Below are 236,059 nucleotides of genomic sequence, written 5' to 3' on the forward strand. Positions count from 1 at the left end.
CACCTTTTGCAGTATTGGTATAGCCTAAATATATTTCTTTCTCTCAGGGATGTATTAAATGCAGAATTATGGTATCTGTTGTATTTGTACAACCAAGGAACAGACTAAGGTAAAACCTTAGACAAGGCACTGAATGTGATAGCCAGGCTTCAGTCTGGATAGGTGGAAGAGGTCGCTAAGACCTTCTTTTAGTCAATAAAATATGGAAACAACAGGGATCAACAACGAGGCCACAAAGATGTTCCCGGAAAACATAAATGGTTCAAAGAAAACACAACGAATTGGTACTGCCCTGTTCAAAAGGAGAAGTTTCTTCAATTATAGGTTGAGGACTTGTATATACCCAAGTGTATGTTTGTATATATACTTAGAGAAGTGGCAAGAAAAGAGACAAGAAGCAGCCCAAAGGCATTCATGAGGTGAAAATATGATCAAGAAGGAAATGAAGAGGGCTAGAGGCTTAGACCTATGGGAGGAACAGATGGAGCCAAGAGAACAAGTAGCTGCGAGTGTCTGAACCTGTTGTGCGTCAGAGAACAGCTTTGCTTTTTATTTTTATTATTTTTTATTTTTTATTTTTTATTTATTTCACTAAGTAATAGGGTATTGCTGAAGAAAGCAATTGCTCATTTTTCCTCCCTAACAGAAGCAAACCACAAGACTTTCCCTGTCCATGACCCAGACCAAGTTTATCAAGAAATGAATATTATGAAAAACAAGACTATAATAGTGTTGGTCTAAACATAGGTATGACGACTGTATTCAACAGAAATGTCCAAGTGTGGTAGGGTGGTGTTGACCCCTGTGCAAACCCAGCAGAGGAGATGGGGTTGGTAGGCCCATGCCAAACCCAGGCCTCTGCAGTGAGCTCAGCCCACCTGTGCCTCCTGCGTGCTCAAAGGTTACTTGAAAACCCTCACAAACAGGAGGTGAATCACTCTGTGCTTGTGGCATTAAACAAAAGTCAAAGCAAATAGCAAAGCAAGAAGGAACTTATTCTCCAGGATTAAAGATCTTTAACTTGAGGACTTGCAGAGGAGTCTGTCCTACCACCACAGATGCTCAAGGGCTGTCCCCCCTCAGGCCAGACCCTTACTGAGGGTGCCGGTGGAGGGCTGCTGGCCTCGTGGTGTGTTTTGCAGATACAGTGAGAGGAATGGAAGTGGCTAATGCTTCAGGGGCTGGGCACCTGCAGATGTGTTTGTGCTGTGGGCAGCAGATGTGTTTGTGCCGGGAGGACACAGAGCAGGCAAGGCAGCCTGGGTTGGTGGCGTCAGCTCCTGCCAAGAACATGGCCGCCTCCACACAGACCCCTTCCTCAGAGGGGTTCTGTGGTGAAAGTAACAGGGTTTGTGTTCGCTAACATTTGCTTTGTTTTCTTTACTTCGGGCCAACAACCCTGAGTCAGGAAAGCAAGCAGGGAAAATCAGTATGCTTTCTGAGCAGTGCAAGCATCAATTTAAATCTACAAAGTTGCAGTGGGCTATATAAAGATTTATTAATCAAAACATTTGCAAAATATTGACGGCGTGTGTACGCTGTTAGGCCTGAGAGATCATCTGTGAAGTAAAGCTTGAATTAATCACTTCTTCTCATACATTAATCTCTGCAGAATAAAAAATATGTAGGAGATATTTGTGGATATTTTTCTAGCTATGTTTGGGTAAATGAATCCTCTAATTTAAAACTATTTCCACTCAACAGTTGTCATGTGGATGGTAGAAACAAAAACTGAGTGTAAGCAGCCAAAGCACAGCTCAGGGAACAAACGTTGCTCTGGAGCGAGGCCGGACGCTTCCCCCTGGCCACCCAGGAAAGATCCTGCGTGGGCCAAGCACGGCCACAAAGTACGTTGGAGAACCTTGGCTTTTTTTATTATTTTTATTTTTATTTTATTTTATTTTATTTTATTTTTGACTGAAAACGCTCTGGTGAACACAGATCTACAAAAATCTGGGATTTGGCAGTACCTTTTCCCTGCAAAAATAGAGTTGTATCAAAAAAAAATAAAGCAGAAGAAAATGTGTTACTGATTGAAAAAGGACAAAGCATACTTTAGTACTCAGGCAAAGAAATGCTCCCATTGTCCTTTTAAAAATTATTTTTTGTTTAAAATGTCTATTTAATCTTGCATTACCTAAATGCAAAATATTATGTAAGTATTAAAACATGAAAACAAACATTATTTGCTAGAAAATATAGAAATATTTATTTTTTGTATCAAAGGAAAAAAAAAAAAAACAAACTGGGTAACACCAAAAACATTTTGTTGCATCCCCACCTGGGACCTACATTTCTGACAGCTCTTTAAAAACTTGCAGACATCCACAATTCCAGCTGAGAGCCTCTGTGAGCTACCTGCAGATATCTGTTTAGCGGCAAATTGCTTTCATGAAAACTTTGCTTGGAAATTATGTGGGTATTTTATTGTATTTAGGCCTCAAAAGGAATGTCACACAAATCAAGTATCTCTCTGATAAAGCAGTAGAGGATGTGTTTCCCAAGCTGAAATCTCCCTGCCTTGGTGGATGGATGCCTTCCTGCCAGCTCCTTCTTGGCTGGGAGAGGCGCATGGGTCCTGGCCACCGTGAGTGCTGCTGAAAGCCCTATTAAGCACTGATGATTGTACTGATTAAAAACCAATGGCGTAATTCAACCAGGGATATTTAATTTTATTAAATGCCAAGATATGTACCAGCATAGCCTGGAGTGCTTATGCATCAATAAGTGCTCATTTCATTTAAAGTTGTGAACTGCCACAAAGTGACCATACTGTAGGTGAAATCTTTAATTTAGAAAAATAAATATATTGTTGGGCTGGTGTGATGGTAAGCAATGGCCATGATTGCAACTCACACATGCCTTTTAGTGGTTTTATTAAGATGTTTTATAAACAAAGTTTTAAAGTACAAGGCATGTTATCATTTTATTTCCTCAGAACAGCTAATAGGCTGGAGAGCTGGCCTTGTATTTATAGAGGGATGTATTTATAGAAGAAATCTCCCAGTGACTGGGGGGGAAATGGGGAGGCACATACATCCCCTAATGTAGAGAAATGACTGGGAGCTTATACTTATGAATGTAGTGCCATAGCTAAATTAGATAAATTATTATAGGCCCTAGATACCAATGTCTGCTGCTATACCCTGCCTGCTGTTGCAGAATCACTCTTTTGATTTTCCTTCTCAAGGAGAGAGAGAAAATGAAAAATGTATTACTCTTTTCATAACACAGCTCTCTATTTTCTGTTCCTTATATACATACATTTATGTATACGTCTATTTATATAAACACAGTTACTAACCTCTTTTTCTAATTTTACTTTTACTAACCACACAACTCCTCCATGCAGCAGGAGGTGCTGGTGCTGGATGCACCTGCCACCAGGTACCGTCAGGCAGCCCAATTTTGGAGCAATTTTGGAGCTATACATTCGCTTTGAGGAAAAGAGTGAAACCTAATGTAAATTCATAAAACCAACCCCTTCTCTTCAATACTTAATTCTTCTCTTCAGTTCCATTATTTAAGGGTATAAAGTTCATCTTTTGCCAACCGACACAATAGGCACAGAATACAGTATTTCTTTTCTAAAAGTTGACTAAGATACTTAGATATGGGGAGAAAGGTGAGTGTATTAACCAGGATTACTTTGTGGTTTAGACTTTGGGAAAAAAAAAAATTCAAAAGCCTTGTGTGACTCAGAAGCTTGGGAGAATATCTCTATTAGAGAGCATCTCTGAACTGGAACAGTGTGGGTGTTTATAGACATTCTTTACAGAAGCTACGTCTCAAGCTATAATCATTCTACTTTACGTATTTCACTACAAAATGCATATATACATATAGTTAATAATACTGCCTTGGAAACCTCACACAGAACGAATTACATGAAATAAGATTAAAAATGTTCCATCTTCTAGATAATTCTGAAATTCCTTACAACTCTAAATGAGAACGAAAACTGGAATGGTTCAAAAATTATTCAGAGCTATTCTTTTTGAAAGTATAGGAAAGTCAGCTTTACTTCCAGTAATGGTGAAGAAATGTTATTATTTTCTAATGTAACACAAAGCTGTGTATGTCTGTGCTTGTGCACATCTGTGCATGCTGGAATGGGAGAGGGTGCAGTGAACCAGATACATCACTCGTTATAAAGCCAGCAAAACTAGTAAGTAAAATCTTTATATGAAGCAAAACAATGTATGCATCAAAAGCAAGAGAAAGCAGGGAAGAAGAGACACTGAAGAGAAAAGATACTCAGTTTAATTCTGAGTCACTGGAAAATATATCTTCTGGAAACATCAAAAATCAGCATGTTCCTGTAGCAATGTATTGCTCAGAAGAAGCGGTATTTGCTGATGGGAAACTGTTTCATAAAACATTTTCCAACCAGCTCTAGCACAAATACAGCCAATTGTCATTGTGCAGGAAAGTGAAGAATATACTTTATTTTAGGTTCAATTCCAGCAGTGTAAAGGAAAGTGGCCTCTTTAATCGAAGTCTTTGAGTCAGAGGAGTAGTGGTGAGGAACATTGCCCTTAACGGGAGACGAGCCCTGATGGGCGCCTGCCCCGCTCCTGACCTTGGGTGAGCAAAAGTGCTGTTATGAAATCCCACTCAGTCAAATGGTTTGTGTGTGTTTTGTTTGGTTTTTTTTTCCCTCTTTTTTTTTTTTTTTTTTATACAGACAAACTCATAACATCAAATCATTATTAAACTGCCAAGTTTCTGGATGATCAGAGCTGATAATTGCTTTCTCATTTTATTTATTTATTTATTCATAACAAGCAGGCAAAACACTGGCAAGTGTCAGCCAGAGCAGAACTTTGCTACAGCTGCCCACCTGATTTTTTTTTTTTTCTCTTTTTTCCCTAGGTCTTTAAGAATTGATCCGTCCCACTGACATTTCTGTATGTTTGCTGTAATTTAGCTATTTCAGCATACTGTTTGAAGATGCTTCTGGCTTTGTGGGGCTCATGTGAAATCAGAGAGGAAATGGTCATCGGCACGCCTCGATAGCTGGGGTGTGTGTGTGGCAGGGGAGCTGACAGAATTTGTGGTGGGTCTTTCACTGCAGAGTTTGAGAGAAAGTTTTTGCCCGGATCGACAAAGAGCCTCAAAACCGAGAGAATTTACCCGTGAGAATATCCGCCGTTGAAGTCAGTTTGGTTTTCCAAGCTCTTCGTTAAATAGAAAAACTGCAGCAATCCGGGATGCTTCGCAGGAGCAGCGGGGTGGCCCCGCTGTGGTGACCCAGGCACTCGTTTGGAGGCGTCCGCTTGTGGCTTTCCTCAGCCAGGGCGGCCCAGAGGGCAGCTCCGCCGGGGAAAAGGCCGAGAGCTGCTGTGCCGTGGCCGGTCGTGCGTGGCAGGGTCACGGCAACCTTTTTACCCCAATTTGGGAAGGCTTCACAGCAGGCGTGATGGATGGCAGCGAGACCCGCTTTATGGCGCTGTGATGCAGCACCCAGAGCCAGGCACAAACAGCTCCGAGGTGCTCTAACGTTGTTTGCTGCAATCTGCACATTTCCTAATACAGCAGGAAAAAAAAAAAAAAAAAAGACTAATTTCACCCCTTTGGAGGGACCTTGGCAAGCCTCAAGCCTTTCCCCATTAGCAGCCCATCTGAAGCCCCCAGAATTTGCTGGATTAGTAGGACAGAGCTATTAGCGGCAGTGAACAGCAATAAGCTCCGGAAAATATGTTCACCAGCTGAAGTTAGCAGAGTGACAAGCAGTTTAAAAGACACTACTTGAAAATTCAAATTCTGCCTGTCTTTTTACCATCCAATTCTTCCAGCTTGTCACCTTGCTAAGGTCGTGGGCTGGATTTTAGCTCAGACAGGGTAATATAGTAGGAGTTAAACCTTGTAACTTCTTTCCTCTGCTCTGCATCAACGTCTGTCTCCTACTTTTCTCTGCTAGAAGCAGGAACACAAAAAAGTAGTTCTAGCTCAGCCAGAGCTAGATTTTTATCAGCTCATTTTAGTCAATAAAGAAAGAAGTCAATCACTCTTGGAAAATAGCACATTCCAGGCCTGTATATACCAGGCCAGTACAATCGCAGAATAAATCAATAACCACATTAATCAATACGATGTAAACTGCTGATCTCTGTGGATAAATTGTACCTGTGTAAGAAGGCTTTCAAATAAATTCCAAACCCACTCAAACTGCATAGGCTTTAAATCTACTAAGGGCAGTGGGACAAGTGAAAGATTTGTGTTGTTTCTCTTTAAAATCTCTGGGAGAGCAGGGCTGCAGAATAATGCAATTAAACCACGCTAGCAATGCTCACGCACTCTCACACAAAGTTCGCTTCGTGGTGCGTGGAGAGCTGCAGGAAACGTCCCTCAGCTCAGACGTGCCAGCCCCAGGGTGCTCCTCATCAGGCAATACCCCAGGAGGAAAGGCTGGGCTGGGTATCAAGGGCGTGCAGAGGAGGGACGGTGAGCTGCAGCTTGGTTGTTTTACAGCTCTGGCAGCTGTAGGACGTTTGCTCCTCCAAGCACCCCATTTTTTTAGAAAAACCCAAACCCAAACATTGTTTTGTTTTGTTTTATTTTATTTTATTTATTTATTTATTTTATTTTATTTTATTTTACATGCTACCACAGTAGTATCCCATGCAAGACCGCTGGCAGAGACCACGGACACATTGCTCAGCAGGGAAAACCTGGGTCACACCAACAGCCTCTGGCAGAGCAGGAGCAGGAGCAGGAGCCAGGCAGCCCAGTGATGAGCCAGTGCCTTGCCTACCCTGGCCCATCGCCCACGCTGTCGTGGAAAAAGCTGGATTAACTCAAGTGCAAAATGTCTAGGGACTCGAACATGCCTTGTGACAAACTTGCAAGGGGGTCTTCTGGTAGCCCTTTGTGTGTCAGAATTATTCCAGTTCATTCTCTAAAGATAGGAAATGTTTGGAGACATTTTTCAGTACTGAAATATACTGTCGTACATATAATAGGTTAAGCAAAGGAATGATACATAACAGCATTATTAATATGACATTATAATTGCTACATTAGACATATTTTCAAGTACTAAGTGCTAGAAACTGATAAAAGGAAGAAGTTCATATTAAATAAATAAATAAAACTAAATGATTGAAGCCATTTAGAGGCCATTATTATACCATGCTGTCAAAATGTCCAAGTGACCTTTTCTGCATGGTAAATTTCTCCAAGAAAGATTTTATACAGACTATTTTAATAGCACTGTTCCTCTGCCTCCCCTTCCCTTTCCTCCCCGCCCCCCCCCCCCCCCCGCCACCCCAAAAAAGACAAAAAAATCATAGTTTTTGTTTAGATAATGGTCAGAGCAAGAGAAATGCCAAATCCTTATACACACACTGAAGATGACCAGAGGCTTTATATACCAAGCTTTTGCAACCTTGTGTACGTTTTTTTAGGTAGAGGGATATTTCTGAATGCCTACGTATGAATGCATGAATGCAAATGTAAAAGAATGGCATTCTTTGACATTTTTCATCCACAAGAATCCCTTGGTAAGTGGCAGCACTCCAGTAATCCACTCACAGTGGCAGAAGACAGCACGCAGACATCATCTCAGCCCGGTGGCTGGGGTAGGCTGAGCCACTCCTCGGGATAAATAATGCAAAGACCGCGAGGCTCTGCTCATTTCCGTACTATCTGTGCTTGGAAGTTCTCATATCCTTGTAGCAGAATTTCAGTAGTCCACTGTGAATATTTCCATACCTCAAACCACATTCACCCAGAGGCTCTAGCATGGCTGCATCCACACAGACCCTTGCAAGCTAGCCAAGGTTCAAGGTAACCGACATGTAAGAGCACTGAGATGCCGGTAATGGTGCCTTGGAAATGTAGGAGTGGAGGAAAGGCATCAGGGATATTCAGGGTAAGGCAAGATCTGCCCCCGCTTTTGCCCAGGGAAGAGCAAAGAGCAGCTGGATGTGTGAACTGAAAACCGAATGGATGAAACCTGTGGGGGCGGAGGGAGGGAGGCAGCGCTCCCAGCCATCGGCCCACGGCAGCCCCGCGCCTGCCAAAGCCTCTCCGAGCAGATTAATTCTTGCTTCCACACAGCAAATCATTGTGGGAAATTCCCTGTGACTGCAGTATAGTCAGATATTAATAAAAATCTTTCTTTGCTTTTGCAATGTATTTATATGTAAGTGTGATTTAGAGCTCTGTGTCAAGTCCTCACTGGCGCCGCATACCAATGACCTGCACAAAACACAGGGTGCTTCTGCACTTCAGGTTAATGCTGATTTAGGGGCTGGTGCAATAGCACACGCAGGCTATTTTGTTTAGTTTCTTGGCATTCATATTCAAAAATTGCTCTATAAAGAGGGGGGAGGCATTAAAGAAAGTTTAAATGATCTTAAATCACAATGAAACATTGCATTTGGAACTAAATGAAACATTTGGATAGACTAAAAATTGCTTTTTTTTTCAGGGAGAAATATTTTGTTGATGTATTAAATTTAAAATGAAAATCTCTGACTGTGACTGGTCTTAGATTTTTCTACTTTGCTTAGGTCATCAAAATAAAATAGGCGTTACTCTTCCAGCTGTTGGAAAACTTAGCCTTGTCTGTGACTTGGTCCAGTACTCTGAAATGTGGTTCCCAGTACTGGGCACCTCTAGGTGGGGTTGTTTTTTTGTCTTTCCTTTCCCTTTTCCATTGTTTTCACTTTGAGTTCTGGTTTTAGGGGGGTTTATATTGTTCTTTTTTTTTTTTTTTCCTGCAACGAGTGACAAAACTATTTCATCTTTTTTTTTTTTTTTCCTTTTCATGAAAGCTGCCAGTCAGCTGAACCCTTGCTATTTCAGCACCAGCTGTGTTAATAATATTTTCTAAAGACATTAAATGAAATGATTAGAGTTGGCCACCTGGCCTTTCCTAAACCATTCTGCAGTTTGACTAATCCAGCTTGATTCAGACATCATTTTGCCCTAGTGAAACATCAAAAAAATATGGGGGAGTTAAAGAGGAGGAGGAAGGGCCTCCACAATTTAGAGGACTTAATTTATTTAGAGAGAGTAGGGGGCTATCATCATATCTTTGTTTAAATGTAGTATCCTTAAGACTCCTTAGAAGTTGTGATTTAAGGCATTCTACTCTGGTTTGAGTTTTTCAGTGCTAGGCAAATCTACTTTAGGAAGCACAGCAGCAGAACAAAATAGTGAATTAGATCAATTTAAGTTCTGTTTGCTGAAGTAAACATCTCCTAAGGGAAAGAATGAAAAGATTGTTTGCTAAAGTTGCACGTCTCACTTGGTTTTAGTAGCTATGGTGCCAAACAGTTGACTCCTGCATGCAGAGGAGAGGAGAACATTTAGCCACAATGGTGGAACAAAGCTAAATGATGGCCCCTGTCCATCTGGTGGCACACGGCAGAGGATCTGATAGGAAACATAATGACCATTGGTTATCACCTTGGTGTTGGTCCATCCTGTGTGAGTGCCTGCACATATACTTCGACTGGCAGTCCCAAGGCAAAATAGTCACTTGGAAATCCACTTGTCGCTTCAGCTCTAAGGAAGTTCAACGAGAGAATAGCTTTGCTCAGTTAGCAATCTTCCTATTCTTAGGGTTTTCCCTTACTTTAAAAAGGGCTTCTCCCATGGGAATGACAGAACAAGGCTAAGGTAGAAATTATGAAGTTAAAACACAGGAGAATTGAAGAGACTAAGCTGAAAAACATCTACAGAGAGAAAAGCACCTTGTAATGAACATTAGTCATGTATACAGAAATGAAAACAAATGTGAAGAAATATTTCATTGTTTATTGTCACTGCAAGGAAAAATGTTTTTACTTCATTAGGGTATTATCAGGATTTTTAAATACCATATCCACTTCTTTCTAAACTGTTTTCTTCTGTTGAACGCTATGTTAAACCTCCTCCTAATGACTCTTGTGATTAGCATCTTTGTAGAAATCCCAGAGGACAGGCTTCTAAAAGTGGCATTATATTTCTAGAGCCTCCCTGTAATTAAGCATCTATCAGGCCTTCTATTCAGCTGCATATGACTGCTCACAAGAAAATCTTTCTTTGCTTGAATGAAAAGAGCTGTTTTGTTTAAACTTAGTGAAAGGATCACAGTTATGTTATAAAATATAAGAATCCTAGATTCAGTTTAACTGAAACAAAATGTACCCGTTGCATACCGGATACAAAAATTCTGCGAGTGAATTGCAATGGCAGCGACAAGTTGCGCTTAGAGACCTGCTGGGATGCAATGATGCAAAAACCTCTGTCAGAGCTCCACCAGAGGGGTCATCTCTTTGAAAAACATTGTTGAATTCAGTATGAGGATTATTAAATATCACCAGATGTGAGTAATATTTGCCCAAGTTTCTACAATAATTTCTTTAGTCTCTGTAGCCGCAAGAATATGAAACACATACTCTTTTGGCTTTGATAGCATCAAAAGAAAAAGCAAACGTTTAACAGTGGGTACAATTCCTAGCGAAACACGTTGTCCTAGGGATTCAATATCCTTTTCATTCTCTGGAGTGCTTAAATCAAAATTGAACATTGTTTCATAAAGCATGCTCTTGCTATGTTTTTATTATTTATGATTTCATTTTATATCTGAGCGTGTGGAGTTCTCCCAGGAAGGCAAGCACATGAGTCCTGTCAGTAACCTCAGGTATCGAAGTTTTGGTAACTTCCTATACAACTTCCCATTCTAAGACTCCTTCTGCCTATTTGGCTCCCATACCCATGGACAAGAAATGTGTTTTATTACACTCTTTGGAGAATTATCATTCACAGATGAAACTGCATTTTGCTTACCCATGTGCTTACACAATGCCATCTCCATTTGAGCCCTTTTCACATGAGAAAAGGGGAGGGAACTTCATTAATTTGTGGTACCAAATGGTTACAAAGGTGAGATAACACATATTTGACAGTGTTGAAAAGAAAATTTACTTCAGAATAAGGTGGGAATGAAAAAGATCGCATCATTACAAGGTATCTTTTCATCCCCTACTAGTGATGTGAGACAACAAATACCTTTTATAGGACGCTGTTAAAATACAAAGCAGTGTGACTTCACATTTTGAGCTATATCTATCGACTTGAAAGCCATGATCACTCTGGTGTTTCATTTAACATTCTAATAACTCAATAGATTGAAGGATTTAATTAGATGCTTTTATTTATATTTCAAGATGATGAAAATCAATGGTCTTCTCATTTACCTTCACACCTAGCCCAAAGACGAATCTACACTTCCAGGCTACAGCAAAGAATAACAATGCCAGCTGAGAGAGTAGCTGAACCTGCTGGAAGACAGATGTATTTCAATCTCCCCTTAAAAAAGGTATTCAGCATCTCTGCTATCTTTGTTGATCAGAACAGTCTTCATAAGACACAGTCCTTTAAAATGTATTTGAGAATATGTATCTCAAATTATAAAAGGTACTGTCCCACCCAGATCTGGTTCAAGGCTTGTTGATGCCACTGAAAGCTTCTCTATTGAATTCAATGGCTTTGGGTTGGTCCATATGACTCCTTTTATTTAGGTTTCCCTTTTCGGAAGAAAATAGCGTAGTACATTTCTTATAATGCATTCTATATTGTTCCCTGTAATACAAAAAAGAAAAAAAAGTGCAAAAAGTAAACAAATAACTTTTATTTTATTGAAACTTGCGTTTTGTTTTTGTTGTTGTTGTTGTTTTGAACAGGTTACAATGAAAACCACAAGATAAATAATGTCTATATCACAACTAATTTCAAGCCTCTTCTCAGTTACAACATCTTGGCATAGGTCTTTCACAAATGTCATACCATTACATTGGAGTTTCAGTGAGAATTACTGTTTATAAAAAACATGAGATCAGTCTCCTTGCAATCTCAAGTTATATTTGGCACCACCCATTTAATTAATGCATATACATTTATCCACGAATTTCAAAGCTTTTTTAAAATTTATGTAGTATCGATATTTACATTTTCTCAGCAGTATTGATCTTAATGTTTTCTTAGTAGTGTACATTCTCTATCTCCCTCCCCAATCCCCACTGTTTTTCTTTATTGGAAATGTTCGTTCTGGTAAAGTATTAAGATAAAATCTACAGATGGTTTACTTTTAAAAGTCCATGGCTGAACATTGCCTTAATCATCAAGGGAAAGAGTACTTAAGGACAAAACTCAAAAGCAGGATCCCAGATGTCAATGTATATTGCACTCTTTGGGATAATTTTATTTCTCCAGAGCTTAAACCTGTAAAGACATAAGCATAAAAAAATCTCTGATGTAAGTAAATGTCTGTCCAAATATGTATTTCTATGCAGTCTAGCATAACGGTATTCTTTTTCAAACTTTCAAAATGAAACATTAGCCACAAAGGTTATTTCTATTTATTCATTTTCAAGTTGCAGCAGCAATCCCAGGGAGTACGGTTTTGAATCATGTTCCCAGTCTCTACATGAATATCTGCTTTCAGGAGGGTTTTGGTTAGTTGGTTACAAAACTGTGCTGCATTTTGCATGAATAATAAGGTATTCATGCAAGCAGAGACCAGACCCTGGGTACCCACACCTCAACCATGGAGCAGAGCTGAGGGGCTCTGTCTTGGCATATGCAGCAGCTCCAGATCTGATGAAAATTTGTGGTGAATATGAAAGCTGAAGCTTTGACTTCAGCTAGAAAGCTTATTTGTCTGTCCTTCCCAATGCATTCCAGGCTAGGGCTCATGGAGACATACACTAAAGATTAAGATCACACCTAGGTGTTGGGAAATTGTTTCTCCACTAATGAACATGATAAAACCAGAGACTAATCTACATTCATCCAGTATTACAAAGCGACGAGAGGGAAGTCACCTACGGTAACAAAAAGTCTGTTAATCCTTTGTACTTAGAGGCACACACATTTCTTATTATGCAATAATATTCAGAGAAGGATAAAAATTCTCACATACTTGATATTTTTGGAATCCTAATTTCCTCGCTGCTACTGCCATCCCCACCATCACTGACTGTTCTTATTTCTATGAGATAATCTTCTTCAAATGGCACCAGAAGTTCAGCTGAAGTGTTGTTTGTCTCCAGTATATGAGTTTTGCTGTGTCTGTTTTGTCTGTACAAAATCTAAATAAAAAGGGGTTAGAAAACAAGAGTTACTTGATTTAAGTTTTAATGGATTTTTTTTAAATGGCTGAGAATACCTTCTGTCATGTCCCAAACTTTTCAGAATTCTGTTAGCACCCTGCAGAGTATTAAATTCCATTAGAAAAACATTTTTAAAAGTTCAAGAAAGAACAGAAGTTTGGATAGTAGCACCTGGGTTTCCACTTAGGAAGCGTATTTCTGCAACTAAATGTGAGGGATTCAGGGACTGCTTGTGTATGGGTCTTTTCACTAAGGTGTCTCTGGGCCATGGTGTGGACTGGCCACCCTGGCCCCATGCCCAAGTGCTCTGGGGAGTTTGGATGGGGATCGTGCAGACTATGATCAGCTTTGTCCTCCAAGAAGCCTTTCTTCCTTGCTAGCAATCTCGTGAAGACAACCTTTTAATATATTTATGCTAAAAAGAGCAACTGAAGAGCAAAGCAGAAAGAGAGTTAACAGTGATCATACAATAAATACGCAGTGAGCACTTAAAGCACTCTTTCCACATCAAAATGTAATAGGAAAGTGTAGCCTGGAAGCAGGTACGTTAGACACAAAGGAAAAGAGCTTAATAGACTAGTTTTAATGTTTTTCCCAGTGTGTGGAGCTACTCAAGCACACTCACTAGAATCTAAAAGGATATGATCTCAAGAAAGATTGCAAGGTGGATTTTTTAATATTTTTTTTTCAATCCTTTTTTCTCCCTGGGCATAAATAACTCTGCATAGACACTAAAATGCTGAGCAATGCAAGGATCTTGATCCTAGGAACCTTTCCTCATGTAAGTGCTCTCCACAACCATTTTTACCATCCTTCAGGAATAAAAAAGTCTTTCCTGAAGTCTTTTGGGGTCAGAGGCACTGCAAACAAACTTTAAATTTTACTTTCCTTAAAAAATAGATTTATAGAAGTGCTTTTTACTTCACTCACATTGATCTTTATGTGAGTGTCTTCCTACCTATTTTCAAAGATACATTTATGAATTGTCAGAGAGTGAGGACTTTCAAATGTATTTTATGCCTCTTTAATTCTTAAGAGACTGTTCTCTATTTCTTACAAATGTGTGAAGCTCTTGCCAAAAAAGATGTGAATGCAAGAATCTGATACAACTAAGATTACAAGGGAAATGGGACGAGAGTTCCAGTGCTAGGGACAGGATACCCCTGTGTTGGGATAAAGGCATCCTCCTCTGAATGAGATATTCTTCCATGTTTTGTATAAATGTCAGCCAACTTTCCCAATAACTCCAGAAAAATCACCTTTTTCCAGGTAATGAATAGTCACATTTCAACAAGTCACTTTTTGCACTTTTATAATAAATGAGTATGATTAATGAGATAAAGCAATGACTTACTTTGTAGCCTAGCACTTCTGATTCATTCTCCATTGTTTTTACGTGCTCCCAGTTCAAGCAGATTTTGGAATTTGTCAGTTTCCAGGCAATATTTGCCGGGGGTTGACTCGGTGCTTTAAAAAAAAGATGATGATAATCACAAGATACAACTGAATATTAATTTGCATAGTGTAATTGAATGAGCCGCTGACATGGAAGTAGCAAATGCATGGCTGATTCAAGTCTAAAAGAGTAAAAAATATTTTCCAGTCCATCATTGCTCTCATATTAGTCAGAATAAAGATCTATTCATAGCACAAAACCACTTACTGTGAGTTCATTTGGGAAATTAGGAAAAGCCTGACAATGTCTGACAGTTCAAGTTACATTTGATAGATTTTGTTTAAGCATTATGTTGTTCCTATCTATATTGTAATGGACTAGAGAATGTTTTGCTGCATGGAATTCAGGGGAAAAGAAAAAAAAAAAGCTAAAACTAAGAGCAGAATACAAAAAGCTAGATTTTCATCATCCATGAGTGCAGGTTACAAAGAGTTACACATTAAAGTCTCCATGTGATCCATCATGAAACATTGCAGGATTTTATAAATTCTCAGCATAATAGGCTGAGAGTAGATTTTCAAAGGCTTTTTATGCCTAAGTGCCAGGACTTTGAAAATTTGCCTACAAGTGACAGAAATTGAATCCTGTGAGAACATGTGAAGTTGAAACTGTGCCTTTGAGCTAACACTGTCTCATATTTAGAACAACACATTATCTCCATCTCCATGGTGTGTCCAACTGGACCTTGCCTGGGAGGACAGTGCTGGAGGTATTAGAGGAAATAGGGACTTGAATAGAATTAAGAAAAGAGAGGAGAGATATGGAGAAATAGGGCTTCTGGGTTATGAGTATCCCAGACCTGACTTTAAAATGTTAAACTTCTAGGATACTTCATTTCTCCCTGCAGTTTCTATATATTGATGACTAGCATACGTAGCTTAGAAGGCATGTTGATTTGGTAATACAGCATAATCTATTTCATTTCCTACAGAGAGAGAATAAATTGATTGTGTCTGTTATATTTGTCTGCTTCCTGACTATGGAGAAGCTTAATCCATCGCGCTGGTAGGGAAAGGAGGTGTTAGTGGGCCACCCAGGTGAATCTAAGCAGGCATCCTTCCAGGAGCCATAAGTCAGTGCTGGATAAATATTCATTTTTGAAGGTGTTTAAATACATTCATATGCGTAAAACCACAAATTTACTTTTTTTTTTTAAAAAAAAAAAACTTCCTTGCTGCTTTCAGCAAATATTTTAGATAAGGAATTCAATCACAAGACATTCACAAGAGGCAAAGGACGCCAAACTCTTTATTGATTGAGTACTTTCAAAAGTCTTGGAAGCCCTCAAATATCGTTCAATATCCACATAGTACTTAAAGCCACCTTAATTCATAGAATTTGGGCTGAAAAACCACCACTGCATGACTTCCTAAAAAAAATTATCTGTTTTTCCTCTACAGACCAAGAACCAGAATAGGCAGCAATGGATAGCGCTTCTGGTCCTTTCCAACCTAAATGATTCTATGAAGCAAAACATGGTGAACAACTCCTTAGATCTAAGATGACTGATCCTTTCCACAACTAACTTCTTAGAATCAACATTGTCAAGAATAATTCGTAGTCCTAAGTATGTGTTTAAGTTTATTAATTTAATGAAGTTACTCTCATGTTGTAGGTAACACATTTTTTGTTGTTGTTCTACTGAGTCTAGGTTTATACTTGCAACTTATTTCTAATATCTACATCTATTGAGGTATGTATTTGTAAAGAAAGAGAAAAAGCGATGAAATCTCTGAAAACCATAACATAAATAATGAAACAGAAGAGCTGAGCCTCATAACTGTTTTTAGTGGGAGCAGTATGCTCAAGGAAGGAGGACATCATTTCTACTTTCCTAAGTAGTAAACTCAAACCAGAATATCAACTTAGATCTTAAATTGATCTTAGACAAGTAAGCTTCAATCAGAATTGCACCTATCTGGCAGAAGGCCTATTTTAGTTTTGAGTTTTGCTTAGTCCATACAATAATGCCATGCACAGAACATTTTAGGAACCTTTGGCAATGAGTACAAAGACAGAGCTATTAGCTTGAAGCTAAAGCTCCCACTGTAGATGTGCATTGTTTATATTCTCTTGATGTATTACCTCTTCCCATATTGAAAGTGCCTGCATCTTTCAGAAACGAGAGCTTAAAAATTTAATATATGTTTTTAAATATTAAATGGGTTATTTGGACTTTAATTTTTAAATGAACCATTAGCACCATCCTGAGTTTGACAGAAGATGAAGACAATGTAAAGCAAAAGCAAATTCATTCCCTATATGTCCTGTCTCTTGACTTCTGTGTCTTTATTTTTTCTGTCATACAAATATACATAAAAATATAGAGAATCATTTCCAGAGATTAGTTCATTTTCCATTAGGAAGTTGTCTGTGAGAAGAATTTAGGGCATATGGGTACATAACAGATTACCAAAATTTTCTATTTTATGATTATTTTGCTCTTAGTGAGCATTTACTTTACAGGTTCAATCAGAACTTCCCTATTATCTTGGAGGATGGCCCCGTGAAATCATAGGTTTCATGAAGTTGTTTCTCACGAGTAGAGTAGCATATGTTTTTGCTTCTAATTGCAGGAAATTTAAACAATTACTCACTAAATAGTATTTATGTGAATGTATCACATACGCTACCGTCTGTACTGCACAATTTAGAGATCTCAGAAAAGCATCTTGAGAATTTAAGAGTTTTCTTTAAAAAAAAAAAAAAAGCCATATTCCCGTACCCAAATCTGTGGTTTGACCTGTGAAATATCTTTCCTTTATTGACTCTGCATCTCATTTGAAATCTCGTGAAAGCAAGTGCCACACTGCTGCAATTCAAAAGGAAATCCTTCCTAATAGTTGCTACACTGGAGGAACACAAACACCTCTGTTATCTAGTTTTGCAAGTGTAGAGAATTACCTTAGTACATACACATAACAAACCCAGAACCTCTCCTATGAAGACAGGCTGAGGGGGTTGGGGTTGTTCAGTCTGGAGAAGAGAAGACTCTAGAGATATCCTACAGTGGCCTTCCGGTACCTAAAGGGGGCTTACAGTCCGAGTAAACTCAGTGGTGACCACAAAATTGTTATCAGGGAAGAGAGGAAGAAGTTTCTTACTCACAGATTGCATTGCCTCATTTGATGAAGAAATTTGGGACCCCATTGATATTGCAACATTTAGCAGAGCTGGTCACGGTAAGCTGAAATGTCACTATCCCACTTGGGAGCTTGCAACATTTGTTGTACAAAATTGAATACTCACGTGACTTTTTAGTAGTGACATTTACTGGGGTGCTGGAGGGCCCTGTCCCTGCCGTGTTGTAAGCCCGAACTGTTGCAAAATACACTGTGTTAGCCTTTAGTCCTGTGATATTTTTGGCTGTTACATTCCCATTGACTCTGACTTTACCAGCTGCGCTTTCCTTGGGATCATCGGTCCAATATAAAACCTGGAAAGCCAAAACAAAGAAAAGGCAATTCGTTGTTTTAAATCAATTAAGGAATTGGCTGGGAAGCAGACACGCTGACAATGAAGATTTCAAGGAATACAAGACTTTTCATATTCAAAACTCGCAGGAAAGAAAACCAAGCATGAATATTTATAGAGAAGAAATAAAATTTGAGAGACAGAATACCAATTAAGAAAGCAAATCAAATCCTTAGCTTTATAGATGTCCAAAAGGAAAACTTTGATAACGTGAGAAATTTTAAAAGCTTGCTTGGTTTTATGGTTTGAACATACTTGAAAAAAATTTTAAATGATATAAAGAAATATTTATCTCAATCATCTAAGGGGATTTTAATTATTTTGTATCCTGCTTCTAATTTTGATTTTTAGCATTTGATTTTGGAAGGTTTGTGTGTTGTATGTGCCTCCTACTACCTTGCTTTATACATTTGTAATGAAAGCACAGAACTTAAAGTATTTCTGACTTGGTTTAACCTTGCTTTATTTTATCTACAAAAGATTCACTGTGCAAATAAAATGCCCAGGAATCATATTTGAGATTACTTTGAAGTACTCCAGCTAGAAATATAAAACTTCCACCACTCCCCCACGCTCCGGAGGCACTGCTGCCCTGTCCTGGCGATGTCAGGTGCAGCTAACACTGGGGCTCTGCTCCCACCCGGTGCTGGAGACCTGAGAGAAGCCAGAGGCAGGGTGAGTGCCACCGGGGTCTGGCAGCATCCATGTCCCCCCACAGCTCCCCCATCTCAGCCCCTGAAATGCCTGTCGCTGGATCTGGCCCTGAGCTCATGCCATTGTGCCGGCGGTGCACCCCAGTGCACAGGGCAAGCAGCCCGTCACTTACTAGTACATGAGCAGCTGCTCACTATGAACAGAAGTGAGAAGCCCAAAGCCTTTCAAATACGCCACAGCAGAAGCTTTGGATGGTAATGATGTGCATGTTCTTCTGTGAGAGATGCTGTGGGCCACGTGCATGTCCCCTAAAGATCAGCTGCCCCATTGCGCTCACGCAGTGTTACAGCTGTCTGAAGAGGGAGGATCAACCTTGTTTTATGGAATCAAGCACAAGTCATTTTATAGTGGTCATCACAAATGATTAAACTTGAAGTTTTAATTTACATTACAAAAAAAAGCCGGGACAGAACTATAGTCTGGGTCTATAAATGCTTGTGATTACCTCAGGTGAAATGTTGCTAATGAGAGTCAGGTGAAGAGCTCCATTAACTGCTGATTTGGCAGTGAGGGAAGAGGAATCAGGATATGAATGTGGCTGGGGAGGGGGTTTCTGTAAGGTGCCCAGCACCAGCTGCCTCACCTCGTAGCCCAACACCCTGCCCGTGAGCCTGTTCCACGCGATGGGCTGCCAGGAGACCTCCACCTCTGCTGCCGAAATGCTCAGTGCCGAAGTCCCTGCTGGTGCTATCTGTGGCTCTGGGTCATGGGAGAAAACAAAGCCAGGGGAAAAATTGTGGTATTAAAAGGGTGTTGTCTCAGAAACTTAATGAGATTGAAGACAAAAAGACAAGATTTTTGGTGGAAGCCGCAGGCAGAGGCTCAAGAACCCTGGTATGAATCCCTAGCTTTGCTGCCTGTTTACTGTGGAGCACCAGCAAAATTGTAATTTTTCAAAATTGATCATAACCTGTGATCTGGGACAGATTTTTAGAGGAGGTCAGCTGCATGGAGTGATCTGGGCCCTCTAACAGGTAAACTGTTTTCAATGTCTCCTGTTTTTTCCCAGCCACTCAGTGGGAGCTCCCTGGGGACAAGTCTGTTGAAACATGCCACCTACTTAAAGCAGTTATGAAAAACTGTCCCTTGCTTTTGTTCACTTCATTTTCCCATCCTCTGTCTTGTGTCTCTTGAAAACCTGCAATGAGCAGCTTTGAGCTAAATTCTGACTATCCCTATAGGGATCTGAATTATCATACCTGGGACCTATGGACTCTACACAGTCAGCAATAGGAGTAATGTGCTTTACCATCTTCTCCCGAGTAGACAATGGATATGGAGCTCAGGGTCCCTTCTCCTTCATTGTTGTAGACACCAACTTTCACTTCAAAAGGAGACAGAGGTGTAATGCTTTCATTCCTATAAATGTATTTGCTTGCTTCTACTGAAGCCACCACTGCTTTTGTCCAGGTTGTTGAGCCAAGAGGACGAAACATAATGATGTAGCCAAAACCTTCCCCATTCTGCAGTTCTTCTGGAACTGGCTGTAGTGACAAGGCAGTCAGTCAATAAGCATTTGCAAGTATACACTCTTTTAATTGAATCTTCATTCTCTCAGTATATTTTAGTAGTATTGATTCAGTTGACTGTGCCTTAGAGAAGATAATAATGTTTGTTCCATCAGTCAATGTAATATTGAAATAAAAATCAAAATAATAAATCTATTGAGGCAATCAATTTAGAAACAAAAGATCTGATCAGCTCCATTAAAGTTATTCTCTTCCAGGCATGAAGTTTTCAAAATTAAAAGCATTTCACTCAGCACAGGTTGTAACTGATATTTTTTTTCCCCCAAGGGGTGTAGGAATGCTGATTTTAAAGAAATTATTTTAAAAGAAAGAAAGAGTTGGGAAAGGAGCAAATGTGTATACATAGAAGTGCATGTCAGCTGTATAATTGCCTGTGCATGTGTACAGCACTTACATATTTTTTAGCACAAGTGAGAGTCTTGAGTGCATGAACATTTTCTCATTTAAGTTTGTTTAGAACAGAAATGTTATTGCAAGTCAACATGATAAAATTAAGGCTTCTATTAATAAAATCTCATGTCAAGATATGTATTAATGACTCATACCGAACAGGCAATTACATCAACACTGTATTATTTTTTTCTTGGGAAAAACAACACTTCTACATTGGTTTCTCAAAGCAAGAGAACATTTGTGAAACAAGAAAAGATCAGTAGTACATAGAGGAGTACATAGCTTTTATCAGCAAAACTTCATTTATATTAGATGCTTGCATCAAAGCCAGGTGCAAGGAAATCAGCTATGAAAAATGGCGCAGAAACAGAGCGAAAAACAAAGGGGCAGAACTGCAGCTCCCGCAATGGTTCCTGGCTCCAAACTTTTCCCCTGTAGAGAAGCTATGAGGAGCACTAACAGTCTGAGAAGGTGGGAGGTAAAAAAAAAAAAAAAAAAATCGAGGAATAAATCAGCAGATTTCAGGGCACTGAATGTATTCTTTCTTTCCTTCTAATTTAATAGTAAGATATTTGTCAAATTATAACCCTGATCTGACATATATAACAAATGTTGTCATTCTTTAAGTGTTTTACAAACATTAATTTCCCAATCTACCTCCTTCTATTTCTTATCCAGTCCCGAGAGAGTTAAACGTGAGAGATGAGGGTGCACTGGGGATTTATAAGAGTTCAAGCTACTTTCCAGAGCATTTAATTTGTTTTTGAGGCTTCTGTGACCCCAGATTTAATCAAGATGTTTAGTGAGTTCATCACAGAAAGCTGGAGAGCCCAGTTCAGTGTTGTTAGCTTGGCATAATTAGTATTTCTTCTGACTATTTTTCAGGACACACTATGAAGTCCAACAGGATAATTTGATTGAGATCTCTCAGGTTGTTTTTCAATTTTCATGTTCTGCTCCCAAAGAGTAGATCAGTAGAGGAGAAAATGAAAGAAAACAGTGAAAGATGTATATGGAGGAAAATTCAGTTCAGTAAAAGTGAAGTTTCACTCTATTTGGAGCATGCAAAGGGGAAAGCATTGGCAGTATTATTTATCTTGTCGGGATTTTTTCTTTTGATCTCATTTTTTTCTGTCACTTCCCTTCCTCCCTCAAAAGGTTGGTTAAATGGCAAAGTTATCAGCATACAGGACAACACAGGTAACTCACTTAGGTGATAAATAACATTACTTGTAGTTTAAATTAATTTATTTTCCTTTCTTTTAAACCATATACATGAGCTTGGCTATTTCCCTGGAAAAAGAATGAAGTCAGGGGAAAGGGGAGACTGCTTTCCTTGCTTAAGCTGAACTAGAAGTATTTATTATTATTATTATTATTTAATTGAATAAATATTTTCCATGACTTATGAAGAGAGCACTGTGCTTTTGAAGCCCTGGTCCGAATTAAAGACTACACAGAGATTGTGTGCAGGCTCTGAGATATTCACACCTGTCCATAGGATGGGTAAGGCTGCCTGGGCTCTGCCCCGCAGGCTGGGTGATGCTGACAGCCTGGGACAGCTCCTGCTGTAGCCAGTTGTCTTCAGAGCCAGGTGAGATGTTTACCTGGGTGAGTCACGTGCATTTTTCAGCAGCAATGAAAACCCCTCAGTTTTTCCACTGTCCAGCACAGGTGGACACTGTGTTTTGGTCAGTTTTTCCATGGGGGCTGGAGCAGCTGCCCATCACTGCAGAGGCTTTGCACGAGGCTGCCTGCAGAGATGCAGATGGGTAGCTGGAGAAGGAAGGCTACTTCTCACAACACTTGCTCTCTGCAATGACCTGTGCTCACTCATTGCAACTTGTAGTATGGTATTAATAGCTCTGAAATTGCATATTCTCTCCTCTTGCTGGAGTGTTGGAGAATTAAAGGGCTCATCTCCTTTAATGCATAATAGGATATGTCTTGTCAGCACAGAGTTCCAGAATGAAAAACATGTAAACAAAAGTATGAAAAATGTTAATGCAGAAAATGGCCAAGCAGATTAGTGTGTTAAGCACATCCTGTACAATGGAGATAAGAGGGTTATACAGACTTCTAAACATCTTTATAACATGCCTCTTAAACTGTTTATTTTTATAAATGGTTTGCTATAACACAAGAAAACTTGCTGTGCATCTTACAGACTGTTTTCTCTCCAGATGCAGGATGAAATCCAGGCTCAGCCCGAGCCAGTGACTGAAAGCCTCTGGATTTCAGCAGGGCTGTGATTTCACCCATAGACTTTTCCCCATTAGACAGCTTAGGTTAATTGAGCTAACAATTACCTCCCATGTGATGACCAGCTCGGAACGGCTCCCTCCTCCTCCACTGATGTTCGTCGGTGCCACCACAGGAACTGGAGAACAAGAGACATCGGTGCTTGCAGCAACCCCCTGCTGCTGCCTTGTCCACTGCAAGATTAAAGGGTTTCCTCCCAGCTCCTCTCACATGCAGCTACTCTGCCTTTCAACACGTTAGAACAGGGACTACATTATATAATGGTACATTTTAAACGAACTGAAATTATGTTTACACATTTTCAAGTTTCTAAGGCTGAAGCCACAGATGTATTTGATACATGAGTACCCTGGTTCAAAAAATTAATTAAAGAAGCTAGTAGCATCAAGTATCTGACATTATTATGCCTCATCAACTAATTGGCAAAATGATGTTCCATTCAGACTGTAGCTGCAACACTACTGATTTACTAATTATGCATTTGTTCAGTAAACATGTTGTTGGAGCAATATATTAATTTTTTTTAATTGGCTGTATGCTTTGCTTAAGAAATTCAAAACTTGTAATTTTTCTTCTTCTCCTAAGAATGCAAGTGGCCAGAAGTGCATTAATTAGAACTTGATTTCCCCAGCATTACTCCAGGTGTATGGCCCCATAGGTCCATAGTCAAGGTCAAATAACATGCTGGTGCTGCAGGCTGAAGGGGCTTCTCATCCGTCAAAGGGCTCTTGGTGGAGAGGCAAGGAAAATAGCAGTATTTCCTGCTGCTTGCTCCATATTTCAGGAAACATTCTCACCCCATTAGCCTATAAATATTTCTACTTTTGGGGAACTGGGTTGTGGTGTAATGGGTGGGATTTAATGAAGTTTTTTTCCTATCATATAATTTGCCATAAATTTACTTGCAAGGATGATGTCATGGTTTTTTTTTTCTGTTGCTGGAAGAACTTGAACCAAAAAAAGACAACTCTGTAACTTACAGATCCCCAAAATATATATGAGAGCATTCATTCTCTTTGCCATCTCCAGACATCTGCTACTATTTCTACAAGTTTCAAGATTGTTTTTTTGTTCCCTTCATTCAGCTTCTACTGCCTAAAAGTTGGATGTGTCAAGACAGGGCTGAAAACAGGGTCAGAAATGGGCAGGACAGTTATATCTCAGAAGTTTTTTTCAGAGATTTTGGCAAGTTCTGCCATGACTGCCTGCCCTTCCCCATATTTTACTTCCAGTGTTAGTACAGCTGCAGCAGTAACAATAAAGGCAATAGCCCTCCATGCTCACAGAAATTTGTGTGAATCAGCTGTCACTTCTACGTTCAAACTCACATCTAAATCTTTATCTGACTGCATTCTCTCTAGAAATGTAGAAATTTAAAGATAATTTTGTTTTGCAGTCAGAAAAGTAAATGCAAGTACAAATGGACTAAGTTTTTTTTTTTGGAGAGTTTAACATAGGTATTTAGTTTTGTCACTCATAATCCATGTCTGTGCACATCAGAGGTAAATAATCTAAGACTGAAAAGAACATTAAAGAAAGAAAAAATAACAAAACAGATTTTCAAGCCTACTACTTCACTGTTTCATGAACCAGTTGATGCTCAATTAGTTCATGTGTTAAATGTGTTCAGTACTTAATACGTTTGCATCGGAAAAAAATTTGTCCTACTGCTCAGCAGAGCCTCAACCAGGTCATAGTTGAGAAACAGACAAAAATTTACAGTTGAGTGCACCAACAGAGGCTCAATTAATTCTCAGCTCTATTTTAATGAAATGAACAGTGGCTCATTTGCATCCGCAAATCTACTAATGCTCAGAGTTTAGCTGGCAAAATAGCTATTAAAACAGCTAAGTTCACATTCATCCTTCGCTGCCAGTCTTTGCTCTCCTCACTTCAATGCTGCATTCAGTTTTCTATGCCGATAAAAATTAAAGACAAGCCTTTATTCCTCCCACTGCATAGCAATGCTTTGAAGCAGACTGACAGCAGTGAGGGGGTTAAGTTACTAAAATCTAAAGTGAGTCTTTCTGTTTGTTTTGGTGAACAAAAATTGGGCAATACTGTAAGGAAATAATGTTATTATTATGCTACTGCCATGGTAAATATTATTAATTTTATTGTTTCTTTCTGGCTATAGCCTTGTGAATCCTCCCAATACTGTATTTTGAGTTCTGTCTTGAAATGCAGTTTGCCAAACTTCAGAGCATGGCAAATGAGATAAAAGGAGAGGAGAAAGTGGACTGTAAAACCTGCTTCCCTTTCAGTGCTTTCCATCCTATAAATGCTGATTTTATAGGTGGGAGAGAGTTGATGAGCAGGGGGCTGAGAGAAACATAAAACCAAAGCAAAGGTTTGGACTTCAAATAAATTGTACCAAACAGAGAAGGTCAAAGGACTGACAGTGTTGGTCATCCAAGAATGAGCCTTCTTCCCATGAGGTTCCAAGTCCCGGAAGATAAATGTGTAAAGGTTAGACAGACTGATAGCAAGGATCCTGTCCTGGAGTCAGTGGAAGCTATTAGCTTCACTGGGCTTTGGATGTTGTAATTTATTTCCTCCAGTTAAAGCCAATATCCTGTCCCTACCGATGCTCAGATATCAAACAACCTCTGCAGCAAAGCTTTATGTGCTTTTGCTAGGATATGCCAGAGAGCTGGCTTTATCATTTTCTATTCAAGTCCCGGAGCAGTGTATAAATGTAGTTATAATTGGAAGAAAACAAAAGTTGCTCCACAATTGCTTGAATGAAAGTTTGTGTTCAGGCATGGGGATTTTTGGGGACATAACAAAGTATGGGCTAGCTCCAGCCTTTATTGCTGGCCCAGGTGATCTTGAACTGGAGAGAAAAGCATGGGGTAATTCTAAGTCATGTTCAAGCATCCCTCGCATCAAGTATTGCAGGTGTGCTGTCAAGAAGACATAGGAGCCACAAGTTAAAATGCCAGACAAATATATAAGTAACCCTGCAAGAGAGAGACTCTGCTGCCACAGACCTTTCACATTGGGGAACTGGCAGTGTGTCCATGTGGAGAAAAAAAAAGGAGAAACCAGGGACTTACCTGCTGCTTTGGTTTTCAGTAGAGCTGATGGTCTGCTTGGTTCCCCAATTCCAACGCTGTTGCTGGCAACCACACGAAACTCATACTCAACCCAAGGGCTTAAGTCAACCACTGTTGCTTTGTGAGTCCTGCCATTAAGGACTTCAGGAACTAAAAGTAAGCAAATACGTCAATGAAAATGTATTTTTGGAGTAATTAATGGTATGTGCAAAAAATACAAGACAACTCTCAAATTGCTCACCTGTTGGAACTGACTGCCATCCAACTGAGAAAGGAGTCCTTGTCTGAACACTGTAGATCTGGACTGGACTATTATTATCTATTCCAGACTTCCAGGATAACACAGCAGTAGTGCTAGAAATATGTTCGACTTTAACATCTTCTGGTGGACCTGGGGGGCCTAATTTGAAAATAATTTTAAGACAAATGTATTTAAAAAAAAAAAAAGACTGATTGCTGGACTGAGTTGTGCAACTCTTACTTACTCAAGGCAGTGGCTTTATTCATGAAGGTGCATTTTCATAAAATTAGCACAATCTCTAAATAATGGCTTCATGCCTGTATTACTTTTTTTTTTTTAATTAATGGGGTGTTTTAAGTCAGCAAAAAATAATGTTTTCATGTTACCAATAAGAAAAATACAAACAAGGGAATGATAGATATAATAATAATATTTTTTATATAGAGAGAGACTGATAAAGTTTCCCAGTGTGTCTTTCATTGAACCATACAACATCTATAGAGTTCCTGTGGAATTTAATGAAAACCAAGGAACCAAGGTTCAGCAAAAATGCAAGATGGTGCTTTATACAGATTTCTGATATCTGTTAGGGGTTACTGGATCTGCTCCCATCACAGCATTTCTCTCGCTGCTGGCAGTAAAAGGATTAGCAAAAACCTCAATCTTATCACTTAGTTGATCTAGAAAATGATCTTTCATATTATCTCCAAAGAGTGGAAAGGGGTCTGGTCTTTTGATTTTTCTGGCCTGCACTGTGACCCAGAGATGCTCAGCAATGGTAGGTGGCACCATTCTGCTGAAAGAAGAGGCCTTCCTGTCCTACCATGTTGAACTCCAAGGCAAGGAAAACTTACCTTCAAAAAAGGCTATGGCACAATTGTACAAATCTCCCATTGTGTAACTGAAATGTTGCATCATCATCCTTTCAAACAACAGCTGATGTTAAGAAATACTAATTCCTCCAGAGGATATAAAATCTACATTAACAGACATACCTCTTACAATTATATCTACTGCTGCAGATTGACTGTCTAAAGTTGTTTGTACCATGCACACATATTTCCCAGAATGATGTAGCTGAATATTTCTTATCATCAAATCCCCAACAGATTCCTGGAGATGCAAAGAAAGTAAACTAATCACTCACAACATGCTTTCCATACTGGACATTTTTATAAATTGCTCAATATTAATAAAAAAATTCAGCTTTTAAATTAAAATATTCATAGCTATCATCAGTTTCTTTCATGCGGACATTTTTATTATGGCTTCACAAATAACTCAAGTGCCTTTATGAAATTTAAGAAAGAAAAATAAATGGCTGCAGCCCTTGTAAAGAAACAATGATTTGCCATGCATATCAATAGCGATGGAAGAATTATGAAAAATGCTTATGTGGTCTAAAGACTGTGGCAAGTAGTTTCACTAAGCACTAAAGAGTTTTAAAAACTTACCCCTCCAATTCTTTCAAAATGATGTATTCCTCTTTTAAAATCAATTCTATTGCCATTGAATGACCATGTGAACGCCACATCAAGGGAAGGGTCATGAGACACCTGGCATGGAAGGACTATGCTTTCTCCAACTGTTACATCCATATTAGAAGGTGGAATAGTAATTGCAGTCTTTTCTGTGGAGACAAAAAAAAAATCCTTTTTATTAAAATGCTTATAAAAATAGTAGATCTTGAATGAGTTTTGTGCCATTTGTGAAATGATGTAAAATTGGCCCAAATGTTCCATAATAAAGAAGATTATCTCTAATATGATGATGATTTGAGAAACTCTTACCCATGTGTAGCCTATTACTTCTGCAGTATCAATACAATGAGCACTCTGTGTGCTCTGAGAGCGAGCAGATGTCAGAGGCAACATTTTAAATTAGTCATATGTTACTTTGTAAAACCCATAGTCGATAGATATGATTTTGGCTTAAAAAGTGCAGAATTCATTATTAAGACTGTTAGAAATATGCCCACAGTTCTTCAGACTTGAAAATCCCTCCTTGCAGGAAACTGCAGCAAAAACAAAATCAGTATCTGTCTCTGCTTACTATATACATTGAGATCCCTAATCTATATTAATGTTAGCTGTACCTCACTGCAGTGTTTACATTACAGCTTCAGAGAAAATACCACAACAGACAGAAAAACTATCTGTGTAATCTTTTTTAACCCCTTACACTGGGAAACAAAGTTGCAGATCTTATTAAGGGAACTAGTAGTTTGCTGAAGGGGAAAGAAATGGATTTATATGACTTCACTTTTGTTGTTATGACTGGCAGATAGATTAGAGATAACAACCACTTTGTTGTAAGCAATTCCCTTGAATAAAGCTTTTGTGCATGAAAGTGTTATAAAATGGTGGGAACTGAGAGGCACATGAATAAAATGAGAGCAGAATCTATTCAACAATATTAATGCGTTCTGAAAATAATGTGAGAGGAGGAGAAAAAAATTTTCAGGAGCTGTATTAGTTTTGTGTTCATTCTGGCTTAACCCTGTGTGTTAGAAATGCACTTGAAAATTCAGGATTTTGGTTACCAAGGTCATGATTCCAAAATGTTCATGCATGACAGGGCACCCAACACCTTACCTTCAAAGACATTTTTCTTCAGACTGTTACCATCATTGTGTTAACTGATTAATACGTATGTACACACAGGCAATAACCTGACCAGCTTCTTCCCAGCTTCTGAGCTGTGCTGGGTGAGTGATTGTTACAGCACTGGTCAAGTAGCAACAAGGTAGAATGTTGCATTTTCTGCCAGCCTTTCAAAAATAATAATAAAAAATAATAAAAAATCACTGGTTTCAGTGTTATACCTGCTGCAGACATCATGTACCATTATCCAAGGAAAGTGAACAAAGAGTTTGTGTGATTTCTATTGTTATAGGTAAATAAGTTTTGTGGTTTTTTTTTCTTTTTCTTTTCTTGTTCCAGAATCAATAAGAAGCTGGCTGTCTAGAGAGAGCGTCAGAGGTTCTAGAGCTCAGACTTGGAACACTTTCTCAAATTTCTGTCTCTTCTGATTGCTCTTCATGACTACGTAAAACTGTCATCATGGCAGCACCATCAGTTTGTCTGAAGTCAAGGACTGCAGAGATGTGAAGGACTCAGATGACTGTCTGGAAGATACTTGATCATTAAATTAAAGCAATCTCTTCTTCTCCCTGGAAGCAGAGTGTCACATACAATAAATTCCAGATGATTCAAGGGCCATAGTCTCTGTTGGCACAACTCCACTGATTTCAGCACACATTGGCAAAAAACTTGGCTCCATAAATCTCAAGTGAAGTAATTCCATTGTGAAGAACAGGTAACTTTTATAGAATAATGTTGAAAAGTATCTGGGAACTACAGGACAATTCTACAAAGTTTTCTTTTCTTACTCTTTTTTTCCTCCACTATTATTCTCACAACTGAAATAGATCAACACGAATAACATAATTCTATGAAATTACATTACTTGTAGCAATGATGTATTATTTTTTTTTTTTTGTAAAAAAAAATCCATTTATTTCTATGGAAAAGTTGAAGAAAAACTAAGGAAGAATGATACAATTAGGATTGTACATCATTTGTAATCAGATTCAATAGTTACATTCTGAAACCCATAGAATAAAAATAACAAATGATGTAATTTTTTTAATCGTGAAGTTTTTAAGACTTTACCAGAGCCCATTGTCTGTTGTACGGGAAGGGGCCATTAGTTTGTTGTGATTAAACTGGTTGGGAATTTTTGGAAAGTCTTCTTCAAGAGAAAGTTCCAATACTATTATGGTTGCCTCATAAGGTCAGTAATATTTTTGTGCCATTATTTGATCACACCTCCAAAGAGAGGATCAAGATCAAAAATAATAGAAATGATCAGAAATATAGATCAGAATAATAAAAAAGATCAGAAATAATAGAAATGCAATCCTGTTATGTAATGTTATTAGACAGATTCAAAATTTCAGAGATCATTTCTCTGTTAAAAACCTATTGAATGAGAAACTTAGGATAAATATTTTGAAGAAATGCATTCAATGGAACTCACTACTGAACTGATATTTTGGAACAACAGAACATAAAGGTTTCATCTTCTAACACGACAAATCCCAATAATTACATGCTTCTAATTTCATAAGAACTGTACTTCCTTATTATCAGGAACCTATTTGCCTCCACCAAATAAATGTTGAAGACTGATCTTTTGGGAATTATACTGAATTTGTATATGATGTGTGTTTTTTAGCAGTGTTAGAAAAAAAAAAAAATTATGAGATTATCATCCTCTTGTATCTCCTGTTCTAGCCTACTCATATCCAGCAATACTACTGATGCAGAGTGGTTCACGTGTGTGATAATTTCTGTTTCTTTTATGAAGTCGTCTTTAAGACTACTACCTCAAATACTTTTAAAAGCTTCTTAAAAGCTCTTGGATCTACATTATCTATCTATCTTGCTTAGCAACTTCAGACATGTATTATATGGCAAATCCCATTCCAGAGGAGAAAATAGATAAGATGTTGTGAGTGCTTGAGGTATAATAAAGACTTCTCACACAATGAATAAACAACTCAATGAGCAGCAATAAACTTAATTTGCACATTAGATATGCTTTTCGAAGTTCTGACATTTCAGTTGAAAATAATGCTGAAGCAATGAGGCCTATAATTGAACAGCCAAAACTTCTCCAGAGGGGAAACAAAAACAAATGTTCCCTGCAAACAAGATCATTTTTATACCATGTTGTTACTGAGTGTTTTAATAAACTTTGTAAATGCCAAACAAAATATTTTTTTCATTTTTTTTAATGTGATTTTCCCATATTGCTTCATTAGGATGTATATATGTGGTATGAGAAATGGTATCTAACTTTAATGAAGTCAGAGCTGCCTAAACCCTAAACTTCTTGGTTTATTCACTGCTAGCTGTGCTGTAACATCATCTCAGATTACACATTGCACTGCATCAATGCTAATTGCTCTTTCATAGTATGAGCATGAAGCAGTTTTAGACAGCTGCAGTAGGTTAGGAAGAAGGACATTCCTGCAGGCTACAGTAAACATTCTGAAGTCACGGGAAAAAAAAAAAAAAAAAAGAAAAAGACAGAATTACAAATTGTATTTAATAACATGCTCTTCTTGTAACTGAAACCATTATTAATGTTAGCTCTTTTGCAAAACTGATAAATATGTTTACTATAATCTCACAAGTTCCACATTTTAACTTGTTCTTTTCATTTAAAATCAACAAATATGAATACATGTATAACATCTGCACTGAAAAGATCATCCAGGAACAAGGAGAAAGAAAACACGTTAAGTTTGTCTCTGTTTTCCTTCTTTTTTTTTCCCTCATTGATAAAACATCAGAGGATATAGAGCACATTCATTTCACATGCTGCTCACAGGAGCAGCTACACAAACAGTATCTCTTTTTATGTCCTCCAGCTCTGGACTAGCCCACCTGAGATATAAGTTGATACTAACACTTTTTACTAACGGAGATAGACCATCCATCAGAGTAGCAAAAACTTGAAGCAAAGGACTGCTTTGGATGTAATAGACTTTAATGTCTTCCATGATGCATTTATCTGTGTTTCAAAAATGAGTGAAAAACACTGCAGGGAAGACACACCCTGTAGAGCATCACTGCACTGGGACCAGGCCAGGTGAAGCTGAGCAAAGCCACGTGCCCAAATGGTGCCCACTGCAGCAACCAGGGACTACCACCCACGTGGGACCTTGCACAAAAGGTCCTTTTCTGCCAGTGCCCACCTTCCTGGATCATGTACTAACTTTGTAGTTACACTATCCAGTATCTCATGAGTTCCCATCAGTCATTTTGTCTTAGAGGACTTACAATTTGGCTTTTTATAACTACCCATACTGAGAAGAGCTCACTTTCAAAGACTTTCAAAGAGACAAGTTGTTTTCTTTGTAAGGAGAGAATTTAAATTTTAGTCCATATTCATTATGGAGAAGAAAATAATGGTAATGTGCAAGGAGGATGTTCCTCATTCTTCCTTCAGAAAAAGACTTGCTTAGTTACATGGTTCTGTAGCTAACTGTCAAAATGGTTTAAGTGAAGCAAAAATAAAATGTAGGGAAATGTAAACAAAAAATCAAATACTTTCAGACTGTATCCAGGAAAACAAAATAGTCTAAAAGCAGAGAAGATATTCTGACAGATTCTTTACTTTATTGTTAATGCAGCAATTAGACTGGGGAAGGGCTGTGGAGGATGGACATTTTAATACTGAGAGTCAAAAGCCAAGTGAAGACATAAAGAATAGTTTTCACTTGGCTCTGATTTGTTTTAGAGTTTTTTTGCCAAAGTAGCACGCAGCAGCTGGGACGCAGAGGAGGAGTGGGTGGCTTTCGGATCTGCGGGGATGCAACATATGCAACGTATATCTGTGCAACATGTATCTGTGCTGAAGAAAATAAATCCACCTGATTTTGAGATTAATACATAGTGTCTTATTTCTTTTTTACACCCCAGCTTTAAAGTCTCTTCTGAATCTCAGATGGGATAGAAATTATAAATGAGCTGAATAAATTCATGTAAACACATTGCACAGGGGCCACCAAACTGCAACAGTGCAGCCCATGTCTGTGACATCTACACGGTACTGCAGTGCAAATATCATTATTAATGCTACTGTACATTTCTGTTGGGAGACCTTGCTGATAAACAAATTGATCATCAAACTGGTGTGGTCATGAGGTTTCCCTTGCTGCAAGCATTTTAAGCTGTAAACTGCACGTAAAAACCTGTCACTATTGACTGGAATACTGACTGGCACAGTTTTGGGCATCCCAGTGAAATAAAAATAAAAAACAACAACAGCAAAAAACGCTTTCTAATATTCATAAAGCCCAAAGAAAAATACTAATGTACCTTTCACAGTCAGGCTCCCTGAATTTCTGGCAATTCCAAACTGATTTGTTGCTATACAGGTGTACACCCCGGCATCTGACTTGGTGATGTTGTAGAGCCTGAGACTGCCATCCTCAAGGAAGACAATCCTGGGAAAATAAACAAGGAAACACACAAAAAAATAAGAAAAAATACTTCTGTTACAGGAACTGTTACAAAAATTGAATGTTTTTTTCTAATATTTAAATGCCTCCAGTATGTTCTTTCTCTTCTACAGCATGCGGAATATGTATCAACTACTTTTCACCTCTTCTTATTATTGATTTCTATATTGGGAAAGTTGTATTGACATACTGGAATTGACCACTAACTTATCTAGTTCACTTGCAGTAAAATTAGGAGTCTCAAGAGAATGAAGGAAGACCCAACTTGTTACCTAATTGTGCTATATTTTACCATAGGGAGCTTTTTTTCCAGATCTCAACGTTCTGATGCTATACTAATGTTATGTCTGAGGCCAGCTGCCTGTGCAATTTTGTCAGGATTATTAAAAGACATTAGCAGACTAGCTGAGATGCTGAAATGCCATCTCACAAGCCAAAGAGCCAAATCAAATACACCGCTGTCTCACAGGGCCCTCAAATCACCTTGTTAGTCACTATGTTGTTCACACCAGTTTGCTGAGGATTGGGTAAATTGCATTTAATAGTAATTTCAGAACCACTCCTGGGTCTTATGGACAAGATTAATTTCTAAGCTTGTTTACATGCCTCTTCTTGTCAATGAGATACATTAGGATATAAGCCAGTGCAGTGTTCAGCTTATGTTTTCTTTAGGTAGGCTTTCGTGGCATGCCAGGCACCTTTCTACTTTTACACACAAGAACGGAGCTTCAGGGTTTGGGGATTTCCTTCACAAATACACAGAACACACATCTAGCAAAGGTAGAGAGTTTCAAAATGAAAACTGAATTATCTAGGCAATGAACTTTAGGACAGAAAGTAATATTATCCCATAAAATTTTCTTTATTTTGTGCCAGTTCTTCCATCCACCTGTTGCCTCTGGTAGATGTTGAAGTTTTGGTTATTTTTCTGAGCTCAGAAGGACAGTGGGCCGAAAGGCATGAAGTTCCTTGAAGTCTCAAGAAAATGGGGTCAGGGTTTCCATGCAGAGCCCCTCCTGCCAGTGTGGCCCCTGTGTGAGCACACTGCTTAGTAGGCATCAGAGAACCTGCAGCTAACAGGGAAGAGCAGTGCTCAGACACTGCGTTTTCCTAGATCTGACAAAATCCAGATGTAAGTCATAAATCCAAGAGAAAAGAGGCTTCATTCATTCCAGTGCTCACAGAAGCACTGCATTATTCTTTTATATTCTTCTTTTAATTGACATTTAAATCTAATACAAGAATCCTTTTATAAAAAGAAAATATCTAATTCATGCATCACAGCTTGGGTATTTAATATTTATTACTGACAACATAAGATTGGATGATGTAATGAATTATTAAAGGAAACGAACAATAACAAGAGCAGAAGTTGAAGCTGGCAGTACTATCATAGCTGTTAAATCACAAAAACCATCACAGCATCTTGCTGTATTCCACTCTTGTATTTATATGCTTGTAGCTATAAGCATAACACACATCAAGCCTTGTTCTGCTTCCCATTACCCTCTCCCAGCCTCGCGGCTGATGGAGGGAAGCGCCAGACTCGGATTTCCAACCCTGTGTTGAAACACTGAGGACAACCCGGCCCGCAGCCCTGCCAGGGAGCTGCAAAGCAGGGGCTGCAGCAGATTCACAAGGTGGATGGAGGGGAGCACACCCATGGGGACAGGACGGTGGGGATGTGCTGTTCTGGAGGTCGTGTGCTCCATCCCCCCTCCATTTGCTCCCACTGCTGAACCAGCAGGACGCTCCGCTGTGCCTCAGTGCTGATTGAATTCACCTTGCAATCTCCATGTTTCACCAGCTGCGATGCATGCTGCTTCTTCCCTTCATTTCTCTCCTTGTAAAGTCCTGACTCTGTAGAAGACTTGCTCCTGCTCAGAGCCAGATTTAGGAGTGAGGAGCCCTGAGTTGGGACGTCTGCATGGCAGTGAGACACTCTCCTGCCCTTCCAGCTCCTCCAGGGTGCTCATGTGGCACCTGCTCCCTGCAGCGTCTCTCACTGGGGTGTGGAGCTGAGAGGGGATGGGATTCAGGTTTGAATGAAAAATCTTTGTTACCTTGGCAATAATCACCAGCTACTGCAGTGGTTGCTTGCCTGCAATTTGTAGTATGATGAGAAAATAAGTTGGGGTTTAATAATGTATCATGTAACCACATTAATGTATCCGTTTATTAATATCATATATCCAAATACATCGGAGAGGAGCAAAATACAAATCAACAAAGTACACTCTTTAACGTAATGATGTATCAACCAAACAACATTTTCAGATAAGGAAGGATGAATAAGCAAGAAACCTGAGGTTATAAGTGCATCTCCTTGGTGTGGGGAGACACCCGAGGGCAGTATTTCAAAGGTGGGTTTAAATATGAGGAAACACTTACAGGTTTTTCACTTCTGCCTTTGCAATGTTCTTTGCATTAATGATGCATTTCTTCGCACTAGTTTGTACCAGCCGCAAGAAAACACTGTCATCAAAAACTGCTGGTGATAAAATAGTTGATTCAATTGACTGGTTAGCTAATGTATGGTGGCTTTATTACGGTGCCAACAGATACTCAAGCGTGGATCAGCAAATGCTCATAAATTGGATACCTGAATTATAAGTTATAATGAGACAACTTAGTGTCTCTCCCACCATCAAATATTGATGCCCTAATATTTTTCCTGCAGTTGTACCTAAAAACTCTACGTACAGACTGGAATCTAGAAGTGGGTATGAGGCAAAAACAGACAATCCTAGTCCCCAGAAGCTTCCACTATAAGTAAATATCCAGGAAAAAAGAGTCTGTAAAAATACACAATAATAAAGGGAAGAATCTTTGAATGCACAGGCTCTGTGCTTAGCCCTCTAAGGATTACTGGTTATGGCTTTTTCACTGAAGTTTAGTGATGTCTAGTTTAGACTTTTTTTCATGTATTCTTTGTTAGGAATTGAGATCTGAATAATTCACAGCTTCGTGGTTTATTCACTAAGAGGGGTTTGTACCCACTCGAGTGCTGATGAGGTAATGTTTGATCTTTAGAAATGCTATTCTGAAGCAATACTTCCACAACTGGGTGAGCTGGGGCTGGAATGGCTCTTTCAGCGGATCAAAACAGAGCTCAGCAAAGACAAGCCATGAGCTAACAAAAGCTTCAGAGCTGCTTGAAACAGAGGTCACGTTACCTAAAGACAATTAGGGAGCTAGCTGTAAATACAGTACTTGGGCAGAATTTATGTAAAAACACAATGAGATCTGGAGTAATTAGCTAGCAGAAAAGGGAATTAAAGGGGGAAAAAAAAAGTAATTTCCAGATGTACCAAGGTCTGTGTCAGGAGAGGGATGAGAAGGCAGAACACAGCAGAAAATCAACATGATGCATTTCAAATGCATGGAAAAAAGCTCTGCAAACTACTAACCCAGTTGTCATGAATGGCAAAGTTGACATAAACTTCCTCAGAGCCACGACTTTGTGCCATGGGTGGGTTCAGAGGGGCTGCACTTTGTCCTCTTCCATTTATCTTCCAAATAATGGCACTGCGATTCTGACGGTGATGGGAATATTTCCTTTAATGGGCTTCAGATCAAGCTCTTACAAACGGTTTAAAAAGAAGCTGTGAAATGCATGTCTCACCTGCTGAAAGGCTCGCTGAAAACCGTTACTTTTCACAACATTTTAGACTGCGTGAAGGCTATAGATAATAATTCTTACCATTTGCATCAGGAGACAAGGTAACTTCAAGTACTGTGACAAGACAGAAAAGTTAACTCGCCCAATATAGTGCAAGTAGAATGTTTTCTCTGCCAGAAAAAAAAAAATGGACTTTACTCCATAAGTAAATGAGTGTTTGTCAAGGGACAAACATCAAAAGATCTGCAGTGGAGCTGATAAATATGTCGCTGGTAAAGGAGGAGAAAGAAGAATGAAAGGAGCTACTTGGGACACAGCTGTTCACGAAGTCCTGTTGCAGCAAGGGATCGCGTAGGCATCTCCAACTTACAAAACGTTTCAGTGCTTATCAGGCTCGTGCTGATGCTGATGTTCCTGCCTGAATTATGCAGGTGCTACCTCTGGGTAAATAGCTCAATTAAGTAAAGACACTATGGGGAAATGAAGAGATGAAAATCCGGTGATATAAACTCATACAACGTTCCAGCACACACGAGCTGATTGGAAATGCTCTGAAATGCCATTCCATATATAACCAGCCTGGGAACCTGCCCCACAAAGAGCTGGGTATGGTGGATGAAGTTCGCTTCAAGTGGATCATGCGAACGTAAGACAGCTGTCAAAGCCCAGTTTGAGGACACAGCCAGGCAATTCCCTACCTGGAGCCAGTGCCCATGGCAGAGGCAGGGCCTCACAATCCTCAAGGCACCAAGCGAGCACAAGCCCAGGGTTTGGCTCCAGAAGTGATGCCTTTCTGAGCAGGATGACAACTGATTTCAGGAATCGATCCAAAGCAATTTGAGCCTCCATGAACCTTCAGTCACACACCAGCTCGGGAGAAGTTTTTCCCCAGTTAAGCACGGTGTAAGTGGTGTCCTTTTGTTTGCTTTTAATTTGGTAATTTCATGGGATTGATCCATGTCCTCGTCCTCTCTGAGTGACTCCATTAATGTGAAAGATAAGTGCTACACGGGAAAAGGGAAAACGGGCTACCCAAGATCTGCTGGAGTCAAAACTCTGCATAAAGAAAGAATAGTTTGCAATGTTTCTGCAGAAGACACGAAACTGGGAAGAAGTGAGAGCTCATTAAAATTGTCACACATACTTTTTAAGTAAAGAACTTGAGAAATCAAGCAGGGATGATAGGTACAGCTTTTAATTAACCAGGCCAAACAAACCATCTCCGAAAGTGTTGTCTCATGTGAACAAAAGACTGTTGATGGCTATTTGCTTTGATCTTAAGAGCATGAAAGAATAATATGTATTTAGCAAGGCTGATAGAAAAATAAAATCTGAGAAAAGAAAGAGGTGTCAACTCATTAGATTTTGAAGTGTTTTGTGCACTGCTGTATTACTCAGCCTATCTGTTTTAGAGAGGTACAATTTTAATTCATGGATGTGAATTACATTAATTCAATACAGCAAATGTCTTTGAAATCTCCATCAAAATCAGCTGAGCTACACTGGTGTAATACTAGGGGTGATTCAAACCTATGTCTGCAGATTTCAGCACTTCCAGTAGTACAGTTATCTTTTCAAGGGCATAAAATAATTCCTTTCAAAATAAAGTAACCCTGATACTTGATGTAAAGATTCACCCTTCTTTTCTCCTCTCTGCCTCTAACATCAAGTGTCTGACACCTCATAACGTTATTGAAGTCATCATCACGGCACTGTGCAGATAAAAAGGGAGTATGCTGGATCTGATGAAATCAGAGGCAAAGTAATTTTTATTATCTGAGAAATCCTATTTGAAACCATGTCTTCGCAGTCTCACTTTAGTGCTCAAGAGCAAAACCACTGTTGCTTTCACAGGCTATGAAAAGCTATTGTTTATAAATGTCTTCAGGTACGCTAGCAGATGCTGAGACAATAACTGACTTTTCTAATTTTGCAAAGATTGGTAAGCATGAGAGAGGCTGAATTAAAAAGCACAAGGAGAAGCAAGCAAGGGACAGCCACTTGAACAGAGATCTCAAGTGACTCAGAATTCCTACTGATTTATGCAGATGTAAATGCGAGTAAAGTTTGACTGAGTGAATGAATTGTACCTGCTGATGACAGCTCTGGTATTTTTGAAAAGGTCCCACTGAGTCCCATCTGAGATCCAACTGTCTGTATTATATGTTAATGATCTTTGTACCTGTTTATCCTATCCTGAGTGTAATTTGTATGCTAATACTATTGCCATTTAATAAACTATGCTTAAATGAAGATTTTCCTTATCTGCATGCTGGTATAAATGAGCTTCAGAGTTGATTGACAATTAACTGGAAATAAAATAAATGCCATTAAACTCTGTGTTAACTATTTAGATCAAAACAAAATTACATAATCTATCTGAATAGTCTTATTAAAACATTTTAGAAAAGAATACCAATAGCAATGGTAAAAGGTGTCAATAAAACACTGTTCCTTTCTATTTCCCCGAATTTCTAAAATGTTCCTAAACCTGAACATTATTTTTGCATAGAATCTTCGTAATTTGGAACTACAAATATTTATTTTATGCAAATTTCTACAGACATCTGAATTGAGTTTTACTCCATTGTGAAGCTTTGAGGCAAATTACAATATTTTCAGGAGACTGTACTCTCATTAACGTAAAACACTGATAATTGCTATGCTGTCTTTAATATACTTGTGATAAATGTGAGGCAAATGTCTTTATGTGCTGGCCAAAGCAAAAAGTAGGAAAACCACCATGTTTGTAGATATGTGCCTAAACCTACTGAAGTATTATGTGTCAAAACTTGCAGCTGTGGAATACTGGGCAGCAGCATCTCTATGCATATGGGAAAGAAAGACTTGCCAACCAAACAGCTAGTTTGATAATGGACCAAAACAAAAGATAACCCCCCCAAATGTTTTAATCCCTTCAGCTTTCTAAATCACTGCAATAATTTTTAACAGACAAACACTGCTCTTCCTTTTCCCACATAGGTAACTTGGTCTCATGTCGTATTTAGCAGATATGGCCCATTTATGGGTCCTCTCTCCCGTGTGTCTGTCCTCATCCTATCTGAAATCTAAACAGCTGATGTCATGAGATTTCATATAACCTAGACCGAGACAAGAGCCATACCTTAGCAAGTCCAGCCAAAAAGGTCTCTCTCAGTTACAAGTCTATTTTGTGGACAGGGCATAATAAAACATGGTATTTATCTAGCTGTACATCAACCAGTCTGAACATTCATAAAAGAAAAAAATGATAGTGGTAAAGTAATACACTAAGAAGGAAAGGATCAGGAGCCAGACTGCAAAATTCTGTGGTGAGAATCCAAGTAGAAAATAACCTGAACTGTGAGAGAAAAAGGTTGCCATGTTTTCTATTTGCCAACAAATTCTGTTGCTTTTATAAGATCTTTACAGCTCTGGTACATTAGAGAAAAGTTCTTCCAGCACAGGATGGTATGCCCACACTACTACTATTCAATCTAATCCCACTATTAATCATTATTTTTATGATTTGGATATTATCAGGAGTTCAGAGGCACCCATTCATACATCCAAATTCACTCTAGATGTAAAACTAAGACCTTAATATGGGACTTAAGTGGAATTTAAACAGTACATAAGGCCCTGAATTACCCTGTGTGTGGGAGTTTAATTCACTTAGAGAAATCTTCTTCCCTATCTGCTTGTCAGAACGTATTTCAAAAAACAAAAGTACAATAAAACCTGCAGTTAACTTCAAATTGTTCCGTATATACTAGCAGCAAGTGACACCAGGTACACAGCGTGGTGCTCACTTGTTTTCAGAAACCCTGAACCAGCACGTTGCATGCACACATATACATAAGAGATGTGCAGCATTGGAGATGCTCTTGCTGTAGATGTATTCTAATGTTGAAGTGATTTTTTAACAATCACGAAAGGGATTTTGGAACAAGTAGTCCAAATTCCCAAGCTCGGGCAAACAATTCCTAGGAGAGCAAAAAAGGAAGGACCAAAATCCATGTTCTTCTCCACTCAGGAGCTCTCACTGCTGCTTTGCCATTGACTTGCTCTCTGAGCTCATCCCCTGAATCCCTCTGCTCTTCTACTCAGCCTGATTGCATTCATCTTTGGTCATTTCAGCTTCCACAACGACCACTCTTATCTCTGCACGTGTCCTTGCTCCCGTGTCTTTAGGTCTCATTACTTCCAGCTTTCTCTACCCCTTGACTTGGTTACCTCTTGGTTTGCAGGAAACCCTGAGGCAATCCCCAGATTGTCTGCAGAATTTGTGCTTAACATGACCTATAATGGTTGGACTCTGTGTGTTTCACTGAAGCCTTAGACCCACAACCTTTCTCAAAATAACATAGAACATTGATATTTTGTCATTTTTATGTATGACTAATATGCTACCTCTTCTATGGGTCCCTTAAGCAGCTCTGTCATTCACTGAAAACTTGAAAAGATTTTTAGTTTTCATAGAAAAGATGTAGTAAAATATTGGTATTTCTTTGCAATAAAATCCCGATTTCCAACAACTTCTCATGTATTCAGGCTCCAGCACATGCTAAAGCAGAGGTGTTAGTATCCTCTTACAAAAGCACTAGCCACATTTTCAAGGTGCTGGTTCCTATACTTAGTCTCATGTAGTTCTTCACACTAAGAAAAATCCCAGAAACTCTTTGTCTTTTCATTCACATCTAGAGTATAACTGGCAACAGCTACCCATTTACCTATCATGCTAATCAATAACATCCTACGGCGTCTTTTTACATCATATCCCCAACACACCCTGATCTAGCCATTGCCTGTCATGCCACTTTTAGGTCAATTTTTTTTCCCTCAGGAATCTTTTATTTGGTGTTTGTGCAGTGCATGTTTTTCATCCACTGCTCATACTTCTGTATGCTACGGCAATACACACAAGAATAAGTGCAACAGTAATGATGTGCATGGCAGTACAACTTGGACTAGAAGAGGATCACAGAAGGTTGCATTCTCTCATTATTTTTTGTGCGAACTCCTAATTAGGAACCTTGATTCAAAGCCTGTTGAAGTCAATGGAAAAGCTCCAGTGAGATTAGCTGGCTTTGGATCAAATCCTAAACATCAATCAGAATATGGGCATGAAGCAGGGACAGAACATGAACTGAAAGGGAGAGAGGGCACAACACTGACACTCACTGGGGCTTAGTTTATTACAACTCCATATGACATGGAAGAGTGACAGATTGCTTGGGACATCTCAGCATGTAGGACAGCCCCTCGGAAAGGCTCACCTTAACAAGGTTCCCAGGAGTTGACTAGGAACAATTTAAAATTGTATTACAGAGATGTCATACAGAAGGGAAACTGTAATAAATCCAGTATCATGCAGGTTGTCACTCTTCCTTAAACATGAGAACATATGGTTCATTTGCTTACTTGATGCTCACGCTATCTGATGTGCTAAACAGTATTACATTAAGTAGTCAGTAATACATGATGAAATTAGGTTTATTGGCTTGTTCCATTATGAAACTCTCTAAGGAGACAGAAAAAAAATAGAAGAAAAGCCCTTTTCTTATGTCTTCCTCTGCACTAATATTCTCTGTCTTCTGCCTGCCAGAGTTTCATGGGGTCAAGTAGCAATGGGGGGCCCCTCCTGCCTTCTCATTACTTTACAGTGGATTGAGTTCAAATGGAAAGATAACAGAAGAAGAAGAAAGGGGGAAAACAAAGGAAAATAAGATTAAGAAGAAAAATAAAATATTCTTTTTCTTCCCCTCCTCTGTTCTCATTCTTCCTTCCCCCCGTATCTCCTTCCTCATCTTTCACACAGTCATAAGCTTTCGCCTCCCCTGCCTTCAGTCTCCTCTTGGGGAAAAAGAGAGAATTAACTAGAAGCATGAAAAACACAAAGAAGGAAAGACTGAAGGTACTTCAGGTCAGTCTGAGGCATTTTCTAGCATTCCTTTGATTGTAAAACTTTTTTTTTTTTTTTGTAATGCCAATTTTAGCAGTTTTGCTGGATCACCAAACATTTCTGCTCATTTTTACTCACTCTTCAGTGAGTATTGTCATGGTTTATGGTCCTGCTAGATTCAATGACATTATTGAGAAGTAAGCCTGGGAAAATGCTTGTATACTTATACTTACATGCAACAGTGAAAACAGAAAAACAGCACTGCTGTTAGCAAATAAATATTCAGGAAGTATATTATCTCCACCCTTACTGGTCTTTTGCAATATCTTTTCTGCTATCATTCATGAAAAAAAGGAAGACCATTCTAATCTGAATGTGAGATATTTTTAGCCAGAATACAGAATATTCCTTGCAGCTCTCAGCATTCCATTGGGAAGGTGTAAGGATGGTTTTTGTCCAGTTATCAACAAATACATTGTACTAGCATGGCCTAAGAGATGAAAAAACAAAGCAATTCTATTCAGTAAGCTCAGGTTTTGCAGGAGTTTCCATATCTTAGTATGCAAACCCAGAACAACCACAGAAAGCAGACAGGTAAATCCATGTCTTTGATTTCTGTCAGTTTAGTTGTTAGCAAGGAATGGAACTGAAGTGATTAATCAAATTTAGCAGATGTGGAATCAATTCCATTGGTTCCCTAAGCAAAATTAGAAATTCATCAAGGGAGAAGCTTAATTTGTATTCATGTTGACTTACAGCGATGATGTCTAAGATATCTGGAATTGCTCTGATTGCTGATGCCCACACTTCAAGTGCTCTATTTAAAAACTAAAATAGGAAATGAACTTCTTTACAAGCACGCAGACATTGATAAGATAGAAGAGTTAAGGCATATAATCAAAGCTATGCAAAGCTTCTTGTGGTAGAAAAACAAGGATAAAACGGAGATACACTTAATCCAGGCTTCAAAAACTGGACTTAAAAAATAAAATAATAGTAATATTAATATCCCATTCCTATTCACCTCGCCATATTGCTGTAGAAAGCTGGGAATAGGATAGTAAAAGTTAGAATAGCATAAGAAAATACTTCACATATGAAACTTGCTACCAGCATACAAATGCCTATACTATCTTTATCTGCAAACAGTGGGTGCATAAATGAGGGTGGTTTGTGGCACAAAACAGCATGACAAGCAAAGCTTCTCTTTGCCTGTGCGACTCAACTAGTCTGACTTCAGTACAGGTTTCTTTTTTTCAAACACTGTAGGTGTTTCATTCCTCCTGCTTTGTTCATCTAAAAGTTAGGCATCTCATTTGAGATAGAGGTGCCTGCCAAGAAAAAGTAAATAACTACCTTAGACTGCATATTGACTTCAGCTAAATAAAACTTAAGTGACATCAATCTTCTCCTTTGTTAGTAGACTACTACAAAATTTGGGATTTTCAATCCATTTTGTTATGATTCCTCCCCAAGCAGGATTTTTATTTTATTTATTTATTTAAAATAATGGATATTCTGGAAGGTTTCAGTACAAGCTAAACAAACAATGCTGACATTCTGGTAATTGAAATGTTTCACTGCAGCTTGTTGAACTGCCCTGACACATTTCTTTTCAAATTGGTTCAAGCTGAAATGCTATTTCACAGTGCAATATGCTTTATATGTTTTATTTGATTGGTAGATTGAGGACTTCTCATGTTTATCAATTAATTGCCTTTTTTTTTTAACTCCTCCTTTCTGTAATTCCAACAGCAGTCCACAAGAAGACAGACTTTTTTTAATTTTTTTTTTTTTTTTTGGTGGAGGGAATGATGTGTATGGGGTAGGGGAGAGACCTGACTCCAAACAGCGGAGCAGCAGAAGAAAAACACAAGTGGACAGCAGCTGTGCACTCTCAGAAGGTTGTAGAAGAGTGGTCCTGTCCCGGAGACTGACAGAGCAGCTCAGATGCAACATACAGCTGTGAGAGGATCCAGCCCTTTAGCTAATGAAACCTGCTGGGTTGTTGCATCTCTCTTGGTAGCAGGAGAGAATCCCCCTGAGCCTGAGCCTCCAAGGGGCAGCTGTAAGACCTCAGCAATTACCAGATAATTTTTCTAACCCTTAGTGGTAGTCTCCGATCACAACATCTGCTCAGTTTTCTTTGCATAAGGTTATTGAAAGACAGCTTTTCTTTTCAGTGCTCAATCACTCTGCCATATTTCCTTTGAGAAATGGCAATAACTTGAATGTAAAATACAAAAAATAAATTCTCTCTCCCGTGCCACACTTACCAGGTAGAGCAGTTTTGTTTATGGCAGAGAATCAATTACCATCCTTCACTGCGATGGGGCTGAAGACTATCCTACAGGCAAGACCAGGAGCCAACAAGTATTGAGCATATTTTATTAACCCCTAAACATACTTCTTGTCCAGTCCCCAGAAAAGACCTGAAATTATGAATATTTGCTTTTTACTGATTATTAATGCATGGGAAGTGCTGCATATGACTAATGCATTCTTTCAGCCTACCTCATTTCTTTGTTTTCCCTTTGCTATCTTCATTTAAATTCTGAGTGGAGTGAATCACATATGTTTATATGCATTCACTACAGTGTTTGGGGATCCTTGGTTCATGCTGAGGGAACAGCACCTCTCCCTGGTAAGTAAACAGGGTTCCAATTCCCATTTATTAAAATGTTTAAATCAATTTAAAAAAAAAATTTCACTGGTCCTGAATCCACTGAAGATATGACATACATTCATAATGAAATCAGTGTCTAGACTTGCAAATTTGCTTTAATATATGAATTGTTCCTTTCCACTCTTTCCCACTTTTCCTCAGTGGGTGCATGAGATGATAAAAGTGAGGTGTGAGATGAAGAAAATTCCCTTTGGATTTTATTGAGACTACATAACAGAAAAATAGCTCCTATCTGTGTCAAAATCCCCAGCCTGGGAGTTCATAGCATTACGTTTGTTCTTTCTCTCTGCTGCATTTAATCTCCACATTAACTAAAATCCAAAGCACATGCCAGGAAAAGGTCTTGCATTTGGCAAAGGGCAAATAAATCTCTTCCAACTTTGACAGAAGCCCATTGGACAAGTGGCATTGCTCCCAAAAGCCCATTTCACAAAAATTGGATTCAAAGGAGGAGGTTAGTTGCACAAAAGAAATCTTGAAGCTGTACTAGACGATATGAAGAAGCTGACTAGAGGAATCACATGAAGAGAGAGAAGGCATAAACAAGGATTAGCCAACGATGAGATGCCTTTTGATTCCTGTAGCTGATAATCTCACGCTGCCTCTCTAAAGTGGCCAGCTGCACTAGCCAAAAAGAAACACCACTATTCAAAATGTGACCCATATGAATGAGGGTGAAAATAAATTATTTTGGAGAAGTATGAAATAGAATACTCAATGCAGAAGGAACATCGAGAAGAGGAACAGTAAGCAGACCCTATATATGTATGTTTTCTTTCCCATTTAATGTAAAAATTGATTGGGGAATTTTTTTTGAAGGACTTGTGTATGATTCAAATGTAATAAAGCATTCTATATCAGTTAAGGTATACAAATAGAAGATCCAGGCAAAGATGTTTTTGAACTACAGAGAAGACAGAGGAGAGGAATGGGGCAGGAAGAAAACATCTTAGAAGGCTGAGGACCTTCACCCAAGTACTGCAGCTTCGTAAATATAAAAAGGCTTGGCAGAAGAACCCCAGAGGAAATCAAGTAGAAAGTATTTCATGGTGCCTTTATTAATAAGATGGATAGTCTATTAATTAACTTTTCCTAGTTAGCACATCTATATTTACACACTTAAACTGACATTAATATAAAGCAGTGTTATGTGATATTAATAGCTCAGAGGTTCAGGGACAGCAGTAACTATGCATGCATGACCATCATAAACTATTATCACAAGTGAAAGGAAGAAGGTGAAAAAGAACGAACACCCTTTTTCCCTTAGGGTGAAATAGGTCTAGTTGCACTATTTCTGTAACAAAAGATTGAATTTGTCCAAATCATTCTCAGGAAGCTATGTGGTTTGACTTATTTTGCAGTATGTCCATCACTGTTTTGCTCTCAGAACCCTAAGGGACTGATATTTCCTTTTTTTTTTTTTTTCCAGCATATATAGCCCAACCAGATTTTATAAACATAGAAAAGGAATCCACATAGACTATAAATGCTGCATAATGAAATGTGAGCAGATATAAGGAAAGCTTTAGTTAAAACAGCGCATCTGTATGGTACATGTCAGGATTTAATCATACATACAGAAAGACAGAGCAGGTTCTTTCTTTTTTATGAGCAAAGATATGTGATTTTAGTACTTTAATTAGCTGTGAAGAGAAATTACAGCCACACAGATCCTCATTTCATTTCTGCTTTCTATCAAAGATCTCTGGAAAAAATACCGTATAGATGATTTATTTTCTCTTCTTTAAAACTGTGGCATTATCTATTTTGTCATTTAATAATCAAAAAGCCTCATAAATTCTACTTCGCACCAGTGGACACACTGGTAATATTGTTTTGCGCATGGAGTGTTTAAAACCCCTTGCATTTGCCTCAGTGCAAATCTTGCTCCTTTTGTTTGCTTTTGCTCAGCAGCAGAAGGCCTTCTGGGATGCTCAAAAATTACAGCATGCTTATAATTGTTAGTAAATTAATACAGAAGTACAAGTAAATATGGCACGCAGTATGTAAATATTTTATTTTTTTTATAAGCAGATCAGATGGGGAATACCATGGTGCTGGAACTAGCAAGGTCTAGGCTTAATTCAGTTATTTGAAATGCAAGTTCTAGATGGTGCTCTTCTTGCTCCTGTACTCAATGTCAGAGCTCTCCCATGGCAAGCTGCATAATGGGAATGTTTTCTGTGTCCTATAGGGGTTGCATACAATAGGAATGAATAGGCTTCTTTTGTGGAACAGACCATACAAACAAAATGCAAATAAAAGATTTGACTGAGCACTAGTTGGGAAAATATTTTTAGTTAATACCTGAGCAGTTAAATAGAAAATAAAACTGGCATTATTGACAGGACGGAAAAAATCAATGGAAAGTTCTCTACAGACTCTGGCACAGATTGCTTACCCATAGCTTTGTTTTACTGCAACTACCTATGTGAAATACCTCTTTCTCAGCTTTGCATTTTCCACATCTACTCAAATTTACTTTTATTAACAATGTATACAACTTCAACATGAGATAGGAAACTGTTTCTTTGGGTCACATTTTTAGATAAGGGTGTTTTAATGAAATATAATAATTTTAATTCTTATGTCACACAAACATATCCTTGAGCAACTAGTGTTATATGCAAAATCTGGTGTTTGATTTCCAGACCTTTATGAATTACTGATTCTGTTTTCAGTCTTTGCAAATGGGATAAAACAGCATTGCTGTTATATTCATGAACTGAAAGAGATAAAAAATTACATTTCTTAGATGCTTGTCCATTTCACTCATCTACCAGCATTTCTACATGGAAATAATATCATGGTTACACACTGTTTACCGTTCACAACTTACATTAAAAGCAAGTTATTGACTTAAGTTAGTGCTTTCCTGTGTAACTGGCATTGGCATATAGTACTAAGCATAGTTTGTGGCAACCCACAAATAAGCTATCAGCCATGTTAGACCCAATGTCAGTAAAGTTCTGCCTAAGACCATGCAACTACACATTGGTTGGTGAGGGAGCATACTGGCATATTGGTCCAGTGGCTAAAACCTGCCTAAACAGAGAAGACAGGGGATCTGTAGGGTGATTTTGATATGGGTTATTGTACAACCTGTACAGCTGCTAAGCAATTATGCTGCAGCCTGAGGGTATATTCCACTTCTCTGAAGCCTCCACTGATGTCTCCTACATGAAGCTGATTCACTCAGGCTTTGCATGTGGTAAACAGTCAGCTCTGATAGTATTGCAGAGAATTAACTGTTGATGAACACGAGCTTATGTATCATACAATTACCCGAGTGTATTCAGTTTGTCTTTGTTCTCAATCAGCTTTATAGCTGCAGAACTGTATGGCCACTGCTAAAGAAGAGCAGGCCTCTGGCATCAAAGTTTTCTGTCAATGAGCTGTCAAAAGCAATACTAAGTCAGCTGTGTTTCGGTGATGTTTAAATGATATTAAAACAGAACACCCAACAATCCAGCAACTGGTTTATTACAGTACCTTTTGTTCTGCCGCAGCACCTCTGAGCCCTTTCTCCAGTTAATAACTGCTCTGGGAGAAGCACTTGGTTTACAACCAATTGTAACTTCACCTCCAACTTGAACGATGGAGATTTTTTTCACGGGATTTTTTGAAAAATCAGGGGCTGCAGCTAAAAATAAAGAGCAGAATGGTATGCAGTTGACAAGTTATTAAATGAACTAGCTAATTTCTGAGTAACGTAGTAGGTGAATCCAATAATTGCTTTGCTTTTAAGCTTTCTTCGAGAGTAGATGTATCAAATGTGAAAAATATGTTTAAATACCAAAGCACAGAATTCATTGAGTCTCATTTATGCTGCTGTTCCTAAAGTCTCCAGTCACACAATCCTTCCTCAGGATTCTCTGCAGGCTGGGAGAAGGGGTCTATCTGCAGAGAAGGAGGTTCCTGAGCAAAGCTACAACAGCAGCATAAATACTTTTCTGATCCTAGCCACAGGTATTCATCTGCAGAGTTTAGAGCATGTATTTAAAATTTATCAATAATTTTCTCTTCATCAACTGACTCAAAGTGTATGCACAGATGTGCAGTATTTTATGGGAAAATTCTCCTTAAGAACTACAACAGTGAGGTACTCCTTAAGTCAGTGTTTTAGCACTTTCAGCAGTACTTGGCTGTAGAACAACCTTTATATTTGCATATTGATAGTGGAACACTTATATGAAAAATTTCTATTTTATGTGCTTGTAATCGTTTAGATTATTTGTTGTATGTTATTTACTTTTATATACACATTTGCCACATTCTTTAATGTAAGAACTATTTTTCCCACTTCCTGAAATGATTTTTAAAACTTCAAAATAGCTATTAATAACTCAAAATATTAAGGGAAAAATAGTATTCTTTAAACTTGAGTGCATGTAAAAAAAAGACTACAAATGGGATTAGGATTTTCCCCCCCAAACCAGCCATGAAATCCAAAAACTTCCCACATGGCTCTTGAAGCACAAAGAAATAAGAACGTGCTTGAACTGCCAGGTGGAAGTTAATCTAGTTATTTCTTAATTTCAAATTTTTGAAAGCAGTGTCCTACTATAATCAGTATCTTCATTTTAATGACATTTACTCACCTATCACCCGCAACTCGGCATTAGCATAAATAGTATCATACTTGTTTTCTGCTACACATTGATACAGGCCCGAGTCTGACATATTCAGCATCGGTATGGTAAGAGTTCCATTGTCTATTTGGATTCTCTCCTGATAAAAGAAAAACAAACAAAAAACATTGACAGAGCCAATAAATGTACAATCCCAAAGATTTTTGGTATCATGCCGATAATTCAGAAGTGGAAATATGTTTTTGGAAGTCACGTAGACAAACGCATCAGAATTACAATGCATACATCAGTTATGATGGACGTGTTTTCAGACCCTAACTCTTCAAAGCTTTTCAAGGCACATGAGGCTGAGTCACTGCCTTGGGCAGGTATGCCCAGATGTTCCAGCTGTGGCATGTGTTTGCCTGCTTTGCCGAGCTGTGAACCTGGGTATGCTTCACCATGAAACAGACAGAAGCAGCTACTGGAGGGCAGGCACGGACTGTACCACGCTGGAAACCTGGAGCATCCTCCATATGGCTCCCGAGAAGCAGCACCTGCAGCCCTCTCCAGGGGCACGATGAGGCATGGTTTACCCTCCTCTTCTATTAGACAAATCTAACAATAATAATTGAAGATAATCAGAAAAGCTCCGCGGGAGACAGAGGTGTTCAAATAACTAAAGTTTAAAATGTCATCACATCCACATGTAACAGAAAAATGATCCACTGAAAGTTCTGCTGAAGCCAACGCTTAAAATCCTATTGGAAACCCACAGGTAACTGTTGAAGTCAGAAAACCACGTTCTTCATGGCTTGAATTTGTATTCACCATATATGGCTTTGGTGTAATTCTGCTGAAATAGAGGAAACTGCACAGTATGTAAATTTGGACCAAAGCTTTTTTTGTGTGTACTAAAAGGAGTTTTATTTGCTTTATCTTAAGAAATAAAGAATGTTTCATGTTGCATAACTTTAATCCAAATATTTTGCAAATTAGCCATTATTAGCTTCTGGAGACAATCATAGCTCCATAGCAAAGCATAACACTGAGAAGTAGGAGAGAATATGTTCTCCAAAACAGACTGGCGTGGAAGAAAACCACGACAGGGAATTCCATCACCAAGTGCACGTCTGAAAAAGGATATTACTATTATTATTAAGCTACATCTTTAGTCTGACTCTACTGCCTCTGAAACAGTAAGAGGAACATATGTTGTTACAGTAAACAGTACAGTCCTTTGCAGAACACCTGTAAGCACCTAAAACATTTGTGATCTGCTGAATGCGTACAGCCCAGCTTGCTAAGCTGCCACAGGTAAGCCCTTTGCATCCCTGTCAGGGAATTTCTTTTGGTGTACTGAAGGGGAGAGAGTCGCCTACTGAGCCAAGGAACTGTTTTTCAGTACTCTGGCTTTTCCTTGGAGGTCTCCCAACCAAAAACTGACCCAGTCCAACCTTGTTTAGCTTGGAAATTTGATGAGCATAGCCTGTGGTTATATGGCTGGTACACTGCAAACTAATTAACAACATTACATTACTTATCTACTGTTAATTTTTTGAGGCTCTTGCTACAGATATATTCCGCATACTTAGTTTTACCTTCAGGTTGTTTACTATCCTTTTGGTGCCTTTTTTTTTTTTTTTTTTTTTTTTTACAAACTTCCTTTGAATACAAAACCCTGTTCTGAAGCAACGCTCACACTTCATACACATGCCAAATTCCCCACGATTCTCAGCTGGCTCTTTTGAGCTACATAGACAAAGAGAAGAATAAAGCACACCATGTACACAGGCAGGAATAGTGCAGAGATGACCAACTAGGTGGCCAGGGAGAAAAGGTTTGACAGAGAGCAGACAATATCCTTAGAATAAGTCCCAAGGTGGAAAGCGTCTGGGAGGTATTCTTGCCATGATATTTCCAACAGGCAGGGTGCTGTGACAGACTTAATATTTTATTATACCTTCCTTGTACTTTCAGCTCCAAAATATCCATTTTGTCCACTGAGCAATAACATTCTGCATTTTGTTGCCTGAAGTATTCCATTTACAATACACCATAAGTACTGTGAAAGTGTTGGTTGAAAATGTTTCCATAGAGTGTTTTATCCTTTTTTTATTGAAACAATGCAATTGAAGAGCAACAGACTCTAAATATCACTGTCTTCAAAAAGAGAAACCAGATAATCTTGCTTAGGGACAGGTGACAATATGAGTAAAACTCCTGGGTTTTGAAAAATTGCAATCGAAGTAAATTCTAGCTAGCCTTCTCAGACACTAGTTGAGCTCTGTTTAGGACTAATCCAGAAGAAAATCATAAGGAAGACTGGACCTTTCTCCCATTGGTTCACATATACACTAGTGAATCAAACAAGTGCCGGTTTTGCAACCCAGCAGGTGTTAATTTATCCCATATGTTTTGGAAGTGCTTCTGTATAATGTTCTTGCTAGATGGAAATTAATCACGGTATTATTGTTTTCATACCAGTAAAAATGCATTACAGATAAGCGATGCCATTTTACACCCAATAGATGCTGCATAGATGCTTAATTAGAAGGGAAACTTGGCCTCAGCAGTACATAAACATTGAATCCTGCCACAGAAGACTTGAAGACGAACGTGCCAAAGCTTGGCCACCACAAAAGAATAATTACACTGCCCTGAAAGAGCCAAAGCCAAGTTCTCAAAGACCTAATGGCATAAGTAGATGATCTGATTTCTTAAGTGTTTGAACTCCATTTGACTTCCCCTCTTGTACCCCACTCCTACCTCTCCATTACTTCTCTCCACTGTGGTCCTTTCTTTGTCCTTTAAGTGAGATTTTTCACTTGTTCTCCATTTCCTTATAACTTTATATGGTTTCCTTAGGTCTATTATTCCTCTACATAGTGCCAGATAAATATTAAACTCAATATTAACTGATTTTCAGATCTAATTCAGTTAAAGAATTAACATAGCATAAAAATGGCCATACTGCATCAGACCAAAGGTCCATTCAGCCTACGGGTTAAAAGCAGAAACCACAGAAAAGTGTAGGTTAACAGGCTGACCAGATTGCTCTGAAATACTCTTCCACAGTCAATTGGCATCCTACTGACTTCCCAAACTACAGACTGTCTACAGATGTGTTCTCTGTTTCGGGACAGACTCTTCTTTCACCAACTGTAATAGCTATTTTTAAACCCACCCATATTATTGTCATGTCTTGTAGCACTCAGATGCTCTGTAAGAAATCATAACTGACAATACTATACATTTCCAATGTATATGAATTCAAAGTACTGAGGCTTTGTGTCGCAAAGTTTGTGCTATTTATTTTCATATGTTAAGCATAATAAATTTATGAAAAAGGTAGTATTGTAAAGTGAACACTGCGACTAAACCCTGTAAAACCAAGATGAACAAGATAGCTAACAAGACAGGAACCTTACCTCTGATGTGAGAGGCTGGCCATTTTTTAACCAGCTGTAGGAAGGGCTTGGTTTTCCTTTTGCCTTACATTCCCAAAACAAACTGTCATAGAGAGACAGAAAGGCATTTTGGATTTTTTTATCCCATTCAGGGAGTGCTGAAAAGAATATGCAAGCCATTTTAAGCAGGAGAAATGATTTTGCTGGAGTTATGCTACCATTAATTAATGAACTGACAAAAGCTAATTAGCATTTGACCAACACATTCATAATATATTGCAAGTGAATTCCACATAACAAATCTTTTAGCACTGAACTTCAAGACTAACTTGGGAAGCGGTCAGGAAATTCAGTTTAGATATTATTCAGTTTTATGGCCAAGATTTGCAGAAGCAGTTATTTTAGATGGCTGAAATTCTGGGCATGCTTTCTGAAAGCAATGAGGCCCCTACTTTCTGAAAGCCAGTCATCTTCTCCAGGTTCTTTGATCTGTGTACCAAAAGGAGAAATATTCAAGTTATTAGTCAGTAGTTAATCAAAATCACAGATACCAAGTGCTACCCCTCTGTTTCACTCACACACCTGAGACCAGGATTTCCAAGCATATGTTGAAAGCAAGATGTAACTTACAAGTACTACACGAAGGAATTAGTGTTATTCAGAACAGCTTCTGAACATTTGTGGCACATTAACAAATTCATTGCTGCATAAAAGCAAAATTTGCAAAAAAATCACACACAAGTTCTGTAAACACACAACTAAACGCTGAAGGATGGAGCTGCGCAGGAACTAGGATGAAGCAGACCAACGTTTTAAATAGTTGTCAATATATAGGTGAATGAGACCTAGGCAGAATGACTAACAACCACTTGGCTTTGGGATACACCAAAGCCACTTGAAAGCAAGGTACTGGCTTTCATCTCTGTCTAGGATATGTGGTTGGTGTCTGAGAATCCTGTGAAAGATTTTTTGCTGGGTTATTAAGTCAGCTCTGCAGACTCCATGTGTGTGAGTGTGTATAAACACACTGTTCTTATAGACAATAATTTCATTTTAGGAAGAGAATTGTTACCCTTTGAGACAGCTGAACAAGGTACTAAAAAACCTCCCTCCACAGCATGACCCTAGGGGATAGCTCATGACTGTGGCCAAAACAAAGCACCCTGTGCTGGTTCAACATTAAATTACTACAATGCCAACAACCTGTTTCACAGAACAGGAAAGTATATGGGATAAATCCCCCATGCTTAAGTGATTCCAATTATGTGTCATCTTCATTGCCCTCTGAGCCTAAGACACGGATCTAGATACCACACAAAGCAGCAGCCAGTGCCCAAGAAACTACTTCCTAGAGACGAGCTGCCTACACAGCAAGCAAAACCACAGCAGCACAGAAATTAAGAGGAAGTAAATTAAGTAGGCAATATGCCAACCCATTCCTAATATGATAAAACCTTGTGCAAACGCTTCACAAGTGCTGTTTTATATATTTCACTACGAACTATTAATTAATTTACAAAGCACAATAAATAAGCACATTGTTTCAAATCACATTAACTGATCATAATTTTGTAATTGCTTATGCTGTTATCAATCATGCACAGGTAATCTACTGAACTTAATTTTAATGGAACTGCTTGATTGACATTCTGTGAAAATTAGTGGGCAATGAAAACAAGAATAACCCCCATAAAAGCAAAGAAATAAGCATTCAAAGCAACAGCAGACTGCTCTATTCCTGACATAGATCTTGATCTTAGCCAGGGCTGCAGGAGACTGGTAGTTTAGCAAAGCCTGTATTATTTCATGAGAAGAGAGTTCCTTAGAAACAAAAACTTGCCAAGGTCTGAACAGATATTAATTATAGACTTATAGTCTAGCTCTCTGTACTTGTCGTCTTACTGCTATATTTTATTTTCCCTTATTTTGAAAGATTTATAAGGCAACAAAAGGATCTCCAGATCTCTTATGTCCAATACGTTACTTTCTGTGGTTATTAAGAATGGGACTAAACAGCATATAATTCACCTTGGCTATAATGGAGCATCATGTGTGACATGGATCATAGGAAATTAACATGTAGGAAGGGAAGAGAAATGAGAGAACAGTTTCACGGGTGTATTATTCCCCATTTTGGGAGAGGAGGAAAGAATGTGAGGCAGGAAGATGAGTTTCCCCAGTTTTGCCCTCATTTGTTTATGGAGCAACAAGGTTCAGCTAGAATAAAAGGTGAATAAAAGGTGAAAATCTTTTACACATATGAACCAAAATCTCAAGAATCCTTCCCTAATCTGCATCTGGGCCAGCACAGCTTTATGCTGCTGTGAGCTGTTGAGAGTAAATCGCTGCCTGCCGTTAATGTTTCATGTAAATGTACCAGGGATTTTTCTGCCTTGTATTAACCTTTACAACTTCATCACGGCACAGCCCACATTTTCAATCTGAGTTTTAATGCAAAATATCTTTATTTGCTGAGGATGTAATTCAGTGAAGGTCACTGCAGACCTCCAATCATTTTTTAATCAGCTTAACCTGAACTACATTTCATATTTCCAGTAAGGGGCTAATAGACTTGATATACAAAATATATCTGAACACTATCAAGCTCTGAAAAAAATAAATGAAGAAATTAATCCATCTGCTTACCATAGACAAATAATTGACCTCTTGCAATGTTTCTTCCTCGAATGTTTCCTGCAACGCATTCATAAAAACCTTCATCTTCTTGCTGAACATCCGGGATTTCAAGAACTCCTTTAGTTTGGTCATGTTTGATTTTCTTTGTCAGTGACTTTCCATCAGACCTCTTCCAGCTAATACTAGGGACTGGACTAAATAATTACATTTTATTAGAGAAAAAGAGAGCAATTGTTATAGCAGAAAAGATGACGTGAAATTCTTTTTTAAAATATTCTGTATAAAAGGAATCATTTCAGTTTCTAGGAGTGACATACAGAGGTTCATAAGACTGAGGTTTTATAACTCACCTAACTTATTTAGGGGCACAAGTCCAACTGTGGGGTGAAGTCCTCAATCAACTTTGATTGCTCGTAAAGCCAATTTGGATTTTGCCCACAGTAACTCTGAGGGTCCAATCCTGCCTTTTAACACTTACAGTGAAGGGACAACTCTGGAAGTCCAAATAAACACCACAGAAGCACTGAATTATTGACGGGTTTTCAGAGCAAACAAGTTCCCTCTGGCAATAAAGGTATTTTCACACCTCAAAATAGGAAACATTGGACAAGAATTCAAAGGAGCTAAAAAGAACAATAAATCTAAGTATAAAAAATGGGATCCAGGGTAGAGAAGGGCAGGAAGACAGCTGAGCAAGGAAATGGAAATTATGAGATGTTGAGGCTGAAAGGAGATAGAGACAAAAGAATATTTCTTATTTCATGTTTTCGTAGCTTTCTATCATTTTCATTTATATTTGGATCAATGTATTCTATATGATAAAAAATAGTCAAGTGTGAAGAAGGCTATAAATACTTCTTGGATTTCTGGTAATATCGCAAACCATACAAGCCTCGCTTTCATGATCTATTATGTCACCAGAACGCTTTGAAATATTAATAGTCTTGGATTTCACAGTTGCTTTCTGTTACTGAAAACTACAGTAAGCTCCTTTTTCTAAGCAGGCGAGCAGTTACACTTCGAACAGCTTCTTACAGAGGCTTTGACTAAATGCTGCCCACTTTCCCATTGGAAGTAACATCAATAGCAAACAGTTGGTTCTAAACTTCAAAGATAACTATCATGGAAAGCAGAAGCGTGTATTGCCCTTGCCTGCCGGTCCCTAAGGTCTCCAGCCTGCAGCGCTGATGTACAAAGCATTTACTCCTTTTTAGCAGAGACAATAACGGCTGTCAGTTCAGGCGTAGCTCCCGCATTTTGAGGCTGCGTGCCCATGATGATTATGAGACCAACCGAAACCAGAAGGGCACGGACCAGAAGCGCAGGCACTTGGCAAATTATGTGGATTGAGCAACTGGCCAGATGTTAACCAGCTGCAAATACACAGCCACCAGAAAGAGACTATGTGCAGGGCAATTCACAGCTGGACCACTCTGATGTACAAGGAATAGCAATGCCATAAAGTGTGCCTTGTCGTGCATTTAAGCCCACAGACAGAACGGGTGCACGTGAGAGACTCTGCCACAGAAGCTCAGCTGGGCAAGGGAGCCCCCAGCAGTCCTTCCTCTGCTCCTTAAAATGGAAAAAAAAACAGTCCTGAGGCCACAGACTTAACCAAGGGATCTCTAACAGCTATTTACACAGCATAATAATTTCTCTAGCTACCTCATTTTCCATCATAACTGAACCGCCTGTGAAAGTGGTTTGTAACTATCTGCAATATGTTTCAGACTCTGGAGTTAGCTCTGCACTGATGTGTGTGTATATTGATATACACACAAATTCTGACTCTCATATGACCCCTCCAAAACAGCTGAACAATTTACACACCTGAGACTGGGATGTGTCAGACAGCATTAGCCAGCAGAGGAGCTGGAAAGAACAGATTTTATTCTTGTTTCCCATTTTGATTCAAGACCTATATATGGTGGTTTAAATCCTCAATCTTTTTGGTCAATAGTAGTTGCCATCACCACCGCCATTTGTCCTTCACTATGAGACTAGAACCTATATGAGATGCAAATTTGTTTAATATTATTTCCTGCTAGGAACTTTAGGGGGACTAAACTGTGTCAAATACACTGGTCCACCCACTAATAGGCACTGCCTTCCCACCAAACCTTACGTGACATTACTCATGCAAAATGTCTCCAAACCAAATTACTTTATAGATATTTAAAAGAACACAGCTCTTGTGCAGAACAGGTCTGTCCCACTGCTGCTGTGATCAAGTCAGGAAAACAGCCAGAAGTATTCTGCAGGCTTGCGATAGATTGACACAGACCGTTGATGACATGCAGGAAGAGTGTGGCTGGCTTTAAAATGCTATAGCATATTAAATAATTGGTGTATAGTTACTGTATAATGGAATCCTGCAGCACCCAGAATGCCAGAAGCATTTGACTGCTTACTTTAAAGGCACCTCTTTTTTTTTTTTTTAAATAAGAAACAGATTAAAGGAAGCTAACAGTCACATGGGAGAAGACAGACAATTAGATGCATTCACTTATGCCCTGCTACCTGAAAATGTTTCATCTAAATATTTTGTATTCTATTAGGTTTATTTCTTACTACTGGCTCTGCATGCAGGAAGCCTGACTGACACCAAGGCCAGAGGCAGGGCTCTACGGAAAAAGGCCCCTTCTGTCAACTTGTCAAGTTTACCAAGGTTGGCATTGAAACCGCTGTCCTGTTTTCCTTCTCACCAGATACTTATAATGATATCCTTGGGGATGTTTCAAGGCAAACTCTACTCCTTGTCTGCCCCATCCTAACTAACAGGAGCGAAGGAAATGCACTGCCTCTGACGCTAACTGCGGCAAGATGACAAAACTGAGTCTGGGTTATCGGCTGTACCGTATTTAAATGCATACTTGCAATAAATACTTCACAGCACTTTGCTCTTCTGAGGATGCTTGCACCAAGTGGCCTCGTATTATCAAAAGAGGGAATTCATTTGTCAAGAGAGCAGCTCCTCACCAGCCCGAGGTTCGGGTTCAACGAGCAGGCTGCAGGAGGATCCAGAGCTCAGCCCCATGCCACCACCCACAGCAGGGCCTCTGATATCATGGGGGAGTTTAAAAGGTCTGCACTTCTTCATTGCCTTTGCTGATACCTCCTCACCTTGGGCTTTCCAGCATCTTTAATTATCATTTTGCAGAAGGCAGTTTGTTGGCAGAAACTAACATTCCAATGTTAGTTTACATTTTTATCACAAAATCTCTTAACACAACTATCACAGCAAGCCATACAAAACCTTTCACGGTAAAAGAAAACGAATGGCTTTAAAGAGACTGAACATAGAATTTACTTTAATGATTTATTATTATTATTTTTTAAATGAACAAATTGATGCTTTAGGTATTTGTAATCTTGTAGGTAAATGTATGCAAAGTTTAGTTTAATAAACACAGCCTTGTGAACTTCTGCAGAGTTATGTTGCATAATCATCCTATTGAAGGCCAGCACCTGACATTCCTACACAGACTAGTATCTTCCCATACAGATTTGGGGCACTCCTGAAACTTGTGGGTCTTTCTTTCTAGTTACTAAAATAACCTGATTAGAATAGGTAATTGCTTGGGGCTAAGAAGTTTTTGAATATCTAAACAATGAGAAAACTTTTCAAATTTATTACACTTCACAGACAAGTCTTGCTCTCACCTGAGTAAATAAAACAGTGCATAAATATGAGTGTCTTTGTACATAAATCTGTAGTTTATTTGAAACCTTCAAAGCACCTAGAAGTACTGAGCTCAGCTACTAATTTAATTTATACTCTACCATACAGACAGCAGAATCACAAAACCATAAGTTACTAACTTGGAAAGAAAAGGAGATGGAAAATATTTTTTGGTTGGTGACAAGTCTTGTCACACTGAACATCAAATTAATTCATCTGCAGCACTACACCCCACACAGAGATGAAGGTCCCACCCTTTTGCAGCAAACGCTCAGCTGATGCATCGCACCTGGGCCACCTCTTCACTCTGTGCATCTGAGGACACCTCACAATAAAATTAAATCCCAGCTTCAATAATGAAGTCTATGCCTAGTTAAACAACTGTCACAGAGCTGAGGTATGAAAACTGCTATCGTGTCGGCATCAACTACTGACACCAGGAAGAATTAGGAACCAAGGGGCCTAATAATTAAAGTACTCAGACTCCTAATCATCCTGATATATTACTTGGGAAACACCAGAGAGGTAAAATTCTCTGAAACCCGATATTGCCTTTCATTCTGCTCTGGCCACAAGCCATTCACGTTCATGTAAGAGGATCTTGCAGAGCTGCTTGCTCATCCCTTAAGGTACAAATACTAAGATACTTGTTCTATCAGAAATGTGGGCTGAAAGTAGCAAACCACTTAAGGCAGAAAAACTGATTCATACATATCATTTGGAATTCTGTAATTGATACTTCTACAGCCTCCTGCATAAAATCTTGAAGAATATACTAGAGTAACCATCTAATGAAGAAGTGAAGCCTGGTGCTTTTATGTAACTTCAGTAAAGATGGTTATTTGGAACCCTCTCGTGGCTGTGTAATTACCTACTTTAACTCTAGAAAAACTTCTCTGAATTCATTTAGAGAAGGAACAATTAACATCTTCCCCTGGAAAAAAAAAATATTCTGGGTTAAAAGAAATCCTGGTTTATACTATTTATATGTGCCCTTTACAGCCTCAGTTGGCAATATCACATCTCCAGGGATTCTGAGAATCTTAGAAATAAAACACAAGCACAGCTTAATAAATATGTGCATCAGATATGGAAACTACTTCACTTATTTTCACTTCAGAAACTATTCCTATTTGCACAACAGAAAGGTTATTTTGGAAGAAATCGATAGAAAAGTACAGTAACTCAACTGAACATATCTGTAAGCAACTCTTTCCATCATACTCAGTCCCCTAAGACACAGCAAACAATAATTTAGATATATTGCATGATTAATATAGCTTGATCCAAAACATGACTTAATATTAGCTTAGTATTAAACACTGCCAACATAATAAATATTAGTGCAGAACACAAAGTCTCATCTCTTCTATTAAATTGCCACAGGCTGCCATATTTGAAATAGTCACATTAGTATTTCATTTTTCAGTTTTCCCTTTTCAAAGAATTAAATTGTATATTTTTTTGGTCTAAATTCATAGAACCATAGAATGGTTTGGATTGGAAGGGACCTTCGAGATCATCCAGTTCCAACCCCTGCCATGGACAGGACACCTCCCACCAGACCAGGTGGCTCGGAGCCCCATCCAGCCTGGCCTTGGGCACTTCCCAATGACTGGGAGAAACTTCCAGGGATTCTCCATGCTGATCACCATATAGATGCATGCTACTTACACTCCTTTTTGCCCAGTCATATTTCCATCACAGTGAGGACTAACTTGCTTTTCAAAAGCTTCTCCATTATTTGGGGTCTGTTTTGCAGGATTTGGAGGAGAGCTGGCCCAAGCACTGTGGGATCCATGCCTTCAAACCCTCTTCCCAGGGATAAACACTGACTCTTTGCCCTGTCATGTCATTTCCCCCCCATTTATTTTCAAAAAAAAAAAAAAGCAAGGGCTTATAACTACACTAGAAGACAATTTGGATGAATCAGTTATGATATTTTCATGTAAAATGCATGAAGAGAGCTTTGCAACAGATTGAAATGGGAGGGACCATAAATGCTTCTTGATAGCAAGAGTCCAGTAAACCTCGAGCTCTCAAAAAGCTTCCACAGGAAGTACATGGAATGTACCTACCTCTGTGTGTTCTGTAGTCTGGCTGGAAGGTACTTCTCAGTTAAGTGGCTTTGAGTTCCCCCAGGTAAAAAGGTCTTAAAACTCAGCCCTTAGTCTGGCCTCTTGTACATGTGTTTAAATGTGGAAGTGATTTTTTGAGCAACGTCCAAGAGGCATGATTTGCTGTTCCATATAGAAGAGAGATGCTATTTCTCTAAATACCATGAAAGTACTTTCATTTAAGACTTCTGGAGACCAAAACCACAGCAGGTTGCCTATAATCTGCCTCAGATGTGAAAGATTTCTGTTATTCATGGTGCAGAAGCAGTAGCAGCTGAAAGCATTGTCTGAACCAGTGGACTAACAGTATGAATATAGAAAATTATGGATAATGGGAAAGCAGTTCTGAAATCCAAGAGAGATAATAACCGTTAGTGCTTGTGGCAGATCAGAGGTATAGCTCAACAAATGTTGAGCTGAATTGATTTTAACATAAACAGACAATAGTAGAGGCTAGAGTTTTAGTGGAATTTAGGCATCTAAAGGTGCAGATGGCCACACTGCTGCACTTATATGTGCCTAACTACAGTTGTAAACAGCTGGAGGTAGGAAACAGATTTAACAATACCACTAATCACCTAAATACCTTTAAAAAGCCGGCCTTATCTAATAAGTGAAGAGTATTTCACCTGTAATCTGTTTCTCTTGGTTTATTCACATACAAATGTCAGTTCTAAAATACTTGCTCACTGATTTAAAATGTAGTTCAAGGCTCTGTTCAGAGACAAAAGACTGGAAACAGTCCTGTACAGTAGGAGACATCTAACCTATCCAAAGAATCTGGAGAGGAGAAATTTAACCGCTCCTCTCAAGAGCCTTTACTTACACACAGCACCCCTCCAGAATGTATACATTAGACTATGTACACAGGAACAGAATGATATAAAAAAATGTGGAAAAGATTTCTGCACTTGGATCACTAGTATTTACTTAGTAAAACTCCAGGGAAGTATACCAGCACTTGTTTCAGCTGCCATCCTACACATGAAGAAATGTATATTAAAGCTGCGTTAACCCTCTCAGCCCTTCCATTTTCTAGGCACAGCATTAGTAGGTACTGTGTACCTACACATATAGTACGTACTGTGCTTGCTGAGATATTTCATTATCTACATGTCCTTTCAGACCACCTTCCTCCTTCCCCCCAAAGGTTCTTAAAATGTTAATGCATCAGGCAAGCTTTGACATGACCTGTCTTTACCCCTTCATTAAGAAGGCAGTGTTTTGTACATATTTACTGGTTTTGAAATGCTTTTATGTAGTCAATATAGCTCTGTTAAAAGCTTTCCATGCAACAGATGGAAATATGAAATGACAACTTGAGATGTAAAGCCTGCACTGACTCACACACAATTAAAGAGGTATTTAAAGAGAAGTAGCTTGACAGTATTTGGAAAGGAAAATCAGCTTTAGCAGGACTGTTCCAGTCTGGTACTTGTTTGGGGCCAAAAAATATCATATTCCTTTGAATATGACTGTAGAAATATTCTCCCTCCTAAAATAAAAATTAGCCCTGAGATTAGTTTATATACAAATCTCATCTGTACAGAAAGGCCATTTCCCATCTTTTTAACTTTATTTACTTTATTTTTTTTTACTTCTCAGCATAGGTTCCAGAGGAACATTTGATTAATTTGTGTTGTCTACAAGTCAGGCTTTTAACCCCTGGGAAAGCTCTAAACACTTTAAAAGCTTACAGCCTTAAAAAGGATTGTCAAAGTGAACTTAAACTAAATAGAGGCCAACAACCAAAGGTTATTTTAGATTTTCAATGGAAAACGCACACTTACTGGAAAAACTAGTTTTCATAGGCTAGTTACACTTACTCAGTTAGCCACCTGCTCTTTGAATAGAGCATCCCTTTTTTGTTTGAGCACCCTACTGCTTCTGTAGATGAGTACACCAGTGTAAGCAGCCCAGGAACAATATACACCAGGTTTTAGTCAGGACTACTGTTAGGGCTTCCCAAGGCCCCTCAGCATCTCTTTCGAGAAAAGGGTGCTGAGAGCCACACTAGACCCATTCTAGACAGTTTCCAGACCCATTCCAGCCCATTTCCTGAAATTCCATTCTTTAAGGTACCACACAAAAACATACTCATGTTGTGATGCAGACCTGATGTACATGTGCAGCTAGGTCAATGAATGCTGTGAACTGCAGTCTTGGTCTCACCCCAGAGAAAACTCAGGGGATTTAGCCTTTATTCTTCTCACCCCTCCCTCCATCTACAACCAAGTGAGCTTCAGTTCTGCTATTGCCTTCTCATTTCCTTGGGAACACATCACACAGAAACAAACCAAAATAAGTTTAAAAACATTTCACATTCATATTCTGACCAAAACACTCTACCTGCCAGTTAGAAGAAATGTTATTTCTCACTGTACAACAGTGTTAGAACCCACATTTTAATAAAAACCAAGAATCTTACTTTCCAAGGGCAAAGCATTCCAGTTTAACAGATGAACCCTTCGCTGCATATGTTGTTTCTGGAAAACGTACTTCAATCTTTGGTTCATACTCCCCCATCACACCTGTTGAACATCAAAACAGCTAGCACTCCAGTTGAGCCTCAGACCTGTCTAGTACAACAGAATTTCAGTGTAAAAGAAAGGATGTCATTAATACTGTTAGAGCCTTATGTTCCACCCATGGAAATCAACATGATGTCTATGGAGTAGCCTTAGGGTTTCTGGGTGGTATCCAACCTTATGCTGAAAGCTTACGTGAAATGTGTAAGCTCTTTGAGCATTTGAGAATTGAAGCACATAACTTTATACAAGTTCTGAATGTGCAGATTTGGTATTTGTGCATTAACATTTCAGTGAGGATTTAGGGTTCAGACCTCTTGTTAGCTGTTAATAACCAGTGCCTATGACATTGGTCGCTAAGTGGTCAGTTGTCAGGACACAAGGTAGTTCTGAGTGCAAGAGAAAAATCTGGGTTCTCTGTGTCCAAAATAATTACAGAACACAAAGCTCCTTAACACAGCCAAGTGGAAACTCCAGGCTTGAGTAAAGCTGATGTAATTGGATGTAATGATCACATTCAAAAATCTCAAACATCTGATACACCACAGATTATCCAGTATCAGCTTAGGACATTTGATCTTGCAACAGCTATGGGATTGCTTTAAAAATATATTTTTTTTAGCCGAAATTCTGAAGTGTACACGAATCTCTTAGTACAACTCATTGAAACAAGAATGACGAATACAAATCAGATTCTCCCTCTGTGTCCTAGCCCAGATCCCACACAGAAAATGAATGATTCCTATTTTACGTTAACAGGGACCCAGCTAATATTCCATGTGCTATTTTCCAGTTCCCTGGAGACTGCACGTTTAGTACCCAATCCAGGGGCTACCGGAGTGAACAGGAGAAGATTAAGACTAACAAGTGAGAAAAAGAATAAAGAAGTATGATAAGGAAGAAAACACGCAGAAGAGATCTGAAGCATTTATGATCTGTTTGTACAAAATAATTAACTTTTGAGCTTTGGAAATTATACTTTGTTGCAGGTGACCTGACGGAATAAAACAGCGGTCTCTTGCCAAAAGTTTTGTTTATAAAACTACTGTGCATTATTGAGTATTACAAACATAACGCTGAACAGGCTTTTCTTACTATTTGTCACTGATGCTTTGCAAACAGTGCAAGTATATTGAAATTGAGGTGAGCAAACTTATAAAACCAACTTTGTGTAATGCTTTCCCAGGTAGAAGTACGTGCTTCTCAATGTGAGCATTTAATTTGAAGCATTGCTAAAGGTATGTGTGTGTGTGCAGGTAAGTTTCTCACCTTAACAACTCACTTTCAACAGCTTTCTAGATTTGATATCTGAGCTAAACCTAGATTATAAATTCAGAAAGCTTTACCATATTTAAACCTCAATACAGGCGGCAGTTACAGCTAACTGGAGCTGGACGAGTTATAGCCTTGTGCTGCATACCAGGATAGCTTACCATCGCTGCGGAGAATGAGGGGAGTGGGTGGCCCCTGCACACTTTGCTCTGCACCGGAGTTGGTCACAACGCAGGTGTAATTGCCCACGTCCGAGGGCTCTACTTTAGCGATGTAGAGATTTCCTGTTTTTTGTGAAACAAAGCGCCGACTATCCTCCCGAACATACAAGGGATTATTGTTGAAGATCCACGCATAGGACAAGTCTGGAAAACACCAGATACACATCATGTATCCTTTCCAGCACCGCTTGCTTCCTTTTAGCATTTAAGTGCAATATTGCCAGCTGAAAGAGCGAGTCAGTTACAGCACAGACCACAGGGGATGCACAAATTAGCACAGGCAAGATAAGCATTGCTTCAGCTTTAAACTCATTTCAAGCCACTTCAGAAGGTCACAGAAGTTTTTGTCCCCTGCTACTTTCCATTTTCCTGCTTCAGCCTATTTTTAAGTAGGAATGGCAGTGCTGCAATGCCATGAGAAGGCTGGTTTAGTAAATAATTTCTATTTATAGCACTTTCCCTCTGAACATCAGGAGCCAACTGCTGATCACACAGTGTTACGGCTCCTTTCTCCACTCTGCATACGGAAAAAAGAAACAGGTAACAGAGCTTTATCATCAGATTCTCAGGGAGGGGAAGAACTCAGCTGCAGACAAATATTTTGGAGATTAATATTTGCTCCCATTGCACATTTGTTCCCTTCTTCTCCAGCTTTCTCATTTTCCACACTTGCATCTGCTCTGCGCTTCTTAACTAGCCCTTTTATGCCACCTTCTTCCGTAGTGTTTCATGCTGCATACCTTGATAAGTACCTCTATAATCTCGCCAGTTTATTTTACTTGACTAACCCACCCTGACAGGGCAGAACTCTGAGTTTACCATCCAAGGACACTGCTCCTCAGAAGGGCCAAGCCCGCTGTGCTGCCAGGGGTACCCCAGGCCTCCTGTGTACCCCACTCCCTGGCCGCTCCGCGTGGCTGCCAGCACCCGGTGCGGCATTCAGCAGGCTGCATGACTGAAATTCTGTCTTAACAAGGCGCAGTAAATCAGAAGTTTCAAAATCTACCAGTTTAGCTCCCCTTAATTAAATGTATAATTCATAAGCTAACAGCACTCTGCCAACAGCTTCATTTCTACACATTTCCCCCATCAACAATACCATTTGAAAAAGTTTATTTACATTTCTTTCCCCTCCCTCAGTTGCAACATGGGTACAGTATGGTAATAAGTCTGCAAACTCCAGTAGTTTTGTGGAGTTTTACGTTATCTTCTAACATTTTAGGTCTCTCGTTAGAAATGACATGTCTCCAGGGAGCAATCAATGACACTCTATATACTTGGCTAAATCCTGTAATAGGCTCTGTTTTACTTCAGCCTAATGCAAGGCTTTTTTGATGTACTGTAAACCCAGAAGATGCAACAGTTGTTCCTAAAGTAATGTAATACAATACACGTGTGTACATGTGTTTAAGCACAGGAAAGACAAGCACCATGTTTTTGCATTCACATGCCCAAGGTACCTGGATAAAGCATCTATTCTGTATAGATATCAAGTTCTGGAGACCAGGGGGGCTTGCCATAGGGTGAATCAGCCTGTAGAGACAAGTGATATAACTATATCCTGACAGGTCTTCCAGACGCATATTGCATTATATACTGGAAACTCTTCCATGCAACAAAACCACTCTGAGTGATTGAACCACTGATAGCTGGACACCCATCGGACTTTCATGACAGGGTAGCCCAAGTAATTCAAAACTGAAGGTAACTAACAAGTGGGGGAAAAGAGTAAAAATGAATTTGACAGTTCCCTTCCCAAAGTCCTGTACTGGTGCTGGCACTTAGAGGGCTGAGGAAAGCACTGACCCACTGCAACAGGGCGCCATGAAAGACTTCTAAATCATCCTATGCTATGCAATCCAAATCTAGATTCCTGCCATAGGACCTGGTGGTACAGCTAAATTTTCCATGTAGGATAAGTTATATGAACCCTAATAAAATCCACTGAAGCCAGCTTTATGCTAGATAGAGCTTCTTCATGAGGTTGGTCTATGAATTAATGGGTGAAAGAGAGCCAGTCCTTGTCTCATGATTCCAGCTCAGTTTGAAGTCGAATAAATCAGGTTTGTAGCAGACCTACTAAATGAGCAAAAAAAAGGAGTACAAGGCCCATGCCATCACTTGTGGGGTCACATTCATTTGCATAAGTAAATCAGCAGCTGGGAAGAGTCTGGTGAAAGTAACACTGAACAGAAGGTAGCAGAGGCATAGAAGAGAAATTTTTAAAAGGAGATAGTTGCCTGCTAATGAAGTCTAGCTAAAATGAACTTGAAAATTACTGCCACCAGCTATTTCAGTGAAGAACAAAATGTTACCTTTAAGCTTATTTTGCTTTCCATTTAGCCACAGGATTTTTGAAAAACAGTACTGTTGAGTTCACACTCCAATGTCCTCATCCGTCCCAGAACTGTTGAATTTTAGAGGCCACTATGAAAAGGCCTCAGCAAAAGTCTTGCAAAAATCTTAGCCATTAGCACCAATGATTTGTCTTTCTTTTTCCATTTTGTTTTTTCTTTGTGCATTGCCCTGTATGTCTGCAACTTTTCCTCTGGGGTAACTGCTTCTTATATGACGTTGAAAATGAATCAACACGCCTGAAGTAAGGGAATAGATGTTTTTCTATAAGAGACCAATTAGTCCAATTGTTCTTTTCACTGTAGTTAACCTGTGAAGTTTCAGAAAGGTAGACTATGTAGAAGAATACTAATAGAAGTAGACTATTCAGAAAGGTAGATGTGTAGAAGGGAAAAAATAGGTTGGGGAAGAAAGGCCTTCTAGAGGCTCTTGCTTAAGATTAGTTTCTTCTGCAATATGTGAGGTTTATTTTTTCCAAATGAAGCAGAAAACATTTCACTGGACCATACAATTAGCCAGTCCTTTCCTCATGTGCTAAAACCATGTAAGTATATTTACCTATACCCCACTGTGCTTGAAAGGAATGAAAATGAGCTCTTATGGCATCATTCATCCTTGATACAAGTGTCTTAGAAAATGGCTTTTGCTACCCTTAAACAAATACACATACTCCAAAGCTTAGGTTAGATTATGCAAAAGACACTTGGCAAACATTGTTACTCCTTGTTATGCCTCATCTAGGACTTATTTGTGCCAAAATTAGTGTAAAGGTTCCCTGATCACAGGTGCTGCTGTGTGCAATGACAGACATGTTGGAGCAATTTAAAGTCAGTCCCTGCTCAGTAGTACTTTAAGTAAGGGCCAAATAAGTAGAATTCTCCCTCTCCCCCTTTCTTTAACTTGTTCCAAAGGCAGAAAGAGAACAGAGTATGACACCCTTAGGTTACAAAAAATTCCGCTAACCTTATGACAGCATTATACCCAAAGAACCCCCATTTCCTGGGCCTACAGATAATGGCAGAATGTAATGTTCATAGCACTGTAAAATTTCAAGGTTTTTGTTCATAAAACTGTAATGAAGGAGAATTAAGTATTATTGTTATAGTTTCTACCTTCAATTTTTTAATTTAACACCTATGTTAGCCTCAGAGATGAGCTTAGAAAACATTAATCACCTTCAGGTAATTAATTTTTTTAATTCTGTCTAGCTACTGCCTAATAAATATCATGCTGTAGCTCCTTTTCACATGTATAGCTGATTGGTCTCAGCCCAAATTAACATACTTAAGCTCTGAACACCGGAAAGTGTTTACTCTCTCTAGACAGTGATCCCAGTGCTATTATTGACTGTGGAAGAAGATGCCTTGGAGTGCACAGCACTGCCTTTACTTCAAAGGGCCTACATGTCAGTGAAAGGATAATTACAGCAACATAGACTTCATTATGCATATGACAGAGCATAGGTTTGTGGTGTTTTGCCCCCTTTTTTTATTAGTGCTGTTATCCTAGCTTTTTTAATTATTATTATTTATTTTTTTTCAGTGCAAAACATGCGACTGTGTGGTGTCCATCTCCCTCCACATCTCAGGGGGCCCAAGCTGTTAACCCCACCTCAGCTTCCAGTCAAGCACTGGGCAAGTCCTGGGCTCCAGCAGGCAGAAGAAGAGCATTGCCCACACCTGGCAGCTGTGAGCCCTTTCTCAGAGCACAGCTGGGAAAGAACAGCAGCTGATAATCACAGCTTACATACTAGGCTAGGGAATACAACATTTCAGTGCTTTTCTCAGCCCAAGCAAATTCAAGTCAATATTGCTGGTTCTGCAGGAGAAGAGCTCATTCAGACTGGTCTCAAGAAGGAGACACTCCCCCTCCCGCATGATCTGGCAGGGAAGGATTAAAGATTCACAGGAGCATGGAGAAAGAGGAGCAGAAAAGGACTCTAAACTAATGACCAAGGCACTCAGCTTCGTGAAGGGAAATATGCTTCAAACTACTGCTTTCAAATTATGCACGTTATCAGATGACTGTTTAATATAAAATGCAGAAGCAACATGAAGGAGTCAAAGACTCGTTCACATCATGTAGCCCTGCTTGTCCCCTCCTATCCTCTCCCTGTACCAGTTTCCTATGCCCTTCTGCTGGCTGAGGACTTGGTATATTCCCCCACTGAGCATGGCTATAGAGTTCTGACTTCCTTCAGAGCTGATTTGTTTCTTTTTATTTCAGCCCCACTGTAGTAACAGCAATACAAAAAAGCCTACAGAGTCAGCATCCCTGCTTCAAGCCCTGGCAGCTCTTATGCACAAGTAAATGCAAATATATGAGTGATCCTGCTGCTCCTAACAAGATTAGCAACTTTCTTAGAGCTCTGCAGGGAGCCAGCTTGAAGGAAACAGGCATTATATCAGACTTCACTTCTAACAAAATAAATGAATAACAGCCTACCCCACAGTCCTGTGTCAAGCATTACTATTTAGGCACCAGTACCTTAATCACAGTCAGGTCAAGCTCATACACAGCTACAGCAATGAGATCTTCTCCAGACTTCGTTCCTCCTCCTAGATGCTGTTCTCTACTTCCTAACTCTATACAAAGCACCTTTTTCTTTTAAGTAATAAAGCAATTGTATATACTGACTATACAGCATGTGTGTATACATATATATATTTAAAAAAAAAAAAAAAAAAAAAAAAAAAGCTGACCTAAGGAACCTCAGCTAGAGAAGAGACATTTCCTAGAGAGAGAAATACAGCTTACCTCCCCACCCTTACACTCCAGAGCCTCACTAACAAGCAGAGGAAATTCAGATGCTGAACTTTATAAGGTGTGTTAATGAGCCTCATAAATAACAACAGCGGCGGCTGAGGAGCAGCTGGTGCATAAATAGGCAAGGAGGGGCTGAGGGAGAAAATAGAGGGGCTGCACTGGGCTGGGTCAGGTGGTGGGAGGGAGCTTTGTGAGTGCTTTCAGCTAGCTAATTGCAGGGTTTTTTAATACAGTAATTGTACTTTGATATGCAAAAGATATTAAATAAATTTTTATGAGGTGTGATTTTTCTTTGCAGAAAGTATTTTTTGCAATATCAACATGGAGTAGACTTTCTTGTGGAGCTAGAAGCTTTAACAATTAAGGCCTAAAATTTTAGAGTAACCTTTCTAATCTTTTCTTACTTCTATCGCTTAAGTTTTAAATGGCTTCTTCACAATCAGGATATTTAAGTATTAGCAATGTAATACAAAAAGCTGGCTAGTCTAACGATATCTGTGAAGCCTGCAGGAAGCTTTACTTCTGTCTATCTGTGGGAAGTGGCTGGAGAGCTTGGGCTGCGTTGGGCTCTGCAACAAGAGCTGGGCTGCCTCTCTGCGGCTACCACAGGTGGTAGAAATACTTCTTGAGCTCTCATTCTACTTGCCTATTCTGAATTGGGGATGTCATATGGGAAAAGACTTAAGATAAAAACTTTTGGCTTCCTTAGACCCTTGTCTTTCTGTCTCCCAGTTTCTAGAAGAGACAACTATCCAACTTCCTAGGTTAGCAGGAAGGCGAGAGGCTTCGGCTATTGCTTCATGTTCCAGCAGCACTATAGTAATAATAACTGCACTAAACTACTGCCCCAGAGAGTTTTTTTTTTCTTTTTTTTCTCTTTTGTTTGGAAGAGTGAAAAAAGCCTCTTAGACCCAACCATTAGAGACACATTCCTGCTTCCTGTATGGAGTACATGGTTAGGGCTGGGCCTGTCGACCTGGGGAGACAAGCAGCTGGTGTCAGGGCCTGTAGCCATCTGCCGTGGCCCTTTGGGTGTTTTTCTGCCCAGTCAGTTAACCTCAGTTTCCACATAAATGTTGATACTAGTGAAAAGTCTGCACTGGTTATAGACTGCATCTGATAGGCTGGGTGGGAAACTCTTACAGGTATTTTTTTCCTCCTTGATAGAATAGTATACAACTTGTATTTTACTAATGTTAGTATTACAGGAAAGGCAGCTCTTTTCTTGTTGGTACAGTACATATTTCAAAATTTTAATAACTACTTCTTGCATTTGAAGTGCTTTACAGAACTCTTCTCAATGAACTCAGTAGAAGCTGTAGCTACTGTTAATAGTCCTTTTCCTGTAGAGATTAAGTCAGAGGCAAGGGCTTCAATTAAAAAAAAAAAAGAAAGAAAAAGAAAGAAATAATATACAATCCTTTATACAATTCTATAGAAATTTCCTAAGCATTCTGGTATAGTATACAACTTATCATAGTTCATACGATGTACTTCGTCCCCGTGGCATATAATTTTGGATCACAAACACAGTGTTTATGGATGACAGAAGAGCTCAGTTTCTGCTCTCTAGAGACTTATTTCAGATAATGTATTTTTCATGCCTATTGGTCAACAGCTCGCATCTCCAGCTTAAACATGGTGTCAGAGGATTTGTTCATAGATATAATTTTGTCAGTTCAATTAATCTGGAGTGAGCTCACTTGTTAACTATTAATTTGTTCTGAATGTTTTCTTCTCATTCCTGTTTGTCAAACCATAATTTTACCTGTCAGCAAGAGGAAGACACATAGCTTACTGACTCAAGGACGGATGTATTGTCTTTGTCCCATTGATACATTTCAGGAACTCTTTCAAGCTCTTTCTGCCTTTAAGGACCAGATTTCACTTTATCTCCTTGATTATATACCCCTTTCATACAGCTGTAAACAGTAAGTGAACTGACATTTCCTCTCTGTTCAAGACCTGGGGGCTTTAAATTGATTGATGGGTTTCTCTACCTCTTTGATATACTGCATCTTCTTTATAGATCACAATTTACCTTCTTCTCATGGGAATTTGTCTTATAACTGTTTCTTTAAGGAACTGAGGAAACACTGTGCTAGCACAGAGAATACTGCAGCTATTGTGGATGTGTAGTCACTCCTGCTGAAAACAGGACATTCTTCATCTCAGAACTGCTGATTCTTTCAGTCCAGAGTAAGACAATTTGGTAACAATGCTGTTGATGTTTTCCCCTTTAATGTACGTTTGCTTTTCCAGTGTGAAATTCCCAGTCATCTTTAGCTAGTTATTAGGAAACCATAGTTCTTTCTCTCAACTCAAAGGATAAGAAACAGTTTGAATCTGGGTCCCAACACTCACAAAAGATATTTCTGAATGCGTTGAACTTGCAAGAGTTGGTGGTGGTGGTGGGAAATCTCAAAAGATCATTCTCAAGAGCTTCTTGCTTACAGGAGGTGGAAAAAATGTTTAAAAATGACAATGTTCCAACATAGTGTACATGTGTTGCTCCAAAAAAAAAAAAAGATATTGGAGGCGCTAATACAGCTGTATAGGAGGAGCTACAGTGCCCCATGCTTAGGGATGTCTTACATGGAAAAAGTCTGAAACATGTAGGATGTTACATATAGGCCTCAAACAGCCTTACAGTTGAGCAGCAGTAGTAATGGTAACAGAAGCAAGACATACCCAAATCAATTCTCCAGAAAACCCCTTTTCTTTCTTTATCTGAAGCTTTGACTGGGACCTGAAGGCTCTCAGGCACCTTAACCAATTAGACCTCCTTTGTTCAAGAAGCTTACCTCTCCAGAAGTCCCTTCCAAACTAAATTTTTCTATGACTTTAAGATATCAGGAAGAAGAGGATCAATATTTAAGAACAATATCAATTTTCATGTCAATCTAATGCCAATCATGACAGACCTTTCTTTTCTCTGGTACTTTCTTTGCTTGTCACACACAAAGCAATGGCACGTTCTAGTACATCAAGTAACTGTAGAATAAAAAAAGGCCCCTTAAGAAGTTCAAACCCAAATGTTCCCTTAAAAAAAATGACATCTAAATTTGTTATAAACCTGTACGCTTCGTTCACAAATAAATTCTAGTGCTAATCAGGTGGGGAAGTGCATAGGCTTCTTCTGTTGAGCTGTAAGACTGATCTTTATTCAGATTGCACACAATTTAGCTATTCGTCATACCTCCATAGTGCGGTGGAGGACCACAGAGCAGAACCACTCCTTGTCCTTCTCTGACTGACACTGTACTTCTTGTCTTCATTTCAAAATTTTCAAGATCTTGCAAGAGAAGAAGAAAACAAAACTGTTATAACTTATCAGATTTATTCCTAACTATAGTCCAATCTATGCAATACTTCTAGATAACTCCAGAGCATATATATTCAATCATATAATAAAATCTCGGTATGTGAATTGACATACTATATGCAAAAATAGCTCATCCAACCTAGTATCTTGTCCTTTGGCAAAATAAATAAAATACCTATTTATAAAGCACTTATACCCCAACAAGTGAGTTTGTATTACAATCCGTCATTGCAAAGCTAGTGTATTATTTTGTCTTTTTCTAACATCCCATTTTATTAGTCTTAATCTGCAGGAATAGAGAAAAAAATGTGTTGTTTCCTTTTTTATAGCAATTAAAAGCAGGTGTGCACTTCTATGTACACAAATGATAATTAAACATTATCAGGACTCTCACAGTGTTTCAATTATGATAAAAGTATGTCATATTTTTAATGAGTCTGTTCTGTCCTAAAGCTGTTTGCAGTAAGTTGGCATGTTTTAATTGACTCGAATCAATTTTATCACTGGTTTTAAAGGGGAGAATGAGAATGCTTTCAATAGAAAATTGTGTTATGGCTTAGGGGATGTGTATAAAATGTTGATGCCTTGTCTCCCATAGGTGATTTTTATGGCTATAATTTTTTATTTATTTATTTTTTACTGAATCTAACACAGTGTTTTCTGCTTTCTCACATTTCACTAAAATGTGGATGTCTTTCTCAGTCTCATTTCTTTTAAATAATGATTCAGTTACAAGGCACGCCATAATGTACTTTAATTATTTTTTGATCCAGTTCTCACACTAATGAGAAAACTTATTACTTTTGTCAGAACACTTTGGGAAATACATTCAAAATATGTTTTAATAAAATAAACAATATCAGCTTCATTTTAAAACTCTTGATATCAATGTGGTGTGCTGCCTACCTTAAGCCTGTTTTATTTACCTTGCTACAAATTCTTGTTTCATGCAATTGTTCCATTTTTCATCAGCTGAGCAACTACCTGATCCAGAGTTCAATAGAAAGAAACAGTTCTCGTTGGTCAAAGCAATAATGATTACTACCTGTACAGGCTCAGCTCTTTATGTCAATATATCAATTTTCTCCCCCTTAGTTGAACTTTACAGAGCTAATTTTTCTTTTCCTCCTCTTCATCTCCTCTATATTGGTCTCCTATGAAGACATTGTCTACTCAGAGGTGACTGAATTGAATTAGGCAGCCGTAGCACCTCCTCACACTGTCATAGCCACAATAGATGGTACCTGTCGATACACAGGGAAAGTGTTTTAAACTCTGATGTTCTTTTAATTGCCTGCCAGCTAGATCTCTGCCTTGCAGTCTGGATTGTCCAAGAGGAAAAAAAAAATATATATATATATATATATTAGTTTTATTCCATTCTTTAATACTAATGGGCGGGGGGATGGGGGGGAGAGCAATGGTGGATGGATGTAATATGACTTAATAGCCAGAGTTTTGATTCATATGTAAAAGGTCCTTACTTGTCCAATCTATGTGTGGATTTATTACTTGTTCTGAAAATTCAGTCTGAGAAAATTAATCAGCTCTCTTCTTTTTCTTTCCTTTTGGTTAAATGGTTTCTAAGGAGGAAAAGACCATCACAAAACGTGTGGAAAGTTGGTCCCTGGGCCAAATGTCAAGGAATCACCTTGGCTGGCTGGACCAAGGCATGTCTACTGTGGGAGAAGGCACCAGCTCCATGTGGAAGAAGACACTCAAATTTTCCAATGTATTACATTAAATAAAAAAAAAAAAAATGGAAAAATGCAAAACGTGCAGACCTTTTAATTTAGATTCTAACAACAAAAATAATCACGCTTCCCATTCCTATCTAATATATATATATATTTGCTAATTTTTTGCTAATACAACACAGATCGTGCAGTTCCTAAGAAAGGAAAAAAAATGGGGGGAGGGAGGTGGGGAAAAAAGGAAGTCCATCGCGACAGTAGCAAATGTTTTCATGACAGTTCAGAATTTACTGTAGAATGCTTTATTCTGAAATTGGAATAGATTCTGGAAAGTAATAAGTATCTGGTAGCAATTCTTAGTTTAATGTCACAATATGTCATCGTATCATTTTATTCATTTAAGAAACTTTGTCACCTGTCCATGTTCCTCCATTAAAATAACAGCAATTATTCATGTTTTAAGTACTGAAAAACTAGAAGTACTTGATGTATGGGTTGCATTATTTTATAGTTAGTAGGACGACTTTTGATTACATGTGGGGAAAATTTGGACATTGTCTTTTTAATCTACACAGTATTAAATTCTGTATGCAGGAGTCTGCTTTCATAGCACATTTATGGTTCAGTTAAACAAAGCAACTCAGCTTTTCCTAGTGCTGGAGAGATTTTCATCCTGTTGTGCTTACAAGTGAATCACAGGTATGGAAAAATAGATACGGAGGCTGATCATTTAATCTATTCATCTGTCCTATGACAGGTACAAGTGTACATATATCCTTCCTAAGAGATACTTATTTAACCTGTTTTTAAAGACCCTTAGGGACAGACATTTCCTTTAGACAGACCATTCCAGTGCTTGACTCTGGACTTCATACTGCATCTTTAAGCAACTCCCACCTCCTGAGATTTAATAGATCTCAACAGGAATGATCTTTCTTCATTTAAGTGTGGTTGGATTTGATAGATAATTGTATAAAATGAATGTACTAAGTGTCTCTTGGATAAAGATTAATTGCATAATAATAATAAAAAATCTCTGAAAGAACAAAACAAAGTAAAATGAGTAAAAATCATTATGGGAGTCATTCTTATTTTGTTCTTCAACTTTAAGGGACCTGTTTTCAGGCAGGCTACATCTCCCATAAAATACTATGACAACTCATTCAGAAGAGATTCAATAATGAGTAACAGAATTGTCTGTCTTCAGTATGTAGCCTGGGATGATAAACAGAGGAATGGTGTGGACCATCAAGAATAATGTTTCTTTTGGCTGGAAGCAGTCTTTTTGCCCAAAAGATTTTTGCTTCCATTTCTCCTCCTCAGTGTGTGTCTGTATTTCCAGTGATTAATTGCAACCTAAAATGTGTTAAGTGTAAAAAAGAACTTGAAAATGAATATAAATGTAATAGCTCACTCTGCTCTTGTTACTCTGAATATCTGGCTGCTTCTCAAAACCACATCTTTTTGTCCCGAGAAGGCATTTACACCAACAGAGCAAACCCAGTCCATCCTCCCTGTTCCTGTTACCTAGCATAACTTCATAACATAACATGACATAACCTAATAAAGCATAATGTTGCTTGTCAAAAAGAGTTTCAAAAGATAGCTTAGATCAGGTGTTTGGCTCACAGTTAGATTGCTAATATGCATTTAGGAATAGTATGACTATTTAACAGATGGTATATTTGCTAACTTCAGTGTTTCTGCAGAGATCTATAAATAAATTATCACCTAGTTCCTCCATAATTCCCCCTATTCTTTGTCTGTATTTGTCCCACTTTATGAGTGTCCTCATGCTGCCCTGCTCTATCAGCTACAAGTTTCAACAAAAAAACTTTTTTCACCACCATACACGTTATCAGATTACTGTTGGTATAGCACAATTAATCAGCTGGATGTGATAATGAGGTCACGTAGGCTAAGAAAAATGCTCAGGTGAACAAGTGATTCTCCACAGTGAAGAGTGAAAATATATGGACTCAGCTGTGTGTGGCAAGAAGTCATCATCTGCAGCTGGGAACATTTGCAGACCTAAGCAAGAAAGATATGTGCTCAGAGCAAGCAAAACATCTGGTATTTTGTGGAAACTGAATCAGAGAATGACAAGGCTTTTTCTGGTGTGAGAATATTTGAGGTGGAGGCGTGCAGCTCCTCACCAGGAGTGAATGCAGGAATGGGGAGGAGTAATGGGCCAGAGCTTTTTTCAGCTGGTGTAAGTCATTAGTACCCCACTGAGGTCAAGGAAATTATGCTGATTTATGCAAGCGGAGGGTATGGCTTGCAAGTCTTCGTTGTAGATATTCAATTACAATAAAAACAGAAGGTGGAAAGAGTGGCACTTGGGTGAGGATGACCATCACTTTATCTGTAGTGAGTGCTGAGCTGCCGATGAGAGAAGACAACCAAACATAGATACGGGTGTGGTGTTTACCTGAAGTGATGGATGCTGATCTTTGGAAACATGTACCAATGTTACAGATAAACATAAATATTTCTTGCCAAATTACTTCTGTTAACTAATAGGTTCAGAGGTTCAGCCACACCTGAAAAGTATGAGTTGTTTGTTTTTCTTTTTAAAGCTTAGCACTGACATACACTGAGATAGTTGTTGCTCATATAATGAATGTATAAATTTTCTAATTTCTCTCCTCCCTCTGCCCCCCAGCTATTATCCACACACCTGTAGGTTTTTTGTTTTTGTTTTTTTTTTTTTTCTTCTAAACATAAAACTGCCTTAAAAGTGTTGGAGGGGTACATTCAACTTGCACAACAGCATGTGTGAAAACATGAACAGTTTTCTGGGATTAGTGAATTACTTTTTAAAAATGAAAGTGTACCAAGGGAACAAAAAAGTAATCATAAGTAACAACTCATTCATTTCAACCTCCTGATCGTGTGTTTCAAATTCCTTAATCTGTTCAAGAATAGCTGTAGCACTTCCAAACCAGTTTGCTTTAAGAATGAGCATAGGACATCTCTGCATTACTGAACAGCAAACAAGGAAGCTGGGATATTTTAATATATGAAATTGTTACAGACAATTAGAGAAAGTCCAATTTGTCACCTTGCATAATTACTAACAGTTCATCTGCATTAATGTAATTTCATGGTTTCTTGAATTTTTGATTTTTTTCATAAATGTTTTGTCATTACATAATCCCAAATATTATAATTGTAATTACTTGTTATTGAAATGTGCAATGAATGCAAAGACACTAGATGTAAGAGCACTTTAGAAATTAGCTATGCTCCTGAGGACAAATCAATAAACCTCTTCACATTTCTGTGGGGCTATGTCAAATTGTGATATATCGCATTTGCTCCTGTTTCTTTTGCTTCTCTTATTGGATATGATATATTGCAATATGATCAGTGTTACTGGATGTGATATATCAAGATAGAAATTCTCTTGCAGCAAAATGTGATAAAAATTACAACCTCAGCAGTTTTTAAAAGCAGCTCATTGTTATGATTTGCTATAAGCATTTCTAACACCTGTGTTATGGGCTGACAATTAGTTACCTTCACATTCACTTGACTGTAATGAATTAGGGGATCCTTTGGTAGTTCTTGGCTTGAACTCCATGCCTGATTCAGGGGTATAAGGTGTGCTACAGATGCAAATAGAAACAGTAGATCCTTATTGGATCCTTCAAATTATCTAAAAATTCTAGGATATCCCATACTTAGATTTTGCTTTTTTTTTTTTTTCTTTTTTCTTTCACATACATTCAGTTAAAAATACTTTTCAATACAGACTGTGCACATGGCCAACAGTTTGTGATTGTCTGTTTCAGATCACTGTGGAAGACCTCCTGTTCATCCAGCCATGTCTCTTGTCTCTACTCAGTATTGTACTGAACTGCTTGTTAGGAGATTAGTATAAATCTCTTAGCTTGGTTACCAATAAGGTGTGCTATGGAAATATCTTTCTCCAAATACCTCCCAAAGGACTGGCTAATCTCACTTTCTTCAACTTTCCTTAGAAAGTAAACTCTTTTGTCAGCTTTCAGAATTGTACCAAACTTGCTAAACAAATCCTCTAACAGTTCCTTTGTCTTGATAATAGTGTCGATACTATTAATCATTTCCCTTTACCATCTAATCTCAATTTTTAAAATGTTCTAATTGATTTTCTGTGAATTCAATTCTAAGATTAAGAGCGGTGTTATCTCTAATTAAGGTGTCTGAAAGCTGCTTAGCATTTCCCATTTCCTGATTTTTAAATACTTTCATTTTCCACTAAACACCTAATGAGTTCTTCTGCCCCTTCCCTGTTTGAACTGTGTGTCAGCCTCCTCTTTGCCAGTACTGTAGCATCTCAGGGGCTGTAGGACTTGAAGGTGTTTCAGCTGGGTGAGCCTTGGGAACACCTGAATGTCTCCTTTGACCAGGACAGGTTAAAAATGAGCTGTGCTTCTTGTTTTGCTTTAGTTGAGTACCTGTGGTGAACACTGCATCCCATCCTGGTTAAAAGAGAAAGTTGCTGTCTCCTTTCCCCCAAAAGAGGCCAGGAGAGCCTGGCTCCCTGACAGAGCAGCCTGCAAAACCCCGAACGAAATGCACAATATCCATGTCTTGTCCTTTTCCAAAGCTGCACAATCAACCGAAGACCTTCATCAAGGCTCCTTTATTTAGTTAAATTGCTTTGGAGCTTCTAAGGGGAGCGGACCTGTAATTTACACATTAGGATGCACGCTGTCCCCAGGTCTTCAATTCAGCTTAAATGGTATGAATAGCCAATTCAGGCACTAATTTTCAAGGTGGGGAACAATAATTTCTGCCATGGCCTGATTGTCTTTTTCAATTAAAGAGTGAAAATGCCCTTTACAAAGTAATATCAAGCTTCTCTAGAGGAAAAAATGGAAGGTCACAATTAAATTAAAGAGGGGGGAGGCGGAATCCTGACTTGGTTTTTGTTCGTGTACCAAGAAACCAGTGCAAAGGAACATATGCTATGAAGCTGTATTGCTGGTCTACATCTTCTTTTTGTTATTCTTCCCCTCTTAGAGAGTCAGCAGCATAAAATATTAAAGATTTGTTTTGAACTGAACATAGGAATTGCACCGAGCAGCAAGTATTAATGCAGCCTTAGGGTTCTTAGCCTAAACTCCATCTGCAGGCCAGAGGCAGATCTGAGGATCTGACCCTCTCAAAGGGAGGGGGACAAAAGAAATACATTTTTAATATTTTATTCCTGAACAGTTTACTCACTTGTCACGGCAGACTTCATTTGTCACCTGTCATCACAGAGTCACTTCACAGTCTGCACGAGTTTTCTCCAGATTGGAGTGTTCTTAAAAGCAGATTTCTCTCTCCTGTCTAAATCTCACAGGCCAGATTTATCCCTACCAGAGCTGCGCGGATGTGACTGATTTACCTCAGAGATGGCCTTGGCCACGTGTCAAACCACCTCTTGGCAGAGGTGCTAACTCTTATCCAAAATTGGCTTCTTTTATTTGTGCTTGCCCCACACAGACCTGGTTTCCCCTCGTTACCTTGCCCCTTTCCATGGGCCAGCAGCCAAGCCCCAGGCCTGCGGAGAGGCCTAGGGTCCTGCTGTGTGCTTCCACCCAAGCCCCCCACAGTCCCGCTTTGGGATATTCGTTTATTTTATAACATTTTCTATTAGCAAGCTAAAAATTTGTGCTCATAATACATACAATAAGAAAAACTGGCAAGGAAAAGGGCTCTATGCACTACTGAAAGAGTGTAACGAGCATGCCCGTGCATACTTCAGCCCTTCCCAAACTCCTGCCCAGCCCCTCAGAGACCTTGATCCAGCACAGAATTACTTCTTGCAGAATTACTTCGGGTCCCTGATTTACTTTGCTGTCCCCAGACAGCACTGCTTTATCTCACTCATTCCTGCTGCAAAGACTTCCTCTGAACAGGAATTTCAAGATTTACCTGAGTGGTTGATGTAAAGGATATTTGAATGTGAGTCTTCTAAGTGGGTTTTCAGGTGTGGTGCACGTTGTTATTATTTTTTCCTCATTAACATTTAGAAATGAAGATTTACAGCTCAGTGCTTTCTCTGTACCAGATGTGGTTTGTCTATTGAGCAAGGTGTCTGTGGCCTTATTCCTTCACACCTTATAAAGTACCAGTGACACAGACTATTTCTCCTCCTTGAGCACAAGCTACGGAATAGAGAAGTTTGCCTTATACCTTAAAGCTTTTCTGCTAAACAGGATCAACCTTCGCTGCAAAAATAACTAATAAATTAATTTCAATACTTTTAATTCAAAGGAGTGAGTCATTTATTACAAATAATTTAACTCATTTTCTTTTTTTCCCCTCACAAGCTTCCATCTCTAATTTTTTTTTTTTTTTTTTTTTTGTCAGACCAATGAATGAGGAAGCTGATGTGCATGTTAAGGACATTTCATTCAATAACTTATTGAAATTTAAGTCATATTGTCTTTCATGAAAGTATGACAGATAAAAGAAAATCACCTAGACTGAAACTACACCTGTTTTTATCCTTCAAAAATATTAAGTTTTATGAATCAGAATCTAGCAGCTTTGGGAGCTGTAGATGCTTTGTTACCTACCATATCTCAATCACATATATTGCTTTTCCAATACAACTTGCAGTGTGTTGATTTAGGATAAACACTTTTATAGGAACTACAGAATAGTAAGTAACATATAACTAAAAGATAATCTTCAAATACTTATGCATTCCCTATTACTCCTTTATCTGACTAGCTTACTGCCTGTGATGCCCCTTACAACATCTCTGTAATGTACGTCTCCATTTTATAGATAAAGAATTCTTGTCTGAACGGAGTGAAAGCCTGGTATAGTCTAAGCATAACAGCTTAAGCAACTAAAAATTCGTCACTAGTGCAATTCAACCTGATGGAATGAAAGCTTTAACAAAGTGTGCAGATACAGCATAGCCTTGAACTGGCTTGAACCATTTTATGGTGGTTAAATTTTCGGAGAGAGGAAAAAACAGCTTGGGTCTCTGGTGCTGCTTGGTCTGGTGTGACATTAAATAAAAGCAGAATGTTGCAGCCATCAGCTCTAGTTCATATGCTTAACAAGAAAGAGGAGGCTGTGACTGCATTTGATGTCGATTCCCATTAGATAAGATCTGAAAACAGAGTGGACTCAAACCTTTAGGGAATGATGGAGGAAATAAAACCCCTTTATAGAATCAGTTTGGGTTGGAAGGGACCTTAAAGATCATCTAATTCCAACCCCCTGCCACGCCTGTTACGTAGACATAACCATATCTTCTGGGTTTAAGATTTCAAGCTGTTTTTTCTGTCTTCAGGAACATCTGGATGTTTACGTAGTCCTATTCTTTTAGTAACTTTAAAATAGAAATGCTATTGTCATGCTGCCTCGTACTGTCAGCAAGCAGGGGAACCTGTCCAAGGTTCCTGCTTCATCACTGCTGGATGCTGGTTGATGGCTCCCACTTTTCTTTGAGCCTGTGAGAGTTTGTATGCATACAGACTTCTGTGAAGAAATAAATACTAGAAATTTCAACAGGCAGACAAACAGATGAGTTGAACATAGTGAGCTCTTGCATCGTTTTGGTCTCTGTGCAAGTAAGCTGCACCACTTAGAGTCGATTCCCTGCAAATCTTTTACTTCAAGAAGCCTTGAAGGAAACACAATGCCTAAATTCAAGGTGGCTGACACTTTACAGTGAAGCATAGCAGGATCTCATAATGTTTGTTTTTTTTTCCTAATTTTGTGCAGAAGAAATGTGAAGCGGGGGGGGGGGGAAGAAAATAAAAAAAATAAAAAGCCTGAAGCTTCCATAGAGAGCATCCATTAAGGCTCTTGATGTAGACCATGGGGAGCTGCTGGAAAGTGCTGGAGCACTAGCACAACGTGTCCATAGCAGTCAGAGCTGATAAATTAAAATTCAGTATCTTTTTACTCCAGGCTGAACTCTGACAAAATATGGGCTTTATTTCCAAGTAATAAACTGAATTATTGGTATATTTACTATAATTCATTTTATTCAGAAACTTGCGCTCAACCTGCCCGTACACAGGGAGAGGTAGGTGCTGTTGTGGCAGCTACGTTGGATTGTTTATCTGTGGTAAAGAGCCCAGAAGGTAATTTTGACCTCTAAGCCTATTTAGTGACACGAGGAGAGATGGCGGCAGCATTTCCATCCTCCAGACAAGTTGTGTTTTGCTCTCACTGGCTCACAGGAAGACGCAGACTGCAGGGTGTTGCCAGGATCATCAGGAGGGCTGTGCAGGGCCTGCGCCGTTCTCTGCCTGATGCTCCACTCATCCACAGGTCGTGATGTGCTTCTGCATTATGTGTAAGGAAACCCCTTCAAGAAAGACGGTGGCCTTAAACTATTACCTTGTATTTGTAGGCTATAAAATGATATGAAATAGAGGCAGGTCTGTGATTTTATCTGAGGTGTCCCTATAGAGGATAAGGGATACATAGTGCATCAGGGAAAACTTGCTCTTCAGTTAGCAATTTGCCATCCCTGCATCACTTGTCAATACTAAATTGAGAAGCTTATAACTCCTTTTGGGAAGGACAGAAGTTGCAGTGTTCACTCTTTCAATACAAGCTGCTAGCCAGCCTGCTCGGTACGCTGGCCCGCATGCAGTGATGAATTAACAATCAGTTTAAAGACCAAGAGAACTTTACTCAAGGTGGTAGTTACAACATCTTGCACACCTTTTAATCAAATACAATTGTTACAGGGGGATTTCTGGACACACACAGTGACACAATACAACCAATGCAGAAGAGTATGTGCCATTTAGACTAAAATTCATGCTTGCCCAGACTTTGCAAATTCAGACTATCTGATCTGATTTAAGTGTATTGATTTTTCCATTTTCTGTTTCAAAGCATATGCTACAAGTAAAAAGGGTTATGACATTTTGAGGCATGCTGTATTGCTTTGTGATGTTTGTGTAATTTGTGTGCAGTCAAAGGTAAATAACATGATGAAGTAATCAGATGAAAAGTGGGCTTTCATGCTAGCTGAGCATCTCACAGACAGTCACTCTAAAAGGGCTTTGCAAATGCCTCCGACTGTCATGATCTAGTAAAGACTAAATGGGCTTGATTGCTTTTAATCTTTCTCCTAAAATGGTTAAATACTAATGATGGATTATTATTTTTCTTTTCAGAATGGAATAACTCTGTCCAGGAGGAATTATTGCCTCTTCAACTTGTTATTTCAGCAAAACTGTGTCTTTTGTCTATCTGACAAAAAGCACTCGAGAGAACTTCGGAGCTTCAGATTTCTTCCAAGTGCTCTAGCACTGCCAGTCTCAACCACACTGCCCTGAGCACCTTGTCACTGGCCAAGAGGAGAGAGGATGTACATGTTTAAAAAATGCTACTGTAAAAAAACACCAAGCAAAAACCCCTGACCACCCCCAATGGAGACTATGAGAATATGGTTGCAGCCCAAAAATGCCAAGGAAAAATCCTTCCTTGTGGTTAGCCTGTAGCACTGTGGAAAAAATTTAAATAAAAGTGGTCTCATGTCCTCTGTGGTTCAGGACAAAATGACTAATTCTATTAATTAATTTAATTTGTTATCATTGTTTCTCAGAATCCATGTTTAATTAAGGGGACCCAAGGTCTGAGAAGCTGCAATCGCCACAACTGATGACCAATAAAGGTAGAACAGTTGGGCTAAGAATCTCATTTAAGATCCCCAGCTACCAAAATGTTTTCAATAAATACTGAATTGTCTGGGTTTATGCCTGGAATAGTTATGGATTAGGTTCACATAAGATTCTTTTTCATGGTGGAGTACTTTTTTTTCTAGTTTGTTTAATTGCACTTCTTATTGCTGCTATGTATCTGTTAATGTCTCTACTATAGACATGTATGAGAACTACAAGAGTTAGTAACCAGCCTGGACAGTCTGTTTTACTGCAGCTAGTTATGGGGATTTCCCTCAAGACCGATTGTTTACATACAGTTACTTTTACTTTAAACTAATTAAATAATTAAAACAAATCCCCTGTGTGCTTGGGATAGTGTTCTGGCTGAAGCAGTATTTAAGCAGTTTTCTATAACAGCTTTTTTTTTTTGTTTTTTTAAAGGCTTTTTAAATGCAATTTAGATGATCTGCATTAATAAAAATAGATTTATGCAGAACACCTCATCAATATGCATGTATATACATCTTGGTGTCATGGAATAGGAGAAATCCCAGTTTTATGTATCCAAATGCTCCTTTAAACCTGATTTTTTTTTTCTTCCACTAATTTTGAATGTGGCTGTGATCCTGCTGTCTCCGCCTCTGGCCCAGAGCCACTGTGTTCGTGCCTGGTGACGTGGGGAGTTGTCTATGACCTTTCTTCTACGTAGAGTTGAAGGACTACCATGAGCTAATGCTGTCGATAACAAACGTAGGGATGGGGGAGGCACTGTGTGGGTGGTGGGCTGTGACTTGGGAGCAAAGCTCAGCGCTCACGCCTGGGGGAGAACCCCACTTCTGTGACAGGCTCTGGCTTCACCGGCTGGGATCTGACACCACTGCTTTTTAACCGGGCTGAAGATCCAGATCAGCAGCTCGAGTTCTTGCAGAACATGTGTTAGCTTTTCAAAATGTACTGCTTGCTGAGTAGCCAGAGACGCACAGGATTTATAGGGAGCTTTCAACTTTATTTATGACAAAACAAACCTTCACCGGGAAGTACGAATAACATAGGGCTGCCATCCTATGTTTCCTGCTAATGCATTTTATGTGCTCTTGCTCTGCTCTCTCTCACTGATGCTGTCTCTCATTTTCAGTCTGTAGCTTTAATAATCTATGCCACTTCCTTCTGTACAATATTCCTCCTGCAGCTTTCATTTGACAGCTCTGTTTTTAATAGAGGATAAGCATGAAACTCCAGCAGAATCTGCAGACATATTTCTAATCTCATACAGCATTTATTTTGCTACTCGGAGAACTCACTATCTTGAACAAAGGAAAAAGTATTTTTCACATATTGAGATGTACAGTAGGTTTTCATAGGTATAATTAATTCAAATTCCACTCAAAGTTACCCTGTAGTAAGAAGACAAATACACATGCACCCCGTTACTCAGATAATAGGCTTGATTCAATTATTTATCACGGAGACTGCAATAACATGCCAGTCCCATTCAAGGAAGAGTCCCATTTTGTTAGGTATTGAATGGAAGTGTCATAACCTCAACATGCCCGCCTACCTGGATTTTAAGATACAGCTTGAAGTACGGGGTTAAACAAAGTAGTAAATTAGGTGGCAACATGAAAATAAGAAACAAGAAAATGTTAACTGTGAAATAACTGTTTCAAGGTAGTTTGTTCCACTGTCCTTATCAGGTCATTATAGAATTTGCCATGCACTGTGCTTTTTTCTCTGGTAAGGCAAGTTAAGACTCATAGTTTCATAGTGATACCATTGAGCTGAAGCATTTTCCTTTGTATTTTTGTTTGCAAATGTAAATGGCAAGTTTCAATTTGTCTGTCCTATCTCTTTTATCTAGGAAAGGATATAAACTCATATTGCTGGCAATGGAAAAATAGTACACTTTTTGTAAAATGGAATATATTTACCACTATATGGTTGCTGTTAAGAGCTAGAGGATTAAAGCAAGATGATAGCTGTAGGTTTTTCTGCTGTTGTGGACAAATGAGACCTGACCTTGTTGCAAACTGTTCCCTGCAGTAACTTTGGGAAGTGTCTTTGTGGGGATATGAAGCCTAAGTAAAGGAACTGTTTGATATTTAGCCCATTTTGATTGTTCTATATTGGCATGAGACATTGAGCTATTAGGGAGTCAAGTGTTTCAGAGGGAATGCTTTACCAGCACAGAGTATTGAAGATCTAGTCTTTAACATCTGAAAATACTTAATGCCATTGACAAAGTCCATTTTCTGGCAAACAGTTTCTCTAGTTGCTAAGAGTCATCAGATGAATGACATTGGAATATGCTTTGCCTCAGGATGGCCAGAAATCATATGTGATTTCTTTCAGATTTGCATGTCTTAGTGGAGATCCCTGTCCACCGAGATCTGGCTGTTGCCAGAAGGCTTTGGAGAGCCTCCTTGCTCTCCGTGTAAAGGTGCACCCCCGTGTTTAGAGCCTTAGTAACCTCAGTCTCACGAAGCTTTTTAAAGGCTATAAAACTGCTGGTCCAACTGTAAAAAATATATATATATAATAATAAAAAAATAATAAAATAAAATGAAATAAAATGCTTGATTAGTTCCTCTTTGGAAAAAAGGGCTAGATGTGCATTTGTGGCTGTACAGGCAAGCATGGACCAACATCCTGAGAGAGGAATGTCCATACCACTGAGGCTTTTCCCTGTAACCTTTCTTTCCCTTCTTTTATTCTTTCAGCTTTCTCCAAACCTTTATCCTTGCAAAGAGTTAAAAGAAGACAATTTTCCATTTATGAACCAGTTATAGGCAGAAGTAAACATGAGAAAACCATGGGAAGGAAGGGAAATTAGATATTGCTCAAAACATCACTGGCTAGAAGAACTGTTTATGGCCCTAAGAGCTGGTATGCCTGGGTGGTTCTCAGCTGGGAGAGACGTGATTGGTAAACCAAAGTGCTTCCAGGATCTTGAGTCAGGGTTAGACTTTTCCAGAAAAAGATGAAATTATTGAGTAATCTGACATGCTGAACAATCACTGGAGCCTTTTCATCTTCTGTCTTTCACAGATAATCCTTAAAAAAAAAAAAATTCTTTTCTTTTACTTTTCTTATACCTCCTTCGAGTTTTCATTTGAAGGTGTTCCTTTTCTTTAAGTCTTTTCCCGAATCCCATCTTGGCCTTTCTTGCTTCCTTGTGGATTACAGATTCCATAGATAATTATGAGTCCATCTATTCTTGCTTCTTTCTAAAATGGCATTTGTTCTGTCACTGAATAATTTTTTATCTCCAAGTCCTGAAAAAATTTCCCATACAGAAAAAGTGGCTTGCAGAAATGTTTCAGAAAAAGTGAAAAAATAATTAATCAAAAATTTTAGTTTCCATTTGACCAGCTCCTGGGATCCTCTCTTTGAGAAATTCAGAATAAAACATTATTAAATGAGATACTAGTGATACACCTTTTGATCCACTCCACTAAAAGAGAGTCTGTGAACCATCATGACCTCTAATGTCTCCTTGGTGTAACCCCTGTGACATGAGATTTGCTATGAGAAATGGAACAAGATTAATTATTAATACATTTGCTGGTGTCTGAAATAGCGACACAAGGTTGGCTTTAGACATATGTTTTATTAATGAGGTTGAAAACAATTGCTTTCTCCCAGCAACAGACAGCTCAGACTTTTATATCGAAGAAAATGGAATGGAAATAATACTTGTTTTTTTTTGTTGGTGGTGGGTTCTCTTCTCTTCTCTTCTCTTCTCTTCTCTTCTCTTCTCTTCTCTTCTCTTCTCTTCTCTTCTCTTCTCTTCTCTTCTCTTCTCTTCTCTTCTCTTCTCTTCTCTTCTCTTCTCTTCTCTTCTCTTCTCTTCTCTTCTCTTCTCTTCTCTTCTCTTCTCTTCTCTTCTCTTCTCTTCTCTTCTCTTCTCTTCTCTTCTCTTCTCTTCTCTTCTCTTCTCTTCTCTTCTCTTCTCTTCTCTTCTCTTCTCTTCTCTTCTCTTCTCTTCTCTTCTCTTCTCTTCTCTTCTCTTCTCTTCTCTTCTCTTCTCTTCTCTTCTCTTCTCTTCTCTTCTCTTCTCTTCTCTTCTTTTCTTCTCTTCTTTCTTCTTTTCTTTCTTTCTTTCTTTCTTTCTTTCTTTCTTTCTTTCTTTCTTTCTTTCTTTCTTTCTTTCTTTCTTTCTTTCTTTCTTTCTTTCTTTCTTTCGTTTGTTTCCTCAGGGCATCCACACAACTCAGTCACCACATACAAATATTGTGAAGAAGGTTGTGAAACTGTGAAGAAGTGAAATGGAGAGCAAACCTAAAATAAGATTTAAACTGGCGCAAGACAGCAAATGGGCTTTATCCAATTGAGCTGAAATATGAAACACTTCAGAGCCATAGAAGCATCATTTTGCACTCTGTAAGGAAAGAGACTGTTTTTTGCTCCGTTAATGTAACAAAATGTCAGTGTGGCAATTGGGGGTACAAAACTTTTATGACTCTGCTGCATATCATTATGTTATGGAAAATGGAAAGACTAACTTTTTGACATGTTCCTCCCGACAATTGTAACTACCTGCTATGTAGCAAAGAAAACACTGTCTTAAAAAGAAGAAACACCTTTATTAAGTGAAAATAATTACATTCATCTTCCTTTACCTTTCAATTTTCTGAAAGTTTTTCTTGCTCCTGAGGGCTAGCAATCTTCAGATGTCTGGTTATTTTATTAATATTTACTAGGAATGTTGTTTTTTTTTAAAGAAAAAAAAGAAAAAAAGAATAAGCACTGCTGAAGTGAGCCAAACCTTTTGAACAGAATCATCAATGGAGCTTTAATTATTCAGTATATTACCATTCATTTGCAGAATTAATCAGAAAATAATGCTCTAATAAATATGATCTTCCCAACTTACATGCAAATTGAAGCTTTGCCTTCCTGCTCAGAATTGTTCCAAATGAATTTGTGGCCAAACACTGGTATGTTCCCATATCCTGTTTTTTATGTGGGTTATTGATTGCCAAGCTGCCTCCAACCAACCTGTAGTGATAACTCATGGTAAGATCAATATCTGTGCCATTTTGCTTCCACCTTTGAGGGGAAAAAAATCAAATTATGCTTATAATTTACAGATCCTATTCATATTTATCTTAAATAGCGTGCTGTAACATACCTGTAACGATAAAAATGTAGTTAAATATCACAAAATTATATCATTTTTCACACAAGACTGCTTCTTATATCAATTTTGATGATATCAATAATTCTGTTCTTTGAAAAATCTTTACTGCTTTTATGCTAGTCACCAGTGTTCACCAAATGTCTAGAAAAAGTAATTATAACTTATTCATACAAACTAAGTTATCCATCCAACTGGGAATACAGCGTATTTCTTGACTGAAGCTACCTTATTTTTTATAATATAAATGGTATCCAAATGTGTTTTACAGTCCTTACAAATGATGTCAGAAATTTAGTTACAGAAATGATGTGGCAATATAAATCAGGAAGGATTATACTTCAAAGGACAGAAGGAAGCAGGGAAAGATTTTTTTGTACAGCAAGTTTAAGCCTGGTAGTTTAATGATGAAAATGCTGCTTTTTTGAAGCACGATTTGTCTCTGTTAGTCTGTTAAGTAAAAAACAGATTGTATCTGCAGCATTACACAGCTATTTACAGATGTCAAAGTTTCCATTTCAAAGAAAATAATTATTATCAGTTTTGATTAGGATAATTTTGTGGCTTTACCATTAGTCACATAAGGGTGGAATTTTCATTGCCCACATGAGGCCCAAAGGAAAAATGAAGGTCCTCAGTCACTGACATCTACAAGCTTTGGGCATGTTTATGCCACAATTTACACTGCTAGCAATCCTAAAGCTACATAACCAAGGTTGGTTTTTTTTTGTTGTTGTTTTTTTTTTTTCTCCTAATTTCATACCACCACCATCTCTTCAGCCTGTATAATTTCTGTTGACCTACATGAGCACGATGCTGACCCCTCCACAAGATGCAAAGACCACAGAAGAGTCCTCTAAAGAGGAGAATTGTCTCCTTGTTAGCTAACTGAAGGATCATAGCATTTAAAAAAAAAAAAAAAAAGTATATTTCTTCTTATGTGCAGAGATGAACTATGAACTTACTGACAGGGATGGAAGTGTAGCAGACTAGTTTGAACAGTTAAGAACTTGAGGCAAACTTGCACCATAACTACAGTCCTGGAAGATTGGACCTGGATATACAGCACAATACTTTACTTCAGACACCCAGAGACATTTCTCTTACATGGTCAGACTGTGCAGGTAGTTGCTCTTTCAGAAGGAGATTTTCAAATAGTGCTGTGAAATGCAATCTTGTGTTCCAAGGGAAATCTTGACAAATTTGTTCAGAGGAAACAAAGATCCTGACCTTTTAAGGGGGCACTTGTTTTCAAGGATGAAAAATGACTGATTAAAATATGGAATCAATTGAATTCTGTGAACAAATTCTAGTAAGATTAAATAATTTATCTGGTTCGGCCAATCTCTGCCTCCTCTTTCATGAAGACATTAACACTAAGAAATTTAGAAGCAGCAGTAGACCATCACTAACTCTTTCTACCCATTGCAGTTGGTTTTTGACCCTTGTGCACCCCTGTTCTATTCCTTTGTTATGTTTTCCTGTTGTTGGTCTAGGTTTTTGCAGTTGTTTTGGTTTCTTTCACATTTTTTTTTTCTCCCCAAGATAAGAAAAATCATAGCCAGTGCTCCTCAATGAGCCTTTTCTATGAAGCGGTGGTCTGTGTCAGTGCCAGCATTTTGCCATATTTCAGAATTTACATACAGTGTATACTCTCTAGACCTTTCAATTTTCTAATATAGGATATTCTGGTATTTAGTTTGCCATTTCTCTTTAATTTCAGAATCAATCACTGAAATAACTACTGTCATCATTACAAGGCTCCCAATTAAGCTCTATAATTGTTTTTCAAAACAAATGCAAAGTTGTTGGCTTAGTTGCTGCAAATGAATTCTTCACAGTATCCCTGTAATCATTCTAATCACCACGGTGCAATGATTATTAAACTGTGCATATAGATCAGGGGTTCATCTCCTGGTGTGGGCTTTTTCCTAATTAATATGTTTACATCACTAAAAGAATAGAATTAATGAATTCATGTGATAGACAATGATTTAATGACTTTGTGTGTTCTGCAGTATGCTGTCTAAAACACAGAAATCTTTGAAGAGCTCATTAAAGAAAATTTTAACATGTTAAGGCATGGATTGCCTACATATTTACTTGAAATTCTTCATTCGACCGTTGATTCTGATGATGAATTCAATAGTTCCCAATAAATGTAACACTTCTCAAATCACATTAAAATGTCTAAACATTAAAAACAAAACAAACAAACAAACAAAACCCCAAACTATCTGTTCTATAAATTAATAGAATAGTTTATCTTGTTCTTTTTGCTTTAAAATCTTTTTCTATAGAACACCAGTCATAAAGTATTCCTAATAAATTCCTCACTGAATTAAAAGCTTTGGAAGCTTATACGTGGGAAGTCGCCAGTCCTATTGAGATTTAAAGATCCCAGGCAATAGGTGGTCTGTTTTCTCTTGTCCTCTCTTAAAATTTTCACTGCCAATTTATTCCGTTATACTTTGCCTATATATTTGAATATAATGGCATAAAAACATTCTTCCAAGCCACTGGATTATGTTAAATATTTGATACTGGACTTATTGGGAACTTACTTCTAGTAAACACTGCAGTCAAATCATTTCAGCTCCACTTATGTAAGAATAAATATGATTTCCTAATACTTATACTATTGTGATTTGCTATTCAAATCATCTTTGTCTCCAAGCAGAAAAGGAGGAGTAGAATTTGTTAATGAACATGAATATGTGACTAATGTGTATTTACAATGCAACTGCAATTTATGGAATCTGTCTTTGGGGTAACATAAAACAATTGTGAAAAAAAATAATAATATAATGAACATCTATTGTGTTTTCAAACTGAAAAAATATTGACCTAGCTAAAGACGGTCAAAGAAGGCAAAAGCACATAACACTCATAAAAATGGTGAAATATTAGAAATATTTGCAGATAACAAATATTCTTGAGACTTGTATGAGAAATATCAATATGCTTAATTTCACATATATTGATTATCAAGCTGTATGCCCAGAAATATCTCTGGTGTTTAAATTTCCCTTGTTCTCTCTGAGTATAATTTCTTCTAGGCCATGATCCAGGTGCTACCACCTACATACTGACCCGTGTTCAAGTAAATGCAGCAGAGCTGAAGACAGTCCTCAGCCTGGAATGCTGCTTTGTAGGAAAAACATATGGGCACAAGACATCCAACTTGCAATCCAGGGCTTTACTACAAAATAACAGGTGAACACAGAGCTAATACTGAACTTCAGAGTACGAAATTTGTTTCAATGAGATAAATTTGGTTACCTGTGATCTCTGACATTTCGGTAGGAAAGAAAATCTTTTTTTTTGACGTAAGATTATGTTTTCTGAGAAATGAATAATTAACCAGGAAATTTGTAATCACATCTGTAAGGGTACTGTACAATGCTATGGAATGGCCAAGTAGCTATAATTAAGTGAGTCCCATTTCTATGATTAATGAATCTGGAAAAGAGTAATGTTCTATAGGAACTCTTTAGAAAAAGGAAGCTTTTTATTTCAGAAGATGTGATTGTTTTGGAAATGAAATGTCAAGGTGCATCAGTTTTAGTATATTAAAAAAAAAAAAAGTAGGCATGTTGAAGAAATTAAGGAATTAGTAAAAGATTTCGCTGAGACAACATGCAAATATTCAAATGCAATATTTCATTAATCTGTTTTGCTTGCCTTTAAATGAAGATACATTTAGGACTAATAAAATTTCCTGCTGAAAGAGAAGTGCTTTCGCCAGCTCTACATGTAAAATTCTGGAAGTATGACAAAGCATGCATGGCTGTGTCATGGTTTTGTATCAAAGTCATCATAGATGGAAGTTCTTACTTGTTTCCTTCCCTAATTTTGAACTACTTTTTGTATGATACAGAGGAGAGGAGTTTTTCCTTTCTCACAATATCCCAGAAAATGTAAGCCACTGGAAGGAAGAAAATTTTCTTTCATCAAAACAAAACAAACAAGATAAAATGAGCAATGTTTGATTGGTTTGAACCACCCCATAAATTTCTTCTGATCATTCTGCATGGTTGTTTTGAGCAGATCAATAAAAACTGATATCTAAATCAGATTTTTATTGAGGCGGAAATCCCCCTTTGATAGAGTAATCTCTATGGGGATTGTTAATTCAGATCCTTCAGATTATTATTTTAATGCTTAGTGGAGCTCTACTTAAAAGAAGAAATATTTACCTAAGGCTGATTGACACTTGGGAGGCATAGCTCATTCTCTCCTTAAGAACAATGGAGTGATAATTTCCAACCTGATCATTTCAAGTAGAATTCTCACTGGTACAAATAAGGGAGAGGCAAGCACAGCAGGGGTTTTTGGAAATTAAGAAGGATCATCAAGAATAGAACTTAATAAAGGAAAATCCCTCTACATGGGCTTAAAAGACTCTGCTTGTTGTTTTCCTTCATTTTTCCAAATAAAGAGAGTTTCTACAATAAGCAAGCAATGACCAAGATCCCTGGAGTATGAGGATCTCGAGAGTCTTGACTTTGAAAGGCACATGTGAAGTGAGGTAGGACCAATCTCCAGACTGACTGTCTCACTTACACTGCCCTGTTTTCTTACAGAATTCCACCATAACTGAATTTTAGAATTAGCTGTACTTCTCCTCAATGTACTTGAATGAGCTTTGGGTAAGGTTGCAAACTCCTTCTCCTTCTCCTCCACCCTGCTCCAACTACCTTGTCCTTTGCCTATCCTGAAACTTCAGCAGCATCTTCCCCAAGAGTCATAAAGCTATTCGGCACCTCTTATTTATTCCCACACTTACCCCTAATTCCACATAACTCATTACTAACTGGATTTTGTGTGTATTTTTCAATTGTGTATCTTAGAGAACCAATATGAAAAAATAAGTCATAAATGTAAAAATAAATTGACTGTACCCAATCTTAGTTTGCATAAAATCATATAGAAATAAAATAAAAAGACATGTATAGCATGGATATATGCACACATGATTCTATGAATTATCTTCTCAGGGTGCTGTTATAAAAAATACATTTTTTTTTAAGATTTCATTAAGTGTTCCATGTTTCTTAAGTTATTTATGTTCTAAAAGAATGTGTCCTGCCAAGTCTTCTGAGACACAGTTGATTTTTTTTTATTTTTTTTATTTTTTTTACTATTTGCATAGAAGCCTGGAAGATAATAGAAAGTTTAAAAACTATTGACTCTGAACAAGACAACAGAGTTTGGAGGGATTTTTAGTTACACTTCATTTTTGAAGCAGAATCTGCAATGAGTCAAGGGGCAGCATTTTAGTGAACAAGTATACCATTCTTGGTGTACTTGGTATAGAAGGATTATCACTGTTTTTTCAAGGGTATGAATAAGATAAAAGTATTTTTGGAATTATGGGGAATGACTCTAAAATTGTATACAATTTTTATAAACATATTTTATGACATTAGCAATTATTGTAGATTTTGTGCCTCTGTTCCCTTCACTTTTATTTGACTGTTACAGTTATGTTGAGTGGTACTTTGATTTGGATTAAATGTATATCTCTTTATCTTATTTTACTGCATCTTTCTAAGTTATGCTGAAATATTAAAATGTTGTTCTATAATGAATAACACTTATGCTGTCCCTGGATTTCTTCATTTGTGCAATTGACTGCTCTCTGTAGAGTTTGAGGGGAAAAAAACTAAAACATTGATTTCAAACTTGCATGAAAATATTAGCTTACATGATTACTCAGAACACTGAACTTAAGTTCAGAAAAAATGCGATGAATTAGAACTAACACCTGAGACTGAATGGGACTGAATAAGAAATGTCAAAATACTGCAGAAAACACTTGCTTGACAAGCTCCAGGTGCCTTTTTTTTTTCTTTTTTTTTTTTTTTTCTTCAGTGTGGAGGAAGGCTAGCTGTATTAAACTATGAAACTGAATGACTTGGAATGACTTAATGGAGAGAAAATGTGGAACAGTGATATGCTCATGAATAGCATTTAGGAAGAAAAATAAAATTTATTACTTATAAATATAATTTGAAAAGTTGTATTTACCACCACTATCAGACAGTGAAAGAGTAGAAATGATGTACCTGATATTACAAAAAAATTTGACTGTACAGAAGATGAGAAAGTAGATTATTATGATGGTATTTAACAGGATATTTATCTAGATTTCCCAACATATGCACAGATTTTAGAGATATTTCTCTATTTTTGTTCCAATTGTAATCAGATCTATGTTCTCTGTTACTTCCAGCAGAGGAAATCAGTGTCTCTCATTTTTTGTCACTTCATCATTATGCCTGTTTCAATCCTATACAATTCTTGTATTGTTCTTGCCAGATGCACAGGATTTTGAAATCAAGTTGCAAAAGGTCACTACTATCTTTTATGAGTCTTTAAGAGGAATGTAATACAGTACATAAAAAATAAGATTATTCAGGAAATGCTAAGCATTTTTCTTTAAATTAAAGGTTCTAATCAGCATATTTATTTATGCAAAAAGGTGCTAAATACCAAATTAGCTTGGGTATAACCTTATTCCTATTGTAGCAGTTCTGTAGTTATGAATCAAAGAAATGCCTTACTATAATCCTTGCAGTTCCTTTCTATCACTCAGCAAAGGATATTATTAAAATTTCATACTGCACTTGATTTATCTAAAATTGTTGGAACTTTAAATATATGGGCTCAATTCTTATCTGATAAAACTGACTACTGAAATCAAAGAAATATGCTGAAGGCTTACTGTTCCTTTAAAGTGATGGTGAAAAACTCCCAACTTGTAACAGCAGCAGTGATGGTATGATAACTTCTAATTAACCTAGATGGTTCAGGATACATCCCCAGATGTTGATCTGGTCTTACTAGAGTAACTGAGGTGTTGCAAAATGTCCTTATAGAGCAAAGAAAAAGTGAATCTAGTTAATGGACAGTAAGAAAGCATAAGACAGTGGAAGGGAAGATAGGAATATTGGATGCCTGATGGGAGGAGATTTCATAGCTCTCATGCCTAATGAAATCTACTGTTACTACTCTTTGTGAATGTGTGGAGTCCATGGGTGGAATACATGAATTAATAACTTTTACAGGTCATTGAGGAAGCTATTCATAACTGGGTATGAAACAGATGGATGACATGAAACCATGGATGTTCATGTTGAAAACTGCAAGAATGAATGGGATGGGATCTGCGTGACGATTTCTACTCATATAAATAGAAGTTACATTGTGAAAAGAAGATAAAGCATTTATCTACTGGCAGAATATTTGGAAAAATATTAATACATGAAGCACAAAAGCCAAGTTCATAATTAGCAGTGGTACTGTACAGAGGAATTGTGTGAGCAATTAAAAACTACTGAAGAAATGCTGTCTAAGTATTTGGTAGGACACTTTTTTTTTTCTTTTTTTTTTCTCTTTTTTTTTTTTTTCATATCTTGCATGAACGACTTCTTGTTTTTCACTTTCCTTTTCCCAGACCTTTCTTTTTTGAAGAAAGCACTGTCTTTTTTTTTTTTTTTTTTTTTTTCCTAGATATACAGCTTTTCCTCTTATTAGACTCAGGTTTCCAAATCCTTGGCGCAACAAGCTGCATTTTAAAAGATGACTCCATAGTTATTCAATAAGCAAACATTCCTGTGTACTGAGGTTTTATTAAGTGAGCCTGCAGAGTGTTGTAAGCTAGTTATCAGAGTTGTGCCTTGCTGTTTCTTTAGATAAACACTATAAATATATACATGAAATCTTAGAATTAGAAATGGGCAAGGATGTTGCTCTTTTGCTTTCCTAGCATTTATAGATGTACAGAAAGTTTTAGCAAATACAGATGCACAGCATCTCCATTTTTCCATTTTTCACAGCTGTTCTGTGGATTCAGAAGTAATTTTGTAGGTTTTAAAATGCTATGGGGACAATTTTCAGTGGTGTGCTTTCTTCTACTGTGTCAATTTTCTTAACTATAGACTAGCAAAAATATTTTTCCTTCATTCCTCAAATTCTCTATGCTCATGTCGCTTTTAAATTTTCACTATTTTCTTCCTCTTCTCAGATTTCTGACAAGCAGGCTTCAAATGCTGTGATGTCATACCTATGTAATTTAATGTATAGGGAGAGATTTTATTTTTGAAATAAAAACAATGAATGTGAACTTATTTCAGTTTTATGTGCAAGTGACCAGTACTATATGCAACCTCAGCTGCAGCATCTTCTTCTCATTACATCACCTATTACATCTGGCCTGCAGGCCGTCAAAAGATTCTCTCTCTCTCCTGGAAGTAACAAATTTGGGGTCCTAATAAGTACTGTACTCCCATTTCAGTAACTTCAAAACACTAGAGACAAGAGTTTTTCCCCTGGGCTGCTGGCCGTATGTTTCTTGATGTGGGGAATCAATGAGGAAAAGAAACAAACCCAGCCCCAAAACCTAGAAGTGGAACCACACTTTCTAGCTACTGTCACTCTTGCCATGAGCACTTGCCACACACTGAGATACACATGACCTTCTATGACCAGATAAAACTGTTAGAAGATTTACAGCCAGATGGGACTTTTCCAAAGTTGACTTTACCTGTAGTAAGGGAGTGGATATCCTTTAGCTGTACAGTTCAGTAGGATTTCTGGATTTGCTGAGCCCATGGAATAAGTGATATCATGTGGCTCTTGGATAAAAATAGGACCATGTAGAGTTTCTTCCCCTGAAAAAGAAAAACAATAATTTAAGATATTAGGCATCTTTAGCATGTCCTTACATGTAGAAGTGTCCTTTAGTGTCTTTTTCTTTTGGTCAGAAGTTAAGGTCTGCTTGTATATTCAGCACAGAGTCCACCTCCAGACATTCTGCTATTAAGTAGGAAATATTTCAAACCCGAATGATAATAAAATCACATGTCCCAGGTGTTGGTGATTTATTAAGCAAGTGACAGTGAAGACTAGCTTCTTTGCATGTCTCGTACGGAAATTATATGGCCATCTATTAAATCTCCCCCGTCTACCTCATACTTGTGGTTTAGACTGTGACTGGAAGCAGAAAAGGACAGTGTCGTGGCTTTGTGTTTTTGGAGTTTGTACCTCCCTGGTCACCTGGTGAAGTGGATGTGTCATCCTCATGTCACCCATTGAAAGACAGACTGTTTGTCTTTTAAAAGTCTGGCAATAGATATTTCCCTATGGCCTCTGAGAGCAAACAGCATGAGGGATAGTGAGCACCTCCTGCTGACCAGTAAATAGCTTCTAGACCAGGAGGCACGTTGTGGCAGCCTTCTGGTCCTAGGCTTTCCTTTCCTTTGCCAGTTGGCCTCTCTTTCTGGTGGTGGGTCCAGAAGGTCACATCACAAGCTAAGGAAATTGATCATTTCCTTCTTCTTTGGCCTTTCACCTCCTTTGGTTTAATATTGTTCTTGTACACTTTGGCTGGCTTGGTTTCAGGTTTACATATATATATATTCTCTATTTAAAGAGTGGTAGCATAAAATAAAGGTTGAAAATTCATCACGTATTTTCACTAGAGCATATTCTCCCTGGTGATGCACAGAGTCTAATTAGAGCTTGAAAACACAAGGGCACAACAGGCATGTGGGCTGGGGCAAGACCCATTTCTTTCCTCAGTCTCAGAGGTTCTTGCAGAAAAACTTTAATGGAGATGAAATGATTTGTCACGGAATAGTAGTGACAGAACAAATAAATGCTCTCAGAGCTTTCTATAAAGCTTAGCAACTGGACCATACTGCATTTCTCACATATTGTGCACAAATTCAAGAGATCCAGAAAGTTTCCAGTAGAGTGACGCAGGTAGCTGGGAAGAAGAGACATGAACCCAAAAATTAGTAGCTGTACAGTTGTGTTCTAGAAGCAACATAAATGTTGGCAGTAATTGTGTCTGGTTTTATTCACCTATTTTATCTGCTCATCTGTAATGAGAGAAGGAAGGTACAACACACTTCCTGAGGGTCACTATTTCACCCCACCTTCTGTCTTCATTTCAGGCATGGATTGCCAAGTACAACCTTCTTGCTCTATAGCTCTGTAACTCCTAGAGGATTTTCTCAGCTGCTGCAAATAGGTCTTGTTCAGCTGACACCAGCAGAGTGTCTTCCTGCATCCCTAAAGAGAATCAGCCATCCTGATGCATTAACTCAGCTTGTGCCCCCAAGGCAGTTCCCCCGGCTTCACCCCAGCCAGGTCAGCTCCAGCCACTGGCACCACACCGACCCAAGTGCCTTCTTCAGGGCCATCAGTGACTGCACACAATGCACTTCAAAACTCAGATCCTTTGTATCGGCTGTCAGCTGTATACATATTCATGTGCTTTTGTACTTTTCAGCCACTTCAATCTACCTCTTCTAAATTTGAAAAAAAGCCAGGTCAGCACTGTTGTCTGCTCCCATCTTTTTGTGACATTTGATGTTTTTCTGATGTTTTTCTTGGAACTGCATGAATAATTTGACTCATCTGAAGTCATAAGAATATAATATTTTATATTTTTTTAAATATATATATATATTTTTTTAAATATCCGTTTCATTTCTGAAATATTTTCAGCTAAACCTGAAAAAATCGGAACCCCATCTTTCTATGAGTAAAATTGTTTTCTACTGATGAATGTAGTCAAACTTTTCTACTTTGCTGGATCTAAAGCAAAGAACATCTGGTAGAACTTTAGATATAGATGATCAAATAAATTTTTTTTTATACTTAGGCTTTTTTGACCAGAAGCCTTTTTAAAGATGGCACCTTATAACCGTAATGTTTTGTGTGTATCTTAATGGAGATGCCTACTCCTACGTGTCTGTTACCCAGCTCACACTGCGTATCCTTCAGAAACTCAGAAAGTCAGCCCAGTTGTGTGATTTCATGAGCGATAACTGTGAGAAATAGCCTTCAAGAGAATTGGAGTAAAATTCAAAGTAGCAGTCCAAAAAGATTGATTTGTTTTATACCACAATAGCTGTTTGGATAGACACATCTCATTTTAAGAATATCTTGTGTTACAGAAATAGCGTGGACATACCAGAAAACGAAAATACATCCTTTCGGTTTAGGATATAAAGTCAGGCTAGTAAAACAGCTGAGATGAGCTAGTGGCTTGAAGGTACAATATTAAACCTGGTTGAATATTATATGTGATGTTATAAGTGACATAACAGAGCATAAAATACAGTAAATCACATAAAAAGTATCAATTTCCATAACTTTTTCATTCTGCTGAACTTTGCAGGCTATATGCAGACTTAAAGTAGGCTCCAAATATTTCTTGACTTATCCATAACTACTGCAGACAGGTGAAAATCTCAGAGAATATGAAGGAAACCCAATAAAAGAAGCTGTAACTCAACTATATTCAAGACTTGATATTGCCTTAACTGTTTGCTTTTGGTGGGTTTACTGAAATACCTAAAGATAAGCATGCATTTCAGCCCTTAGCTTGATCTAGAATTTAAATTCATAATTGTTTTATTCTTTATATTCTTGTTCTGCCAGGGGTCTTTAGTCATAGAGCAAGATGCTGTAGGAAAAATAAATAGTTCATATCTTATAGTGCCAACAATTTCATCAGAAAGATGAGACATCTCCCAGAATTGATTCCAGACCCCAAATTATTTTTCTTCTATTTCATGATTTTACAAACAAATGGTTGTAAAGCAAACCAGAATTTCTTATACTTCTCATGGAAGTATAATTGTGTGGAGCTGGGAAGAAGACAATTTGTTCAGCAAACCATGAGGTGTGAGGCAGAGCTACTCTCAGAGATGGTGGCTGGGATATAGTTAAAGGTCTCTTTTTCTGTTTTTTTTACTCTCTTGAAAAATTTTGAGAGATCTTTTTTTGCTGTTTCTACAAATGATCCTTTGACTTTTCTTTCGTATGAGTTTTCTTCCCTTCTGGGTTAATTTTCTTAGCCTGTTCTTGTTACATTCCCACAACAACCAGTGAAAAGCTTTTATAAAGCAATGAAATGACTTTGGGATCTTTGTTCCATTTTCAAAATTGATCTAGCTATGTGGGACTGAAATTAACTGTGATGAGTTACCTGGTATATATGAAAATCCCTATTTTAGCTGATAAAAGTGTAAATATTTTGATAAATCTGGAATTAAATTCCCATTATGAGTTCTAATAAGGACATAGGTGTTTACATGTATCCTAACAGCTCCTCTATGGTAGATATGTTGCAGCCACTCTCACAAAGATATTGTCCATGACTTTTAGTAAAGGGGGCGTCATGCTATCATTTTGTTTTTACTTTAATATCCTTTTCTTGCTGCCTGATCTGCAACAGAGAATACCATCATGTTTGTGATGTTTGTGAGAAATGATATGCACTTTTACAGCCAATGGTATACTGTGAGTCCATCTCTTATTTATACGAAAGGTCAGACTGGTCATTTCTAATTTCCTGATGCATCCTTTTGCATTTGGTGTAGAGAAAGGCCATATATTTCTCCCTCATTCTCCAGATTCACAACAAGTCACAATGATTTATCCATAGATATGTATGACAAATACATCTTAGTACTCTTTGCTTTTGTTAAGAATTAAATAATTCATATATTAAAAAAATCAATTGGAATATGAATATTTGATTAAATGTATCATTTCCATACATAAAACTTGTGTTTGTGTCCTCAGCATGGTGCTTGAAGGCAAATATAAACTCTTATTACGAAATGTATTTCTTTATGATACCCAATCAGTTTGATCTCCATAAAGACCATAATTATGCCAGTCTGAATTCAAATCTAAACTATGAAAATGAAACAACATTCCTTTATTCATTATGTGATATTGTCTTTGGCCAATGTGGGGATTAACATAGCCAGCAGAAGAGGAGGAAGCCTATTTTTTCATAATTATGTATCAACAGAGGATATCATAGTGCTTTCCTCTCATTGCTTTATGGGCAGTGGCTAGTTATACTGGGCTATGATAGTTACATCAAATGTAATCAAAGAATTTTGGGACAGTCACAATAAATATTAAAGTGCTTATGCACTGTCTCACACAGACATGGAGAATGCAATACACTTCCAGAACCCACACTTAATCAACTTAATTTTACCCAAATCATATTCACTGTTCTTTCCTGCTGTATGACACTGACTGGCTTCACAATTAGTTTCTTATGATGCATTTTCTCAACTGGAAATACCAGGCAATACAGCCAGAGTGCAGCTCAGGCAGGCAGTGCCCCACTCTATAGGATACATATAAATAACTTGGTTGACCAGTGTTGCAAACCATTGAAGTGGACAATTACTCTTGTCCAGAACTGACCAGTAATATTGGACAGCTTTTGCTTCGTGAAACTGAAAGTGTCCCAGAAGACATTGTGCTGCATTTGTAAAATAAATAATAGAAAACCACCATGTTGGACTTTTTTGTTGGAATTTTTTTTTTTTCTGTTTGAATCAGCTCCAAGTAGACAAACTCAAGAGTGTTTATTGTTTAAGGACCAGAAATGTCCAGTTCTGTTGGTCTTAGATCTCCAAAGTGTGCAGCATTTTCAATTCCTGTGATTTCAGTTGCCATGATGCTCTGTGGAGCTAATCAGAGATTAGGAGTCCTTTGTTCTGAGTGCTGTAGAAGAGACAGCCAGAAGAATCCCAAGAAAGTGATGGACCAGGGCTGTTCTTTCTTCACTTGGAGTCATGCAATAGGCACAAAGGGGTTTGCTGCTGCCTAGGCAGATATATATCTAGCATATTAGTGTGTTCTTTCATAAGAAAAAAGAGATGAGAATAATGATAAAACCTGCACTCTAAAAAGATTCTAAATGCAAAACTGCTATAATTCACATAAGCAAACCAGATAAGGATAAATTTATCCAGGCTATTAAGTTCCAGGAAGGCTGTAAATTCCAGGGGTAGTGAGTTTCTAATGAATCTTTCTTAATGTGCCTTAGATAGAGCCTCATATCTGATCCAAAACATTAATATGACTTTATGGGCCAAAGCTGACACCTGATTAAGAGGCCTCTTTTAAATCAGCTTCATAGTAAAACACCTGTCAGTTCTAGCAAAAAGGATGGGGCAGGTGAGTTAGAGACTTCCTCCTTGTAGTGACAGCATAAGTAGAAAAAAATATGAAAAAATACGAATGACTTCAAAATCTGTCTAGTTTTCTTCACAACTTAAGACACCAGTAAATTTTAATTTGAAGAGGGGGGAATTTATAGAGCCCACAGATTTTTAAATGTGATTGAGTCTTTCTCTGCAAATAACACCGGGGCTTTTGATTAAATCTTGACAGAAGCTGAATGGAATGATTATTTTCCTCACCCAAAGCCTGGACCAGCTAGCTCAAGGACTTTAAGGAGCATGACTGGTACAGAATGAGAGGTAATGGCTGCAATGCTGTTTGCTAGCAGGAAAGTATGAACTTAGAGTAACACACGTCAGTGCGATGAATAAGATATTAACAGTGAAAGAGAAGATGGGAAAAGAAGTGAGAAAGAGAAAAGGTCATGAAAGCATTGTGAAAAAGGAAAAGAGCCTGTCAGTATTATCAGCAACGGGAGGCAGGCATCCCTCCTCACCCTCTCATTCAGTTCTTAATCAGAGAGTGAACCAGGAGACTTATATAGAGAAAGGGAGATTAGAAGAGATGTTATAGGTCTGAGCAGGCAGAAGCAACCTAAAACCTGTAGGATTTTCCCAAAGGGCCTTCAACTTTCATGTGTTTTCTCCCTTCAGACACTGATGTACAGAGCTCTGGAGGCACTGGGCTCCTTTCAAGTTTCAGCTTCTATTGAAAAAGTCAAATTGGGAGCAGTGGTGAAATTCTACATTGTCTCTGTCATCAGACACCCAAACCAGACGGACACTTAGCTGTCTCTGATGTGGTGAGAGAGGTAGGCGTCGGGGTGGCACACGGGGTGAAGTCCTGGCCCTACTGAAGTCTGAAAAACTCTTGGTAATGAATTGAAGCTTGGTGCTTAAGCCCAGATGTTATATACGAAGCTGTCTATAAAATGACAGTCAACAGTGCAAGGCATCCCTTTCATCTGGGATACAGCCTCAGTAGGCTGGCGGTACATTCAAAAAATAGTGAGTGTAAGCAGGTGAAATGAGACACGCAGCCCTGGCGAATGGCAGAGAAAAGTTAAATATCTTCGAGAAGAACAATTCTGTACCCTCCCAACTTTATTCTTTGAAAAACTATTCAAATATTCAAAAATATTTCTTTATATTTAAAGTCTGTATGGTGTTGTAGGTAGGGTGATCAGAGGCTACTCAGGTTATATACTGTGCATTTTCCTGAGGTAATTCGGTGTAAAAACAAAGAATAAATACATAAAATATGGCATTAGTTACTACTATACCCAGATGTCAAGATTGCCTAAGCCTTATATGTAAAATTAGGTGTAATATTTCACATGTAATAGCTATTACGCAAAAATGACCATATTCTTGAATTATGAGCCTTTTCCAATTAAATATACATATTGATAATAGTTTTCATCACAATCTGTTGCTTCAAACGTTTTTTTATAATTCTGTTATATTATCAAGTATTGCTCCAACTCTTTAAGCTAACTTTCTGTGAATATAATTGGGTATCAGTGAATTTACTATACATCTGTGTTTTGGTCTAGCAGATACACACATTCTAATTTCAAAATAATTAATGATAGATCTCTGAATGCCAAAATTTGATGTCTCTCATAATATCATACTGAATATTACAATCAAACTCTAACCTTGGATTTATATGATATTAATTTCATTCAGTACAAAATCAAAATATTCCCGAGGGACTCCAGTCCCAAAGTTCAAGCTGCAGTGTCAGAAAATTGCTCATAAGCTGTGCACACTGGATAGCATTCAATGGAGCTTCACTAATTTCCACTTTTGGCTAAAGATCAACACAGATTTACAAACAATTCATTGTGAAGTTATGTGTAAAACTACCATGCCTTGAATAGGTATAGGGACTATAAATACACCAATGTGTGAACTATATTAATAATGTGATATTTTATTTTTAAAAAAATGTGTAAGTAACAATGTTAGAATCGCTAACTGTGCATGACTTCATGGTCTTTATGGAAAGATTTTCTGAAGGCTTTTGTGCTATTGTGCAAGATATAGACAAGATAAAGGAAGCCTTTTCATTTGTGCAGGTGATTTGTTTTATGTCACGAACTTGGCCATGTCCTTCAGATTCAGAACTATTGTGGAACAGACATCTAATTACAGAGACAAATATCCACAGTGAAGTTAGAGGGATGTGTCTTTATGATGCATAGTAATCTTGACGTGCACTCTTCTCAATGAAATTTCATTAGTTTTTGTGTTACTAGGCAAAATGAATAAATAATAATGAACCTTTTCCAATCTACTGCACAAGCATTTTGTTCACTGTAATTTCAGTTATAAGTGAGGCCTAGATTTGATGACAGATACTGTTTGCTGCATTGTACTGCTGTAATATTCATTTGGCACTGTTGCCAAACTGACTGAAGGCTTAATTCAATAATTTACAATACAGGAAAAGATAACAGCTATATCATTTAATATCCTGCCAGTTAAATAAATCCAGCACTTTGTTCTTCTGTAACTTTTTGTGTGTCTGTGTGTGTAAAATGTAACTGTGCTTTACTCTCTTAAGAGGACGGTGATTAATCAAGCTCAGATAATTTTTACCACTGCTGGTGTTGGTCAGCTCTGTTTTTTCATGTGATGACTCCAAAACACCATTTGCAACTTCTAATAGTTGCACAGTAGAAACAGGGACAGAGTGAAGTAGTAACTTGGAAGACTACATAACAACTTGGCAAGCTACAGAGTTCTTATACTTAAAACGGGGAAAGGAAAATTAAAAAAAAAAAAAAAAAAAACTTTGTGAAAAATTCTTCCAACCTTTAAGCTCTATTTCAGACTCATTTCTGTCTTTTCATTAAGCACCTTGCCTTGCATCCGTACGCTCCCATCCAGTGACTCTGAAGACAGATAGAGACAAAAAGGAATTGTTCCACCACCTTCTTCCTCTAAATCCTGAGGAAGCCTCAGGGAAGGAATAGCCCTGTATCTCTTTTCTCTTTTTTTCTATGTTAGGATAAACTGTATGAGTGGCTTCATGGACTTAGGATGAAATGCTTTATTACCCTGCTTGCTGCCCCCTCCACATTCTTGGCTAGCCTGAAATTTCTGGGGCAACCGAGCCTTTAAACCTCCAAGGACATTTACGCAAATCTTTTGTGGCACCCCTCTTCCCACTTGATGGCAGAAAACTTGGGTAATCTGTTGTAAAAATACAAATCAAGTACAATTGAATTTGTAAGGACATTTTTTTTCCTTTTTTTTTTTTTTTTTTTCCCCAGCAAGACTGTAATTTCAGTATAGAAAATATTCAGCATTTTGATGGGTGTTAAGTTTGGCTAACATTTTTATAGCTGGCAGTAGATATATTTTCATGCCTCATCAAGTTTCTTCTTTTTCCTATTTAGAGAGTCAACTTATGAGCCAAAGTGTTTTCAAGTCAGTGAAAGCCTTTCATAAACTTCAGTGAGCATTGGGTCAACCCCTAATGAACAGAATACAAGCAACAGAATTCCCATTTGTTCTTAGTCTTCTAAGACTGTACTACGTAACATGTATTTATTCATACTTATTTGCATATATAGATGTATAGTACATATACATCCTTACAAGAAAATCCTCACACACACAAATCTACACTGTAAGGAAAGTGGGAAGAGATCTGTTAAGAACATCTTTCCGCTCTTCTATTCATATTGGCTGTATAATGTATAGTAAATGATAATTGGTTTACTATATATTTTGGTGCTCAAAAACTATGTACAATAGCTATTGGATATCAATGACAGCTGCATTATTTTCAGGCAAAACTCAGTAGCAAAAATCCAGCCTTATTGCAATGAAAAAGAAATGATAAAAAGGGCTAGTTTGCAAATAGTTTGAATGTACTAAAGCAAACAACGATTCCTCTTTTGTTTCCAGAGGGCACGCTTTGTAATTCCCATTTATGTTCAATAGGAAACATGTTGTAATGTGAAGTAGTTTGTTTTTTTTTTTTTTTTCTTCATTATTATGAGTCCCAGACCTTGTAGAAACCTTGATACAATCACCATTATAGGGGTCTTAAATTGCAGGTGGATGTTTAAGCTGTGTGTACATGCTATTTAAATTTTGCTTATTTACTTTGAATAACTGGAATGAAATGGCTGCTTCATAGATGTTAGCTTTTCCCACTAAGGCTTAAATAACAGGCATGAATAAAGCAGAAACTAGCTGTAATAACTTGACATCAGAAATGATTTTGCATGTAGATAGAAAGGTTTATCTTCCAGAATAATACTTAAAAATAATAGAGATCATGAAGATAATAAAAGAAAGTCATGTTGAGAGAATTTATTTTTGTAGACCAAATTACCACCATGGCAAAAATCTTTGGGATATAGGAAGATTTGATAATGAAATCCCACACTGCCACTCCCTTCTTGTTCACAGATGATTGATAATTTGGGAATAAAATCCTGGGAAAAAATCATCTTAAGCAATTAAGATAATGTCAGGCCAGACAAGATTAAGAGGAATGCAAGAGATATTTATAACTTTTTTAAACTGAAGGACGATCCTGATTTAAACTAGATTAATCAAACAGGGTATTATTTTCATATATATTGAGTTGACTGACTGATTTTCATATGCTTGTTGTCACAGTATTGACACTCCTTTAGCAGATTGAAACTAAATTTGGAACTTAAAATTAAACTTTAAAAATGCTCTTTCCTGGCCAAATATCAGGTACTGTCTATTGCAAAATTGATTATTAGCCAGTCAAGAAACTCAGGGGTCAAGCAGAAATATCTCCTTGCTTTACTTCCTAGCGCTTCATATTTCCATGAACACTTCTCCGCTCTGAGGGGATTTTGCTTTCTGTCCACTATTCTGAACAGAAAAAAACATTCTATTTCTGCTCTGCTTTGGGCTTTGTGTGTAGTGTAAAAGTAGAGGAGTATGCAATATGGTATTCCAGCTATATATCAGCCCTGCTCTTTCACTCTTCTTTAGGTGTCTACTTTTCTCTGGCTGCCATGCGATAGGTTGGATGCACTTTTGATTTGAGCCTGTATGACTGTTTTGATTATATGTACTTTCTTGTGTACTTGCGGATCTGGCTCACCCTTAGAAAATTTTTATTTAATTATTATTGGTTTAGCATTCTGCAAAACAAAACAAAACAAAACAAAAACTAAGTACCATAAGCAGCAGAAGGTAAATAGTGGTGTAAAAAGTCTGTACCTCAGAAAAAATCTTGTTGGCATTTCATGGAACATACCTGCACTGGATTTTGAACACCTGCTGAAAACAGTGAAGTGTAATAGTTGCCCACAAAAGGGTATCATAACCTTCTATCCTTCTATTGTGGAAAATATTGGACAATCTAAAAATAATTTGCACTGTATATTTTGTTATTGTGTCGAGTACTGAAAGCTCTCAGGCACTTTTACAATAAATAGAATAAATGGAGATAAATGAAACTGAACTCTGTTAAATATCATCAACAAAGTTCTGCTTTATTACTGGCAATTAAACAGTAAAAGTCAAAACACAAGCTATCATTATCACTCATTGATTAAAAACCAGTTAGAACATTGCATTTCAAACTAACCTACTGCTTTGCTCGTTATGCATTTCAGCATGAACAACAGCACAATATTTCAGAAATAATTAGGAACACAGCATAAGCGATCAGTGCTAATGTTCTTGAATAAAATTGCCAAAGCAAATGATTATAGATCAGCCAAAAGACACTATTTGAAGCCATCATCTTTTGTGACTATTTAATATCTTCATGATGATCTTTCTCTGAGCAAACATAAATGAAGTTAAAGCCATTTCAGTAACGGCATCCTAAAATTTAGCAGAAGCAAGAAACATTGTAAACTTTGTAAATGCTCATGTTTTGGAAAGTAATAGCTAGCAATTGAGTTCTCAGACAATTTTTGTCCCTAGTGTCTGTTTTAAAGGGGCTAATATCAACATTTCTGATGTATGGCAAGCCAGAATGTCTTACTGTCAAATTACTGTTCTTTTCCACTCAAGTAAAAAATGACCTTTTTTTCCAATCTATTCTCAGTAAAATGACAGCATAAATAGCAAAACAAAACACAACTGAATGGAGAAAAAGTATGCAGGCTGATAGGGCTGCACTGAAACTCTCCTTTGGAGCAGAGACAGGAGGAGAGGGCTCAGCAGGCAGGGCCAAGATGACAGCTGCTGTGCTTGGGAGTCAGGAGTGGGTGGGGGGAAATGTCGCTGATGACACCAGCAGGCTGAAAACCCCGGGGGAAAACGATAAGGTGGAGAGGCCTTCCGTTACACCATTCAGGCAGTCCATTTCCCTTTCTGATGGCTTAGTCTTTGTTTCAATGCTATGATGTTGCAAAGAGAGGAATCCAACGTACAGTTTTTCTAGGGGTCCCTGTTCGTTCTTCCCAAGGCACTCACTCCAAAGAAGAGCCTGTGGAGCGTGGGATGAATTGCCACTTGGGGAGAGTTTGTATGATTTGTCCTCTGGTGTCTCCGATGCTTATGTTTCCAGAGGGAAAACAGAACCAGAACAGCTTTTCTATAAAAAAATACATCTATATCTACACTTCTCTGGTATCTACTTGATTGTCATTGCCAGTTTAGCTGGCTGGCATCTCTTTATCCTCATTCTTGCCTCCTTTTACCTCTACTTTAAGCACTTGTTGTAATACGGCAATTTTAAGACACAGGAATGATTTACTAAAGAAAATGTTTCTATTTTATCCAGAACTTGAAAGCTGTAATTTCAAATCAAGACTTTGTCTTTGTTATCATCAACATTGTTTTGCAAAACCAATTTTTTTCCTGCTGTGATTTACACAGATCCCTCGACACTACTGTAATTAATGCCTAGGGCACATTTTGGTTTCTACCCTTGCCTATACTTTCATTTAAACGCCCCATTTTCCCTCTCCTTTCACTAAGCTCACAAAAACTAATCTAAGCCTCATGCCTTCTCCCTCCCTGGAAACCTTCCAGAAAGGTCAGAACACAAGCAGAAAACCCAGTCCAGGCTTAGGACCTCCTTTTGCTTAACTCACTCCATGGAGTCCTGCACAATTTTGCACAATGTCACTGCTTGGACTGGAGGCAGAAATAGAGATAGGGCAATCTCCATTCTGAGCAGCCTGATGGGAGCTTTCATGGAGGGACAGTAATGAAATGCAGGCAAAACATTTCGTATGTATTACTTCTCTGTAATTTTTCTCTAATCCAAAAATCACAAAAATGCTGTAATTCTGCACAAATCTTACATACTTGGATTGCATATTTTTCCTAGCTACAGCAGGAATTGATAACAGGCTGCTAAATTACTGCTTAATAAACCACTAAATGAGTGCCATCTAAGATAACGGGGCATTAAATGACAACTATTCAGGGAAAAAGTAGATGTGCAGAAAGGACTGCAAGAGGACTCTCTGCATAGACAGAAATTGGATTAGTCATCTCATCTATGCCAGTGGTGAAATTCAAACTGAAGCAGATGTGAAAAAAGGAAAGTGGTTTGATTCTGTAACGTGCCAAAGGAAGGAGAGCACTCCTCTGCTCCTCGCAGCTGCGTGGCGCAGGGGCGGGCAGGGCTTACAGTACAGGCGTACCGCGAGCACTTACATGTAATAAATGCAAAGACAACATGCTTTTTGTTTATCTGTCTCTGCATTTCATAGAATCACAGAGTCTATGAAACACAGAGACAGAAAAACAAAACACATTAAATAACACAGAGTTAAAATATCAAACAGAACATCAGAAGAGATGGAGAGAGTGGAGAGTTTCAGGCTGCTAAGACAAACTTGTATTGATCCCCTGATTTCAGTGGGGTTTAGGTATTTGAACGACTGTCTGTCCTGTAAATGTAAGGGCCTTGATCGTACTGGTGGAAAGGCACCGTAAAAGTCCACGAGGGGTTGCAGAGCTTCAGCCCATACATCACAGCCCGGTGTCATCCATCTGCAGGCACGTTTGTCCCAGAAGGCAGAGAACATATTTGTTTGGCTTGTAGGAGCTGGAAAATTGTATCATCTGGGCTGATACTTAATACGTCTGCGGTGTAGTATCACCAATGGAGTTATGACAAACAGTCTGAAGGCCATATTTCTGGGGAATGACATAATCAATGATAGATCCTGGTCTAATTTAGGCAGGTTTGGAGTGCAGAGTTTTAAAGGAACAAAGCAGAGTGCTACAGGTTTCCTCTCCTCAATATTTGCTACCAATGGAATGTAAAACATTTTGCTTCAAAGCACTTATTGCCTGCTTCGTAGTGTTTTCACATCCCCATTATCTCAAAAACTGTTTAGACATTTTAGTTAAATATCAGTGCATTATAAAATATTGTTGGTTTATTATTTTGGCCTGCAGTGAAATCCAATTTTGGGCTGACAAAGTGCTCTTTTCTCATCTTCTCCCCATAAATTAGCCATGTTTATACACAGTACAGTATTTTATATATATCAGACTGCGACAAGAAATCTTAGGTTAAGTTTCTTTAAAAAAATATGAATTTCAGGTGATTTTTCAAATCATGTGTCTTAATGTTTTTTTTAGTTAAAAGAGTAGGGATAAGTTGTCTTAAGGGAAAAAAATGTGAATCAGGCTGGATTCTGTTTCCAGAGTTTCAGTCTTTTTGTCACACAGGTGTTAGATGTTTAACTGTCAGGTCAGTTTCTTTATCTTGTAAAACACGGATAATTTGTAACATTTAAAGGTGTCTAAGGACATGGGCATTTCACTTGCAAAGGAATTAAATTCAAATTTTCACGTCTTTTAATCTGCAGCTATCTGTTCCTGGGCATGCTTAAAAGTTGTAGACATGCAGGCTATTTATATGAAATCTTACCCAGCTCCTAAAGTTTTAATTCTGTACATCTCCAGAAATTATCGATTTTGACAGTGCTGACCGAGCAGAGATCTTAGCTTTCACAAGTCACCTGGAGTAGCTCAGAGGCACCAGTGCTGCTTTGTCAGACTGAAAATCTGAGCTCGACTCTCTCCCAAAATGCTCCAGCTCCTTGGGAGCCAGTGCCTGAAAGTTACTTTGGAGGTGACAGCAGGGGTAAGCATTGACAGTTGATGCAATTCTACATTGCATTTAATATGTAAAGGTTTGTTTTGGCAGAGAAAAGGTCTTTTTGATACTGTCATGTAGCTGACAAATAGCTGAGTTTCATCCTTTTTTTCTTACCTACTTTAGCCAATTTAATGCTTTTGAATTGAGGAGGCTTTGTAAAAGTAAATATCACTACAAAACACACTCAGAGATCTTGTGAGGATAAATCCTTCAACATCTGGGAATTTAAACATTGTCATAGAAAATCTCAAAAATACATATGGAAACAAAAAGGAACTTGCCATCCAGATGAACTTCATGTGGATTCAGACTTTATGAGGAATATTTATTTCTGATTTGTTTTGAAAGCAAACATCCAGGATTAATAACAAAACCTGGTTTGTTGTTTGCTTTCTATACTTTGAAATATTTTTAATAATATGGAGTTGTTCCTAGTCCTTAGCTCTCACAGTAAAATTTCAGCATTCTGCGGTTAGTCTTAGACTGCCTATCAGCTTCATAGGCAGATTGATATATTACGGAGATGTACCTTTCTTTAAGGCAAATTTGTGGAGTACATGTACACCACCATTTTAATTGCAACACTACACACAATTTTGTATAACATCCGTTTATCTTTAGGAGAGGCTGGGAGTTGATTTAGTGAAAAAAAATAAATGTACACTAATTAGAAGATGACAAGTCATGGCTGATAAGGTCACTTGTCAGACAAATATGAATTCAATATCTATTGCATAGACAACTACATTTTCTCTGGCCTGGAGCAAACAATTTCTCTTTTGGAATACCACAAATGTTTACAAGAAAGATGTAGAGAAAACTCTTTTATTTCTACTACATTCAGTGTAAAGCAGAATAAATCTAATTAGAAACAGCGGTTGAAGTTATAACGTTATATTCTGATTTGGTGCACTATACTGTCAGTGATTTCAGTAGCTTTAGACTGATATGAGTGAACTATGAATCTGATTAGTGCTCAACAAGATGTTAGCAGAGATTAACCCCTGCAGGTTTTTTCACATTGGCTGTTCCAGTATAATTTTATATATATATACATAAGCTGTAAGAACAGTAATCTATCATCAAAATCTATTTGGTATAAGTGTATGAAGTGAGACATTATTAGAAGATGAAGAAACTGTGTTCCGTTAACCACTCCTGTGTTGGTGGGAAGGCCATCTAAGCACGTGAGTCAAAGTTTTGGTAGATTTTACTCTAAACTACAAAGCCATTTTCCAGGGTGAGTTCAGTGCATGGTCTATTAGATGGAGACAAAGCTGCAGTTTGGGAGGAATGGCAGCCTGGATGTCTGCTGAGGCAGTGAAGCAATATAAACAAAAATCTGTCCAAAAGCACACAGCAATTCAGCAAAGAGGAAGCCAAAGGACAAGGTCTGTTCTCTGATTTTTATAACATGCTCCTGTTTTCTTTTTTATCTCAAATGATAATGAGCTTTGCATCAGTTTTTAAGGAAATCCAGCTGTAAACAATATACCCATAGGCACGAGATGGATGTGTGAAAATAACTGACCATGAACCAAAGCTTTGTAGTGACATGCCCTGCCTACCTCAGCCTTTCTCTGCAAGATACGAGGTGGCTGCTAGAGCTGGGATGGGAAAGGAGACAGAACATCTCCCACAAAAATCCCCATACAAAAAATAAAGAGATAAAGAGATAAAAGAAAGGTGAAGCTGCTAACAGCATGAGCCATCCTTTGCCTTTGAACGGTCCTTTGAGCAGGCGCTGGCAGCAAGACAAGGGTGCTCAGGGTGACACTGCCAGCAGGTGAGATGTGACTTCAGTCCAGCCTGTCACTGCTTGAAAAACTGCCAGTACTGCAGCCTTCTTGGTTCTGTCTGCTCACGTCGGAAACAGAAACGAACTAATGACGATGCAGAAATCAAATTCTACCTAACTATGGCACTGGTGTGCACATGTACAGTGTGTGTGGGGGGGTGAGGAACAGCCCTCGCACACTGATTTCACTATGACTATCTGCTATCATTTCATACTCAGGCAAAACGACTTCAGGACGAACTACACACTAACAAATAGCGGTTTTGACTTTCATGGATCTACTTAAAATGTTTGAAATATACAGATTATGCCAGATGTGCTATCGCTAAAAGGGAGTCATGCTTACTTTAGACATACATCAGTAAGTCCCCTAGCCATTAATGTGAGCTCCCACTAATGGCCTAAGGGCAGCCATTTTGTGTCTTCTGCTTGGGAGCAAAAGGGAATGAAGTCCCCAGGGAAATAATGAAGTGATGTTGCCTATTCAAAGAAAATATTATCCCGAGAACACAGTACGATAGATCTGATCTTACATACAAGTATATTGTGAAGAGAAGACATTTTAAAGCAATGGTGACTTTCTTTGCTGGTATCTTCAATAGCTGGATTGCTTCAGCAATCTTTCACTTTTCCCTCAAAACCCTCCTTCTTCTTTTGTGCCCAGTTTGGAGCCATCAAGTACAATTATTCTATTTCTAAGGCCTTCCAGGAGTACAGTGAAAGGTACATTTGTCATTACAAAAATATCTTTGTCCATGAGAACGTTTCATTCCTACTGACGGCAGCTCACACCATGGCAAAGCTCACAGGAGGCTTGATTAAAAGACCTGACTTACATAAGTAGAAACGAATGACTTTCAGGTAATTATACCACGAGCATGGCGTTTGGAGCTAAACAATATCACAGATAGTGCCTTAATTAGCAACAAAAGTGATTTAGCAGAGTAATAGTCTAATACCAATTCAATTGCTACAAATTATTAATAACAATGGCAGAGAATAACCAAGATCCAGTAACAACGAGATGCAGGATCTGTCAGAGGAAAACATATTGCCCCTTTAACAAAGAGAATGTAATTAGAGTAGAACAATAAAACATATATGAATATTGAACAAAGGACACAATACCATAGTATTATGCTACACAGGCGAAAAAAATCCTACTGTTAAAATCCTAAAAGGGTCTAAAAATCAAACTCATAAAAGTAAAGGCATAGAGGTTAGGATTAACTTCTATAGCTTTACCTCCTGCTGCAAAGCTGATAGGACTTTAGACAGTTTCCTCTTTAAGCTGCCCTACTAGGACAAGGATTGTCACCTCCAGACAGACCTTACGCAGATCTAGGGAAGCAGAAAGACCCAGAGAAGTGTGGGCTGCTGGTGTCCTGTTGGTCTGAAGTCTACCTCTGTATTCAGAAATCACTCTCTTACTCCCCTCTTACCTACTGCAGGAGACAGAGAGCTTTATTTCTGTCTGAATGGTAACTGTGATAAGTATTTTGTCAACTAATGCAATTATTAGCACAAATCTGGAAATATTAGGTGCAGTTTTCTCTGCAGTTTCTGAAACCATGTAATTCCATGTAAATTAAAAGTTGCTTTTCACTTTGATTTTTTTTGTTTTATTTGTTTGTTTGAAGTCTAACCTTAATATTTGATGACAGAATACAGAAAAGGGGAATTCTGAAGGATGAAAAATGAACACAAGGTAAATAAGAAGAATCTATTTTCATTATTTGAAGGTTCAGAACTATAATCTAGTCTCATGGAAAAATGTGTACTTGGCTTGTGATTTCGATTGCTTTTGGAGCTGATAGCACCAAAGTAGGAAAACCATAGGATCTGGATATAACATGGTTCAAACAATGTCTCATCTCTACCTCATAAATTTTCATTCATCCAGTGTTACACATGGCCCCAGTAGACTAATCCATCCATATTTTTCTCAAATTACAGATCAGCATATGTCTCAGACTTGGCTTCCCATGCACACACAGCAAGCAATTTTAGTGGTAATCCTGAGTTTCTCTTCCATACAGTCATAAGAAAAAAGAAATGCCCCACATCCCTAGGAGTTTTCTGTTTGTAATGTAGGCATAAGAACCAAAACCTTAAAAAAGTAGTATTATCTGAAATAAGTCTGTGAACTCAGCTCTGTGACAACCCCATTTTCTGTCCCAGACAAGTGCCAATAATAGCAATAGATAAATAATAAATAAATAAAAAGATTTTGAATATATAAATTCTTTCTGGCTAAGAGTTTGGAGGAGGAAAAAAAAAATTTTTTTGAAAAGCCCAGGTACAATGATTGTGATAACAAATTTCCCCCAGGAATGCCAAGTAGGTATGAATGCAGTGAATTCCAAGAAGTTTTCAGTGTTAATTTCTGCTCAACAAGAAACACACACACATAAACAGCAATCAATAGTTGCTAAATGAAAAAGAAGTAGCAAATCGATAACTAGAGACATTTTATTTTCAAGCTTCTGCAAACAATGGAAGGGATGATCAGCCTGTGATTACGTGGAAGTAGTGGATATGGTTACAGCTCTTAAAAGTTAGCGAGCAAGGTCTTCACCCAATGTCAGTGTGTGCAGATCTGCTGGGTGGGAATATTAAGCCATATGGAAATTAGATCTGGGTTTCCATTTCTAAGTAAAGCAGATTTAATCATTTTGTGCATTTCCAAGCCCTGTTTTCCAGAAACAGGTTAAGTCCTTATCATTCTTACTGTCTGTCCATTTGCATCCTTTTTCTACTAGTGGAAAGTCACAGTTTACAGCTGGGTTTCTCTTCATTTCCTGTAGGACATGTCTGTCACTCTTACCACACTAAAACCTAACCTTTCACATGCTAGTGCTTTACTTGAGGCATGGGTTGTGATGTTAGAAAGAGAAAGGAATTGATTGTTAAACTTCAAGGGAATCCATTATTTGATTAGTGTAACAATACACCGGACCGAGATGCCACAGCCTCAACTCTGTAACAGGGAATCTCAAAATCCAGCTTTGGGGTTTTAGTTGCACATTCGTTAATGAAGTATCCTTGTCTAATAGTGACCTCTGCAAAACAATGTCTTAAATGTTAGCTTAATGGTGAGATTATTATATACATTAAATGTAGGAATTATATTCAGTTAAATTGGCCTTGAAAACAATGATGTGTCTAACTTAAGTCAACTGTGTCAGTGACACATTATTGTGCCATCTTAAGGAGGCGTTTGTATTTTTATTTTCTACTTAAATTTTCTATTCCTGGCAAAAGGAAATGCTCAAAATATTTTCAGTGTTTAATCACCTGTTAATTTCAACTTCTTGGCACTGATAATAAAGTGCAATTGAATTTTCTTTGAAGCTGTTGCATACACATACACACACACAAAGTTTATATATATATATATATATATATATATAAAGCACCAGGATGTTATTTTACGAAGTTAATGAGCATTTCATACAAAGAGATTAAATTACTTGATATGAAACAGAAAGAAACCACGTAAAATTCACAATATAGAAAAAGAACTCATTTCCTTTCATGTGAAGTAACTAATCAAAGAGATTAAGAAGCAGTAATTATGTAAACCACTATAAGAATGGGTTGAGCCTTTCAGACTATAGAAAAGACTTCTACTCTGGAGCCACACAGAAAACATAAAGTTCCAGTAATGACTTCCATGAATTCTAGCATGCTCCACTTAACTTCAGGAACTGTAAATAACATCTTTCTGACAGCTAAATCAATGCAACCTAAAATCTGAAAGTGTATTGACCCTCAAAGAAGCATCTGAGCTCTATCCTCTTTTTCACCATATGTCCATGCACTTGAGGGAATTCAAAAAGACATTTTTTTCTTGGAAACGAAGTATAATAAGGAAGATGCTTCTATAACGTGAATCTAGCCCACATTATATAACGTCAAATGATTGACATATCCAGCAGGTCAGTTTGACGTGATATGGCATACTTGGGAAGCATCGCAGTGATACACGTCTGACTCTGAGTAAAGACTGCCTGGGAGGTGGGCTTATGTTTTTTTACTGCAAAGCTGCAAAAACCCTTACAATCCTTATATATGGTAGGTGAGGCTTTCAAAAATGCTCAGCCTTGCCCTAATTCTTCCTTTTTCAAAACAAATGATAAGACTGCCATTGAAATCTGTGGAGAAGTAAAAATACCCAAGCTGAGTCCTTCTCACCACTGCTAATGTCACTTGTCACCTTTTACTGATGTTATAATCACTGCCGCATTGTCATTCCTTTCTACATGTGCTTCATTACCATAGCAGTTGAAACCACAAACTGTTGTGAATATATCCCTCTTGGAACTGAGCAATGAAGGAAATAGCTATCTTAAACTCCACTTTGCATTGTAACATCCTCCTGCTCCTGCAGCCAGCAAGTGGCAGATCCAGAAGTTGCTCACGGGCTTCCTGAGCACCAGTCCTCTCAGTCGCGAGAGGGTCCGTCCTTTACATAGTCTTGTGCTGAAGTCAGAGGTTCACATTTCTCACATACTGTTTTTTTTTTGTCTCCTTTTTACCCTTGAGTTAGCAGCAGTTTGTGGTTCTGATAAGAGACAGGAAAAAGAAATAATTGTTCATTTTCCTTCCTAAAATTAAAGACCAGCTCTGTGTAAGCTCTTCTAGAAATGAGCAGAAACAGAGCAGCTCGCTGTATACAACTCACCTGTTTTATAGCTTAAGGCAACATTTGGATACTAAAGTTTTCCAAATGTTATGTCTGCAAAACCGGGTGATGGATTAGAAAAATAACTTATTTTCGCCGCTATATGTCAAGTTTTTCCTTTATCTTGCACATCTTCACATCCTTTTTTGGATACTAATATTTTTCCTGTTAATTCAGTAAGTATTAATTGAAGGCCCTGGTTTTGTATCTGTGCACGTGGCAGTTCTCAGAGTACTGGCTGTTAGCTGGGACTTCACTGGCCCACGTCAGACCCAGACGACTGATCTGCTGCATGTAAGGGGAAAGGCAAATGAGGTACCAGAGGAAGATGAGAATGAAGGTCACACCTGAGAGACCTTCTCTCCCATCTGCCAAAGCCCACATTAGCCTTTGCCAGGGCCTCGCTACATCACCAGTCATCCTCTCTTGCTTGAGGCTTGGGAGTCATTTACAGAAATAGAACTTTCAGGGTCACTGTTTCCCAAAGTCATGAGAACTTCCATGTTGTGCAAGGGAAACCTAATTATTTTCTTTCTCTGACTCATCAGTGGGTCTCTGAATGCCTCTGGTTGTTCAGAAGTGCCTTAACATTTCCAGGCTGGACTAGTTCATCTCCACAGTTTGCTGTTAGAAATAGCAAAGATGTCACTTGTCTTAAAATATATGGTCTGCTGTTCCATTCCTAAAGGTGCTGTTATGCTAACAATAAATCTGCAAGAGACTGCAGGCAGAGCGTGGGATGTGATGTATTCAATATTCATCATGCTGTGACCCAAAGGAGTATCAGGACACTTTACATCAGGAAATTTCTCTCTCCAATTTAGCAGTTTCAAAATGATGGGCCAAAATACAGCCCGGGAGGTTGCAGTTGCATCTTCAATTGAATATCATCCAATAAGCCAAAAGATTGTAAAAATATAATTACTGCCTCATTCCAAAATGAAAGTTCAGACTAACTGGTTTGGCTTTTAATACTTATCTTGTCTATGGCTAATTTTAAGTGCCTGACAGTTTTTACTGACACTTTCCTTTTTCATTAGCTTTAACACTGGAAATTCCAATTGCTTCCATCTGAGATCACCAGTAGAGCAAAGGACAGTTGCGAAGGCCATCTCTGTATTGAAGATTATATATTTTTGAAGCACAGAAGCCACTAAGAATCAGAGAAGAGGGGAGTCAAAACAACCTTTGGGAATGGGAAAGACACAAAATTTGGATAAGCATTCCAGGAAGAAGAGTGAAATTGCAGAAACATTTAGGAGATAGCTCTCCTCCTCTTCCTGAATGGTAAGGAGCCTAGGAGAAGTGACAGAAGGAAGCAGGGAAGCTGAGACTGAAGCAATGAAATTGATGCCAGAGTGGGACTGTAGCTATGCTGCTGTGAAGGGAGCTACCAACAGACTTATTTGTTCCCCCAGCATCATATATTTAGATCAGCCACTGGGAAAATCAAACAGCACTTGTTTCTCTTCTCCCTGAAGATCTGCAATCCATACTTATATAAGATCCTATGTTCCTAACCTGGGTAATGGAAAAGGATGGGCGAAAGGCTTTTGTAACATAGATATGATCAAATTATTATTTGCATTGCAGCATTGAACATAACCCTATAGGCAAAGGAGGGAATGGAGGAATCAGAGAGACAGCCAGATGAGTCACACAGTTGCATGGGCAACCTGCAGCAGATCCAGGCATAGCTCCCATTCCTAAATAACAGCCTAACGTGCATCTGGGCTATGCTTAAGATCACTTTCTCTCTTGGAGTGATACTGCTGGCAACAAGCCTTGCATGGTAGCTCCAGAGGATAGAACATGAGCTAAGGGCAGCCATGGGAGGAAAACTTGAGACAGCTTTTATTTTTGAAGAAACATTTCTTTTCTTTCCTGAGCACTCAGGCCACTTTTCTGTTGATATCAGCTTCTCAAAATTCTGTCTAAATCTTTAATCCAGAAAGTGAGTGCTCATTCTTAGCATGTTAATATCGAGCAATGTTTAAATTTCAACTGTATTGTAAAGAGAAGGCTGTCATGCATCCTTACAACAAATACACAGAATTTAAAGTAATGATCTCTGTGTTTATCTTCATCAGCCTTCTCGCCTCTGGTGCTCTGCTTAGATCAGATTATCTCATTTAAATAGCAGTGGGTTATGAAAAAAAGTCTAATCTGTTCCCTCACTGTGTCACTGTGCATGCATACATTACTTTGTTTTATTTCATCCCTTAAGGCACTTGCAAGAAAACCCCCAAAGGACCCCTTGTGAGTCACATAAAAAAAAAACAAAACAAAACAAAACAAAAAAACCACCACTGCTGGAAAACAAGAGTTGGAGGGAATAATGTTCTATACATGAGCTTTCCATAGATTTGAAATATAGAGAGTAATTTGATTTTTGAGTAATTGAACTGCCATTTTGGGGGGCAATAATATCTAGCTCTGCTATGCAGCAGATTTAATCCTTAGATTTAAGATTAATTTATAGGTCAATATCATTTTTATTCTACATGGCTGGTATAACTGAGGTAGAGACAAGGAAGAAATGGCTGACCAACAACCTGAGATATTTTTCAGGTCCCAGCCCACAAGACTGTTCTCCACAGCGTCGTGCCTAGTTTCTAATTTTCCCACTCAGTTCTATCAACCACTATATTGATGCCAGTCATCCATATAGTAAATCAAAGAAGTTTTATACATAAGTGCAAGTTTGACTATTACCGTCAAGCATATTTCAGAATGCCATGTAGTAAAAATAAGCATACCTCCACTGAAATCAGGGGAGATAATTTGTACTGAAGTATAAATTAACTTTTCTAGGTGAAGTCAGTGGGCACCTTAATTGATGGTAGGATCAGGACAAAGGTGCTCTTGTGGTCTACTCTTGGTGCTTAGGTCTATGGAACATTTAAATTTTATCTATTAAGTCTTAAAAAAATGAACAAGTTAATATAAAAGTGAGCTCCTAGTATGTTTTAACTCAGTTGGCCCAGGATACTTGTCTCATTAAAAGATGATCCTCTGACAAGAAAGATGAAGATGACAAAAAGTTTTAAAAATGAAAGCTTAGTGAAAAGAAGTGAAGGAAAAGGTTATATATGGAAATATAAAACAGGGAATATTTTGTCCACCACTAAGCTGTACTGGTCCTCCAGTGACTCAAATTTCAGGATCGCCATCTATTGCGTAACTGCTAAAAGCAATAAGCAATTAAGAAATCATAGGGGCATCCTATAAATAAAAATAATAATAAAAAAAAAAAAAGATAAGTCCTTTACTTCCTTTACTTAGATGAGTAAAGAAAGAAATGACATATGAGAAGTATGCAAGCAGGGCTGATAAACACCATGGCGGGGCAGTGGGCACCCAACGTGGTTACAATTGAAGGTAATTAAAGGGAAGACTGGGTTCCTAAACTTGTTGTTGTGTTTAGTTCAGCATATTTGGGCCTAAACAAGTGACTGCTTATTTGAAATGTGTACAAGTATTTTAATATGAAGTCCTTAACATGTTGGCTGTTTGTTACTGAAACAGCCACTTAGTATTGATTTCACAGAATGTCAGCTCCTGAGATTTACATTTTCACCTGGAATCTATTAAACAAAAAGCTATAAGTTTAAATTTGAATTGCATTTTAAAATACTACCGCAGTCTGCACTCTGCTTCTGTAGTTTCTTCATTTCAAACAGCTGCTGACTCATGCAGGACATAATTAATTTAAGTATCATTTGAGGTTGCTTTAATACAATTTCTTCATAAGTACACAAGTAACATACCAGATATTTAGAGTTCAATACATTAATTATAGACAAAAGTCAGTTGTCATGGTTTCTCTCACAGACTGTGTGAAAGGTCAGTGCATCCCCAAATTCATTATAACCTCAAAGAGTTCAGTTACCGTTGGTCTCTGGTCTCAGATGAGTCTGTATTGAGTCACATGAGTTAATTCCATTTATACGATTTTATGAAGCAGGATTATCAAGTTATACCTTTTGAATTAGAGGAAAGGTTCAAAAAACAAATGAACTCGGAACACCAAACCCTTATGGTGAACAAAGCCCACGTAGGCAGAAAAGAACATTTTACCTCCCAATATGTCAGCAACCAGCTGATGGACTAATTAAGCACAAGGGATATTCAAGAAGGAGAATGGGGGAAAGCAGTCCTGCTTCCTCCAACCACGCTTTCTCCTCTGAATGCCATCTGAGGACGGAGGCGATGCCCAGGGCTTGGAGCAGTGACAGCAGGGGTTGTGTGAGGGTCCATCACCATGCCAACTGGAGACAAGGGCGGAGGAAATATTTCCATTTGCTTCAGGCACGAAGCAAGATTTCCTTTCACTTTTGGCATTTCTGCTTTGAAAGTGCTTAGGATTCTTACCTGTTCTGGATTTCATCGATGAATATTTACAATTGTCTTTAATGTAAATGTGATTTAAAGATACTTTACTAGTACAGAGGCATTCTGAGGGTTTGGTATACCTTTAAGTGTGAGCACTAAGCCATCCACACAATGCTCACTAAGGTATTCTGGTTTTTAAACTTGCTGGCTTGGGAGTTTCTTACACTGTGGCTAAGAAATGCATGCACATGCATGTGCTTGCTGTTAGCAAAGTGAAAATTGTAATTTTTTCTCAATGCTACAGCTTAGAATATTTTTTAAAGCTATTTGCTGAAGTACAGTTTCTTATGATCTTGAAACACGTTTTCCTGGTTCAAAGGCAGCAACTGGTGGTTTTTCAAATTAAAAGATGTTCTAACGAAAAGCTCCTTAGTCACTTGTTCATGCAAATAAGTACTGTTAGTTTTGGTAATTGCTTCCTTTCTAGAAGAATTATGATACTGATACAGATTTATCAATCACAAACACTAACAGTGGAACATTTTACCTGTGCTGCAGCTCATGAATGGCAGCAGAATTATTAGTTTCCATGGCAACACCATCTCCACTTTCTAAGGTCAAAAATTCCTCCCATCCAATCAGCAGAAAGTAAAGTGTGTCTTCCTGTGACTACCTTGATATTCTGTAAAAAACAGGAGGAGATATTGGGTAATTAAAGTAGAGATTCAGAACAAATGCCCCGATTTCCCTGTGTAAAATCCTGTTCTTCTGCACCACTGAAGATTCAGACACATACAACGCAATAAATCAGGATCATCCCAACATAAAATTAATTCCAGAAAGACACAAAGCTGGAAATGAGCTCCATGAAAGGCATATGTAATATCTGAGACCCATCCATCCTCTCCTTACGGCACAGAGAACACAAGCACAGGACCAAGTTTCTCCAAGCGAGAAAGCAAAATCTGTGCTTGGGGCATTCACCAGACACGGCTGGGTTAGGAGAAAGGGTGTTCGCAAGTACTGTTCTTGCCTGCTAAATGTTAGTCACACTTTATGAAGTTTCTTGCCTTACAGTAGTCTGCCTTCTAATCCAGGAGAGGATCCTTTGGTGAATGTAATGTAACATAAGCAGCTACTGGTGCAGAATGGGAGCTCTCATATGGGAGGAAAAAGCAATATAATGTTTTACATTTACTACACAAAAACAAATAACAACAACAAAAACAACTTTTTTTTTTTGTTTTGTCATCAGGTTTATTCTTCAGAAATGAAACACACACCCACAAGGATTTACATAACAATTTGCTTTAATTTCCTTTGACATTTCAGTCAACATATGATGAATTAAACCAGGAAAAAAAAATGTGTTTGGCCTTCACTCCCAAAGGGTAAACTTGTAATTTACTGTTGAGAATCAGTTCATAAAGGAGCTGAAAAGAGAAATCACTTAATAACATGGGTTTACAAAATCATAAAATCATTCTAAACCCTTTAAGTGCTAAAAAAATTTCCCCTGAGAAATTGCATTTATGAGCCATGTTTAGGGATCCATAACCTCTTCTCATTTGTCTCATTTTTCATACCAGCGTGAAAAAAATCATACAGGGTTGCCCTAGAATTTAGTACCGATGTGAATGAGAAAGATGGTTTTTAGCAAATGAAGAAATTCAGTTCTTTTGGAAATCATCCCACATTCAACTCTTTTGGAAATCATCTCACTTTTATAAGGAATCTAATTCTCTTCACATGTTTTTATAAGCTTCACCTAAGAGTTGTAGGTGGTCTCAGGGCTCTACAGGTATCTTTGCACATATCAACCTGGTGCGCCATTGCCAGTTGCCATTTCAGGTGGGGAATGATCAAACCTTGACAAGCTTCCAAATTTTTTTGGAAAAGAAAAAAAAAAAAAAGGATGAAAAAAGCAGTTTCTTTTAATCTTTTAATCTTTTGTAAGGTTCTACCTCGCACACATCCAGGGTAAGAGAAGCACTTTAGTGTTATTTAAGTGTAAATGGCTTGAGCTCTTTAAAAAGAAAAATGAAATCCAAGTTTGGATAATTCTGTTGAAACAGAAATTGAGTTATATGGTACTTTTATATATCAGGCAATCCTGCTCCAAGCAATATTAAATGCACCTAAAATGTACTTAGCAAATGTTTTTCATCCTTCAGAGATTTACAGTGATACGAGACTTTCCGTAACTTCTTTGGGAAACCCTGATAATGTTGTCAATTTAAAAATTATTCCTAGCTTTGGTTATAAAAGCCGTTATTTGTCGACTCTCAATAGACACGGATTTCTCTCTATAGTTTTTGCATGTTTGGAAAGCATTATTGTATCTTATACTAGAGGATTCCTACTTTGTTTATCCTAAATCATTATTTTACCTTGTCTCTTCTGGATTATTTCAGCATAGCCGGCACTTTTCTTTAAGCACACTGCCCAGAGCTGGGCACAGTCGCCCACCTGAGGAACCAGTGCCAAACAGCCGTTTGCTATTTTCACATCCCCAAATGAAGGTTGTTTTTTTTAAAAAAAAAAAAAACGCATTCAGTTCAGGCTCCACTCTAACCCCTTCTTTAAACCTCCTGCATATACTGAAGGTGTGCATCGATTATTTCTACCTAAGTGTGAAACCTTGTACTTTTCCTTATTGAATTGGATCATATTTATTTCACACACTTTCTTCTGTTTGTCAATATTTGTCTCAAAGCTGGTGTACACATCACGGATATTTAAGACTAAAAAAAAAAAATCTTATCTTTTTTTACTTGTCCTTCCTAAACAGAATGTACCCTTTCAGATCAATACTGCAGGCATGACAATTGTTATCTGGTTTTGTTTGCCAGTTAAGGGAGAATTTTTCTTATTTACTAAAGTTTCATGTGAATTCCTTCCATGTCTTACATTATTTTTGTGACTTTGACTTCTCCTTATGTCCCTGCCTTCCCCTGTTTCCCAGTTTTATCCTTTTCCTAATGCTGGGTTCACAGGAGGGATCTGTTGTCTGCAGGAAGGTTCCTCAAACAACCACGACCTGTGTGTCCAGCAGCAGCTCCGGGAGAGGAGGCTCAAAGTGCCCGTTTACTGACAGAGCACCTTGTCGGATGTGAACGGGCTCTGGTAGCAGCAGCGGATAAGAAGCAGTATTTGTCGATGCTTTACCCTCGTTTTGCTGAAGTTATTGCAATGAATTTTGCACATTCCCATGAGCTGTGTTTCCTTGGCGTTTCTATTTGCATTCATCTCCTGTGCTGGATGTTTTTCTCTTGTTGTTTTCCTGGATATGGGCAGCAAGCGTTTCCCAGTGCTGCCCACTCTGCTCCCACCCAACTCCGTTTCCTCAGGTCCTCGCAAACACGTTCTGTTTCTTGTCATTAAGTATTTACCATGCGAGTTATTTTGCATGCACCTGCTGAAATCCCTTTTAAAGGTGCAACTGTTGCCAAAGGCACTAATTATGCCTCAAAAGAAAAAGGACTTAAACCCTCCAATATTACTCATGTGCTTTCCAGGGGGAATATTTTGAATCACAGAAAATCACCAATACAACCCAATCAACCGATCACATGCCTCCTCTTCCAAGATACTCGCCCTTTACTACAAGGACAGTTCCTTCCAAAAAAAATCTCTGTTTACTCGTCCTCTCTTTCAATTATATGTAAGTCTTTTGAAACCAAGAAGCAAATACCTCCTGCTGACAGTATCCAGAATATATTTCCAAAAATATTCATATTCCTGTAGGCTATTGATTAATCTCCAGAACTGTAGCTCCTTCTGAGGCTGCAAATCTGGGGCATTACTGCAGATAAACCTATATATATGTATATATATGTATGTATGTATGTATATATATATATGTTTCCTGTAAGTAACCCAACTGTTTTACTTATTTCACTGACAAACACAAGGACCTAACTGGCAAGCAGGCACTTAATAATTTTTACAACGTCTTTCCAACAGCAGCTTCCATGGGATTATTTACTGTCAAACTAAATCAAGAATAAATGAAAAAAATGAAATATTTATGACATAAGAAAAATCTGGTTCAGACTAGAAACCCCAAACTGGCATTAAATCAAGAAATGTAACAAGATAAATTGTGCCATCATACTCTTTGTTTTCTGGATGTAACACTATCACTTATTATAATTGTTATGTCACAGTTTGAACCATCGGTCTAGATAGACAGATGGAAAACAAAGTATGTTAAATATGATCATTGGGGGAAATATTACATTTTCCCCTAAAAATACTGATTGCACGTCCATTTGTCAACAGGGTGTAATTTATACAAATATGTTTGTTACAGAAGTAGTCAGCATCATATTTTTTATTTTTTTTTTTATTTTTTTCCATGAGAGAAGTCACTAGGAAAGGACTCAATCCACGGATATTTTTTAGCTGCCAGTTTTTCTTCTCATCTGTCAGGGAAGGAAACCTATATAATCCTGAGACATTCAGATGTGATGTGTGGGACATACAGGTGCAAATCTGAGATGAACAGACAGAAATGCTGCATTGGAAATAAGGTGGCTGCTAGGAGTTTCTGGGAAACCCACTGGTCAGCTATGCCACTGCCTGGCCAAGCCGTGCATCACCTGCCTCCCATTGCAAATGCTCTAGGTAATGTTATTGGAGAGAAAGGGTACAAAAATATTACTTTCATCCCAACATTTATTTTGGGATATCTGGAATATTGACAATTTCCATCTAAACATGGGATATGGGCAGAGGAATTAACTCAGTGACATTGCACTTAGCACACAGAGGGAAAGCTATTTTAGCATGTGTCCTAAGCTTGTAATTATATTGCTTTTTTTTTTTTTTTTTTTCCCTCCTGAAAATTAGATCTGGAAGGGATAAGATATAGATTCATTTATTAATGAAAGTGGTCTGACATACATTTAATGCAGTAACATAAATGCTAATATTTTGCTCATTATTTCATAGTTTGAACAGAGGTTTAAAGTATTGTCTTGGCTTTAGGTTGTGAGACCCATACTTTCTTCTACTGCTTATTTTTTTTGAGTAACAAAACATTTACAAGATCAAGTCTTTGACAAAGGGGAAAATGCAATTATAGTGTCATCTGAGCTTTCATGAAAATATGCAACATTTCACATTTCTGCCACAACTGTCTGTTACCATCGTAAAAGCAAAAAGGAGTCAGTTCAGGTGGCAAACTGACATCTTTCCAAGGTAAAAGTTGTCAGGCAGTGGGAATGATGAGATTTTGCTCTTAGCTAAATTCAAGCAAATTGACATTTTTACCCATGGCAAAATGTAGCTATGTTTGCAGAAGGAGTAACTTTTTGACCTGGTGAAAGAAGCAGTGGTTAACAACAGGGATTTGGGGCAAAATTCCACAGTGATGCTGGCAGAGGAGCTTCAATCCGGAGCCGTATATTGGTGTAACTACCTATAGAAAGAGATCTGTGGAATGCATGTAGGAGGAAAAGGATAAAAATGTGGAGATAAGAGGCTATAATCTAGGGAGTGCATGCATAGCCTTTTTATTCTGCAGCCTCAGCTTTCCCTCCCACCAGCTTCCACACATCTATATTATCTTTTGAATTTGGCCTTACATACTTCTGTATTCTTCGTCTGCCAGGAAATAAGCTGAGTCTGTCCCAGCTAGGCTTGCATTCTTGGCACACCATAGCTCCTGATCTCTATATTGTCTCCTGAGCACCTGATTTGAAGGCATCTAATGTGAATTTTCTCATGAATGCCAATGATATACAGCTACATTTTTCTTTTCAAACTTTTTATCCCTGAGGCGCTTTCTGCACTCAAACTATTTTCCAGATATCCATAACAGACTGAATAGCAAATACTTGTAACTACCAGAGCAGAAGCAGAAAAGACCAGCTTTACAGGTTCCAGCAAGATTTACCTATGCTGTTGTACTACTTACTGCTTATTTAAAATTATTGAACTATATTTCAAAAGGAGAGAAGTACCTGACTTTATTTAACTAAGGTGTCTGATACTTATTACTCTTATATTCCCTTTTTCACAGAAAGACTTGAATTGTCGTTTGTTTTTCATTCCTGACTCCTATTGCCTGCTTTCCTAGAGAAACAGAAAATACTGTAGCTAATTTGTAATTCAAATTCATTATGTAAATCTTTTGGGGGCATTCAAATCTTATCTCTTCAAAACGTTTTCCAAAATTCTAACAGTTCATTGTGTTTCAGGTGACATTGGGATCAATATAGCGTGTGACAATATGGATGGTTTTATTCCTTAAACTCCCCACTTTAAGGCACCACATTGGTGTATGAGGGGTAATGGACCGGACTCTACTTTTGTGTCTGTGATGGGTCATTTCAGCTCCCCATATGGATTCAATGGTATCGAAATAAGCATATATGATGGCCATAACTGGCTTACTGAATAATAACAGGACAAGGCAAAAGGCTTGGGTTGAGCAAGCTGTCAAAAAGGATCCACCACCCCTCCGTCAGTTGAACCTACTCATCCCATGACGAAGGATTCTTCTGAGGATTTACTCCTTTTTCTTATGAGTACAAGAGGTAACAGAATTTTCACATTTTAAAAATCATTTTGATTTTTTCATACAGATTCATTTTTGCTGAAAGCAGCATTTATAAAGCTTTATGCCATGTCTTTGAAGATTGTCCAATGAGGATTGCAACGGAAGCATAAACTGTCTGGATCTGCTTGGAAGCAGAAACCCTCCTGTCCTAACAATGCACTGCAGAAAGTACCCACGTGCTCCGTGTGCAGTTAGCATCCTGCTAGCGTTGCTCTGGCAATGCCCTGGGAAGATGTCGGAGCAATACACTTTCATCAGAACATTGTGAATATATGCACCGATGTCATGCAACAGCACAACCATTTGCATGGGCATTCACAACTGGAAGTAATTGAGTCTCAATAGGACAGAGGCAATGCAAGGATTTGCTGTTATTTAACCCAAACATAAAGACTGAAAGATACAGACCCGAGTGTGTTGAGCTGTTGACATATCAGCGTAAAAATGTCTTTCTACAGTAAAATGCTTAAGTTGTAATGAATTTAACTTTGTAATACAATCACAGCCCTTGTGCTTAACCAATCCTTAGGAAAGCACGGTAAAGGTACAGTTATTGCATACGGTCCATGTTGTTTGAAGCATTTTTACTAGTAATTTTATTTTATTTTATTATTTTATTTTATTTTATTTTATTTTATTTTATTTTATTTTATTTTATTTTATTTTATTTTATTTTATTTTATTTTATTTTATTTTATTTTATTTATTTTATTATTTTATTTTATTTTATTTATTTATTTTTCAGTTTACACACTATGCAATGCCAATAATCATTCTGAAAAGGTTTTCTCCTGGGCAGTATAAAATTTTGCTACTCACACTTCAGCACTGTTGGTAGTGTTTCCTTGTAACTTAGGAGATGTAGACATATTAGCTTTTTACATATGCATGTGTCTGTATGTATGCAAGTCTGTATATATATACACAGTACAAACAAAGGTATAATTTGATTCAATCGTCTCAACTGCAGTAATTTTTTTAACATGAGATTACAGTGTTATTTCTACTCTTTGCAGTGATATGTATGATAAATAAAGACAAAAATATTTCATCGTGGCGTAGCAGGATAAAACTGGCCCAGAAATTGGTTTAATCTGAAGGGTGGTGAAGGCTTTTCTATCCATTACAAACCCTGTCTGCTCTATTGGTTTCTTACTTTGAGACACATTAATCTGCGTGGGGAATGTTAGGGTGCCCTTGTGCAGCCAATATACCTCCCTTCAGGGTATGTCTTCACACCTGCAGCCTTTCAAGAACAACACCGAGCTGTGCCAAGTGTTGGCTTCGGTCCAGACTCATCTCCAGATATATTTCAGGGAAATGATAAAACTAAAATATTCTTCCAATTCAGGTTAACCCTGCCCAGAACAGTAAATGGCATTCAAATGAACTGCTTAGCCCATTACCAGAACCACAGGCCCTGATTTCGTTACAAATAAAATCCCAGAAATTTGATTCCTCTTTATTTATTTCCTTTTCCATGATTTCTGTAGCCACTTATGCCTGGCTTTGTATATAAACATGTTGTGGCTCAAGTCAGTTAAAGACAATGGATGGTTACAGAGTCGACCCTTTAGTTTATTGTAATTACTATTTGTATTCTCCAGCACATGTAGGATTACCTGTTGGAATACCACTTATGTGTAAGACTGCCCAAACTGAGGATAGTACAGAATATTTGACACTTAATTGAGGCAAGTCATCGTATGCATCTTTTAAAATATTCAGTGAATGATTGTTTTCTGTTAGTTAGTCACCCCACATTACCCTATGTAATGTAAAAAGCAATTGTATCAGCTTAAGTAGTTTAGAAACATATATCGTGAAGATTAGTATTCATTACTGATATTCCTGGAGGCGGCAGCAAGGATCAGCATCCATTTACAGTGAGTAAGCTGCTCAACTTTAAGATCCTAAAATGTGATATCAAGAACCACAAGGACTCATACCCCACTACAATTGTGCTTCAGTTTCAACTATATGTGTCTCAGTGCTAAGTATCCTCTGCTTCTAGCAGAAATTATCGCTTCTGATTTCAGGAAAATGTCTTTGCTACACGAAATTTGTAACGAGGATAAGCCTAGGTGTCTTTGACAGTGGATTGGTAGCCTGCAACTCTTTTCATAAACTAAACAGAAGTGAGGCAGAAGCAGAGTGAGGCAAAGCAGAGTAATTATTTATCTTATGTTGTTTGATAGAAAGAAAAATGTCAGCCACAAAAGCTTCCTGGGGCAAAATGGATAACCTTAAAGAAAGATTTGCAGCAGTGATAGCAGTATTTAGCAGTGACTGCCATGTTTCCAGCAACTGAGGGAAGACAAAACTAATTCAAGCTTAGAAGTTTCTGTAGGCAACATTTACAGTGCTTTGCCAAAAGCTTATGTGCTATTGACCTGCTATCTCTTTGCATTTGCAGATACACCAGTCTTGGATGAGTGCTGGAAGAATTAAACTCAAATGCAATTTTCCATTTCTTTTCCATTTTTGTTTGCAGCTTAAGTCTTGTGTTGTATAGCACGCAGTATGTATGAAAATAGAAAAAACAAAATATATTACATAAGTTACTAGACTTGAGAGTATGTTAAGTTCCTGGCCCAGCTGTGTAACGCAGTCATAGACTCAGTCATCTCCAGATGGAGTCAAGATCCAGGTATTCCCCAACCTTTCACAGAAGAGTTTCACTAAAAGAGGGTGGACTGACCTACATATGTTTCAGTCATTCCCCCATCTGGATGACTGCAAGACCTCACAATGACAGGAACAAGATCTAATGCCACTTTAGTTCCAATACAATGCTTAGGTCACCTAGCCCTTTTTTCCACTTATCAGGACAGAGCTCTCTTGCTCTTTTAGTTTCATCCCTTGCCATGCCCCTGTATCAGCACAAGGACTATCATCTGTCAACAAAATCTATTCAGAGAAAAAATAGAAACAATCATAATCATTAAGCATTTAAATAATGCTGTATATACCAAAGCAGTATTCATTATCAGACCTGTGGAAAGTTCAAGTTCTCATGTAGAACCTACTAATCAGAATAGTTAAATAAAGACATTTCAGAAGGATTTTAACATCTACTACAACATGATGGCAATTTAAGCCATACATGAGCTTTATATAAGGGCTTGGATTATGACTTCAAAATTCAGGTGTCATTCAGGTTATTCATCCTGGTGTAGGACTTTCCATCTCTTTTTCTTGTAACTGACAGAACTACAAGGGTATAAAATATGATAGCTGTACACAGTCTTCAGATAAAATACTGCTGCTATCACTTAACTTCTATATATGTAGAAGTGGACATTCACACGTGTATGAAACCTGTCCTATAAGTTTGGATCACATGGCTGCTTCAAACTAATCTTTGGACATCTCTGCAAACTACAGAAGAGAACAACGTCCGTGTGAATTACAGTTGAAAAGTTTTTATCATATAGATATTTCCAGCAATTAGAAGATTCTCTGCTGATCACTCAATACAGTCTATAGTAATTACTGAGCAAACATTGAGATGGAAAAAGTCTGATAAGAAAAGCTGTAGAAGTTTGGTCGAAGTGTAAGTGTGGACCAATTTTCAATTTCAATTATGAAATACTGGGAGAGATCTGAAAGTATTAAATTTTCCAAACCTGAAAATATAACTTGTGAACTAAATATCATATTTATTTTAACAGTCATAAAACACTAAAACTAAATGTTTAAATGTTACCCAAATACTAAAAGCGTGCATTATTCTTCATGCATAAAAAGTTTAATTTCTACTTAATACGTGTGAGTAAAAGCTTAAGAACTCTAGAAAACAGCCTTCCAAATATTATCAGTTTAATAATGATAAGAACCTTGATTCTATTCCAATTGAAGTTAGTAGCAAAATTCCCATTTCTTCAGTAAAATGGGATCCAAATTAGAATGTCTTCAAAAGATACAGTGTAGGTTTCTTCAAGGATGGGGATATTAATAAAGGAACTGCTGATAAACCTTTACAATGATATCTTGAAGACTTCACCTCTCATGCAGGCAGCGGTTGTTTCAATATGAGCCTTATATCACAGGAACACTTTAATTTGTGCCACCGCAAAGTCTGCTATTCAGAGTTTTCATTGTAATCTTTTGCTTGCTTCGTATATAATATCACAGACCTTTTTATTAAAATCCATATTAGAGGTATCGTGATATCTTTATGGGGCTCTCCTTTCAAACAAAATAATAGCCTTTAGCAAAAAAACTCTTCCTCCTGCATTCCTTATACCTCTATACCTCCAGCTGGTGGCCGTGCAGGGGATCACAGTGCGTGGAGGTTCAGGTCACCTCATTTGGTTCCTACCACTCCTGCTGAGGGCAAACTACTGCATTACACAGAAGCATAATAATGAGGCCCCGACACCCAGCAATTTATCTGCCTTTATCTGGCACCCAGTCCTTGAGCTAAAGGGTGAGGGGGTTTCCCTGCAACAGCTCACAGATCTCCTCTGATCAGCATGCAGCAGGAATGTACTGGTCGCTGGGAGAGTCCCCCTTTTTATTGTTCTTGGCTTGTTGATGGATCATACATTTACTGGCACAGAATCTCATTTGCAGCTTATTGCTCTAACATCTGAAATGATCTCTCTCTCTCGCATTTCATTGTTGCTCACTGTTTGTTATTCCTCCCAATTACAGCCAGCCAGCTTCAGATGCTGGGCTCCCAAGCCCAGCACGAGCGCCAGTTGCTCGTCATTGCAGCACCTGGCTAGCAGCTTCTTCTACGTAAAAAAATACTGCTGCGGACAGTTTATTAAGAAACTATTCGTTTTCATATTCCCTATTCTGGAGAAGAGAAAGGAGGAATTACATACTTTGCATGCACAGCATGTCAGGCACAAGGTGTGAAAGAAAGCAAGACATGACACATACCATGAGTGGTTCTGACTCAGTATTAAACGTGACACTTGGAAAGACATGGTGCATCGAGTGTCCCCTGTCCGCTCCCTGGGCTGCCTTCTGGGGCTACAAACATCCTGGGACAACTTGTCAGAAAATAAATAAATAAATAAATAAATAAATAAATAAATAAAATCAGGCTTTCCCAGCTAAACAAGATACCACAGAAAAGCTGTAGGAAAGGAAAGAAAGCTAAGACTTTGTGGAACCCAGTCTCAAGGCAACACCTGGGGGTTCCCGTGCCCAACGCAGTGTGGTTGCACGCTGTGCACAGAGACCCACCAACCCACCAAAAGCTCCTCCTAAAGTCAGCGTGCGGCTGAGCAGGACATCGGTGGAGTCAGTCCTTTTTGAAGAGCTGGAGAAACACTCTTTTGGACCAGGGGCCTGGAGAAATTCCTTCGGAAGGGGAGCAGGGGGTGTGCCTGTCACTGCTGCCTTGGGAATTCAGGGATTAGTGTTCGTATTTGTAAACAAAGCCCAAAGTGAAAACAGAGCTAATTTTGGACAAGAACCTGGAAATCTGCCAAGCTATTAACAAGTGGTCTTCAGCCTGGCAGAAGGTATTAACGGCACCATGAATGTAAATTATTAACCTCAGATTTCCCCAGAGAGCTGTCAGGAAATATTTAGATTTTGTAATAGCCGTGCATTGCTCTGCAGCAACAAATAAGGAGGCTGGGACTATTTCTGTGCTGACCTAGGAGGACACAAATACTTACAGGTTAGATGAATTTAAACCAGCTGGCAATGAGACTATGTTGAATAATAAATAATATAAATAGGAACCAGGCAGGACAGTAATGCCAGGGTGACTTTAAGATTAGCTGAACCATACATGGCCATTATTTTTGCCTAAGATGAAGTCTCTAATCATTTTATTTGCATGCATATATGCATGCATATGTGTCAGGAGGGACAGTTAATTTCAGGGCTTATTGTTTAACAAGTAAATGATTCAGCGTGAAATGATGATCCTTATCATTCCCTTCCTCCTTGGTGATGTTATTTCTGTTTATTGCTATTATTTAGAATCTCCTTGATATTGAGGAAAAGAAGAAAATAATCAAGCTGGATTCTTAATTCATCATAATCTATGTTTTTTTAAGACAGGGAGTAGAATAGCAGAGTGATTGTACTAGTGTCTAGACAGGGAACAAACATGCTTATTCACCTGTTCTGCTTGAGCAACAGATCTGGATGCTGGTGGAATTCAGAAAATGGAAAGGAGAGGGAAGTCCTTTAAACAAACCCAAGGAGAAAAGGGCTAGAGTTTCTAGCAGCTTCATCATGCCAAGTACCTTTCCTATAGCAGGTTTTTTGGGTGCTACAACAGAAGAGAGAAGCAGAGGGCTCTCACGCTGGCTTAACAATAACTAAATCAATAACCGAGGAAAAGTTGGCTGAAGGTCTGTCATTAAAACACGAGTTTATCCCTTACCATTCCACTCGTAATAGCCATGCCAGTGTTGGGCCAACTGAGCCCAGTTCTCATTTAGCTACAATTAAGTTTATTGTCCTGGTTTTAATCATTTAATACTCCAGGAACAGAGATGCTGGTAATACTTTTAATTATTCCTATCACCTTACAGTTGTGACTTTTTACTATTATTAATTAATATTATTTTATTATTAGTCTGAATTTTGGGGAAACAAACCACACAGCAGCAGGAAGCAGAGGCCTAAGCCTTTCCTCAGTTAAATAATGGCACGGGTCCTCTATTTCAGCTATGCTCATGGTTTTAATATCATAAATCTGGCCGATTAGTCCTTGATTGTATGTTCAGTCGTGAAAAAAATACTAGAGAGCTGCTTTACAGTATTTTGTCTCCACAACTGTGAGATAAGTACAAGCATGTAAAGGGCAATGCCCATGCAAGGGCTGTAGTCCGTGCACTGGATAAGCCGGAGAGGAGGAAGGCCAAGGGGCTGGAAACTGGGTGATGTTTCCCTGGCCGACCAAGCCTGATCTGGGTGAACAGAAGGCCCGCCATTCTCAATTAAGGCTCAGAAGATAAATGATTTATTAGGATTTAATAAAATATAAATAGCCATGGCTTTCTTTAACAATTTGCCACATATCAGACATTAAGCACTGTTTTGATTTTTAGAAGACGATGGCTGTGTTTCAAAGCATAGTACAGCTTATAGACTTTATTTTTCTATTTAAATTAGCAATTTGTAAAGAAAACATGGTTATGAGCTGTGTTGTTGAATATATAAGGAGAAGCACATGTTAATGTGATCTAAATATAAGCACAAGGTTAGAGGCTCTTTTTGTTTCAAAGAATCACTTGGCACATTTAAAATAAGACCAGCCTATTTTCCCTTTTCCTGCAATTAAATTTGCCTTTCTTTTTGCTGGGAATTCCACAGGCACATCTAGGTTCCCTCAAAGTTACTTCAAAGTCAGTTCACACCACATATACCAATTGCATCATGTTGCTTAAAAATTATGATGTTATTGTATGCCTAAGATTAATTGATTCCTGTTTGCTTATTAATGAATTTCTTCTGCAATCCATCCTGTTTCCTAGGGTTCATGTATGAGCTATTTGCTCATTCAGAGAGCAAACCTTACCAAGCGTCAGCAAGCGGGTAAGAGAAAGAGATAAACATTAATACTTTTGATTACATTAATTACTACTGGACTCCTGTTTTGCACATAACAGATGATTTTTTTTAGAAACTGGTTTTATGTCTTGATACTTATACTGCACTCCAAATGAGTCACACTTATAAGTATCAGTACGTTTGCATCTTCTGGATATGCAGCAGTCAATTTATATAGATTCAGAATATGTTAGAAAAGCAAAATGTTAGCTTGAATAGTAATCAGTATTTATACTTGTTTTCTCTTCCTGGATACACTAAAGAGATTTGAGCGTGAGCTTACTATTCTGGAGGTGTTCTCATTTTTTGACAGGTAAACAGGTTTGGATACTCCAGTGGTGTAAGTAGGAATAGCTTTGAGCTTTATGTGGAAATGTTAATTTATGCCAGCCAGGAATGAGAACCAAAGACACTTTGGGGAAAAATAAAAAAAAAATAAAAAAAATAAAAGCCTTCACATTTATCTGCTGTATTATAAGGGTAATGATTTTATTTCGGATTTTCTAATATGGAGAGAGGTAATATTTCGGATAACTTTAGCCTTAATGTATGCACTTATTTAAAATGTATCACTCTAAAATTCTGAACGGTGAAAGCCCATGAAAACTATCAGCATCAAACCTGGCCATGACTGAATATAAATATTTAGCAAGCGATTTTGACTGGCATTGAGCTTTTTTTTGTTTGTTTTGTTTTGTTTTAGGCAGAACCTCCTTTCCATTTCTGCTTTGTTTTCTCCTCTATTAGATTGTACATTGAAAGCTAATAGGACTTTAACCTGTTTTCTTGTAACATCAATGCTCTGAGAAGCCTCTTTTTTACTCTCTTATTCAGTACTTTCATTTAGACTCTATTTATACACCAAAATATGTTGTTTGAATCACAGAGAATAATCGAGAGGAAATTGCACAATGCCAAATGTCCTGTTATAATACAATAAATAAATAAATAAGTAGTGAATGAAACACACAGCTACCTTACTCCAGGCCATTTTGAGGAGCATTTGTTTTGCAATGTACTTATGCAAATGATTCTTCCGATTAAGTACCCCAAAATATAACTAGGCGCTAGGGAACTATATAATCCCAAGCATCTAGGTAACCTGCACTGCATTCACAAATTAACAAGAAAAATTGCTGTAATGAAGAAATCCTAAAGTTTTGAATATTACTGTTGTGTAATTGAATGACAATGGTCATTATCCATCTTCATTATGAGCTGTTCTACATTCCTTTTTAATTCTCCTGTTGTCTTTTTTTCTATCCTAAATATTTCTGCATACTTCTTAAACAGTTGCTGTAATCTTAATCTGTACGTGGTTTTATTTTTATTGTTGCAGGATAAGCGAAATGCACGAGGACAATTTTTCTTCCAAGATTTATGTGGCTGATCTCAGCTCCCCAGCTTTGTTTTCAGACAGGAGTAGGTAGCGCTGCTGTGACTCGTGATGTTCAGCTGATGGGGATGGGATTGTGTTTGTTTGTTTCTCAGGATTACGCTCATGCAAGGAGAATGGAGTACTGCAGGCAAAATCCTCCATGTGGATCTAAGACCAGACTTACACTCTTTTTTTTCTTTTAAGTGCTAAAGAGCAGACTGCAAATATAGTCTATTATGAATTAATTCACAACGATCTAAGGAAACTTAGTTTCTCACTTTGATCTTGTTCTCTGTACTGTTCTTAGGTGACTGTATGATCCCTCTCCCTTTATGTTGGCCCAGTTTCTCAATCGCAGAGTGCAGGGCCACTGCTCAGCTCCTCTCCCAGCCCCTCCTCGCCAGCTGCTCTCAGGCAACACCCAAAATTAGCTGAGTACCCTTATCCATACAATAGAGGCTTCTAGCATCTCTGAAAAACACTGATAACCCAGTCAAGAACAAATCTCTTGCCAAGCAAAACCCCAAGCACCAATGTCTATACACACACGTTAATCACTTTTCAACCCTCAAAAATACGGATCAACATTCTCTGCAGTATAAACTGAGCTATAGAGGTAGAGTAGCAGAAACAACTGAAGATGCTCCAAAATCCTCTCCTAGATGTCAGAATAATCCAGCCTGCATATAATAACCCTCATGCAGCTCTTCAAGCTCTCACAGCTGTATACAGTTATATAGGATCCTAAATCAAGAAGCAATCTTTTCCTTTTGACAATGATATAAAAAGGACCTCTTTGCTTTCATACTTGCATCAAACTGTTTGTTGTAAACTGTCCCTATTGTTGTTTTACCAGACTTTAAGAATATCAAAAAATAGTGAAGAGGATATTTCCTTATCCCCATATCACTTCCTTAACCCTTACCAAAAGCAAGGGTTGCTTTTGGAGGTTACTACTACTAACGTATATTATTTTAAGTATGCTTTAGTTACTACTAAAGCATGTTATTTCTGCAGATCTCTTAGAAAGCTTGTCCTTTGTTTTAAGCCACAACTGCAAGTATGTTTAGAACCTGAAAATACATCCTGTCACAGTAAATCCTTGAGTGCGTTTCTTAATAATGAATCACATTTACATTTTCCACATCAATAAAAATAAATCAAGTCAACGACCAAAATTTTCCCTATGTTTTGTAAAGGTGCCAAAAGGCAAATTATCTGCAAAAGCATAGGCTGGCTTTTTCATACAGCTAATACTTCTGTCCAGAGGACATCAAGAGAAACACAAGGACTTATTCAAGGAAAACACAGAATTTAAAGAATCTTTAGATTGTAAACTTTCTGCTTCAGGGTCTGTCTAGTGCTAAGTTTGTGGAATGGTTGGTTCTTATCAATAGAGGTTACTAGTTAGCACAGTTTCAGATCCTTGTGTGCATTCTTTGCTGTAGTTCCAGGACCACTCTCTTATAAAATGCAAATTATGTATTTAAGCATTTTCCTGGAACTGTATATTAGAAGATTCTTTCTCTGAAGGAGCAGTTTGTTTGGTAAATCTGAACAGTCGACATTCCATGGGCACATTCCACGCTCCCCTTCCCTCACCATCTCAGGTGTTTCCATGCAACAGGAATCCAAAACCTACAAAAAATAAAGTCTCATTTTGAAGTATTTCTGCATCCTTTTCCGAAGGCTCAAGAGACTTATGCAACTTTTAAGAAAGCTTGATGGGTTTGGTTGTAAAGCAACACTGAAAACAGTAGCAGTCTAGCTTGAAAATAGTTGTTTCCTTGCTGTTCAAAACTATGGACGAACCTCTAGAACTACTATATAATAAACAAGCCAGAAGAACCACAATCTGATGCTCTTCCAAGCCCATCAAATCCATCTCAATGACTGCGGACAAATTATTGTATGAGTATCACTTTCAGCTTTGCATACCTGCAAAACTGCTCTATCAATACGTTTCTGCACATTTCCTTGGAGTTGTATTCGTAAAACCTCAAACTAGAGTTCAGCCTCTAATGGGCTTAAATGCACTTCCTGTTTTGAAGAAGAGACATTGAGGAGGATCTTGAAGTGAAGTGTCTGCAGTTCTGTATGCTAATCGTACTTTCACCGGAGTTATGTCCTTAGTAATGCAGATTGTTTCCTGGGATACTGCAGCTCTTCCGCAACTTCTTGTCATCCACATGTTTGATTGCCCTCATAAATTGCATGTGGGCACTAATAACTTCTGCTGAGGTTACACTGCATGCCACTCTGATCATTGACTCAGCCTCTCTCACAGTCCAGGGTTTTCTCTAGCAGCATATGTCATAGGTTCAGCAGGAGTTTAGGAGATTGAATAGAGACAATAAGGAGAAGATGGTGGGCTTACATTTCATTCCTGAATACATACATTTACTGGTGATGATTTAAATGGTGAACTTTTTTTTTTTTTTCTTATAAAAGAATGTTGTTACTACATAGTAACAACAAACAATTTTTTCACCAGTTCTAGGCTAAGAGCAACAAATAGATGAATTGCACCCCCCTTTTGGTCCATTCCTCCTTGAAAAAAAATGATCATCTGTTAGGGGAAAGTGCAAGTATTAGGTGTGAAGGCATCCACTATCTTTAACTTTTATTTCCTTAATAAGCAAATCAGTCCTCATCAGTGTGCAAGACCATCAACACATATTTTAATTTCTGTACACATCTGAATATATCAACCACAATTACATCATGTGGAGGGTAAATCACATACTTATTAATGTAGCCAGTAAGCTTCATACAAGGTCTGATTCAGCCTTATGAAAGTCGGGGAAATATATCCCGCTGGCTTCAGGAAGATTTGGATCAGCTTTCTAAAGATTAGGATCTTCACTTAGCTTATGATACAATCACATACTGCAGCAAATAGGTTTATGCTCTGTGTGTGTGTACCTGTAGGCATACTCATACTTCAGGTAGGACCTACTGAGTAAAAGCTTTTATGTTTGTGCATCTGTCTCAAACAAACAAACACACAAAAAAAGGCTCATTTACGTTTGACACTGTACGGGTAAAAAAAACGACATTGCTTACAGGTCAATGTATATTGCAAAGGGAAATTTTATATTAGAAAATAACATCTTAGTACTAAATACAGAACATTACAGTGTATTTCACAACTGTGGTAGGTTTAATTCTTTCTGGAGGGTTTTCCAGCCCTCCTGATCCAATTCACAAAAGCCATGCTGACCTGCATCCGAGTCCCCCTCACATGCAGAAGTGCTGGGGAAGTGAGCACCACCTTGCCTTCCTGGTATTAGTCAGATCCAGCTGAAAGTTACTACCAGAAAATAAACATAAAGTACGTAACTATCCTACAACATCTCTTCTACACTCACATCCTGTGATGTGTGGTGCAAGGGTGAAAAAGTGCCTTTCACAAGGTTTATAGCCTCATAAGTTTTCTTCAGTTATTGCTCAGAGCATCTCATGCTACCCTCTGTAAAATCCACGTGGCCAACCTGTGAAGCTACAAGCAAACAACGGTGCTGATATAAATAAAAGCTGTCCCTTGCAGAAAACTTCAGGCAGTTTGTGTTGGTTTATTTTGGTCTCATTAGGATGCCACCACATGATAAATGATTTAGGTTAAGGGTAATTTAGTTTATGGCACAATAGGCACAAAAGGTTATTCCTTCTTACGCCCTTCTCACATAAAATCTACCTTAAAAAAGTAAAGGCTTTATGTCTCAATAAACAGAAGCCACATAGATATTGTGTAACAAATTACATATTGGATAACAATCTATAAAATTTTATTGGTTTATGAGGTTTGCATTGATTTGAATTTTACCCAAAAGCAAAGCATTACCGTTTCTCCAAAACACTAACATAAAAGGAAAACAGAAATCTCCATTATAGTCTTTCAAAAGTGTAGCCACCAGAAACAACTCCGAACAATGCAATCAAACTCCTGGAAATAGCCTAGAGTTCACCTTAGAACTCTTCCTTGCATGATCGAGAAAGCCTTGCAAATCGGCTCCAGCGAGGAATTTAGCACCGAGGTTCACCACAAAGCCAAGAAACTGCTTCTGACACCGGGCTGTAATTGCAAGATAATTTTGTGAAGTTACGTTGCCACATTTCGCTGTGAGGTGTTGGTGGTTTACTGTTTGTATGAGCGATACAGCTGCACGGAATTGTGGAGGAAATATCAGAGGTCGTGCTCTTCATTTTACACAACTATCTGTTTTATGAAATGTGGAGTTCTCTGGGAAAGAAAGTAAATGTAGGTCATGGTGAAGCTGGAGAGACATCTTCCTTGGCCATTTGCACCTAAGGACCACAGGATATATATATATATATATATGGAGAAGAAGGACTGGAGATGTACTTTCTTTACATAGACATGCAATAAAATCTACTGATCCTTAAAGTGAGGAGGTGATGCACAAACAAGTCTGGTATCACTGGTGTTAAATACCATCACTCAATCCAGAGGACACTAGTGGCTGTGCATTTGAGCCAGAATTACTTCACACACCTTTTGGTGGATGAGACTAAAATACCGATATTTTACAAGCCTTTTTTCAGTGATACACATTCCATGGCAGAATGCAACCTCTCAACTGCAAACACCTTCAGTGCAATCACATTCATTGTATTTGATCCTGTCCATTGGGCTGTGCCTTGCCGAGAGCCGATCACCAGGTGCAGCCTGTGCAATTAGCCACTTCAATAACCAGTGGGTCTGATGAACTACAGCGCAGGCTGCTGTATTGTTCAGAATAAATGAGATGGTATAAATGCTGTGACAGGCAATAATGCATTGGTAATAGTGTATACAGCCATTAAACCTAATGCATAAAAGGGCCACTGAAATATGTATAAAAATTAAAACCGTACTTTTACTGATGTGTTTTCTTAAATTAATTTTATATTTTCTACCTCCTGGTTTGGCCAATATAGCTTTGAAATGTGAACTTTAAGGAAAGTTAATAATAGGGATCCCACCTGTTTTTATTTCAGCGACACTTGTACTTATGCGTCCTTGATACTTTTAACACATCCAAAGGTAGCGGTCAGCATGTGGGCACACATGGTACATAGCACCGATTTGGGTTTGATTTGGCCTTATTTACAAACAAATGGCAGTAATTTGCAGTATAGCCTTCTGCAGGACAGAGTTGAAAATCCCCAGTAACTGACGTCCTTGGGATTTTCCTTTTTTCATTCTTTCTTGCAATTTTTATTTTTTCCTCTTTATCAGAACTCAGTTCAATGTCCTGACCGCATCTGTGGCCAATGCTGCAGCAGCAGCAATTTGGGCAGCGAGACCCGTTGGTGCCTACACAGCTACAGGGCTGAGGTGCCTGATATTTTCCAAAACAAGCTGGCACTGCTTTTGCCTCTCAGCATTTACACAATTAATTTCTTACCCAAATCATATTCCTTACCACAATTAATTTCTTACGCAAATCAATTCCAAGAAAATTATTGCTTGTTAATTTTCAACATCATATTACAGAGTAAGTGGGGATTAGGAGCATCTTTGGGAAAAGAAAAAATGCTTGAGTCTCTCACAATCCATTTCTAAAGTTTTTGTGGGTTGTGTTCATTTGTTTTTTCAGAGTTTTTTGCTTTATTTTGTTTTTGTTTTGGTCTCAAAATACTACTTTTGCACCTGTGGGTACAAGTGAGCTGTTCACTATGATTCTATGATTGCACTGAGCAGGGTCCCTGGTTAGGCAGTGTGTGGGGCTTATTTTTGGGTACCGCTGCTGGCTGCCCGAGCGACCTCAGTGCTGTCAAACAAAGCGTTTTCCTGCTAATTCCTTATAGGGCTTAGGTGGATTCTGAATCAATCTGGCTGAGAAAGTCAGCCAGACAAAGAGGTATAATCGTGACATGGTTAGTCATTTATATTTTACCTGAATCAGTGCTTAAGGTACCTTTTGTCAGTTCGTATGCTTCACACATAACTTTTATCCTACCATTTTTTGACAGAAGTTAGACTTTGAGTATTTCTTCCCTATGTCTTCCAAATCAGTCTTCTGAATCCCTACCCAAAGTTTAATATCATCCATTATTCAACACCTAGGCTAACAATAAGGCTAACTTTAAAACTAGTAATCTCTCAGTAAAGCTGTGCAATTAATGCTGAAATACCTCAAGCACAGAATAATACCAAGTAGCGCTCCCCATAGCCTTCCTCAGAGCATCCCAAAATACCAATAGTCTTCCTGAAGTCTCTAGTTATCAAACATTCTTTGAGATTTAGTGGTAGACTCTGGCTCACCTAAGTAGATTTGCTTAAAATGCAGAATATTTTCCCTGCAAATTTAACCACAGACTCTCTACCCGCTGATAGTTTACCCATTTTATGCCAGGTTTCAATGATTAAAATGTCCTCCCAAGGCTGCTTAGTGTGCTAGTGAGCTTTGCCCACACTAGTTCATTCTGTTGTTTTTATCATTTCTGGTTTGCCACGTAAATGACACATAAATGACCCCGTGTTTTCGGTCCGTGTGGCTCCCCACAGCATTGCAGCCCCCACCTGCTCCTGCTCCCCCTGAGTCGGGATGAAGGGGGCTTCCACTTGCTGGAGTTTCACTTTTCCTCGTGGTTTTAGGCCACGGCCTGCACTTGGACAAGGCTTTTGCTTTGGATGCCTTTACAGTCTCCGTAGCTGCAGTAGTATATGTTTTATTTGAAAGCATTACATTTACTGCAATATAAAGAGGCCATTATTGCTTCGCTGTCTTCAAAGCTGGTCTTCCCCCCACCAACTCCTTTGCTGCTGTCTTCCTGGAGTTACACAGTATATGCTGGGCTTACTTATTCCTGCTTGCACTAGATACAACACAGTTATGTTTCTTCCCCCAAGCTCAGTGTCCTCAGAGGAGTATTTAGGTTAAGAGCAGTTTATTCCTGCCTGGAACTGCAGCAATTGCGAGCAGGTTCATAAGCCAGGATTCTCCTGTGCTGCAGGCGGCTACTAACAGCCCAGGTGATGTCTCGGATGGAGACAGAAGCGGGGAGGTGTGCAGCGACAGGGCACAAAAACGCCTGCTGCTGCAGCACGGATGGTGCTCAGGGCATGGTGGCAGCACAGGGTGGGAACGATGCCATTAACAGATAGACACAGGGGGAAAAGGGGCCAAATCCTCATAGCCCTCTGCTCAGCTCCCCTCTCCTCAGAAAAGATGAAAAGAAAGATGTGACAGCAGGGGCTGCCAGAGCCAGGAGCCCTGGCGGAGCAGTGGGAAGCGGGGGCAGGCGAGGGATATGGCACGGAACCCGCAGCAGCTCTGGGGTCTGCGCTTCAGCCCGCTGGACCCGATCAGGGTGCAAGGCCCCCCATACCACATCTCCAGCCTTGTCTGGGGAAGGTGTTTTCAGGGGTCCCAGCCCCAGGGCGGCCTCATCCTGCTCAGTACAGCACCGGCAGCCTGTGCTCACAGTACATTCATTCCTACGAGAATTCTCTCACTGCGGAACAAGTCTTTGCTTTGCTTTGTTTGCTTAATGTAAGATTGTACTTAGAAATAAATGAGTAACTGCTCCTATCTGAAGTGAAGATTTTCCTTTTCAGCAGAAGACATCCCTCTGGCAGGGCTTTCCCCTGTGGCTACGCTCCCACCAAACAGACAGCTACATGGCTGTCATACAGCCATACATATGCAGTTGGTAAATATTGTTATTTAATATGGATCTTTGGGTGAGGAAAGTGAGCCAGGACTGGAAACCCAGGCTAGCTCGTGGATACAGTGGAACAGAGGGATGAGAGAGGGGTTAGGGCAGTACGGTTAGACCAGAACCTCTGACAGCTTCAGGGTGAGCAATATTGGAAAGAAGAGAGTTAAATGTGTATATATATATATATATATATATAAATATATATATATGGCTTTTAGCTTTGCCTGATAGCTCCAGCAAGGACTGGGTCACCTCTGTGGAGAGGCTTCAGCAACATGTCATAGCTAATGATGTCAGTGCTGAGAAAAAGGTGGCAGTTTAAGTGAGTATAATAGGGGTAAAACCTCTAACCTGCTGTGCAGCCCGAATGCTCCTGTTAAGCCGGCAGACAAAACAATTTCTGGGAGAGAGGTGATTTTGTAGAATTTCCTCAGCCCCCAGCTCTGCCGGTGGTTACAGAGCCTCCCTGCTATTATCATCCAAAGGAAAGTGAAACCATTTGGAGATAAGTGCCTGAATTAAGGAAATTAACAGAACATCACCAGTTTGAGGAGAGCTTAAATGCCTCAGTACTAGGGACCTGCTACAGCACAGTACGGCAAACCACGCAGTGCACACCAGTTACCATACAGGGCTGATCTGACTCTAAAGCAATCATTACAAACAGTTTCTGTAATAGCGGTGGCTATCAGACAGGCCAAAGAAGTGCAACCAAGGCACCAAGGACGATCAGCAACAGTGTTGGAGATGAGCCCAGATGCACAGCGTGGCTCCCCAAAGGCAGCGTACGCCTTCTCCACAGAGGAGAGTCCCACAGAGCAAATAACATGCTTGGTTTTATTCATTTACCCTGTTCAAGGACAGACTTGTTGGGATCCATAAGATGCAGGAAAGGCAGAGATGGACTCTGCAAACAAGCCCAACATCTGACAACCAAGACAATGGAGCAGAGCAATGGGAAACTGAGCCCATGCAGGATGCTGGGGAGCCCATGCGGAACAGGGGTCTATTTCAGGGGACACAAATCCACATTTTATCTGGATTTCTTTACAAATGGAGGAAGCACAGTTTATAGTGATGCTTGCTCTGGTCCTGCTGTTTTTGTAATTTCATGGTAGGATTATCAGAAAGTGTTTGAAGAGATGAAGTTGCAGAAACTTCAGTGCTTTTAATCCCCATTTCTCTCACCAAAGGCACCACGCAGTGCTGTACACAGGGCCTGGGAGAAATGGGTTTAGGTTGGTGAAGTATAAGGTGCACCAGGCTTTCAGGGTTTTCCTCATTAGCTGAACCCTGGCATTTCTCTAAAATCTGTTCCTCCCCAAGTCAGTTAGCAATGAAGTCTGAGCACTGTGAAGTGTTCAATAGCTCAGTGTGATAGCAGCAACTCACATGCAGTACCAGCTCTGACAATATTTTCTATGGGAAGATTTCTTAAATATATGGGAAAAGTGGTGGAGCAAGGTTTCAGAATAGCCAGGAGTTTAGGTCATCAACAGTGAGGAAATTTCTGCTCTGCCTAAAGAGTGATCTCCTGTACCCCAGAGAGGGTCCTAATCCCAGACTGCTGACTGCTGTGGGCCCACCTCCCCCAAGGTTTGGTCATCTTGACCCTGGAAAAACCTTTCTGAGAAAGGCTGAGCAAGAACAGCAGAGTGTAATCCACCCGATCCAGGCTAGCAAATTAGCCACCGTTTTCCAGCCAAACCTTTCCCATGTCACAAGTTTAATTAGAGTTTCCTTGCAGGCTTCGCCATAGATAGGAACCTGGGATCTTCATGCTCTGGTTACAGCCATGGGACAGCACAGTTTGTGAAAAAATATGAAACAGTCCTCAGATTTCATCTGAGGAATCTCGTATATAAAATGGATCCTATTGGTAGTCACATCAAGGTGGCCTAAAGCCAGGTGAGTACTTAGTTTAGAAAAATTAGGTAGCATCTTTAATTCCTTGAGAGGCATATGGGAGCTGTGACGGGAGCCCAAGAAGGTTATTGTGTACCTGGGTGGCTGGGTCACTCGTGTTTGTTTATAGCTAATAAAAACAGTTATCTGGAAGCCAATTATATCAGTTCCTGTATTATTACATTGTGTAAACAGCAAGGACATAACACTGTTTCTCTCATCTTTCTGCTGTTTTCTGTCTCTTTTAACAAGAGCATTACAGCAGATGCTGTCAAGAATTTTAATAAAACAGTGTTTCTGACCGTCTTTATCCATTTCTTCTTGTCTTTATAGGCTACAAACGTATTAGAGGGTCTAAGCGAGGAAAATTACTCTCCTCTCCCTCCTCCCTGTCTCTGTCTCTCAGTTGCTCTCCTATATGCTGGGGAGTTTCTCCCTTGCAGAAAACCCAAACCACCACAAAGAGCCCCAGCCCAAAAGCCTCAAGACAACCTGAAGAGCTACTCTCACTGCCTGTCAGTCGATCCCCTTCACTGCCTCCTGCACTGAGCTCCAAAAAGGGCCCGGGCCGGTGGCAGTGCCTGTCCCTGGGCCCCTCCAGATGGAGTTAAGATGGTGTGGAGGAGTAGCGGCCGCTAGGCCGCAGGGCCTAGCAGTAGGCAAGGTGCTATGGCTAGAAAGGACTAGTGGAAGTGTTTCTCCTTTCTGTGTGTGTCAGCAGTTCACAGTTCTGTCCTTTTCCTTCTGCTGGAGACTCAGGGCAGATCCTTTCCAGTCCCCCTTTGGACCTTACAGACATGCAAAGGCCTGTCTTTAGAGATGTTGCTCTCACAACATGTCTGCATCTTGGAGAGGAAGGAGGAAAGCGCAAAGCAAGCCAGGCTACAGAACACCTGCTTGATGGGGAGGGCTGAGATGAGATCATTTTAAGATTGCTGTTTCTCATACTGTGCCCTTCCCACAATTTCTGAAGCTGATCAAATTTCCTGGGAGATAATCCTAAAATGATTTCAGCATCCAGCTATGCAAAGAAACTCATGTGGGCAAGTGTCAGTACAGAGATGACAGCAGCTACAGGCCAGTATGGCAGAGAGACACCTTCTCTTTAGGCTTGGGCAGATGTGGGTTACCCAAGCTAACCTAGCAGTGAGATCTTGCTGAAGCATTTCCTACTGAAAACAAACAAAAAAATCCCACCACCAGCACCACCAAAAAACAAACAAAAAACACCATCAACATCAATGAAGTAGTTTTGTAAAACAAATTACTAAAAATGGAGTGGGCTGTTAAGAGTCTTTAATTATCTCTTTGACTACGCTGGGACAATTAATTTTACAATCCCTGAACACATGTGTGAGAGCACTTTTTGTTCTCAAGAGGCAAAGCAGAAGCAAGTGCTAAAGAGCTGCAGGTGCCCTGGGCCGGGGCCTGGTCCACCTGCCTGGAGCTTCTCGGGGCAGAGGAGGTGGAGGTGAGAGCTTGGAGGGATGGTAGAGCTCAAGCTTTTCTTCTCTTCCTCAGCCTAAAGATCCTAAAGCTTTTTAAACTGATATATCCAAGTTCTCCTCTTTGTTTTTGTGTAAAAATGTCTTGCTAATCCTTTACCGTGCGCTGAGCTGGCCTGTTCAGCAGCCTCCTAGCATTAGGATAGGGTTTTAAAGAGCTTGGGTGCTTTGCATCACTCCAGTTGCACATGGTTGTTCTGTCACCAAGATGGAGAACTGTAAGTACTGTGTCCTGTTCTACTGTGCTAGGGGTTTATTTGTTTCCTATAGGTAAGCTACTCAAAGTTACTTGGTTCTCTTTTTAATGATGTGGTGATTTTTAACTTACATGTTCTGCATTTGTAGAAAGACTGCGTAAGTAAGAGAGGCTTGCAAAGTCCTCTTAGCTTATGAGTGGAAATAAGGCCATCTACATACTGGTGTGTCCTCGCAATGCAGGTGTTTTGGTGTCCCAGAGATGATAACCGCCAGCATAGGCAACTGTAGCTGAAAAATTGTGTTAGAAGTGACTTGTGCCTTTGCCTTTTAGAGACTGGTTCATACCTGGAAGGCTAGGCTATAGAGGTACCTGCGTACCTAGCTGTAATCCACGTTGAGTGCAGCCTTCCTTAAGAAGGAATAAGGGCTCTTTGACACCTCTTTCTTTGGAGTTCACTCTCCATTAGAGTGTTTGCTGCAAGCCTGGACCTCTGCAGCAGACAAGGCAGGGGAGCAGGGTGGGTTTGGGGTCCTGGGCTCTGGGTAAGCCTGGCAGCAGGGCTGCGAGCAGCATCTGGCTGAGCTCTGGGCAGGGGCTGGTAGAAGGCAATCCTCTGAAATAAACTTGGTCACAATTTTAAACAAAAAGAATATGGTCTTGTAGTAGCACACAGCTAATACAGTTTGGGGAGGGGAGGAAGGGAAAGGGAAATCTCTGAATGTCATTTTGAAGAGCTGATATATTTCTATGTACTCACAAGACAGAGACAAACATCCTTCTAATGAAAATTTTCTGTTCAAATACAAATAGTGTTTCATGCCCACATAATGCAAACATACAACTTTGTGTTTCAAGTCCCCTTGGAGATGCTGGCACCTTGTTTTGTGATGGAAATATTTGCTTCAAAAGCAAGAAATTAATTTTAGGGTAGCCTGTTATGCACCACAAACCTTTCTAATTCTGATCGTAAAGCTAGAGGAAAAGGAAAAGAGACATGTCTCTTCTTTGATTTAAAGCACTTAAGTTGTTATATATTATTTATAATTTTATCCCCAGCATGGAAAGTAACACTCCTAATACATGGCAATCAGTACCTCACCAGCATTTGAAAACTATAGCTGCATACATTGGTGTGTTTTATTTTTCTTTTTTTACACAATAAAATTTGATATACGATAGTTGCTAACTTCATATAGGTACTGTTTTGGGACTTTTTAGTGTCATAAAACCTCTGAAGCAGAGACTCATGGAACGTGAAACACTGACATAGTGCCTCTGGAGCACCAAAGCAAAAGCTGGCTGATGAAGATGGGTTATTTGTGGTGGGGTGATGCTCAGAATTACAAACACTGCAGGCTTTAGTTACACACATGCGCGCACACACCAACTCAGTGAACCTGCAGAACTTTCCAAATACTGGATGTAGAAAGTAGTGGTCTGGCAATTCCCCTCTCTTAGGGCAGGCAGGGGGGAATAAAGGGATGAAGTGCTATTTCGGAAACATAAATAGTCTGATTTTTTTAACTCATAATATTTACCTGAAAATGCAGTTTTACCATGCAGTTTTGACAAAAGGACAACTAACTTATTTAAATAGGCTGCAGAGTGTTTGCCTCTTGTTTAATCATTCAGATGCAGAAGTGCTGCAGGAAATTGTTAGCGTTCAGCCTGATTGTGCAAAGGCTGCTGGAGGAGACCCTTCAGACATGCAACAACTGTCTGACTCAAGGTGTTCACCCAGAAAGTACTATGGGAGCATATGATTTAACATAAAGTACTACTCAAGCAGTTGCTTGCTTCTGTAACTGTGGACTTTCAAAACTTTTTATGAAGTGTCACATTTCTTCTAAGGCTGTGTCATACACTGCAAGTAAATGACAACACCAAAAACTAAAACTCTTGCAAATCTTTGAATGCAAAACCAAAGTTCAGTATATACTGTAACCTTGATTATTATTATTTTTTTAATCATTAAAATGAGCAACAGGAAAAAACTTTCTTATAAAGACTTGCTTAAATTTTCTTAAGATTTATATTTATTGCTTTTACACTTTCAACTGGTAAAAATCAGATTGATCTCATTACCCACTTCATTTTTAATATGCTGTACAAAGTCATATGAAAGTGCCAAAATTAGCACTGTCATCCTCTGTGTTGTCCGTTTTACTGCAGCACAGAGCTGTGATATTCTCAAAAAATATACCTGTGGTGTCTGTTACTAGCAGTCTCCCGCTCTGACTCAGACCTCACATGCATACAAATTCATTATATACATTTTCTCTTCCAAGAATGTATACATTTAAATCATCAGCCATTTAGAGACACACAACATAATGAAGAAAATTCACTTCTTTATTTCTCTACCCCCTTATGCTAATGAAAATTACTGATTTTTTTTTTCTTAAAGGCAGTTTTCCCCCAGCATTATTCACATTGCAGTAGACAGCACAATTCTGTACTTACAGATCTTAACAGTGAAATGTCTCAGGATCTTTACAATTTTCTGCAGAACTGTTTCAAGCTCTCAGCAAGGCACAGTGTTCATCGAGGCAGAACGGAGCCGTATGGAAGGTCTATGCAGCTGGGAGATAATGGAACTATTTTCCCAGCTGGGACTACAAGCCTTTTATCCACTGAGCATTGCGTGTCTCTTCACTGGTATTAACCGTGAAATACACTGCTTTCCTGCTGCACTCGTGCTAGGACCCACACAATTAGTGCTTGAAGCAGATAAACAGCTACTACAGTTTATGCATATTCCTATCTGGAAATCTTGAATGTATAAAAATTAGCTCTGCACTGATCATCCTTCAAGCAAGCTGAGAGAGTGAAAGCACAGCTGTCGTACTAGTAGCATAAAAGATTAAATGTGCTCTTGCTATTCTTTTCATACAAATATGAGCTCCTGTCAGGTAATCAGAAAACCTCTCTTCCTGATAACTGGGTCACTACTCAGTATTGGGTTTAAAATAGGAATGGAAATAATTTTGTTTAGTCCTGGATCCCACAATTGCTTCCTGAGCTCCATAGGAGGAAGCCCATAGGATGCAAGCTAGCTGACAGTCACTGCATCCCAGCACTGACTGTCCTCCCAGAACATTTAACTACCCTTCTGTATTTTGCATATTCAAAAAAAAAAAAAAAAACACCTTGTTTGAAGTAGCACAGACATAAATCCTGATTACACACAAACCTCAAACCTTCTTAGATTCCCATTTTTCCTCTTGAGACTGCTTCAGCAGAGATCAAATGCAAAGCTCAGACAGGGGAATGCCTTTCTGTTAGTAAGCAAAAGTTATTTGTATTCACAGGGGAAGAAAGTGGAAAGAGCAGTTTTCACAACGTTTCTGCCAAGAAAAGTGCAATTGTGTCACAGGCGTTGCTTCACCACATTTTAATGTAATCTTGGTGTAAATCCATTAGTTTGTAATGGGATTAATTGCATGCCTGTCTGAGCAATGGCAAGTGGAGAGGAATTGGAAGTCAGGTGGCAAAAACCCACAGTGGCACGCGGCTGCCTTGAGTAGACCAAAACAATTCCTTGCTTCATTGCTTAGGTGCAATTCACCCCACCTACACCTGGATGCTCTCCCCTCTGCCACCACACCAGTCATTCCAGGCTGCTTCTTCCCTCCCATCAGTGTAATTTGGATGTGTTGAGGTGCTGTGGCTCATCGCCTTGTGCCCAAGCTGCTGTACTTGTTGTCAGCCCATGCAAAGGCATTGCTGCGTTGCAGTGAGGTTGCTCTTACTGGAGGTGGCTGTGGAGACAAGGCAGCTTGATAAAGTTATGGTAGATGTATGAGAGAAGGTGAAGATGTTATCCCTTCTAAAAGCAGAGGACTGGGGGAGGTTTCTGTTTGAAGAGGAGGATGGTTCTTTGCACCTGAGTCAAGAGATCTGTGTCCAACCCAACCTCTGTGGAGGAGTTCCCCCTATGACCTAGGAATTGCCTCAGCTGTCCTGGTCTTTTTTTTTTTTTTTTTTGCTTGTAAGATGGAGGCAGCAGGACTACAGGAACTGGTGGGATGTGTGTCCAAGTACTGGGCATCCTACACTATTCCTGTGGGGATGCTACGGTGAGCATCCCCCTCCTGAATTAGGGCTGACATAGCTGTCCTCCTGATTAACATACACAATTTTACACTTCCATTGCATGAGCATCTCAAATAACCTTTACTGACAATTAATTAAGCCTTGCAGCACCTTCCAAAGTAGACAGACATTATAATTAGTCCTATTTTTAATTAGGAATAAAATTTGAAATGGAATTTTAGGTATTTCCTCATTAAATTTTTATTTTAAATAATAGGAGTGCATTTTCTAAGCTGCATCAAGAGTAAATAGACAAGAAGTTGGTTTAAACTGACTAACCCAAGCTTTTTCTTGCTAATTTTAAAAGTTTATTAAAGGTCTAATGTTTTCTATACATATTAAAAAAAAAACAAAAAACACATTTTGCTTACGCACTGACTGTCTAATAAGACTGGGAACAGGACTTCTCAGTAGCTGGGGAAACTAATGCTGTAAATCTTTCCAATTTCTGACTGGCAATGGAAACAAACATTAGAAATGACCCTTCTAAAGGTAGATTATTCATTTCAAGTTCCAATACTTTCAATCAGGAAAGACTAACACTTAAATATGTCCGAACTTTGAACTTCTGAACCTCTTTTTTTTTTTTTGCTATTAAAACTTGTGAAGTACTGATTTAGATTTTCTGAAGTATAGCATCCTCAATTACAGATATACCTATATCTTTTAGAAATGACAAAAAATGATGATAAAACTGAATATCAGAACAGACTGTTCCTAAAGGTCAAGATAGAACATTTAAATGTTAACAAAATGTTGCATTTTTGCCTATTTTTTTTCCAAAATAAAATTTCATTGACATTGACTGTTTTTTCCAAATAGTTTTGAAGAATTTGAAGACTTGCCATATTCTGTTTAAAAAACAAAAAACAACAACAACAAAAAACCTGTCCAATAGTTTTTTTTTATTTTTCTTTTTTTTTACTATTTTTATTTTTAAATACAGATCAAAAGGCCCTACTTAGCATACATAACATTACCATGTTTCCAGCAGCCAGAAGCCACTTAGACAAATCCTTTCAACCATTAAACCTTCTTGCTACTTCTGTTGTGGTTTTGATAGTGTCAGAGCAGGGCAATTGCTGCTGTATTGCAAACCAACCTGGGGAGGGTCTCAAGCAATCCCAGCTGCCTCAGGTAGGGCTGCAGTCACCCCAGAAGTCGACACTAGCTAGTAATGAGCCCAAAGTTTTCAGAGCTCAATACGAAGTGCACAAAGTCCTTGTGTACCTTTCAGGACGCTGTTTTAGGCTAAAAATAACAGAGATAGAATCTGGTCTATAAACCAGACGGCAGATAGAATCTGGAGCATAGGCTGGAAGACAGAAGTGAATTAGCAGGAGTTGGACCAAGGTGTCTCTTGCAAAAACTCTGCTGAGAAATGGCCTGGAAGACACTTTCTCCTCCGTTTTCTCTGTAAAAATTGGAGGTACCTTCAGATGATACATGCTTTTTTTTGTAAGAGCTGTCACTGTGCCTTCAGAAGGAGATAGAGCTTTCCAGCTTACTCCTGACTTCTTGTGGCTGTGTCAGTTTTTCTCTCTCTCCTTTAGACAGAGTAGATAAATCCAAGATGTCTTTAGCAACATTTTAAAGTGAATTAGATCAAGGACTAATATGATCTAGACTCTTTCTGCTGTGCTCAAACAGCAACTTGTCCTTGAGCTAGTCCCTACGATCACAGAGGCAAAATTTAAGGACCGAGATGAAACTCTCTTGAACAAAGGAATGTGATTGCATCCCATGAGGTGCTTTATTCAGGCAGTGCCATCTACTGCTTTGAAACTCATCTATTAAACAACCTAAATTGCTGTTTGGCGTTTGTGCTGTGCATTGGATTTTGGTTGCTGCAAAATCTTTGATCATCTTTATGAATCCATAGGCACTCCTCAAGCAAGATTGAGGGTGAGTTCTGCAGGGCTTCTCTGGTAATCATTGCAGAGACAAAACTCCTGGGCCTGAGTCACTAACTAAAAAGGTCTGCATATAATTAGTGGCTCTACTACAGGCATCCCTTGTGGTGTTGTAGAAAGCCCCTACCTAAAGCTACTGCTCACCGTGTTTTTGTAAAACTTCACAGCATTTTTGTGTACTGCCGAGAGTTAGTTACTTTTAAAATCATTGGCTTAATGTTCCTTCAGTCCTGTTAGGCATACTCTGAAATAAATACAAAGAGCAGTAATTGCAGACTAAGGGCTGGATGAATGCACCTTTGCAGTTTTTGTTTGCTTGTTTTTGATACAGAAATAGGGTATGTCACTTCAGATTTCAGCAGTTATATGGCATTTGTCCTGTGATATTTCTGAAAATCTGTTCTGAAATGGACAGTGGAAAAGTTGGACAACGGAAACCTCAGAGCAAAAATTTATAATAATTCATTTGCATTTTAGTAAAAGTTGAAGTGCACTGTGAGGTTAACGGAGATGCTGGACAAGCTGGCTGCTTGAACGGTACAAGGTACAAACATGGGTTAGCAACCTGATCTTGCATACAGAGGCTTTGAAATCACTCAGTATCCTGGACTATCATAACCTGAGGTCCTCGAAACTTATGTTCCTGGAGCTGTGCTCATTCCCTCCAACGGAGAGACAGCTGTTGGTAGAACAGTTGAACAAAACCAAAAACTACCAAAAAATTTTAGTATATTTTAGGGCAAGAGACTAATATTAAAGAGGGAGATGATAGTCGCTTCAGAAAATAATTTTGCAAGTGGCTAGAGAGCAGTAATTATAAGTCCAGGGCATTGCTGATAGAAGTATGCTAATACAGAAAAAAATATATAATCTATAGGCAGTATACTTTGATATAGAATAGGTATTTTTTCTGTATTCCTTGTCAATTTAGTTTTATTTTTTGGGGGTGCTGGGGGGAATAAAAGAAAAGGGATCTGCAGGCTTAATGTAAGCATTTTGAGTAGGGTGTACATTTAGCTGCCTTTCTGCTGAGTGTAAAGAAACACAATTAAAAATATTGAGCTTATTGGCCTTTTCCATACCAGACTTATTGAAGAATCAAAATAGACTGCGTCAGCCCATGTTTGTATTCTAGAAAACTCTTTGCTCTGTCGGAGCTGCAGTCTCTGCCTCCTGTATTTGTTGCGTTTAGGCCCCCATTTTACAGCTGGCAAGGTAGTGACTGAGGAGGGCTGTAGACAACCTCATTGCATGGGCTCTGCACTTGGTAATGCTTTGGTAATGCAGGGGGAGAAGGCGGTTCCCAGATGCCTGTACATACGTATGCACACACACGTGCACACAGTAGCAACCCAGAAAAAAACAGCCCCCTGGACTTGTCTCTAATTCACTGTGAGGAAAATGAGAGGGAAAGAAACCACTCAGCGATGCTGTTAGTCCTCGTGTTAAAGTACCACATTGATCTCAGTCTCCAGAATAAATGTGAAGGTTTAGTGGGTGTTAATCCTCACAGAATGCACTGCTTCTTAATGATCCTTCCAGCAAAGGTGACCTCTGGAGCTATGAATAATGCTCTGAGTAGAGCCTAAATGGTTCCTATGCTTTCATTTGATCTGCATTTTTCTCTGATGTTGTTTCACTTTTGCTACATGGCAAGGGATTTGAAAACTTTCTGTCCTCTGCAGATATCTGGTTCTGACTGGGGGTGGGAAATGCTCAAATCAATACCTGTGAGCTTATCTATAATGGAACTGGGAGCTCTTTCACCCCAGGTCTGAACTGTCAGGCCTGATTGGAGATAATTGGACAAGGAAATTCTAAAAGTATAAGCAAAACTAAACACGAAGGCTTTTATTAAAGTCATTTTTGATACAGCTAGTAGTGTTATCAAGTGGGGTTTCTGTTTTGAAAGCATAGCCAACTGCAACCACTGATGAACAGCCTTAGCTCTCAAGACGGTTGCAATATTCTTAGTGATACTTTTTAATGCCCTCAGAATGGATTTGTGGCTAAGTCTCATATGACCTTTTATTCATAGCATGTATTCTAGCATTTTGGGGGTTATTTTTCTTTTTTTTTTTTTTTTCTTTAGGCTTCTGTGTGTTTGCTTTGCTTTTGGTTTGTGTTTAGAAAACAACTGTCTGAGAAAACACCAGTTGTGCGTTTCCAGATTTTTAGAGTTGAATTTGCGGTTGTGGCTTCTTGGATGTGAAGTATCAGATAAGTGGGTTAGTTTTCACATTGATTTCCTTTAAGGGAGAGAGAACTAGAAGAATGGGGTCCAGGAATTACAATGAACTTTCATTACTGCTCCTCACAATTCTGCTAAATGGTCAGTGGATCAATGTCCACCATCTGTGTTATATGGAGGAGAAGCCTACAAAGACATCAGTGGCTGTAAGTATAGGCTGCTAGATGCCACATGATGGGTATCAGCTGGAAGTAGTCATTCAGCTGTGAGAGCGAGCTCAGAAAACCAGGCCAAAATAGAATAATTTACAAAAACTCTCAATTTACAGATCTTTAGTGTAGCTGCACACTTGGTTACTCCTTTCAAACATGGCTTTCTGGTATCTAATTCTTGGCTTATTGTTCAGAGATCATGTTTTGCAAAAGTGCTTGCAGGTGCTACCTATTCCCTCTGCAGACACGTCTTTGGACTAACAGCCTGGTGCAAGCAGAAAACTATCTCCTGGTGTCACTACCACTCTTTGTGACCCAGGTTTTCCACCACTTTCAAGATGGGAAGTTTTTGCAGCTTCTATAAAACTAGCCAATATTGATTATTTTAAATGCATTTGTCTTTCCTCATCTGTTCTTGCTTCTACAATTCCCCAGTGAGTCTGACATAATTACTTTATTTCTGCAGTAAATGCAGAGTTTTTCCTATATCTCTGTCAAACCAAATGCCAGTAGGTAACGGTCCGTGCTATTCAATGGAGTCTTATAAAATCACTTTGGGCCCTTCTAGTAGATCTTCTTACTATTTCTACATCATATATTTTGTATTTCCTATATTAAACATCATTATCACCATGTCTTTAAGGAGTTTTTGCTCTAATATTGAAAGTTACTTCTTGAATTAATGAAGAATGGGGGAAGAATGGTGATTCCTGCCAACTTGCATTGATTAGGAAGCTCTGCTCCATTCCTTCCTCAGCAGTTATTCTGCATCCAATTCCACTTCTACCTCAGACCACACAGTTATTTCTTATGTTAGGCTACAAAATTTATTACACAGCTTTTGCCAGATATTCTTCCCCAGTCTTCTCCAGTTTGGCACCAATTTTACATTCATAGATGAAAACAAACCTCCCTTTCTGGGTGGCTAAGGGAAGCTGGGAGAAGGAAGCTGTTCCTGACATAATTCAGCCTTTAATTTCTTGGCTTTTTTGTTAAAATTGCCATTGTAGTACATAATACTTCTGTAACTTCATTAGTGTGCAACAGTCAGCCCTGTCTAGCTAACCCGAGACCCCTAGCTGTGCATTCTGCATCAAAACACTAATTGGCCACCTCTCTACATTAAAATTAACAAATGCAAAAAAAAAAAAAAAAAAAAAGTGTGGTGAAGCTGAGAACTCTTTGAGATTTTTCTGCTGACTTCATGTGGCCTCAGATCAAGTCTACAAGGCGGGGGGTTGGAACTGTAAGGTCCCTTCCAACCTGAGCCATTCTATGATTTTATAATTCTTAGACTTTCACATGCCCTGAGAAAAACAAAATGTTGCTGCATAAGGGGCAGTTACCTTTAAATAACTTGAAAATCCATTATTTCTTCTTCATTTTTAATTACATAAATGTGTTGGGGGGGGGGTAACTTTTGCCTAGTGCAAGAAAACTGAACTCACAAATGCAAATATTAAAGCTAGTGGAAACAGCGAATTACTTTAAAGCTTGGCACCTATATTTACATCTGAATATCTAAATACTAATGACCCCTTAAAGGCCAGTGGGTTTCTTCTTCAAGTTCTGCAGTAAAACTTCATACCCATAATAACCACTTATAGATGTGTTTGCATCTTCGCTTATTTTTATAGGCAGTATTATCATGGAATTATTATTTTTGCCATCCTCTAACTTGCCAAATATCTGGAGTGTAACAGGGTGGGAAGTAGTTATGGATGGTAAGATGGTTTGGGTGCAACGGTGTGTGTCTGTAACAGCCCTGTCTGGAGCCAGGTTCAGGGAAAGCTTTCAAACGTTGCCAGCCTGGAAACACATTGCCTGCCGTGTTGTGACTTGGTGACTGCTACCCACCTTTGCATGTCCCTTGCAAGTTCTGGCAGTTGAACCTTTTTAGAAAACTGCCTCATAGGTGTCTGCTATGCCAACAAAGATGTCCTACTTGGTGATGAACCCAATTCAGTTGGCCAGACGTATCCAGACTCTGGCTTCCTACGTATTTCTGTATTTGGATGACTATATATTAAAATAATAATAATAATTTGCATAAGCAATCTGAAGGAAGATAATGAGTTTTCAATTCTTCATAATTTAGAGGTTAACATTTGCCCAAGAAGTGAAAATGATCTGTAATGATATGCATGAATTGCAGCAAGGAAGGATCCGTCACCAGTAAGACATTCACCCAAGCATCTGCTTACCTTCTCTCCATCTGGAGCACAAGTGCAAGGAAGCAGATAATTGTTGATTAGGGAGACACAGGTTGGAGAATGCTAAAAATGAATCAAACAGGGACAATAACGCATGTTCGCTTGACCAGGTAAATGACTTAGTACTTTAATATCAGCTATAATACTTGGAAATTAAAACCTGTATATGGTACAAAATAATCCCAATTCCTGCAGAGACAAGAGTAGATATAAGTAGATTAAAAACATAAAATGTATTCACTTTTTCTATGTCATCTTTGGATCCTTTAAAGACTTTAGTCTCCCTTTTCAGCACATTTCAGCACTTGAAGAAAATGCAGGCCCTAAGCTTTAACATATATCCATTTTCATCTAAGAGGAGAAAACAGACTTCTTTTTAAGAAGACATGTATAGTGTTTATATAAACTACAGCCAGATTAGATTGAACTGTGTTTGCTGTTACAAAAATATACCAAAAACCCTTCAAGTACCACTATCCTTGCAGTACTTATTATTCTGCTTCTTTCATTTTAAGCTTGGCATTGATGTCAGTTATATTAGATCAGTGTAAAGAAATAATTAAACTGGTTCTGTACGTTTATCCAGCTCTATATGTTTATCCATCCAGCTAGTTTCCACAGGATTCATCAGACCAATGTTTGAGCACCTCTAACTTTATCACCAATTGATCTAATTTGAAATAGAAACAGTAGGGAGTCCTTGGTATAACACCTGCTGTTATATTAGGTCTTCCTTTAGGTAGCTAGTATATAAAATCCTCTTATTAAAAATATACATGAAAGAATAGTGGATGGACTTTTATAGGTCTGCTTTTACTGCAGAAAATGTAGTTATTTGGAGATCTCAAAAGCGGTAAATCTGTACATATGTTTTTACAGTGCTGATTAAGCATAGATGAATTAAAGCATTTTTTTCTGCATCCTTCCTTATATAACATTTGAAAACATTTTTCATTTTGATTATTTTTTTCTTTTAATTTCAAATGGCAAGCGCGAAACATTCCTCTTCCTATTTGTAGATAAAATTAATAAGAGGAATATCATATTCAGACAGCGATTGTCTGTATAAAGTCACTTGCTAGATGCTTTGTATAGAAATACCCTTGTGTTTTGACACGCTGATTTCTTGTTTTCTGACAGCAGTATAATTTGCTTTAAGAATTGTTTCAGTCACTTCCCAAATATTTCTTATGCAGCATTGGATAGAAATAATTGAATTTTGTAAAGTTATACCAACCTTCATTATGGGGAAAAAGAGAGATCTTTATGTAATCCCATCAACTTCCCCCTCAAAGATCAGCTTAATTAAAACTACTCTCTTAAAACAGACCATCGGTTATGATTAGAATGAAATTGTGCAGGTTAGTTTTTGTATCACACATAATAATTTCTCATTGCTGTTGCTTGTAGAATTGTAATAAGAGGTATTGTAATCAAGGCTCAGTCTGGCTTTCCATTTTAAACCCCTAATATATTTCAGGGGTGCATATAAGCCTACAAGGATAAAACTTGCAAAGATGGCAGCTTAGTGAAAGGCTAGTCTCAGCTCAGGAAGGTGATTTTTTTTTTTATTTTTTTCATTTATGGCCGTATCAAAATGGTAGGGAAAATCTACAGGAAGTTTGCAATGGATGTCAACCAGCAATGTGTTTGTTCTACTGCTTAGAGATGTTTACAGATTCAGCAGGGCTGATACAAACAGCAAACATTACAAAAAACTGTACAATAAGACAGTTTTGCTTTACTGGGGTCAGACTATTATATTTTTTAAAAGGGATTGAATCGTCTGATTTTCATGGATTCCTTACAATAAGAATATTTAGCCCATTCCCATTCTCAAAATATGCTTTTATTCAAGTGGTTCTTAGCAGTTTAAAGCACATCACAACACACAGCCATTTGTGTAAATCCTTGTATGGATAGTCCTCTCCACCATCCAAATCTTTCTGCATCTTTCCACTGTGCAATGGATTTTATCAGACTATTAAAAATAAATTATGCAGGCTTCATGCCACACAATCAAATCTCTGCTTGTTAAGCATTTACTGCCAGTGATCAACCCTCTTAAATGTCAAAAAGGTTATAGCCTAGCTGTGTTACCTGCATGAAATAAGAGCTTGTCTTGTGGGCAGCTGTGTAGTTTTACCTGATACAGGACTGCTTAGAATAAAACAATTAGGTGAAACGTTCACTCAGATTGTGATGCTTTTTCCATAACAGGTGCACATGCAACTGCTAGGCAGAGCATGTGCAAGGAGATGATAGGCATTCGTCCCTTTTATAGGCCATTTTATATTCCAGGGCTTTATTCTAGATATCTCCTTTTGGTTTCTATGTTGAGTACTAAAATACAGAGATTCACATCCTTTAACAGTATGTCTTCAACCTACGTCAGTGCTATTCTAAATATATATATATATATATTTTTTTTTTTTCCCCCCGGATTTTTACATGATTTCATAAAATTTTACATTTTGGAAGAGTCAGCTCTGTACCTGGTATATAAAAAATATTGCAACTCCAATATGAAGTCACACAAAGAGTATCACCCACTCTCTAACCCAACTATCTTGATTTGGCTTATACCAATGCAACTAATCCTTGACAAAACCTCTCAGTTCCTCAGTCTCTCTCCACAAGAAAACACGAGAATGATTTAACAAGATCACTTTCCACATAAAGATCAACATATCACATTTAGTTGTTCCCATCTCCTTAATGCTATTTGTTTCAACTTGCTTATGGCAATTGTTGCACCATTTTTTCTCATCTTGGTGTATAAACTGTATTGAAAAAGCAAACATCTCAAATTAACTTCCCCGTAGCTCATTTTAATTTTTCCTTGTGCTGTGAGAGGGCTGATAACCTAAATCAGCCTGATTGCTGTTTCAGCTAGTAAACAGCATATATTAACCACTACATATTGCTGTTAATAGCTTGTACATAATCCTTGAGGCTATGTATATTCTTCTAATAATTAATTTACTAATACTGTCCTTGTTGAAGCAACAGGAGATGTCTAAAGGTACCAGAAAAAGGTAAAACAAGAGAGTGCACTGTGCAGCCTGTGTACAAAAATCCCTCATTAAGAACACATCAGACTCCTATAATTGAACTCAGGGGAAAATGATCACTCAGGCTATCATTGGGTAAATTTCCTTACTTAAACTCTTGATCTTTATTTGTACTTTCTGATGTCTGCTGAAGAATGAAATTAGGAAGTGTAGAAGTAAAACTATCTCAGGAAAGAGAGCGTGGTTACTGAGGCCTTTCACTAGCAAACCGGTCTTCAGGCAAAGTGATTAGCTGCATGGTTTCAAGCATGGTTTGGGAAGGGCAGAGATGTTATTAATAGTAGCAGTAGTTGTACACACAGAAGGAGAAGCAAAGATTTCAAAAGAAAAGCACTTGGAGGTCATAATTCTCCAGTGCTGTCCTGGTGGTAACATGCGAGGCCTTGCCCAGCAGCTCCTCGGGCGGCCTCCTGTGTCCCGCCTCGCTCCAGCAACACCCCTGGTAGGCCCTGGGCAGGGTACGCCACATCCCCTTACAGAGCCACGGGGGCATACAAGAGAAACGCTTGTTGTTACTGCCAGGACTGGATTTACTCTTTTATTTCTAGTAATAAATGTCTGTAATTTGGATCTGCGGTTGAAACCTTGTCCTGGAAAAGGTCAGTACCGTGGAGGTCATTACTGTCACAACAAAGGGAGTCCCATAAGCCTGGAGTCTTCAGCCAGCAATATTGATGAGTGTCCTCTGTTGCTGTGATGGATACCACAGAATTTTCACACATGGGCGCCAAGCAGCGCACCCTTTCAGTCACTGGAAGCTGTTCATCTCTTGGCTGCTCAGACCCGACTTCTGCCGACACTAATAGAAAATTAGAACCAAATAACTGGAAGTGGCATTCAATCTGTTATTCTCAACACTGCTAAAGACAGAAATAGTAATGCTGCTATTTAGTGCTGGGGGGAGAATGGACAAAGTTTAAAACCCAGATTGATAGTAATGATGAGCTAGAGAACAATTAGCTGTTTGTGAGAGCTCATAATGCTGGTGTAGAAGTTGTTGGGCTATTCACCACAACCTAGAATATGAAATAACAGAAGGAGGAAGGACATGTGTCGGTGTTATTATTGTGTTCATGGAATTGGACTCATTATCCTTTACTGGTTTCTGAGGAGCAAGTCTGTTTAAATATCAGACCTGTGTCCAGGTCAGCAATTAGCAGGGTGCAGGACTGAAAGATGGTAAAGCATCTCATTAAGGATGCGCAATACAGTCTTTTGTGAGTACAGTGTGTGACAGAGCTGCAGCTGCAGCTAAACAAAGAGGACGTTTACATATGGAATCACATTGTTCAAGAAGTGCTCGCCATGAATAGGTTTTATCATTCTCAATCCCACAGGGAAAAAAAAGCCTCCAAATGTGTCTATTGACACTGGCGTGAAAAGCGTGGTGTTTGAAATCAAATCCATTTGGCTTGATTTCCAGCCAGCTGAGTTATGTCTCTCACAGGACTTGACAAGGATGGCTCTTCCCCTTTCATGAGCTCCCAGGCTCAGGTTGTCTGAAGCTGACCTAGCCCCAGAATAAAATAGACCACTCTTGCAGTACTTTGCTTTAGGCCCATCTGTCTATGGCTTTGGCTGTAGGACATCAAATGCATCAGCAACCCGGCAGCGCTTGCTCTCCTCTGCTATGAGTACTCCAGAGAGGTGTTGGTTGAACAGAGGTGGTCATCAGCCATGATGGAAAACCTCTGTGCAGACCACGTCTGCTGGCTTTAGGGTCTGTCCACCGATGAAGAGCTGCCAGCTGTGCGTTTGCACACCAGCGACTTCTGAGTATGAAACAAGACTGACAGAGGGTCCCTGGATTGTCAGGACTTGACCCAACTTATGTTACTGACAAATCAGGAGTTATCAAGGTCAAAATAGCGAAGGAAAATTATAACTCTCCTATGCTGCCTACATTTTCCAAATCTCAGATCATTGCCTTTCAGGATTGTTGAAAATGCTGTGGTCTTAGAGAGGTCAAGACCACTTGTGAAATGCTGATTAATAAATTGATTAGTTGGCTGATTAGATGTGAGATTTAGATGTGGATTACATTTAAGTAGCAGTAGCAGTTAAGAGAAATTTATAGCACACACTAAGTATCTCAGTTATAGTATCTAATGATATTTCAGTAATAAACCCTTCCTTTCAGGTGTTAGTCCTCACCATTATAACCAAAGTTTAATCAAAGGATTAAAGACACTTTCTTTTTGGTTTATAAGCTTCAATTCTTTTTCCCTCTGGAAACCTTAAAAAGAACTGCAAGAAAATATAAATCTTAGGACAGGAAATTAAGCACCCATTTTAATTCCAATAAAATTACTGAGAACATTTCACAGTCTTTATACATGAGCATATCAAAACACCTTGTAAATGTATTTATCTTCACAACATCCTAAGAAATAGGGATCTGGTGCTTGTAGAAGAAATCTGTGGGAGAAGAAAAGCATGAATCTGAATCTTCAGGAAAATGGCTTGTTTCTTGACCTTGGGGTTGTTTTTTTCCAGTCGAACCTGAAGTGTGCTTTAAACTACAATGTCCCTAACCAGTCCCACTGCCCTGGAAAAGACCACTTACAAAGTCAGTGGCCATATTGCCTATGGAAAGACTCTGGGTTGAGGTCTTTAGGAAGCTTTTTTTCAAAGTAACATGGGCAAAGTGTAACCAGACAATCAACCATCAACCTTCAGCTGCCTGTTGAATGCTTTCCCATAATGTTTTTTGTAGAGCTACAGTCACAGTATGTATTTCATATGTCTGCTGTGTGCCCAGTGATTATTTCCTTCTACATGAAGATTAGGAGCTACTTAAAATACTTGATGAATATTGAACACAATACAGAGTAAAAGTTATAAGAGGTTACCAGTAAACAAATTCCTATAGACATTCAAGAGATGATTTAGGTGTAATCTTGTTTTTACTCTAGCTAAGCATCATTTCCCTCTCAATAATGTTAAATAATGTATATGCACATCAAAACGTCTATTCTAATGCGGAATAATCATCTTGTTAGTGTAAATGGTGCACAGTGCTGATTTTTGAGGACCCTGGTAGATGAAAATCCATTTCAATTCTTTTATCCAAATGCAAATCTAAATTTCTCTTTCTAATGTTGTAGTATCATATAACTTTGTCACTTACCACTAAGTGCTATGGTACGCACTAAGGGATGCTTTCTTCTTTACCTGAAATTGTAAGTGCCACCTATGTTTGTGGTTGGTGGGTTTTGTTGTTGTTTGTTTTAATTTCACTTCTGCTACGGGTCTTTTTCTAAATAAATAATTCATGGCTCTGAATGTAGTTACTGAAAAATTCTGCAGTAGCATTCAATCCCCTCTATATCTTAAAGGAGATGTTTGATCTTTAGAAGGATTTATATCTTGAGAGAACTACAGCAGTATTTAATTATTTCTGCTTAAAATCAAGCAAACTTCATATACAACATTTTTTGCTAACCTCAGTGGATTTACTTTTAATAGCATAAAGGAAGTGTGGATCATGATAAGAATTTAAAATTCTTCCATTTCAATCCTTTTTTGACCAGCTTGTCTTCTGTAATCTTTTGTAAAGTGTTCCAAAGCATTCTTTCAGTTTCTTCTGTAATATAGCAAAGATTGAATTTTACTCAGGTTACAAGGAATTTGAACCATATTCTCATAGGTACTACGTTTCTGGTTGCTGTTCGTGGCAGTAGTAACAAAAAATATTTCAATGTTGGAAGATATAGCCCATTTTCTATTAGATTACATACAATGCATTATCCAGAGCATAGTTTATCCATCATTTACTTTGTACAATGGTAACTGAAGAATATTCAAATTTATCAAACAATTTATGCACGAATTAGGCTTGAGAATATAATTTCTACTGTCATAATTGAATGCCTGCCCTAGAAAATTAAGAGTTCATTGATTCCTTTCAGTGAAATCCCGGTTCTGTCGACATTGAAGGCAAAGTTTCTCAGTTTCTCCATCTGTATACCTAAGTTGAAATTCTCTTCTTGTGGTGGTTAAGGAGGGAAAAGAAAAAAAAAAAAAAAAAAGGCAACACCCTCACATATTGACTATTGTGGAATTGTACAATCATGATGTTGCCAATGATTTTAAAGATCTTGTCTTCTGTCTTTTAAAATAAGTAATAAATACCAATATACCAATGTAGTGATTGTAGATGTCATTAGTAGTTTAAGTGCATGTGGGAACAAAGCCAGAATAATGTGACTTGGGATTGATTCATTATATTCTTTTCTTTGTAAAAATGTTTGATTCCTTTTTATATTATTCCCAGTAATCAGAATATAAACAGGTACAATACATTCCAAAAATCCAATTCTCAAGGACCTCAAAAGCTGCTTCGTTCTTTCTGCTTGCTCATTTCTTTTCAAATAAACCTTCCAAAAAAAAAGTGTTCAAAGAGACCAAAAAATCAGTAGCATTTTGTTTCATACAAAGGAAGAAAACAAAAACAGACTGCAAGCGCAGATTTCCTTCTGCTTTCATTCTTCCTTTGTTTTGCTTTAGCTCTTTAAATGCACCTTTTCCTGGGGGGGAAAAAAATCTATATTGTCCAATTGTCTTTCCATTAAAATCTGAAACAAACTCCTACAGCTTTATAGAGGACCAAGATCAAGGTAGGCATATTTGTTCATGTATTGATCACTCCTGCGGGATATCATGCCTTTTCTCTGGGCTGATAATCTACCATCGTTTTCTGATCTGGTGATTTCTACTCTTTGGAAGTTGTATGGCAGGAAGAGATTGCTGCTTTTTGTCTATGTAATTGCTTTGAAGATTTAGGGCTAGATTTTAATCTCAGAAGGGCAATATATCTCAGAGAATCTCAGAAGAAGGAAAAAAAAAGTTGCTAATGTGTATGCAGGCAGGATTGCAGCAGCATTTTCCATGTAACAAACAATGCACGACACGTACCAGAGATTAGGATCTGGCAGTTGTGAAATTTAGAGGGAAAACCCCACAGAGAGCTGTTACGAATTTCACTGCCATTGGTCATAATCTCCCATATAATAATTGTAATGCTTCTTTAATATTTCTATTCAGGGATCTGTAAGCACTTCCACATTTAAGTCCAGGTTTTACACTTGGGATTGTAAAAGTATGTGTATACTTTTCTTCCTCCCTCATAAAGTGGAAAATTTATTATCCTTTTCTCACAGAGCAACACGAGTCCCAGTGCTCACACAATGCCGTGACACCACCTACATCTGAATAAAGCAGGAAATTAGCGGCCAGGAATTTTTTGAAGACCTTCATGATACGTTATAACAAAATCCAGAAAAGTGCCCATATCCATAATTCTGAGAGGATGTTTTAATCCCAGCAATCATTTTTTTTCCCGTTTACTTAAATTTAACCATCCTCAGAAGTCAAAAATTGCTTGGGCATGAGTGCATCAGTGAGAGTTTGTCCTGCTGTGTCTGTTTACTAGCAAAGGATGCCTCTCGCTACCATGAGCTGAACCCCCCAGAAGATGGGAAATATGGGGCATGGGAGGCGGTAGCAACATCCCGGTGTCATGGGAGAGCTGAGGCATGGAGAACACAACTGACTTGACAAAGGTCACGTAGCAGAACTGCCTCGTGCAAAAGCATCTTTTGTTTTCCTCCTCTGGTACAGGGCTTGGGGTCCCCCTCAGGCTTTCCCAGGCTGCAGCACATGCAGAGATGGGCTTAAAGAATCTGAGGGAAAACAATACTCATAGCAAAAATCCTTAAACTTATAGTTGTGATTCCTCAAAAACAGGATATCTGGCTTCCCCACTGCCCAGTTAATAGCATAGTAACTTTGGAGTCACTGGAAAGATTTGTGAGCGTACATTTGAATTTACATTTTCTGTTCAGATTTTCTCCACTCTTACGGTCATTACACAGAAAATTACTTTTCTTGGAGTGCTTATTGTCATGATCTGTCAACAAAATATGCTACCTTGTCTTTTCTACTGATTACATGTTCAGTCAATTGTATGTGTTCTGGGTAACATGCCCCTAAGGTCCTGCCCAGGCTGACATGAAGTCCCTCAGGTTTGTGGTTCTTCGTTGCAATGGATCACAACCTGTTTTTTTTTTTCATTTTTTTCCCCTCAAAACATTTATATTTTCTATGGATAGGAGTTATTACAACTAGCATTTTAATTCTAGCTTTGGCATGTTGAGGAGAGATGGGTCTTGATTAGGTAGGCTGTGGATGACATTGTTTTCCTGGCATAGCTGGGTTTCTTCTGTCTTGAAGCATTCTATATATGTACATAATATAATTATCACCAACTTGGTTAAAACAGGAAGCACAACTGGAGTTGAGGCCCTGTGACAGCTTTCATATGTTTCAGGAGACCTCTCCAGCAGCCAAGTTCCCTGTAAGACTACCACATATTCCACCTCTGTGGCCGTGCTCCACCTGGAAGGATGTGCTGACAGCATCACCAATTTCTATAGGACGAGCAAACCTTTTAGTTGTGTTTGGTCCAGTGACCAGATTCACCCATGTTATCACACTGCGTGTAAAATTGGGAACCCAGTGAAAAACTAGATTTGATGCAACCCATAATGTTAACAAGCCTGAGGAAATTTGATAAAAAAAAATAATTTAGAGGTTTTAGTGTGAATACTAAAGCTGGTGGGTTGTGCTTTTTTTTTTTTTTTCCAATTGTTGCTTCTCAAAACAGAGTGTGTTTGAAGATCTGAAACTTTTCATTTGAGGAAAAAGTTGCCTTCTTGTTCTTTTCCTCATGCTGTGTTGACATGTTTTCATCAGCTACATCGTATTACCTCTTCTACATTAAAGGCTAATCACAGACTTGGAGTCTGCAGTTACCAGCTACAAATAGAAAGATTTCTCCCTGTGAGACCACAGCATTCCTCAAGCAATTTTCCACCTTTATACAGGGTTTTTTTGTTTTGTTTCATGAGGGTTTTTTTGTTGTTTGTTTCTTACCATCTGCCTTGCAATTAAGTTATTTAAAATCACCCACATCAAAGAAGCGTTCTGATTCTCTACAAATAGACCTTACCACTGCACTGCAGAAGTGACAAAAATAATCTACCCAGTTCCATAGCTCATTATGATGAAATAAATATTTTTTCCTGGTATTTCACATTGACAATTGCAATACCAAATCATGCACACGTAAAAGCGTATTTTCTTATTGTCTAAATAAAACCATTCCTCTTTGAATAAAACCCAGTTAGACAATGAAAATCAAATCAGCAGCACCCATCTTCTTTTTATGCATACATAAAAGATGTAAAGTTTATGGAGATTTTGATTTTTCTTGTGCTTTTACAACATGTTGTTGAATTCATTCCCCTGTATGAAAATCATGATGACATGATCCAATACCTATATTACATTCATATTTTTAATGTAAAAATGTATGTGTGACTTAGTGCTATTTCTAGTCTTTAGGTTTTATGGAGTGTGGAGAACAGGTAGAGTTGAAGAAAGGGATGGAAGATTAAGGCTGAAGAGCAGACTTAAGAACCGCTGAGACAGCTAGTACTTCACATTAATTGTTATTGTAAGAGTGTTGTAGGGATGAGCTTTACAAAGGATACAGTATTTAAACAACAAGGTTATACTGAATGTAAAGGCAAAGGAAAAAAAAATGGATTAGAGAAGCCATTTAAAATAAATGGCAGCTCTGGCATTTTTCCCACTTCTATTTTTTTTTTTTCACTTTGCAGTAATAGTGGTAAAGAAAAGGAGAAAGAAGGCAAAACACTTGAAAGAAAATTTCTGTCGGGAGGAATGCAATTATAGTGGAATGAGAAGACATTCAGGAAAAAGAAATGTGTAAAATCCAGCGTCTCAGGAGAAATATTTGCAAAGGTGAAAATGTGCATAATGGTTTCCTTGACATGACAATGAAGAACCTATACAAAAAGTGACCAGAGGCTGCAAGTAATTGGAGGTAACATTTCATTGCCCAGATGGGTGATTACCTTTGTGCTGCTCAGAGTGGCCTCCCCAAACAATCTGAAACCAAGCTGAGAAAATAGGATTTTCTGTTGTCTTCTTCCTTGACCTCTGCTGTCAACTTAACAAGAAAGTAAATTAATCATTGTGTGTTTGCCTTATTCAACGAGTAATGCTTGCCTTTGACATGTTTTGTTTTATTTCCACAGCTAGTTGTTCAAAGTCTTAAAAAAAAAAAAAAAAAAATCAGGGATTTTGCAAGTTGCATTTCTCTTGTTGGAGCCCAATGAGTGATCTGACCAAGCTCTTCCAGCTGCCCCATCACAGAGGCAGGGAGTGGAACAGGGAATGGCTGTGAAAAGCAGTGTTCAACCATTAGATGGTCCCCAGGGATTTCAAAGCAGGTCTGTCCATAGGCCACTCTTAAACTGGCTTTGAACTGAGAAGCAAACCCACAAAATACTTGCTAGCCTGTTCCTTGGTGTTGCAATGTACTTTATAATAAGTGAATGACACCAAAATTCCCTTTCATTTTGAAATTTGTTTTGGAGTTCTAATGTTCTTCTGTTTTCTAATTTGAAACTTCCCTGGCTTCATTTAAACAAAACTCTCCAGAATTTTCCCTTTGATTTATCTAAAAGTATAAAGGAATTATTTTCCCAGAATCACTTTTTCCTATCCATAAATTAAAATCTCTCTATCCTTCTGCAAGGCAAATTCAGCCTGACAGCAAAATTTCAGTCTTAGAAATCCTTTAGAAATCCTTCAGAAATCGTTAACTTCTTAGATATTTAACTGTTTTTCCACACCACGTTTCAAAAACCTCAGGTGTCACCTTCACCCCTAGGTGTGCAGTCAGCAATGTGCAAGGCACAGGCAGTGCACAGCAATGTCCCATTCCTCTCTCTGCTGCAGAGATTAATACCTGGGATGACAAAACATGAGAAATTACCACCTGAAATGCGATCAGTCCGCGTATGGAAATGCAGGAAATTCAGCGTGTGGTGCTGGGAGCAGCGTGCGGTGTGATCCAGCTGCCGGGGATGGTCCCTCATGCAATGAACCAGGTGGAATCTCCATTCCCAGGGATCCGATTCAGTCGTGGTACTTGTGTTCCCTGTTTCTGGGGACATTTGACACTTGTGTACGAGAAAGGTTTATCAGCTCCAAAGCAATCAGAAGAAAGGTTTTTTTCATTTATTACCGGCACTGCCTCGATATACTTTTCCCCCTTTTGCTTTCATTCCAGTGATTGAAATGAACCAACTCTGAATTAATTGTCAAGTTTTGAGAGATTTAGGTTAATTGTTTTCAAAGCAGTGTCAGAGGGAAATGTTTAGCTGTGGCAACCGCTTTGTTGCTGTGTGGTGGTTGTCTTAGAAACTTCCCCAGGATGAAACTTTCACACAGATGAAGGATCTTGGTTTCTGAAGAGCTCCATAAAAGGAAAGATCACAGGTGTCATCTTTAAACTCTTCTCATCTAGCATCACTTTACAATGAATTTTTTTTAAAGGTTATTTTCTTTTGGATATCTCCTTTGTACACCAGGCCTGATCTGAAGCATTATTTTTCAGTCAGCAGAAAGATTTCTCCTGATTTCAGGGGGACTTCTTCTCCACAGGCAAGACAAGGCCTCAGGGTCTCCCCTGTGAGCACGGTGGCCATCAGGCTGGGGGCTCTCATCTCCTGCCCCACCAGCCACTGCACTGCCTTGGCACACTCTGAATTATGCTCCCTCATCTCCTCTGACCTTTCCTCTGCTTTGGAGGAAGCCTCTCTTTTGCAGTTTCTGTCACCAAGCCAACGCTTTTGGTCTTTCCACCTTCTGGTATTTCATCTTTCTGAAATCTCATCAGGAAAACAAACAAACAACAACAACAACAACAACAAAAAAAAAACCATTTTCAGGTAACTATTATACAAAAGAAAAAAGGAAGATATTAACTATATTATTTTTTTTTAGCTTCTCTACTAATAAAATTGCATTGTAATGTTGTTTAAAGTCAATGGAGCTGGAATCTGCAGGGCTGGAAGCAAGTGTAGGATTTGCTCCACTGGTGGCTGCCATACATAAGCTAGCACAACTTTCTGAGCTGAACCTTCACATCTCCTTTAGCAAAGTTTTACCATATGATAAGTAAAGGTATTTGGGATCAGGACCTTAAGGTCTAGCAGGTCTGGTGTAAATAAGTGTGTAAATATATAAGTATATATGTCTATGTATTCATATAGAGAGAGAAAGGCATCCAAAAAGTCATGTAGCCTCACCATGGGTCAATGCTGGACTCATTATATTCTTCTCAAGTGTTAAGAAATGAAGTTATTCTTCAGAGGAGTCCTCTGGGGCTGCGCTAATTATAGGGACCAGCAGTATGGAGTTCAATCCACAACACTCTGAGGAACACATATAATTCACTTGGAAAAAAAAAAAAGCGCCTTTTAAAAGAAAAAGCAAATATTCAGTTTGAGCTCTATGGTGCCACTACATAAATGTCTTATATAACATATACTTTAATAGGCAGGTGTTAATGAGCAAGGTCTTGGAGACTGATCTATTCTCTCAAGATAATGGCTGCTTCAGAAATAAAACCTTTTAGCCTGAACAGAATGAAAAAGCTTAAATCTTGAATGTATGTGGAACTGCATCCTATCTGGGGAAGAATAAACCCAGACGGCAGCTCAAAGCTTAACAGATTTATATAATAAGTATAACATATTGTATAATACAGAAACTGGGAGGTGTCTGGGAATTATTCTGCTGAAGTTATTAATGGATGGAGTTAGTCATTTTCTACCAGGGAACTCAGAACAATTATAACTGATCTATCTAGATTATGATGTTTTGTTTTTCCTTGCAAGGGTATTTTTGAATCAAAATATGTAAAGACGGTTTTCACATAACTCTTTAAAAATGAACCACTCCAAATCCCCAATGCATGTCACTGCAGCAGAGCTTGTGCAAGTAGGGCAACAGTTACAATTCAGCACAAAAAGCAGGTGTGACAGGCAGAGAAAAAATATAATCAGTATGAAAAGCAACTGTGGTTTGTTAGTAAAACTGTTACTGCTAACTTAATTAAAGCATTATATTTTTATTCCCATTTTTAGGTGGGTTTCTTCTTAGTAATCTCAATCCCCCTTTAATAATTTCAATTATCTGAAGAAATACTGAATAACCTAGCCCTTAGTAATAACAAAGATAATGTCTTCCATCTGTATAGACTCTAATTCTGAGGGATTCTCAAGAGATTCTTCAACTTTATAAGCCATAAATAAATGAATCGTTATTCAGATTATATTTGCCTGGGCCGTCACCACTGTCCCTGAGCTCATCCTGAGGAAACAAAATTAAATAAATGCCTTTACATCAAAAAAAGTCTGAAAGCAGAAAGTCTGAACATACAAGATTTGCATGACCAAAGGGTTAATAAAATATGTTGCAATATAGAGGCAGCAAACAAGATTGAAGACAGTGCTTTGAGTACAAAGCTGTCTTCGCTCCATGACAATAAAACAAACAAGGTGATTTCAGCACAACTAATTGTCAGAGATAAGAAACAAATGTCAAGAAGGGAGGTGAATCCGGTGCTCTGCAGTGAATCTGACACGCAGAACATGTTAAACACCTTACCTGTGTTAGCAGCTGAGATGTTTCTTAGCACAAATGAGATCAGTACAGAGAGATTAAACCTCATTTGCTTAGGAAAGAGTTGTGGATGTGGTTTGTATCTAAAATACTTAAAGTCAAAAATGCACTTCAATAATGGACAAAAAAGAAAGGTTCAATACACTTTCCCCACAGGGTTTTCCTATTTTGAATGGAGTCTTTTACCCAACTCCAGAAACAAAAAGAAACATAAATCAGAGAGTTGTGTAAATAAAGCATTCACAAATGTATGTTTTCTATCATTAGCCAAACCACTCATTGTTGTAAGTATTCCTGGGAGTACCATTTTATCACAGCCTAAGCAACGTATTTGTACTACACAAGCCTGCAATAAGTACTTATTAAAGTCAACTATACAATGTATTAAGTGGAAACCATTTATAAATATAATCTGAGAGTTAAATGCTATTAGTCATTTTGAAAGTACTGATAGAGCCTCTTACTAGAATGATTAGAGATATTACTTATCCAGCCACTTACTCAGGAATGGAAGTGCACGATGGAACAGAATTAGCACTGCTACGCTCAGTAAAACCTCTAATATTAGGCAACATTTGTCTACACGTTGGATGACAGGTTTGGAGCCAGTGATTGTATTTACAATACATTTAATGCATGCAGGCTAACGTCAGGTACAGCTGTGTTTTAGCTATTCTGTTTAGGACATTCAGTCTCATTCTGGTCCAAGTGGACTCCCGATACACATACTGTCTATACACAAGAAATGGATTAGGTCCCAGTTGGACTAAAAGGTCCTTTTCAACTACTGGTCATTTTGAAAGGTCTTAAAATATATTGGTTATGCTTGCATATACCAAATTTAAATAATGGCATAAAATGCATAAATGGCACAAATCTAGAGATGTTGCCAGAGTCTCCTTATGTGGTCTCTCTGCAAGCTTAAAAACACACCAACCAAAAAAGAAATGTAGATCAGCAAAAACATTGCATTTTCCTGCTCCTGTTTGCACATCTCAGGGGGTATGCAGCAAGGTTTAAATATTATAAGTGAGCAATGTGGGAACTGAAAATAATTCCAATTTTTAATGATGTTTCTGTCTGTTCCAAAGCCAACTGCTGGCAGTGAGTGTGAGGAAGACAGTATTTTCCTCTGTAGAACTTTTCTTCAAATGCAGTGAAGAGAAACAGGAGGTTAAAATAAAAGTTACAAGAAAGCACAGCAAGACAAGGAACAGCGCAGGAAGCAGCAATTCCCCATGGGCTGTGAAATGAAAAAGGCTTACTAATTCATAAACTGAAGGTGCCTGTGCTTTAAAAGAGAAAACTAATGGGACCCAGGCTTCAACTTTTCCATTTTATTAACCATGTGATGTGCTGTGGACACATAATTTCTGCAGTCTGGAATTCACCTGGTTCCTCAGCTCCGTCTTACAATCCCTGCCAACACCTCGAGATAAGAGCGCTGCCCAGGGACAGGCGCAGCCGGCGAAGGCTCGTGTCTGCAGTGGGAAAACCCATTTCATCTCCTGCAGGGCTGCCAGGGAGGAAAGGGGTGAGAAGGAGCAAGCAAAGGGAAACAGAGCGGTGATAAAAGGGGAAGGAAAATAGGTTCCCTCGATACCCTGCTATTTAATTTCTCTTTTTAAAGAGCTATTATTATTATTGTTGCTATTATTATACCGTGTTGTGATAAGACTGCTATCCTGCTATGACCTCGGACCAACTGAGTGAAGTGCTCTCCATTCACATGCACCTTCTGTATCCTGAGGATAGGGTTTGAAATAGAAAAAGCATGTGGAGTATAGGAAGTGTTGTTATCACCTTTCTACAGATAGAGACACAGAAATAAGTGCAGAGAGAATAGAGGAAAATGTGTTAGCAGCATGAATCAACTTCAAGTCTCCTGGGTCATAGTCTTGATGCTTTTTCTATGACAGTTCAAAATGTATAAAATTTGCTAGTGATGATTTCCAAGAGGAGAAAGGATTATTCGTTACCTGCCATGTTATTAAATTCTTTCATAATCATCACTGCCACAGAGCAGAAGCGTGCTAAATATATCCTTAGTCTGACCAGCTGTAGCAGTTCTTATGTTCTTAATATCGCTGAAGATTGACAACATCAGAAATAAGATATTTCTTCTCCGTTTGAACTGTTATTAATTTTTAACTCTGGCTTCCAAATGAACCATATGATGAGATTATAAACTCTTGTGATTAATTATTTGATTTCTCTTTTCTAGTTTGTATCTGAGATACAATCATGAAGTGCCGTATTGCTGCTAAAGAGGAATGGCCGGGAACAGCTACAGGTGATGCCTCGGTTTTTCGGCAGGTGATTTATAAAGCCTTCTAGACAAGGTAGTGTTAGCAGTAAAAAGAAGCTCTCCAGGGAAGAGTAAAGCCAGAGCAGAGAGTGGAGAATTGAAAGATGTAGTAAATAAAGACTATTTCACTTAATTATGCTTCTCAGTTCAAGGACTGGTTCCCTCCACTGATGGCACATGTTAGAGCAGGTAGAGAGGGGCACGTATAGAAGCTTGGAATCATTGAGGTTGGAAAAGACCTGTAAGATCATCAGGTTCAACCATTATGTGGCACCTGTTGTTTCCTGAGGATACGTCTTTAAAAGAACATACGTAATTAAGACAGTGGTAGCTCTTCTGGGTGAAGACCAGCCCAGTTTACATCAGCATAAGAGGAGTTGCCTTTAGGATATTGCTTTGCTTATTTACTCCTTGGACAAAATATATGGCAACACAGTTTAGACAATAAGGTAAATAATTGCATTCCCAATTAGGAATGTTTTTGAGCATTTTTATGCATTGTCTTGCATGATTAAACATTGCTGTGACATTTAAAACTGTTGGTGTGTGCTGCTTGTAAAAGTTTGCTACTTAAATGCAAATTGAGACCTTCAGGCTCAATTGTAACTAATTATTCAAAATACTACCATTAATAGGTAAGAGTAAATTATGTGAAAACTAAAACCTGGATCTGATATCTAAATTTTATAGAGTATGACTATAGCTTTCAGAGACTTCTGTCGACATAAATTTACAGTACTGAATATTCCTGGATATACTATAACTGATTTGCAGTGATTTTGCAGTAGTAATATTATGTTCCTACTGATAATTGCAGAGGCATAATGCAGAACAGATGTATTTCAGTTGATCACATTGGACACGTGTTAACATCTATCTGGCAAAAAAAAGGGGGTGATTTTTAGGAGCTGTGCTACAGTGGGGAGCAAGGGGAACACTCCTGATTTTATGGGACTGGTTCAATCTCTAAATACTGTCAAAGCTCTTTGCAAGGGTGACCCTAATCCCTGCATATTAGGGCATGGACAAGCATCTCACTAGGAGGAGCAGTTGCAACTTTAAAGTAACTTTAAGACAGCTGTATAGAGATGGACTTAAACTATTTTGAACTTGACCTTCGGTGAGTACATAATCTTCAGCACTTATTTTCACTCCGTGAACTACTGTCACCTTTCCAGTGGCCCACAGACACATGGCTTCTCCTGCTTAAGGGAAAGCAGGAAAAACTGGGCTGAAGTCACCAAATGTCAAAGCCTGGTGAAATTTGGGTGACTTTAATCAGAAAAAAAAAAAAAAAAAAAGAAAAAGAATTAACATTCCCAAAGACCTGAAAATTTCCAATTCCGCTAGCTGGAAAGACAGTCCTTGAAATTATTTTTAAATGCCCCTGATAAATATTCAAAGACACTTACTTTACTCTGAACTCTTCAGTTACAGAGTTTATAAGTTCTTCATTTTTTTTTAGTTTTACTTAGTTTACATAAATTTGGTTCTGTATATATCTAAAACTGGAAACAAAGCTTTCTCTAGGAAGACACAAGCCAATATTTGTGTGTCAATAGCAAAGGCAGGCTGAGTCTAATTGCAAGAGAAATTTTAGCGATTTCTCTATGTTAATATGAAATCCTTGTTTTTTTGCAATATTGCAAAGCTGATAGAGAAAATGAACTGACATAATCCAATTTCATATCAGGATCTGACTTATAATTTTAGTAAAACAACATTTACTAATCTGTTAAGTAAGTAACTGATATGATAAAAAATATGCTTAATAAGATAAGACTTCGTTTTGCATTCAAGACTGCCGTATCACATCAGGGAATTGTAGTCTCACTATCACTCTCCAGAAGTCTTACAATTTAAATGAGTTTAGGTTAAGTAAAACAAGATATACTTAATGATTTTACAGCCGTTTCGGTCCAGCAACATTAGTGTTATCAGTCAGTCCCCCAGCAAACAGGTAATGTGCTCATTTAGTACTTTCCACACCTGACAAATGGCATGTATTACAGTGCATGAGTTTGCTCTGGGGATATCGCCAACTTTTTCCTGGTCTAGATATAGGAAGTCATTTGCTTCAGATTTGTAGCCTTTTGTTTCCATATTTTCTCTTTGACAAGGAGCTGGCACCATATGCTTTGGATGGAAGTCGATGTCTGCAATATGCCAGTTTGGGATGGTATCCACTCCGTCTTCATTCATAATTGTTAAATACGTGGCTCTAAACCCAGATGCATGAGGCTTCACATCTCTTGTCAAATTTTCTAGCTAAATATGCTCTAAATATATGCATGTCTCTTTACTGAAATCTAAAAAGACAAAATTGTATCATTATATATCCTGAATGCTTTTGTTAACCTTGTTGATGACCAGGTTTTAGAATCCAGCTACGTTTCTGGCATCAGTAATATTCATGGCAATTAATTTCACTAATTATTCAGCATATATGGAAAATTCCTTTTTATCCACTTAGATTGTGTCAGTTTTCAATGATCTCTTGTTTGTACAAGCTGAGACAATGAGAACATTTTTGCTGTCATTCATTATCTGACATAAAGTGGATAGCCTTGCTTTTTCAAATGCCTTACTAATTCCTATCACTGCGCAGAAGTTGTTTTCATAGGAAAATATCAGCAAGTGGTCAGCAAACCTTTATTCTGTGCACCTTCTAGACTAGGAATTTGTCTATAACAAAAACGTATGTTGTGGCTTATCTTATATATCCTTCTAAAAATTCACTGAATACGATTCCCATTGGGGATGCCTGTAAATATGCTGTTGTACAGATGAGGAGGGATCCTCTCCTAGCAAAATAATAATCCTGAGAGCCTCAGGGAGGTTCAAGGAATGCATAACACTTTGAATGCCAAGGTGGGGGAGCAGCAACCTCAGCCATAGCTAGCTGTGCACAGCTGGGAGCAGCCAAACCCTTTGGCATTTCTGCCAGAGCTGGTACCAGAGTCGGGCTCGTGCTGCGTGAACCCAGAGGACCAAAGCACACGGGAAGGTTGGGGCAAAGTCCTGGCCAGCAAAGGCAGGCTCCCCTGGCACGCTTCCTGTTGTAGGTAGCTGTCAAACAAGGCTGCGGAAAATTGTGAAGGTTATGTTAGATTACGAAAATGAGATGGGAGATGGTAGTCGCTTTGTCAGATAAATAAGTCATAATTCCTCTAAGAGAAAGGAGTCTAAGAATAACTCAACCTAGAGCTGAGAGAGGGAAATGCTAATGAGTTTAAATCAAAGCTTATTTGCATGCAAAAAAAAAGCAAACTCTTTAAGTATTAGCTCTGTAAGCTGTACAATAACCTCTTGGAGATACCGGTAATGTGTTTGGTTTCAGGAAAAGACTCGGGGCTGACAGCCCTGGAGTCTGCAGAGCTCTTTGCTCAGCCAGGGGATGCTGCAGCAGCACAGGACGTGGTGCAGGATGCATTCTGCGGCCTCACGGGCGCTGCTGCACCCCTGGGGCTGGGCACCCCGAGTCATCACAAATAAGCCTGGTCTCTGCCACTGTTTACCCTTGTATTCTGCCTTCCTGCCTCGGCATGCATTTTTAATTAGACGCACTCCAATCCTTTCCCTGCTTGCTCACACTTTAATTTGGGAAGCGCAGTTTTCATTAGCTCTGCAAATATCCACTGTTCTTTGCAAAGTCAAATCTATTACTTGCAAAATAACCTTGCTTAGTCCTGGTTATCAGTTATACCAATAATACTGCGCTCTCTAATTAGTCCAGCTGTTAACTGTTCAAATTCACTTGACTTAGCTGCATTATGTAGCTCTGGCTCACCGTGATCAGTGCTCTCACTTGGCAGATATTTGCTCGCAGAGGAAAGGGCCTTTTCCAAGCTGCTGGAAGAGGTACAGTTTTTTTTGGTTTTTTTTTTTTCCTTCAAATTTCAGAATGATCTTGTCTTGCAGTTTGCCATTTTCTTCGTAATCCCACTGTAATGTACTGCCTATTTCTAACGCTGCTAAGCCTGCCACCTGTAACAAACAGGATTTTTCTGTCTTCAATATCTCTTCAGAGTGACTTGCCTCCAATGAAATCCACAAGTGCTGTAATCTGCCTTTCCAGCTCTGGGCCACGCTCAGCTCCTGGCTGAGGAATTCGGGTGGCTTCATTTTCTGCCTGGGGTTTACTCACTCCTGACGCCCTGTAAGGGCTGAGTGGCACGTGGGCATATCAGGGGCTGTGCTTACGGCTCCAAAAGCCCAGCAAGAACAAGTCAGCTGAGAACTTTGGATACAGGTAATGAAGGACTCAACGCGTGTCCTTCGTAACTGCCAGGCTTTATCTACCATTTTATATTTAAAGGGTGTTCTCAGAAATACTTCTTTTGTATTAACTTCTCTACCCTAAGCATCAAATTGCAGTATAACCTTTCTCATGGACTGTTTCTGAAATCTCACAGGCTATTTCAAAGTCCAAAGCTTTTATTAAACTATCAAATTATGCCAGAGAGATTCAGTGAAAAGAAACTGAAAAACAGTAAAGCACCAGGTGCGTCCATACCTTTTGCAATGAATTCCACATGGTTGTTTAATTGTTAGCTCCAGTGTTTACATTCTAAATGTATTTTTATCTTCTTTGTAAAGTCATTTAAGTAAGTCCTAAAGTAGGAAAGGGCATGTAATTTTGGCTTCGAATGGAACATTTTGTTCAACTCATAAAGATTGCTTAATTGCTATTTTTAAGTCTGTCAAAAGCTGAGGTAAATTTTCAGGTCAGGGTAATCAAAACTTTTCTTAAAAAAGATGAAAATAAACTGCAATTTTTATTTATTTATTTATTTTTATTTTTTTCCAAAGCTGCACCTGTAACTTTTCTGTTAGAAACAAGAAGCAGCGTAAGTGTGCATGGGAGGGTAGGTGTGACAGAGGGAGGCTAGTTCTCACCCCATTTCCATTGCTGCACAGTTTCACAGCTCAGAACCTGCTCAAAAAATGAAGTGCTGCTTGCTGCGAACACATGCTCAGCATTTGTTCCCTGGGACCTCCACCCGCACTAAGGAAGGCACAGGCAGCGTTCACAAAGGATGTGGGCAGGTAAGGAACGGCATTGCAGACCCAGGGTGCAGACCAAAGATGTGCCATTCTCCAGAAAAATGTTATGAAAAAGCTTTATTATGCAATGTTAATAGTTTTTGAATGGAGGGTGGTTTCACATCCCTCCTAGTCCACAGAGAGACCCCTGTAGCTCATACAGAGACCCCTGAACTCTGCTCTGGATAACACAGGTCTGCAGCCCAAACTCTGGTGGTGATTTGTGCCTACAATCACTAATTGTCCTTCAGAGGTGACTGAAGCCACCTCCCAGCCCACCGGGACCAAGGCAGCTCTGACAGCTTTCTGAAAGATCAGTACAGAAGGTGGAGGAATTGGGGATAATCAGTGACAAGTTTAGAGAAATGCAAAAATAAGCACTTGGGATATTTACGAATCTCAGGCATGTTAAGCTCAGCTTCAGATATCAATTTGGCAGAAGTAAATATTTTTTATCTTTCTTTGTTAAATTGGGTTAGACTATCCTTTGCAGAATAAATAATTTATTGAATTTACATTCAAGTATTTCTTTTTGTATTTGCCTAGATAGGGGTAAAACAATATTTGCTGCAACATCTTGCAAGAGCTGCTGGAAAGTTACCCTTGCAATAAACAAACAAACAAACAAATAAATGTATATTAATCAGGAAGCCTGATTTTCAGCAGGGACAGACTGGCTTTGTAAGCAGACATTGCACTCAAGATTGTTCAGAATTTAAATCCAGGTTTGCAACACATTCTCACTTTGCTTTCTGGAAAATATAAATGAAACCACAATTTTCCAGTGTAGTAAGATGCAATTTCCCTTGCCTTGCAAGAACCACAATCCAGTGAGAGTTCAGATTGCTAATTCCTTACCTGCAGCTATAAATATATATATATAAAGATCTTTTAATACTTCCACATTATGTAGGATGCTGAAGGAGAAAACTCAGTGGGTAACATCTCTATGTGCTTTCCTGCAGACTCCTCTGGTTATGGCAGCGTGATTGTTAGGTGCTGAGAAAGCATTTGACATGAGAGAATGGCTGTTCTCCAACAATTTCAATTTCATTCCCACTCTTTACGTGGGTCAGAGTGCTTTATACCTATCTATTTGAGGCTGTAAAGACCCCGGTGTCATCTCCTCGTATTTCCCACTAGACCAATGTGAGAGATAAGAAAGTGTGCTTTCTCCTTTGTTGTCCTTCAGGATCAAAGGTTTTAATGGCTGCGATTTGGATTGCCGAGCAGCACAGTGAATTATGCATCTAGAAAGCTGAAAATAGGATTTCAATTATTTGCAGGTAGTATATAGATTTTTTATGACTGATCCTAATAAGCCCTCCTTAGCATTTGACAGGCAGAAGTGTGTGCATTTTTACCCGAGGAAATCAAATGAAGGAAAGAAAAGTAATTTGATTATACATGGTGGGAGGTAGTTGAAAAATGGACACGTAAAGAACTATATTGTAAATTGGGCTAGATCTGGTACAAGATGCAGGCAGCTGAGCAGTGGCTCTCATTACTCCTGCCTTCCAGGTATCTCTGCCTTGGAGAAGACCGCAGAAGCGACTGTGCGGGCTCTTCCTACGATACATGAAAAAATAGCGGACACCTGAAGGTCAGGTATGCCCTGCATTGTTTAGACAGAAATAATATGGGAATATCAGCTTGCAGCACAGGCAGAGGATCTTGAGTCTGACTGCTGAGCAGGAAAATTCATAAAATAAACAGGCTCAGCAGGCCCGTAGAGAAATCAGAGCGGATCAGCACAGTTCAATCCGCGGCCCTTCTGCGGCTCGCTCGGGCCTGCAGCGCGGCGGCTCCTGCAAGCCGGGGCCTTGCTCTGAGCGCTGGTGGGTGGTAGGGCTTCATCCCGGGCTCCTGCCGCCGCCGTGAGCATGTGCCGGGCTCGCTGCTGAGCCTCTCAGGTTAGCAGCTGCCTGCCTGGCACTGGGAAGAAGAAATGAGTAAGAAAATATCTGTCTGTAACGGCTCTTTATTGAGGAACAGCAGGAACTTTGCCTGCTGCCACGCGGGGAGCCAGGCCCTGGGCCCCGAGGGCAGTGCTTCAGGGCAGAGCACTGAACTTGAACGTTCCCGGTCTCCTGCCTGGGGAAACCTTTCCTTACCAAAGCCAGGCTCCAGGGTGGCAAAACAGTGGGTGCTTTCTGACCTGATATATCTAGGGCTGGAGCGAGGAAGGCACCGTAAGCTGCAGAAGGCAATTGCTCAGCTTGTAAGGAGGGTGACGGATACACCCCACCGTTAGGTAGGGTGATAAGCTGTGCACAGCCATCACACAGCTCAAAGGAGTGAGCGCAGAGATGCATCTTTTTAAAGACATATCTTTGCTCTTCATACACTCCCACACAGAAGCAAAATGCCAGCGGGGACAAGCTGTATTTCTCTTTTATGTAAGATAGATGCTTCTGTGGTCCCTGTTACCTAAGCGTCTCAGCACCTCATAAATCTGTTGTTTGTTTCACAGCACCATATTAATTTGTTATTATGGGGTACAGAGGCACCACGGGGATGAATAACACAAACAAGTCTGCACAAGGGGGCTGGAATCCACCAAGCGGGGAATTGGTCCCTCAGTTCCTGGCCACCAGAAACACTCCCTGCTTTCATCCTCCTCCCAGGATCTGATCTGCTTCTGCAAAAGCACAAATGCTTCAATTTCTTCCTAACTTTCTCTCTGTAAACTTCTAATATTTTTCCATTAGCTTTACAGTTTTAAAGTTTATTTGCTCTAGAAGGGTAAAATTACGTGCTTCTTTTGTTATATGCCTCATCTGATATGAAAACAAAATATTTCACTTTGCTGCTAATTAATCACTTTGTTACCACAGACAAAATTTAGTGTTTCATTAAAAATAAAAGCTGGGAAAATGTCATAAATGCCTTTGTAGCCCTCAGAGTCACAATATACCCCTTGGAATAGAATGGTAATACATTTAGATCAGATGGTGGTGTCCACAATTTGGTACTTTATGGGACAAAATGTGCAAGTAGACCTTTTTTTTTTTTTTTTTTTTTTCCTCAAAAGAGGTCGTCTTTATGATGCTCTTTGTGCATGGAGATAGGGGAGGCACTGGTCAGCAGAGGCAGCTCCTCTGCGAGGCCCTGGGGAGGGCTGCCAGCCGCAGCACTGTTAGCACACGGCTTCTGAAACAACACCTCCAGCCCGCCTCAGCAATACCCCTACGCTCATTAGTACAACAAAGGAATCGTTTCCAAACGTGGTATAAATAGCTAGGATTACACAAAGCCTGCCTGTATTCCAGCCTTCATAACGCAGCACTTTGTCAGTCACTTGCAAAACACACCTGTGAGCGTCATCAGGCACAAGCTCAGTAAAAGCTGACTGTTTTCTCCAGACAACTCAGGAGATACGGCTTGTGACTACTGAGTCACATCAGTCTAATGCATTTATTCTTTTCTTATGAGAAGACATATCCTCATATATAGTTTCTGACATAAAGTAGAGGTGGTAATAAACAGATGTGTTATATTGGTCCAACTAAAAGTGCTGAGAAGACAGGTAAATAGAAAGGGAGATACAGGAGATCGATTCAGTGGTGGAAGGGAAGGGTATCCATGCTCCAGCAGCATATAGCTTTTTCGCTGGTAGCACTGCCTGTAAAAGAGGGTGTGCAGTGCTGATCTGACAATCCTTCATGTAAATACTTAAAAAAATATTTGAGGGGAAAAAAAAATACTTCAGTCTCCTGAGTCCATATGCCTGAAAGGAACTTGCCATGGGGCTTATTCTTCTCTAGGAAATTTTGTTTTCACTCCCCTGCAGGCAGAACTGTTAACAAGACACGAGGCCTCTATTGTTTTTGTGTCTGTGCTGGAGGAGAGAAAGGATCCTACAAAATATGCTGGTTAAGAGGTAGGCTTTTCCCATGCTGCTCTTTGCTTTTGTTTTTGTTTCTTAATGTAGTCTTTGCGGAGCACGTTTCAGTCGTTACAGGTCTACTTTTATCTTGTATAATTGAATTATTAACCTGTAACAGGGTCAGCAGAGTGGCTTACTTCTGTAATGGTGCCCAGGTACCAGGTCACATCCAGGTACTGGTATTCACATTGAGAAGCACCGTACTCAGCGTGAGGCCTTGCTGAAGCATCTACCTGCAAAGTGTGCTGCTGCTGGAAATAAAATTGGTAATACCGCCTAAACGGAACCACAGCACAGGATGCAGAAAATCAGAAGCAGTAATACAAGTCTGGATGAATGTGAAAAATCCAGTTGTTATGAGATGCAAAAGACTTCAAGCTTTGTTTGTTCAAAAAAACTAAAACAAACCAAAACACAAATCAGCAATGGGCTTTTGGAAAACCTCTAATCATCCCCTAGTTTGGCTGCATTTCTGTGCACTTAATTGAATCCCTGCTCTGTTTCAAATAGATACTGCAGATCTTGTGCAACACAGAATTAAATTGTTCACTTCCTGAAACTGAGTATTTCAGTTCCCAGTGCTGAAATCTGTTGAAACTTTCTATTTACTTTAATACAATAAGATTCTCTGTAATATATCCTCCGCTGCACATTTTTTCCTTCGGCACAATGTTATATCCTGATTCCTGTATATATTCTGGGGCTTCTTTATGCTCTGTTCTCTACTGTATGCCTTAGCAAAGGAAGAAAATTTACAGTCTGGTGTCTGCAGCCTTTTCTCCACAAATAAAAAAGAAATAATGCTGAAGTAAATAACAGATGTCAGATCACATCACAGTGTTACTTTGAGATGAGAAACGTAGTGTTAAACAGACAGTTCACAAGTCATACAAACTAAAAGATAATTAAGCATTGTTATTGTTAATTAGACATTTTTAGTAATAAAGCAATTAATAAACCAAATAAAATACAGAAATCAAAAGCACAGCACATTTTGTGCATTCTCATAAAGCTCCCTAAGAACAGAAGTCTGTCATCAACATAATTTTCTCCTGTGTGAAGTATTTTCAATGTGCTTACTCACGCTGAGCTAGGGATGGGAAGGATGAGACCTTGATAAGGGGTCCCACTATTGTGAGAGAACAAGATCTCAGTTCCTGAAACCAATAAAACACATATTTCAAGAAAAAAAAAAAAAGACAAATTTTCAGTTAAAATATCTGAGATACAGCAGTCATGGATACACAGGGAACAATGGATGTGTCAGCAGCTTTAGTGGCTTTTCTCTGGCATACTTGTCCCGTGTACTGGGCTCTTGGGTAAGATTTGTCAGAGGATCCTACAGATCTAGGAGCAGCAGGTGATACATCTTGTCCTGGATGCACCACTGCAGTCCCTTCACCATGTCCCTGCATGTCCCTGAGATGGGATGTGATGGAGGACATTCTGTCCCATGCGGTGACAATGTAAGGGAGGAGAATATGAGAGTTTGTTCCTTTTTTTTTTTCTTTTTTTTTTCTTTTTTTTTTTTTCCCCACAAGTTTTGGGAACTTGCAAGGATGGCCAGATATATAGAGGATGCACATTGGGCTTTTCCTTCTCTTTTGATCTGTTTTGACTCTCCCATATGAAAGCATCGTGTCTTTCCGTAGCAGCACTGAGGACATTCCATGAATGCACAAACAGGATAGCTTTCCAAGGTCTGCACAACCAAAGCACAGAAGCACCTAGTTAGTCAAAAACATCTAGTTGCTTAGGTCCTTTGGCAAATCTCATTCAATGTACATCTGCAGGTCTATGTGTCTTGGACAAAGGCTCACAGCATGTTGGCACAAAACCAGACCTGCAACTGCTGCAGCTTCTGATACCAACTGATATTAATGAGCATGCAGGAAACTCATCTTCTCTATAACATACTCAAAATCTCACTGTACCAATTCCAAAGTGCTGGAATTCCTGCTTGAGTACGAGTCTTTGACTTCCTTATACCAGTCCTGGACCTGCTGGCCATGTGCCCCAATGTCCAAATTTCTATTCAAGTCATCTTCATGTGAATAAGCTTCTGATAAATTACTCACCAAGATCATTACGTTCATCAAGAAAAATCATAATCTGTTCATGGGCGATTTGTTAGCCAAAAAAGTGACAACATTTTAAAAATAAATAGCGTATTATGATTTTTTCTTCCAACCTTCCCCACTCTCTTAATATGTTAACTTTCCCTCAACACCATTTTTTGCTTGTTGTTGTCACTGAGCACAAACCTTCTGTATAGCAACAGAGAGATCTTTCGTAAGACTACTGGTGTCAGCCGGATCTGTTCTCTAATTTTGCACCTTTTAGAAGCAGTGGTAGATGCACAAACACTCTCATTATCTCTCTGTGTTGCAATGTAACGAAAACCTCCATCCTGCACTGAAAGTGGAGCAATAATAGAACAGGTAGGCGGAAATGCCACTTAAACAATGTCTTAGACCATCAAATAGTGGCTTACCATTCAGCAAGGAAATCTGATGGTTTGTGCAGCACTGTTAATGGTCCATCTCCAGTTTCTCCAGGCTCTGAGTTAGTAACTTGAATTAAGTGTAAACGGGCTAGCTGTCTGTTGGTGAGTCAGAATTAAAAACTTTGCAGGAAGCTTGTCTAGCACTTTGAAACAGAGGATGCTTAAGGACCAAATAAAGACATAAGAGCTTGATAGAAGGCTGTTGAAGCTAATGGAGAGATTTTTTTCACCAAATCGTTGAACTTTGAATCAAACTGAAATACAAAAAAAGCTCAATAGAAATTTTGCAGGGGGAAAATTCTATAATATCGCGTGATCCCTGTAGAAAGCAAGGAACTGCCTCATCTAAATCAAATAACAGCACTGAGGGTGAGAAAGAGTGTATTTGATTCATGTGTTGTTCTTAGGAATGTTTGTTTTCCTTTGCAGTTCAAAAGTGGTTCATCTATCTGTGACGGATGGTTACTGTATTCTCAAATAACCACCAGCATGGCAGTAACTCAGGCACTCCCCCATCCTTGAGCTAACATCACTCCCAGAAGGTACAGTCCTGGGGGACCGTGCACAGTCCCAACAAACCAGCATTTCCTCTGCAAGCCGGTAACACTCCTTGCAGAGCTCTCTGCTTTGGTTGTGGCCTCTGCACAAATTATGTCAAAAACACATAAGAATGCCCATCGGAAAAGTAGGAATGAGAATGAGACAACTTCTTCGAGCACAAAACAGCTGAATCTTAGTAGTGGGTATTCTTTCCACCTCCAGCTTATGTTGTTTAGTTCAGCCTTATCTTGTACACATGGTTTTGCTGTTGTTGTTTTGTTTTGTTTTCCCCAAACGACCATATAAAATCAGTTTTAAAAGTCACCAAAACAAAGTGATATAAAATAATGGTACATAACATCAGTAATGAAACTCTATTTTTACTTGATTTCCTTTATTGTGTGACGCTCCTTACTTTCAGTCCAGATATGGAACATTTAATCTAGCAAAACATATTGATTAAAAAACATTTGACTGAAAAGCAATACTGCACATTTCAGGTAGGACATATTATATATGCATTTCACAACAATAGTGGAATTTGTTCCCCTGACTTGATTGCTTCAGTTTTCTAGGTAGTCCTTGGAAACAGAGCTGTTCTCCAAGGATACAGTGAAAGATCCCTGTCTACCTAATTTAAGTGCCTATACTTCAGGAAAGAAAATCTTTGGATGCTTTCAGCGGGACCTGTCTCTCTCCTCTGACTCTAACTTTGGCATAAATAAGGTTCAGAGTTAGGTAGACTGGACCTTACTCCCAGCTTACTCGCTGAAGCAGGAATAGGAGGCCATATGTTATTCAAGCTGTCTAATGAACCTCTAAGAGACATCCAACCACTACCATGATTTTGGTGGTAAACACCAAGTGTATTGGATGTTTTTGGCAACACATTATACACTAGGAAATGTTGATTTGTCACAAGTGCTGTCATTATTACTATTATCATCATCATCATCATTACTGTTGTTAGTGTTATTACTCACTATTACATCTCAAGGAGGAAGAAGAAATTCTTCATCTCAAAGTATTTTTCAGAATACAAAAATTATTCTCTGTTGAGGTCTGTCTCTATGGCTTGGGGCAGATGGCCAGCAGGGGTTTGCCTGAGTAAGGAGGCATTGCCTGGGATGGGTGTACCAGCAGTGGGACCCCTCCGCAGGGCTGTGCGGCACCTGCTGCATGGTGGAGGATGAGGCAGTGAAATTTTTATGTGCTACATAATTGTTTCAAGAAGCAAGCATCAAAGTGTTCTTTAATTCTTTTTGATATCCTTGGGCATTATTGCATTAACTGAAGGAATTTTCAAACAAAAGATGCCCAAAGACATCCATGGAGCCTCATGATTTTGGAAATCTTGCTCTACAATAAAAATAATTATAGCATTTCATGTATCCTGCATATTTCTTCACCATTCGGATTATGTACAGACATAGAACGAGCAATTAAACCAAGCTGAGAGGAAGAGCAACGTGGGCTCTGTGTGTGGGATGGTTTCCAGGTGGGATAGCTTTCATAAGTGCCTTAAAAAACATTCTGCCACATGGCTCTTTAGAGGCCTCCCCACAGAAGCAGCTCAATTATTCATTCAGAGCAGAAACTGTTTTATTACATGTCTTGTAGTTCGAATGGTTAGACTGAAATGTGGGACACTCTGCTCTCAACAAGGTTCTGGTACTTGCATTTGTACTTGCACTTGTCCTGCAGAGCGGTAAAAGAGTTGCCAACACCAGCTGGGAGACTGGAATATCATTAGCACATATTTTGTGTTGTATCTTCAAGGTTAGTACAAATCACAAAACCTCTGCAGCTGAAAGAGAGAAAAAGAGCACAGCTCTGGAATGAAACTTATTTTTCAAATCAAGCTGGACAAATTTTAAGATATGATTGAATATTTTCCTTTGGCCCAGGGGAAGATTGCTGCTGTATTACACTGTCCTGCAGAATAACATCCTCTCAGAGACTTGCTCCTCATCATTGCTTGAAGTGCTATTCCTGACCCCAACTGTGCATATTCTCCTTTCAGACTTTCTTTGTGCACTGGGCAGCTGGGACAGGAGATGCAAAGCTGGGACACTGCCCAGTTCGCCCACGGGCTCCCTCTGCCACCTCTCCCACCTGGGGACATACCAAGGACCTGCACCCACCACAACTGCATCCAGCAGCGTGAGTTCGCCTCCGGATGCCACTGTGGTTGTATCCAGCTTTTCTTCAGGTATTCACCCGAGAGCTGGGGCATTTACTACTGCTTTGGGTTAAGAAAATAGATAATATTTTCAGCATTTTTCTGTGTGGAAAAAAAAAAAAAAAAAGTGAAGCTTTCCCCCTTCATATCTAGCACCAAGTTGTGTGAGTTCAAATTAATATTGTGCCATTAAGGTCCATGGCTGAATCGGGGGCTATGTGGTACCACAATCTGGCGCTGAATTAGCAGTGAATGATTTTCAAAGATTTTCCTTGAACTAACATTGACTTAATTATGTCACACATTATATATTACCATATGTACACATTACCAAGGCTCTTGATTATTTTCTAATTTAAATTTCTCCAGCAGTTCTCTAAAGGCCACTAATCCAGTATCACTCTACAAATGAAAGTTACTTACCACCACGATGCTCGCCTGCAACTGCCGAACCGAGCAGAATATCTCCCCATCTATCCATAACTTTGTATTTCCCCAAAGTGAAGAATGCCTAGTTAATTGTGGTCAGTGTTTACACAGTAAATGAGCATGATTCCAAATTGTTCTGTTTGATTTTAAAATTGGATTAGTTTATGTTTCTTCATAAAGCAACTACATTTGGTCAAGCTCGTTTGTTGGCACTCCGGAGACAACAAGAGTGGCGAATGAATCATTTAATCAAACATGCAAGCTAACTCTGCCCGTCCATGGGCTATGGCATCTCCTGCAGGCAGGCTGGTTCCTTCATCTCAAGGGACAGGACCCACCCAAGGGGCCTTCCCAACAAGACGCGGTGGCCCCAGAAGTGACACCATCTCAGAGGGATGTCCTTGGTGTCACGGTGATGTAGGAGTAGCTATGAAATGCTGATGTACGGCAGGTGCAGGCTTGCTCCTACACCACGCTCCATTTTGTAACACCAACAAAAATATTCCAGATCTGAGAGACCATAGTGTCTATATTTTTGCATGTTTAAGAGTTGGAGAAATAGAGAAAAGATATAATCCTACTCATCAACACACTCAGAAGAGTCGTCACTGGTATTAGCTCCATGCCATTCGTGATAACCCAAATCCAATGGACTCATGAGGTTTAGAAAGGTTTACTTATTCTGCTCCATTATTCAAGTTTCTTATCTAATGTTTTCTGACAGGACCAAAAATGTCTGAAAACGTTGATGGTACCAAAAGAATTAACAAATAGAATACAAGTACCCATGTACCAAATATCAATATTGTGCTCTGAGCTCAGAAGGTGAAATCATCGATTCAGGAACCTGCTGAGATCCCCTATTGCAATTTACATACAAACTTCAGCACAGGAGAGGTGCCTGAAGCTTGGCAGCCTTGGTTCTCCGTGAGTTTTTTAATACTTTTTCCTACCTGATCCACCAGAAATTACCTTCCGCTCGCTGATCTGCTATTGAGGACATCAGTGGGATGTCAGTGTATATAATTCATGCTGCAATTTTATTAGAAAAAGAGAGATCCCTTGTTCTGCACATAAAACTGTTGAACAATGGTATCTTTCACACACCTGCAATACAAAATAATAGTAAATTAACCTAGGTTCACCCCAGAGATACTTGAAACTCCATGCATTTTTCAGAGTGCCCTGAGGTTTTAATTTATAATCTAATCCAAACTCAGAGAAACTGCAGCTTCATGATTTCATACCCAGCGTGAGATCACTGCAATTGGCATGCACACCATAAAACATTTAATGAATATGCTAATAGGTAAGTTAAGGTTAGGAAAGGAAGATGGGAAATCTTATGGCTGAAACCAGCTCAGAATTTAGATGCCTCCTCCATTCCCTGTGCACTGGTAACTGCACGCAGCTTTCCCATGGCTCTTTCCATTCAAAATTTGAATCAATGCTTTTCTCATGAAAGAAATTACCATAATGGAATCAAAAAAGTATGAATTACGGTACAGGAGGAGATCCGAACATCTCTGAGAAACTCCAAATCACAACTCAGATTAAAGACATGGGCAGTCCCTTCCAGGGGGAGGTCCCAGCTGCATTTGAATGTGAATGAATTTCACCTCTAGATAAGCTCTGGGGATGCTGATTACTGCAAAATAAGTGAAGGGTTAGATAATACGTTTTAAAAGAAGACACAAAGGCATATGAATGTATGTAGTAAGGCTATATGATTCTTTAGCTATGTCAGGCACGTGACCACAACTTCTCTCTTAAAATGCATACAGGAAAAATGGCATGTGCATGAAACTCCAGGTATTGTTGTGTTTTGGGAAGAAAACCAGACCAATGCAGAGCAATGTCTGGATTGCTGTATGACGTAGATGTTTATTGGATGCCTGTATGTGGATACAAATGCACACTTGTATGTATACATGCATTGACCTTTCTTATGCTTTATCTCTTTCTTCCTGTACTACTTTTATAAGATTTCAGATGTATTGTGTAGTGAAATGTCCTCCTGTAGCTAACACATACCGAGACAGGGCTCTCGTTCTCAGAAACTGATTAAATCAGGAGTCTTAAAACAGTTTGCTTGTTTTTCTATGAGTGGTTTTGAACCCTGTTGAATGAGAGTTTAAACACTACAAGCAAAGCATTAATGTTTAGTCTGTAGTACACTCATAGCCCTTAGTGTCTGAAACAAGTTTAGCCAAAGGATTCTGCTCATGTGAGAGAAATTGCTGTGATCAATCATTGCGCACTCAGTGATCAAAGAAAACACTGAATCGAGGGCTGGGCGGCACTTCTGCAGTCAGCCAAAGACAGGGAACGCTGCAAGAGAGCTGCTGCATGTTCTAGAAGGAACCCGCAATTAATTTTTCATATCAAAATGATAAGAAAACCTATGAAACAGACACTGAGGCCATTGGAATTGGATATCCCAAATCATGTAGTTCACAAAAAGAATTAATCCTGGAAGATTTATGTATCGAAAATACAATTTTTAGATCTGATGTTGTCATAAACCTTTGTTTGCCTAGTTTGCATGAAATTTAAGCTGCTGACAGATCCCGCTGGATAAATTTCCATTTCTAAACTGTTGCACCATGTTGTACACTGTGGATTGCCATTGTTCCCTCCCCAAAAGCTGTTGTATATCATTGTTGGATGAAACAAAAATGGAGCTACATCCATAAAGAACTTGGATGGAGAACCGGGAGAGAAAAACACACAGGTCTGTCACTTTTGCGAGCAGGACAACCGTGTGACAAAGGGAAGGTGGTGTTAAATCTCGGTTACCCGCTACAAAGCTGGTGCCCATGAGATGAATTGACCAGCATGTCTTGACCGAAGTTTGTAGAGCTGGGGGGATTTGCTGTATGTTGGATCCTGTGGGATGCATGCAGACTGACAAATGTGTTATCCAGCCCTCAGATCAATTTATGGCCACTGTGCCATTTGGCCCAGGGCCAGTGGCAGCTGCCACTGTTGGAAGAGGATGGTGCACTCTCACAAGCAGCGCCGTTCATGCAGGAACATGGCTGAGCTCATCCCTGCCGCCTGCTCTTTGTAACAGGTACTCGGGCTAGATGAGAGAGCAATTAATGGAAAGAGAATTAGTCTCACCACCACTACCACCCCCGAGAAGAGATTGCCCCGTATCAGCTCTCTGCAGCTGCTGCGATAGGGTTTTATTTCTTCACCATCTCACAGGAACAAGGAGGAAAGCTCTATGACATCCACATCAGCACACAGCACTGGGTTCAAGCCCTTGGGGAGATGCTCTGGTCTTGTAGCACCTGAAGCACTTTGTGAAGAACTGAATGTCCTACGGGATGGGTTTTGCAGTAGAGATCTAGAAGCTGCTGTCCTCAGCCTCAGGCTCAGATGTTATTTCTTGCCTGGAGGAAATTCCTGCACGGTGTACTGCATATTTGGATAATGTATCAGATTTGCATTAATAGTGCAAATCTGTCAATACAAACTATTGATTATATTGGGTATTTTTGCAACACATAAAGCTTTATTTTTCAGCAGTATTTTTAGTAAAAATCACAGCATAAGCAAGAGTTTATTCAAGCTGGTGAGTCCTTCACCCCTGTACTCCTGGGAAAACCAACCAGATAGACAGGCATTCCTACAGACAGCTGCAGCATGTGGACAACATGGGCATCTGAACAGAGAGTGCTTGAGAGCGGAACACAGACATAAGCCCCTACTCTGGTTGGCACCCACTGGGACAATTTACTGAGCTAAACGAATGCTGCAGATGAATGCTGCAGCACCCAGAGTCTGCCTACTGAACTAACCCCACTCTTAGCTTTAGAAAGAGGAATATCCACTTACTAAAAATCAGGGATGCAGTAGTTATATTGGTAATTAGAGCAGGTGGGCAACTAAAGGCACGGAAAAAAGTTCTCTTCCATGTGTGTGCTTGCAGTGGCAGAAGTGAGGATGCAATATTGATTTGCAGGTAAGAAACACGAAGGAGCACATCAGGCAGTGCCTGCCAGCAGGGTCAGGAGTGCCACTCATGGTATCTTTTGCCTCACAGGGGTGAAGTATGCGATTTTAATGTTTCTTAAATAAGTTTCTTTTATTTGGTCCCCATCACTTGCATTCCACGCTGATTATGAATTCTGAACTTCATTTTCTTTCAGTCACAGAAGTAGGCTTAATCCAGGATTTAAACCAAAATGCAGTTTGGAAACAAAATATAATGTTTAGCTTTATTTTTCCTTTTGGTTTTGTTGAATGAAGCCCTTTCTGAATGCATAAAATAGCCAAAACACTAAGGCAAGAAGGGCCTGTTAACAGACAAAGTAACACATTCAGGCTTGGACTCTTGTTTTCACCCATTTTCCTCTATTCTTAAAATGACAGAAGACTCAACAGTTTATTAGGCAATGGTCTTCCAAGCTGAAGCCTCTCCATCCTCCTCAAATAGGACACCTGACTTTGACAATATTGGTGTCTTACACAGAACCATTTCAAAATTAAAATATTTTTAATATGAGACTCTAAAGCAACAAAGCAATTGTATTCACACCCAAAGATCTCATTTTACCTAATCCGTATTTACAGCACCTAGTACCCAGTCTACCACAGCGAGATGCTTTTTATATTACTCTAGGCTGAAAACCCAGTATTTACAACCACTTATTCCATGGAAACATACTCCAAAGAATAGCTACAAAGATGCAAAGTGAATATTCTTTTTTTGTTTGTTTTGTCTTATTTTTAACAATATATATATATATATATATTTTTTTTTTTCTTCTGTATATTAACCAGCAGTTCTCTTTGTGGCAATGAAGTGGACATGAACAAAAAAAAGAGAAGGGAATTATTTCTCACAATATTATTTCTCGCTTCCTCACATCTTCCTGGAGAGGGAGAAAACCCCCACAGCTACCTCACTCGGTGTGGCAATGCAGATATATGAATTAAGCCACCTCCCAGCAGACGCATACTGCACTAATAAGGATTCTGCCAAATTGTCTGGGAGAGGTCTGAGGAGGTGAAGAACTGTAGGATTAACTGCTTTGTTATTAGGGCTCTCTTTCTTTAAATGGATGATGAAATTGTGACCATAAGAGTGAATGTTTAATGCAGATTAATTTAGTGACCCAGGCCGAATAAGGGTGGTTGAAACCAAGAAAACACATTAACACTCATCTTCAAAAAAGCTTATCGCTGCCTGCTCCCCAGTGTGGGGTAATTAATCAGCCTTGGTGGAGACCCAGGGAGTCTCGTACAATGAGCAGAGGATTTCCAAAGAGAAGTACAAATGAGTCAGGGACAAGCTCTGCTGCTTAGGAAAAATCACTGGCAGATTTCTTGTTTCAAAAATCACAGCTGCAAATGCACAAATCTGTCAAAGCCAACCTAAAGAACCCAGAATTCCCGTTTAGTTGGGCATTTAGCCTATTTATTGAATTCCAGATTCTCGCTTTGCGATGGTTCCAACTCTTGATCTCCATCAGAGCAGTCTCTGACTGCAAACCAGTGCTTCCTGGGTTGCTCGTCCCTTCGTGGCCAAGCAGCTTCAGGCATGGTGGAGCAGATGATGGTGAATTAGTTGATCCTGTCCTCTAAGCCAGCCTCCTCCCTGGTGGCAGGTAATCTGACAAATTTAATCAAAGACTGAAACATATTCTGAAAGATTCTGCTTGTCGTATGGAAATGATGAGAGGCAAGAAAACCCACTGTTGATACACTGTGTAAGAGACTCGTGTTAACACCCCACAAAGTAAACATGAATTTAATACAAATATCACTGAATTTTTAAAATGAGGAGAAGAGCGGAAGAAGTCCCAACTATTTGGCAGCTCCATGCACTGGGTGAAAACTTTGCACCACTTGCATGAGCATCCTGGTAACGTGGAGGTAAATGGGCACCTTGGGTCTGCAGGACTGTCTGGGGCCACCAACCCTCTCCAGCCCCACCTGGTCACCTGCACCCAGCATGGTGGCCCCGAGGAGGGATGATGCCTACAGCTATACATGTGAGATTTAACAAGAAAGAAAAAAATATAATAAAAAACAGCTTTGTAATGTTTGTTGTTTGTGTTTTGCTAGGCCCTGCCCTCTGGTGCTGTGGTACAGGGCACAGACACATGGAGAGCAAAGACAGCTGTGAGGTTCAACAAAATAAGTGAAGGGTTTTACAACTGGAGCCATCTTCCAGCTCTGGGCCCATATGTGCCTCCTGCACTTTTCAATGTGACGCTGGTGCTCGGGATAATCTGATTTCTGGCCATGGAAGGAGGCAGTCCGACCCAGGACACAGTGACCCAGCTCCTGTGACAGGAGCCCGGCCTACCCCGTGCCATCAGGTGGCACCTGCTGGGAGCCACTCTTGCCATCAGCCCCCCAACTGCTCGTGAAATATCTCAGCACTCTGACATTGGTTATGCATGGCACGAGGGTTTGGGGCACGTGAAGATGTTAATCAAGCAGGCCAGGTGCTGATATCCAGTGTTTGCTATCACCAAGGCTGCAGTGGGCCTTCAGGAGCATTGTCAGCAGGGAGGTTGCCAGAACAGGTCACTGAAAGTTGAATTTCACAAGGGACTTAATTTACCTGTCTTACCACTCAGGCTTTTAAAGGGAGAAAAACTGACCAAAAGCCTTAATTAATATGCTGTGAGATGACTGCTAAATTAAACATTGTAGCATATTGTCTGAACTTAATCACATAATTTAGCAGCCATTTAAAGAGCAGCAATCTCTCAAAAGGCAGATCCAGGTTCTTCCTTTTCAAAGGCCAGTGCAGGCGTGGGTGGCAGGAGGTCAGAGCTATTTAGTGATTTGCTGGCTGCTCTTAAGACGATGCATCTCTAAACCTTACTTTGTGTAAAACATCATTTTAGAAAGAGTTCTGATGTCTTTGGTGCTACTGCAAAGGAAGGCCTCACATCTCTCATTGTATTTGTTATTAAAATCCATGATTTTTATTTATATGAAGGATTTCCTTGACCCACAATTACACTTTTCCTTCACACCAAATCTTTGTTACACATATGTCTTGGCCTAAGACCCCAAAGTTGTTTGTATGTGTTCTCCTTCTTTCTATGCTGTCCTATACCTGGAATGTTGCTGTTGTGCTTCAAGGTCCTGACCAGGAACAGGTCCCTGTCATACTGAAAATTGTGCAAACAGAGATAAAGAGAAGCATCTGCTCTGGAGAGATAAGATACACAATCAGGCAGGATTTGTACCCTCCAGGTGAGGTGCACTCCTGCCAGTCTTCTGGCTGGCCATGGAGGAGGTGAAGCCAGCTTCAGTGGAGCCACCTGGATGTACGAGATGGCAATCTGTCCCCTGGGGACTAGGTTGTGACGGAAATGCAAAGTTTTGCATTGTTTATCATCGCGTTGCTCCAGGCTATGATCACACTGTTTGCAGGTGGAAGGACACCCTGACTTTTGTTTGACATAAACTGGGGAATCTGCACAAGAGTCCGTGGGAGGCTATGGCAGCAATCCCACCACCATGGTCCGAGTCACACGGTCCTTTCTGGAAACAGCTGGCTTGCCTTGCTGCTTCACAAAAAAATAGGTCGAGGTATTTTTTTCATTATAACTGAAGTTGCGTCCACCAGCCTGACCTTCTTAGTCACCCCAGCAGGTTATTGCTGGACCCTGCCACTGGCTCAACATGGAGTTTGAGGCAGAGAGCTGTAACGCTGGAACAGCCCCATGTGTGCATTGCAGTATTACACCTTTTACTAGAAAAAAAAAAAAAAGTAAATTTTGAAACCTAAAGTATTTCATACTTTGAAAACTTACAAAAATAATAAAGAGTAAACAGGAAAGAAAGTTAAGAATAGAAAAAGAAGTGTGAGTTTGGGAAGGAGTCTGTACAGAAACTCAGTGACCATTTCTGCTGGGTGCAGAGGATTTAAGAAGAGTACAGAGACGACTAGAAATATTTATTTTTCTCATCTGCTCAAAGAGAATATGAATACTACACAATACATAAAGGTTATTGTCTTACTATTGGCACTAACACATGCAAAAATTATGAATAAAACTATGCCATGCTACAAGCACATGTGGCATGTCTATACATCATAACCCTGCCACCAGCTCTGCAGGGATCAGAGACTCAGCTGATTTGTATTCGATGCATGCAGATTGCTCCCTGATTCAGCTCTGAAGGTCAGACTCTTCAGAGGTGTTTAATAAACAGCTTCTGGAGAAGGTCCATGGGAAGCGTGATGAGGCATTGGGCGCCCACTTCATGGCTTCTTCCTTGGGGTGGAGGTAGCTGGGGCTGGAGCCTGCCTGGGCAGCAGGAGGCTGAACTCCACCAGGCTGAAGGCAGTTTTGTTGGCAATCACAAAAAGAACACTAATTCTTCTACTTAATTGCTCACATCCTGGTGGAAAAAAAGGATGCTACCAATTTAAGTCTTGATTATATGAGCACCTGAAATCCTTACATGGCCCTATAAACTGCTAACAACCAATTTGGTCTCATGTCCAGCCCCATCTTTTATGTTCAGAAATAATAAAATCCTGGTAAATAAAACTTTTATCCTCATTATTGCTTTTGTTTCAGATATTGATAAAACTGTTGCAAACATTAATTAGCACCATTAGGTATAGTAATTACTGCCTGATTGCTATTCCCACGATTCAGCAAGAGGACTCACCCTGAGCTGCTGCTCTTCCTAGCACAATTCTTGTGCTTTTTTTCTTTTTATTAATAAAAAAGAATAAAATATTTTTAAAAAACTTCCACAGTACTTCACTTATTTCCCTCATAATTGCTGATTTTCTCCTGTAAAACTCAAGTTGTTTTTTTAAAAATAATATTCAAGACTTTCGATCTTCACAGCTGCAACCTCCTCAGCAGGAGTGAGGCTTCTTTAAGACATGGTTGGATTTTCACTCTCCTATAACCCCTATTTTTTTTTTTTTCCCCTGAAGGAGTGCTTGGCTCTGGTGCTGTCTGTGCTGGCAGAAGACGGGGCTATCCCCAGTGATTTCCTTTGCTTAAACTATCCAGCTTTTTCTTTCTTCACGAGAAGTTGCATTGCCGGAGTCAGACGGCGGATGCTGCAGAACTTTTTTAAAGAACTACACAACAAGATCAGCAATGCGAGTTTAGGAGCAACCAGGCACGAAAGAGGTAACGGGGAAGGGGAGAAAAAAAGCGTGTCTGATCCTTTTGGGACCTTGACTTGTAATTTAATGCAAGGAAAAGTTTACAGTCAGTGGCCCCTGCTGCCCCCCTTGCTCCTGGACCCATCCTGCGAGGGCTGCCCCAGTCAGGTCTGCCCACACCACTTTCTCTCAGACACTTGCCTGTATTGCCTGAGCTAGTTAGGCTCTGGTCTTCTCTTAAGTGAAACATCTCTGAGGAACATCTGCTATTCTGAAGGCTGTAACTTCTTTGCCAGGTTCGATGGCTATGACCGAAGACTGTGCAAAATGTTTTTATACCAAGATGGCTAACTTGAAATAGGTATTGCAATATAAAATCCTAATGGACGGACATAGCTGCATGTTTTACCTTCATGCATATGGTAAAGTCAATAATGCATCTGTCCCTCGTCTCGTTCGTTTAGCTACATAGAAGTTAAAAAATAATCTGTTTTGTTTCACAAAAATTTTGTATTAGAATGTACGTAAAGACCCTGTAAGCCTTCCAAATCATCCTGAGAAGCCAGGGTTACGCTCCTGCAGATCCCATTTATTTTATTTATGTGTAAATCTGTTGTAGAACTGGGCTGTAAATTGTTGTGTTGCTTTATGCTTGTTGAGCACAGACTTCATTTCATCTGAGAGGCGGTGATATTTAAGTAGCTGATTAAGTGCGAGTCTTTCAGGATGGAAGATGCTTTACAGCCAAAGCCACCTATCCTCTGCGTTAGAGCAAAGCTAAATGCTGTGTGAAAGGCATCATAAATCTGGGTATCACTGAGTGCATCCTGCAGGATGCAAGTTCAATAGTTTTGACAATTAAGTGTTTTAATTAAAAAAGACAGAATAGATAACAGAATGTGTTATGTATGTCATTTTTTTTTAAGCTACTTACAACATATTGTTTCAATTTGTTAAGTTTTGCAGTGTTGATGATTTGCATAGTATGGGCTGGGTGCAGAGCTGCTTTGCGAAGGGAGAAGTTAAAGTTTTAGTAGAGAAAAGTTGTTGGTGTGGCTACTGATAGTAGTTCTGGGAAGATGCTGAGGCAGGGATAAGTTTGCCTTTATGTTCACCATCATCCTCATGTAAGCAACTGCTCAGTATACCCAGGTACAAGTTTTTTTTCATCTTTTTTTTTTTTCCTGTTTGGCACAAGCTAATTTCTGGTGAGGCAGTAAATGAAGTCCTTTTTTAATTCATCAGCTGTTATAGCAATGCAATATCTAAACGGTTATCATTGGGTTTCAGCGTGAATGTCTTTGCAAGGGTCAACTGTGGTGGGTTTCCCACTTGTTGTGCTCTGTAAGGAGAAGTGAAGAGCTCTCAGTCCTCACTGAAAGCCAAAAATGTGCTGGGTGGCTCTGCAGCAAGGTGGGAATGGGGTCTCTGATAGCCACAGACTTACGCTGTGATGGGTAAGGCTGCTAACGTTGTTCACTCACAGCATTTATTTTAAGATGAGTCTCTGGGGAGTTGGTGAATAAATCCTGCTTAAAAATATATTTTTTTTTCAAATGAAACCAGCATCATATTGTAAGCCTGTTAGCCTGCTTTGTCACTTTTCAGATTAATTATTACATAAACAGCGGATGTTGGTTTGTTTGCTGCTCGCTGGCTGCCTCAGCTGACCTCTGCTCTGCAATGAGTCAAAACTGAATAGCTAAGAAGGACAATGACTCATGCTATTAATCTAAAGCAAATAACTCCCCCCCCTTTTAATCTACGTAATACTTGCTTAAGGTAATCTGCACCTTCTGTTTAGCTGTCTCCAATGTAACTGTTGCGATTCTGGAACAAAAATACTTTTGCCAAAACCTTGTAGGAAGTGGGAAGCTTTGGGACGATCAATCGCCCCCATTTTAAACTTGTAGTTTCTGCATTAGTAATTTATTAAGTGTTTTGACTCAAATTAATTGAGATGGTACAAATTTTAATATACCCAGAACTACAGACGTCTGTCTAATTCTCTCTCTCATAATGTGCTGCAGTGTTTTAATCAGTATTTCATCTCCTTACTTGGAAAGGTAACTATGGAGGAATTAATTCCAGCAGCCCAAAATGCGGTGGGGGTTGAATGGTCTCCCCCCCCCCAGGGATGGCCCTGCAGGAACTGCAAGCCAGTTCTGTTGATTTCAGAGAGACGTACTGCAGGTTAAGGAGGAGTGGGATGCATATCTGAAATACATAGTTTTGTTGCATACAGTATAATCATGCCCTTCATCACTCTGAATTGGGGGGGAGCATAACGTGATAAGCTATTTTAAGGATTTCTCATCTGAAGCGCAGATGCTACAGTACTAGAAAGAGACCAGAAGTACAGTCTTTGTCTTCAAAGACATTAAATAATGTTATGTAGCTTCATTTGTGCTCTCTCTTTCTAATTACCAGAAATAATTAAAATTACATCACACTTGCATTTTCTTCTCGCTCAGCTGCTATGAAATGCAGTTCCAAATATGAAAAAAAGGGAGTAAAATTTAACCTTTCAATCTCTAGCAAATTTTAAGGTCAGCTCTTCAGTATCCTCAGCTTAGTTGGCAATTTTCGGTGTGGAAACCATAAGAAGAGGCACAAAGAATACAGGCATGCCCATTGACAGAAAAGTGGAAATAGGTAGTCCCACTGGGCATCTTTATTTACGATCCACTCCTTATCCCAGCTAGAAGTGCCCCTGGCACCTTGAAATGAGCACAGAATTTCCTTGTGCCTTATTATCTCTTTGTTCACTTGCGTAGCAGGAGGAAGGCTTGGAGCCAACATATTCTGTTTCATTAGCAGCAAGTGTCATCCTCAGGTTGTGCACTCTGCTACTGCAGAAAGGCAGCTCCCTATTTATCTGTACAGGGCATAGAGCATCTCTTGTGGAGCCGGGATTCATTTATAATTAGACTCTGCAGGGCCCGGTTTCTCAGAATCTTTGATATTAAAATAATGCAGGAAGGCTGTAGACACGATCACATCTTATAAAAAATGATTGTCCGGTATCTCCACTAATAAAATCTCCGGGTTCAGTTCACTGCTATGGGGCACAGCTGTTAAAATCAATCACTGACTTTTTGCTGAAATGCATTTTGTTTTCATGTATGTGTGTAAAATAGTAATTTATTAAAGCAGGAAAAAAAAAAAACCCTCATAGTACAGTACTCTAAGCTTTTCTTCAGAAATAACTTTAAGGTCCTGAAACAACATTGACAAACAGATCTTTGCTGGAGCTCAATGAATAACTCAGTGACTACAATATCCACTTTAGATCTTGGCAGCCGTGTTCAAGTAGTTACCCTACCTTTCCTTTTTCATACACCCTGGGACAGTGGAAAAAAAGCTATGATGGGCTACTTCATTAAAATTGAGCAGCTTGACATTTTGGAAGAGTCTACCTCAAAGTAAGATGAGCAGCCTGTGTCTGTACTGGGGGAGCAGACGAATCCGACCAACAGAGAAGAGGTGGTGGACTAATGAAAATATTGGAAACTATTGCTGCATTAAGTAGTTAGCTTTATTGATTGATTTTTATTTTTTTTTCCCCATCTCCAATTATCATGTCAAGCTGTTTCACAGCAATATGGCTGGGAAGTACTGACCTGGAAAGATAAACATTTCCACGGAGTAGGAACAGCCCCTAGGTGATTTTATTATTACTATCTTTTCATTATTTTTATAAAACTAAAGAACATTTCTGGCAATTGTGTCCTCTCTGATGTATCGTGCCACAGTGAAATGATTTGCGTGAATCCCTATTACATTTTGTACTGTTGCAACTATGCCATGTCAGAAATTGTTAAAAAAAAGAAAGAAAAAAGGAAGAAATTAGCAAAACAAAGAAATTGTTCTAAGAGGTTTTAAGGAGATTTTCTGAAGTGTTTCTGTAACACTTTGGTAATACTTTTCTCCACTAATGTTCAGTATAAAAAAATGTTTTCAAACTGTTTCTGTCAAGTGTAGACATTACTGTGACTTTCTTCCATTTGCTGCTTTGGTGGTAGAGGCAAAATCTTCTGCTTTAAAAAAAATATTGCATTTTGTATCAAAAAAAATTTTTTTTGGAAATCATACTATTATTTTTGTAGTGGAGAAAATCCATAGTAAGAGTGGAACAACACAAGACAGCAGGAGGTACAGCCAGGAGGAGATAATGGAAGTTTTAACTGAATGAAAACCTCCAGCCCGCGATTCAAGAAAAGTGAATAGGATGACTTATTTTATCTCATGCAGTTTTGGGCAACTGAGTTTTTTGATGGGTTTCTAGAAAAATCTATCCTTACTCTAATCCCCGAATGAGAGTGAACAGAAAATCTTCCTTACTTTTAGCACAGTTGGAAATGTTAAAAACAGACTTTTTTTTAACAAACCAGAGGGGGAAAAAAAAAAAAAAAAAAACTTCTCTACAGTCTTAACCTTAACTAAAATAGAGGTGACAATGAGACTTAATTGTCTTTCTCAATTCGGGACATTAAAAGCACTGACAGGCTTGATGGCTGGAGTAATTACAGCATAGTTGGTGCTGGGAGACCTCAGTTTAATTCTGGTGTGAGCCACTGATCAGTGCTTTGCTGCTGTCAGGCCATCCCAGTAGCTTTTCAGAAACCAGCACGTACTAACTAACTTGATGGTAATTACAAATTTTGTTCCATTATTAGAACTTCAAAAGTTCAGAGTGAAGAGAGGGAATGAGAACAACTGAGAAACAGCTTTTCCTATTTTTCTTTAAAAAGGAAAAAAAATGTTTAATCCTCGGAAATGTCTTTGATGAATATAACAGAGCCTGTGAAATGCTGGCCTCTGACATAACCTAGAAAAATGACATCAGCATGGATCACCAGGCAGATATTTTACACGTCCTTTGTTTCTTTGAAGCCCAGCAATGACACGTCAGGACGGTTCTGCTGGAGAGTGTGCCAATTTCCCTCCATATGCGAGATTTATTATTGCAGAAGCAGTCAAGAAATTACCAGGGGAAACGATTTAATTGACATGGACGGTTATTTTGTGACTCTCATAAATCTCCTTTCACAAAATCCTACGATACCCTCATTTATGATAATTTCAAAACCTGCAAAAGAGTTAGGGGTCCAAGTATAACCAATTGTAAAATTCCTAATGACTTCAGTGGTGTTAGTATTTCATCTCGGAAGTATCAGACTTACTCCTCTCTGGATTTTTGCAGACCTTCCCAGAGCTATGTACCACTGCACGTCCGCGTGTACTACGCAGCTGGGAACTCCTGCCCAACTTCCTGACGAAAAACCTCCAGGTTTTAAAGTCGAGCACTTACCGAAGTGCTTTCTACGAGGTGTTTCATCTATAATCCTGGATCACAGTATATCACCAAGGATACATCATGGATCATACTATATCACCAAACCCTGAAATGCAATTACCATTGGAGCTGAATGTGGCAGCAAATATAATGGCTAACACTGCACAGTATGTTAGACAAATAGACACCAGTGGACAGCTATAAGGGGCAAACATTCACCTTGACTTTACTACGGCAATTTGTTTTATTTTCTATTTCCTTAGCTCCTGCTGGCTTTTGCTTAGTTGCTCCTCAGACAAATACCTCTTCAGAAGTTGAGGCTGATAAGAGCACAACTAACTAAAAGTAAAATTTGAGTTAGGGCTTCGATTTTGTCCACGTGAAATGTGTATTGAGGTAAGATTTGCTTAGGTTACCCAAGTGTTCATTATCCATATAAAGTAGCATGTTCTAGTATGCCTGGACTAGCCGCCCATATTTACTTGTAGCAGAACGTGACCTTAATTCAGTTCCTGCAGAAACCAGCGGGCCAGAAGCGATCGGTTCTGCATGTCGTTTAAGAGACACTGTTATCCCACCTGGTTCCCCTGCAGACTGACATTTTGCTGACCCTCGCCTAAATCTAGGGAATACCCCTCTGTCACCAGAATCATGGTTTCAAACTCCTTTTCTTTGACTCTCACTGGCGTGCCCTTGCAGCACCTCGCCGTCCCTGGTTCCCCACGTAGTCCATTGCACCCAGGACAGCAAAGGCCGCAGCACCCCTCTTCATAAATACAGATCCTGTCTCCAGCTGCTCTGTGACGATTCGGCAACCAAAGCGCTTCCCTGCAGGGCACAGAAACCTCCCCCCCAGTTACAAAGCTCGCCACAGTTTTTATTTGTGCTCGTGGTTAGGTGGCTCTGGTCACCGTTAGGGGTTTCTGCATCGTTCGGAGAGCTTTGGGCGGTGCGGGGGTACAGCAGCTTCGCGCAGTCTCTGGCAGGATCAGACCAAAATCTGTTTTACCAGGATCCTTGATCCTAAGTGATATGGATTTCCCCTCAGCTGTGTTTATCCTTAGATACAGAAGCAGATACATTTTTGTGGCTTGCTAATACTCTCTCATCCACTTCAAAGACCCATTTGAGAAAGCTAGTTAGCTTTTTAGTCCATAAGACCTGATGCCAGGGCTTTCCCTTATCTAAAGGTCTGCAAACTGTCATGGTCACCATGGTAAAAGTCTTTCTTTTCTAGCTAGAATCAGAATAATAGAGCTGGGTTTAAAAGATGGTGGCTTTTGTAGTTTCAGTAAATGAAGAATAATAGAGTACACTAATTAGAAATTCCTTGTAACACTTCACTATGAGAAATGACATTGAATCTGAAAGCTTCATAATATTTAAATATATTTCATGACAGAACACTGGCAGCATTTAAAAGGTCTTAGGTGTTTTGAATTCCTGATTGGTTTGACAGCTTGACAGTGATTTGTAAACCGAAGGTGTTGGCAGGGCTTGCTCTTCTGTCGGAGCAGATATCAAAGTTCAGATTGCAGACCAGTCGCCGCTTGAACACAGAGATGAAAAATTGCACTCTGATAAATGTTTTCACTGTGGAAGAAGCCAGATTGTGATCCTGAAAATAGTGAGGCCTGATCCAAAAATGATTCAAGCCAATGGAAAAACTTCTATTGATTTCAATGGCCTTTAAATCAATCATTTTCCTTCTCATACAGCCTATTTTATGGCATGCTGGGTGTATTTGGGGGTTTTCAGAGGACATGCTAGAGCTAAACCCCCTAGTAAGTCTACACCAGAATAAGAGGTTTCACCAAAATTAAAGAGGGAAACAAAGCTTAATAAGATAAAGCTGGTAGATATAGTGATTTATGACCTGGAATCATGTAAATTGAGCTGAACATCAACCTCGTGTATCCTTTTCCTCCTTTCACAATCTTCCTTCTGAACATGAATTCATATTTTTTGTTGACACCAAAATCTGAAAGCAATTTACTTTGATTCTACTGGGATTTCTCTGTCATATTCCTAAAGTACATTGTTAGCTGTAATGGGACCACTTAAGGTTACAGTTTCATGATCTTAAACATAATAATTTCATTTTCAGAGATGGTCTGTTTCATGATCTTCTGTTGGGATCACAACAATCATAGAAATAATTAACTGGTGCAACTGAGCATGAAATACCCCACCTGCAAAGTTTGTTGCCCACGAAAATTTACAGTTGTTTCCATTGCAGTGCTGTATTTTACACATTAGACTGAACCCATATTACATTATTAAACTATAAATTTTCATGGCTAACAAACTTTGCAGGTGCGATATTAAATGCTCAATTGCACTGGTTAATTATTTGCATGCTTTTTAGCATCCTTGTAGGAGACTGGAAACTGCTCATGTGGGCCGTAAAAGTCCTGCCTAGCCCTTGCCCAGGAAAAAAGGCTCAAGGGTGCAAACAGTTTAAATTAAAATGGGTATTTTGTTATGGCACTATTTTTAGCTAAACCCTGGAAATATTGGAAAGGCGATCAATATTCTGCAGGATGTCAAGAAATCCTTTCTAAGGGGAAGGGGTGGTGAAGCACTGGAATAAATAGGTGTTAAGAGCCACTCGTTAGGCTAAGCTCTCTGCTCATCTCCTGCATTGTTGAGAAGTGGTAGAACCGCTCTCAGCAGCTACAGACACCCTCTTCCTCTCTGTGTTTTCCATTCTGAAGTGCTATCACAGCTTCTCCCTTGTCGGGGGCTGTCCTCAGCCCAATGACTGTCGACCCGGGAAGCGTTCATGGAGGATGCTCCCCAGATTGAAGTACCTCTGTGCTAGCAGTGCTTGAAATTTGAGGACAGCCTTTTGACTGCCTCATGGCCAACAGAATGTCCTGAGGAAAATACGGAAAAATGGATCAGAATCACCCATTTACATCCTTCAAGTCTTATTGGTCTTGGTTCTTTGTCAGAGAGTCAGAGACATGAAGCATACATTTTTAGTGTGAAGGCAATCTGACACGTTCGTGTGCTGCCCGATGGTTTTGCTGGGAATACCCACGTCTCAATAATTTTGCGCAGAACTTCATATAGCTTTAACCTCTATTTTTCAAATAAAGCTTAAGCACCATTTACTCTGTTTTAGCAGCCTGGGAAACTGAGACAGAGAAGAGATCCATACCTGTTCTCCTAGCATTAGTGGCAACATGTAAGTGATGCCAGTCGCGGCTGAGTTGATGTGATTTACCCACGAAATAAATCACTGGCACGAGTGGAAATAGAACCAGCGTCCTTAATCGCAGCCCCAGTCCCTGTTCCTGTGTGTTCTGACTCTAAGAACAGTCATTTTTCCAGATGATGCCCACCATTTAAGAACACGGCTAAGTCTTAGCTCAGTGCTGAAAATCACTGATTTTATGGTAAGTGAAATGCAGAAGGTCATTTCAAATCTACCATATGTAAGATGCTTTATGTTTGCATGCTCATTTCTGCTGCCTGACACATTACTTAGTTTTACATTAGGCTAATGCAGAACAATATTAATGAGGAAACCAAGGTGTAATGTTCTTGCAAGAATGCTGACAAAAGTGAGACCAAGTTTTAACCACGGATTGCTTGCTTTAGCATTATCTCTATTGCCGTTAAACATGCTCTACATTTTCTGGACAAATATCATTTGGAATTAATTGAATGGAAAGGAGGATGTTCAGAAAATGCATCTTTAGAGTTGTTGAAGTATGACTTTTTAATCAAACTGAGTGATTGTAAACATAAATTAGTTTTGTTCTTCCTGCTGACTTCAAGATGCAGAAACGTGTACACTTTTAGGTTAAAATCTTTTTCTCATGACTTTGCAATTTCAAACCTTGTGGATGCTTTGCTGTTCTGGTAGAACCATTAGGTAATGATGATTACTTGAATGTTACTCGAAGTACAGACTCTTTGACCGTATACTGAGTTCTAAGATTTTATTAAGGATTTTATTACATTCTGTTCTTCTCCACGTTCCCGATATGTTGTCTTAAAATTCTGCATGTGCTTGTATCTTCTTCCTCTGGGAGGACACCAGGTAAAAATTTTAAGACTTCCTTAACAACGCTTTCTGATATATTTTCTTCAAAAGCAGTGACCTTAAACCTTCAGACAATTTAGAGCAAAAATACAACTTATATAGTTTTTCCAGATAGATTTTATATTACCTGAATAAAACTCCAGAGCTTTTAGGTCTCCAGCTTCTTTGGAGTTCTCTTTGAGAGAGAGAACACAGATGTGGATGTTCTTTGGGTATCCATGTAATTGGGTACAAATTGCAAAGCTGAATTATCTGATTTAGTATCTCTGAGATAGGCTGGTTAGAGCTTAGTCTGAAGCTTAATAGAAACAGAAACAAAAAAATGAGTATAAATGCCCATAACTGTAGGAAAGGAAGCTCTTAGCACAGAAGTGGCATCTCGGTCACATTCAAAGATTTTATACTGAAGTGCAGTTCCATTGTTTGCATGGTGCAGGTTATATAAAAGGGAATTAGAGGGTCTTAAATATGTCACTGTACATTCATGAAACACTACAAAACCCCCTTAAAGTTGTTTAAAGCCATTCAGTCTGCAACAAACAGAAGTAATAAGCAAAATGTTAGTGGGTAAAAATAATAGGAGGACCAGATATTTTCTTTGGGCATTTACAAATCTTTCCTCTGCTGTACCCTGCTGCTCTGGCTTGGGTATGGCTCTGCATGTGGTGAACATACTAAAAAGTCAGTTCAAAGGGATCAACAGCAGAATTTCATGTCAGAGAAAATAATTTTGCTGATGGTTCAGAAGGCATTTCTGGGAGCCCAGAACTGGACCCTGTTAATTAAACCAGAAGTAAATACTTATGATTGAACTTGAACTCAGATCTGTTCCCTGTGTAAATGCCACTATTTGACCCTCCGGTACAGGGAGGCTAAAACAGCACAAACCCTATTAGCTCTAGTTAGAGCTGCAAGGCTAAAGCCCATGTCTGAAGTGGAGATAATATTGTTAGCGGTTGTTTTTTTATTCATTTTAATGGAGATAAACAAAAAAGAAAATGAATCAGTGCTAGCAACTTACAGAGCAGCTCTGTCCACATCAGAAAATTGGTTACTGTGAGATGGGACCCATGTATAGAGAGCAATTGAGGGGAGAGAGATGGCATGCATCTCGCCTTGGGGAAGTACTTCCATCAGCAAATGGTCCGCCAGGTTCTTTCACGGGCACTTTCTGTGTGTGTGTGTTGTATTAATGATTTGTAAGTGATGAACCACGTTCAAAAATTCTCTTTCTTTTAGAAGAAAACCCCAAAGTTGTACAGCCAAGGTACCTCCTATCTGACATTAGTTAAGTCTTGTGCACTTCACTGAAGAGTTACCTCTGGCTGTTCCTGAGCTCGCTCTAACAGAGCGCTGCGGAGCCACTCCAGTGTTGTAGCTGCAGAGCATACCTCCAGTAAAGGTCATAACTCTCGTCCTATGTATTGTGCAAACTTCCTGCTATACAAAGTCTAGAATTTATTTTATGTTTCAATGCTAACATCTCTGGGACTACTGAGGAACTTGGAGATCTTGGTGGTGGTAGCACTACAGAACTGTACCTAAAAATAACAGGATTTGCCATTCTGCTGCATTAGAAAGAGCAGAATATCAGTGGCATACAACTGGAGGAATTTAGGAATAATAAATTAGGTCCAGAGAGAGATCCAGCCAGCTTTAGTTTGGGAACATAGAGACAAACCAATGGAAATTCAACTGCTAGTAGAGAAACAGTCAAAAACTTCATTCATTCCTTCATTATTCCCAATAAATAATGTAGATCGTTTCAAATTCAGATCATGAGTTTACTTTCAACAATTCCCTACATATACTAGTTTGGTTTCCTTTTTGATAGAGAAAATCATAAATTATCCTCTGAACTGTTAACGTCACACAGAACTAATCAGACATATAATCATGCATGATATATTATAAGTCCTCCTGTACTGAAATAATGTTAATTATGAGGATTTCATTTATTTAACATGGAAATACGTAGTTCTAACAGAAATTAATGGACTGTAATTTTGAAATGTTACTAACATAATTTTTAGTGTTCCTTAATTAGTCACATGTTATTTCTTTTTGGTCTGGGAAAGTTTATGCTGTGTTCATATTCCATGTTCTTTCTTGTTAGAAATCACAGAAGGTCAAAATGAAAGATTTAAGGACTATTAATTCTCTTTTGGAGATCATCTTTCAGAGTCAAGAATTTCTCTTCTACAGAGACTGAAGCTAACATGAGTAATGAACAAATACAATATAATTTATTTTATAAACGGCTGTAATTTGATTATCGCTATTGCATGAAAAAATCCCACGCATATTCACTGCAAGAAAATACCAAGACTCAGACGATACATAAGGTTACACTAGGTTAGGAGCAATGCAAACAATGCACTGAAGCAGCACTTCTCAGTTATCAGCATTAAAAGAGCTCAGAAATGGATTTTTTTTTGTATTTTTTTTTAAATAAATGTTATTAGGTAAACTTGCATAGACAGGGTGAACAGTGCATAGTTGATGGTACTCCTAACTTTTTTTTTTTTTTTTTCCCTTCACTACTTTGAAAAATTAGGAAATTAGACCATGGCAGGATATATTTTTGTCTCACTTGGGTTCCTTCAAAAATCCCATTAGGCACTTATCAGCATCTTAACATGCCTAATAACTCATGAAATTTGTTCTAAGTGGTTTGTCCAAGTAAATGCAGATCATCTCTGGCATTATCAGAAACTAAATCTGTGGAAAGTCTCCCTGTCTCCTTACAAAGTAACATCCATAATATCTTTCCTGGAACAGTTCTTTAACTGCCTGTGACCTTTAATACACTATCATGGTAGTTTAAGGACTGTGTGTATGTTTTGGTTTGGTTTTAGTTGAAAAATGCAGCTTTCATTGAGATCGGTAAAACCATGACTTCTCAGAACCTCTGCAAATGGGTCTGAAGGCAAGTTTAGAGCAATTTCTGCAAGCGGTTAGAATAGTCCTGATTTAAGAGTATCATATTTGGAAAAAAAAAAAAAAAAGGAGAAAAAAAAAAACTTTTGCCTTACCCTCATTCTTTCCTAAAACTTGTATCTCTTTCTGATAGACTTTCTTTTTGGAATAGAAAGTAGAGGCCTGGGCGAGGTATAGTTCATCTTGTGCCTATCCATTGCACCAGAAATAATAGTTTTGGGTGCAGATCACACTGAGCCATCTAAGACAACACAGCAGAAATCAAGGATAAGCCCCTACTGAAGACAAACATGATCAAAATTCTTGAAAGAAAAACTGAATACATTTGTTAACGGTTTAAAAAATAAATAATGCTGGAATGATGACGAAACAGAATTTGCAGCCATCCAGGATGCCAGTTATGAGCCGGTGTGCCTGACGTGTTCAACAGACTCTGCAAGCTGTGCATGTTAAATGCTGCAAGCAACTAAAAGTGGATTAGCAGAATGGATTTTCCTCTCCCTAAGAAATCTTGGTGAGATAAAAGTATGAAACCAGTATGATTTTCAAACTTCTAATAAATCAATTTCTTCCCTGCTGCTTGACCTGACGCCGGGTACCGAGTTCTTCCCAAATGTGTGTTTATTATGCAATTACTCCTGTAATGGGACAAACATTTAGGAAAAACTTGCCTGAAAATTAAGAAGAAACAAACAAAACCCCCACTGTTTAAATGTCCTAATAGGGAAAAACAACATTGAATAAAATGTTGCTCTTACCTAAAATATGTGTCCAGCAATGCTGAACACTGAAGCTTCCCAGGGACACCACGAATCCCTTTTAGTTAGAGAAGCTACAGCTCAAGAAAACAAATAAAGAATTGGATTCCCTCAAAATGTCTTATCTGTTAATGTGACTAATGCTGTTGAATAATGTGAAGCAGAATACGCAAGGGAATTATTTGTTTTATTGTGTGTGTGTGTATATATATATTTTACAGTCAAGAGAAGAAAGACCAACTCTTTGTACAAGACAGCAGAGCAGGCTGTCAAGAATTACAGATATGGAGCATTGTTTACTTGAAGACCCGTGAACAGCAGCTGTCAGACAGTATTGGCAAGCACTGCACACAGCCCAGCCTTTTTCAGAGGCTGATGACACTGAAACACACTTTTTACAGAGCAGCTGCAGAAAATCAGAGCAAAATACGACAATGTGGAGACAGTGGGGTTCAGTCAATTGCTCTTAGCAGCAATTGCTCTGGAGAGGTACAATCAGGCTCTCCATTACTCGGGTCTGCAAAATTGCTACCCGTGGAAACTAGAGGTAGGCTTGCATGGAAACATCAGATCCACTTTGTCCATATTCATGGCTTCTGTTTCAGCGAGTTGCAGATGGATTTCCACATCTTGGCTTCACACGCTACTGCTGTGTAATGGACCTGAAGGTAGACATTAAGTTCTGACTTCGGAAAAGTTTGGATTTGGATCATGATATGACTTCATCTTCCTTTTTGAAAACACCTCTGTTGAAAAAGGTTTTAGTTTTAGGATTTGGGCTCTGTGTAGGTTTTTATAGCATTTGGGGCAGGGTTCTGCTTTTACTGGTAGTCAGCAGGAAAGGAATGCATACTGTCGGGTGTTTTTATGAATGTGTTTCTTATGATAAAACCCTGACCGAAGGGTTTGTTAAATGTTTTCCCTCCAAATTCGATTTATATCTTAGATTTTGACTAAACGAAAATCACAGAAAAATTGTGGTGGGGAAAAAAGTACTATTTGGAAAACAACAAGAAAAGAAAAAAAGTCCTGTTCTCCCTCCATGAATGACTATTCCAGCAGAGAGTTTTAGTTTAGGTATGAAATTGCAGATTTTGGAAATCCTGGTTATGAGTTCCCAAGTCTCCACTTCCAAAGTAGATTAGGGGTGGCTGCCCTGCACCTGCCATGCTTCATTTCACCCATTAGACTTTTATTGCAAACTCTTTTCTCCGTATGCTGGAACACGGGAGAAAGCCTAACCAAGAAGCTTCCATAGAGAAGCACTTGGAATTCAAGATCCCCAGCAACTGTGGTGTCTTTCTTTATGGAACACTCTGTTAATATGTGTGTGTGTGTATATATATATATATATATATATATATTTTTTTTTCCCCTGATAATCATTCTTTTCCCCTGGAAATGTCATTTTAGATTTCATTTTGTCATTGTCATGTTCTACAAAAATGCAAATCCTTCAATCTTTGTTCTAACCGTAGACCTTCTGCAACCTTCTGTTGCAGAAGACAACTTTGATGAAGGACTGTATGTCATAGGCGGCTGGTAAAGTTAGCAGCAACACGGTAAATCATTAATTTTTAATACAATCGATTGACTTGGAGTGCTGGAACCCTTTTATTATTTTACCAACATACAGAATAAGAAATAGTTATTTTAAACCAGCCATAACACTTACTAGAAAACAAAGCAAACTTCTACAATCTTCTTCCCATTTGAAACACGCCCTGAACTTCCATTGCTACTGCTTGTCAGCCAGCAAAGAGAAAGCCATTTACAAGTCTGTGTTCTAGGAGTGAGAACAAACACGAGACTTGGTACTTAAGGCTTATGCCAACGTGCATCCCACAGCTCTTGTCGTAAAGGTCTCCAGCATCTACAATATTTGTGAGCTAGTCCACTTGAGTCTAGTCCTTTCAAAGCCCTGTGAAGATGAGGGTTGTAGTTTTAAACACAGTTGCTTAACTTTTAATTACAATTTTAATTTAACTTTAACTTGGTTTTGGCAAGGGACTACTAATTCTGAGTGGCAGCAAACAACTCCTTTGCTGCTGTACTGCTTTCCAGGGGTGCAAACAAATACTTTTCTTGGAGTTCTTGAGGGGGAAAAGAGAAAACAAAAGTGAAAAGAAAAGAGCTCTGCTTAAGACCTGAGGGCTATTTATTCATCCAGTCCTTTGTTGCAGAGGAGTCTTGTGAATGCACATTACCTTGGGGTGGTGGGGTGTGAAAACTCCTTCTGTCAAATGCCCCCCTGTGAAATTATAGAATAAATCAATCAGGAGAGAAATGCATCAAAAACTTTTGCGCAAAAGAATCGAGAATGACAGATGGTCTGAGCCTGGAACATATGGATTTTGTCAGACAACAGAAAAAAATGCGTAAGATCATGGTGTGGAAAAGTGCACGTAACCTCTGCCTGTGTACTCTAAGAGAGAAATAAGGCAGCAGAGTGTTTCAAAACTTATCATTTTTTCTTTGACAATGATTTAGAGAAAAGTGGACCAGAAAATATTTGGTACTCAACCTTTCTAACCTCCCAAGTAACACTGGTGCCAGGAAAAACAGATGGCACTCAGGTCTCTTCTGAAATGATAGTTAATCCACTCGCGCCAGATCTCTGTGGTGTGCAAAATGTATGGTAGAAGTCACTATCGGAAAACAAGTCATTAATTAATAACATTTCACTGTTCAAGGATCAGGTAGGTGTGAGTGCTGGTCAGGCAGCTGCCGTCAGGAAACCTGCTTGGCAGAGGAAGGGAACGGGCACAGTAAGAGATCGCCCTCCCCACCTCCTCTACCTGCAACGGAGGCATCCATCATTACATGTAATCAAGCCTAAAAGTATTTATCATCCCTAGGGCATGAAGCTGTTTGAAGTCCAGAGTATAAAGAGAACATCAGTGCAACAACAAAACGATCAGTCAAGTAAAAAAATAAGAAGTGGGAAAACCAGATAGTGGGATAACAGAAAAATTGTAATTAAATTCTTAACTGTAATTAAATTCAGTGTAAAGTGACAAACGGCATTGGCAGAACGGTTTTTAGTGTCAATGCATTTACTTGATAATTTACAAGTGTTTTCTTCATGGGTGCCGCTCTTGTTCTCTTTTGCCTAGTTTCAAGCAGGACTTTGCACCAGGAGCGCACGTAGAACATTCTCCATTTTCCTCCAAGATATTCAGTGGACAGAGATCCACAGATGGCTGGGAATCGGGGCTTTCAGGGAAAGCAGGGCATGCCCTTACCAGAGGCCCAAATGCTTATCATTGCTTCCCCACTCTCACAGTGATGTGTGAAACTTTTAGAATTTTATTTACTGTCCAGGAAAGTTCACATCGCGTGGCAAATGCGTCTGCGCTCAACTTAACAGTAGCTTCTTGAGCTTACCAAGGATTTTTCTTCGGACCTGCTGTTAGAGAGCCTGGCTCTTCTAAGCACGTGCTCTCCTTTTACCAGGCAGTTGGTAGTGTGCCCCATACCACGTCTGCATCAAACTGGGCGACGTGTTCAACCTGGAGCCTGTCTCTCTGATGGGATGCGTTATCGCAGGCGGTGCACCTTGTTCCCGAAGAGCCAGTCAGTCACCTCCTGCACCTTGCCACCTGTGTTTCTGTAGCCCTTGCCAGCTCTTTTATATATCTGATGGTCATTTGCTTGTGAAGGAGTCTATCTCATTTAAAAAAAAAAGAAGTCTACTTCCTCCAAATTCTGCAGTATAAAGTGGTATAAACTCTGTTATTTAATGCGTGAGCCTTAGGAACTATACCATGGGCTCATTTTAGAGGAACGTAACAGTCAGTAGTCACCGGGTTTCGCCACTGAGCAAATTCCCCTCTGGCCTCTTCAGCCAAACGCCAACAACCCAATGTCCCAGGTGTGGAAACGGCTGAATTTCTTGTTCTCCAAAGAAAAAAGCAGCCTGATCCAAGTCTACCTTCACTTTCCTAAATTTCCAAAGAAGTTTTAGTTCACAGAAAGCAACCTCTTATTCCTCCGAGTCTTTTGCTTTTCAGTTATTTTCTCCTGGCTTGCTGAGGAGAATTTCTATCCTTCCACTGAGCTCCTTAGGGAAGAACTGCAAGTAGACTGGGAAGCTAAACATTTCCATGCGGTTCCCTACTACAAAGCCCTTTGAAAACAGTGTGAAAACATGGGGCCTCTGAGGCTGGGTCACGGGAGGTTGGCTGCCTCTAACGTCTTCTCAGCCTGGCAAAACACCTGCGGTAAGACATTCACTGCAAATCTGCACAAGGGACACAAGATACAAAGCCAGCCTCCAACGGGACAGCAGCTGCATAATTTAATTGTTACTTCAAGCAAGATTCATTCAGCTGAAGATATCCAAAAGGTTATTCAGTGCCTATGGAAGAAAGAAGACCTCGGGCAGCAGGTTTTCTCAATCCTTGGCTTCCAAACATCAAATAAATCCTTTCTTCTGGGTTGTTGAGAGCAAAGACAGGCCTGCAGTGTTGACCCACTGCCCAGGGGAATCTTTCTATGGAATATTTCTTGCTTCAACAGGAGCAGAATGACCCACACCAAAACCGAAGGACCAAGAACCCTCTTGTTTGCTATGCAGTGTTTTCCTTGTGCTTTCCTTTCTCTTGCACATCTTGCACATCTTGCACAGCCCAGGACAGTTCCTGGATACAAAATAAGATTCTTATTTTTCTTACTGTCATTGGAAAATGCATTCAACTTGTTCAATTTAATTAGGAACAGTTACTGTCATGGGGAGCTTTAACCTGATCTTCAAGGAATTTTCACTGTAATTATCTGTTTATTAGTAAATTTCCAATTTGTAGTCAAGCCTATTGTGCACTCCTTGCATTGATAAGTTGTACCTTGACCTTATCTTAAAAAGTAGAAGAGTCCTTTAACCATGATTATTCTAATTCGGTCTGCATCCTATTTTTCTAGGGGATAAAAGAGATCTCATGCCTGTTGAAAAACTCGAATACTAGCCTTTTATCTTACCTACAGATAATATAGGTATATAGGCACAGTACTACGGACATAATACACTGCCTGTGTCTATTAACTGCTGCTTCTGATTTAAAAAGCATCCAATTTTATCAACAGTAAACCATGTGAAAAAAGATTCAGACCATGACCTCCCACCTGCTCCAGTCAGAGATCATCAGCTAAAAAGAAATTGTATCACATTTTATAAGCTTTAACTCCTCTAAGTAACTGAGGTCAGAGAAATATAGAGATTACAGAATATTGTTCCACAGTAATGCTGGAATTAAAGCCTTAAATTAAAGCACAACATTAAAGCATTTGGCTATGACCCAAAGGCTTTGGGTAATGTGAAAGCAAAGTGGATGATAAAAAAGGCTGCAGTTGCAAGGATGGTTGTTTTGGCTGTAGTTAGTGTGTAAAGTTGGGGATCCAGGTGGAAACGGGGTGAGGCTGGGTGATGTTTCTGGGTGACTAAATTGGGACAGCGTTAAGAGTGGAGGTATAGTCTGAAACCTAACCGAGGCTGTATTCCTTTGGCAGCAGGCAGCAGTCCTGGATCAGAGATGCGGTTGAGGTGATCTTGGCCTGTAGTCGCACGGCAGCTGCAGAGCCAGGCAGAGCTGCAGTGAGTGACAGGGACTGCAAGGCAGGATTAGGACGACACCTAGGTGTGAAACCAAAATCCCAGACGTAGGACAGAAAGAGGAGGAGAGACAGTCTGGCTACTCAACCGAGGCCGAAGACAGAGGATGGTCTGAGACTGCAGACCAGTGAAAGCTTCTCTGAGTCTAGACCGAGGTTATGGACAGGAGGAGCAAGGCAGTATTTGGCATGGAAGGGGATGAAGCTGCTCTGAGTCGGGATTTTGCTTAGTGCTGATGCTGGGTAGAGCTGTGGTGAGTTTAGGGGATGGGGACAGCTCGGGCTTGGAGGCGGCTGTCGCACTGGAAGAGTGAGCCTCAGCCCCGTGGGGGCTGAGACAGGCAGAATGGGGGTAGAAGGCTATTTCTTCTGTGAGGAACGAACTTCATGGAGATGCAGAAATTAACTTCCCTTTCTTTTATTCAGTGTTACACAGAAATTAAAATGACGGTGGATACTCAAGAAATATAAGCTTGTTATAATGAACAGATGGCAGCTCAGTGAAGATTTGTATGAAGAAGAGCACCAGTCCTTTTGTTTACAACACTTACATGTCCTGTTTTGTTTTAATTATACTGCTGTTTTTCCACCCAGGCTATTCACTTAAAAAAAAAAAAAAAACCTCAGAAAACCACCAACAAAAACAAACCCCACCATAACTGTATTTATGTCAGCAAAGCTAATAAGCAATCTGAAGGCTGGAACCGTGTAAGCAAACGCTCATGAATATTGAGAAATTTCTGATAGATGTGGTGTCTGCCTGTGCTGTTTGGATTCATCTCCAAGTCCCTTGTGAAGTCAAAGGAAGTCAGAAACAAAACCGTCCTCATTAGCTGTCTGGCCAGGGGCTCAGGGGGTTCTCAGCGTGTTTATGTAACGCTTTGTTAAATACATTTAAGAGTCTGAAATGAGTCTGAAATGTATGAAAAGGGGAAAAAAGCACACACAAACAAAGCATTTGTGCTTTGTTTGTGCCCCTTGTCAAAGGCAGCAGATTTAAGGCAGGATTTAACCAGTTTCCAGCTCTTATTGTCTCACGAACTTCACGCCGTAAACGGCAGCAGTTAATTACAGGTAATAAAGGCGGAGGCTGCTAATAGGATTAGCCACCGCGGCACTCAGAGCGCTGGGCCTGCCCGGAAGGGAGAGGCCCAGACAAGGCCCGAACGGGGCCCGCGGGGCCGGGCCCGGAGCAGGAGCCGGAGCCGCCCCCGCCGCCCGCCCCCAGCCGCCGCTTGCCGGGGCTGCGCCGCCCCCTGGCGGTCGCCGGGACGGGGCCGGGGCCGGGCGGGCTGCGGGGGGCGCCCCGGGGGGACGAAGCGGGTGACAACGGGGGCCTTCCTGTGAATGAGCGGGGGGCGTTGTCGTGTCCTTCTTCCCTTTTCCTTTTTCCCTTTTCCTTTTCATTGTCATTTTTTTTTTCCTTTTCCCCTTTTCTTTTTCCCCCCTTTCCTCTTCCCCTTTTCCTCTCTTCCTTTTTCCCCTTCTCTTTTTTTTTTCCTTCTCATTTTTCCCTATTCCTTTTGCCCTTTTCCCCTTTTCCCTTTATCCTTTTCCTCCTTTTTCTTCTTCCTCTTTTCCCTCTTCTTCCCCTTTTCCCTTTTTTCTTCTTCCCCCCCTTTTCCTTTTCCCCCCTTTTCTTCATTCCCCCTTTTCCCTTTTCTTTCCCCTTTTCTCTTTTCCCTTTTCCCCTTCCTCTTTCTCCTTTCCGTTTTTCTCTTTTCCTTTTTTCCCTTTTTCCTTTCTTTTTCCATTTTCCCTTTCTATTTTCCCCTTTCCTTTTTTTTTCTGTAGTGTTCAGTCCAGAGAAACAGCATTAATCATCTAGTTCATTTCCAACCTTGTTCAGTGTTGCTAAACCCCAAATCATAACAGACCTGCATCCCAGCCGCCAGCTGTTAACGCTGTTCAATCAGTTAGTATTAACCAAAGTTTAGCAGCATCCTCTTACGTAAAAAATCCAAAGCAAATACAACTAGTTAGGTTTGACTTAACCAACAGCCTTACAGAAACAAAAATGTGAAGTTACCACTGTTCACATCAAGAGAAATTCCTTGGGGGAAATTACGTATTACTTCCTACTGAAGTAGTTCAATGTTTCAGGGAAGCACTCAGAGCCTGCAAAGTTTCTGAAGTCCTTCCTGTCAGCATTACTGTCAGCAGTAAATACCCGGTGCCTTGTGCACACACTGTATTTCATGCGGGCTTCTGCTTCAGTCAGTGAACACAAGGGACAGGGCTCATAAAATTAACAGCTACTCACTCTAATCTGTGGCTGCAGACCTTGTGCAATTTGTAATCTAACTCCAAATGCAGAATTGTTATTTTTTTCATCATCTTTCTGACAGTTTTACAGCAATTTGGGATAGCACCATCCCTCATATCATTCAGGAAAGGTGCAGAGGGCGGGGGCATGTTGCATTATTCACTTTTGCAGTAAGTCTCAGGCACAATATTTGGACATCACTGGCAAAAATATGCTCTAATTCAAATTGCCAGCTTAGAAGGTCTATGGCAAGATTTTTGAGAGTGCTTAGCATTTCCCAGGGCTCTGGGAATAATTATAATCTGCTTCACTTGCTCCGTTCTTCTGAAATATGACCAGAGAGATCGAGCTGGGAACACATGCAATATAGAATATGTAATCGGAAGCCATCTTTCAAAACTTAGTTTCAGTGATTTACTCATCATGGCACAGTTATTTTGTGCTCCTTCAGCTGCCTTCCTCACACAAACGACCTCTCTCCTAAAATCCTCCTGACGTATCTTCTCCATTTGTGCAAACTTCACTGAAAAGTCAGCGAGGCGCTCTAGGCCTTCACTACACAGCCTGAAGTGAGTTTTGTGGCTCCTTTATGCGTGTGCTTGAAGACTCGGAAGAAAAGAAAGACGAGAATATCATTACAGACGGTACCGCTGCGTGTCCAGCGTGGCTACCAAAGCAAGGGTGCGCTGACTGCCTGAATCCTGGTGTTTCTGTTTCCTGAGGATGGATGGTGGATGTTGCTTTCTGTGTGCTATGGTTTTAATCATACTATGGCTAGCCTCTGTGTGCATAACTCTTTTTTTTTTTTTGGTGAAAATGCAAGATATCATGTGAATCCAAGTATTTGCTCTATGTTCCCATGTCTCATCTATTTGTTTCCCTTCACTTTCTCATGCCTGGACTCCCCCACTGGGAGCATTTCAGTTCCTTCACACAGCCAAAGGTAAATTGAAGTAGAAACATTAACTTTTAGAAGGAATCTTTAGTGCATAAATGGTTGCGAGGGCTAGATGGATAGAACTGCTTTTAACCAATAGATTGAAGATATTAAATTGGGACGTGGTAAACTGCTCAAGCTGGAGACAAGGATTTTCTCTTATCCATTTTGCAAACAGATTCCTGGCATAAGAAGTCTTCAAGATTAGCTCACTTGTATGATGCTCCAAAATAGAAGAAATGGATCATTCATAAAGCTTGTGGTCCATGTGTTTTCTGGCCTTTTGGAGCTTTATGCTGTAACATCTCCTTAATTTTTTCACCAAATTGTGAAAAAAAAAATAATGTTCTGAATATCACTGACATAAAGCTGAATTTTCACGTCAATGACTTTCGGCAGAGAATGGAGAATGCACAACTTACTTCTGCAGGGCAAGTCACCCATGGGGGAACCAACAGAAAGCATTCTTCATCAAAAGAACCGTCTTTCATTTCGGCTCAGCCAGTTATGCAATTCAATCATTCCCCTGGCACTCCCCGCAGAGAAGACTTGAAATGACCCTTAAGCTTTCTCCACTTGGCTCTCAAAGCTTTTCCAGGCTGCCAGGCTGCTGTTGTTTTCAGTGTCAGATTGAGAAAACGGGAGCTTTGGTAAAGTTCTCTCTCATTAAAGCACTGTTTCTCAGTCAAGGCACGAACACTTGACCTGTTTTATTCTCTCAGTTTTTGACTTTACTCTCCTGCTTTGGTCAACTTGTGTGAAGCCATCACACGTAGTTTTGTAAGAGCAAACCAGCCTAGGAGATCTCTGTCAAAAATACCAGTATCTTCTATTAAAAGGTTGCTTGGCTGTAGTTCTCCATAACAACTAACATCATAGTTCAAGCCTGCTGCTGTTCTAAATCAATTTTTCTCAAAAGGTGAAACCTGTGATTTCTTCCTGCCCATCTGCCTTTGCCGACCACGGTTCCTGTCTCTGACGGCGTTACGTTGCAGCAAAGCTTTTGCTTGATTAACCAAACACAACGAGTAATTCTACTTTTTGTACCCAGGTACTCGGCATGCCTCAAATGTTTTAAAGTGGCCTTTCAAACCCCACAGCGATCTCGCACATCTCTTCCCCAATGGTTTTGCAGGTCGGGGTGAGCCGGGCACCACTGCTCCCCTCCACCTCTGGCAGCAGCTCTGCTGTGGTCTGGGCTCAGTCCCGTGTCCTGAAGGGAAAGGGGACAGCAAACTACAGATGGTAAAAACTGGCTTGCAGTACTTCTGTGATCGCTGCAGCAGTTGGAGGCACAAGAGATACTGTCCTAAATGAAGCAAGTGGGGAAAATGTCATTCCGTTTTATGACGCATCCCTGGTTTCAACTCGGCTGCTTAAATTCTCTGGATGAAATGTGAATTATCAGACAAATAAGATAAAATATTCAGTACTTTTAAAGCTTCCATTAAAAACAAGGAAAAAAAAAAAAGGCTGCTGTTTCCCAATGTGGCACGATGACTGTGGGATTAAGTGAGATTTTTTATTTTTTGACATTTGCATAAAACCATACTAACAGTTGGCTGGGCTAAGCTACATAACTACAGCGGTATTGTTAAAGACACAATATTCTGCAGTAGAGGAAACCATTTTCTTAGAGAAGCGTTTAACCTGCTACCACCTCTTCTGGTTTGGTGAATTGAAACGAAACTATGTGAGCAGGCATTGAGCGAGGGTAATACAGGGGTGGTAAGGCATAAGCATTATTGATGCACACCTTTATTCACCTAACAATACCAGTAAAGCACTAAGTGTACATATCAGGCCTAAAAATATTACTGACTTGAAAGGTGAGGTACTAAAACAGCGTTAAATGTTCACGACGGTATGCAGTGGATGCTTAGGGTCTGACAGTAGCTTGTGAAATAATATCATGCGGTTTAGTACTCTCATGTCTATGGGGATTTAAATTCTTTTTATTGTTATTTGTTTACCTTATTTTTCTGGTGAAATGTAGAGGCCAACAAATAGTGAGGCTGAGGGAAGATTCTGCATTAATAAAGTTTGGACCAGATTCTAAGGAGACGCAGCAGACTAGCTGAAGGGAAAGCAAAACATTTCGCTATAAACTACATGAACAAGCGGGTTTTCTGACCCTTCTGGAAAAATTTGGTGTGCAGTAGTCATGGTTGGTTTACCAGTGTTGTTATCTGGTCATTGGCAGCTATGGGTATTGGTATAGCCACTCGCACGTGAATACCTTAGCCTTCATACCCTTCCGGATGACATTAAAGGCATACTAATGCATCTTTTTTTACCCTATGAAAAATACAGAACGTCAAAGAAGACCTAAAGAATTTATTTTCATAAATGTATTTTTTTTTTTCTGTAGAAACGTAACATTATGAAAAGCCTCAATTTTCTCACCAGTCACAAGTAGTAAATAACTTAACTGTATCACATTATAGCCATTTAACAAATATTCCCAGACCAGCCAGCAACACTTAGCTCTGTGAAATAGATTTGTTCTGGATATAAACCAAGGCGAGCAGAATACGTATTTCCTGGCCCTTGTGGATATATGTGATGGAGTTGTGCTAGATGACTTGAATTAAGATGGAGCATGTGTATAATGAGTATCCCCTGGACAGGGATGTCTATACATTTCCTCCCAAGCTCCCTTTTTCCCTTCCTCCCAAATGCTGCTTATTATGGCTATTTTTTTTTTTTGCCTTTTTTTTTTTCCCCCCCACTGATAAGTGAATTTTAAGGTTATGTTGCTGTTTTTTCAATACCAGGTAAATGTGTGTAATATATCTCTCATAAAATGTTACTACACAGATGGGACTGAGAAAACTTTTTCACTTTATGAAGCCATCGTTAGTAATATCTACCACTTATGAATAATAAAAGAAAATGGCCTTTGGCAAATTTTAGGGTTTTGTTTTGCTTTCTGTGGAAATCCTTGAAGAAAACGAAAGCTCAGAAATCAAATGATCAAAGATTGTGATATAAAATCTCCTCAGGTGCAGTCCTACACAGCCTCTGTGATTCACAGGAGTGTTACTTTCTGCACATGCAGCAAATCCTTTTCGTGTCTCTCTTTTTTTTTTTTTTTTTTTTTGTTACTACTCTTATACCAACAGGCAAATCTCATTCGCAGTCAGTTCTCATTCTGTATTTTTAATGAGTAAACAAAGATGAGCTTGGGTACTTCTTTCTGTTTATTTGTTTTGATTAATGTACCATATATACTTGTCTATCTTTGTGATGGCAAATGAAAGAAGATATGAATAATACATGAAAACAAACAGACGGTGAACACAATCTGGAATTAAAATTGACCAGGGGAGGAAGAGGAGATGATAAAACTACAGTTTTACTTTATTAGGAAATAAACGGTGGTGAAGGGTAGTGGTTTCCCCTATAACTGAGGCTACCAGTGCCCCAGGGAGCTGCCAGGAGGCTTTTCTGAGTGCACGTGCACTGATGAGAGTGACTCGACATGTGACAAAGAGCTTCTTAGCTGCAGGGCAGTTCCTGAGTGTGCAGAATTGATGGAGCCGGTGGGAGCAGTCCTTTGGCAAGTGAATCCTGCTACACTTCGCTGTGCCAGAGGTGCTGCAATCTGCAGGTGACTGCATGGGACCACTTCATATTTGCGAGATATTCAGGGGTACTGGCAAGGAGAAAAAAAAAAAACAAACTGCTGTGGCTCATCTGAGGCACCAATGAAAAAAGCAAAGAGGAACTTGTCACGCTCAATGAAAAACTACAACAGGGATATATTGACCAGCCCTATATGATGAAAGATTCGGTAAATGAATACTTTAACTTGGAACTTGTGAAGGCTTTAAAGAGAAAACATCCTTGGATATCAAAAACTGAGCATTAATGTTTCACGAGAAAGGCAAGTGAGAACGTGGCTGAGGTCTGCATCATTATTCACTGGTAATTCGCCAGAACTGGGAAATGATGAAAGGGAATTTTACAAAGAATGCGCAGACACATTGTTGCCTTAGATGCAGGATCGCCAGGAATTTCCTGCAGATTTGAGCAAGAGATTTGAGCAAGTTTGGGATTTGACCCGTCTCTTCAGTTTTGAAAAGAAAAATGAAATATATGCCTCGTTCCATTGTTGACAGTGCACAAAGTTGCTTTTTTCATGTTCTGATTTACAGAGCTAGGCTCTATCAGACATCTGTTGCTGCATGGAATAACACAGTATTTAACACAGTATTTATTTCTCATCATGGCTATGCAAACTTCTCAGTTAAAAAGACAGAAAATATTAGTGGCTATAAATTGATACAGTATTTCAATCAAGAAAAAAATCACTAAAATATTAAAGCATCATTTTCCCTTACAAGAGGTAAAATAATACATATTCATAATATATAGATATATGTGTCTTATTCATACAGACACGTTGGGCTTCTATTTTACTGGGTATTGTGACAGGAACAATGATTAAACTAAAGTCACAATTCTGCAGAGCCAAGGACCTGGACAAAATGTTAAGTATATGAGTAGCATGACTGACTCAAGTGGGCTTACATGGAGTTTTAAAACTGTGTTGCAACATCTTGTCATAGCGGGAGTCCTATTTTCTTGACAATCCACGTGTACGTCAGATCAAGCTTTCATCTAATTTGATTTAATTAGTAAAAAGTGAAATGAATGGTGTTAATAGCTGAGGTAAGAGCAGAAAGAGTTAAAAGCATGGCACTCACGACAGATACTTAGATGTTCTGATTGAAAATTTGGAGTGATCTAAAAATGTTCAGCATTTTGACTTTGGATTTATGTCCTGTCAAGGCTTGTTTGAAATGGACTTTCAAGACCAGGGGTCTTGGTTTCATCCAACTGGTCAGTATTTCTTCATATCTATGATCAAAGATTAACAGAATACAAATGGGAAAAAAATAAATACCACAGATCATAGCATATTTTGCAAGCTTTGGATGTTTACTGCCGAAAGCTATCTTATCAGGTAAAGACACTACAATCCACTTCTCAATGTTATTTTCACCCTATAAAAGAAAATATTTATGTATAGTAGCAGCATGTAAATTTATAGAAAAAAGATCCAACATAAATAAAATTAGAAATACTAACATCTATACAGTGAATGGTGCTGCAAAAAATAAGATTAATTCCATATGTTCTTGGTGCCTGTTTCCTTCTTTCTGCAGTGAATGAAATATCTTACCCTATTAAAACACAAAACACCAGAAACACCCAAGCTTTTTCTTGACTGATTAACATTACCATGCCATTTACATTTACAAACCAGACATTCTTTCCTGTGCCAGATTCAACAGCAGTTTCAAGGCTGCATATATACCCAGATGGGTACAGTCAAACCTCAGCACTTCATTCCAAGCTGATTAGACATCACACAGTTCCCGTCTCAAAATCATGTCCTAAATGTCAATGGAGTGAAGGATTCCTCATCAGCCCAAGGACAGGAAGGTGCTCGTACAGCCCAAATCTTTCAGATCAGCCCTGACGAGAGTGGCATGCTGGGCCGCCTGTGTAAATCATCCTTCAATTTTCTAATCATGACTGTTACAAAAATGGGATTCAACCTTCGTTATGAAGCTTTTGTAGATTGTAGCACCTGAGATTTTGAATGACAGTAAATAGCTGCATGGTGGTGGTAGAGTTCAGTTCCTGAAGGGGTAATGCACATACCTTTTTCTCACTTGTGCTTGCTGCTTTCCACTCTGATAGTTTTTAAAAGCTTTGATATGAAATTGGTAAAGTAAACAAACAAACAAACAAACAAACAAAACCTCCTCAGCTTTAATAACAAAGCTTTGAAGAAAAAAAAAATAAATAAAAATAAAAACATTGCCAGTTACTTAGAGGTTAATAAATATCTTTATTTTGAAGATTCGGGACCACAATCTGTTTTGTTCTCATTTGAAATATTTATAAACATCAAGCACACTACTATATCTTGATCCTTTTTTTAACCATTCACTAGTACGCAGGACATAATTTTTTGGAAGCATAATCTTTCTAAATCATACTGGTGTCATGTTGTTAACTATTGATCCATCAGGAACCAGGAGAGGATTCCACCTTTAAATCAAATGATTTAACTGCATTCACAAGAGAGTTAATTGCATTGCTTGATCTTTACTTTCTTTATGGAGAAATGTGCAGAGTAGCATGACTTTTTATGTCAAGATTTCTCATAAGCCATCTTCTCCATTCTGATATGAATGATTTGTAGTAAAAGAAAATCATTTTCAAGAAGGGCTACTTATATTGCTTCTAGTCTGGCTTTAATCATCTTTAGATTTTTCTGTACATCTTGACAAATTTTCAGTACTGACAAAGATCTGTGTATGCAAGGTACAGAGATTCTTTTATAATGAATTCTCATGTTCTGTAACACTACTAATCAACGAGGATACATTTTCAACATTGCTTCTCATAACGTAGTTGTATGCTGCTTGCTTCAGAGAGATTCTTGAGATGTATTTGAAACACAATTTTCAGACCTTTCCAGCTTCAAAAGTTGATTGTCTTTTGTTACGCCAGTTGCACCGTGGCTGTATGTAGACAAATTTAGGTCTTGTGCAGAAGCCAGAGTATATTATCCCTGGCTTGATAAATTCCATTCAAATTGAACAGTGGTGAAAATAAAATAAAATAAAATAAAAATAAGATAAAAATTATAGTCCAGTTAATAAGAAACAAATCTGTCCTAAACCCCCATACTATTTTTTTAACCATAAGATTTTAACATTTCTTTAAAATGTTACATCAAAATTCAACATGCTACTGATGCATCTATTCTTGATTTCAATATAATTTTTAATTACAAACGACAATTTATTGTTTGACATAAGTTCGTTCATCTACGTGAATATTTATTGAATCAACAGTTGCCTTTTACAGGCACATACACATACATATGAACATAGAAACATAGACTGAAATCAAAAATAAATGCAGGTAAAGAAAAACATTAGAAAGAAAATGGAACACTGAATCATCACTGCAATTATGGGACAATTATGGGAGGATGTATTTCCCATATCATATGACTGTCCATCTCCCCTGTTTAGAGTTGGGATACAATTTCCCCATTGGAAACTTTTCTTCATGAAGAATAATAGCTTTCCTTTCAAGAGCTTGTAATACGTTAAGTAATGATGGCAATATACTTTGAACAATAATATTGATAAAATGTATTTGGAAGCTAAGCTGAATTAACTTCTATGAAAAAAATCCATGATCTCATTAGAAATAGGATGTCAATGAGAATATAATAAGCATAGCCACCATCTAACATCTATACTACATGAGTGTAGGTTGCACTTCTGGAAGTGGAGAAATACACGTCATGGGAATATGAGTTACCTCTACATATTTCTTATCCTCTTACTGAGAAACTACCCTACATTTTTCCTGGCTGTCCAAGAGTTCTACCAGGAGATATAATGTGTATATATGACCAAATATGAAAAGTAGCTTATCGTAAAGGCAGCTGACTTTTAATATGGAAGCTTCTCTTTGACCTTGTCTGTCAACAGTCTTTGTTTTAATGACACTCATCACTACGGTGCCTCATTTTGATGATTCAGTATTCTTATTCAATGAAAAGGCAATTTGCTTTGATGATGTATATTACCTATTCACTGTAGAAAAGAAAGAAAATAACTATTTTGGGAGGCAGGCAGAGTTCTGTAACTCAGGAGAATATGTTTTCCAAGAAACAGGGCATGAGGGATTCATTTACATTAGCAAGACAAGCATACGTTTGAAAGAGAAATACAGGTAATGACATAATTTTTCTCAAAGCAATGCTTTTAAATTTAGATTCAGTCTCTAGGTAAATTGTGAAGATCTTCAAATTTCAGAAGTTTCCAACCCAGGACTTTCGTTTTATCATTAAGGGTCTTCAAGATCTATTCAAAACACAGTTAATCACACTCTACTTTTGTCTGTCCACCTACATCACCATGCAGACAAACAGCACATATTCTCTACCAGAGAGTAGAGATCAGTGCAGAGGTCTTTGCCAGTACAAATTACAGTGAGCTAATTTTATTTTATGTTATTTTATTTTGAAAGAAAAATATATATTATATATATATATTTTAATGGAGGTATTTATTAATTGGTCAAAGTTCTACTGTTTTACACAGGTACATTTTTACTGAAGTTTCTGTAAACTCTATTGAAGACTTGGAAGTTTGTGACTCCTTTACAGCTGAGACTCCAGGCTCCTGTGATATCATGGCCAGCACACTCAGACCCTATAAGGGAACAGTCAAGGAGCCTCTAGGACAGCTCCAACCCCTTATGTAGAGAGATGATGGTTTTGTTCTTAATTGGAAGAAAACCAGCGTTACAGCATTGCACTGTAGATTGCCCAGCCCTAATGAAAGTAAAGTATGCAAAAGAATCACTCTGCTGGCATAATAAAAGATATTAGCTGAAGAAAATGACCCTGCAGGATATACTAATTCTCTCTCACTGTTTCACAGTGCCAGTTTATTTTCCTCACTCTTTCCATATAAGAAAGCTCCTGTGGCATATGCTGAAGATACCAGATAGGACAATTTGGGACCATTTAAAAGCTGTAGGTTTTTAATCTTATCCTATGAACAAAATTTTCAATGTGTAAAGCAAGTGAACCTGAAATACAAAAAACAAAGACTGAAATCAGCATATGCAATTTTGAAACGTATCTCGTGATTTCAGAGGCTTGAATCCTACAATCATAGAGTTGGCAATACTGGAGATACCATAACCTTTCTTCACAGCTCCTCCTACTGGTCTCCATCCATCTGGATTAGTCAAAACAAATCTTTTCTTCCCATCCTAGAAGGTACCTGCTTATGGAAGAGGAAATTTTCTGTCTTTTACACTCTTGCATTACCTCAAAGAAATAGTTATATTCAAACTTGTAATATCAATATTAAAAGGTCTAATTTGATCTCATAGGAGATTCTTGCAGAGGAATAATCTTACTGTGAATATTGGTAGTGGAATTGGACCCGAAGGACGTGCTGTGATCAAACTCTACTTATGCTTCTATAAGCAGTTTGAGTTTTACCACTGGTAAATGCAGGTGAAGACTTTCCTCCAAAATTCTCTCTCCCACAACACACAAGACTGACAGCTCCAAAGTGCACTATCTGTCACAACAAACCTATCTCACTGTTAGATGGATAAGATGGGACACTCAAGTGGAAGTAAATAGGTCACATTTCATTGAGAAAAGTATAGACGGTGTATAATGTAAAAAAAATAAAGAAATTAGTAGTCAGGTCAGGCCATGAGTTCAAGAGCATAGGAAGCGAGATAGAAGTGTGATTCCAATAACAGAAAAAAAAAACAGTTTTTTGTTTGTTTTTCATTTGTTGAAACCACACTACACAAATTGCTGTAAAAGGAATTTTATCCACGGAGAATTTTGTGCAAGAAAAATATGAGTGGGAAAAATACTTCTAGGAAAAAGTATTTTGATGTATGATGTAATGCTATGAATAAATTTGGAAGGTTAAGCTGGTCATTGGCATGCTGAGTATGTTACAAGTTTGACAGGGTTAGACATATACTCATAAAAAATCAGTCTGGTAACTACCCCCAATTATAATTGTCTAAATGCATTAAAAAAACTGATCAAAGTTGTAATTAACTTTTTTTTTTTTCTGGGAATTTTGTAGATCCTATTCCTGTGGAGAAGAGAGTACCTAGGAGAATGTATAATAGTAGTCATTATAATGCATTGGGAAAGAGTGCCCCAATTACAGAGATTGTCTAGAAATTTCTCAGTGCATATTCCGTGTAAGCCTTATTGAGTTCTAAAATTATTTATTGGTATCATTTTTCATCATTCCAGCTATCTCACATTCAGTTAGCCAAACAGTGGAATTTTTAATTAAAACTGTTAATTAAATTAAATTCTTAATAAAGATGTGGCATCTGTGAAAGTATGCTGCTGCTTCAGCAGTTTTGACTGGAATGTGAAAAAAAAACCTAGCTTTTCATAATTCCCTGCTGAATAGAAATTCTGATTTTCAGCTCTAATCAATATTTGCATATACTAAACATACTTAAATTTATCTGAAACAGGTTTGTTTGTTGTTGTTGTTCTTTTCCCCCAGGTAAAACAGTTAAGTATTCAAAATCTAAAGTTGTTAGCTCTCTTGTGTCAGATGTGGCGCCACTTAATGTATTTTCATTTTGAACTTTATTTATTAACTATCAAAAAGTACTAAATTGTAGCAATTGCTGTTATGTCAATGATTTAAATGCACTTAATCCAGATTTATGCCAGGAAAGGTGAAAGAAAAAACAGCTCCCAGTATAAATCACTGTAAAAGAACATAATACACTGAATTTGACAGATGGGGACTCAGTGTCCAAGCTTTACCCTACTCAGGAGGAAGGTAGTCAAGCACTTAAACAGACAGATCACCTTTCTATCTTCGAATGACTCTGGATGCTTTATCTCTATCTTATCCACGGGATAAGACTTTTAGACTGACTATGGAGGAAGCAAGTATGCGTAATTTAAGCTCAAAACTTGTAAATGGATGAAGTTAGGTTAAATGAAGCTAAACCCAGTCTTCAGTCCAGTATCTGCTACTTCTTTGTTCCCATAATATTTTAATTCTGAGAAAAACTTCGCAAAGTTTCAGTTTTTATTGAGTCAGCTATTTGCATCACCCGACTGCAGATACATCTTTGGCAGAACGCCCATAAAAGCAAATTTATGTGAATCACAGATCTCACGAGCTTGATCTGAGCATTTTTCCTTTATTCAGTTTGAGAAGTAGCATATGCAGTGAGGGATGAAATCTAAAGACTATGCAATATCACATTCTAGAAATGTTACCAATCACGGTATCACAAGTCTACATGGAAGGTGTTAAATATATTGCTTCAGCTATGCCACTGGTGAAAATACATTGCCTAGTTAACACTATAAGCAAGTAACTGAGTCATGAAAGCCCTACAAAGAGGCTCTTAGAGAGAAAGATTAAAGTATTTAGGCAGGAATTAATGTTTACATCTTGTTGAATAATAAAATAATCTGTTGTTTCAACCTTTGAATTGCTCACCGTGGTCCTGTCTCCATGTACAGAGGCAGTGGAACCAAATCCTACCAACATCAACTGGAGGCTGCTCTTTCTCCCTTGATTTCAAGGGGTTTACTCCTAATCTATATCATGACACATGAGAAGGAATCCAATTCCACAAATGCACCTTGCTAGCAGACATTTCATCTGCTAGATCTGACCTTTAGCTTCAGTTTTTCCACACTCTAATATCCGTGTGTTGAATGACAGGTTTATGATTAGGGGACAACGGAAATGTTCAGGGAAATAGAAGAGTTGGCTCTAACCTTTGGTATTCTGGTACCAAGAGGTTTTCAGACCCTCAGACATTCTGTGACCCACTTTAGA

General features: G+C 38.9%; 1 protein-coding gene and 1 long non-coding RNA gene across 15 annotated transcripts; one reads left to right on the plus strand and one right to left on the minus strand.

The window, feature by feature from the left end:
• Positions 1-10,611: 10,611 nt before the first annotated feature.
• On the minus strand, positions 10,612-155,453 carry CNTN6 (contactin 6). 13 transcript variants are annotated; one of them, XM_048070532.2, is made up of 24 exons: positions 153,961-155,452; positions 125,286-125,420; positions 99,361-99,487; positions 90,546-90,721; positions 74,227-74,322; positions 65,847-66,050; positions 64,314-64,416; positions 56,096-56,280; positions 53,471-53,607; positions 50,070-50,199; positions 48,961-49,111; positions 33,131-33,258; positions 27,692-27,867; positions 27,233-27,350; positions 26,238-26,396; positions 25,997-26,146; positions 22,985-23,055; positions 20,003-20,237; positions 19,337-19,452; positions 17,815-18,001; positions 14,464-14,576; positions 12,920-13,088; positions 12,084-12,219; positions 10,612-11,580 (listed from the first exon to the last, which is right to left on the minus strand). In XM_048070532.2, the coding sequence occupies exons 2-23, from the start codon at positions 125,338-125,340 to the stop codon at positions 12,119-12,121; spliced, it is 3,087 nt and encodes a 1,028-aa protein (XP_047926489.2). In that variant the 5' UTR covers positions 125,341-125,420; positions 153,961-155,452; the 3' UTR covers positions 10,612-11,580; positions 12,084-12,118. The 13 variants fall into 13 exon arrangements, with proteins under 13 accessions (XP_047926489.2, XP_047926580.1, XP_047926604.1 ...); XM_013182241.3 differs by lacking the exon at positions 10,612-11,580 and having other exon boundaries at positions 11,592-12,219; positions 17,815-17,883; positions 17,962-18,001; positions 153,961-155,453; XM_048070539.2 differs by lacking the exon at positions 10,612-11,580 and having other exon boundaries at positions 11,592-12,219; positions 90,546-90,670.
• LOC125183569 (uncharacterized) lies at positions 150,253-174,146 on the plus strand. 2 transcript variants are annotated; one of them, XR_010833927.1, is made up of 3 exons: positions 150,253-151,264; positions 172,881-173,107; positions 174,028-174,146. It is a non-coding gene; the product is annotated as an uncharacterized lncRNA (long non-coding RNA). The 2 variants fall into 2 exon arrangements; XR_007165797.2 differs by lacking the exon at positions 150,253-151,264 and adding an exon at positions 151,278-151,516.
• The last annotated feature ends 61,913 nt before the right edge of the window (positions 174,147-236,059 follow it).

The sequence above is a fragment of the Anser cygnoides genome, chromosome 10 (assembly GCF_040182565.1).
Source record: "Anser cygnoides isolate HZ-2024a breed goose chromosome 10, Taihu_goose_T2T_genome, whole genome shotgun sequence".
Lineage (NCBI taxonomy): Eukaryota > Metazoa > Chordata > Aves > Anseriformes > Anatidae > Anser > Anser cygnoides.

Bases quoted from the DNA above. Each gene is read 5' to 3' on its own strand.
- CNTN6 (XM_048070532.2), bottom strand. From the start codon at position 125,340: ATGGTGTTGCCATGGAAACTAATAATTCTGCTGCCATTCATGAGCTGC. The intron at 27,868-33,130 runs GTACATTAGTAT...TTGTCTCCACAG, and splicing joins AGGGAGCCTGACTGTGAAAG to AAAAGACTGCAATTACTATT. The intron at 26,397-27,232 runs GTATGTCTGTTA...TTTTCAAATTAG, and splicing joins AGTAGATATAATTGTAAGAG to GCCCCCCAGGTCCACCAGAA.